Source organism: Sturnus vulgaris, chromosome 11, assembly GCF_052056855.1.
Source record: "Sturnus vulgaris isolate bStuVul1 chromosome 11, bStuVul1.hap1, whole genome shotgun sequence".
NCBI lineage: Eukaryota > Metazoa > Chordata > Aves > Passeriformes > Sturnidae > Sturnus > Sturnus vulgaris.
This window is the reverse complement of record NC_142253.1, coordinates 2,547,150-2,835,507: the sequence shown is the minus strand read 5'-3', so window position 1 is coordinate 2,835,507 and position 288,358 is coordinate 2,547,150. Positions and strand designations below refer to the sequence as shown.

Sequence of the window (288,358 nt, the reverse complement as noted above, 5' to 3'; positions counted from 1 at the left end):
GGGTGAAATGAAACATTAAAATTAAATGACTAACATGGGTGGGTGAAGTTCAATATAAGTAGGAGTGTTTAAGATGAGAAGGCTTTTATCCAACAGTGAATTGGCTAATGATGTTGCTAATGTGGGATCCCACAGCTGACAGTTTGTTTCTGAAGGCTCTGTCCTGATGTTGCTGCCTGTCCCCTTCTGTTCTAGATGCACATTTTATTTTTCTTCTCCTCCCTCTTCATTCTCAGCTTTCAGAAAGACAGAAATGGAAGGAGCCATTCGAGGTTCAAACAACTTAAGCAGTTACTTTTAAATTATCTTAACCTGTTCAAAAACCTTGCCAGATTTACCCTTTGGAATTTAAGAAAATAATTTTGAATGGAATGTGAGCAATTGTGGAGAAAGAAGAATGTCCCTTGGTCACAAGCCAGCCCTTTCTGCCCTCTCCTCTTTGTGTGGGGACAAACCCAAGGACTTGGGGCTGTGTTTGCATAGAAGACAGGCTGAGACTCAGAATCAGAACAATGTTTTTTCCTTTTGGTGCTCCTTGAGGAAAAACATCTAAAGCCACTGCCAGATAACCCTGGTGGAAAGCATTTCCAGACAGAGAGCAGTGTTTGCTAACTTTCCCTGGCAGCAAGGTGAGCTGGGATATTGGCCCGTGTGGACAGAAGGATTTTGCCCTTTAGACAGGGAAAGCACGAGTATTCCAGTGCAGACGGCAGGAGCTAATTAATTGGTTAATAATGGTGTCATTAATATGCTTATTACTCATTTCCTCAGCGGTATCACCCAGGTGTTCCAGTCATAAATAGCTGCTGTGCTGGGGCTGTGCATGCCCAGAATGAGAAGTGCTCTGCAGGAAAGGAGCAGTGGCTCCGTGGTGATGCCTTAGGATTTTATATTTTCCTTCCATTTGTAATCCTGTAATTCTTCAGTGTGTAACTCCAAACTCCATATCCAGTGCTGGCTGCTGCTCTCCCATTTTGGGCAGACACAACAATTCCTCTCCAGGCTGGGAATCAAGGACACCTCACTGCCTCAGGCCCCCAGAAATGTAAATAAAAGTGAGTTGGGGGAGCAAACTTGGGGTAAATGACTTCATTACCTGGAGCTGTAATTGGAAGATTAACCCCCAATGTGCAAATAGAGCAAACTTATCAAAGTGTGAAAACCTGTGACCCATCATCCATTTTTGGGTGCAGCCTCTGAGGGACTTTGTCTGCCCTAAATGTACCTGAAGGCTCTTCAATAAATAGAACAGCTTTTTATTCCCTTAATTCTGTCTGGTTTTAGGTAGCCCCAAAAAGGCATCACTGGGATCCCTTCAGGGCTCTGATCCTCCCTTCCCAGCAGATTTCCAAGGATGATGCTGAATATCCTCACAGAGCTCTTGTCTTCCTCACTTTGTTCAATACCTGTGTGAAACAGTGTAAATCAAATTAGGGTTTTTAGATAGAAAACAGTTACTTTTAAGATATTTTTCTCTCTTTCCATGTCATGATGACCCCTGAGTGGCCACTGGCTGTTAATTTGCATGTGGAGTGACAAAATTCCCAGATATTTCCTTATACAGGAACATATAAGGGCAATTCTTTCACACCAGTCAAGGTGATTTAGAAACCTGAGTCCTTATATAAAAAAGTATATGGGAAATTATAGTGGGGCAGGTGCTGAATTGTGAACAAAATATTTCTTTTCTACACTTACATTGTATCACTGCAGTTTTATTTCTTTTAGAATTTATATTTCTAAGCAAAGCCACAGTTTCTGACCATTTTGAAAGTTAACTTTGATGTGTAACAAGCCATTGGAAATGATCTTAACATGCAAGAAGTTTGGAATTGTCTCCAAGAAGCTGAGAATCTATATTTTTAGAGAGGGTGGAGATGGAAATGGAGATTGAAGGAAAAATTTTGAACCAGGTATAATAGGAATGTAAGAGACTGGTCTTACTGAGAATTGAGGGCAGTTAGGATCTTGGTTATTCATGTGTCTCCAGTTCTTATCAGAAGCAAAAAAGGAGGTGCAGCCCTCTATTTTCAAAGTGTATCAATTAAATTTGTAGAGCAAATCGATCTCTCACTTGGATTCTGGATATTTCCTTGACTTTGTGCCTTCACACCTACAGCTTTGTCTGGGGTCAGATTTGAAACTCCAGCAAAGAGATGTAACCAGGAGGAGGCTTGAGAAATTGCTGGAAACAGATTTACTGGGTAAGTTCCTTAATTCCCTCAGTTTGCCTTCTTTTCAAGTAGCAAATATTAGATTATTTTGCCCTTTATTCTCTTCTTAATGAGTGTAAATTTGCTGCAATGGAAACTTTTCCTATGTGCTGAAAAGTAAAATCAGGACACACTTGCTACCCAAGAATAATAATAATAATAACAATAATTGCATGACTGATGTAAAAGAATTGTTGATGAGGCCTCAGTGGAGTTAGCAAAGTGATGAGGGTGCTCAAATGAGCAGCTCTATTTGCTTACAGATCCCCGTGCTCCCACTTCTGCACTTCAGCAGTTGTTGGAGTGTTCTATGGGAATTTGGGAAGAATTTTTGGACTCACAAATGATAGGGAAAATGTCAGGCATGTTGAAAGATCTCCTCTCTCCTCAGCTGAGAAGACTGGGTATTGATTTATACAAGACTGCATCACATTCATTTAGATAGGTGTTCTGTGTGCTGTTTGTTTTTTTTTCCCCAATCGATATTTTTTCCAATTTGGCTGCTGGTAGCAGTCAGGCTGTAGCCCAGCATTCCCATGTCAGCACAGAAGCTCAGCCTTTTTTTTAATTGTCAGAGCATCTGGCCCTCTTTAACTCCTGCTCGCCCCATCTGAGCCACATCCCCTGGCTGGCGAGAGGGAGCCTTAAATTTGATAAAGAAGTTGGTTACAAGGCAGTCCTGCAGCCTAAATGCCATGACATTTCCTAGGCATTAACATAAAAACATTAAATTAAAATTGTGCTCCTCGGGCACCCAGCTCTGTGTGTCTGGGGAGAATTCACTGGCTGATCCACTGAGTCTCAGAATTTTGGCTGATTGCATTTCCAGTTCCCACATTCTTTCCAGGGGTGCACACAACCAGGAGCCAAATTCTGCTCTGAGATGCCCTGAGACAGCTCAGAATCACAGAATCACAGAAGGAACTAGGCTGGAAAAGACCTTTGAAGTCTTTTCAAGTCCAACCTGTGACCCAACACCTCCTCATCAACCAAACCTGGCACTGAGTGCCACGTCCAGGCTTTGTTTAAACACGTCCAGGATGGTGACTCCACCTTCTCCCCAGGCAGACCATTCCAATGCCCAATCATTCTTTCAATGAACTTTTTTTTTTCCTGACATCTAACCTAAACTTCCCCTGGCACAGCTTAAGGCTGTGTCCTCTTGTTCTGTCAGTGGTTGCCTGGGAGAACAGACGTCACCCCAGCCCGAGCACAGCCACCTTTCAGGAGCTGTGGAGAGTGATAAGGTCACCTCTGAGTCTCCTTTCCTCCAGGCTGAACAATCCCAGTTCCTCAGCCATTCCTCACAGGACTTGTGTTCCAAACTCCTCACCAGCCTTGTTGCCCTTCTCTGGACATGCTCCAGCCCTTCCTAAACTGGGGGGCCCAGAACTGGCCACAGCACTCGAGGTGCTGCCCAACCAGTGCTGAGCACAGGAGAATCCCTGACCTGCTCCTGCTGGCCACACCACTCCTGATCCAGGCCAGGGGCCATTGGCCTTCTTGGCCACCTGGGCACACTGCTGGCTCCTGTCCAGCTGTTGTCCATCAGTGTCCCCAGCCCCTTTCTGCCTGGGCACTGCCCAGCCACTCTGTCCCTGTCCTGTAGCCCTGCAGGGCTTGTTGTGGCCAAAGTGCAGGACCTGGCTCCGGGGTGGGCTGGAGTCAGGGCATTGAGCTGGGTCAGGCTCCTGCTCCACACAGCCCATCCTGGATGGTGTCAATCTGCATTGTGGTGTCAGTCTGTATCGTGGTGTAAATCTGCATCATGGTGTAAATCTGGTGTCAATCTGCATCATGGTGTAAATCTGGTGTAAATCTACATCATTGTGTCAATCTGCATCAGCCTCATTGTCTCTGCTGTAGCTCTGACCATTTCCATTTCCATCAGGGCTGTGCCCCACTGAGCCCGAAGGGGCTGGAAATGAGTGGGGATGGCAGCAGTGCTGGGCTGGGGAGCTGCAGGGGGATCTGAGCTCAATCCTCTCATTAAAGCTCATTGCAATTAAACAAACACACTCCTGGCTTCCCTGTGCAGTGGTTCACACTCCAGAACCCCAAACATTGGTTTTAGTTGTTCTCCACATCACCTAAGTGCTGCTAAAGCTGGGCTGGTGTTCCTGGAGTTATTATGAAATAGGATCTGTTGTTCTGCAGTAAATTGGAAACTATAACTCGGGCTTTGATTAATCTTTCTCTGAAACATGGAGGTCATCCCTAACTTCCAGATATTTCTATTCTCTGTGTATATTAATTTCTAGTAGCCTGGGGTTTAATACATATTTCTCTGTTTCATTTCCACAATTAATGGCTCTAAGACAACACAGATAAAAATGCAAATGAGCAACTCATCTTTATGCTTTGCAACTACATGTTTACAATTCCAGTTACAGTGAGCTTTTAAAACTGCCCAAACAGCTTTTCCTGCAGATATGAAAATTATGAAGTTACCCTTCTAAATTACAGATTTTAAAAATTGCTGTCATTTTAAATAGCCATATTTTTTATGTTTATTGGAACCATTTTGAGTATAAATGCAACACAGTTTTTCTTTTTTGTAATGCAGAGTAATACATGATATTAACATAAAGAGAAGTCCACATACATATAAATATGTATTTTTTTTTTCTTTTCTGCAATCTTCTCTGAAAAGATTTTAGAGTAGAGACCTATAAAAGTGAACATTTCTTGCAATGGTTTTCTCTAAATTCTCTTCCTGGATGCACTGCTGTGACAACGTCCTGGAATCAAATGTGGAAAAGAAAGTACCAGAAAAATGTGGATCTTGACAAAACCACGAGGCTGTTACAGCTGCAGCATAATGGGGGCACTGGGAAATTAAAACTTCCCACTTTTCCCTGAGCTGCATTTCTACAGCTGGCAGTGAGAACTTAATTTCTGATTATGTGTTAGTTAAAGAGCTAATACAGTTGGGAAGAGGCTGTTCTAACAGGCAGATAGAGTTTGCATTCACCTTCTTGCAGTTAAACCAAGAATTGAACTGGGGCAAATGGAATAAGGAGGTCATGAACATTGCAAATCTGCTGTCTTGGATGGGCTGGGTTTTAAAGAGTTTTTTTCCCTCTCCTTTCTGACAAAAAATATTCTGAGTCTGAGATGGGTTTTTATTTAAGTATTACCAGGTTAATTCTTCAACAGAACTTCTGGCTATGTCTGAAATGCACAGAAAATGTCAGCCCTTGGTGTCCTTGCTCCTGGCAGGGGTTTGGAATGGGATAATCTCAAGGAGATACTGCAATGGTAATTGGTAATGGTAAAAGTTGAGTTGAAGGCAGAAAGAAATGAAAGCACACTGGTAGTGTTTGGGGGTTTTTAACAGTCAGTTAAGGGGTAAGAAAAGAAATGAAGGAAGTAAAAAAGGAAGCGTTGGCTGGGGCAAAGAGAATTTCCTCACAGCTCTCAGCAGGTTTTGGATAAAGAGAAAGAGGCAGGGAACATCCCTGGAGTGACATCCACTCCTGTGTGGAGCAGGGTCTCCAGCACTGAATGGAGGAAATCAAAATCACTATTGCATCCTTTATTTCCTTCAAATATTCGTAATCAGTGGCATCAGAACTGGCATTGAGGCCACAGGTAGGCTGGCCTGGTTTTAGGTTATTTCCTTTCATTCCAGGTGGATAATTCCATGTAGCTTCCACTGTGTTTATGCTGGCAAGATTCATAGCCTGGAGTTGGGCTGGCACTGAGTTATTAATCCCTATTTTTCTGTGATTCCATTCATGTTGCAAGATGTCAGAGCTCTGTATGGTTATGAACAGAGCAGTGCAGAGGTTTTGGTACAGATTTCTCATCACTTTTGTGTCAGATTCAGCTGAGCACGGAAAGCTGCACTAAGCACAGGGATTACAGCCACAGTGAAGAGTCTAAATCTCCTCTCTCTTTTCTGATCACATCACTGTGACTGTAATTATATTTCTAAATTATGTCCTACTGTCAGCTCCTACCTGCCCAGAAGAGGGTTTTTGTTTTATCCTTTGTGCTTGGCTATTTTAGGCAGTGGGGTTGGCAATGTCTCTGCTGCTCCCTCTCACATTCAACACTTGATACCAATTAACAAACAATGGCACTTCCATTCATACCTCACTTTTGTTATTTACTTCCCTGTTGTTTGAAGGATAGGAGGTGTGTTCTGAACTCTTACTCTTTCACTTGCATTCTCAAAATAAAATACACTCAACCCACACTTATCTGAAGGCTGTCTTTGCAACACAACTTCTGAGGGAGTTGTGGCTGCTTTTGTGGCAAATTTTTCTTGCTGTAGCAGTCACCGAGTGTCTGTGGGAAGGTGATGCCCTGGCAGCACCCTCCAAAAATAAAGTATTTTGGCATAGCAGGCTTGAGGGGCCATCATTTGTCTGGCATTTCTCACCAGGGTTCCTGGCCAGGCTCCAGGCTGAGCTGAGCTAAAGCCCATTCCACTTGCTTGGACCAGGATTTATCCTGCTAAAATCAGGCTCCCTGCTGTTAATTATTAACTCATATCCTTTTCATCATCGAGGGATCCACATTGGAGAGTAATCTCTACTTTTTTGGAGTTTGGTAAAACCCTGGTCCTGGGGAATTCAGTTGCTTTATCAGGAGGAAAAAAGGGGAAAGATGCTAAGCTCTAAATTTGTGGCAATTCACCTCAATAATAGAGATGTGCAGTGACTATTTGCAAGGTGGGAGAGAGGAAACAAACAATACAAACAGACACTTTTTTTTTTTTTGTTAAAGAAGGCTTTATCAATAAAAGAATCTTTGTTTTTTTGTTGTGGAAGAATGGTTAGAGATTCTGAAAGTGATGCCTTATTATATTTACTGGGATATCTACTGCATATTATGCTTTCCTTTCTATCTTTGGGTTTAACAGGGCCATCTGTCAAAAATATTGGTAAAGGAGAAATACACTGGATAAGGCAAAAGTAATTACTCACTTTCCTTTGGTCTGATTTACAACAACTTAAGTCAAAAGAGCAAATAATAAAGTTCTCAGGCAAAATCTGAGCAGTTTTGTGTCATCTTTCCTCGAGTTTGCTTTGCAGAATTTAATTAAATCTGCCCTTGGTAGATAAAGGAACAACCCTGCTCTTTCCCATCCCACACATGGGCACAGTTTGCTTCCCTGATGTTGTTTCTCAGGGTTTGCTGGTGCTGCTCACAGCCCTGGGTGTGTGCTGACCCATCCCTGGAGAGCTGCACAGCCCTCCCAGCTGTCCCTGCATCCTCCCCATCCTCTCTTTGCCATCCCCAAGGGCTGCCAGGCTTCTCTGGCCTTTCTGCACAAGGTGCTCAGCAGCACTGCAGAGAGCTCCCAGCTTGTTTGTGTCATGCCTTGGAGTGGCTGCCTAGAACAGAAGCTAGACTAAATTAAGAGAATAAAATGGGTATATTTATTAAAGGCCTTTGATAGATACACCTTGGGCAGTCAGAAGCCTCCCAGGAGCTTCACCCAAGATGGAAAATGGTCACGAGTTTTTCACACTTTTATAAGTTTGGACCATTTACATATCAGGGGTTAATCCTCCATTTACAGCTTCAGATAATGAAGTCATTTAGCCCAAATTTCCCCCCCCAATTCACTGTTGTTTGAATCTCTTGGGACTCGAGGCAGTGAGGTGTTCTCGATTCCCAGGCCTGGACAGGAATTGTTTTGTCTGACCAAAGCAGGAGACCAGCAGCTGACAGGCTGTGGAATTGTAGAGGTATACACGAAAGCACTACAGGATCTGAGAAACATAAAAGCTAAATTCTCAGTCACCATGTGATTGCTGGGTTTTCTCTGGAATCTTTTTGAATGTGAGGATGGGAGGCAATCCTTTATTCCTCTCTCCTGCTGCAAGATTCCAGGTTTTCCTGGGGATTTTTCAGACTGTGCTGGTACAAGCAGAGTCCATGCAGTCAGTGCAGAATCAGAGATGCCCAGATTCTGGAAGAAGAGAAGTTTCCCTGGAGCAAACAATGAGGCAGTAAATAGATGATCCTGCCAGGCTGCTCTTGGCTCTGGCTGGGAGTTGTTTGGCACTGAGCTTTCCTGGGGCTGGGACAGGATTCCCTGCAGCCCTGAGTGCTCTCCAAACCCAGCTCGTGGCACAAACTCTGGGACATGATGCTCTCTCACTGGGAGATTGAGGTTTTTAAACCTGCACACCAAATTCCATCTCTTGGGTTGATTCTGGAGAGAGGAGCTCTGGAATTAAGTCAGTGTGAATGCTGCTTGCAGCTTCTGCTTATCTGGGAATATATTTGAATATTTGGGATGTATTTTGTCCACAAATTTGAGACAGTATCATGTAACTACTAAAATGTGCTTTGCATGCACCATCCTTTATATCACTGGTAATAATACATCAGTCACAGAAATATTTAACAATAAATAGTCTTTAGGCATTAAGCAGAAAAATTCAAAGCCACTAAAACAATTGGAGATATTTCTAATTAGTGGTTCTTTTCTGTCAGCAGAACATGGTGGATACCATTTTAATGGCCTTTCTTTGTAAATAACCTAATTAGCTCAATGAACTGCCTTTGTGAACAGAACTATTTTTGTCTGGGGGAGTGGAAGGGAAATCAGAACAGGAAAGAGAACATTAAGTTCATTTTGGGTACACACATCTATATACAATTTTATTGCTCTATCCCCAATATTTTTTTCTTTAATTTTGTGCAGCATTGGGTCTCTCACTGTCCTGCAATTGCTGTTTGCATTGGTCCTTTTCTTTCCTGACTTTCAATGGCAAAACAAATGTGGTTTTTTTTTTTTTTCGTATTTCCACTAAAGATTTTAGGTCATAAATCTGTAAAATATAATTACAATTTGGTAGAGGAAGAAAGGTAATTTTCACTGTTTCTTTCTAAACAGACTTTTGCCTCAAAAAACGTCATAATTTGGGTCTTTCATGAAGTCTGCTGGAGACACTGTGGTTTTTATACAAATTATGTTGTTACCAGTGGCTTGAATCTTCAATAATTCCATAGTGGTTTTATTCCATGTACCCCTTGGATGTGACAGATTTCAGTCCCTGTCAATAAAAGGGACATTTTATGGTGGTGTCCAGTGCTCTGCCAATGGGATTATTTTCTGTATGAGCACACTGGGTAATGTTTCAGTCAGGATCTCTAATAACAGTGAAAAAGAAACTGCATAATTCAAATTATTGCAGGAACATCCTGAAGTTTGTGCCCACACTTTTGGATCTTTGTAAATGAAATTAGCTGAGGAGTTACTGCATTTTGGGATATTTGAGAACTCTCCCCCTGCTTAGGAAGCCATTGGAGAATGGGAGGGTTTAATGGATCCATTATTAAAATGAGACCTCCTTACTTTCAAAATTTTCATGTTGAAATCAGTTCTGCCACTACTCAGGGACAATAAACCATCGAGGCACAAACAGGCTGTCTGTAAGGCAGAAAAGAATGGAATAAGGCAAAATCACATCCAAAATTATATTAACATACCTACAAAAATCATATTGAGAGAAAGAAAATATTCTACAGTAAATTTATTGTATAGATGTCATGGTGGATCTAAGGATAAGATTTAGACCTGCTTAAACACACTTAGGAATCAGATTTTGGGATAAGATATTGTTTAATAGTATTAATAGAGATAAAAATATTGCTGTCTCATTAGGACAGGGGTAATATGAGCTAGCCTAGAATAAATAATTCAAAAATATTTCAATATCAGCATTTCTCTTAATATTTTTTTCTAAAAATTGTATAATTTGAAACTATTTTTCACCAAATTTATTCTGAAGGTTTAACCACATTTTTTTTTCTCCATTTCTAACATTGAAACACTGCCCAACAGGTCAAGTTCTATTCCTGCTGTGGTTAAAGATTACTGGGAATGGCTTTTGGGACCAGCCAGGTTTAGTTCACTCCTGGTTTCAAAGACTGGCACTCATCCTCCACGTGCCACAGGGACATGGGACACAGCTCTGCTCCCTGCTGGGTGTCTCCTGACTTGTCTGTGACAGTAAAATTTCCTCTTTCGTGATGGAAATGCCCTTTAAAATAAAAGATAACTGAGGCAAACAAAAATAACTCCATCATGAAAGCAGCAGCAGAAGATGTGCAGCAGCTGTTTGCTACTGAGTCAAACCAGCCTGAAAAAAACCCAGTTTTTATGCCCACATGTAGCTCTTTTTAATTATCCTATTACTTTAATCACACCTGCTGGCTGACATCCCACTCTGTGCATCCAAGCCTTGCCAGAGAGAAAGCTGGCTGGAGGGAATAAAATCTGATTTTTGAGTATTATTACCTATTGTTCCTATGATAGTGAGGCTCTGTTGAGCTGGTGCTGGGGAGAAAAGAAAGGAAAATATTTCTTTACTCTTCTTGATGGGAGCTTGGTGGACTTAAAAGTGACAGGTCCAAAATCTAGAGACCCTTAAACCTTTTTCTTACTGAAGCAACGAGAGAGAGATGTGACAATTAAACAGCTCGGTTGGTTTGGGCTGTTTGGTTGTTATTGTTGGGGTTTTGGAGGTTTTTTTGCTCTTTTTTAAACTCTAATCCAGAAAAGTCTCTCTTAAACCTATTCCATTTTCTCTAAATCCCCAACAGATCATTGAGGCTTTAGGGACTTGACTCAGGGCAAGCTACTTCCACTCTGTGTCTGTCTTTGTCATCTGCTAAGTGGGAATAAGAAAAATTTTCAGGGATTTTTGCTTTCTTGAGAGGAGGTAGAAGGAATGATGTGCTTTATTATTGCCCTAACCTGCTTTAAAAATCATGAGCAATCTGCTAAAATTAACCATTTTTTTGTATATTAAAATCTGAACAGCAATGGCAGAGCTTAGGGACAACAGAGACAGAAATTTCTTTATTACCACAGCTCCTCAAAAAACCCATTTTACACAAGTTTCTATCAGGTTGGTGTTTTCACTCACGGAAATCTGAGTTTCTTTTAATTGATCATTTCTGTTTGAGGACAATTAATATATTCTTCTGTGGAAGTTTCTGATGCTTTCAAAGCTCTGGCTGGAGTGAACCAGAGAAGGAACCAGGAAAACCCCAAATATTTCTGTAGTGCAAATGCACCAGTGTGGAAGGTCTTCACCCACAAAACCAGACCTGATATTTGCCCCTGGAAAATAGTTCTTGGATAACACTTGGATTTGAAGAGGGAGTTGGGGTGCTCAGCTGGAAGCAGTGCTCATTTTAATGTTCTGATATTATATTCTGTGTTGCTTACATTCAGTGTTTCTGCTCCAAACATCAATGATTTTACACCAAATATGATAAAAGAAGGGAAAATCTTCATATGAAGCCAGAGAACCTAATTAAGGCAGATCATTAGGGAAGGGGTGGGGAAAGAAGAGTAAATAATTGGGGTGTTTTATTCAGAGTGCCACTGTAGTCATTTGGCTTAAATTTATGGATGTCAAAAAGTTTTTTGTTTTTTTTTTTTTCTTAGCAGTGAACTGTCTATTTAGACTGATTTTTCACTGTAGGGTCTCAGTAAGATTGGGGTGATCAGGAGAAAACTCTTTTGTTGCAAACCACAGAAGATTTCACCCTTTAAACAAGAGAGTGAGAGAGAGCAGAGTGGACTGAAACTGCAAAGGAAATGGAGGGGTTCCTGTGAATTACATGAATATATGGATAGATTTTCATTTTCCTATAAAAAATAAAGTTGCAAAGCAGTTGATGGCACCCAAGTTCGTGTGCACAGGTCTTACCTGCACTGTGTTAAACAGCCTCGATTATTTCAAACTTGCCTGGATGTTTAAAAAGGAACAGCTTCACAATATACAGAATTATATTGGAATATATAGAAGGCTAAATGTTACAAACAGCTGGAAATGCTGCTGGATTCTTGCTGGTGCAATAACAACTCCAATCTATAGCTGGAATATTTCTATACAGGGATACCTCAGTGGGATACTTTGGAAGGTGTTTATTGGAAATTTTCTGGAAACAACACTGGAAGTGTTTTCAGAAAGCAGTGCAAAACCTCTTCACCCTTTTCCTCTGTTCCTGTAAAATCATCCCTGATACACCACTGAATTTGGAATTTTTAGGATAAGATTTTGGCTCTCTTTTATGGTGTTGGCACAGGATGGAAGGAAAAATGAAATACAAATGGAAGCCTTGTGCCTTCATTCCTTCCATGGTGCTGACAATGGTGTTTCCCAGAATTTCATTAATTCAGAAGAGCCTCAGTTTCTTTTCACACTCCAGTTTTAGTGTCTATTTCCTGCTCAGGGCTCCTTATTTCTCTGCCCTTGCCCAAGTGCAGAAAGGAGCCACAGGTTCACTGCAGTGAGTGGGAAAACACAAAAAAAAAGGTAAAAACTCCTCGTTTTTCTTGGCTGTGCCACGTGTAGGAGTGGCAAGCCTGGATTTCTGAGCCAGAGCAGTGCTACAGACACACCTGAGCTGAGTCTCCAGGGCATCCCAAAAGGCTCAGTCCCATCCTGTTTGAATATTTAATAGCCCCGTGAAATTAGCATAGATTTCCGAGCGGAGCGAAGGGAATTAAAAATTGCCTCCAAAAATTACGGAGCAAATTAGCTGATCCTCTGAATATCCAGGCATAATTAGAAGCCAATAACAGCTGGAAAACAAATGTCAGCCTCAGCTGGAGGTGTCAGGAGGAAGTCATCAGGCAGCTCTTTTTCCTTCCCCCAATCCAAACAGCAGATGAGGTTATCCCTAAAATAAACAGGGCTCAGCTGCTGCCCTCAAATTCAGTAAAGAGGGAAGGTGAAAAGTGGAGTGGAAGAGGCTCAGACTCAGGAGCTGTTGGGAAGATGGAGAATCAAGAAGTTTTTTGGGACTGAGAGCCTTGCCTGGCTCTGTTCCCAGCTCTTTCCACCAAGGGAATTTTGGTAAAAGCACCATCATGGCCCTCTCGTTCTCCATGGAAATTCCATGTGAGGGACAGGAAGGACCAAACCTTCTGCAAACCCTCAAGGGACCTGAAGCTTCTCCACATCCTTTAAGGAAAAAGTTTCACTGATGAAAGCAAAGGAAATGCTGGAAACTTCCAAAATCTCCATGGGTAAAATGGTGCTGAGGAATCCTCTGATTTCTGGTGAGCAACTCAACAGCTCAAACCAGATTTAATGCAAATAGGAATTTGACACAGCACTGAAGGGTAGGGTTTTTAGCATGGTTTGAAGAAAATAAATATCTAATAATCAGTTTTGTTTTTCAATAGAGAGTACTTATCTAGAGTTTTGTTTTTAAATTAAATTTCACGGCAAAATCTTGCACTACAGGAAAAAAACTCAACCAAAACACATCTTCAACCCCAAATGAGTGAAAAAAAATCCAAACAACCCAAAGTTAGAGATGGATGAAACAAGTGGAGATACCAAGTTTCAGTAAACTGCCTTTCCCTTGTCTGGTTCCTCTCCAGGATTTATTGATCCCCAGAAAAATTTAATTTAGTGGAAATTATGCAGGACTAAACAAACTTTGCTTCCAAAAGCACAAATACTTCCAAAAGTTGGTTTGTTTTTTTTTTTTTTATCCTATGATTTCAACAAGACTCAAGGCAAAAGAAGAAAGCTCTTTCTTTGACCTCATGAAAGCAGAAATTCTTCTTTTCAAATTTAACAGCTCATTCAACATCAGCATCCTTTATACTGTTCAAGTTTCCCAAGTCATGAGCATGTGCAGAATTCTCAGGTGGAATTACAGCTCTCACTGTTTTCCTTTGTGTTCCTTACAACCTTCAGCTTCACTGGCTCCATTTTCCAGCGTTGGAATTCCTGCACTCACTGAAATTAACAGCAAAATTTTAATTTTTTAATTTGAAGCTCAATATTTAATTAGCAAGACATTCCAGAATATTTTTCCTGTCCACAAAAAGAACAAACAAAAACAATTTTTGAACTTCACCTGCGATATTTGACAAATATTTACAAGATTCTTTTAATTCACTTAGTTGTCTGTATAGATTTTTGATTTATGTAAAATCTGGATTAAGCTTTTAGAGCTTTATTTCAATGCAATTGTGGTGTTTTGTGGTTCAATAACCAAGAACTGGAACCTGTTCAAGTGTCCCTTGTCTTTTCAGGAATGATAAACAGAAACTGGACTATTCCTACAATTTTTACTCTTTCTGCTCTTGCAAAGCTCAAATTCCACATGAAATGTTTCAAACTGAGACAGATAACGGGAGGCTGAGTTTACATCTAATTTCTCATAAAAACCTGATCGATTCTGGTTGATCTCCATTTAACTTGTCAGGAATTTTTGCAGCTGGGTAATTGAAAAAAAGTTTTTGCTCAATCTTTTATCTGAAAAAAAAAAAAATCATCCCTTTTATTTATTGTGCGCTTAGTTATATTTACAGGACTTCGGTTTTTCAAACAAAAATTTCATATGTGCTTCAAGGTTTGGAAATCCATATTTTTTTCCCCTCTTTTTTTGGGAATGTGGAGCTTTGTATTTTCCCCCAGTGATGTATGAGCTTCATGGGGGCACAGTAAGGACAAATCAATGAGCCAGGTGTGCACAGTGAATCACCAGGGGCTTAAAACTGCCTCAGGATATATTAACTCAGGGTGAGTTATGCATGAAAATCTCCATTCTCCTAAATATCTGTCAGCATGATTTCTGGATAATGGAAAATTACCAGTTCTGTAATCCTTATTTCATATAATAGAACTGGGGCCAAATTTATGAAGTCCTGTTGGGTTTTAATGCAATCCTTTGTGCCAAAACTGGGGAGAACTTTAGAAAAATATTGACTGAAAAAAGGTTTGAAAGGTTTGGGCTCCGTATTCCAGAAACCAAAAGCACAGCTGGCACTTTCTTTACTGCAGCACTGAGGGAAGTAGACCAAAAAAAAATAAAATAAAATAAAAAAGCCATATTCCACAAATCCTGATTCCTACATATTTGATTCCTGCATGAAGCTTGGGAAAACCTCATAGACATCCATTTAAATGTGCAAGTAAAAGAAATAAATTCTATTTATTTGGTGTAAGCTTCCTCTTGCTTTCAGAAGATAACAGTTTTTTTGCTCAGCAATTTTCATGAAATCATGGAACCCCAAATTAGTTTGGGTCGGGTGGCACCCAGTGCCACCCCTGCCATGGCAGGGACAGCTCCCACTGCCCCAGGTGCTCCAACCCCAATGTCCAGCCTGGCCTGGGACATTCCAGGGATCCAGGGGCAGCCACAGCTGCCACAGGGACCAATTCCTCTCTAATATCCAACCTAAATATCCAAGTCCTCCACTGAACACGGCTTTTCCATTCCTTCCTGAAATATCTTTTGCACTTGTCTTCCTCTGCTTTGTACTCAGGATGAATTTTTTTTTTTCTTTAAAAAGCTGTGAGTTTTTTCCATGCAGGATAATCCTTCATTACCCTCAGAGTCCAGAGCTCCTCAGGGAGCAGCTCTGCCCTGGGACAGGGAGCCCCCACAATTTCCTTTTCACTTCAGGAGTCCAGATCTCACTACAGCATTTTTATTTTTTTTTCTGTCCTTGAAGGAAAAGACAGCACCATCTGCTCTGTCTACAAACCTCCTACTTTAGAAACTCTCAGAGTTCTGAAAATCAGGATGAAAAGGATTCAATTCAGGAGCCATCTAAAGGTGAAATTCAAGCCTATGTAAAGAAGTGCAAGAAGGATCCCTAAAGGGATCTTAAATCCATTTAAAGTCTTCCAAATGTGGCTGTAGCAGGACTTAATGCACAGAGCTTAGAAAGCTCCAAAATAAAAGGGAATTTCACCACCTGTAGGAACCTGCATTTCTCAACTATTACATATCAGTGTGAGGGGAATTTCGTGGAAATCCTGAGGGACAGAATGAGCTGGATCAATTATTAGCTGAATGATGGCTGCACCATCAGCCAAGGAAAAAGAAATAACTCCAAGTTACTGGAAGGTAACTCTTAGTCCACCACTAAACCTTGTCCCCAAGTACCACATCCACACTGAACGTCCAGGGATGGTGATTCCCCCATTTCCCTGACCAGTCTGTTCCAATTCCTGACCTCTGTTTCTGCAAGGAAATTTCTCCTGGCCAGCGTGTCCTGCTGAAGGAAAACTGATGGGAAGAGGAGGGTGGAGCTGTGTCGATGTCTGACTGTGATTCCCACATTTCACAATCACATTTCTGATGGTTGGTCCTGGCTCCAGCTCTACTGGGAACCTTCCTGGGAGCACAAAGGTGAATGGATAAATTCCTTTGATGGCAGTGCACACCTACATTGCAAATTTAACCAACTTTTCCACCATCACAATGCCTACCTTGAAGCTTCAAAGGAGGAAAAAGGCTGATTTAAGCTGCATGAAACAACAAAATTCACAGTGTTCACCATGACAGCAGAGAAGTTTAGCATCTCTTTAAAACCCAGGGAAGTTAACACTATTCCCTGCCTGAAGTTGGGTAAAACCCTGGATTTTTATGGAGATACTCATTATAGTTGCATATATTAAATTATAATTTCAGGGAAAGTATGGCTGATGGAAGTGAAACCCAAAAGAAATCCTACATAGGGTGCAAAAGAACAACTGAAGTTTTTCTTAAAAATCAGCTTTTGTGTTTGTAATGTGATAAAAGGACCTGCTGGCAGCAAAAGTTTCTTTTTAAAATATGCAGATTCTAAAATAATATTTTAAAGGCAAGAAGGAAGACTTAATGTGAAAGTTGTTTCATCTCTTTGGAAACCAAAGATTGCCCATGAAATTGAGCAGATAATTTATAAATTTAGAGAAGAAGGAGCTTTACATGCAAATGGTATTTTTAGCTGGACTTTGGCATTAGAATGCTATGTAAAATTCTCAAAGTCCTTAAAAATATGGAGAGTGCAAGAAAATATTAATCTGTTTACTTTAATTTTTCAACTATATGAGTCACAGTCACATATTTATGTCTTTTGTGCCCATAATTTAGAGTAGCTTTCAGGATTTGTGACTAATACAGGGCATGACTGTCATTCTTTTTTTCTCTTCAGTGTTAAATATGTGTTTATATTTTTAAAGCCTGCTTTCAAAATTTGTTCTACATTTTTCCTAAGTTCTGCTCCGAGTATCTTTTTTCCACAGTTCCTCAGTGTTTTATTTAAAGTCACCTAATAAAGAGCATGGAGTCAAGGTTCTCACACTGTAGGAATATTAGACTTTAAACAAATGTCTTTATCACCCTTTTGCAGTCAGTGTTCAACTAAATGGATGAATATTTGACTCGGTGTTAAATTAAAAAAATATTTGTAAAAGTGTTTATAATGTATTCCCTTTCCTTTCCCAAGTGCCATGAAAAACAACTCAGGTTTCAAGAGAGCCAGGAATGAGAGTATGAAGAATATTATGTAAATATGAGCATAACTATGAATCTTCTTCAATATTTGCAGTCCTGCTGCTTGTGATTTTAGCCATTGAGGGAAGAAATACAGCCTGGCTGTAGCCTTGGCTGCTTTCATCTTTTTAAATCCTGCTAGGATAGAGGCAGTGATCCAGCAATAAAACCTGCCTCTTCCTCTCACTTTTCCCAAGTGAATTATTAATAATTATTGCCATTTTTTGTCATTCATTTTGTCTTTAAAATAAGGGTGGTTCTCACTGCAGATCTGCTCCATCTCCTGTTCCATCACCTGTGGGAACCCCTTGCCCAGGGCACTGGCCACAATTGAGTAAAAACCCAGATTTTTATCAAGATACTCATTATAGTTGCATATATTAAATAATAATTTCAAGGGAATTATGGCTGATTTGAGTGAAACCCAAAAGAAATCCTACATAAGATGAAAAAGAAAAACAGCACTGTTGCCTGAGTGCTGTGGAAACCCAAAATCTCCTTTTTCCAAAATCCTGAATCTTCATTTGGCTGGAGCCAGGCTGTGAGAAGGAGCTGCCAGCGTTGTTCCAGCAGTGGTTTGGGATTTTTAAGGTGTGCAGGTGGCTTCCAGGCCAGCCTGGTGCTGGCACCAGCAGGTTCTGGTTGGTTTAAACCCTGCCACAGATGAGGATTCTGGATATCCAGAGCCTTGGTGTCTGCTCCTGCTGCTGCTGGAGCCCTGACAGTGACACTGGAGGCATTTCTGAGCTCCTGTCTGGGGTGTGTGCTGGGCTTGGCACCACTTGTTAGTGCTTTGTCATCAGTTTTTTGTTTTTCTTCAGAGCCAGGATTAATAGAAACACGATTGGGGTGATTCTCGTGTTTGGGCTTGGATGTTTATTATATTTTATCAGAAATTACAGAAAGTGTGACAGAACCTCCAGCTCCTTGCTAGAAGTGGGAAAAAATGGCCCCAGCTGAGCCTGCTCTAAGGCCTTTTAAAGCCAAACAAACCAATTAAAGTTTAACATTATATTATTTATCCTTTTGACCCAATAATAGATTCACACGACCCTTAGAGTGACATTTGACCAACCAAAGGTCACTGCCTGAGTTCTGTGAGGAAGAAGAAGATGAACAAAGAAAAGACACCACCCAAAATTCTCCATTTTGTCCCATATCCACCACTATACTATAAAAAACCTCAAATATAAAACCCATCCCCCAGTGAAAACACATCTAACCCACTGCACATTGGTGATTTCTAACTCCTTATTCACATTTCCAAGCCTTCTCCAAGGTTCCAGCTCCAGAGCAGTGTTTTCCATGGGGGTCTGTGCCTGGGAGCACAGAAAGCTCCAAAACTCCAAATTCCTGAGATCCAACACTCGTGCAGACCCACAGGTTCCAGAGATTATCCCCCAAATCCAGATGGGGTGTGGCAGTTCCTGGGTGCTCCTCATGGAAACCTGACTCTTCTGCAGGCACAGGGCTGCATCTTTTCCTACAAAACCAGGTAAAGACCAATGGATTTCATGTTGGGAGCTCCAGGACACAAACTTTGCTGTTCTTCCTTTTGCTCCTCCTTGTCACAGCTTGAAATGTTGTCTCAGACATCAGGGGGAGGTGATCCCACTGGGAACAGCTTCCTGTGGAAGTGTTGATCTGCTGGCTGTGGTTGTGACTCCTCCAAGATTTCCATTCTGCACCGAGAGCTGGTATTACCAAAATCACATTTCTGATTTTTAGAATAAAAAGGCCCCTTTTGAGTCCTTTGGTGTGTATTTTCTTGCATTAATGACTTGGAATATTGCACATGAACTGGATTTCCTGCATTCCAGAGTTACCTTGGTCAGGAATAGCTGTGAGCTGCCAAAAAAAGTCGATATTTTAATATGGATAAACCCCACAGATGCTGGCATTATGTTACTCAAGTTTATATTGAGAGAGAAATTTGCCTGATCTATGCTCTGATTTTAGACATAAGTTGTTTACCAAATTTCTCCAAACATGAACAGAAAGCTTTGACATGATGATAGATCAGCAAATTGGATTAACTTTCCCACCTTTCTCAGGGTATGAGCCTGTGCAATCCTTACAGCTTTTGTGAAAATTCTTCTGAGCTTTCTCTTATCAAAAGAAGCCTGATGGCAGCTCCCAAAGGCTCTCAAAAGCAGTGAACCAGGAATGTGCATTTAAAACTGGCACAGGTACCTTGCTTTCCCTCAATTGCTCCTCCTCCAAAACTCATCAGGCTGAAAAACTGCCATGGAATAGAACCATGGAATATCCTGAGCTTGGGTAGGGATCCCCAAGGATCTTCAATTCCAGCTCCTGGCCCTGCACAGGACACCCCAACATCCCACCCTGTGCCTTTGAGTTGGTTTTTTTTTTTTTTCCCTTTTAAAATGCAGTTGGTAAGTCCTCACATCTCCTCAGTTATTTCCCATAAATGAGGATCATCATTCAGATGGTATCTGTGGTCTAGAGCAATTCTTTACTGCCTTCTTCACCTGGCACGTTGTTTTCTGGCCTACTTGATATTCTGCTGCCTCTTGGCATCACAAATGATGTCTCATAACCTTATTTCTGTGGCCTTGAAAATCAGATCTTGTGCCCCAGAACATTCAAAGTTCTTAAGCCATTGCAATCTAAAGCTCCCTGGTGAAGGGAGGCAGAGGGGCAGAGACTGATCTGTTGTCCCTGGTGCCAAGGACAGGACCCAGGGCAGGCTTAGGTTGGATTTTTGGGAAAGGTTCTTCTCCCAGAGGGTGCTGGGCACTGCCTTGGGAGCATTTCCAAGGCTGCCAGAGCTCCAGGAGAGTTTGGAAAACCCTCCCAGGGATGGGATGTGCAGGGCCAGGGGTTGGACTGATGATGATCCTTGTGGGTCCCTTCCAGCTCAGGTTATTCCATGTTTGAAAACACCAAAAGCTCAGGTGTGGCATCACCTCTGAAATGCAATATGAGCTTGAGATGGAGAGGAGGGGAGTTCTGTGGCAGCAGAGAGTGGGAGGGAGGAATTAGCTCTGATTGTCCTTAGGGCCCAGCTCACACTGTGGTGGCATCTTGGATCTGTCACTGCAGAGCAGCAGGAGGCAGGGGCTCAAAGCAGCCACCAGAAACACTGCCAGCACTTCAATCTGAAATCAGCTTTATTTTCTGTACACCCTCCTCGGCTGGAAATGCTGTGGTACCACAGGGGAAGCACCTGGGAGGAGGAAGGAGAGGTGTTATGAAAGGCCTTGATATAACTTCAGCACCCAAAGTAATAATTATTTCATTTCATTCATGTGTGGAAATGATTTACCATCAGGACTTCAATAAAAAAAAAGCTCCTGCCTTTAGAGCACACACTCCTGTGTGCCTGCAAACAGAATGCTGCTTGCCTCACGAGCTCACAATGCAAGGAGAACCTGCTACAAATTCAGTCAATGATCCAACAGGAAATTAAACCTTTTAAAAATGGATGAACCAATGGACCAAGTGTAATGGAAGAAAATGCACAAAATGGGAAGAGTGAGTCATTAACTTGATTTAAATATGATTTTTTTCTTTCTTTGGGGGTATGGCACCAAGGTCTGACATGATTTCCTCTTTCAAGAATGCAGTGAGATGGGAAAAGAATCAGAATTAAACTCTGCAAAGATACAATTTTGTCTTTTAATTAGAAAAAAACCTCAGTGTCATACCAGGCAGGAGAAAAATACTAGAAAATATTTAAACCTGTGAATCTCAGTTTAATATAAAGTCACCCTTTTCTATGACCCTGAGGAGGAATAAGCTTGTTCTTTTTCTATGATATTTAATTATATGCAAAGATAGGAAAGACAGAAGAAAGGTCTTTGAATCTGAAGAATTCAGAGTGAGCCAAAAATGCCAATTATTGCCCAATTCCCACTCCCAGACCACAGCACTGGGATGTGATTTAAAGAACCTGGCTGTCAGTGTGATTTAAGGATGATGGTGCTCTCACTACAAATAATATCCCACTGTTGAAAGAAAAAATTCATTGTTATTTGCAGACAAGGTCCTTCCCGTGAACACACACCCCGTGCACATCAAGTCAGGAAAATTTCAGAGGTAGTGGTTTGGTTTAGGGGTTTGGGGTTTTTTCTTTTGTTAAGTTACTTTTAAGTTTTCCTTTCCTTTTAAGTTTTCCTTTCCTTTTGTGATTTGCACCCCATTTTCTCTGCCCATATGAGTATCACCTTCGAGAGGTCTTTTCCTCCTTGTCATAGTTTCACTCCTCTATCAAAAGTTTTGCCTAATTTCATTTTTAGGGAGGTAGAAATGCAAGGAAGGAGCTAAAGCATCATCTGTGTGCTTTTGAGGGGAATGGTCCTGGAAAACAACTATTTCCTTGCTCAGGATCTGTAAGAGGGGGGGACGATGAAAATGGCAAAATTAAATAATTTACTGAGCCACAATGATCAGTGGAATTTCCACCAGTGGGAGAAAAGCTCCTTTTGGGGATGTTCTCTATGCATGATTTGTGATGTCCTCTAGCACTTATTTAGGTGATAAATTGTGGAAAACACTTTTATTTTAGTGGAGCTCTTCCCATTTTGTCACACATACCCAGACTAGTAAAAGCATGGTCGGAATAATTAGAAAATCACCCTTTAAGGGGAGTTTTTTAGCCACCCGTTTGCCTCTAAAGCTGAACAATTCACTGATGAGGAGCAGAGTGGCAAAGGGCACCAGAGTCAATGAAGGAATGGGAGTTCCTTGGGAGTTGAATGCCAAGGTCGTGTCCTGCTCAGAGCTGTTCCATCCCAGGCCATGTGAGGAGCAGGCACACACCCAGCTCTGTTTGGAGCTGTTGCCAATGGGATTATTCTGCAAATGAGGCACAGCCCTGCATTTCCCAAGCCATAAACACAGGGATGCAGACAAATCCTATTAACAAATAACAGGATTTGTGCTTGCACTGTACCTCCTACTCACCACCTTCAAAATTTACCCCGTGCTGGCTGAACCCTTGTTCTGCATGAAATCAAGTGAATTAAAACCCATTTAAAAACCCAGCTAAAAACCCCCATTGGATTGCACTGAAGTGTGAATAATGATTCAGCATCATCAGCTGTGGTTGCCATAAGAAACAAGATTTCATAATCTATAAAGTGTAGAAGAGACAGAAATGCCACAAGCAACATTAATCTACTAAGATGATAACCAAAATGTGATCTTGTTTTTAGTGCTGGGACAGTTTTTGGTTCCCCCCCCCCCCCCTATGGTTTCTCAACAAATCAACAAAAGCAGCTGTAAACCCAAACAATTTTCAGAAGCCTGAAGGCTCAATCTGATTGACTGCATTATCCACCCTTTGTTAATAGTCATAAATGATTTGTTTCTGTTGGAGAAAACCAAGAAGAACTACAAATAAAGGACTTTTATCTGAGTCATAAGTCACTTCATATCACAGTCTGCTGTTCCACAGTCAAAAATACCATACAGAAGATGAAATTTTGCAGTGTTTAGTATTTTAGAAGTCCTAGCATATCACTTTGGGAGAGCTGTGTATAAATTAGCATGAACACTGAAAATGTTTATTTTATTAATAAAAAGCAGAGCGAGCAAGTAAAGTAGCATTGCTCCTAAGGACTGACTCGCAGAATTTTAAGCAGAAATCTCAGTTTTCCACACTTTATTTCTTATTTGTGTGATGAGGATAAATCAGCACAGCCCAAGCAGGTCAGTGGGTGATGCAGGCATGAAGACAAAGAGCTGTGTGACATATTGTCAGGAGGAAAAACAGGCTGATGAACCCTGGGACACGTAAACTTTGAAATGCAATAAAAATTGTCAGGAAGGAAGCAAAACTCAGGGTGTTCTGTGCAGGCTTTGACAGCCGTGGATTTCAGGAAAACCTCGTGTTTGGATCTGCCTGGTGCTGGGGGCAGAGAGAGGAACCAGCCTGGGATGTGATGAATTGTCCAGCAAATCCCCTTGGAAGTGTTTGGGTAGGGAGAAAGATGCCCCTGGAGTAAAGAATAACCCACTGAGCTCTCTTTTCTACACTTAATAAACACCTCTGGAGAGGAAGTGGGCTTTGGAAAGGATATTTTTAATGTCTGAATACAAATGGGCTTCTTGATGATTTCCATCCTTCCAATGGCATTGGACATTTGACATTGGCTTCCAGCAATTCTTGGGATAAAACACAACTGTCCAAATTTTCCTTTTCCTTTAACAGTGAATAAATGGGTTGCAATTAGAAAAGATTACTCTTTTCTGCATGCACTAATAAACTTAGGACACTGAATGTCTCAAACCCTCATTATTGGGGCTTCAGGTAAATAAACACAGAGACACTTCATCAAATGCAGGAACAAACTGAGACTGAAGAAGTTAGGAACAGAACTTAATTTCATTTCCTTTCTTTAATTTCCATTGCTTTCATACTTGATTTCTTTTTCCTTGCATAATGGCATGTTCACACACACAGTCCCAGCAAAGTCACTGCATGAAATGCGGCTTTGCCCTGCACATCTGTGCAAAAAAAGTGGATTTTAAGTCAAGCATGGCATTGCAGGTGAGCCCATTCTGCTGTGCACTCAGATTTTGTTATTGCCTGACTGTTATTTAAGCCTGCAAAGCAGCTGGATAATGTTATATGGATTCATGGAAGGTGTTCCTCAGTATTATTTCTGTCAGATCCTGGGTGAAACCTCTCCTTGTGGAATGCATGCAGGACTTAAATAACTCCTGTTTGGTTTAGCTACTCAGATGTTAATGCCAGGCTCTGTTCTGCTAACACCTGAGCATTAGTTTTTTGATGGGTAGGAACCTACCAACATCAGAAAACTATCCTGAATTTCCAGAGATGGACCTATATAGCTTACATCTTCCTGCTTCAGTTTTCCTTTTCCTTCCTCTCTTAGTTAATTCTTCATCTCCATTCCTCTTAATGTGAAACTAGACTACAAAATATTTAGGGATGAGAAACGCCCTCATCTGGCTGTAAATTCCATAGATTGGGCTTGGTAGAGCAAGAGAAATACCATAAATTATGATAAGGATACATTTAGGGGCTTGATTTTATTGGTGCTCTTTTACAGACACCTGTCCTGGTTAATTTGCAAGATAAATAACATAATCAGATTTATCAAGGAACTAATTTTTACATGAAATGTGAACCTGGGAAGTTTGGGCAGGCTGACAGTATCGAAAAACTCATGGATTTTCATCTTCTAAAGGCTCTGTTGGTTATTTTATGTTCTTGAGTGTCCAGTTGTAATAATGTGAATCCCCCTACAGTTCTTCTGTGGGTCTACTCAACAGCAAATCAAGCTCCTGCTCAGGAACTTGGAGAATCTAATTTATGTATGTTCATTAGATGTTTGTCAAAAAATACAAACTTTATTCATGAAGCTTAGCTTTCGCCCCTGATTACTTTAGATGAACAGGCTTTCATTATGTTGTAAGAAATAAATCCTTTTAAAGACTTAAAACCGGTGCTCCTCAGATCCAAAATTATTAATTCTCCTACTTAAGGAAGTAGAGCTTTCCTTAAGCTCGTGTGAATGCCACAGATAAATGATTAACATTGCCTTTTGCATAATTGCACGGCCAGGTGAGATGCTTACATATATATTTCATTGATATAAAAGGTGTATGAATCCATACATTGCATTTTAAAGGTAAAAACAAATGAGAGCTACAGCAGGCTGGCACAGAATGAAATCTGCTTTGCATTTTGGGAGGGTTGTAAATCACTGGAGCTCTGCAGTCAGAGTTTATGATTTCCATCAAAGAGCACGAGGGACATATTTCACTGTAGTCTATCCATTATTCTGCACATACTTGAGAAGAGAAACTCAAACAAAGCTCTCATTAGGAAACATTGACAGAGGACCAGCAGAGAATTCATTTACTGGTACATGGTGATACAGCAAAGCAGGCAGCCAGAGCCATATATCAGAGTGCCATGGGGATGGAGGGCTGAGGAGGAGATGTGCACCTAGACAGGGATTTTTCCAAGGTTTCTGTTTGTTCTGATTTCTGGCAGCTTGAAAGCAAATGAAAATTTATGGTGGAGGTGTCAGGGAGCTGAGGGTGCTGGCTGCTCCTGCAGGAAAACACATCAAGGACATTCCTGGGGCAACCAAAAGGCAGAAATCAAAGGGATGGGGCAGCTCAGCAAGGATTCGAGCCAAGAACAGGTGCAGTGATGAGAACCAGGGTCAGGAACATCCCCTGGTCACCAGGCAGGGACAAAGGGAAGGGACAGCTGGGACATCACAGCCCAGGGATGGGGACAGCATCAGCCACGGGACCAGGCACAGGTGGGTGCCCCGGGCAAGGCTGAGGACTCACACCTGAAATGGGGCTGGGGAGGAGCCAGGGGAGGCTGCCCAGGGCAGTTCAAGCCTTGTAGTGCCCATGGGGCCCCGATAAAACCAATGTGAAGCTCCTGAAGGACTGCTGGGTACCCAGCAGCCACTCTTCCTGCAGCAGGAGTGCTGAGTGTTTTCATGGATACACACCCACGAGGGGCTGTGTGCTTCACAAAGGTTTTCTTGACTTATCTGCACCTATTTCACGGTTCCCTGTCTCCCAGGGGTTAAGGTTGATGCTGCTCTAGGGTTCAACTCCTGATGGAGTAACAGTGTGGAAAGCACTGACAGCACCTAATGGCTTGGCCAGATTAATAGAGCAGGCAAGAAAAATATTGTCTCAGCTGGGTTTCTGAGGGTTTGGGTGCTGGTGTGGTTTTGGGGATTTTAGTTTGTAGGTTTGAGAAAATTCAGAAAATGCAGCAAAAATCTGTGATGAATAATTTCTGTAGGAATTATTTTTTAAATATATCTTGCTGAATATTTATTCTGGTTTTGCAGGTATCAATCAACATGCATGGAACCTGAGTAATATTTAAACTTTAATTTAAATGAAATGAAATTATTTTTGTTGCTCTTTTGACACTGATTTTTGTGTGTTGTTAGGATTATGTGATGTGTTAATTTGACTTCTTTATAGTAATGATCCTTATTTAGGTTATTGCTGGTGCCATACCCCGATACCTCCACACATGGAGATATTAATAACTGGAAAAATGAGGTTGAGCAAGAGTTTGTGGAAATAAATGCATGACTTTGACACAGCCTTCCCAAAGCAGCATGGACTGAGCCACTCTGCTTGTCTTTATAGGAAATAGATTATTTTTCCCTGTTTTGGAATGATGAGTGAATTGGGGAAGAAGCTGGGATAGAAATAGATACTCCAAGAGGCCAAATGTGTTAAGTTTTGTTATTCAGAATATTTTGTTTTGCTTTAGCTCAATTTTAATTGCTGCTATGAATCCAGATCTGCTTTAGGAATAGATCTGAAAGCTTTTCCATCAATGTGCTGAAAGGAATGTGCACATATAAACCACTCTAAAGGGTTGCACCAGCAGCAAGTGTTGCATTTTAGATCTGTTCTGTATAAAATTTGTCTTCTGATCATTTGTGTTTCTCCCAGCCAAGCCATGGCTCTGTCAGGGAGTGAAATGATTAGTCCTGTGTCAGAGGTTGTGGATCAAGGTCTCTCCAGAGCAGCCCTGTGCTGCCAGTGGGCATTTCCAAAGGGAATTGGGAATATCACTTGGCTTTAATTGTGTTCACTGTGAGTGTGATGCTTTTTTAAAATAAAAGGTCAAGAGAAGCTGAACTCATTTAACATGGACTGAGGTCTGACTTTGCACAAGGGCATGGAGTGAGAGGACAAAGGAGGCTGGAGTTAAACTGGAAATTGGGAAGAAATTCTTTGCTAATGGGGAAGTGAGGACTTGATCAGTTTGCCTGGAGAAGCTGTGGCTGTCCCTGGATCCCTGGCAGTGCCCGAGGCCAGGTTGGACACTGGGGCTGGAGCAGCCTGGGACAGTGGGAGGTGTCCCTGTTCGTGGTGCTGGATGAGCTTTAAGGTGCCTTTCAAGACTATTCTGGCATTCCACGATAAATTCCAGGAACCTGGAAAATGTTTCTTTGTCTGGCAAAAGCACCAGGAGTTCATGAAGCCAAAGGCTCATGGTACTTTGACTTTGTTTAAGGTTTTTCTGATCAAGTTTTTCTTGATACAGGATCAGAGAATGGCTTTGCTGCCACATCCGTGGGTGTGATGATGTCATTTGTCAGGATTTATGCCGTGGAAAATTCAGCCACTGAGTTCAGTTGGTGTGTGATGGAAAGGAGGAAAAGATGCTTGGGAGCCTCTGGCTGGTCTGGGAAGAGGACCTGGGTTGGGAGTGTTGATCCTGGGAATATTCTTGGTAATTTGTATTATATACAATACACGTGGTCTGGAGGCTACAGACTCAAAATGTATTGTCCACACAACGTGGTATTACTGATGTAACTATTGGTGATGAAGAGATGCACAATTCCTTGTTCTCTTCTCATTCCTGGCATATAGGGACATAAATATAAAAACCTTAATTCTTTTAAACAAATGCAATAGGATTTACAACTTCACATACTTTGAGAACACCTTAGTGCTCAAATTGCCTATCACTGAAAAGGGAATTTAAACTTATACTACATGAAGACCTTGATCTTCAGGTTTAACATCCTTGTAGGTAGTGAGAAAATCTATTTTGACAAGAAATTGTCTCTCCCAACTCCTGTGGATTGAGGGAATGAGCTCAAAGTGCCACTTAGGACACTCCTGGCTGGTTGCTGCCTCCTGAGTGACAGCAGAGGTGAGGGTGAGGGGCTGGAAGGGGAGAAGGAGTTATGCTCACAGTGATTTATGAATTTCAAATAATTGATGTTTCCAACCAGTGTTCAGTTCTTCATCAGTGAGAAGCACAGCTTGTTTATCAGTTCTTAAATGGATGGAAGGAAATATGTGCATATTAATGTGAAGAAAAAAAAAAAGGCACTTTATAAATGGCTGAGTGAAATTTTTCCAAGAGATTTTAATGAGGGTAGATAATAACATGGAAGAGTTTAACCAAATTTGGTTTTCAATCATATCAGAAGGGACACTCAGTCATAGTCTCCATATACTTGTTCTTCTGAGGGGCAGTTGTGTTAAAGAGAAATCTCCAAATCTGCTGGATGGGGATGAAATGCAGCTCTGGCTGCTTTCTCAGCTGGTTGGCCTAGGATAATGGCATTTCTGACCTAGGAAATATTTCCATTTACGTGGAATACTGACAGCTGAATGAGTTTCTCTTTACCAACTCCAAACTAGAACATCTTGAGCTTTAATTTAATCCCAGGTCAGGCTGCCAAGTGACCTTTAGATCATGTTAGTATTTGAGCTGTTTTGCACTGACTGTGAACAAAATCTTTGTTATCTTTATGGATTTAAGAAGTTATTGACTGGTAGTTCAGGCTATTTGCAGCATTTAAATAATGGGGTTATTTATTGTTAGAAGCCAAGGAAGAGAAGCATGGCCTGAGTCAGCCAGGTCTCCTCCCAGTGACTGCCCTGAGAGGTGCTCAGGCTCCCTCTGTGTTCCAGGGGTTACAGTGAGCCAATGCCATGACTTTTGTGGGGTTTTCCTAATAATAATAATAATAGGGAAACCGAATGGCAGGCTGCTTGTTCACATCCCATCCTGCCAGCTGTATGTCATTTTTGCTGAAGATATTGGTCTCTGGGAAATAAGAATTACATTTGGTTAAGGTTTGGGTGTAGGAAGCTTCTTGACTTTTACACTGACCCCAAATTCCAGCCCTCTTTCTGGACCCTACAGTTAGAGAAATGGTCAGTGGTGAGGAGATTAATGCTTAACGTTTAATTGTAGGGTGGGATGCTGAAAGCTGGGGCATCTAAAGAAGTTGATACCCAAGAGGAGGAGAGGAGGGAGCAGGGTGGAAGCACCAGGCTTGTCCCTAATGGATATTAAAGTAGTCAGGGCCTGGAGCTCTCATCTCCAGTATTTAATACATGAGCAGTAGCTGCAGCTGTCATGCTCTATAGTGGAACAGCACTATCACTATTTTATTACCTTTGATTAGCTGAAATTGTATCTTATAGCCAGCAAACCCCTATAAATGCATTTACCAGCAGCTGTATTTCTGCCCAGCCCTGGCACCACGAGGAGCTGCTGCATTAGAGAGCCCCCATCCATCACACTTTAGATTTGAAGCAATATCCTCTCCCTAAATTAACGTCATCACCTCCTAACAGCTGTGGCCACCAGCTCAGGGATGGTTGATGAGCTTGTCAGTGTTTCCAATATAAATTCTGCCTTTAATAGATTTATTTGTAAGTTAGACCTACTTAGCTATAAAAATCTGCTCTGGGTTGGAACTTGGCATGGAGGGCTCTCTCTGGATGGTTTTCTTCACAGTCCTTCTGTGCTTGATTGAAAACTTTTTGCCAAATCCAGTCAAGCATAATAAACTTCTGGAAATAGTAATTAAGGGCCTTGATGGCTGTGTGGCCAAACCAAATGGTTTCTTCTGGGGGGAGCAGGCAGAATCTATTTATTGCTGATGTGATCTTCCCTCTCCAAAAGGTGCTCGAATATTATCCTGCCCTAAATGGTTCATTGAGAAATGTAGGCCTTCCCTCTTCCTCCAAAATATCAGCTCTGTTCCCTCCCCTAAGAATGGCAGAAATTGGAACAAGGAAATGTTGTGTGGATGTAACAAAAATGTGGGCTTATGTGTTTATTTTTGGCTTAATGTATGAAATCTTTGAGTTTAAAAACACTTCAGAAAGAAAAAAAAAATCCTTTATTTTGGATATAGTGAATCCTTTCAGCTTCTATTTTCTCCCCTTGGTTTTTGGGTGATGCTGGACTTAGAAAACTCAACCTGCAAATACGCAGTTTGATTTAGCTGAAAGAGAATTTTTTTTGCTAAAATGCAGTTTCTCCGGAATAAGAAATATCTGGTTTTAGTCTTTAGTTGATACTCTATCACCTGTTAACAGAAAACTTGTCCAACAATGTCCCAAAATGAGAGTTTGTAACAACCACGCACTCAACATGTATTTATCAGCAGAAATTTAAATATGAACACGTGATGACCAGATGTTTCCATTCTTACAGCAAAAGAAACTTAGCAATCTTTGTGTTTGAAAAGCAGGTGACTCATCAGTTATTTTTTGTGAGTTTTCATCTTGGTGAAATGAATTTTTTGACAAAATTCATGTAGCTGCACAGAGAAAGTCCAGTGGATATTTGTTCTTCCTCTCTTCCTGATTTGTGTTTTTACTCTGCAGGTTGTGTGTTCACAGGAGTGATCCAGCTTTCCATGGAAATGGGAAAAACTGCCAAGGCAGAACTCAGCTTAGCATCTCATTCCCATTTATCTGCCTATTGTAATCTGTAATTAGCTGCAGTTTCCTCAAATGCTCCTGGCACAAACATTTTCAGGTGTACTTTAAACTCCATCTCATTAAAGCATCATGAGAAGCAGCACCTTGACACCCTTCCCACGTCACTGTGTGATTGCAGCTGCTGTTTATTCACTCACCAAAGTTCTCCTGCACACAGAGCTGGGTGTGAGGGGCCTGGAGGGATGGGAAATATCTGAGTTTGATCTCTGAGATCAGCCTGAGAAGGGCTTGGAGCAGTGCAAATCCAGCCTCCCTTCTGCTCCTTGGAGCTGCCTTTAATGTCTTCAGAACATGTCAGCAGTGGAAGGAGGCATAATTCAAATAGTCCTGGAATAGGAGGGGAAAATGAAAAATGGGGAGCTCTGCACAGAGCAGTAACACCATGTGCTATCAGCTCTCTTGAAGCCTTGTAAACCTGTCAGAAACGTTCTTGCTAATAGTCCATAATACCTTGTTGTAGAAGTAGTAATCAGTGATTTCTGAACCAAACTGGCAATTCAGAAATGAGTCATTGCTCGCATTGATTTTTATTTTTTTTATTATTTTTTTTTTTTTTTTATGTGGTCGGCATCTGTGCCAGGCAGCAGCAGCAGCAGCGGCGTGTTCCCATCCCATTGTCACAGGCACAATTCAGGTCTCAAACAATGAGGCACGACTTTGACCTTTTGCGATGCAAATTCCCTTCCGATGTGTGTTGATAGTGTAGCGAAACATGTTTTGACTAAGATCTGAAAGAAAGGCTACTATTAGAAAGCTGTAATGGAGCCATTTAGGGCTGAAACTAATAATTTGTTAGGAATTGCTTACCAAAACCTGTTCTTAAAAATTTCTATTAAGAGCAGACTTTGGGTCTAAGGAAACCTGTGTTTTCTGTAAACACGGCAGCGCTCATTACAGATGGGCAGGAACATTATGGGATGTGTGTGCAGCTGCAGAAAGGGAATGTTTGCAGGTGTTAGGGATGGCTCCTCTGCCTTTGGAGTGGCACTGAGGTAGTGACAGCTCAGCCAGGATCTCTGAGGCTGGAAAAGCCCTCCAGGATCACAGAGCCCAAGCTGTGCCCAACGCCCAGAGCACTGAGAGTCCCCTCCAGAGATGGGCACTCCAAAACCCCTGGGCAGTTCCAATTCCTGACCACCCTTTCCATGGGGAAATTCCTGCTGATGTCCAGCCTGAGCCTCCTCTGGCACAGCCTGAGGCTGTTCCCTCTCCTCCTGTCCCTGTTCCCGGCAGAAGAAGCCCTGACCTTGCTGCACCCTGCTCTCAGGGAATTGTGCAGAGCCAGAAATTCCCCCTGAGCCTCCTTTTCTCCAGGCTGAGCCCCTTCCCAGCTCCCTCAGCCCCTCTCCACATCCCTGACTCTGCAGCCCCTTCCCAGCTCTGTTCCCTCTCCAGCCCTTCAGTGTCATTTCCCCATCTCTGGAAAGCTCCAGCCAGCTCCAATCCATCATTTTTCAGGGTTTCATTCTTTCCTTGTCAAAGAGAAAATTTGAAATTTTACAGCCCCCAACTCTGAGCACTGACAGAGTTGTGATTGTGAGCTCTATTCCAGGGCTAACATTTCATGACTTTTGTGCCTCAAAGGGAGAAATCCAAATGAGGAATGAACCCTTTGGGTCCAGAGGCTGAGGCCATGGGTTCTTCTTCATATTCACTCTCTCAGTGCTGTAGGGACAAGAGTAAGGCTAGAAATTCTACTGCAGTTTGATTTTCTAATGCCATTTCCCTGTCTGGCAGATGAGGTTAAACTCAGGGCACAGAAACATTTTCTTTTGAAAGTTTGACAATGGTTTCATAAAGATTTCGTGGTCTCCATCACCATTTCTACCGAGGAAATGCAGTTGGTGTCAATATTTGCAGAGCTGAGTGGCCCAGATATCAGAGATGGTCTGTGAAATGTTTGCTGTCCAAAACCAAACAGGAAACTCCCAGGCCTAACTCTGTAATGATAAAGGAAAACATTCCTCCAGATCTTTGCCAGGAGAAAAGTGAAACAGGAAAAATAAATGTTCATAATTTTTTCTTTGCCATTAATAAAAGTGATTATGGAAAGAGATAATAATTGCAAAATATAATCATTGGGTTTAAAAGAAACTGTCATGTGGGCCTGCACTGAAAAAGGTATCATGAGGCTGCTTAATGAGAAAAAAATATTGCTAATTTTCTTTGCTTAGGATTAGTTTCTGTGAGAATAGATAACATCTGAAATTCCATTTTGAATTACAATACTCCCTCTGTCCTGTCTTTTGTGGCTGTAAAAATACACCTCAGTATAACAAAGGAGTCATTTCTTTATTTCCACTCTGACACTGAACTACAAGGAAGTGGTAGAAGACGAAATAATTTTCTTATAATTTTCTTTTTCAGGAGCCAGTGAATATTTATTTGGTATCCTGGAGATGATTAACACATGAGAGGGAGTTTAAAAAAAAACCTGATGTGCCACTAAAAAAAAAAAAAAAAAAAAAAAAGGAAAGAGTAGATATTAAGTCAGAAAATCTCTCCCCTTGAGATACTCCATGAAATTCCCATATCTTAACACTATTTTCTTTAGTATAAATTTTCAGAAGGTTTGATCTTTCTGTGTACAGAGGAACTGTATTTTATGAATACAGCCCATTAAGCTGCGTGGATTGAGTTGTTCATACTGCTGATAGCTCCTAAACTTTCAAAACCATTTCTGGAATAGTTTTTCCATGAAATCCACAACCTGTACATAATTCATGATGGTGTGCTGGGGGTGGAGATTTTGATTGGGTTTTGGTTTGGATCAGCTGGGTTACTGACTCTTCCAGGCATCATTTGCTAACACAACTCTGTTCCTGCGTTCTTCTGTTTCCTCTCGCTGCTGGAAGAAAATAAGTTTTGCTATTGTCGTAAAAGAATTAGGAATTAACTCCTCCCCCGTGTCCCCAGCACAGTTAGCAGCTTTTTCATGTCTCCTGCTTCCTCCTTCCCCTGGCTGGGTTGCAGTGGGAGAAAAGCAGGAATTTGGTGTTCAGACCCTGCTGGGACTCCCCCAGAAATAAAAAGCGCATTAAAGGCTGCCAGGATCCAACCCCCAAGGATCAACCCAGCAGCACCGAGGAGGAAAATGTAAATTCTGTTGAAACCTCTGTGTTTATCCCAGCACATCCAGCTGCAGATAAGGCCTGGAATGATAAGCAGAAGATAGGGTGAGACCACAACGTGAACTTGTAACAAATTTATCTGAAGTACATGGTTTATATACAAAGGGATGTTCCCTTAAATCAGGAGGGAACGTCCTAATCACAGCTTCACAATTCAAAGTGTAGTATTTTTTATCTGATTCTCCTATTTCTTTTTTTTTCCTTCTGAAATACGATTTCCTGATATGAGAGGGCATCTCTTCACTCTTTGATTATTTTTTTTTTACTATTTATTTTTTAATTAGCTTTTCTATTTAATTAGCTTTCCCAAATCACTCTCGGTAGTAGCAGAATATTTGTGGAACAATCTGAACTCCCTCTGGTGGTCAGACAATACTTTTGGAGTCTTGCATCTTAAACCATCAGTTCAGGGTTTTTTTCAGGGAGGGGTGGTTGTATCAATGGTTACATATTTAGCTGTGAATTTTATGCTACCTCTCATCTAATTCTGAATTTGGCATTTAAAAATTTACTATGTCACGGAGAAAATTAGCTGAATCGCTGTGAATAGTAATTGTGTTCAAAAATTATTACAATTTGTAACCCCCACCCCTTTAAATTGATAATTTCTTACACTTTAATCAGAATCCAAAGAGAATTGCTTCCTATTGTGGTACCTCATACTACAGCTTGTACATAAGACAAGCACAACCCTCACTCATTTTACAACATATTTCTGAACCAGGGCGAGGAATAAACACCACAATTTAGGGAAAAGATTTCATATGAGCTGTTAAAAAAATCCTAATAGCAGAGGTCTGCTTGGTGTTGTGGATGTGAGTGATCTGAGGCTCGTCCTGTTGGGAAGAGCAGCTACTGAGCTGGCAAAGGAAATGAACTGGTTCTGCCTGGAATGTTGAATTTAGGGGGAGACAATGATCTTCATGCCTTGGAGTGGCTGCCTAAAATGAGGCTAGACGAGATTAAGGAATAAAATGGATATTTATTAAAGGCCTTCAATAAATACACTTTGGGCAGTCCAAAGCTTTCAAGGATGGACACCCAAGATGGACAATGGTCACGAGATTTTCAGACAATTATAAGTTTGGTTCATTTGCATATCAGGGTTAATCCTCCAATTATACCTTAAGGTAATAAAATCATTTACCCTCAGTTTGCTGGTCCCCAATTCACTTTTGTTTATATTTTCGGGGCCTGAGGCACTGAGGTGTCCTGGCCTGGAAAGGAATTGTTTTGTCTGAATAAAATGGGAAAGCAGGAGCTGACAGGGTGTGGAGTTTAGAGTTACACACTGGAGCAGTACAGGATCTGAAAAATATAAAAGCTAAATCCTAAGGTGTCAATCTCGGGTACAGCCCTGAGCAGTGGCAGCACCATTCCACAGCTGCTGGTTTGTTTTTGCTGTTTGCTGTTCCTGCCTCTCCCCCTGTGCTGGGTAAAATCCCCTCTGGGATAACCCTGCCCTGCTGGTGAGCAGAATAAAAACACAAAAACACATCACAGATGGTTCAGCTGCTGGTGGGTCACCAAAACACGGACAGGGTCACCAGAGTGGGGCTGAAGTGCAAAAACCAGCCCAGTTAGGGCTTGATGCTGCTTAGGAAATGCTCAGGGTGTTGTATTCTTCGAGTGTTTTAAATATGCCTGAAATGAAAGTGCTTCCTGAACTTAGACTCAAGGACTGAACAGAACTGGAGAGCTCAAACCAATCACACAATAAATTCATGGTTTGATCTGTTTAAATGTGACTCTAGAACAATCTCTAAACAGAAGTTCAGGCACCCGAGTCAGTGAGTGCCCGTCCTGTGTCTATTAGAGGCACAGGATCATTAAGTGTGTCATTGCCTATCAATATCACAGCTGATGTTAACGGATAAAAAACCTTTCTGGGAATGTCTTTATCCTCAGCCACATTTCCAAGCCATTCCTAGGCGATGGCTCCCTCTTCAGTCCTGCAGCAGAGATCAACATTCATTCATTTCTCTTGCAAATAAAGTTGGATGTTTTATATGAATAATGGCAAACACGTTCATTATCTTTTGCAAAGACATTTACTCCAGAAAATCTAAACAGAATGATGTGCTGAACACTGGAAGCTTCATGACAAACATAATTTGCAGCTCTTGTTTTTCCTTCTTGGTTTATTTTATTTTGAGTGATTTGTCCTGGATGGAATATCAGGTCTTTGATCTCTGGACTGATTATGTGAGGTTAGCAAAATAATTGAAATGGAGGGAAATACAGATGATATAAGAAACAAATCCACAGAACAATACAGTGTGTATTAAACTGGCAGTAAAACAATTAGGATGTGCACTCATGCAATAAGCAAACACAAAAATCTCTGCACACAGAAACATCTCGAGCAGGGTGAGCAGAGTGAACAATGCTAATTCTAAACTCAGGATGATAATTCAGGCCATTTCCTGAGCTCATCCTCGTGTTGTTTGACTAATATCAGCAGTTTGCTCCCATAAGTACAAAATGATGTTGAATTCTAATGGCCACTTAAGTCATGGAAACAATATAATTAGAGTAATAAATACAACTTCATGTTTTCATAATTAGAGTCATAAATACAATGCTGTGTTTCTATAATTTACCTGATTGTAATCTGCAATTTATTGTTGTTATCCCCTGGCACTTGAGGACTCAGGGAATAGGGTAGAGAATAGACAGAATGTACTGACCTTAAAATTGTCCTGATTCCAGAGGGGGAAGATGAGTGGGAAAGGGCTGGAAATGTTTGGGAAGGTCGTGGTGTGTGGAAAAATGACAGAACAAGTGATCAGAGAATCCCAGAGTGGTTTGGGTTGGAAAGGACCTTAAGCATCATCCCCTACAGGGACATTTTCCACTGGACCAGGTGGGTCCAGGCCCCATCCAGCCTGGGCAGCTGGAATGGGACAGTGGAGATAACAGTCCCAGCTTAGGAAAACTGCAGACTTTGTGAAATAAAGGATGTGCTCAAATCTACCAACATTTATACTGTTATTCCCTTTCAACTTCTATCCTGACTTTTTTTTCTTGTGTGCACCCAGAGAATCCCCTGGCATTTCACCTCCCATGGCTAATATTCCTGTATTCCTCTGAAGAATTGGATATTCTTTAACACATCCCTGTGAGTTCCCAGGCCAGGGCACTCTATGGAAAATCAGAGTGGCCCTTGTCACTGTGAGCCTTTCAAAAAATAAGGGTCCAGAAGGAGAAAAGAGCCACTAGAGCACTGAATTCCCATTGATAGTGGGATGACACTGCACCAGTTTTATCTGGTTTTTAAACTATATTTTTTTAAACGGTTTAACAGTGTGAAGTCACAGTTATCTGGGGGCTGGGTGGCTGGGGGTTGGTGTTTTTTGTTTATAATGTGTGAGGAAAGACAGGTCTGGGTGTGATGCCACACAGGTGCTCCAGAGGAGTTAAAAACCAGACAAATGAACTCACCACGTCCAGGGACTCTGTCACCCTCCATATCCCACAGCAGACCTAATTCTGTTTATTGATACACACTGGAGTGACATAAATAAGTAATGTTCTGCTAACAGAGAGTATAACTTTCACTCTCTAATATTCCAAATATCCCTCTTTTTTTGGTTGGTTTTCTTCTTTCTGTAAATTCTGTGCTGCAATACCTTAATTTCATCGAGGTGTGTTTGGCACTCCTCCTAAACACACTCATGTGATTTGGGGATGAAAGTGGAACTTCCAGGTAAATTCTAAATGCTCCAGATGTGCTAAAATTGTCCAGACTGATTCAGATAATTTATGGACAGGGAGCCTGCCAGCCTTGGTGTGCATCACTGTTATGTAGCTTGGCACCTGCTGCTGGGAAGTAACAAATTTATTAGGAACTCCTGTGACTCTTTCTTTTCCTTTTTGTGCCAAATAAATTATTTCTGTATATTAATAGACATATCAGGCAGTGGGGTATAAAGTTCTTCCACAGATTTTTATTCTTGGAAGTGACAGAAGAAAAATTCAATTGTCCCACTCACCCAGCCCTTGATGCCTTTGCTTCAGCAGGAAATGATTCAGCAATGCTGCTGCTGATGCCAAAGCTTTGTTCAGAGGGTGACACATCAGAGCTTTTGGGGGTTTTATTTTGGGGTTTTTTTTCCTTTTTTTTGTTCATTGGCAGTTTGGTTTCATTTTTGCACTATCAGAGAAAACTCATCATTAATCTGTTTAAAGAAAATGATGACGTCACTGTTTTCCAAGGCAGATAATGATGTGTGTTAATTACATAAATGTGGAGTCACTTCCCCAGGGAGTGCCCCTGAAATGTCCCATGGGGGTCACAGTCAGGAACAGAACCAGAGCAGGCCCATACATGCAAACAATTATTCCAACCAAAATTATTCACTGGCTGCTGGAAAACCAGTAAATAATTTACTCAGTGTTTACTATTTGAAAAGCTAAACAGTAGCAAAGTAGCATGAAAATATTATTGTCAAAAAATTTATGAGATCAGTAGTGGGTAAGAAATTATTCATATAAATCCTATAGGATTCACTTCAACAGCTCTAATTCAAGTTTTCTGAGCTTTTAAAATCACTGCACTGATTGCTCAGCCTTTGATCACTGTTTATTTCACGACAGGAATGTGGGGATCCTTTCTGCTGAGCTGCAGTACTGACATTTATGGTTCATTTCCGTGTTTTCCTTGGCACCACAGGCACAGAATTCCAGGAATTTGTGCCCAAAAATCCCCCAGGCCTGATCTTTTCATACATTTCCATTCTTAGGAGGTGGAGAATCCTACGGAAGGACAAGAGATTTTGACTCTGCCTTAGGTAAAAGCTAAAATAAAAAAAAAATATTAATCATGAAAATGAAGATACTCAATGCTGGGATCAGTTTTTCCAGAACCTTGATCTCACATCTCATTCTTGGAAGATGGAGAGAAAGAGACAACTGCAAATCTAAATTGTGCAACTGAATTAGGATCCATCTTCCACTTGCTCTTATTTGATGTACTGAGACTGCTTGGGGTTTTTTATTTGTTTTCACGGGTTGTGTTTTTGGGGGGTTGTTTCAAATTAGTTGATCAATATCCTGGGACTGTGAAGAAATGCACCAAGTCAGTGTTTCTTGTGTTGCAGGGGACATATTCACTTGGTAATAGGATTTTACTCCCCTTTTTTTCCATCTTTGACACCAATAATAAAGAAATTGTGCACAGTAACACCTCGGTGTGTTTCTGTGACAAACTTTTATTTTAAACCTAGGCTTGCCCATAGCACAGAAATACACGTGGTGTACTTTGGTACATGTAAAATAGGGGTAACACTTCAAAGGGGTGGGATAGATTGGCATTTAATTTGCATTTTAACAGCGTTTATTACTAGTTAATGAATCAATTGATTGCTCAAAGAGCACTTAGTGAGATTTATTGTGTTATCAGAGGGAAAGTCAGGAGCTAAATAAGAGATTGCAGTTGTCACTGTGAGTGTCACTGTGTTTGTAGCCACTCAGGAAAGGCTGATGGAGAGCAAAGCTGTGGGCTGGCTGAGGGATGGATATTGGCAGGAATCTCTTTTTTTAAAAAAGCCAGACAATTGCACACAAATAAAATTAGAGCAAACACAGGTGTCTGAGTGCAGAATCCACCTGATGGTCCCCAGAGCAGAGATCCTGATCACAGCAGGTTTGCATTCAGGTTGGTCCCAAAGAAATGAATAGAGGAGAACTTTCTGCACAGCAGCTGCCAAACTTCCCAAAACATCAATATGGTCTTGGCAAAAAGAAACCAAACAAGGACTAAAAGAGATTTATAAGCCGTGCAATGCTTAAGAAAATGTCCAATATTTTATTTAGGACAAAGATGTTTTATAGAGAGCCTTGCTCAATATTCCAGTTCCCACTACCCATTGGATTTTGTTGTCTCTTAAAAGTGTTTTGATGGCTTTTCCTACTGACATTTAAAAAAAGAAGGGAATTCCTTTCAAGGTCTGAGAAGTAACCTCTCAAACATCCTGACTCTTGGCTTTAAACTCTCTCCCACTTTATAATTTCAGAATTCCCTAAGAGTGTTCCTGAGATTAAAAAATTCGAAAAGTTCCTGAGACTAAAAGTCAGTTGTGCCTCTTTCCACAGATTTGTGATTGCTGCATCCCAGAAATCTGTTTAGGAAAAAACTCCTCTCTGAGTTTTCTTTGTTTTCTTCCAAAACATATGAAGCAGTCTGCCTTGCTCTCCTTTAGTAGAACTCAGCAGAAATGACATAATTAATTCGTATTTTTGTTCTTTTTGAAATGCAGACTCTTTCTTGTTCCTTTTGCCACATCTGCTGCCTTGGATTTCTATTTTCTGTTGCTCTGCCATCTGTTTTTAACAATAGCAAGATTATAATTTTCAATTTTCGCTGAAATAAAATGCCTCAGGTGTTAATTCATGCTTCACTGGTATCATCCTCTGCTTTATCAGTGCTAAATATGGATCATTGTCTGACTCTGCATCCTTTTTCATTAGACAGTTTAGTATTCTGGCATGATTTGATTCACCTTATTGGACTGGAAATAATGGCCACAGTCTGATTTCTGTCTAAGCCTACACACTACAGGAAAAGCTGCCTGAACTCATGCATTCTAATTTGGGTCCTGGAAATATTGCTATAACCACATCCAGTGTTTTCAAATTGTGAACTTAATTTCAGTTTGGAGCAGCTCATTTTCAGTGCAATGGAAATACCACTTCCACTCATTATTCCTTATACTGTTCAAATGGAAATTCCAAGTTTTGCTGGGGAATAACAGACACAGTTTATTCTGTTCCTTATGTGGCAGAAATAACTCATTTTATTGAGTGATTGCCATGGTCTGCCCCCAGTAATATTCTCTATTAATGGTCTATGTTTTGATGCACCTTCAGCTATATTGTACATTATGCTGCAATTATTTTGCATTTTGTGTCACTGCAGAAGGTTCTGAATAAATGATCCAGGGGAAAAGTCCCTGCCCATGGCAAGAGGTGTTGGAGTGAGATTTCCTTTAATTTCCCTCCCAACCCAAACCATTCTGTGCTGCTGGGATTTGAACCTTCCATTGATTTAGAAGCAACTAAAAATTTATTTCTGTGCTATTAATTAGTTTTCCATATTTTGCTAAATATCCATGCTCTTCCCTGCTTTCAGCTGCCTGAGCCATGAAAAATCCAGCTCAAGAGAACAGACTGTGAATCCTGCAAATCCTCCTGCCTGGCCATGCTGCAGTCTGAGATTGCAGATATGCTGGATGCATCCTGGATGATGTTCTTGATGACAAGATTTGATCCTCCTTTTCCAAATTCACCACAGAAAAAAAAAAACAAAAACAGCTGTTTCCTCCACTCCAGCCTGTGCAAGGAATTCCTGGAGGAATGAGCTTCTCCAGCTACCGGTGACAAAATTGACCAAGAATGACAACTTAAACAATTAAAGCTCAGGTTCAAACTCCATTTTTAGGGCAGCTTTGACAGTCATTTCCTCAGGTGCATGAGGAGACCTTAAATGCAGCTCATTTCTAAGTTATTTCAGATTTTAGGAGCTGGACTCTGGTGGGACAATGAGTTTTAAAGACAGGAATCTCAGCTGCAGAGGAGAATCTCTGTTCCTGAAAAGTGGATTTCCAGAGAATTGCACATCATTTCCTGATATTGCATAATTTTTAAGGGATGCTGTAACAGACAACTCTGTTAATGCTTATCCAGACTCTTGTAACTCTTTATATGTGAGGAATTGACAATGCTAAATTTGGAACAAAGTGCCTTCCAGGAATGATTTTGATAGCCAAGATAAAGAGCCTGCTAGTTAATAAAAAAAGAAAAAAAAATCCCCAGAAAACTGTTGAACATGAACGTCAAAATTTTTAATGGATTACATTTTTTATTGTGTGCTGCATGTTTCTGTCAGGGGAATATGATAATTATAAACTAGGAACAATAATGAGGGTTTGAATATTCATAGGCAATTAAAATATGTCTCTGTGCATTTTGTCAGTGCCCGATGGGAAACGTTCCTCATTTTTTAGGAATAAGTGGTTCACAATCCTTGGTGAAAAATATGGGGTGGAAATCAAAACACCAAGCAGGGCACAACACTAACAAAGTTCTGTTGATGATGGGGAAGGAAAAACAAACGTTACAGCATTGATTAAAAGCATATTAATGTGTAGGTCTGTGTTCCAGTGGATTTTTAAAATCATGGAATATCCTGAGTTGGAAGGGATCCACAAGAATCACTGTGAAATAAAAGTTCTGCAGCTTAGGTTTTAACGGGTGTAAGGACACTTTCCACAACTCTAAATATTAAATATCAGTTTAGAATCCAAGAATAAATGCAAAAATACCCAAACAAATATGGGGAAAAGGGGATGACCCAGTGGAAGGTAAGAAAATAAAAGGGAATGTTAAAATAACTGGTGGATGTACGTACTAAAAATCCTTGAAGCAGCACTTGAAACTTTTCCCCAGAGTTTTATCTTGGTACAGCTAGAAATTATTGGACTCATCACATTAAATGGACAGTTTGGCTTTTAGAGCTTGTCAGATTGAGAGCAGATGATCAGTTTGCTGTTGGACATGAGAGAGCCCATGTTTTTCAGGGATGCAGTCACATTTCCCAGGGTTTAATTCTAATATTGTGCTTATTTCTGAAACTTAAGCATGGATTGCTTCAGAACTGCTCCCTCTTTGGAAGTGTTTTTCTCAGGAGATCCTCTTTTTTTCTGTTTTGGTGTTCAGGAAATATTGATGCTATGTTCGTGTGCTGTGACATTGAGCTGTCACGAGCCCAATTTTGTTGTCATGCACATCAGTGCTTAATGAGAACCTTTAGTAATTTCATCAGCAACTTTTCAGGAGGGATCCTGTGCAAGGCAGGCAGCAGCAGCAGGGATATTTTGGAAGGAATTTTCCAGGCTGATAGCACCTGTTGGAATGACACCTGGAGTTCTCCAAACAATTCCTGAATGGCAAAAATGCCAAAAAAAAAAAAAGGTTAAGTGTGATGTTGGCCTCGTCTCAGAGTTGATTGATGTGCTTGCAGCGTTTATGCAAAATGTGCTGCAGAAGAATTTTCCTGGCAGTTGTTCCAATCCTCTTTGGAATTCTGCATTCCACTGAGGTGGCTTTGAAGCCGTGTCCTTGCCAGCACAAAGAGGTGACAGCAATGGAAAACTGATCTCAAGGAAAACTTAGGGCTCTAAAGAAAATTTAAATACTCACCATTGCTCCAAAAGAGTAATTTTGGTAGCTGTGCCTTGGCTTTACAGCTCAGGAGGGTTGGGTAGAACTTGCACTCAATAATTTTAAGGTGATTTTAATTGATCTCCTCTGATAACAGACAGCATTCTGAAGCAAGAGACAAAACTAAAATGGCAAAGAATTTTTAAAATGCCACATTTTCCTCTGTGGATATTTCTGTGGCAGCATCACAGTCCCATGTGCCCGTGGCAGCTGTGGCTGCAACCTCTGTAATCCAAAACCTGGGAACGTTCAAGGTGTGCCTGTTGCACAGTGACACAAAAGAGCCTCAGATGTTTGGGCAGCTTTTTATCTTTGTGTTTGAAGTAGTTTTTCCTGAGATAAATTCAATTCTAAAAACGAGGTGCAAAGAGATGAAATGACTGTTGTGTGTGCCAAGAGTTTCAGCCTAAAAAGAACTGTATTTAATATTTTTCCCACTGTTCAGGCTGGAGCCAAATCCAATTCTCCTCCAGCTGATGGAGTTGTATCTGTGCCTTCCTTAGTCCAATATGGATTTTTTTCCCTTTTTCTTTCTTCCTTTCACCCACTTTGACCCAAAGCTGTGATTTTTTGGGCTTGTGCTGGTGCTGCTGTGACACGAGGGAAGTGAAACTCTTCAGTCCATGCAGCTTTTCAGTCACACAGCTGCAGCTTTTATTTCTCTTTTCTTCATGGGCGGGTTCATTTCTTGCAGTGAGTTGCCTGTGATTGTGTGACAGTGACAAATCTGAGTCCCAGCAAACTTTGTTATTCATGCATTACCCTGAATTTAATGCATGGATCCAAAAAATTGTGAAGTTTGCCTCTCCAAACATGGAACTGTATCAGGTTTATGTCATCTCTATTTTATTTGGTACCTTGTAATTAGGCATATATCAGGGAAAAAATAAATATTGAGTTTTGTTAATAGTGAATTGGAATTCAAACAGAAAAAGATGCAGTTAAGATATCCTTGATCTAAAATGAAGCATTGGCAGTGAGTTCTGAAAGGGGTTTTTTATTTTCCTCTGCCAACTTGCTTAATAAAGCCCAGCAAATATCCTTACAAAGCCAGAGACTTTTTAATTACTTCAAGAATTTTATTTAGAAAATAGTAAATCAGAATGGTTAGATATTTTTAATACTTTCAGGATTTCTAAAGGAAAATCAGAGCATGTACGTGAGATATTTTGGCATTGCCAAATTTGCAATGCTTGATTCAAAAATTATCAATAGGAGAATATTCCCAGCTTACTGTAAAGCCAATACAGAAGCATTTTAAGGTGGTTTGGTCTTTTTGTTTGTTTTTTTTGTATTTTTGTTTGTTTGTTTGTTTGTTTGTTTGTTTGTTGTTGTTGGTTTGGTTTGGTTTGGTTTGGTTTGGTTTTGTTGTTTTTTTGTGTTCAAGTAGCCAGTTGTATGAAAATTTCTATGTCCTGTTCAGGCCTATATTTAAAATATCCAGCAATCCCTTTAGTGTGAAGTCAAGAAAAATAAGAAATATATCCAGGAACCTCCAACCTGACAAAGGTTTGGTTTTTTTTTCCCTGTTGGGGGGAAGAAAACCAACACAGGCAACACAGACAGAAAAATTTAATCAACCCAAGGACTTCAGATGTGTTTTAGTTTGCCAGGCTGTAATTTTTACTGGAGATGTCAGAAAAAAGAGGGATTTGTATTAACAATGTGCAGTCTCTGGAATGTTTTCAGCTTTCCCCCTTAACACAAAAAAATATAGAATTATTACCAAAATTTATAAGCCAAGTCCAAACCCTGACAAACTGTTTTAATTTTGTTCCCTCAAACGGTTTCCATCATTTATAAATAATAAGCTTAAAAGCTGTGGCCATTTCCTGCACAACTTCTGGGAAGTCATTTTCCAGCTCACCTTTCTGTGCCTACCACAAACCTGAAATCATCTGCAGAGTCAACCTTTCACATCTCACTTCCAACTTCTCTCCTCAAGGAGAGCTCAGAGGAAACTCTCATTTTGTCAGCAAAAAATGATATTGGCTCTCCGAGGACAGAAACACAGAAACTCCCCAGGGACTCATTTCTTTAATATATGAAAATACATTTTTACATGCCAGGATATTCCATTGTTCTTTGATGTCCCAGCATGTAGCAAATGATTGTGGTTTCATTGTGGTTGTTTGCAGGGTGATGAGTGATAAGGTAAGCTCTGTGCTTTCCAATTTTTTTTTTATTTTTTTTGCTTCTGCTTCGTGGGCCTTGATAAATAATTCATGGAGCAAAATTACTGTCCCAGAAAAAGGCAGTCTGTTTCATCAGCCCTTTCACACTTTATTGATTAACACATATAATTTTTTAATGTGCAACATCACTGGAGTTTTGAAGAATGGGGAGTTTGTTGCTCTCTTTCACTGAATGCTCCAGCAAGGACTTCAGGAAAACTGGGACAGCCAGGAAAATGTTCTTTTAGGCCAAAGAAAAATAATACAGCTAGCAGTGGAAATGATGCTGGTAAGGATATATTTTAAGTTTCACCAGGTAAAGGAGAACCCATGCAAAATTATACCAAATGGAGAAAGAATGATAAAGAAGAAAATTGAATTATTTGAAGATTTAAGTTCTGGATGTGCAGCTCCTGTAAATCCTCAATTTTTCTTTCCACTCAGTAGCCTGATGCTGATTTTTGCTGGTTGCAAATTTGCCCAGCTGAGGTGGAAAAGGGGTGGGATCAGTGACGGAAACAGGAGGGAAATGGAGAAATCGCTTTCAATTCCTGCATATTTGCACTTTAAGGTTCTGTCCTTAAAAGCTGTTTTTAAGGTAAAACCCCAATAAACCATCACTTTCTGAACCTGATTCCTAAACTTGTCCCTTACAGCCCTGCTGTGGTTTTTTCCATCACATTTTTCAGTTTGTTTGAGGCTCTGAGTCTGTAAAGAGGAAACTCTGTTCATCTTCAGACTATTTGAATTTTTCTTTTCAGGTGGAATTGAATTCCAGCTGTTCCAGTGGATCCAACTTTTCTCCCTGTCCCCTGTGCTGTGATTCCTCACCCCACAAATCCTCCTGGAAGGTTTTCTCTTCACTTGGTTTTTAATAAAACCCAACTCCTTTGGGCTTCCTGGCACTGAGCACTGGGTAAGTTCTGAAAGGAAAAAAAAAAATTAAAAAAAAAAAAAAAAAAAAAATGTAACCTACTTCCAAAAGTCTGCGTTGTGTGAGAAATGATGGCAATTGTTCTCCCAGGTATTAATCAGTTCTTTTTGATGTGGTGGTTGGAACTTTCTAAAAGGAAATTTCAAATACTTGGGAGTGACTGTCAGCAGATTGGGTGTAAACATCATCAGGTACATTACAATTAAATGTTTTACCCAGAAAGAAAGGGAATTTTGAATAGGGAGCATTAAGTTTCTCAAATTTATAATGCAAAAATTAGAAATATTTTGGAAGTGTCCAAATAAGTGTTCCTAGAATTTTCAACAACCCAATCCATATCTGTTCTGGAGCTGTTTTAATTTAAAATTAATACCCAAATTATGCTATTGAAGGTTGTCAAGATTATCAACAAAAACCTTGGAAGAGCTAAAATGCTTTTCTATGGGCCAACATTAGTTTTTATTCTTTCTTGCAGGATATTTTAGAATTTTTATTCTACTATAAATACAATAATGCTAAACACACCAATATTTCTTTACCAGTTATTTGAAATATTTCTGTCTATAAAACCTTGAATTTATGAAATTATTGTAGTGATTCCATTTTGATTTATGAACATTCAGAACATGGATTAAGATCCTCTCTTTTTCTGAAGGAAGAACACTGATAGATTGAAAAACTGAGGTATTTTTCGGTTGAAAATGGGATGTAAAAACAAACAAACAAACAAACAAAATTACTAAAAAATATAAAAATGATACTTTATGTATCATTCTCTGTATTTTTAAGTGGACACTAAACAAGGTTGTACTTTATTCCAGATGCATCTAGGCAAGATTCCAGTTAGGTATTTATTCAGAAGAAAGACATTTTATTTACAAGGCCTTCAGGATGCGTTCCGCTTTATGAAAAGAAATTAATGTAATTTTGAAAACTAGAGAAAATAGCTGTAATTGCAGTGTGCATGTAATGGGATTCTTGTGACAAAGCACCTGTCAGGGGATACAGACCCCTGTGGAAAAAGACATTTTCTGCAATGGATGGTTCTGTTGTGCTATGTGCTTTTACTCAATTCACCAATGCAGCCCAGCTCTAAGTGTGGGAATAATAAAATCCTGCAGGAATAAGGAGCAGCAGCTCCACGTGTGCCCTGCTGCTGGTGCATTTGTGGCTCCGTGATCCATTGGTTTATGGCTTTGGAAGCTGTGATCACATCCTACCTCTCTCTTTCCCCATAAAATTGTCTCCCTGAGCAGCTGTTAGATTGCTGCTTTAGGATCTGTGTTATCCACATTATCCATTTATTATTGCAGTGATGTCAGGGCTCTGCAGTCTGTGCCTCTGGAGCTTTTGGCAGTAATTAATTTCTGCACTGCAAATTTCTTTTCAATCATGTCAGGACAAGCAGCAGATGAATGGCATTGCAGGTAAATATCTGTATTCCACTCCTGGACTGGCAGGAGCTCCCCTCCTGCTGCTGCTTTTTGGGATTAAGTGCTGCTGTTTTATTCTATCCTGTTAAATTACTCAGAGCCAGAAACAATTCTGAAGTGTTGTGGTAACTTTGATTACCTTGCAATAACCAGAAATGCTCCAGAACTTTGAGGAGCAGAAATTGGATGCTCTGCATCACTTGTTCATTTCATTTAACTTTGATCAGGCTCTAAAGGTGGAATAAAATGAAATGTGAATAAAATGCATGAAAGTAACAAATATTTGATGTTGTGATGCTCAGCTTTGAAACATTTGGGGATTCTCTGAGGTTTCCCTTGCTGGGGAGCAGAGGCAGAATGGGAACAGAGCTTTCTGTGGTGGCTGCTGGGAAACCTGCTCAGAATTCAGCCACAGCTTCAACTATTTCAAGGATCACCTCAGCTTAAGAATGAATCTTTGGTACATAGCTTTTGACCCAAAATACCGATTTATATTGTTCCACTCACCAGAATGTTCAGCCAGCCCAATTCATTACTGTAACAAACTTAAAAAAAAATTTGCTCTAAAAATTTTCTAATATTTGAGATCCTGTTGATATTTCTTTGGCAAGTTCAAATATCAATTAATTCCTTCTGTTCTCCTTATCCTGAAATTGGAAAATTTCTCCCCATGTTTCAGCAAAATTTATTGCAAGTGAGTAAAACATTTCCGATCTTTAGAATTCTGCTTCAACTCGGACTAAAGTGGAAACAATCTTTTTTTTTCCTTCCAAATCTTGTGTTGTAATGACAGTATGATGTACCAATAGGATTTTTGGTTCAAAGAGGTTTTCCCTTTAAGTTTTGGATTGGTTTGGGGTTTAGCAAATATAAATGAATTTTTTCAAGGAATTAAAAAAATGGAGAGTTACTTAAAGATGGGAAGAGAAGTGTTATGGGACTGGGTTGGTGCATTGTTTACATCTTCCTTTATTGGGAAATCAAAATAATAATTGAAATGAGACACATCTGCTGAAGAGGACCTGATTAAAAACCAAACATTGCACTTGATCAAATCCTAGAGCTCGACCTCAAGCTGGCCAGAAATTCTCTCCTCATAATGAGCATTATTCTCAAGAGATCCCTTTTGAGCTTTAAGAAAATATAACAGGTATTTTCATCCAACAACTAGTGTATGTTTAAAGAAAGGGGATTTTCTTGAATATCTTGGTTAGAGACTAAAGCAGCTTTACCAGTCTGCTGTGAAAATCCTAATGAGGAATTTACTTGCTGGAGTTATGGGCCTTGATATTTTGAGTCACTGATGACATCCTAAGTCAAAAAAGCTACTAATCCTTGGAATTTGGTTCTAAAAAATCTGGCAACATCACTAACAAGGAGCTATGGCTGAGTGTTTCACCTTTGAGTATTTTTTTATGCTCCTGCTCATTCAAGGAGCAGCCTTTAATTCTGGGATGGTTTACATAAAAGAAGAAAATTCGAGTTGTTGTTTTATGTTGATAAAATCAGTTTTGGCAGTTGTTCTATTCCTTCTGTCAGACCACTTGTCACGTGGGGGCTGAGAGAGGACAATAAATATCTGTAGAAGATGATTTTTTTGTAATTAAGTGGATTCAGACGGCCCCATTTGACTGAGTAACTTTCTAAGCTTGAGTTTTTTAGTTTTGTGTAGTAGTTGCAGGGTTTTTTTATCTCAATGTGGTTTGACAAGATGAATTCTTACTTTGTAATTATGTCTGTGCTAAATTCATTTTCCACTGATCATAATTCTTCGGGGAAATCTACTGTGTCAGAAGGAGTTTTCTGGTTAACAGATATAACTAGAGCTTGCTTTGAAATGTGTGAAATGTTTCAGTCCAAAAACAAATTAAGAGCATTGTGATTGCATATTCAAGTAACATCTTCAGCCTCACATTTCATAAAGAGTTCTAGTTTGAAACCTACTGTCACTTGCAAAAGGAGATGTAAAAGAATGAGAAAACATCTCTGATATCACACAATTATATCTAAATAACTAAATTTATCTTAAATACATGAAGATTATAGTTTGCAATCTGTCATGGGCTCGTCTCTGTAACTGAGGGGCATATTTAGTTTCTGAAAAGCAAAAAGCTGATAACGACCTGCTTTTTTTACATCACCAGTGCTGAAGGTTTTTCTGGTCTTAATTTAAATTTTGATGCAATCAAGTCCTGTCCTTTTCTCAGCAGAGGCCTGACAAAGTCTGTGCCTCTGTCACCCTCCACCTCAGCTGGGGTGGCTCTCTGGGCTTTCCTCTTCTCATCCTTTCTTCCAGAATCACTTCCCCTCTGCTTTCCTCTCTGCTGGAGCCCTGTCCCAAATCTCATTCTTAAGAACCTATCAAGGAGTGATTATTTTATATATTGATTTATGTATTGATGCTTATGCATGAATATTTTAGCTGATACAAATGGGAAAGGATTACATAAATTGTATCTCTGATTTAATTTTCTCCCACCACTCCATTCATTCTCGATGTTCCTTAGAATGTGTCAGGCCATAATTCTTACATGGGTCAGAAACATCTCTGGAGAAGCTTTATGTCTGAAACCCTGGATATGAAAATATTTGCTGCATTTGTGACCCAAGTGAGCAGCAGCAGCTCTGCAGGATGGGCTGGGCTCCAGGACAGGTTTTCCAGGCCATTCCCAGTTCCCTGCAGAGCTCTTTCCAGTGCTGAAAGCTCCCAGAGCTCTTTTGTCTTGAACTGGCTGTGGTTTGGCAGAACATGTTTTATATCAGCTGTAAAGCCCTGTGGAGTGGTGATAACCTGCTCAGCTGTCAGGGAACTCCTATTTCACAGGGCTTTTAGGTGACCATAACTGCTCCTTCATAATTTATAAAATAGTGCTGGGGCTAGGGGCTGGTTATACAGGTTATATATGAACTCAATATTTCCAGATAGAGTGGCTTAGATATCAATGCCTTAACCATGCAGAATGACAGGACACCCATCATCATCTGGTTAATACTTTGCTGATACTGAAATGTTGGCATTTTTCACTGTCTGTGAAATCAGCAATCAAGAAAATCTCTTTTTTTTTCTCCCTCTTAATGACACAGATCAATCAGTTCTAACTAAGGACAGTGCTCTGTACAGCAGAGAGAAAACAAATGTTTGCAGACTAAATGGATGGCAAATTTCTCTGTGTTTTACAGTCCATCATACACCAAAATTGAAGTCTTTATGGCTGGTGGTGGGGGAAAACAGCCAGGGAAGCAGAGTGCACATATTTCTAGGAAAGGGAACATAAAGAGTCTGCCTCGAACACCAAATGCTTGTAGAGACACTTTATTTTTGAAGCTTTCAGCTCACACATTTTGAGATCTACTGTTTCATCTTTGTGTGAAGCAAAGAAGACTGTCAGTGTCTAGACTGCATCTACACAATCGTGTCTCCCTTGATTAATGACTGGAATGTGCAGATGAATTGCTTGGATTTTGTCCTTGAGAGCTGCAGGAGGAAAGCTGCCAGCAGAGAATGGTATTTCTTCCTGTTAGACACGTTCCTTGGAAAAACTGATCTTCTTCTGTGCTTACTGAAACAATATTTCTCTCGATGTTATCCCCCATTTCTGCCTTTTCCTTGAATAAATGTGATCCTTGGCTGTGATCCCCTCAGCCAGGCACAGCAATCCCACCAGCCATCAAATCCCCTGATTGGAATCTGGGACAAAAATCTCTCAAAAAACCTGAAGATTTATTGAAGAATAAAATCCTTGAAGCTTCCAGCATATTAGGAACTGGCTCTGCAATGGTGTGGAATGGGTAAAGATTGTGTTGCCTTTCCTATCTCATAAATTTGTCCAAGGAATAGACTTTTCCTGCAAGCCTCAGTTAATCAGGGTATTTTAACCACTGTCTCAATATTCTAAGGGTTTTTTTAGGTTGGTAGTTTGTTTTTTTTTCCCCAGAATGAATATAAATCATTCTCCCAATACAAGCAGATTTCAGCTAAATGTCATGTTCAGATGAATTATAATGATCAGTGAAAAAATACACGACAGGAAAAAAAAAGTTTGGAGAGGAAAATTCATATAATGAATTCATTCCAGGCTCGTGTTTTGGAATGAGATGACCAAGTAGGAAAAAAGAAATAGGAAAGTTAGCCTGTTCTTCATGAGGGAATAACTGGTATTATTCCAGAAAACCAGAGGAGGTGGCAAATATAACTCCCTGAATTTCTAAGCATTTACATCCAGAGAAGGGGTGTCTCTGTAAATCTACTACCACTAATATTAGTTAATATTTCAGGGATGATTTGATTCAGACTTCTTAAGAAAAAAACCCAACAATTATACTTGTTTTTTTCTTGATAAAACTAACAGGCAGAGATCAGTAATGTTTAAGAATTATGGCAAACTTGACTTTTGTAATTGTATAGAAAAAATCCTTTTCTGGATAAGAGATATTTCAGTGTACACGTGGAAATACTCATCAGTTTGGACAAAGAAATAATTTATAGCTCTTTACTTCCACTCTGGTCTTTTATTACTGAAATGTCACATTAAGAGACTTGTAATTCATTGTGTTAAATGCATGAAGCTGAAGGGGAAAATTAGGATTTGGTGTTTTCTCTGTGCTCCTCTGAGAACACTGCTGTGAGTAAAATAATTGTTACACAAATGTGGAATCTTGTGCTGACTTCAACCAAGAAGTAGTTGCAGATATTTCCCCAAATATATGAATTTGGAGAAATAATTTAGGTCAAAAATGTGGATGGAATGTTATTTACTTATTGATTCCAGGGAGCAAACATCGTCTCATGTTTCAGACAGGAATATTTTATGTAATACTAAAGGTTTAATATAAATCCATTAAAGGGGGTGCAGGCAGATAACCACAGATATTCCTGCAGATGTTTTGGTGTCAAATATGACTCAGTAGGAGACCCAGGAAAGCTGCAGCTCTAACCAGAGCTCTCCTCTAATTTATAACAACTTGGTGGTGTCAATTCCCACCCAGCAAACAGTAATAAAGCTCTCAGATAGAAGATTAATGAGCATAATTCATGCACCACTGGGCTGGAAATGGGAGGTAAACCTGGAGTTTGGGCACTGCAGTTACAGAAAAAAATAGTAAATGCTCTTGGGAATGTTGCAGTCTGACTTAGAAACTTTTACCAAAGTTGCTGCTCTTCCAAAAAAAAAAAAAAAAAAAAATTAGAATATGTTAAGATTTCTACTCATGGATGATGTAGATTTTATTTCTCTTAATTATAGATGAGGCTTGTGTGTGTGAATATGTGAGGACAGTTGTGCCTGTCACTTCATTCCCCCGAGCACCAACATCCCAGTCCTGCCAGGACTCCTCGCCTCCCAATCAAACATTAATGAAGCAAATCACTGCTCTGGAACTGCTTATCACATCTGCTCTTAAATATCTCAAATTAAAAATAGACTCAAAATGTATTTTCCATGCTTTTTAATGACGTTTTCCCTCATTGCCCCTCGTTCGGAGTGGAAGTTTTGAGTGGGAATTTGAATAATTTGCAATTTGGAGTTTTAAGGGTGAACTGCTGCAAGTGGGGACGTTTCCACCTTGAGCTGGTGAGTCAGGGCTGTGAGGGCTCTGTTTTCACACACATTTTGTGGCTCTTGGCTGCATCCCTGCTCTCCTCCCCATTCCACTCTTCAGCTGATCCTCTCCAGAGCAGAGCACACTCGATCCCAGCCCCAGACAATCCCACAGGTTGTTCTGACCTGATTGATCTCCATCATTCCCAGCACCATTTCTGCCTTTGTAACCACACCCAAAACCTCTCCTTTTTATTCCTCCTCATATCAGCATTAACAGCTAATTATCCTCTTAGATTCCACTCATCTTCAAAAAATATTCCAGTGTATGACTGAGCACGTTCAGAACTTCTTAAACTTTTTTTTAGCATTTCTCTACATGCGGAGAGAGAATAAATAAGGAAACAAGTTTTTCATTCAAGCTTAAAAAATGTGACTCTCCTTTTCTGGATCCATTTGGGTGTTGCCCACGACTTTCCATGGCAGGAATTTCCTGATTAATTCCCACATTCCATAATGGGATGTTATGGACTCTCCCACAGCAGAGCTGGGACTACCTTTGGCTAAATCTTGAATGCTCCCAGTCTCTGGGAAGGCAGAAATGTTTGTCCTTTATTGCATCACTTTTGTGGATAATATTCTGCATGGTGACAGCTTATTTTCTTTGGGTTTTTATTATAAATATTCTGTCAGAGATATTTAAGAATCTTATCAAGGTTCAGTGGGTTCCATAATCCCATTATACAGGAATCATTGCTTAGTAATAACCAGACAAGCAATAAAGAAATCAATAACTGCTCCAAAAGCACAGTCTGTGCTATGAAAATCTGCTTTTCCTTCTCATAACACTAATCAGGACGGTGGAGCTGATTTTGGTAGCTCTGTCCTACTCATCCATCACAATATTTCTGTGAAAGATAAACTCACCAGAAGCTGCACTGGAGTAGGAAGATGGGAAAGGGGAGTTGTGCTGGTGCAAAACCCTCCCTGTTTAATTTTTGCCAACATTTGAATCAGCAGGTTTGTTATTTTTGCATGCAAACGGTTCTGCAGTACCAAAATCACTCACTGAGAGGCTGCACCTTGATTTCAGCTGAATTAAAGAGCATGAAAAGATTGCTCAGCATCCCAAAGACAAGATCTCCACCTGTTCAGAGTGAGTTTAAATGGCTGCACAGATTTCTGTAATGTCAAGAAAGAGAGTGAAGGAAATAAAAGCAAGTTGAAAAGGAGCCTAAATCCCATCTCATTCCCACCTTCCACATTTCCCAATGTCCAACCTGGCCTTGGGCACTGCCAGGGATCCAGGGGCAGCCACAGCTGCTCTGGGCACCCTGGGCCAGCCCTGCCCACCCTGCCAGGGAACAATTCCTGCCCAAAATCCAACCTAAATCTCTCCTCTTTTCGTTAAAAATATTTTCCTTTTGTCCTACTTAGAAGGCAGCATGTTTTAAGGGCTGCATAATTTTAACTGGAATAAAATTCCATTATTATTTTGTCAGTTTTTTTTGCTGTATGTTGCTCTTAATCAAAATGATTTCTTGCTTGAGACATTAAACATTAATTTATGGTTAACACTGAGAGGGATAAAGTTTTTTCCCTTGTCAAAATAAAATTTGTTTCTAATAATAATGAGATTGTAATTTTTCCTATTTTCCCTTTGCTTCCTCTCTTGTTTCTCCAAAATTAATGTTTTCTGATACTTTTGTTAAATACAAAATTGAGCACACAAAAAAGAAAAATCAATCACGTTAATTACATGGCAGCTTTGTCCGGAATTCATTAACATTAATATCTTATTTTCCAATGTTCATTTTACATGGATTGTTTGAATTCATAGACATCCAGCAACAAGTGGAGGCTGAGATGGGACATGGAATAAAAGTGACAGTGACCTTCTCATGGCTGATAGAATTCAGATAAAGAAATGGTGAAGTCACCAGGTAATGACAGATCTCAGGTTCTCAGTTCCAAACTGGCAGGAGATCCAAGGCCATGGATCAGAATTCCATGGGCTCATTTAGAGAACTCCTATTGCAATCCTTTGGACAAATTACCCTCAGCAAAGAATATTTTTTTTTAATGTTTTGTTGAGTTTTTTTTAGTGTAGTTCTTTTGGTTTTGTATTTTTTATTTTGGTTTGGTTTGGTTCTGTTTGCTTTTATTGAGCAGCATGGATCTACAACATGGATCCTCTGCTGGCTGAAATCCTGAGTTTAAAAAAAAAAAAAATAAATCATTTGGGCTTTAGGTTTTGGGGTTTTTTAAAAATATTTAAGGAATTCTAAGGCAAAGACCTGGGGTTTGTTTCCCCTTAGTGCAGATGCCAATCTATTGGATTTTTATTCCCAGTATCTACTGTCCCTTTTTCCTGATTCTTACTGTTTACTATCCAGCTCATGTAGTATTTAAATTTTACATTTTAAATACATTTAAAATGTATTTACATATATATTTACATTTTAAATGCATTTTTAAAATACTATTCTTATATTTTACCCAGATATATCCAAAGTAGATATATTTATCCAAAGCAGATATACTTTTGGTTCCATGTTGGTGTGATTATGACATAAATATTCTAGGCCCTGTCCCATCTTTAGAAACCAAATTTCATGGAAAAGACCAAATTATAGTTGGTAGAACCTTTTGTAAAACAGCTCCAGACACCACATTTTGTGAACTTCCTTTAAAGTCTTTCTAGGAGGACAAAATTCCTTCCTTCTTGCAAAGATGAGATTTTAGTTCATAATGATAATAAATAGTCACTAATAATGGCCACACACTTCAAATGAGTCATTTGGATTTAGAGACCTTCAAATTCTTTGATCTCTGATTTACCCAACAGCCAGCAAGGTTAATGCTTCATAAAGTCAGATGCCCTTTTTATAATCACTTCATTAAAAGTGAGCAGCAAAAGGTACATTAAATTAAAGTGTTTGTGATATGGGATCAATTTGGTGGAATCCCAGAGGCCTCCCTGTGCCTCATAAAGAGCTCTCCACTTTGAACATATCTATAAGTGACCCATGGAGAATTTCTGTTCTCTTTAATTTGAGGAATTTAAATTGCTTTTATTGCCTCCAATGGTGGGAAGTACTGAATGAGCCATAAATTGTCCTGGAAAGGAATTAATCTGTGAGTGTACAACTTTAATAATTCATACCCTTGCAGCATTCAGGAAATAAGCTATTTGTAAATGGGAACACAATTCATAATCCTATTCCTTGGGAAAAGCTTCCTTTTGCCTCCTGTAAGTGGGTAGGATTTGTAGAGGTATGAATGAGCATACTCTGGATTATCCACGAATTGAGGGGAAGGATAAAATCCTGATTTCTTGGCCCATTCTGAATCCTTACACCTTATATTTATTTGGACTGAAGCTCTAAAAGTTTTTAGTGCCCTGCTGTTTGCTGATTAGCTGCCTCCAGATGTTACAGTAGTTTTTCTACTTAAGATAAGTAGAAAGCAAAACCAAAAATATTTTACATGTCTATGGTGATCTTGTGGTTGCTGGATTTTTTTTTTAAAAAGTAATTCAAAGATGCTTGTAGACGTTTAATAGAATTAATGTCTGTCTTCACAGCTCTATTCTAATTAAAAATATGGGATTTTTTCCTTGCATTTGGATCATTTTTGGAATATGGAGCATTAAAAGAACAAGCTGAAGTACAAAAGCATCTCTCTTGTGCATGGCTTTGTGAACCAGGGGTTTTCTCAGTCAGGGTTTGACATTTATGGGCCACATAAACGAGTTCTGCAGCAAGTTTGGACACTGAGCACAAAGCACGGGGCTGTGGTCACTCCACAGATCTCTCAGCTCATTCAGGACCAACATGAACCTTTCCAGCCTCCGCTGCTTCCATCAGCAGAGTCATTAACAGCCTGCTCTAATTACTGCTCTTACACATAAGGACTTGCATTCAGAAATGTAGAGGAATCCTCCTCTTCTCTTGTTATAACATCACTGTGCAACGCTTCATCCTTATTCCTGCAATTAAAATTATTCCTGCAATTAAAATTATTCCGGGTTCTGGCCCCTTTCTTTTGGATATTTCTCATTGGCAGACCTGAAGAACCAGACCTTGCTTTGGCCTTTTACATTTTCCACTCCCTCAGTTATGACTGGGAGCTGTAATTTATCAAAGGCACAATGAGAGGTTATCAAAGTCTTGTTTCAGTAGAAGAAAGAGGAACATTACCCTCCAGAGATAAATCTTTCATTAAACTTTACAAAGACCTTAAGCAGTTTCTACCCTATTTATCTTCCCTGCCTTTCTTCTTCATGCTCCAGCTGCCAGTGTTTAGAAAGCAGCACAGGGCAGAGAGCCAAAACAGGAGCTGATTTCGCAGCCAAATGCAGAAACTTCCCCTTCCAGAGCTAACATTTGACTTCGGAATTAAAATTGGCCTTAACTTTCAAAATTCTTATTTTTCCATGTCATAAAATTGTCCTGTACAAGACCAATATTTTTAGGATGTGGAGAAGGTCAGAGAAAATATTCATGGAACACAAAATATGAATTTGGTGAGGAATAAACTCATCTCTTTTTTTTTTGTGTGTGTGTGTGTGTGTGTGTCTTGTTTAGGAAATGTAATTTTCCATTTTGTCAGGGAGGAATTGGAATATTAAGGAATTGGATAAGGAATTTTCTCTGGTGGATCATGTTGGAGAGAAATTACAGAAGTGAAGTAGGTATTGAAAATAAAAACCTCCTCTTCAGCTTCTGGGGAAAGACATTGATTATTTTATAATTTTTTTAATTGCAGTGATTTTTTTCCCTTCCTCCCTTTCTAAACGAGGTTATTGAATAAGAAGGAAATGTATAAGTAAACTACACAAGAGTAGGATTGCAGGGGAAGCAAAATTATAGAGTTGTGACTTGTTGATACCATGCCTGTGATTAAATATGAATTTGATTCTTTGTAGAGACGTAATATTTGTCCAGTCCTGACTTGGGCAACGCTAAAAATCAGATTTTATTTTAGGTCTGTTAAGTTTCTTCTCATGCCATGGATATTCTCAGTAGGAAAACAAGCACAGGACTCGTTTCCTTGGGGATTGGGGTGAGATTGGCTCTTTCCACAAGGACCATTCCTGAATTCCCACCAGAAATCAGAATTCTGTGGGATTCTCCTCATTCCCCTCTGCACTGAATCCAAGGTGATTGTGCCTGGCAGGGCTCAGTGGGAATTGCAGGAGCTCCCTCTCCTCTGCTGCCAGCTCTGACCAGAGCCCTGATCTGCACAATTCCCAAGCTCATCATCTTCCTTTGGGAATTTTATTTCCCATCCTCTCCCAAAATGATGAAATATTTCATGGATCTGTATCTTACCCCTATATGGGCTCTCTAACAAGTGTCTGAAATTATATTTAGTTGATTAATTGGTTCTGTCATGAAGTTGTATGAAATTACATTTCTTTTCAAAGTCTCTGTGAAACAGTGATTTATTTAATGGCTGTAATGTACTTGGGCCAAATCCATTTAATGTTGTTATATCTATATTGAAATCCCCTAATTTATTCAGAAAAAAAGAAGGTGCTCTCCTTTTTATTCAAGAATTTCAGTCAGAAGACGAGTGGAGCTTGACCTCTGTTACTGCACTGAGCCTTTTCAAAATGTGTAATCAATTTTAATATTTAAATACGGAAATATTTAGTTTTATTAAAAAAAAAAATAAAAAGTTTGTAAGGATTACTGAACAATATTAGGTAATTTTCAGCACTGGTGTCCAAAATCCCACATTTATTTCAGCAAGAGGAATTCCAAGGGTCACATTCTGAAAAGGGAGGCTCAGGAACGTTTTGAAGTGAGAGTTGTTCTGTGGGATTTCTCTCGTGGTCTCCATTCTCCCCACATTCAGCCTGCCCAAGCTGTGACCTTGCAGGAATTTGAGCAGCCCTGGATTTGCTCAGGATTTCAGGGAGCTGGGGCAGGGCTGGGATTTGGGCTGGGACTGGCCCAGGTTCAAGCTCCTCACTGGGAGCTGTGTGAACTTTACCTCTGCTGGTCCAGAGCCACAGGAGGAGTAAAATAATTCTGATTTTGTTTGCAAGCAGCAGCTGCAGAATGGTTGAGATGAAGCCTCTCACTTTTCTTTTTTTTTTTCCTTTTTTTAAAAGAGGCTTTAATGCATTTTTATAGTGTCCTTACATGAAAATACCTTCCAAAATAGCATTTCTGCCCTGACTCCTGCTCTCCCTGCACTTGTCAGGATATTTCTGAGCTGGTTTTGGTTCCATTTAGATAAAAACGTGTCATTGTGGGTTATTTATTTCCATTTGCTGCTCTAGCTTGCCAGGTTTCCTGGCCCATGCTCATCTCCTGAATGGCATTGTAAAATCTTTTCTCTGTCAATTGTTGTTATGAGTATTCCAGAGAGCCTCTCATCCCAAAGAACAGGTAGGAATGGGGATATTTCTGGAGGTGCCTCTGTTTGTGGGAGATCCCAGTGCCAGATTTAGGATTTTGGGAATGGGATCTGAGACAACAGTGCTAAAATTTCAGATGTGCATGTGGTGTGGCTGTCCTGGCTCACTGGATGGTATTTGAATAATGGTTACTTTACCTTTTTTTTTGTCCCCAGGGAGTAAAAATCTGGAAAAAGATAATTTGAAGAGTTTGGAGGAGTGGTCCTTGCTGTGGTGGCAGAGGGCTGCAGTGGTTACAGCATCCTGGGAATTTTCATCCTGGAAAAATGATCACCCTGGCTTTTTCCAGGAGAGGACACTCTTGATGGCAGCTCTGAGATCTGGATTTTGGGGAAGGTAACTCAGCTCTTGCCATCAGGGAATGGCGAATCTGGGATGTGGAGGGAGGCACAGAGCTCCACAGAGTCTGGCAGGGGAGCTGTGAATAAAGAGAATTTCTACAAATGGAAGGAAACTAATTATGAAAGATTTTGGAGGTTTTTCTCCAAGTGTCTTGGGAGGTTTTTATCCACATACTGCCTTGTTCCCAAACTCTTACAACTCTAAGGCAAAGCAGGTTGTAGAAAACATTAAGAAATTTACTTTTTAGTACTTTCCCAGTACTTTACTCTGGGAAATTAGTGGCAAAGCAGCCCTGACTCCATCAGAAGTCACAGAGCAGGGCTGTGATTTTGAAGATTTTCCCCCAGGAGCCCAAAGGAGGTGGAATTCTTCAAAGGGAACTTTGAGGTTGGATTTTTGTGAGGAGCTCCCATCTATTTTCAAACATGAAGTGGTAACAAGGATGAAGCTTTGGCTGTCACGCATTTCTGCAGCCACAATTCCTTTCCTTAATGACTCGCAGATAAATGAAGGAGTTAATTCAAAATCTAAGGACATTAAGGGCAGTATAATAATCCTTAGCTTTGCTTTAAAATTTGCTACTTGGAAATGTTTTTATTGTGGAATTGAATGTGGAAAACTCAAATTAAAGGAAGAAGTCATCACTCCTCAAAGGAAGCCGACAAACTTTGTGTATCTTCTTTTTTTTCAACTGTAGGTTTTTTTAACTTAAGTCCTTTTTGTCTTGTGTAAAACTGCAGTGTAGAGTTCCCAAATAAGCTGAGAATATTCTTATTATTCTCTGATGAGACAGACAGCTCTTTAGTTTTTACCTGAAAGACTTAAAAAGGGCAGGAAGGCAGCAAAAACTTCAGCTGAGCTCAGAGAACAACTCGAAAGCTTCACATAATGAGCTGCTTAAATAATGTCACACATTTTGCCATTGTCAAATTAGCTATTTTTATTTTTCCATGCCTTATTTCAGTTTGCAGGCACCTAAAATATTGAAGGCTTCACTTACTGAGTTATTTTAATTGCTTTTTTTCTTAAAAATGGAGAGAGGATTTACCTGAAATAGGGTGAAATATCACAACAAGGTTAAAAGCCTGGAAGTTAAGGGTTACACAAGGGAGTGAAATTTCATTTAAATCAACTACACCTTCCTGACCCTTGAGGTCAATACATTTATAGCTGGTTTATTCCAGCTCACATGTTTTATTAAATAATAATGAATGTTGGGATTTCAGACACCACAATTCCTTCTCCCTGCTTTGGTGGCTGAGGTTTCTGAGAGAAGGATAAGGATAATTCCCTCCTATTTTCAGGATCACTCAAGAGATGGAGACAAAAAAAAGTAAAATTCCTCTGCTTGGCTCTGAGCATCTTGGTTTAAACCACCTGAAGCCTGACCTTGATTTTGGGCTTCCTGGATTACATCAAGCTGCTCTGGAGATGTGGTGCTGCAAATGTGGGGTTTGTTCTCCCTCTTGTGTTCATTCCCAACCCTTGTCCCACTCAGAGCCAGGAAAACTCATTTTTGAAGCTGTTCCTACTCTAATTCGTCTTGTCATGAGTGAGAAAAATCGAGACAAATTCTTGGTGAGTTCCTTAAATTAGTTTTCAAAACGGGATGTAGAAAAGTTACAGGAGATTTCAATTTCTCTGCTGAAGGAAAAAAATGGAGAGAAGAAAGGGGAAGTTTCTCACGTGTCAAGAATCCACACTCTTACACATTTTCTGTCCATCCTTGTGTTTTTCACTTTGTTCCTGCACCACTAATGGTTTCTGGAAGTGAGAATTTACACAGTAAATGGAGTGCTCCATTGAGCAATGTGCTGGATGTCCAGAATTTGTAATAAATAAGTTTCTCCCACATAGAATTACCTGCAGAATTCCAAGTTATTTCAAGTTTTCATTAATCATTTGGAATCTCTGAGAGTGTCTCACTTTACCCTTCTTCAAAATCTGGCACTGTCCTTAATAATTATGGAACTGCAGCCTGATTTTCTTAGGACAGTGAACACGGCAGTGATAATAAAAAAAGGTAAAATCAGAGGAAAAAGACAGATATGACCATAAAGAATTCTCAGTAAATATTGATCAGGGTGTAGTTCACTGTATTAAAATGGAACACAGCCCAAGCCTTGTTCTGCCAGCACTTTACTGACTCCAGCCTGTAGAATGCTCTAGGGTGGTTCAGGATCTCAGCTGATTCCCCTGTGCTCTTTCCTTGAGTCAGAACATGAATTTCTGCAGATCCTCTCATGTGTGCATTGCTTTTACAAGCCTTGGAACATAATTCCTGCTTTTTTCAGGTGGTGCAAATCCCATCAGGAGTGACAGCTGGTTTTACCCCGTGCCCCACACGTTGGGTGATTTTTCCTGGAGTGATGTTCTTGCTCTCATATCTGCAGCCTGGCAGCTCTCAGTGCTGTGTTTGATGCTGCAGGTACCCAAGGCAGCTGTATTTTCACGAGATAATTGGGTGTTAAGATGCAGAGGTGAATTTGCAGGCAGCTGTGAGAAGTCCCAGCTGGTGCTTACCTGCATTCCTTCCCCCCTGAAAGAGTTTTGAAACCTCCAGTAAATTGTACTGGAGTGATGGGAGAATGCAGCAGGGAAAGTCACAGAAAGGCAAAGAGGGAGAGTTAAAAAAAAAAAAAAATCATTCATCAAGTTTTTATTAATTATGTTTTTCAGGAAAGACTTGCCCTGCTGAATTAAAGAGAGGTTTGATAAGTGCCGTGTAGTCAGCACGTGTGAGGTTATTCTTGCTCTTGGACATTGAGGGGTGGATAATTAATGGCTCTGCATCACTACTGGGCTCCATCAGGATTGCAGGGCTGAGCTGGCCTGGTTTGGCAGAGGACTGGAGGAGGAGGAGGAGGAGGAGGAGGAGGAAGAGCTTTTCCTGGTGAATCACCACTGCAGCTTGAGGAATTTCTCTGTTTCTTTGTGTTCCACCTCTGCAGGTGTGACACAAACCTGCATTATCCCAGTGACTGATCTTCATAAAATCATGGAATGGTTTGGGTTGGAAAGAACCTTAAATCCCACCCAGTGCCACCCCTGCCATGGCAGGGACACCTCCCACTGTCCCAAATCCCAATGTCCAGCCTGGCCTTGGACATTCCAGGGATCCAGGGGCAGCCACAGCTGCTCTGGGAATTCCATCCCAGCCCCTCCCAGAGAAGAATTTCTTCCCAGTGTCCCATCTAACCCTGCCCTCTGTCAGTTTAAAGGCATTTTAAATGATCTCCTGGTTTTCCTGTGTTTCCTCTCCCCCGAGGCTGTCACAAGTTGGCAGAGGCTGGACCAGCAGCATCCTGATGTCAAGGAAAGGCAGATTCCCCATTTCTGTGGATTCCAGCTGCTGTGATCAGGGTTATCCTCCTCCTCTTTGCTGCCAAAATGAATGTTGGAAAGTTGGAAAAGAAGCCACAAGAGGGAAATTTTAAAATCCATGATTCCTGAAGGTTGGGTTGGCTCCTTGCATAAACTCTGAGTTGCAGTTCAGAGCATCCTTCAAGCAGCACTGGGTCACCAAATCATGCTAAGCACATGTAAATTGTCTAATTCTCTTCCTGATAATTCTCCCTAATTCAAAGCCCACACCAGAAAAAAAAAAAAAACATTATTAATTTGGGTTTTTTTCCCTTTTACAAAGTGATGAGGTATTTTCTCGCTTTAATTGACAAAAATAGGTTTGATGGTTTTGAGGCATTTAATTATTTTGCTGCTATCTTTGATCTGTCATTTGCTTGATTAGCTCAAATTTTGAAGGGAAAGGTTGTTTTGAAATGGAAATTCTTCTTATTTTAATTTTGAAAATGTCAAAGGAAGATATTTTGGTAATTTTACCAACTTAGAAAATATTCAGATTTGCAGAACTTTCTGAAACTGTTTTTTTTTCCCTGCAGAAACTTTGGTTTTGAAGATTAAGAATTTTTCATAAAAAGGGGATTTTTAAAAAATTGTTTTCCAGACTGATGACTTCTGTTCTCCTGCTGAAGTGACACACTCTGAGGTTATAAAGAAAAATCTCAAAAACTCTCTTTAAGTCAAATGGACTTCAGAGTTTTATCAGAGTCCAACTTCCCAAGAAATCTGTCTCTTTACAATATTTTCCTACCATTTCCGTGCAGTTATCTTGGTTTGCTTTGTTCCCAAATATTCAATGTACTCTTCAAATTCCCAACGACTCTCATCAGATTTCTTTGCAGGAAGAACTGAGGAGCACACAGAATGGTTTTTGGAAGAGAAACACTTTCTGTAATTGGGGCTGCAGAAGGGCCCAGGTTTATCAGCAAACGATTGCATTTGGGAAGTCTGAAGTGCTGCTTTAATTGGAAACTAATTTGACAAAGAGCAGGGCAGACACGTTATCTAAATTAAGAAACAGAGAAATAAATATGCCTGAAAGAAAGTCCTGGTGGTGTTTAAATTGAGTAGGAAATACAGAGATATCCATCTTGGAATATTTCATATTGCTGTGAAGTCCCAGCTGCAGCATAGAAATAAAACACTTTGTCATAGCTGCACATCTCAACAAAGAGTGAGCTGTCCAGAATGCAGAGGCTTCATAAATTTGATTTTTAGAAATGAAACGTACTTGATTTAGAAATAAAATGTACCATTGCTATGGAGTATCTGCTTCTCTGGCTGCTTTCCAGGCAGAGCCTGGATCTGAGCTCTGGTGGATGAGGAGATTTATATCAAATACATCCTCCCATCCCTCCATTTACATGTGGAGGGGTGTGTTAAGGGAAACTTCTCAGAGAGTGATTGGATTATTCTGGATTTGTCATTCATCGTGTTGGTAACCAGAGAACACAAAAACTGAGGGTTTCCTTTAATATCTGACTTCACTGGGCTTTGATCACATTGATATTTTATATATTTGTTTTCCAGGCATCCAAGATATCAGACAAAAAGGGTGAGAAGCAAAATTCAGAGTAGTCCATAGGACTGAGGTGAAATGTAGAGCAAGGCTCAGCCTGAGGCTGTGCTTGAATTCAGGAATTCAGGAATTCAATGCCTTGTGTCCCTCGTGCCTCTGGAGTGAACAACCACACTCTTCCCTCTGTTTTTAAAACTCCCTGTATTTCTATATTCACAAATCCTCACACAAAGTTTCCTTAGCACTGATCTTCCACCCATTTTCTCAGGAGGATGTTACCTCCTTTTTCTAGCCCTGATCTGGGTACTAGAGGAAGAGTTTTTAATTTTAGTGTATTTAAGGTATTTGATGTGAAAAGTCAACTTGAAAAACTGATCTGATTCCTCTTCTGTGTCCAAAGAAAATCTCTAAAATTATCTAAAAGTACAAATAATTTCCTTCTGCCTTTCCAGGTCTGGATTCATTAAAGGAATTGATTGACTTTGAGTGGCTGTAGAGCTGGCAGTGTAGTCTATTAATATATTCACTCTGAAGAGGTCCTGCCCTCTGTTAAATAACCACTGCTGCCACTTGATGGGACCTGTGGCCTTGTCATGAGGAGCAAAAAGAGACCCTGGCAGAACAAATGTCAAGTCAGCTCAGCAGCTGGGCTGCAAAATGAGTTATTCCTTATAAATGATGCAGGTTCCACCTGCCCAAATCAGCCTGTTACAGCTTTAGTGGGGCCACTGCTTTTCCTGCAGGGATATGTGGGAACCATTCCAGATTCTTGTGCTGCTGGAGATTTTGTGTGATGTCTCAATCCAGCAAGGAACAAGAAAAGAACATGGAAATGAGCTCCCAAGAGGGATTGGCAGAGGATAGGAAGGAAGAGTTTGGCCACCTTGGAAATGCTCATGCTGCCATGAGGTTGGGTTGACCTTCAAGCTGCCATAAAGGCTTTCTCCACCCCAAGAGCTGCAAAAAGGACTAAAAAAGGGGCTCACAAACCTTTCTTTTCCTGCAAAGCAAATGGTTGAGGTGGGGTTCAGTCTCTTCTGCTGTGGCACAGAAGATGAGAGGAAATGGCCTCAAGCTGTGCCAAGGGAAGTTCATATTGAGTTTTAGAAAAGAGTTTTTCACTGAAAGGTTGGTCAGATATTGGAATCAGTTAACAGGGGGAGGTGGTGGAGTCACCATCTCTGGAAGTGCTCAAGAAGTTTCTGAATGTGGCTCTTGGGACAAGGTTTAGGGGTGATCATGGTGGTGCTGATGGGCTTGATGCTCTTGAAGGTCTCTTCCAGTCTTGGTCATGGTTATTTTGGAAGCTCAGTCATGGAAAATATCCTTAAATAATTCTGCATCAGTGCTGTGATTGCAGAGCATGACTGGTCAGAGCTCCAAGGAGCTGGCACAAGAGACAACAGCATTGCCCATTTTCCTGTTTCTTGTTTCCAAGAAAAGAAAGGTTTCAAATCTTCTGGATCTTGCAAACTTTAGGAAGAATGTAGAGGCACAGAATGCTTTGAACTCCCATGGAAAAAGGCTGTTAAAGTCAGCCTCTGTTATAAATTTATTCTGCTGTGGTGGCTGTGAATGTCCAAAGCCAGACTTGGACTAGATTTATAGATTTATATAGAGTCATACATTATGTATCAGCTATTAAAAAAAAAAAATTAAAAAAAAAAAGAAAGAAAGAAAAGGCTTTATGATTTAGCACTAAATTTTTAGAAAATAAAAATTCTGCTGAAAAAGGAGCTGTGCAACATTAAAAATGTCAGGCTTGTGATCAACACCTCCTCCTCCTCTCAGCTGTCTTTGATGCATTTCTCTTTGGCCTCATGCTGCTAGGGGTTGTTAAATTTACATTTCATGTTGGAGTCAAAAGTCAACTCCAAAAGCTGTGGAATTAGCATTTAATTATGAAACAGTTAGAAAAACCAAGAGACGTAGTATTTCAGTTCTAGTAAAATGAAAGACTAAATAATCAGTTATTTGTGAAAGGTTGATTGCTTGGACTGTGTTGGAAAGGTGTTCAGCACCTGGAATTTCACACTCCATGAGCATCCATCAGGATAAGCAGAGGATGGAGCAGCTCTGCTGGGAGGAAAGGCTGGGATTGTTCACTTGGAGAGGAGGAGATTTGGGGTGAGCTCAGTGTGGCCTTGCAGGACATGAAGGAGCTGCAGGAAACATGGAGAGAAACAATTGACCAGGGCTGGAGGGACAGGACAATGAGAAAGGATTCACACTAAAAGGAAATAGGTCCAGATTGGATACTGGGAAAGAATTCCTGGCTGTGAGGGTGGGCAGGGCTGGCACAGGGTGCCCAGAGCAGCTGTGGCTGCCCCTGGATCCCTGGCAGTGCCCAAGGCCAGGCTGGACATTGGGGCTGGGACAGTGGGAGGTGTCCCTGCCATGGCAGGGGTGGCACTGGCTGGGATTTAAGGTCCCTCCCAACCCAAACCATTCCATGATTCTTGGATCTTTGACACTTGAGTGTCTTTTCTGATAAAGACCTTTAATTTCAAATAAATATAACATCATCATTTTGATAACGTCATAAAAATACTTTCCCAAGCAGCAACAAGTGAAGATTCTCCATACTTGGATCAGATAATTCTCTAAGTACAAATGAAACCAAGACTACTCATTTTGAACTTTAGGGCAGAGCTGGGAGCTGCAATGAAGTTTGGAAAGAGAAAAGTGGCTCTACTGCTGGAGGTTTGACTTGGGCTCAGAGTGCCTAGAAACAAATAGAATTCAATCAGGGCTATATTTCATGTTTGACAGCACTAAAACTTAATTAAATGGTGTAATTTTCTTTTCAAATTACAAAACAGCCCGTAAATTGGGTAATTGGGAAACATTTCCACAGTGCTGATTAGAAAACTGAATACACAAAGGGATTTATTTTAAGCTGAAGGAATAAAAGTGGAGAAGGGTGAGAGGACAGCAAAAGTGAAATGTTTCGAGTGAGGAGTGGGATGTGTGAGACTGAGCAGGTCGTGGTAGCCCAGGGCTGTGTGGCTGCTCTGCTCTGCTCTGTCAGCAGCACCTCCACAGGGACTTGGATCTGCTTGGCAAAACTGGGTAAAAATGGTCCCACTGCAAACAGTGAAACCCGCTGTGAAAACATGAAAAAAATCAGCTTTATTCTGCAAACAGCCATCAGAACTCCAGGTTTTGCTTTGTCTCCACAAACACACCTGGGGTTTTCTGGGCATTATCATGTCACTGTCCTTAAGGAATGAGCCACAGTCCTGTGTGTTTCATGGTTATTTCTGGATGTGTGCTCCTCTGGATGACCAAGGAATACAAGTTTGAGGTGGGTGAACCCTCCCCTTCAGGGACAGAACACAGCCTTGCTCCTGTAGGAATATATATGAAAACAAGCCTACCTTTAAAAAGTTTGTTTTCTTTTTTTTTTTTTTTTTTGGTTGTTGTTGTTTTAGTAGGACTGAACACAAAGATCAGCACTTTATATCATCTTGTTTGGATGATTTAGGTTCAGTACTAAAGCCTAAATCCAATTTTATAGACTCATCAGCCTCAGTCTGAGTCTCTGGTAACTCTGGTGTCTCAAACCGAGCTGCCACAGCTGTTTCAGCCTTAATTCTCCAGGAAGAATGACCTGGGCCAAAAAAAAAAGGGTGGAAAGCTGTCTGGGGGAAATAAAAAAAAAAGAGTGGTGCTACTCATCTGTTCTGCATCTCATTTACTGGAACTATGCACAAGATGAGAACTTCAGGGGGTAGAAAACAGTTCAGAGGCTCTGCACTTCAGGCAACCCCTGACATCCAGATTTCTTTTGGAACACTAGATTTTATCACTCTTACATTAAAAGGACATGATGCTTCCATCTTTTTTTCTGGAATATTTAATATTTATGCTACTTTGGGGTGAATTACAACTGAATAAGTCCAGTTTATCTTTGTCTCATATGTGACAAAGTCCTCAACAGTGAGAAGGTTGAAAGTCTTGTTTGGATTAATGTCCCTCCAGTTTTGTATGAGGGATATTTACTAATAATGTGTGTAAATACTAAGGAGAGTTTAAGCAATTCATTGTGGAAATGAAAAAAAAATAAAAAACTCAGAATGTTATACTTGGAAGCAGCTTTTCGTTGGGAAGGTCTAGGAATTTTCTCTGTTCTTTGTTTAACATAAAGGAAAGTTATGTTGGATTTGTGACCGTCTAGAAACTTAAACTAATGAAAATAAAGCTGTAAAAAAATTATATTTCTCATATGTAGTTATTGGAAACCTTAACTAATTTCCAGTAGTTGTTATGGAAAGTTATGCCACAGAGCAATTACTACATAGTTTAATGCTTGGTTCTAATTAATTTGTACAAAATATACTTTCTCAGCCTTTTTATTGATGTGGCAAATTTGCATTGCTTTTTTTTTTTTTTTTTCCTTGCACCCTATATATTGCAGCTCGTGTAATTACTGCTCCTCCTGCTGAGCAATTAGTGTGAAGGAGTCCCAAAATTAAACTAAACTGAGCTCTAGAGTTGCCTGTGAATTTCTGCTGGAGGTTTTTTGAGCAGTGCCATACATGAAGACATCAAACCCTCCCTACTAAAACTGTGGGCTTCAGTTTTAGAGTTTCTAATCAATTTAATTGATTTAATAGGCTGTTAAAAGGCTACTTATAAGCATTTCCTAAGCAAGACTGGAGAGTCAAATCACTGCATTTTCTTTTAGTGTCCAAAGACTTTGAGCAGCTTGGATGGTTTTTACATCTTGCTCTGTACAAAAAAAAAAAATAAATCCACTTATTAGACAGATAAAAATAGAGAGAGAATTTCATTTTAATGTGTGTCTTTTAAAAGCTTGGTTATTCCCCACATGTTTACCTTTCAGTTTTATGGTCCTGTTTTCCCCAGTTTACTGTCTGATACTTCACTGAGCATCTCGTGCAAGGAATTTTATGGATGCATAAAAGTAAAGCTGAACTATTTTGTTTGAACTTGTTATCTAAATACGAGCTGGTATCTCCTGGAAGATTTCAAAACCTTACATTTAAAAACACATCTGTGAAAATCCTTGTAAAATTTATTCTCTTCTTGTGTTCCCTGAGTTTGGTGATGTGTGGAGAAGTCCAGGTTTCCTTTTGTTCCATCATGTCATTCAATTTTCCAGCTGAAAGCCCCTTCCCCATTTGTGATCCAGGATTTCCATGATGACATCCCAGATGGGGAATCATTTTAAGGTGAAGTGTACATTCTGAAGAAAGATGAACTCCACACTCCAAATTTGATTCTTCAGTGGTTTCAGCATAAAAAGAAATATTAAACCCCCAGAATATTTTAAGGCAGAGATGCCAAACCTTTCCTGGCTTCCTATGAGGAATTCTGCATCTCTGTCTCATGAGTCAGCCCAGGCCTGACTTTACTTATTAAATTAATTTATCCATTTTATTATTTATTTATCAAAAATCAAATAAATAAAATGCAGCTTATATTTTGTTAAAACCAAGCTTTTACTTTAAAATATTTGTCAATTGATTCTTAAAGATGTATTAAAAATGCCACCTTTATTTCAGAGCAAAGCCATGTATGAAAGTAAATGTATAGCATTTAATTTTTCAGTGATAGTCACTGACAGTGGATTTTGGTTTTTCTGGGGCTGAGATTCAGGAATATCAGGAATATCAGGAATACCAAGAATATCAGTAATTTCCATGCACACAGGAAAGGGCTGTTAGAGAAATTTGGGATAAAAAACCTGGGAATATAACGATTAAATCTTGTTGTCCATGTTTATTGCTTCTTGATTTAGCTCCAGTTCTGGAGTTTGCAGCTCAGGGACGTGTTCACACCTATTCCTGTGCCTCAGGAGGGTTTTTATTTGTGGAGTTTGGTCTACCTGTACATTAAAAATTCATCATTCTGGCTCAGAGTGCTCGTTAATGATCACTCAAAACTAGCCCAGAGTGTCTCAATCACTGATTAGAAGGAACGTGAATGTTTTCATTTAAACCCCCTTTGATGCTGGGGAATTTGGGATTTATCCCTTTCCCAGTGAAACGCTGGGGAATACAAAATACAGCAGTCAGTTCAACATGGAGTGAAAATATAAAATATATAACCCGACTGAATATTGTTGTTGCTCTAGAGGAGGAGTGCAGGGGGACACAGACACTGCAGTGAGTGACCCAAAACCTGGAGCCAGCTCTGCTGAGCAGCCTTGGCATCACCTGGGCAGTGGGTGCTGTTTTATCAAAAACTGCCCTGGCTTCTCCAGAGACAAATCCTTTGAAATTGCCCTATTAGAACAGGAAATTGTTTTGTTATTGCCCCAATTTTCTCTGACAAGCTGCTTGGTCTAATGAAAAGGATCTGCTTTCTCACTTAGGAGGGAAGTATTAATAACTCTAATTGCCACTTATTAGCAATTTTACAAGATGCTGAGCACATAAGTACACTTTCTAACAGTCTATAAAAAAAACAGCATTAAAGATAATACCATCACTACTAACTGTTTTCAGGCTGGAAAACAGGATTTTTACAGAAATATTTGAACGTTTCACATATGGCTGTACTGGGATGTGGAATGAGATCAGCATTGGTATTTTCAGGACAGAAAGGGAGAGGAGTCATCTGATAAAATTAAAAATTCTCCCTTTAAGTTCATTGCAGCCTCACACGATTCAAAGTCAAGACTTGAGTATTGCCTGGTGCTCTTCTTGATAGAAGCAGTTATACAGAAACAACTGCAGGTAAATTAGTTATAATCTTTATAAAAGCAGTTTGGCACAAGCATTTCTGCAGGGTAGTCCCTTCCAGAGTGTTTGTTCTTATCCGGGGATGTTCTGGTTTTGTTTTGCACTGCCAGGTTTCATTTTCTTCATGACAATTCTGTAACGAGGCTTTGCATACAAAACCTGATTTTTTTTTTTTTTTTTTTTTTTTTTTTTTTTTTTTTTTTTTTTTTTTAGTGTGTTCTGGATTGGATAAGGATTGTCCTTTTAAAAGTTCAAATAGCTAGTTTTTCCTAAAACTAGCATTGGAAAAAGGAGATAGAATAATAGGTGTGTGTATGCATGCAGAAAAGGAACTGGTTCTGCTTCCACACTATTCCTGACACTGCAAATTTATTTATTTATCTATCTCATAACAGCAAACTCCACAAAACAACGTCCTCAATGTTGGCTCTGATATTTCTGATACAGATCTTTCCTAAATGGATTTGCCTTTGCAGGAGCAGCAGGCATGGGGAATTCCTCTGGAAAACACGAAGAAGAAAATGTTGTGACCAACAGCAAACTGCTCCTCTCCCACCAGGAAAGGTTTTTTGTCTCCAGTTTTGATGCAGGCTGCTTCAGAACCCCCCATTTATCCCCCCAAAACACTCCTGCACACGAAGTTTTGTGTGCCTTTCCCAGCGAGCCTTCCCTGGATCTGCTGAAGCCTGGGTGGGGAGAATTGTTTCAGTGGATTGAGCACAGAGCACATCCTCGATGGGCCTGGAGAGCTGATAATGGGGCCAAGGACACTCCACATCACAATGTTATGGCTGCATCCTCGTTAGAGAAAAATGGATTTCCCAACACTCATTCAAGCCGAGGAACATTTCAGGAAACACACTTTTGTGCTCAATCAGATGAATAATTTATTTTGTACTGGCAGTGCTGCATTAACATCGGGCATTTCAAAGGGGCAGAAAGGAGGCAGGAAATCAGAGCTAATGAGCTCAGCCATTCACATGTCCACAAGTATCTAAATGGATTACTTAGGAAAATCAGCACTGCTGCTTGTACAGATTGGTAATAAATTCTGTTTCATTACAGCGACTGGTATTTTAAGATTTAAAATGAAGACTGATTAAATCAAGTGAAATATGCACGTAAATTGTCATTATGTGGATGGATACACCTTACTCTATTAAAATTGGATTTTAGATTTGCTCCACGCTTTATTTTGCAGCTCGTTTTTTGATGACAGTTCAATCGTCCCACATCACATTATAAATTCAGCTGTATTGTAGCTTTGGATGGAACAGGGGTGTGTATGTGGGGGGGAAACTTTTTCTCTTTTCCCCCCTATTTTCCTGTGTCAGTATTTTACACAAGGTCAATAACAAGCTCCAGTGTGTTTACAATTACCAAGAGGATGGGATTTGTTATTGTGCCCTGACAAATGTGCTGATGCTTCCATTATTTATGGAGAGGAGATAAAAATCGTGCAACGTTCTGAGACAGAAGTAAGGTGTGTGTGGTTTATATCTGTATTTTTGATGAGTTCTCTTAATAGGCATTGGGCAATGCACAGACCTGTGACCATGGGATGTAAATTTTTCTTTGCAGTAAAGCTGTCAAAGCTTTGTGGGTTTTTTTTATGACTCACATTTATGCAACTTGGAAAAAAAAAATCTGGTTTTCTGTAATATTTAAACTCAGAACTGATTGGTTTGTAATGGCTGGGATCTCAAGAAGTGTGAAAATAAGACAAACATATCCACTTAGTGCTGAGGGTACTTTTAGGAAAATTTTATTGTAAGAATTGAAATTTTTTCTTTTTAAAAAGGGACACAATTCAGTTTTTTAAATCCCCATTAATGTCTATATTCCTGTGGCCCTTGTTCAGCTGGAATTGCTGAATTACATCAGGAGCCCTTGGGATGAGTCCCATGGAGGAACAAAATCCACTGTTGGGCAGAGTTTTAGAGCCCCAGCGAGGGCTGTGACACAGCTGTGACAGGGACTGCCACCTCCTTTTCCTGCTGGGACAAAGTGGGACCAGTGTCCTGTCCCCAAATTCCTGCCTGGGGCTTCAGGAGCCATCAATGAGTGTGTGCCCAGTGATAAAATGGGGAAAAGCCTCATTTCCACTGTTTGGAAAGGGCTCATTCCAACCCCTTTGGAGCTGGGGGTATCCATGGAAATCCCTTTTCCTTTGCTCCATCCCTGTGTGCCTCTCACTGCCCATGGTTTCCCTCTGGTGTGACAGCTCTGTCCCTCATCTGTGCCAGCTGGGAATGCCAGAGCAGCAGGAATGGGAACAGGAGTCACTCCTGCTGCAGCTGCAGCTCCCACAGAGCCATTACAGAAAATAATCCTTCCTAAGGGCGGCACGGGAGGGATTTTCCTGCAGGAGAAACTCAGGGCACCTGTCTCAGATTTACATTTTAAATTGCCCTGGGAGAAGGCTTCCCCCTTCTTCCATGAACTCGGGGGAGCAGAGAGAGCTTGGACTCCTCTACATCCCTGTGGCTGGAATTTGGGAGCTGTGGGTCCCTGCTGCTGTGTCTGTCAGGAACTCAAGCAGGTAGGAGCAGATTTCTCCTGCTGCCATTGGCTGAAGTTATTTGAATCTGGATTCTTCCCAGCACCCAGGATTTGTTCCTTTACCTCCCTCCAGCTCCTGCCACAAGTTGCTGACTAGCTCCAAGCAATTCTGCTCTTTCTGTCTTTATTGTGAGCTATAAAATAATTTAATGTATTTCTTTTTTTTTTTTTTTCTTGAGAGATTTGATTTCGAACTGTATTTTAGCAGCTTGATTTAGATGGAAAAATGCTTGAAAGTGAAATTTGATGGAGTTTGGCTTTATGTTCATCTCACAGCCTCTTTATTCATTCTTTAGCTAACCCGGATACTGAAAACCACTTTGAATTCCAGAATTGTATGAAATTCCTATCAGTCTATAAGATATTCCTGAATGTTTTATTCCCTGGTGGAAAGGGAAGCTGGCATCTTTGCTAAGGCTGGGAGAGCACCTCTATAACTGAGCATGGGCCTTTAGTGGGAAGTGAAGCATTTCCTCTTTCTGTGGAGTTATTTTAAAGATGTTGAGAGCAGCAGCTTTTTTATAATTGGGTGCTAAGTGTGCATTTTGTCTAGAACAATGCTGTTTATGTACCTTGTTTATTTTCTCTGCTGCCACTGCTGTGCAGCTCAATAATTATATTTGTTTTGACACTGCCAAACTATTTAAATCTTCAGTTTTTTCTCCATCACACGTTTCAGATCTACCTCAACCACTGAATACATTATGCAGGAGGGCTGGCAAAGTTTCCTGCTCACACACTCAGCATTGTGTTGTGGATATTGAAATGGTTCCTGAAAGTGTTTTTCATGATGAGCTTTTCCTTTCCAGAAAACAATGAACTTTTAAATACCTTATTAATAATTTCTGTGTTGCTCAGATATCGGTTTGGTTATAGTTGACATATGATGGGAATTCTCGAGCTAAGTTTCCCTCAAAATAATCTCAGAAGAAATTCTTGTTAAGGGAATGCAAACCTTTATTTCCAGTGAAATTTCTATGGGAATCTTGGTGAATTTAGGGTAGAGATACAATTGGATAAGGGAGAAAAGTTGTTCCTATTTAAGCTTTGAGTGAGAGGATTCGATTCTGCCTGCTGTGAACAAGAAGAACAGAGTCTTTAATTGTTTTATGGGTGGGTTTGGGCTTTGTTTGTTTTTTTCTATTCCTGGTTTATTAATGCTCAAATCCCAGAATGGTTTGGATTGGAAGGGACCATCCCCATCTCATTCTCCATGACTTTCTCCCTGATGGTGTATCATTTTATTGTGATCAAAATTCTGTTGTTGGTATTTAGAGAAGCTTTGGGCAGCAATAGAGAGGGAAAAGCAGTCAGATAACCAAAATATAGAGGTTTTAAATCATTGTTGCTTTTCCTTTTGGTGCAGTGAGTGTTTGGTTGAAGAGTGAAGGTTAAGCTGAATTAAGCAGCAATTAATGATAGCACAGACCATGTATCAAAAGTAACTAAATTAACCTAAATAAGAGTCAGGTTAATAAACAAGACTCCTTTGACTTGTTAACAGCTCTTAAAGGAAACAAATAAAAGAAGAAAATCTGTAAATTACTCATCTCTACACAACTTTCTATCCAAATTCTTCTTTTGCTGAGCAGGGATGGGAAGGGCTTTTCAAAGACTGACACAATTTCCATACCTTTCACTCTAGGAAATTCTATTTATTATTAAAAGCCTTTTTTTTTTTATTATTGTTGTTAGTGTAGCAACAAAAAGGAAAAGCAAATATTTACTGTAATGAAGTTCATTACAACTTTCTCCTACACGGAAAAGTTAGTGACAAACTGCCAGAGCTTATAAATATCTGCTTATTAATATTTAAAAAAAAAAAAAATCAGTCATTCAAGCATCTCCTTGTCATCAGCAAAGCAAACTCTTTAAATTTACAAAAGCAACTCCTCTAATAAAAGGATGGTTCAGAGCTGCCATCAGTTCCTGCTGGTGATTTGTCACTTTATGCTGACTCAGTGCAGTGCTGCTGCTGACATTCCTTGGGATGGAAATCTGGTCTCATTCCAGGGAGAAGGAACATTTGCAATGAATATTCCTCACTCCTGGGCAAGCAGAGGCTGCCTGGGACTGGAAATGAGGAGTTTTATCCTGCTTTGCTCTGTGGTGAATCAGATGCCAGGTGAGCCCTGCAAATCCCAGGAGTAGTGAAGAGTTTGGCACATCAGTGAGTGAAGTGGAATAACAACTCGGCAGAGAAAAATCCTTTCTTCTTTTTTTTAACCATAATGAAGTTTATGTGGTTTCAGGAAAACAAAGAAATGACCATTGATGTAAAAAGTGAATTGAAACAGAGTCAAGAATTCCACTACCTATTTCTCACCCCCAGAAATCCCCTGGCAGCCTCTGCAGGTTCCTCAGATGGAGTTGAAGCAATTTTGCCATTAGAGCAACTTTAAAACTTGGGGGCCTAAAAAATAATTCAGATATGTGGGTGTAGAACCAGAAAATATCTGTCCTACAGTGCTGGATTTGTCCAAGTTACAGCTTGGGGCTCAATCAAATTAAATGATGGAGTCATCCCTAAAGAAACCTGGGAACTGTAGATCCAAAACAACGGTGCTGGAATCAGTGATGTGCAGCTGCCCTGATTCCAGAGCTGTGCTCTGTAATTCTGCTCACAGAATATCCCCATCATGGACCTGCACCTCCCATCACCTCTGTAACCAGAAAGTTGCTCCAAAGCTCCTGGTTCCACCTCCTGGGGCTCTTCCCCCAAAAATGGAAAGTGAAGGCATTATTGTGTTTCTGCAAAAACCCTTTAACAAACCCCAGCCTTGCCACGAAACCTGGGATGGTATAAAATACAAAGTTGGTATAAAGATGGTATAAAAAATACAAAGTTGCCAAAATAGAATGAAATCGTAGGAATATTCCTCAGTGTTGGGGAAAATTTCTTAACAAAACAAAAATCCCCAGTGTTATTAAGAAGTGATGGTAACTCCAAATATATGGATTAATCCTTCAGTTTAAATATGGAGGGGTTGGTACAACTTTACAAACAATATCCAGTATGTTGTTGTTTTATAAAATATCCTCATATTTCACATCCTTACCCTGTTTTTGGTGTTATTTTAACTTACCTGCTTTGCTCCTGTTTTCAGTTTACACATAGGTGTGTTGGGGAGTTCCTTTTTTAGTTTTTAATGCACGGGGACCTCTGGATGCTCTATAAACAATAAGAGAGAGTAATAGGAAAAAATTAATATCTGTTTGCTGAGCTGGGGAAGGACAGGACTGGTAAAACAAGGGAGAATAAAGATAAAATGTGGCATATTTATATTTGCCAAGTCCAAGGAAAGGACATTTGTGCTGCCAGAGTGGCTCTAAAGCCTTTCCTAAATAACATAAATGGAAATTCTTGGTGAATACAGGAACTAGGTGCACACAGAAGTCAAGATTTACGAAAAAAATGGGGATTTTATAAAAATTATGTAGGGCAGCTCTGCAGCAGCAGAGCTGTTTCCTCCTGGCATCACGAGAGGGCACTCAGCAATTGCATTTCAGCATTTTTTTTTGCCATCCACGTCAGACACATTCTGCTTTTCCCTCCTTCAAAATAAAAGGCAGCACTCGATTCCACACAAAGGTTTCTCGTGCGTCACCACAGGATTTGTTGCTGGCAAATAATTCTCAGCAGAAATGTAAAATAAATGCTGTGTATAAATAGTGCTGCAATATGGCACTTGGGGGAGTGAAGGAAGCTTTAATTCCAAATAACAGGTATTTATTTATGTCTGAACAGAGACTGGATGCTCTTGAATCGTGGTGATGCTTTCCAAACATTCCTGCAGCTCATCTGAGCAGGGCAAGGAGCAGAACATCCTCTGAGAGGAAAAATTTAAAAAAAAAAAAAAAATCTGGTAGAAAAGAGGATTTTCAGGGTTTGGAAATGGAGAATGTGTCGAGGAAAGAGGTGGGAGAGGCAACCTGGCTTTGGTGCTCTGTGCCAGGGTGGGCTGATCCCAAACACCACTGGAGCTCCAGCCCTGCCCCTGCAAATACAAACAGCTAAATATAAACATTTAAGAATAAATGGCAACAGTTAAATGGAAGTATTTAAGAAAAAAATGCAAATACAAACAGTTAAATATAAATATTTAATTATCAATACAAATACAAAGAGTTAAATATGAACCAGAGTGCAAAACCCACCAGCTGTGTGCTGGTGATCTGTGTTTTCCCTTCTACCCAAGAGCCATGGAATCACAGAACCCCTGATGCTGGAAAAGTTATCCAGGATCACTGAGACCAGCCAAGAGCAAAGAGAGATGGGAACAAAGTTGTCAGGACAAAGGTTTGGTTCTCCCTGTGTGGCTGGAGCTGTGTGGAAGTTGTTGCAGAACGTTTTGTGGTGAGTGTGGAGCTCTCCAGACACGTCCAGCTCTGGAAGCCTCTCAGGGAATCCAGGAGAGGTTTTTAAAGAACAGGGCAGAGGATCCTGTAGGACACTGTAGCATCACAATGCTGAGGCAGCTCCCATAAACACTGTGGCAGGACTTTGCCTGGACTCATCAATAACAGTTTGGATGAACCAATTAATCTCGTTGAGATTGCCTTTACAGGTTTGGTGTTTTGTTGGTTTTTTTGTTGTTTTTTTTTTTTTTTTGCAGGTAAATTATTTATTGGGAGCACAGGCTGAGCCCTGCTGTGCTCTCAGCTCTGAGCAGAGCTCCAAGCCAAGTCCACCTTGAGATTTTCCATCAGTCCAAATCCTTTTTCCAGCTAAGCATTTGGTACTGAGGCATTTGGAGCTTCTCTTATCTCTGGTTCCATGTGCCACAAGCTCTCCTGTTTAAATTAAGCCCCTCTGTTTCCATCAGAGGCTTTCCCAGTGCAAGAACTGCCCTGGCATCCTCTGCCATCCTCCTTCAAAGGGGAGTCCTGGGCAATTTCGTGTGATCCAAGTGGTTCTTCCCTCTGTGCTATCATCAGGAAACACGAGGTTCTTAGCAGATGAAAGGCTGTGAAATTCTTGGCTGTTCAAGCCCAAAGGCAGACACAGCAAATCTCTACACCTGCCTCTGAGCCTGGCTTGGGATCCTTACGGTGGTGGCTTTGCTTTAAAGCAAAGCTGGAGTCACAAACCCAGAGTTTTCTTACAGGGATGTTTTCTCCTTTTGTTCAAAGTCCATTATTTGGCTACTGCCAGAATGGAATCCAAATTATATCACAAGAAGCCTGTTTTACAAGAATTACATCCTGCACAGAGGAGTGCACTCTAAAAGGACAGATATTCTGTACAATATTCAGAAAGTATTAAAAACCTGGGTCCTGACCCTAGAAATTAGTGTTACTGTTTTCCTTCCTGTGCCTTTCCTATTGCTTTCAAATCAACTGTAGTCATAAAAGGATGTGGTTTCTCTTTTTAGGAAAGAAAGGGGAGCAGGAAGCTTATTTACACTGAATCATGTTAATGACATAAAACACTGAACGTCCTTAAATGATCTAAATTGTTCTAGATCTGAGTTAGAGCTGCAGTGTTGTTTGAGGTCTCAAGTTTGTGCCATCCTAAAACCCACAAATCTTTGATGCCCTGCACAGCTGCAGCATCACAGATGGATGAATATACAAAAGATGCTGGAACTGTAAGGTCACGAACCACAGAAAACTTGCTCAACAAGAGTGCAGGGAGGGAACAGTGGGTCCTGTTCAGAGCAGAAATCCTGTGGTTACAGCGTGGAAATGCCAGAGCTGTGATGGGTTCAGTCACGTGGAGTCACTTCATTCTGAGAGAGGATGTGTCATTTTCTTCAGGAACAGAGCCAAAGGTCAGGCAAATGTTCGGGGAAAAGAACAATTCCCAGTGCTGAGTCAATTCTGTGTTAGCTCTGAGAGCAAATGCTCTGTGTGCTGGGTTTGTAGGTTTTGTACGGCAGAACATCAAAGGATGGAACTGGGGAAACACAAAGGTAAAGAAATCGGGTGGGGAGCTGGCAGGGGAAGGCTCTTCCTTTTCAAACCACATTTCTGTGAGTGAGCTCTGCTGTGATTTTTAACTGGAAATAACGAGAAGTAAAAGCCAAACATCTGAATTGGCCAGAGGAATATTGCACAGCAGGGTCTGCTGTAGTTTATTTGGGAGATTTCTCTTTGTGACAATGGAGACACCTCAGTTGGTGGGTAAGGGAGAGTGAGTCAGAAAACTGTGATTTTCCTGGGTAAAGGTTTAGGAAGAAGATGGTGAGACTGTGAGGAGAAAGAAAAAGTTTAATTTGATGGTTTGCACCCCTTGGCATCTCTCCATATCCCAGAGATCCCAGGTGTTTGGCATGAAAGGTTTTAAAGCTCGGAGTGTTCATTTCACCCATGGTCAGTAACTCCCAGAAGGAGATTTCCCTTTTTCATGGAATGCAGCAACTCATCGGTCCCTCAGCTCTCTCCAAAGCTGATTTTCCTGCCTGCTCTAGCTAATAATCAATGAAGGAGAGCAAGAACATTGGTTGGGGAAAATGCCTGGTGGAAAAATCACATTTAGGCATCTGTGCCTGTCTCCTCCGTGTGGGCTGGAGCTGCTAAAAACAAGCTAGAAATAGAAATAATTATTCCATAACACACTAATGAAATTTCCTTTAGCTTTCCTAGGGATCTTGCCCAGATTTGACTTTTGTTGATCTAATTAGAGGTTGAGGTCTCCCAGCACTTGTTACACTGCACTTGCCTGATGCTGCAATTTGGCAACTTTGGGCAGAGCTGTGGGAGCTGCTGGAGAAGGTCCCTGCCAGCCTGAACAAGGACACCCCAAAAATAGATACCCAAAAGACTTTCCTACTCAAAATACCAGATGAACAGAGTGTTAGATTGATTTAATAACTGCTGGTAACTTGGCTATCCTACTGCTAAATGAAACCTGGGAATGTTTAATTCCTCCAATAATCAGATTTTTTTTTTAATATATTTGTGGTACTTTCTGGAGGTTGTATGAACCTGGCTTCAGGTCTGCAGCCTCCAAGGCTTTGGTGCATTTTCCAATGAGTAAATGGTGGATAATTTAAAGGAATATTTTCAATGACTGTAATCCTCTCACTATTTTGTGTTTTACATCCCCCAGTAACAAATTCCAGTGATAGCAGCAATGAACAAGCTCACAGTAACACTTCCTAATAAAGATCAGGGAAATGAAGATGACAATTGCTTCCCATTTTTCCTGCATCCTGGCATGATGTGAAAGCTCCCAGTAATTTCACTGCATAGAAATCTAATTAATCAATACATTGGAATTGCAGTCGCAGCAGCTACTCAAGTAGGGCTCAGGATTAATTTTTTCAGCTCTGAGATTCAAACAGCCTTTCTCTGTAATTCTGCTGCATATTTCAGCACACAAAGTGCAGCATTTAAATGGGAACTGGATTATTTAATTAAGTTGATTAAGGTGGGTAATTAAATGCTACCACTAATATATTATGTACTTTACATTTTATTTCCATTAAAAGTGATTTTTAAGTACAAACTGAAAGGATTATTTGAGTTTCCAAATCCACTTTTCTCCTGCTTTTTCTGCACTGCTTGATTGCTCATCTCCCAGTATTTCCAACTTTGAACCAAGAATCAGAACAAGCATTTATAGAAACCAATATGAGTGCCCACATTTGCAGTTACTTGGTTTAGTAACTCTTTTACTCTGGCATTTTAATTCCACCTTTTCCAGTTGCCTAAAACACTGTGAGCAAATTATCCTCAGCAAGTCTCTATCCTCTAATTTTATAATTCATGTAACCATCTTTTTATGCACTGCTCATTTATCTTTGGCTTTGGTTGGGGTATTTTTGTTGTTTGTTTTGTGGGGTTTTTGTTTGTTTTTGGTTTTTTTTTGTTTGGTTGCTTTTTGTTTGTTTTGGGGTTTTGTTGGGTTTGTTTGTTTGTTTGTTTTTGTTTTTTGGTTGATTTGTTTTTGAGGGTTTTTTTTTTTGGATGGTTTGGGGGTTTTTTGGTGTGGTTTTTTTTATTGCTTGTTTGTTTTTTGTTGGTGTTTGGTTTGGCTTTTTTTTCTTCAATTTCTGCTTTCAGAATAGGACAGTGGAACTGTCCAAGGTCAGGTTGGACACTTGGAGCAGCCTGGGATAGTGGAAGGTGTCCCTGCCCATGGCAAGGGTAGAACCAGGTGTAGCTCTGGGTTTTATCTGGTTTTTGATGTCTTTTCTGTTCCTCAGCTGTTTGAGCAATGCACCAGACCTGAGGGATGAAGTTTCAGAGAGGTTTCTGTTTCTGGCTTCCCTCTGGAAGTTGGGAACAACCAGTTAAAGTTGGGCAACTCCCAGCCAGGGAGTCTCCATGGCTACCAGAGGCTCAGGCTGTTTTCTAGAGGCAGTGCAAAATTGGGAGTGAAAATATTGCAAAGATTCTTATCTATAGGGCAGTGAAACCCCTCCATAAAGAAAGCAGCATTTATTAGGAAAACAAAATTATAAAAAACCAGTTAGGCTGGGATGGGAGGAGTGTTACACAGGATTAGGAACAATCCCTGGATCTGGTGTGGTAACATCTCCATCCTGATGTTTTCTCCTGGGATTTCCCTGCTCTGTCAGAAGCAGTTTGGTTTCCATGCAGGTCATTCTAAAACTGGCAGCCAGCTGCTCTTTGGCACGTGGCTCTCAGGATCTGTTTTGGGAAGAACATGGGAAGCTGGGTGCTTTAATAGGAGGATGTGTTATGATGCCTCAGAATTTTATATTTTCCATCTATTTGTAATCCTGTAATTCTTTAGTGTGTAACTCCAAACTCCATATCCAGTGCTGGCTGCTGCTCTCCCATTTTGGGCAGACACAACAATTCCTCTCCAGGCTGGGAATCAAGGACACCTCACTGCCTCAGGCCCCCAGGGATGGAAACAAAAGTGAGTTGGGGGAGCAAACTTGGGGTAAATGACTTCATGACCTGGAGCTGTAATTGGAAGATTAACCCCCAATATGCAAATGGACCAAACTTATCAAAGTGTGAAAACCTGTGACCCCTCATCTATTTTTGGGTGCAGCCCTGGGGGGCTTTGTCTGCCCTAAATGTACCTGAAGGCCCTTCAATAAATAGAACAGCTTTTTATTCCCTTAATTCTGTCTGCCCTCTGTTTTTAGGTAGTCCCAAAAGGCATCAGCTGTAGGAGAGGTTCCAGAGTCCCTCCCCTCACAGAGCATCCCAGCAGAGCTCTACAGGGTGTTTGCTCTGCATTGTGCAGGGATCACCCCGTGGCTGACAGAAGCCCTGGTGACAGAATGAGCCCTATCCAAGTTTTAGGGCTGATCTCTTGTGCATGAATTGGGTTTCTGTTTGAATTTTGGCCCTCTGAAAAGCTGGCTGCTCATTTTGCTAAGGCAAACCCAGAATACTAAACAGGTAATTAATTTCTGTTCTTTGCCAGGAGTCAAAAAGCAGTGTTCCCTAGACATTGAAGACTGTTGAGGATTTTCAGGAAGCTGAGTATTTAAAAAATATATAAGTAACTCATTGTTAGAATTTGTATGCAGAAAACATAACCAAGTATCGCTGATATTCACGATTTATTTTATTAGTGCCTGTGTTTTTCTTCTGGCTTATTTAAAAATGCTCTTTGTGGCGCAGTCGTGTTTGTTAAGAGGTTACAAAGCTCTCTAATGAGGTTGGGATGTCTGGCTCACTTCTACAGAGCAGTTTCCTTCTTGCAAGTAGAAAGGAGTGAGCCAGGCAGGATTAGGAGAAGGCACTGCCTCCGGGGATGGGATGAGACCTCAGTAACAGCAAGATGAACCAAGTCATTGCAGATTGCCCCCAAAAACACCCTCATGACCTCATCCCGGCTGTTTGGTCCTGGTTGTGCTTTTCTGTGGAAGGAGGGGAGAGAGGGGAGGGGCTGTGGCCAAGCAGCTCTTTGGGAACAGCTCCTGCTCTGTGCTCAGGCCAGGAAAGAAGAAACATCCCCAGCCAGAGAGATCCTGGGGAGCTCCAGGCACGCTGGGCAGTAAAAGAAACCCTTGGGAGCAGAGCAGGAATTCTTGAGCTACGTGATGGGGGAAATCTCAGGCCAAGGCTGTGAGCTGGGAACTTCTTTGCTATTCTCAGCAAAAGAGTGGAGAGGTGCAAATAAAGATAAATCACCTTGTTACATGGCCAGAGGGTGTAGTTAAGGACTCCAGCCCTCTGAAATGGGAAATTAAAGACCCCGGGCTGAAAGAGGACTCATCCAACACACAGCATTGAAAATGTCATTAGGAGATGTCCTGAGAGGAGCTCAGCCACTTGCTCTGGTTCCTCCCTGATCTGATTTTGCCAATAAAGCTTCCTGAACATCTGCCTGCTCCTCGCCATCTGAGCTGTTACAGAGCCACCAGGCCTGTGGGATTTGAGAGGATAACTGAGATTTGGAAGCCCTAGACCTGCATGTGCCCAACTTTCTGCAATATTTTTCTGAGCTGACAAGACAAAGCTTCTTGGAAGCTCAACTCATCCCAGAGGGTCTGTAAAACAAGGAGTTTTTACAGGAAATTCATAACTAAGAGAACTCAGGCTTATTTGGCTTCTCATTTAGTTTGCAGGCTGCTGTTTCTGAGGATGTGTTTCCACGTGCTTAACACTCAAGATGGTTTTGACATCCTCCAAGTGTATGTGGGTATTTTTAGGACCATATTTTTTATCCAAAAAAAAAAAAAAAAAAAATGCTCCTGTAGACATTTGTAGCTGCTCTGGCAAAAACTCCAGCCAAAAAAGTAGCAAAGGCACTGCTGCAAGGCAGCATTGCTCCAACCCCATGTGTTCAGGAAGCACAGCAGAATTTCAGCCAAACCCAGCTTATCTCTCACCATTTTTAAGCACTAAATGTCAGGAAAGCTTGGCAGCTGTCAATAGAAAGCATTTCCCCCTTCACAGTGGTCGTTATCTGAGCTTTATGCACGCTAAATTATTTATTAATTTGCCTTAATAGAAAGAAAATTGTCTTTTTAAATCCTCACTAAATATCTGATGGAATATATAAATTGAATTATGTCTGATATTGATCTGATCTTGTGTATATATACTGACTTCCAGTCACTTAAAATTAATATAATTGACTATGGAAGTGCCAGGCACGTTCCTGGAAGGCAGATTAATGATCTGGTGGAGTGATCAAGCACTTAGTGGCTTTTGGCTGATAAATCATTTCAGCTCCTTGCTACGTAGGGCATTTAATTATGGTCATTTAACCACTGTTGACTGTTGTGCCATTGTATAAACTAAAGCAATCAAAACATTAACTTGAGTGTGGAGTTGGAAATTATTGTATCCACAGCCTTGCAGTTTCTACATGAGCAATGCTGCCAGTTAAGCTGGGACAAAATTGCCTTTTTGAAGAAGTCACAAATATTTCAGAGAATTTATTTCTTATTTAGCTGTTAGTTTTAGGGGGTTCCTAACTATTTTTACCTGTTTCTCTGCACACAAAGCAGAGATGCAGGGTTATGTAGCAATACCCAGGGAAGCTGTGCAATCACAATTCCTGGAAGGATTCAGAAAAGGCACCTGGGACATGGTTTAATGTTGGATTTGGCTGTGCTGGGTTAATGGTTGGACTTGATGGTCCTAGAGGGCTTCTCAAGCCCTAAATATTCTGTGTTTATATAAAATCAGGAATGGAATAAATGCATCCTGCCCCACTGGAGCAGCTGGGAGGAAGGGTTTCCCTGGGGACCCCACATCAGATCTCCTGCAGGTGCAACTAAACCAGCTGTTCTCTGGCTGCTCAGGTAGGAATTTGGGAGTGTTCCAATATTTTCCTAATATTCTTCTTTGGCAGGTTCTCTTGCAGTGAGGAACCTTGCAGTGGAACCACAGGCTAATCAGTTTTAGCCCAGAAATAATAATTTAAACCTGAAGCCCCGAACAAGATTCTTTTTTTCCCCACTGAAATTCACTTTTTATCTGCAGAGCAGAGCTTGGCAGCAGGTTTAGCTCTTCCCCAGGGAGAACCTGCCTGTGCTGGAGAGAGAAAATCCTCCCTCCCTGATTTCTGCATTCATGCTTGCAAAAATTGCCTGCCTGCTTAATTTTACTGTTTTCTTTCTGCTAATCTCCACCTTGGAAGGAGTTTTAAGGGGGTTCAGAGGATTGGCAGAGGTTGACACCAGCAGGCTGAGCCACACAGGCTCTGATTCTTGGTGTTGTTTTAATAATAAATGAGATGAAATAGGGCTGGTGGCTGCAGTAGCAGCTTGGGGGGTCAGAGGGAGCTTGGGATGCTCCCATTGTTCCAGATCCCACCTGATCACCCTTCCAGGGCTCCAACAACCTGCCCTGCTCAGTGAATTGGGTGTGCAATTATTGGGTGGGCTTGGAGCAGCCTGGTCCAGTGGAAAGTGTCCCTGCCATGGCAAAGGGTTGGGTTTAGGTGAGCTTTAAAATCTCTTTGAGCCAAATCATTGCAATTCTGCCACATTTTGGGTTTTGGAGGGAAAAATCAGAGGAATTGCTGAGGCCAGGGAAAGCTTTGAGGAGACTTTTCCCCCACAAAGCACAGAGGCACTGCTGGAATTCCTTTTGAGACGAGACAAGGTGATGAAACTCTGCTGGGATTTTGGGGGGGACTGTTTGTTTTTATGGAGTAACCAAGGTGCCAGTGCACCATCGGGAGCCTTTTCCCACTGCCTCAATCCCCTGGGGGAGCCAGGGCTGGCTCTGGCTGCTCAGTCAAGGATTTCCTGATGGCCCTGGTGTCTCCATGCAGCCCCTGCCAGACTCCTCAGTGTCCCTTTGTGTGCAGTGCTGGCCTCGGGTGACCCTCAGCAGTGGCACTGGGCTGGCCCTGGCTGTCACATCAGGGGGAACAGGGGCTGCTCCTCACCAGCCCATGCTCATGGAGCTCCTCTCCATGGGAAAGCAAACCCTGAGAGGCTGCACTGGGTTCCCAAAGCACGCACTCATTCAATTAGGTTTATTAATTAATTATTAACCTACCAGACTTAATTTTCTGGTTTTATGGTCTATTCTGAGAGGAGAAATAGAAATATCATATAATCTGTATCTATATTTATATAGGTACAGGTGATATAAACCAAAGAGGCAATGCCACCACGAGCTCTCTGGACTTTGTGAGGTTGGCCAGGAGGTTTGGAGAGAGGCTGGAGTTGAGGAGGGGTCTGGCAGTGAGGCCTCCAAAAGGGTTTGTTTGGTGATGTCTTACACATTAAATCGTGGGTTTCTTTGCATAACCTTTTGCTGAATAGGAGTTTATGCCATTTATGCTAGAAATGAGCACTTAGCACTTGGGTCCTGGTGACATCAAGGTTATCTCTGACCCTTCTGGGGTCCCCACAGAGATCTCCCTGTTGGAGTTAATGTGCTGAAGTAAGGATGACAAATTACAATTAAACATTTGACGAAAGGGAAAATCATCTGAGATCTTGGGGTGGGCTGAAATCCAGGCGGCCAGACAGGAACGAGGGGCTGTGTCTGCTGCTTTGGGTCAGTCTTTGATGGCTTCTCCTAAATGCACTGGGAATTCCTGCTGTGAGCAGGGGGAGGAGCTGTAAAAAGAGCGTGACTTTTGCTAAAATGTCACTGCAAGCTGTTAGTGGAGGAGGAATGAGGGAAAACAACGCTGTGGTGTGCGAGGCACTGCGATGCCTTTGTTCTGTGCCAGCACAGCTCCCAGAGCCCGAGCAGGGTTTCAGCCCTGCTGCTGTGACATTTGTAAATGAGAACATGGCAAGGCCTGAGTTTGGCCAGCATAAAATGCTCTTTTTAAGGGTGGGGGATTTAAAAAAAAAAAAAAAAATGTCTGGCTTAATGGAAAAGGAGAATCAGTCCAGGGGTAAAAAAAAAAATGTAAAAAGGTTTAGGAAGCAAAACAGAATTTAGAAAGAAAGAGCAGAGCACAAATGCCAAATCACACAGGAGAAAGGGTCTTGCAGAGGTAGAATGAGGAGGGCTGGGAGGGAAGGGACAGGGAGAGGGGGGAAGCAGCTTCTGGAATGGCACAGAGGCTTAGAAAGCTAAAATGAAAACAAAAGGCCAAGGGGGAACATTCACATGGATATAAGGAAGAATGAATGGCTGTAAGGCATTTGAAGAATGCCTCTTACAGGCTCTGAACTGAGGATCCTTTTAAATTTGTTTGTTATGAATTTTACCCCATGTCCTGTTTTGCTGTTTGGTATGAGGCTGTTGTGTGAAAAATGCAGCCCTCGTTTCAGGGAGTGCCATTATTCCCTGGGATTTTATTCCCTGGGATTTCATGGATCTTAGCACTGCTTAATGTCCCCTTGCATTCTGCTGAGGAAGTGACAGATTGACTGGGGGTATCTTTGACCTCCTGTTTGTGCACCGGGTCCCTCTGTGCTGTAACAAGGGCAAACTCTTAATTTTAAAATTTTAAAAATGCGATTTGGAGACCAAGAGGAGCAGCAGAAACAAACCCTCAGCAGCAGCTGCTCAGGACTGGGGGCAGAGCTGAGCTCTCACCTTTGTTTTTTCCCTTTCCACCTCTTTCTGCCTCCTGCCTAATGAGGCACCAGCTCTTTGTGAGCACAGAACTGCTCAGGCAGAGCTGGAAGTGTGCTGAGAGCTGCCTCCTGTGCAGAAGGATTGTCAGCAAGGCTGCAGAGGAACTCCAGCACACCCAGCCTGGAGACCAGGGTAAATCTGACCCCTGAGAAACAACCCTGAGCTCCACCAGCTCCCACCTCGAGGGGGGAAACACCCGAGGTCTCATTTATTGCTGCTCTCAGAGGGGTTTGCAGCTTTTCCCATCAGAGGAGAGGGGCCAGGTGAGCCTCTTGTCCTCAGGCATGGACACAGGGACTGTCCAACAGCCCATGGGATGATGGAGTCACCTCCTGCAGGTTTGGCTGCTCCAGCCATTCGTGGGCAGCCCTTGGTGCTGCTGTGCTGGAAGGACATGGGACACACCTTCAGGGAGCCCTGCACCACTTCTCCATCCTCCCAGGCACGTTATCCCACGGTGGAGAGTGGAAATTTAGATAGAAATGGAATTCTTGACATTTTTCTGTCTTAATGGGGGTGGGAAGACATCTCTTCCAACACTATACATTAAAAAAACAAAGGCTTTGACTGGCAATATAATTATAGCCTGGATTGATTATTAAGTTATTGCATTTTCTGTCATCATTTGATGTTTACTTACAGGAGCTGGATGTGCCTGCAGTGGCTGGGAGATTCTGTAACCAGTTCTGGCAGTTTCATTCCAGAGCTTTACACATCCACCCAACAATAGAGTGATTTCATGAAGAGTGGGGTTTAAGTAAACCTCCAAACTGAAATTCATTTGCTCTGACATTAGAACCGTGCAAAAACGAGACACATGGAAAACAGCAGATGAGATTGGGCTATTAAGAATAATTAATACCGAATTTAATTGACAATTACTTAGCAAGAGTGATATTTGGCTTTCAAAGGCCATCTACGTTTACGGTGCTACACAGAACAATAAAAAGAAGCAATCTGTTTTAGGGAGATGAACATAAAGCGGGGGGAAATGCAAATGCTGGGCTCCTTTATCCTCGGGCAGTGCCTCCTGGAGCAGAGCAGGTACACGGTGGAGGAGCACACACAACTTCACAAGGCACCTCCTGATTGTTTCCTGGATTTTAATCCTTTTGGGAAAGGAGGCAGAGCTTTTAGAGTTGGTGTTATTTACATATAAAATATTCATCTGTTGTGTTAACAGGGCTGTAGAGTGTGAGCGTTTACCCACGGGCAGGTGACTCACAGCCATGGATAAATTCACTTTTATATTCAATCCCTGTTACTTTGTGATGCCTGGCAGTATTTTTCATGTCTTTTTTTTTTTTTTTTTCGTGTTCATAGTTTGAACACTGATCTCCTACACTCTCCTTTGTTCCCATGCTCGTTTTATTACCACTTTCTCACCCTTTAGGCTTTTCCCCCCACTTTGTGAAGCCTTTAGATGCAGGCAGAAAGGAAAGGGGTTAGAAATGAACAAATTAGGAAAAGAATCTGTAACGGAATGAATGAAAAAGCAGCACCATAAGGAATCAGTAACTAATGAGTAGGAAGTACTGTACAGTATGTCATTCATTTAGCCCTCCCTGCTCAGGGTAGGAGCAGATGGTGCCCTGAGGGACTTGGATGTTCCCATCCATGCTCCAACACTACTAAAGAGGTGAGATGAGAAAAAGAGACGGGATGGATCACACCAATCAGCCCAGCAGAAAAATGATTATGATTACATAACTAATGACCCAGGGAATTAGACAATATCAAAAATAGGAAGGATGCCAATTTGTGCTGTGACACATCTGAGCAGCCAAAGCAATATGGGGGCTGTGTAGTGAGAGTTGTGTGGTTAAGGAAAAAAAGAGGGGTTCCTCATCAAGCCTTCAAAAATATTCTTTTTATTTGACAGCAGTTCCTCTAGATGCTGAGGAAACACCACCACTGGGTATTCCTGCAATAACCCTGACTAGGTTGTGCACTTACAAGATCTCTTTTTGCCATATTTAGCTCAGCTGGAAACTTGTCAGAAGCTGGTTTTGCTCCAGTTTTGTTTTTCCTGTGAACACAGTAGGAATAGCACTGAGACCTCAGCACTGCAGCTGTGCAGGGATTTCAGAGTGGCTCCTGCTGAGGAGTGTGGAGCTGCCACCTCCTCCAGGAACAGCTGGGACCTGGAGTCATGGAAGTGTCCCCTGTAGGACCAGGAAGAGCTCTTGGTCACAGACCTGAAAAGGATGGCATCATGACCCTGCAGAAAACTGAAACATCCCCCACTGAAATATTCCAGGGGAAGGAATCTTGGATGAAATTGGAATTTACTCAGGAAAAGCTTTGGTTTAGCTGATCTCCCTCTCCCATTTCTGATCTATTTTCCCTTCCAGTTTAGTGACTGGTTTATTGAAATGTCTGGATTGAGATTTCAAACTCTTCCTGTGTGTGCTGTAATCCTGATCCCAGGATCCTGATGGTTGGTACATATGTGCCTGCCAGCTACTCACATTGAAAAAGCTGATTTTGTTGTCCCACAGCTCAGAGGTCTGGCTTCAAAACGTGGAGCAGCCCAAAAATGATAGGAAATGCAGCTTTTTGCCATCTGCTGGAAAATGTTAATGAGCTGATGATCTCATCCTCTGTTTTAGACAGGTGTCCACATCCCCAAAAATGTGATGAGAAATGACATCTTTGTTGACAGTCTCATCAGATTAATTGGACTTCAGGAGTGAGCTAATTCTCACATCAAGAGGCTTGAGAACAAACTGTGGGAGCTGTGTGAAGAACCTTGAACTCCTGCTTCTTGTGCTGTCACCAGATCATACCAGCTTTGATGGACTGGATTAGGAAATCAATATCCACACATTGACATGCTAATCCCTCCAGGGACACTCATTAAACACTGTTCAGATCAAGGGCCATAGCAGAGTGTGTGTGCAATCAGGAGCTGCAGCAGTGCCATGTTTCATTTGGGTATTTCCAAACAGGTTAATATAAATGGGTCAAAAACGTTAAAATATCTATTAAGCACCCCAAACCATGAATTTGGAACCTAAGGTGTAAAAAGCAAGAGGAAGGGTCAGGTTTTGGTGGTACATGCAAATTAATGAGGACAAACTGAGGAGTGAATGGGATCTGCTGGGTCATGGGTTCAGTCCTCTGCTGTAGCAAATATCCATGGCATGGAAAACCTTCCATGAGGTGCTCAAGTGCCACTTGAAAACTAATTAGAATTTCTTTCCTCTTGGGACTCTGTTCTGTAACCTTTCCCCAATAATGGGGAAGAGGCTGTCATCTAATTTCAGAATAAATATATTCCTGGCTAATTGATAATAATTTTTTCCCTCTTTTTTTAACTAATAAATCCTTTTCTCCTCACTGGGTGCATTTACAAACAGCAATATCTAATCTCTAAATAGATGGAGCCTCCTCTCTGAGGTTGGGTTGCCACATTTGGTGGATGTTGTCTCATTAAAGCATTCCTGGCCTTTGCCCATCTCTGTATTCCTTTTTCTTTGCACCAATTCCTGCAGGATTTCAGGATTTCAGGTTTTTGAGCATCAGGGTGATGCAGTGACATCACTTTTCCACATCACCATCATCCACCAGCTTCCATTCCTTGCCTTGCACAAACCTTCCAGTCCTGTTTTGGGACAGCAGATGCTTTTCCAAGGAGCCAGCTGGGGAGGTGGCTGAAATCCTGCCAGGACAAGTGTTCTGGTGCTGTTACATTTGCCTGAGGGAAGGTGGGGAAAAATAATAATTAAAAAAAAAAAAAAAAAATCACTGAAATATCCTGAGTAAACTCATTTATATTTTACTCTTTGGACTTTCTTTTTCGAATTTTCTGCAAGAAGTTGCTGACCCTGTAATTAAATAAATAGAATTAATTTTGTTTGATGCCACTCTGGAACTCACAGCAGAGGTTCAAATCACTCTTAATATTTAAATATTTTATAAAGAATAAATAAAGCAGCAGCATTTCAGATTGGATATTTTAACCCCTCAAAACATTTTTGTGGACATAATACTGTGCATGATACTGAATGTATCAGTTTTACTCCATAAATTCCTTGCTATTCTTTCTTTTTTATTAGTATTTTTCTGGATAAAGACAGAGCTTTCATAGCTCACCTGAAGTACCCGAGGTCCCCAAGTGTAATTATCTGAAATTTTTAAGATTATTGACTTAAAAGACCCAGTGGGGCTGCAGTTTCCTCTGTTTAATGCTTTGTCTGGTGAATCACTTCCTACAGGGTAATGACTATTGCAAGTCTCAGCTGAATGAAAAAAAAAAAAAAGGATTTAAATGTTTTGGGATTCCAGCAGAAAAAGGAAGGACAGCAAAAAGATTTGGATGTCTTCATTCTCGTTCTTTATCACATCTCATGCTTAATACCTGAAATATACAATCAGCCAATAGAATGATGACAGAGGTTTTGGATTTGGTGGAATTTTTGTTGGTTTGGGGGTTTCTTTTGGTTGTTTTTTTTTGGTTTTGAGGTGTTTTTTGGGGTTTTTTGTTTGGTTTTTTGGGGTTTTTTTGGTGTGTGTTTTGTTTGGGGGATTTTTTGTGTATGTTGATTGAAATGTTATAATGACCCATTATTCTAACTAATAAAAAAAACATCATCTCATCTATTTAGAAAAAAAGCAGGTTACCCCAACACACAAAACACCTAGATATTATGTGAACTAAGATAACATTTATTTCCAGGTTTTATGTTCTTTGTAGCTGGCTTCCATCAGATTTTCCTGATGATGAAGCAAGATTATATTCCAGATGAAGTACGATGAGGATACTTTAACTCTTTTCCTCTCAATTGCTCCCATAACCTTGTTTTACCTCATCCTGATTTGCTGCAGTTTTCACAAATCAAAGTGCTGCTGAATTCCATTTTTTCCCCATAAAATCTCATTTTTTAGTTTCCCAGATCACTGAACCCAGACCCAGCTCTGGCTGAGGGTCACTCCCAGTCCTGCACTGGAAGTTTTTCTCCAGCAAGAGAAGTTCATTCTCATCCTTCCAGGATACTGAAGTGGGATTGTGTTATCACTTTGGACTTCAAATAAGCATCTTACCGAGTTTCACTGACTGTAAATTATAATTTTTTGTCTTCATTTGATCTCCTTGCTCTTTCTTGATCCTCAAAGCAGGCCTTGCAAGGCTCTGTTTAATTGATTATTTGGCTGTTATCTGTTTCATCTTGCATGATTATCAAAGGCATTCTGGGCTGGCTTTGGAAGGTTTGTTAGCAGAGGGATCAGCTGGATCAATGGCACAGAACAGAGATGTTAATTGCTTTGTCTACAGCTCACTTTTAGTCCCCCTTGTCAATCTTGCCCGTCATGGTGGCGTGAACTCTTGAGACACTCTCCAAATATGCTGCAAATTCAAATTAATTTTCTTGTTTTGTGTTATATGTGTAAGATTTAGCCTCAACTGACACAGCCTTTGGGAGAAAATCTGAAGTTTCTGGGCTCTTTTCTGATATAAAACCATATTTGGTCAGTCAATGCTGTTGCATTCTGTGTTATTGAAGTGTTGGCAGAATGTTTTATAGAAAATAGTTCTCTGTAATTCTACCCACTCCATTTGTACAGGTCCCACAAAATTGCTTTTGTAGGGTCAGCATGGGTCAGGCAGTGTTGATGGGTGTGGAACTCAGCTGGCTCTGGGTTTAAAGTGACTTATTTTAATGAACTGGTAGAAATTTATACTTGTTTTCAACCTGATGGAAACCAAAACAGCAGAACCTTTAGAAAAGCTCTCTTTGTTTGCAGACAAGTTAAAACTCAGAGGTTTAAATCAGATATTAGGAAGAAATTATTCCCTGTGAGGGTGGGGATGGCCTGGCAGTGTCCAAGGCCAGGTTGGACATTGGGGCTGGAGCAGCCTGGGACAGGGAAAGGTGTCCCTGCCATGGATGGGGTGGAATTGGACGATCCTAAAGGTCCCTTCCAACTCAAACCATTCTGAGGTGCCACAGCTCTGCAACCTTCCTGCATGGATTATGTTTGAGCCATTTTTAGAAGTATTAATTATATATATTTCATGTGAGATGTGAGAGAAAAATTAAACATAAAGTTTCTAGCAAGCTGGCATGTAAATCAAAAAAGCTCATTGTTATCACTGGTGAGGAGCAGCCATTTATGAAAGATATTATTTTATTTATTTCATATTTTAAAAGGAGATATTTGTCTGGTGAGATAGTGTAATTGGGAGTGAAAACCTGCAGATTATTTTAGGTGCAGGTGACAGGATGACAGAGAATTACATATCATTACAGGACACAGAGAAATTTGTGTAAATGTTAATGCAGAAACGGGGGGAAAAATGGAAAAAGTTGAAGGGAGAGTGTGGAGGAAGAGGAACAGACACTGGGTCAGGTCAAGAGCATGGCAGCTTTTAGTGTAGAGGCAGAAATGTTTTAATGTGCTGGGGAGAGAGGAACTGCTGGAATCAGGGGTGAGGTGATGCAGCCACAGGACGGGAATGTGCCTGCTTTGCCAGCTCAGGGCTTGCAGTAATTCTCTTCCCATCTGAATCTCTCCCCTTTCCCTCCCATTGCAAACTCGGCAGCAAGGAATTGAATCCTCAGGAGTTTTGTTACATTAAAAAGGATCGAGTGGTTATGCTGCAAACCTTACAGAAAACAATATTTTAACTGGAAATGTTACAATATGCAGTACATCACAGTAACAATAATGCACAATAATACATTAACTACAATATGTAATTACATCCTTTGGGACGCTGTGGATGGATTGAGAAGTGCCCATACTTTGATTTTACCTCTCCTAACAAACATGGGATCATTGTGGGAATATCAACACAGGCAACAATCTCTGCCTTTTTTATTTTGTGTTGTTTAACCAACTTACCTTTGTCTGGATCCACAATAAGAGGGAGCTTTTAAAGCCCCATTATCTTCCCTCCCTTTCCCCCTTTTCTCAAGCCCTAGGTTTGAATAGAAATGTGTAAATAATGGGTCAATAACAGGAGGAGGCACGCACTGACAATCGTGTGAGGAGTCTTCAAGGTCAGATCTGGACAACAACCAGGGAGATCTCCTGTGAAGTTTGTTTTTTTTTTCTGTGTTCCAACATTTTCCTCCACTCATTTTTTAACTGTTGTGGGGAAATGGCAGATTTCATGTGTTTATATCTATTTTGTGTGCTTGTGCAGCACAGGTTGTGCATGGGCACGCTGGAGATACATCAAAGGCAATGATTGATTTGGTAGACGATGACCAAACATGTTTAAAACACTTCTTGTTCTTGTAAATGATAATTGTTCCCTTTTTTTTTTTTCTATCCAGAATAAATTGCCCAGACACAAAGTGTCATTAAATGCTCCTCTTTTTCAGCTTACCATTTCCCCATGTCCAAATTTCAATATTAACACTGTGTTCCTTTGTGAATTGAGCTTTTATTCATTATATTCCTTTTTAGACTAATAGTTATTATTATGCTGCTCATACTTTAGCTTCAGAGCTAATTATAGTCTTTGGCTCTCTCCTTCTGGAATATAGATACTGATATATATTAATGCCACGTACCTTGCTCTCCAGCCAGCACTTATTTCACAAGGATGCTGTGATTTTCTCCTCTTACACTGACTAAAACATCCCAATTTTATTTTTTTTTCTTTTTTTTTGCATTATCATTTTGCCCTGCTGAAAAGCATTATCTGGGAGAAATCTCTGCAAAGAGAGATCACACCCCTCCCTGCCAGGGTTGGAAATCCCTTAATACAGCCATGTACTGTCAACTCACACATAATGAAAATGTCAATAGTGCTCAGATTGGAGCAGTTTAAGGCACTGAAACAGATGTAGCTCCACACAACATAAATCTATTGAGCAGAGAGGGGGGGAGAATGCTTGGTCACACAGCCATTAAAAAAATGAAAATAAAGCCCAACCTTTAACTGAAATTAGCCCTGAAAATCCTGCCAGCAAATAATGCAGAGTGGTGAAGTCTGGGACAGCAGGGTTGTGTTTGGGTGGTGGATCCAGGGGGATTACAGGGAATGGGATCCCAGTTCCTGCTCCCTGCTGATGGGATGGCAAACCCTGCAATCCCCACTTCAGTCCTCAGCTCTCCTGCCCATAACACAGCAAAAAAAAAAAAAAAAAATTTGTTCAACCTTCACCTTGCTAAATCCTTTGCAGGCAGGGTGGGATGTAGAGAGAGAAGTTCTGCTCCAATCACAGACACAAACAGAGCAGCTATGAAAGGCTTGGATAAAATGATGGAATCTCTGGTGTCTATCCCTGAACCATGCAGGAAAATAAAACCTGAGCTCTTCCTTTCATTTGGCATTCCTGCTTTTGGATTGGCTGCTTCAGATTTAGGTGCTTCTCAATCAAGAGGCAAGGGCAACATCTGAATCCACTCAGGAAATTTAATATCCTTTAAACACTGCTTTGAATTTTCATTTTTATTTCCTGTCAGGTCTTTTTAGGTCAGTGTGAGTAATACACAGTTGGTTAAGACTTACAAAACGGTCACAAAATTATGTGAAAACTGCTGTTTAATAATCAGTGGAACAATGGCTCCCATGAAAGTGAGTGGCCAAAAGGTCACACACGTCCCAGGATTTATGAGCAGGGTAGTATTCACACAATTTATGCAATTTAGAAATTTCAGGGAGTACAGAGAAGACTCAGAGAATGGTGAAGTGGTTGGAAAATGTGTCTGTCAGTAGGAGCCTGCAGGTGCAAAGAGAATATTACCAATTCACCCAATGAGTCTCTGCCTTTCCCTGTGAGAACCCAAATGTGGATAATCAGCTCCTTCAAAAGTTACTGTGAGATGCTTGTCAGGGGAGAAAAAAGAGTCATAGTCTCAGCAGGCAATTAACTATTTCATCTGCTCAATGTATTTTGTGGATTTTTCTCTCAACAGCACTTTTCTTAAAGAAAATTATTCCACCTCCCATAAAATCTGCTTTGCTCCAGCAAGGATTTATTCATCAAAAAGCTTCCAGGACCAGTGAGAGCCTGTGAGGTAAAATTAATGACTGAGTGTTGGTATCAGCAAGGTTTCTAAATTACTTGTAGTCCTGGAGAACTTGACAGTACTCCTGAAAATAGTTCAGGAAAGGCTGCAGAGACATCCTTTAAATTCAAGAGGATCTGAATAATTCTGTGGTGAGAGGCATTGCCTGTACCTGTGTTTGCAGGGTTTTACGGGGCAGGGCAGAGCTGGGACCAGCAGAGATCTCCTTAAACAAATGTACCTCAGCCTCACATCGTGGTGTGCACTAAAAGGGAAAAGGAACACTGATCCCATTTTTCCATGCATTCATCATTTCCTCGCTTGCCTTGCCTGTACACACACTCGGAGATTGTGGTTTTCCTCACATTTCCCCCCTGAAGTCTATAAGCTGTTTGTATTTACCTCTCCAATGACTCATTCTGCATTGTTTGTGATATTTATTTACCTTTGAAATCGCTCTCAATGCAAAATCCCATTAATGCCATTGAAGGGCTGACCACTTTGTGTGGCATTGATATCCTGCAAGGACACTGAGGAAGGACGTGGGCAATATCTCTATTAATGGGAGATAATCTTATTAATGAGTCAAAAGAAATCAGCCTGCTGTTCAAAAAAGATAACAATTAGAAGGGAAATTGTGCCACAAGGAAATGTAATAGCACTGGGAAGGTTTCCTTGTTGTCTGGAAATTCTCTTTTTGAAGAGTATTTACAGGACTGGGAGACAAAATGCCTACAGCACCCAATATTTCAGTGTTGTGGGTGGGATTTGTCACTTTTAGGGCAACATTGTTGTAAATTAGTCTTTGCCAGATGCTTTGTCTTGTGGCCTAAATTGCTGTAAAACCCATTAGGGTGTATAATGCACATAAAAGGGACGGAGGAGTTGCAGAATCACTGCGATAAGGGATTATGTGTTTCTTGATTGTTATCCATTAAACAAAAGGAATTTCATCATCCCACTTGAATCTTGCCTTAGATGCTTGTGTTTGAATCCTTAATGAAGATTAAAGGCTGGAGCTGCAATCTGCCAATGGAATTTCTCCCCTCTTACGTTATTGTTCATTAAATACCAGTCATTCCTTTGTGCTTCTAAAGAAAAAAAAAAAAAAAGCTGCCAGGATGTTTTAAATCACAAATGTTGGGGAAGGAATGATGGGCAGGGAGTGTCCTTGGCCCTGCCCTCACCCCATCATCCCCCCTCCAGAATGAGAGGGACACAGTTTATTTATCAGCCCAACAAAATGATGTATTTACTCAGAGATTCAAGGCTCCAGGCTGGCATACACTACGTGGCTGTCTCTATATTGCAAATGCTTCATTGCAGGCTGGAGTTATTGGGGAATTACTGGGATTTCAATATTCTCCCAAGAGTCAAGACAATATCACTGCTAACCCTGGGTGTGTGCACCATAAAATTGCAACCAAGCGAAAAACCTGCCTGTAGTATTTTATTTTTAGTGGGTAATTTTTATTATTCACACTCTTGGTTTATTTATCTACTCGGTGTGGATTGCAATAATACAAAAGAAAATTTAAGAATAACTTTCAAAACTATTTCCCAGTACGATTTCTGTGGATATTGCCATTCTTCCATGAAAATCCACATGAAATACATCCTCTTATGAGTTTTGGTTCAGAGTCAAAAAGCTCAAAGAATGTAATAGAAAAAAAGTGACCTGTGATCCATTTGCTCAGCTTTCCTTCCCTCAGTTCATTTTCACTTGAAGATCTGAAATTTCCTTCCTTACAATCTTGGCACTGTGGTCGTTTATCTCTGAGGATTGTCTCAGGGAATATCATTTCATGTCAGCAGCTGCTGAAGGTGCCCCCAGCTGATCCTGAGCTGTCCCCACGTCAGCTGAGCTCCTGCAGATGGTGATGAAGAGGGGAGGAAGGTCTGGCTCTCTTCAGGCTCTTTTTGAGGTCACTTCTTCTGGGAAAAAAATTGCTTCTGAGACTTGACAGGCTTGGATTTAAAATTCTGCTTCTCCTGTGTTCTGGTGATGGTGGGGAGCTGCATTTCCTTGTCTGGGAAGGATAAACCTCGCCTAAACTCAGCCTGGCTGGCTCCACCAGGACTGGGGGAGTTCCTGGGAATTCAGGAGAGAAGGATCCAGCTTGACTAAAGGCACAGGGACAGACACCTGATCCCTCACCCTGGAACAAGTGATCCTTTTTCTGGCTTTTTTTCTCCTGAAATCCCTGCTGTGGTTGGGCTGAGGTGCCCTGGCTGGGTGTGTTCCTTCTGGTTCATCTCCTTCATGAAACCTGGTGGAAATCATGGTGGCTCCTGGTTAATCTCCTTCATGAAATCTGCTTTTGCCTTTTCCTGTGGTTCACTTCCATGACTACATTTTCCCTCTCTATTTTATATTAAACAAATTATAACTGTACTTTCTCTGGGAACCTGTAGAGCCAGGTCTGGGGCTCTGGCAGTGTCACCTGTGAGTCTTTGACACTGCTGCCTGTGAGTCCTGTTGTGATGGTCTCGTGTCACTGAAATGGGAAGAAAATGTTGTGAGGAGAATGTAGATCGAGCCACTTTCCTATTCTTTCAGGTAGAAAGCAGATAATACTTCAGGGCTTTGTTGTTATTCTGTTTTTCTGAGAGCAATATTCAGGGGAACAGTCTGCATCTGCTGAACCCACCTCCTTTCCTTTCCCAGCTCAGAGCTCTGTTTCTTTGGGGAGACAACAAGAGTGTGAGGCTTGGTTTTAATATTCATTTAGAATCTCAGTGTGGTTTCTTTTCAAACAGAAAATCGCTCCCCATGCTGAATGATGCTGATGCATGCAGGGCTCAGAAAACAGCCTCGTGTCTTGTTTAGGCTTGGGAATTGGAAAAATGTCAAGATATGATGAGTGTGTAGATTTTCTGATTCTTTTTGTCGTGTAAGACCCTTGGAAGATGAGGTGTCGGAGCGATTTCATGCTGTGTAATATCATGTCATTGGCAGGGTCTCTTTGGTAATGGAATTTGGGTTTTTCAAAGTACAGAGGCTGCTAAATCAGCCTGCATGAAAAGCCAGGGTTTAGGGCTTGTAATTGTGTCACTTCAATGAGAAACTTAAAAACTGGTGTTAAAGGCAGTGCTGCTGCCTAGAAGTGTCTCCCAGAGTACAAAGGTACAGGACAGAATGGACAGAGAAAAAATACCTTAGAAATAAAATCCAGTAGCTTAGTATTTAAACCAGCTCCACCCACAGCAGCAGGATAAGATCTTTCACTCCACCTGAATATCAGGAGGTAAAACCGGTGTCTACCCTTTATTTAATTTTGCTGCCTGTTAATTAAAAATCCTCTTTTTAATCCAAATTAAATCTGCTAATCTTTAGTGGGCTTTTACAAAAGGAAACTTTAAGTCAGAGTTTGAGTCCTTTATGATAAAGTTCCATTTTGGGGCAAAATAGATTCCATTTCAATTTTCAAAAAGTTTTCAGAAGTCTATTGAACATGGAGATAGGTGACTTTTTTTTTTCCCTAGGATTTTTCTCCCCAGTAAGACACATGGCACTTTTGTCAAGACAGGAATGCAATTGCTGCAAACTTTCATTATTATTTTTGGTTCTGTGTTGGTTAATCATAGAATCATTGATTGGTTTGGATTGGAAAGGATCTCCTCATCCAACCCCCCTGCCATGGGCAGGGACACCTTCCACTATCCCAGGCTGCTCCAAGCTCTGCCCAACCTGGCCTTGGACATTTCCAGGGATGGAGATTAAAAGCAAACAAGCTGTTATTAAAACAAATAACCAAAAAAAAAAAAATCACAATTCTTCGGGAATTTTCCTCTAAATAGTGTTGAGCAATGCTTTTGAAAGAGGAGCCAAAGGTTCTTGTGTGTGTGCTCACAATGGACCCATGAGACAGAGACCCTGAGTGTGCCTCCAGTTAGAAAAAAAAAGCAAATTTGACCAAGAAAATGTTTATTTCTACCATTTTCAGGGTGATGGAGTTTAGCCACCTTCTCTTCAAGGAAAAAAAAAAAAAAACAACAAAAAAAACCAACAAACAAACTACAGGCTGAATGGGACAGGGTTTGGAGTGTGACAAAGATGAAATAGGTGTGACAGCCTGGCCAGCTTTGTGGCAGATCCACGGGGCCCTTGAAGCCCACTGTGCCTGGCAGAAATGTCCCTTGCTGTCCTCACTGCTCCTGCAGCTGAAGCTTCTAAACTCTGCACGTCCAGATTGCACAAGTGTGCATTTAGGTTTGGGGCGTTTGTTCTCAGGGTAAATATTTGTTATGGATCCCCGAGGTCTCAGCCTTCTGTTTCGTGCATCCATAAACTCTGGCTGCCATCAGGACATTGGCACTGTCCCCCTGGTGCTGCTCAGCTCCACATCTCACTGCTCCCATTGCCCCTCCACACCTGAGCTCAGCATCCCTGCCCAAGCCAGGCACACACGGTGTTTGTGCTGCCCCTGGCACCTGCTTCCATCCCCCTGCTCTGACCCCAAAGCAGGAATCCTCACAGGCAAGCAGTGAAGGAAATTGCCATGCCCAGGGACACCAACGCTGTTTTATTTTCATGGGGTTTAACCTGAAGCAGGTCTGTGGCTCTTTCTGGTGATGCATGGCTTTTCCCTGGGGGCTGTTTTACTTTTTAATATTTGATCATGCCCTGCAGATGGTCGTGTGGGCTTCCAAGGGGATGGGCCAGGTGTTTTCCTACACTCGTGCAGAGCATCCACTGAGAGAGTTATTGCCTCACACTGCAAATGGATGTGGCTGGAATGATTTTTACACTCTGCAAATGAAACTGTGGGCTTTATTTGGGCTGGTTTTTTTAAGCTGAAGTCCTTCATTCATCCTTGAATGGTGGTACTTCAATATTTCTGTAGAGGGCTGCAGCAGAAGTTTTGTAGCATATAAAATGACACTTGTGGGTTGATGGCACACAATCTGTGCCCGTGTGAGCAGACAAGAGGAAGAGGGAGGCAAAAGTCTGAGATATGGAATATTTCTGTAAAATCCTGTAAAAACACGTTGATCAGAGGAATAATAGTATTAATAGTATAATATAATAGTACAATAGCATAATACTATTATTATAATAGAGTATATTATTGTATTATCAACAGAGAGCTTGTCAGTCACACAGGAGCCTTCTCCCCTGGCCTGGGCAGGGGACAGAACCTGGGCAGGGGACAGAACCTGGGCAGGTTTCCCTCCAGGAGCTCTGAGAACAGGTGAGAGCAGAGCCATGGCAGCTTTGGGTGACAAAGAAAAAAAAAAACAAAACACTAAAACCCTTGAGTTTCCTCTTCCCTCCAGCACTGCCTGTCCTGTCCCCTGATAATTTCTGAAGGTCCCTGTCTTAGGAGAAGATTTTGGCAGCTGAAGTTCTCGTTGTCCCTTGCGGGCTGTGCTGGGAAGGGGGATGATGAAGAGGGAGCTGTGGTTCATTCGAGGTGCCCTGATGGGCACTGACAATTAGCACTGAACGCATCAGTGCCCACAAATGGCCTGGCTGCCGTCACTCAGGGGCTGACAAAAGCCAGGGCCTCATTAATATTTGGGGGAGCTCGGATGTTGAACTTTTCTTCAGATTCCGGGGGCTGAGTCGGGAAATCTTTCCCTCTCCCACACACACACATCTGTTTGTGAGCTGGAGATGGATTTTTGGGAGGAGGGACACGAGGTTTGGCTGCTTTAACCATTTTTATTTGCCACTGAATTATCAAAGTGCTTTAACCACTTTTATTTGCCACTGAATTATCACAGTGACCCGAGCAGAGCAGGGGTAACACCAGTTTTGTCACTGTTGGGGCAGACATGACATACAAAAGGACACATTACATTTCAGAAGGCTAAAATCCTGTTTATTCTTTTATACACTCGACAAAGTTTTCACTTTATTCATTGGTTACAGTAGATCAACATAACGTTCATGGGTGCAAAGCAATCTCCACCACTGTTTTTCACAAAAAACTTTTCTAAAAATACTTTTCCCAGCTGCAGGTTTCTTCTTGCTTATCTTCTTCTCCTTCCTCTCTTCTCAGTCTCCATACCAATGGTCTTGGTAAAATTCCTTTCAGGAGTAAACCTTGTCAATTAACTCTCTCTGGCTCACAGACCAGCTCTAAACCCCTTCCACACAGTTTGAAGGAGCAGGTCCCAATTCCAGCTGCTAAACTCTGGGGCACAGCACTCAGCAAGGTACAGAGAACTGGAATCTCAATTTTAAATGGCTCCATACAAGACAAGTTTAATTTAGTGGGAGAAGGTGGGTAACAAACTCGTCCTATTCACTGGCACTGTGATCCGTGGGTGAGATGGAATTCATGTGTGACTAAATATTCATGTATGAATGGCAATGGTCTGAAATCAGAATCCTGCCCAGCATGGAGCTACATCTGAGCCCTGTCTGCAAATCTGAATTAAATAGGAAAAGCAGACATGCACTTGGAGAAAGTGCTTGTTCACAAATCAAGTTAAATATAAAAAGATTAATAAATGCTAAAAATTAGGTTTTGATGAGAAAGCTTTTTTTTTACAAGGCCTGTGAGAAATTTTGGGGATTGTGTTGGTACTTTTCCTGTAATGAAAACGTTCACAAATTGAGGCAATTTTTTGAGCATGACCATTTTTACTTCAAATGAATGGATTAAAAAAGCTTTGGGAAAGCAGAAGGTGTGAGTTAAAATGCAGAATGTCAGAATTGCTGCTGTGAAATCTATAATTCAATCTTGCTTTATCATCCTAAGCAAAAGATGGATTTATAGTAATGGATTGTCAGTTTTAAACTGCACTGTAGCTTTTTGTAATAAGCACAAGTAGAATCTTGTCAACCAGACATGCAATATTTTTCCACATAAATATTTTCCCTTGTAACAGTCTGTCCTGGTGCCTGCATTTTTAACAAGACACCACCACTCTTTGTGGGGATATTTTCTCACATCACCCAACACGAGGGGTGAAGGACTGAGAACAAAATGCTTGTGCAATTAAAATTATCCCGTTTCAGTTGAAATCGTCCTTATTGATGCAGGGCAGCCGCTCATCATAATTTATTCAGTGATTTCTCTTTCTTTTGTACCTGAAGACAGGCCTGCTAAGTCAGAGGTTATAACCCTGCAAAAAGGAGCCAGTAATTACACCTGCCAGCATCTCCCCCTGGCCACTGGCACAATCACCCATCAAGGATAATTGACAAGTAGCTAATAGGATAAGCTTTTGTTTCTTTGGGTTGTTTTCTTGTGTTTTCCCCCTGCTCAGCAAGGGGAAATCCATTAACTGGTGAGGCTGCACCAGGAATGTGCTGGTGGGCACACAAGAACCGAGTCCTTGAAGCCACAGGGAAGGGACAAACATCTTTAAGAGGGAGAAATAGATGTCTTTCATCTTCTCTTTGACATCTAAATTCCCAGCTCGCTGGCTGCTGGAGCTCAGCACGTGCTGGAGCTGCCCCAAAGGAGCTGCAGATGCCATATGGGCTCCACCTGAGCTGGGCTGGGCAACAGGTTTGCTCTGGGGCCAGCTCAACAAGGCACAGCTCCCGGCTTTTCATTCCAGGAGCCAACAAAGCAGCTGTGTCTGGGCAATGGTGGGGCAGGAGGAGACCCCAGAACCTCTGGGAATTACAGAATCCATGAAGCCCTGGGAGCTGAGGGAGGAAGAGGAGCACCCGGCATCCTTTTATTGCCATAGCAGTATCTGCTCACAGCTTGGTGAGGGCAAGCAGAGCTCACTGATCGAGGCTGTCACAGCAAAGGTGTGAGTTCTGAGGCCAGGAAAAGGTAAAAGTCAGGGGGAGAGGAAAGCTCACAGCTCAGGGCACCCCGTGGGATGTGGGGAATGAGGATACCCAGCTCCAGCATCGCTGACCAGTTTGGGTTTACCCCCATCCTGACCCGTGGTGCTGCTCTGATGTTTGCCAGCTGCTTTTCAGGCAAAGGAAATGTGGATCTTTCCCCTCTCCAGGCCAGACCCACAACAATTTCTCTGCATTTCAGTCAACTTCTAAAGATGAAATTAAACCCAAAATTCCCCAGGAAAGGGAGACCTTTGTAGGTCAGAGAGCAGCGTGAGTTTGGTCACTGTTTGCTGCTGGCTGCTCTAAACCCACCCCTCCCTCAGTCTGGGGATGTTTTTAACCTTTTTTTTTTTTTTTTTCCCAAATGCCTGATTCCCTTCCTGCATCTCCCCTCCTAGAGCTAGCTCTGGCAGTGCAGTGCAAGTGTCACATCCCTCATCTCCCCCCAGCTGCATTTACTGGAGTGCAGCGATGCTCCTCGGATCCACTCCAGGGCTCTCCTAAGTGGCGCCTTCCTCCTGTGCCTGTTCCCTGGGGATTTCAGGTTTGCTCCCTTGCAATCCTCCCCACACACCTCAGTGCCTGTGCATCAAGGTATGTGCACATTTCTGAAGGCATGGTATTAACTTGTATTATTTGTGTTTCAAATATGCAAACCCGTTAAATCGAATCACCTGCTGAATTTCCTTTCCAGACCGAATCCTGTTACCTTTGAAAGAGCACAAAAAATGGGTTCTAAATAGGTCCTGTTAGAAAAAAAAAATCGAAATTATGAATAAGGATGTTTCAAACCCTTTAAACCATCTGGATGCTGCCAGCTTACCTTTTGTGCCTTTAATTTAAAAGGAATGCTAAAATGAGTGCAAACACTGGAAATTATGGCTCTCCGTGGAATACTAATCTGTAATATTTGCATATTTCTGACATTTTGAAATTCCCCAGACTCTCGCTGCTCCATGCTCCCGTCAGGGCAGTTTTGAGGATGTTCTGTGGTTATGAGTAAGGAATGAGAGCTGAGAGGATCTCATCAGGGTGCTCTGTGTGACTTGGACAGCCTCCTCTAATTTTGGGATTTGTCTGACTAAAATCAATACTCCATCCCTTATCATTTAGGGAGGCTGCAAGGACCACGATTCCATCAGGAATGCAGTAGGATTTTCTTTAATCATCCTTTTCTCTGTGTCCTGTTTCACATTGCCAGTGAGAAGGACATTTATCCTACAGCCACTTCCTAAAACCAAAAACACTCAGGATCAGGCTGCAGGTGTGCTCAGCCCTTTACAAAACACCTGGATAGGATGGCCTGGATACCATAAGGTGAGAAAATTCAGAACAACTTGGAATTTGTATTTAAGGCTGGATTTTCCACAGTTCCTTCTGCCTCAGGTGACTTGACTAAAATGCTCTTCTCTGTGGATCACAGAAAACAGGGATTTTCTAAGAGGAGTCCAGGGTGGATCCTGGGAAGGATCATTCTGCAGCTTGCTGTGAATGTGTTTTTTGAGGTGTTGATGTAATGTGCAACTAATTTTGGTCTGGGAACTGTGTTTTGGGGAGAAACCAGTGCTGCCAGTCATGTTTGCTTCTCAAGTTGGCCCTGCTTGGCTGCACTAAGGAACCTTGCCTAAAAATCAAGGCAAGAATAAATCAAGTACATAGAATAAAAATCTACGTACATCTATTTCAGCTTCCAGGTTGAAACAGATGTACATAGCTGTACACAGATGTAAAATCAAAAGCAAAAAGTGCTATTTTGGAACTTATTCCAACACAAATTCCACACTGCTGCAGGTATTCCTCATTTTACCCATTCATTTCCACTGCAGAATTACCAAGGCCCAGAACTTCTGCTGGGCTTTTTCAGACCTTATCTCCATCACCCTCTCCACTAGTTCAGAAGGATGTGACTGCAAGCAATTAACATTTTGATGCACTTCACCACGCAATTGCCAGCCTTTATTTCCTTCCCATTAAAATCATTGGCTCACTTTACAGCTGGCTTGGTTTTTAATCTGGTTTTTGCTATTCCTATGGTAATGGAATCCATTCAATTAACACTCTGTTGGCTGCAGGGGAATACCAATCATTAAGCAATGCCTATTTGCCCTGGCCAGGAGTGGAGGAGGGGTTGCTTTTTGCTCTGTCAGGGGTAAAAATTTTGAAATTTGATGCTGTCAGGGCTTCATTTTGTGAGGAATCCAGGTAATTATTTGGTTTTGCTTGGCTGTGTGGGGAATCTCCATGTTAGGATACTTGAGTGCAAAAGGGACAGTTTGGCTGTGGGCTTGTATTTGGTGGTTTGGGCAGGGTTTGGGGTTTTTTGGAGGGGCAGCATGTAATATTTCAGAGATTTGGGATTTTTCTGGTTGGTGGTGGGGTTTTATTTGTTTCTTTTGGATTTTTGGTGAGGTTTTGTTGCGTTTTGGGGATTTTTTTTTAATTGAATCAACCTTGTTTTGTACAGCAAAAGACGCCTGGAGAAAATGTGTTTGAATTCTGCAACCCTGCATTGTGAGGAGATGAACAGCATGAGAGAATAGAGCAGAAACCAGTGAACCTGAGGTAGACTTGAACTTTCTGCATTTCTTTGGTTGTAGATGTCTTTTCATTACCATGGGAGGCATCCCACCGTTGGCCAGTGCCCCTGAATCTGAACGAGCTCTGTCACAGCACTTGGGGGAAGAAGACTTTTAATGCTGCCAGCAAAATATTCACAGAATTTGACCAGGATAAGGAATCTTCCTGCCCAAGAAGGAAGGAATCCCAGGAGGGGATGCCTGGAATTGGGGCACAATTATTTGGGAATCACTGAGCATCCATCACTGTCACCCAACACGTCTTATCTGGCTGCCTCCACATCCTGTTTTTTTCTTCCCATACTTCAGAAAGGATGAGGGTCATGGCCAATGTCCCTTTTTCATCTTTAAAAGTTCTGTTTTGCAGAGAAAGAAGATCTAGGGGCTCAAATGTTCTCGTGTGTATTCATTCAATGGTTGGACTTGATTTTGGTGGTCTTTTCCAACCTTAGTGATTGCATGGTTCCATGAAAATGATTATAGGCTAGATAGGAATAAATCTGCCCTGCCTGAAACCATATTTCAAATCATGGTATGATACACTGGTTTAGTAATCATGTGGAAATTATGATTTTTAATTTTTTTTTTTTTCTGGAGAAGAAAAAAGCAGCAGACAAACTTAAGAAAATTGACAGTGTAACATAAAATGTAAAATAAATTTTGTTTTCCCAAGTCCTGTTCTAGCCAACCTCAATGCATAATTCACAGCAGTTTCACACTCAGCCCCATTACACAACTGGTGTGTGTTTCAGGAGGAAAACACACCAAATGTTTCCTATTTGCAAATCTCACAAAATCCAGGGTGATTTTCAGTTTCACCACAAAATAGGAGACCCACACTCCCATGGTCTTGAATTTTGTGGTTGGAGTGTTTCATTGCCAGAGGGGTGGGAAAAAAAAAAAAAGCTGAACAGCCTGTTCAATTAAAATCAATGGAAATTTTCCCAGGGACTTCAATGAAACTGAACATGGGCACCAGATCTGTGAAGATGGCTGGAAATGGTCCGTGGAGAATTCCAAGGCAGGCAGCTTTGAACTGGATATGAAATAAATGGGAAAGCAAGTGCAAGTGGCTGCCAGTGGGGCTGTGATAAGGCAATGTGCAAACACTTCCTCTGATAGCCCTGGAATTAGCTGCAATTAAGTGTGATTTTGATAAGGAACACATGGAATTTCCAGTTCATCGCCATGAGCAACGCTTGTGCAAAATTCCTGCAGCGAACTGTGAGTCTCTGCAGGCTCTTCCTGAGGCTGGCTCTGTCTACAAAGCCTGTGGAAATTCCAAATTTCCAAAAACTGGAAGAAATTGGGGCACACTGGAGTGAAATATTTGCTAAATTGGAGTTTAATGAGAAACTGGAAATGGAGGAGGCATCAAAACCTGTGTGAGAAACAGAAAGAAGAAATGTGGAGGGCTGCAGACTGGAGCATGGAGTGTCCCAGTCCATCACCTCTCTCAGGTGGATGCTGTTTGCAGGGCAATCCCTGAGCTCACCGAGGTCTATTTTGTTTTTATTTTCAGGGTTATGCTCTGGTTCACTTGGTGCAAACATCAAGGATAACAATCAGGTAGATGCTGGGGCATTTACACGCACCATAAAGCTGGTATACATCAGAAATATGGTTCACACAGTAAATACGGTGCTAAAAGAAAAAAAGGTTTGGGATTTCTTTTTGCTCTCTCTTCATTTTTTCTTTCCTCCTTTCTTTTTTTGGGGTAGGTGAGGTGCTGTTTTTCTTTAAAAACTGCTCTGTTTGCATGTCCCTGCTTAGGCAGTGCCTAACTTAGGGGGTAGTGAAGATCCCTTAAGGAATTCCCTAAAAGGGAACCTTAATTAATTAATTACTGTTTCCAGCTGTATGGAAATGTGCCTGCCCCTGGCAATGCAGGGAAAGATGCTGAATGGTGACAACGTTGTCCTCCACCTCCTGATCATAAAAACTCTTGATCTTTCCTATTTCAGCACGTGGAGGGGGCTCAGCCTGTCTCTGAATGTCCCTACATGTGCTCACCCTCATAAATTCTGTCTGTACAGAGCATTTTCTCAGTGATTCTGCTTTAGGAAAAGGCAAGAAGCACACACACTTAATAACAGCTCCAGCCCAGAAATGATCATCAAAGCTGTCCTGGTTTTCAGAAAGCCTCACAGAAAGTACCAGAGCCATGGCACATCTAAATTAAAGCAGTGAAATCTGCAGTGTGAGTGAGCCCAGGGCTGGCAGGGCAGGTGAGGGATTCACTCATTTCTGTCACTGATTTCTGCCCTCAAGGAATTTGTCGGGAAATGCTGTCAGCTGCTTTGCACTCTGCAGCGACAGGATTTGTCTTTATTCCCCCCAAATAATGTGCCTGAGTGTGTTTTAAAATGGGGTAGAGGGTTGTATTTTAGCCCACAGATAATGAAGATTGCAACAAAAATGATGTTACCTGAGCCCAGATTAAGCCTCTAGACATCAGGTGATTTGGAGCTGGGCTGTGACCACCCTCCAGCCAAGTTTGGGTTTAATGAACCTGCTGGCACCTCTGCCTGTCCTGTGGGACCCTCAGCTCTTCACTGTCCCTGCTGCTGAGACAAACTTCTTCATGTGTGGTGGAGCTTTTATTCATGGGGGTGGCTTTTTATCGAGAAAATTTGCTGGTTTATAGCTCTGTTTCTTTTTCCTTTGTCTTTCCTACCCATAGTGGTGCCTTTGCCTCGTTCCTGTCGTGCTGGGGGTGAGCTCTGCTGTTGGTTAAAGAGGGATCAATGCAGAATTCCCTCACCATTACCCTCTACATCTTTACACGTGAACAATTTCCGTTTTGATTTTCCATCGGCTCCTACAGTTCAAACTGCTCCAAAGATGAGAACGCTTATTTTTGCACTTGTACTATTTAAGGACTTCACCTAACATTTAATTCTGCGAATGGCAGAAGTGCTGAGGAATTTGGAGTTTGGGTGTGCCACACATGGAAATCTGCACGTTTGTACTGGCAAAAACCTGCATGTAAATGCAATTATTCTTTAGTAGAACTTAATTTGGGCAGCTGAATCTGCCTGAAGTGGAGTTGGGATGAGCCATATCCGTGCTAGGAAGATGTTTTAGCAACGTTTTGTATTTCAGACAGCCCTTACATAAAAATGATGGGTTAATAGCATTACCAGAATTTCATGCTTTCATGCCCACAAATTAATCTACAATTTATAGTGGGATCCAAACCCTGCAGCTGCTACAGGGAGAAAACTTTTGTTCCTACCTTAGGAATTGCTCAGCATTTCCCTTTTGTAACTCAGCAGGGTGAAAACCACTGGGGGAAGATTCCTTTATAGAGAGCTGAGAGCAGCGTGGTCACTTTGGTTCCTCTCTGCAGGAAGGGAGGCAGGACCCCACATCTGCAGGGATTTTGGAGTTTTTGTGAAGCCCCCTCCAACAGAAGGGGGTCATGGAGGGTCCTCAGTGAAGATATTCAGCATTATCACAAAATTCCTTCCAGGGATGTAATGAGGAGCTGGGTCCCACTGCTTTGACTCTGAGGTTACTCAAGTGAGTAAGAGCTTTGAGATTTAACTTCCTTGTTTTTCAGTGGCAATGTAATTGTATCTGTGGCAGGAGATCCATGGAGTGACATTCAAAAGAGGAATATAATTCCTAGACTGGAAATATCTTGGTAATAATTAGGAAAAAGCCCTCCAAATGGAAAAGTAATAAATGGTGATGCAACACATACAAACAACAACACATTTTCTGGCAAATCTCTTCACCCAAGCCATGCAAGGTAAAGAGATATCCCCTGAAAAATATTCATGCTGGGTTTCTGGGGTTTTTTTAGGAAACAATCATTTCAAGGTGTCAGAGATGAGGTCACCCATTAAAATTGGCAAGCTGGCCATGGAATTTCAATGCACTCCATTCACACTTTGCGTGTCAGAGGTGTATCACTCACTCTTCCCCAGTATTTTGTTTTCCTTGGTGTAGAGGACATCCCAAGGCAGATGTGAGGGTCATCCCTGTCTCGAGCAGTGTGCAAGTCTGTGCTGGTGTTTCATTTGATGCTTTTTTAGGGCAGGATAAATTACAGGTCTGCCTGAAAGATGTGTCTTTCAATGTGCCAATGGGATGATGCACACTGCTCACTGCTTCAAGATGGATGGTAAATTATAGAATGAGTTAATGGTTTGTGTTGGAAGAGACCTCGAAGATCACCCATTCCCACTTCCCATGGCAGGGACACCTCCCACTGCCCCAGGTGCTCCAACCCCAATGTCCAACCTGGCCTTGGGCACTGCCAGGGATCCAGGGGCAGCCACAGCTGCTCTGGGCACCCTGTGCCAGCCCTGCCCACCCTCACAGGGAACAATTCCTGCCCAGGATCCCATCCAAACCCACTTCTAAATATTTCCACCTTTCCTTTTCCACTGGGGATATTGTAGAGGGTCCTGTTCAGAGCCAGAGTTCCCTGTAAGGAATTTTAGAGAGAAGGAGCTGGGTCTGTCCTGGAGAAGATGCTGAGCCTTCCTCAGAGAGGGAGAACATTGCAGGTGTTTCTTACACTTCCTTTACTCCCTGTGAAAAGTCACAATTTTCTTCAAAGTTGCTGAGAAATTTATGGCCAAAGCCCCCAACCCCAAAAATCTGATGGTGTGGGGATGAGAGCAGGCTGAGTGTGTGCAGTGGGAAATCCCAGCACTGAACCCAGCCACGCTTTACCAATGCAATACTTTGGATTTCTTTAGCATCAGATTAATATAAAATACTTCTAGAGAAGGGAAATCAGCCTCAGCACTTGGCATCCCAACAATCTGTACTGATAGCTCCAGGCTAACTATATTTTTTCTTGGCAATTTATGCTGCTCAGCCCGAAGTAGGAGATATAATTTGTCTGTAGATTCATGGACAGAATAAAAAGTTGGCTTCCAACTGGATCTCAGGGCTCCACAGAAGGACTCTTGCTGTGGTCTGGTGCAATGTTGTTCTTTTATCATCAGATTTGAGCTCAAAACTCTTCATTATAGGAGGCATTACTTCAATTCCATTTTCGATGTTATTTATTGTTATTTCTAAAGCTATTATTTGGTGCATAACATTATTCCTTAGACAGTCAGCAGGTCTGAACATGAAAATGTAAAGATGCAAATTGCTGATATCTGGCACTGAATATGTATGTTTGAAACCAAACTCTGCTACTTGTGAATAATCATTACTCTTAGCTCTCAAATCTCCAACTGTTTAAAAGACAAAGTTCATTAAGTTAATTACAATTTCTTGATGGCAAATCATCTTGTTGGCGAAGTCACTCTCCATGGGAAAGCAAAAAAGCTGCAATGTAATCAGATGCTGCTGCAGAAAGTGGTTAAAAAAGGCAAAATGATTGAAATTAGTGCATTTTTAAACTCAGGGCAAAGGCAGTGTGTGCCAATCCCAGGTTCTCTGTGTTTTTCCTTTTGTCAAACAATTGATTTTTGTGTATTGTTTTTAAGTCGGCCACTACAATGGGTAATTCATCATCACTGGGAGATAGAAACCCAAGCAGTCTCCAAAAATAATTGAATTTTTCAGAAATTCTCTAAGGGGGTGAAAAATCCATAACAGCCATTAAATCCTGCTCTTTGTAGAAGGAATATGAAATATTACAATTATGTTCAAGAAGAAAAAAAATCCTCTTTAATTCCAGTTGCTGAATCTAGCAGGAATAATTCTGTGTTTTGTTATGCTGCTCTGCAGTTTCAATGGAATTTGAATGGAAAAATGTGATAACACATATCAAAAGATGTCATTTATAAGGGGAGAGAGGAAGCTGTTTAGGAATTCCAGCCTGACAAATGCAGGAGATTGCAGCCTTGATCTGGAGCACTGCTGGGATCTGCACATGAATTGCTGCTCCATAAATGAGGAAGGGTTTGGTGCCTGCCCTATTCTGGCATTTCTATGGGATCTTCATTTTTAGAACAGCTCCAGATCTCCTTTTAACTCTGTGATTCCCAGGATTCACTGTGCAATTTCAGGCTGTGGGGAGGAGAAATATCCACCTTGGAAAAGCCAAAAGCCATCTGCTCTTGGCAGTATCACAGTGCAGGAATGGCACCAAGAGCACGAGTGGGATCCAGGTTTGAGCTCCTTACCAAGAACGTGTTTCAAGGCAAGTGTTATCAAGAAGGTTTCCAAAACACGTGAGGGAATTAAGACAGCTTCTCTAAGGTATTTTGTTCCTTTCCTCACAGCTGTAGGATTTGAATTGCCCATCTTCTTCAAAAGTGGATCAAAATGCTTTATAATTCTGGTGTTTATCACTAAGACTTGAGGTCTGGTGGTCATACATTGAATATTTGATATCCAGGAGAGAAATCACAAATATTTGTGCTTATAAAGGGCTCACAAAGATCAGGAGAAGGATCCATGCTTTTGGAAATGGGCTGGCACTGGCATGGGTTAAATGGGAAAGGAAGCAGATATTGAGGAGTAAATAGAGCTGTGGTAATTTATTACAAGCTGGTTTTTCTCTATACATAATGGCATGCTGTAAAGCAATAGATCATGTGAGATGAAGCCATAGCATGACAAGATGGATCATTTAAGATATTCAATGATGCTTTTCTGTGTATTGTTGTTATCCAAAGTCTATTAAAAAAGTATTGGACAGGATATTTTGTGCCATCACTCTTGTGGGCTTAGACCTGGCTTAGTAAATCCACTGCATCATTAGCTCCTGCCTGAGTTCAGCTTTTAGAACAGTTTACAGTTCTGAGTCCATTTCATCGAAAATTGTTATTTTGTCGGTGTGTATTAGGGAAAAAATCCTTGGGGAGCAAAGGAAAGAAGTGCCCATGCTGTGCTACAGGATCCATACCCAGCTCTAGCAGGAAAATGGCATTGTTTGAGTTCAGGTATGATAAAAGATAAGATACAAAGATATGGTTTTGTGTTGGCTCTTGAGATGCTTCCCCTGGCTGCTGTGGGGGTTTGCTTTCTCTCAAAGAGGATGCAAACCCCAGCCTGGGTGTGGGGCAGGGGGGGACAGGATGCTGGGGGTCCTGCTGAAGGAGGAGCAGTTCCTTTTGAAGGGCTCTGACAATGCTCCAATGTGAACACACCTTTAAGGTAATCACAGAATGCCAGAATGGTCTGGGTTGGAATCACCCATTCCACCCCCTGCCATGGCAGGGACACCTTCCACTATCCCAGATTGCTCCAAGCCCCATCCAACCTGGCCTTGGAGACCTCCAGAGATGCAGCCAGAATATTCCAGAATATTTATTTTAATTTAAACCCAGAGTTATTTCTGTTCTAGTCAAGAAAATATTCACTGGGTCTGACATTATCTGTCAGATTTTATCTGAACCTGGCCCTAACAGTGACTCCCAGCTCTGGTTTGAGGCACTGTCACAAGGGAAGGGTCACTGAGTTGCCACCCTTGGAGAATGGGGAGAGTGACTGCCAGTAATACCCTTGGCTTTATGAAGTGGAAACATCTTTATTTACAAAGGGCACTGGGATCATAAATTTGAGGCAGGGTTGATGGGGAGCTGGGTTATAACCCGAGGGGGGAAAGCACTGCTCACTTCCAGCCACCCAACACCCAGCTGAGCTTGGCTCTACCACAGCCAATCTGTGCTCTTAATTAAATTATCAGCTCTCATTTTTGCCTTCTCCCAAATTTTTGAAGGGCTGTCGTGCACTTGGTTTTCTTGCTTCTTGTGTCTTGGGGCTTTTTGTGTTTCTGAGGTGCATTAGGAGAGGCAGGATTGTCTTCCACTGAGGAATTAACTACTAGCCAGTGTTGAAAGGATATAGGATTTCATGGACCAGTGGGCTAATACGATGTGAAATCCTATTTTCCTATCATCCAAGTGTCTACAGAATTCCAAGTTAATGTACATTATATTATATGGTTGCCACCTGTTTATATTATCAGTAGTTTGAATATTTAAGCATGACACACTCCATTTCCTACCAATTTGTCTGTGTTTCCAGAATGGATTATCCCAGTGTTTCCTTAATTTTTTTGTCTCTTTCCCCCCCCAAAAGAGTATTGTGGCCTAGCATGACAACATTTAAATTTTCATTTAAAAATCATATAGTTCACAGCACAGATTTAATTGATCACACCCTTACCTGGTGTAAATCAACCCAAGCAGCATTAATCCTAACAAGATTTCTCACCAGCTGAGGATCTGCTCCTGTGGATTTTTGTGCTCTCAAAGCTGCAGAAGAGCAAATCTTCAAAAACCACCTTTGAAGACAGCTCCCTTTTAGCTGAAAATCACGTTTTGCCATCATATGCACATTTGGGGGACATCATAAATCTCACGTGGTCTCGGTGCATACATTTAAATATCTGATGATATTTAATGATGATATCTGACGTGGAGCACAGCCGGGTGGGTGGGTGGGTGTGAACACCCCGGCTCACACGGGGTCCTTGGATCGTTCCTGCATCTGGACTAATAAATGGCAACTGCAGCTAATGGAGAACAATGAATCTTGGAACAAAGGGGCAAAATCGCGCATCTGCTGGAGGAAAGATGTGCCGAATACTGATTAGGAAAGAGATCTGGGAGTTGTTGGGGAAAATCTCTAAAGCATTCAGCTTAATGTGCAACTGCAGAGAAAAGGGCAAGCAGAGAGCTGGCTTGTAGTGCTGGGGGAAGGCAATATAAATCAAAGCAGCTGCCTTTGTTTCCATCAGGCATTGTTTTGACATCACCCAAAGAACTGAACTTTATTTGCTATTGGCCACTCTGGCTTCAGAAGAATGTATTTCTTACTGGAGGGGATTTGCTGTGCACTAAAGTAAATTACCATCTTCTGCATTTCAAGATAACGCAGGGGAAGAAACAGAACAAAAATCAGCTCATTAAGAAGTAAAGCGACCACTCTGATTGGGGCAATTGTTGTCAGAGAAGAGCAGTCTACAACTTGACCTGAGGTTCAACTTCAGGAAAAAGAGAGGATGTGGAAATATTACCTAAAACATGGTTAATTCAGATTGAGAAATAACTGTTTTGTTGAAAGTCTCATTTTGTGCAACTCTAAAATGATGTGAGTTATCACTACAAAGACAGCAAACGATAGAGGAAAATGTAAGTGCTGGGGAATGAAAAGACCAGAATAACGAGCTCACTGCTCTTATCTGCTTACCAGCATTTGGATTTTGTCATGTTTTAATTTTACAAGATTCCCAGACCAAAGGAGGGGCGATGCTTAACCCAAAACTTTCAGCAGAACCTGCTGCAGCTTTTGGGGGCCGTTCTCTCAGTGTTGCCATCACAGTCCTTTGCATAGAGAAGTTGTTGGTTCAGCCATAAATAATCCCTGCTGGTTGGAAACCTGGACTGCAAAATTCCAGCTCAAATTCAGCCACAGGGGCTGTAAAACGAGACATAAAGGAGATGTTTTAGACAGTAAGAATTTGTCTTATCTATTCCTATGTTCAACGGGGATATGGGAACCTAACACATTTTGTTATGGCTTCAAGTTCAACCAAGGGAATTTTGGATATTATGAAAAATTTCTTCACTTAAGAAAAAATTATTCACTTAAAGGGTGGCCAGGCATTGAAACAGCCTGCCAGGGAAGTGGTGGAATCCCCATCCCTGGAGGGATTGAACAAATGTGTGGATGTGGCACCTGGGGGCATGGGTCAGTGGTGGCCTTGGCAATGCTGGGGGCATGGAATGCTTGGACTCAATGACCTTAGAGGGCTTTTCCAGCTTTAATGATTCCTTGATTTTTATTAGATTGGAAAAAATATCTAGAATATTTATCTTCTTTTCTTTGTACACCTCGAGCTTTAAGTTCTTCCCATGAGCTTGTTAAAAAAATTACTCTGTTTTCTCCAAAACCTTCTCCATACAAAGAAAACTAAAGGTGTGGCAGGAGCAACAGCTCTGGGCAGCCTGTGTGGCTGTGCTGTGTTTGCAGTGGAGCTGTGACAGCTGCCCTGATGTGTTCCCTCATCCCTGGGTAATTTTTCACAGAATCCCAGAATCACCGAGGTTGGAAAATCCCTCCAGGACCATCGAGCCCAAGCTGTGCCTGATCCCCACGTTGAGCTCTGAGTGTCACCTCCAGCCCTTCCTTGGCCACTCCAGGGATGTGGATCCAAACCCCCCTGGGCAGTTCCAATCCGTGGCCACCCTTTCCATGGGGAAATTCCTGCTGATGTCCACCCTGAGCCTCCTCTGGCCCAGCCTGAGGCTGTTCCCTCTCCTCCTGTCTCTGTTCCCTGGAGCAGATCCCAAATCCCTCCCAGCTATCCCCTCCTGTCAGGGAATTGTGCAGAGCCACAGGGTCCCCCCTGAGCCTCATTTTCCCATTTTCCATTTTTACCCAGCCCCAAAACCTCTCAGAACATCTCAGGATCACCAACCAGGCACATCTCACCTTGCTGTCTATCCATCCCCTGTCTCAATTTCTGACTCTGATGTATTATTTTTCAGAATTATTCCAACTGAAGTCAAACAACGGGAATAAATTAGAGAAGAGTGGTGAGATGAACAGTTTTCACTTTAACAGTATTTTAATAATCAGCAAAGTCAACCATGTATAGTAATGATAAATTGCTTTGCTACAGGCTAATATAAACTTTACAAGTATAATAAATATTTCTGCTTGGCTAAGAAAACTGAAAAACTGGAAACTACTTAAATATGTGCATCAGAATGAATGAAGATGAAAAACTGGGAAATATTTTTTTAAAATAGCTTATGTTTTTTTTATAAATTAAATTTCAACCTGTCTACAGAAACAGGGATTTGGGTCACTGATGTGTTTATGGTCCAGCTGAAATCAAGCAGATTTTGGTATCACACAGGTACAAAGCTTAGATTTATTTCTTTCAATGTTGCTGTTATCTAGATAGGATTACAAGATTCAGGGTTATTTAAAAGAAATATGTCCATTTCAGATTTTTCAGCTTGAGATTTGCTTGTGGCACACTGTGTTGTCGAATCAATAAAACCCACTTCTTTTTCATAGGAGAGCTCTATTTTTGGAGATGTGATCCATATCAAAGACAGTATTTATTAAAGACAGAATGAGATTTTTATAACAGCCCTGCAAAATTATTTATTAGAAGTTCCCACTTCCCATCAGCAGCCAAGGGGTGGGGGAACTTAATATTGGGTATCAGGAATAGCCTGGTATGAAAATACAGGTAAGAAACCCCGAAAATGATAAGAATTTTACTGGGTCCTTTAATCCCATTTATGGGTGGTTGGAAGTTAACAGGGAGAAAAGGAAGGGCTTCACCCCACTTGAAAACTGGGATTCCAAGCTGGCTTCCAGCTTTGTTGTCAGTCTTGTGACAGCAGCCTCTCACTCATTCCACAGAGGACATTTTCCAGCTTTATTCAGTTTTCTTTCCAAAGTTATTACATTTCTCTCCTGCTAAGAAACATCTAACTTCAGTCAGAGCATCCAGCTGCAACAGCCTGGTGTTCATCTGTCACTTTTCCCCCTGGATATTGTCAGTCACTTCCATCTCAGCAATCCTTTATCTCAGACATGTTTCATCCAGGCTTTCCCAATATTTTAAAGAGATGCAGTTTTTTATATGACTTTAGAATAAATGCCAGGGCGTTCCTGCATCTCCCTGTGTACGTTTCCAACGTGTTTTTCTTTTCATCACCTTCTATTGATTTTTCCTGTGCGTCTTTTGCTTTGCTTTGTTGGTAGAAGTGGTGGATGGGGAAAAAAGCTTTCCAGTTTCTGCTTCTGTTTTTATTTCTTCATCACCTTTTCCCTTCTTTCTCTTTGCATCCCAGCTCTGTCTCCACAGGAGTGACAAGGCACTGCTGAGGGTTGATGTCACCAGTATTTGCACTTCCTCTGAGAGGCACAAATGTCACAGAAACAGGTGCAGAATAATCTTCTGCCAACACCATAATCCCCATTGTGAAAGATCTTTGCAAGGTCAAATTATAGCAAAGGATTTGTATATTTTCCAGGTCTGGCCCTGGAGCAGAGTGGCATCGTTCAGCTTATCCTTAGGACAAGGAGAGCTGGAAATCTGAACTGATCTTTTGATCTCAACTGTAAGTTTGCAACAAAATCTTGCTGACTGTCTCCTCCAATTTTGTTTTATATTTCCTTCCGTGTTCTTTGATACATGGGTATGACTGCTGGAAGTGCAGTTCCTGTCAGGAATAAGCAGCATTCTGTCTTTGCACCAAACAGAGGGAGAATGCTGTGCTGCAGGAGGGTTTTGGGTGCCATTCTGGTTCATTGCCCTCTTCTCCTGACTTTTCAGCTCTGCTGAAGAATTTCACTCATTTCTGATTCGTGTAAATGCTGCGGACAAAACTCATTCTCTGAGACGCAGCAGCTTTCTAATTCCTGCGTGGGTTTATAGCAGATAAGGCAGAGCAGGGAGGATAAAAATGGGAGCAGGTTTGTGTGCTGGGGTCAGAGCTGGGAGCAGGGGCTCACCCCTTTCCATGGCCCTTTTGGGGAGCCAGTGCTCCGTGTCTTTTGTAGCTCAAATTGACTCCAGTGCAGGAAGCAGCACATTCAGGAGCCCAATATCCAAATAAAGATGATTAAAGGGAACACTGCAACCCCTTCATTCCCTCATTTTGTAAGAGTACACACAGACTTGAAGCCTGATTGCCAGGGATGCTCGAGAGGTACTTACAGCACTCTAAAATCGTCTGTGCATGTCATTGATGCTCTTGGTATCAAACCAACTCCCTGCTCGTCCCTGGGCGCCTGGAGGTGCTGCAGAGTGAACCAGGAGGTGCTGCCAGGTGTGGGGCAGTGTTGGTGACCTGATCCTGTCCCTCTCAGCCAGGGCTCGCAGCTCCCTCCTGCTCCACGCCTCAGGAGGTGTGGGGAAACCCACTGCTCACCCCCAGGGGAATTTTGGTTTGGTGCCGGTTTGTGATGTGATTTCCTAAGAACACAAAATTTAGCCTTTTCTCTCAGGAAGAGGAAATGATTTTATGAAGTTCTCACTTGGCATGAAACTCAGGGAACTCAATTTTTTCTTTCTATTTTCTCAGACAAGGATGAATCCACGGATCCATTGCTCAGAACAGAGGTGGGTCATACCCTGCTCTCTCTAGAAAAGCCTCTGATGATTCTTCCAATTGTTTTTCTGCTTGAAGCACTCATTATATTACTCTTTCTGCCACAAATAGTGCTGGTATACAGCACAAGCTTTTCCTGACAGGGCAGTAAGAGATTCCCAGAAGAAGGAATCCACAATTCCCACCCAGGTTGGGAACACCTCACCTCTCTGTTTGCACAGGGGAATGGTGCAGGCAGTGGGGATTAATTAGGATTGATTCCTGCTGTCTCAGTGGCACACATGGATTCTCCTATAATTGAGAGAGATTCCAGTGATGGAATTGAGCTGATTAGGCTGAACAAAGTAATGTTGCATCCACATGCATCCTGCCTCCATGTAATTAGAATTGTTGGGCTTCCAAGAACAACTGGGAGCAGAACACTGGGAGCTAAAGGATTCTGTTCATATTTAGGAGCACGAGGCTCCTTCTCCAAGGTACTTCTGGTCTAAAAGGAAAATTAAAGGTGAGAACAGCGAGGGAGAGAAGGAGGTGAATGAATTTCCTGAGATTATATCACAGGATAGCTGCTGTACTGGGTAGAATGGAAATATCCAGGGTTTCTGGTCCTGTGTTTTTCTCACTGTGTTACATTCAAAAGCTTTAAGACACTGGAGTACAGGAACCTTTTACATTTTTTTTATTATTTATATGTCTCTCTGTCTTTAAAATCAAAACTAAATCTACTGGCTTGGCAAAGGATGTGAAACACCCATGCAGGTGCATCCAGCCCTGCTTGCCTTGAAAATCAGCAAATTGTCAGTGGATCCATAATGGAAACACATAAAAGCTGATATTTTATTTGCAATTTGCTGTCTAGGAATATTCTAGCAAATATATACTTTTTTTTTCCTTACCCTGAAGAGTGCTGTCCTCAGTCATGGACAGGTGAAATCTCATGGCAAACCTCCTTAAAAGACAGAATTTTTTTTTTTTTTTTTCTCTTCATGATTTATTGAGGTATTTGAAAGGTTTATGGCAAAAGGAGCTCTGCCATCTCACATTTACATAAGCTTCTTATGTCAGACAATACCTTTGTTTGTTCCTGAATACACCATGTATTTTTCCTCCATGTTTAAATGTGGATTCACATCAGGGGATGATAAAAGCATTGGAAATTAAACGGTTCCTGAGTTAACCACAGCATCTTCTTTCAATTAGGCCTTCATACATTATAATAATCCCTATTTTGAGATTATTCTGCTATGTAAATGGAAGATTATAAGCAAGAGTGCTGAGAAAACCCTTCTCCCCCACCCAATTAACAATTTATCCTCTGAATCTTTCTGTGTAGCACCTTTCAACCCACTTAGATCCAGTTCTGCTTTTACCTCACTGAGTCTCACAAATGTTTGCCACTGATGAAACATTTCTGGGCCCTGGTTTTAAAACAGTTGGGTTTTGGCAAAATTTTTCAGTCCTCATCAATGCCTGGGATTCAAAATTCAGATGGATGAACTGTTAGAGGAAGATGTGTAAGGAGCAGCTGAAGGAAGAGGATAGAGTTCCCCGAGGATATTTTATTTTATCAGTATTGTCTGGAAAATGCTCACAGCTGAATTTACCCTAAATGCAGGAAGGTGTTTACATGCAATACAAGTCTGTGCATTTGTTTTGATTCAAGTCTGAGAGATAAAGGCCAAAATATGTATTTGTTAGAGATGCTGTTTAGTAGTCATGGCCTTTCAGAGCCCTGTGGAGGGGAAAAAACACTCTGATGATGTCTATGATACTCTGCATCATCTTGGATTTCTGCTTTGCCAATTTATTTTTTTTCAGGCATCCAAACAGCTTTTGTTGGAGCAGCTGTAGACTGGAGACTGTCTCTGCATCTCCTGAGTGCTGCACGTGGGGCTGGGTGTGCTGGAGAGTGAGGAACTGCCCTGCAGCAGAAAACAGCTCCAGCCCATGCATGAAACTTGATCCAGGTGATGAGAATTCCTCACGGAGTCCGAGGGTGATGGGTGTGAGGAAAACTGGGGGAAGCAGCAGGAGCCATGGGGAGGGGATGAGATTTGGAGAGTGATTGTTTACATGGGCAGGCAGTGGTGGATAACAGGGAATGGTTTTAAACTAAAAGGAGAGGGATTTAGATCAGAGGTTAGGAGGAAATCCTTCCCTGGGAGGGTGGGCAGGGCTGGCACAGGGTGCCCAGAGCAGCTGTGGCTGCCCCTGGATCCCTGGCAGTGCCCAAGGCCAGGCTGGACACTGGGATTTGGGACAGTGGAAGGTGTCCCTGCCATGGCAGGGGTGGGAGGTGGGACTGGATAATCCTTAAAGATTTTTTAAATTTTTCCTTCCAACCCAAAGCACTCTGGGATTCTCTGCTCTCTTCCAGGTGTCCTGCTGAGCCAAGGACTGGCTGATGGTCCATGGCAGCTGTTGCACAGGGACAGCAGGACATTTATCCCATGTCTCACAGGCAGGTTCCTAGAAAGGCTCAGGTCACTTTGTGCACTCAGTGACACAAACAGTGATGGGATCACGAAACACTGCACATCATAAAACACCTCCTTCATCATGTGCACAGCTCTGCTTCCCCAGCCCTTGGTACTTTTTCTAAATATCTATTTAATGTCAGCTTCATTTGTTTTAATTCACTCCAATATTCCAAACCAGCAGCAGCTGAAACGCCTATTTCTGCAATTAGTGCAATCTTGCTCCTGCATGATAATCTTTTCTCCAAGCTGCTGCCAGCTCTGAGAAGTGCACCTGGAAGAGAACTGGCTCTCAGCTGACTTCAGGGTAACTGGAAGGGATGTAACCTTCAGGAGCAAATACTAGTGGAAAAGTACCATGTAATTTAATTTTTAGGTGGAGGAACAGACAGTAGAATTCCAGATTTCACCTGTTCTGCACTGAAATCCGAGGTCTGATGCAGTATTCAGCAATAAAAAGCTGTCTGTTCTTCACAGGGCTTTGTTCTGTCACTGTGCCACAGTGACCCAATGCTTTTCTTGTGAACTCAGGAGTTCTGGTCAAACCACACCAAACCTTTGCATCTTCTCCCAGCTGAGAACACTGCTCGAGGAAAGAGCTTGTGTATCCTGTAGGTAAGGACAATCCCTGCAAAGAAAGGTCTTCTCTGGGCTTTGTTTCGTGCCCCCAGGACAACTCTGACACTGATGGCTATTCTGAAGATCTGATAAATGTGGATTGATTTATTTGGGAAGCTCCCACAGTGACTTTGCCTATGGAGCCAGGTCTGCTGTTCATGAGACTCCTTCCACAAGGCCTCTGTACCAGAAAATTTGGGTTTCATCAACCTCAGGCAGTGCAGAGCAGCACAAAACCAGCCTCGAAGAATCCAACTTGACATCATCCAAAGAATTTGTGTCAGCTGAAACCCCGGGATCATTTCACGGACCAGAATGTGTGAGTTTGGTGCTTCCAGAAGAAATGGTGTGCCCAGGTCACTGCAGCATCACTGAGTGCCTGGCCAGCCCTGGCGTGGTGACACATCCCCTGGGTTGGTCACATCCCCAGTCTCAGTGTGTGAGCTGTGCTGCTTGGGTTCAGAGTTTTCACAGACACATGAATGAACACCAGCCCCTCGTGTCAGCCCAGCCCCAGCAGCCAGACCACTCTGGTAGTCCCAGGGCCATGGAGGAGCCCTGGCACCAGGAGAGGGCTCCACCAGCCCTGACTCTCTCCCAGGGCTGGAATTTCCTCCAATCCAACCATTTCTCTTCCTTCATTCCCATGTCCAGCCGTACCTCACACTCTGACTTGGACATGTTGGGTCTTGCAGCATCCTGAGCGAGACAGATTTTCCTGCAGGTACTACTGAGTGGACAAATACTCCTCTAGAGTATTCCATCCCAGGCTGGCATTCTCCAGGGCATTGATTAGCAGCTATAGCAGAGAGCTGCAGAGCTCCTTGGGAGGAGTGAGCTGCAGACAATCTCCCTCCTGCACAAAGGTGTGAGCTTCATTAGGGAAACAGCACCGGGGAATTTGCCTTTCTTCTTTTCTCTGTGTGAATTGGCTTGTGGTGGTTTTGCTCTCTGCTTAAATCTTGCAATCTGATTTCCAGCCTTTGAGCAGTCTGAGGCAAACTGTGCAGCTGAATAAAGAGGGAGGGAGCAGTGAGTGAACCAAGGGTGCTGGGGGAGAAGCAGAGAGGAGCTGCTCCATGCATGGACTGCAGAGAAGGTGGGATAGAAAACCCTTGGGGAGATTAATCATCTCTTTTGCCCTTTCTGCAATCAGACACATTTTCCTGGCCTGCTCACACGAGTCCATGTGTCTGCCAGCTGCCTCTTGCAAGCTCTGAAAGAAGTCATTGAGCCTCTCTGAGAGAACTGCCTTGGCTCCCGGGCTCAGAACATCACCCTGACTCCACACAGGGCTGGAGCTCCAAAAAACCAGTCTGATCTGCCAAGCAAGGAACTGGAGGCAGAGGTTTGGAGGGTTCATGTTACCCCAGATAACTTGGAATTATTATCTCCAGCCTTAGAGCACTGAGAGTTGTTGAATTTCCTCAGGTGTCCTTCTCCAAATCACCACTGTCACCCTGGCACAGGTTTATATCTTCATATCTTTTCCTGCAACTTCAGGAAATGAATGAAATGCAATTTAAGAAAATGAAATGAATTGGAGAAACGTAAGGAATGCCCTAACAAAATGTGCACCAGGTAAAATTGGGTGCAATGAAGCATCCCCTCAGGCAAAACCTCTGGCATTATTCAGCAGGGTGATGCTGCTCCTGCCTACAGGTGGGTGCAGAAATCCACACCAGCAGCTTTCCTATGGATGTGGCCATCCCAGGAACACCTCTGTGATGGTGCTTTTGGCTCTCTGTGCTTATTTAATATCTCCAAAATATCATCCTCATCTTTATTCAGCTTTGAAGCTGCACAGAGGGATTACCTGTCTACCTGCCCTCCTTGCACATCCAGGATTTAGCTCAGCAGCCCTTGGACAGCCTGTTTCCATAACAACAGAAGAGAAAAACCTGACAAGTACTCGGTAACTGCATGCAGGGATGGTTGGGGTGGCCTCCAGAGGGGTATCAGACATCCTGAACCCCCCCAGGCTGGCAGGAGACTCCAGAGAATCAAAGAATTCCCTTCTCCTCCCACCTCCCTCGAGGGAAATTTAAATTCTGTCGAGGTGGGAACTGGAATGAGCAGCTCAGCTCTGACCCTCCCACAAGAGGCTGATGCCTTTCAGCTCTATCAGGTCATTTTTATCCCTTATCCTTCTGCTGTGCATCCTCTTCCCCCCTCTTCCCGACAGACTCAATCCCCCTGTGCACTCTCCAGGCACCCCCTGCTCCCTGGGGAGCCTGAGCTGTGTTTAAGGAGCACCCAGGAGGTGTCTGGGAGGCCCAAGGACAAACTTCCCTGGCCAGTGAGACCTTCAGAGTGCCACGGGCATCATGGAATCACAGAACAGAATCCCAGCATGGCGAAAAAAAAAACCCTTTAGTCTATAAAACACACACTTGTATTGCCAACAGTCCCCACTCCACTGTCATTGTTTGCACCAGCCCCTGCATGATTTCTGTATTTTTGGATCTTGTCTCAGGAGTGAGCACACAGCCCACATAACGCTGAACTCGTGGTCATTACTGCAACAGAAATAATAATAAATTATTCTGCAAGCAAAACAAATCCTGTGCAAATTGGACAGCAAAGATGCCTCTCCAGCAGCTTTAATTTAAGGCAGTCTGGTGCTTTTCTCCTGGCTCAGAAGTGACTTGTTCACTTAATGGGCAGGGGTTTCATTCTGATCACTGTATCCCACTTTCACAGGGGTATCACTCCCCTGCTCATCAGCATCACTCCTGATTTATCCCAGCACTCAAAACATGCTCCTCTCTTGCTCAGCTGTCTTTTTTCATTAATTCCAGCTTGTCTTTGCCCTCTCTGGCATCCATAACTGCAGAGGCACAAGTGAGAGCACTCACTCGGCACAGGTGAAAAGGCAGCTGCCGATTCAATCCCTGTAATTCATTGGCATTCCCAGCCCAGACCGAGCCCTGGAGTGGGAGGAATCCATTTATCCTCTCCTTGGGTCACACTCCAAGCCAATAACCTCATCAGTGTAAACACCCTTAAGCTTCCTTATCCTCTTCATCACACTTAAGCCATATTTTACTTTCTCTTGCCTTTTGCATGCTGAACTTGCAATTTCTCCGTGACCTCGCACAACTTATCCCACTGACTTTGCAATCACCCCACGGAGTGAGTGGAAATCTCTGGCTTCCCACTTTTCCACCTAATTACCTCATTTTCTTTGGTGGACCAAAAGTAGATTTTCTGGGAGACACACAAGCAAAGTTTCCCTGGTCATGAAGCAAACTAATGCTTAGGACAAAGATAATAATTTATCTTGAAGGATAAACACTTGCCATAAAACTGTTGGGAAAATACTGTATTTCACCTCTCTGATCAGTTTCTAATGAGCTAATACACAATATATTTTAAAGAGAAAACATAGTTCTTATCTAAGACTACTCCACGTTGAGCTACATTGGTCAATTAATATGGTAGGAACCATCACAGGTGCCCCCAGGGGTTATCTTGGCTTTATTACAGCAGGATTTAAACCCAGCCTTGGCTGAGTGCTCTGTAACAAAGCCTATTTTAAACCAGGCCTAGATGTGGTAACAGACCTCAAAACCCTCTCTGGAGATCCACATCCATAAATCTTCTGCAGCTTGCTCAGTGTTTTAAGTTCAAATAGCATCTTTTAATGAGAAAACATGAGTCAAAATACTGAAGTGTAAGTATTTCTCACTGGTTCTCTTTTTTTTTTTCTTCCCCAGTGTATGAATCACTGGCAGCATTCACACCTCCAACCATTGCTTTGAATATCTCAGGGATTTTTATTTTCTAATTTGAAGACATGATTTAAAAAAAAAAAAAATTCTCTCTCAGCTGCTTGTGGTAAACACAACTCCCTATCCCATTTTACATTTCAGTGTGGAACATTGGAGTGTTTCAGGTAAGTCAATATTTTCATCTCTTTAAATCCATAACCTGCTTGGAAATTGGAGATTATTTCTAACTATTTTGAGCTTTTGAACCAGCACTGCTAACATTTAATTGAAATTTAAATAACATTAAACAGCCAGTCATTCTCTGGTGAATTTCTTGTGCCATCAACACCTTTGTACACGTGGTGACACTTTTTCTGGCCATGCTAAAGCATCACCTAGGGGTGGCACAGTGGGGAAAAAAAATCCATCTGGGGTGGATTTACATCTCCAGTCTGGCACCAGAAGGAAACAGCCCCAGATTTTGCCAACTCATTGGTGATTCTTGTTTAGAGAGGGAGCTGTGCCAGAGAGCAGCGGTGACAGGAGAAATTAAATTCCAGTGCGTCCCTCTGCCCATCTGGAAACAGCAATTCAGGCTGTTTCCCATTGACCTCACAAGATTAATTGGCACTTGATAGCCTTTATATTCTAATTTTCCACCTAAGGGCCCTGTTGGGTTTCAGCTGCTGGGTCTGCTGAAAGGCATTTTTGTGTGGAATTAAAACTTGTATGAGTGAAACAATTCTGATCAGAGGGAGCTGCTTATTTTGAGGTCTTGTTTTGTCTTTTCATCCCTGATTACTCCAGCTTTGGAGAGACAGGTTAGCTTACAAGGATTTCCTTTCTCAGTGGTTTGTGTCAGGGGTTTTTTGGCTTTATTTTTGCTGCAGCTGCATTATTTAACATCCTTCTCTTTATTTTCAGTCAGTTCAATCTCTTGGCAATAAGGGTGGAGAACAAATTGATTTTCAAGAAATATATAAGATTAGATGACTGACTATTGCAAGAAGAGAAAATACAGCCCCTTAGTCCCTTACAAATTAGGAGAGAATTAACAAGTGAATGCTGCAACTATTTAGATTGGAATGAGATGTAATCAGGTAGAAAAATCGGGAAAAAAGTGAAATGTGAAAGAGTTTTTTTGTTTTATTTATCATTTGAAAGAAAATGGTAACTTCACCCTTCCAACTCTCCCCACCAAGAAAACGTGTGAGGCTTTCAATGTATTTTAGATGACACAGGGAAGGAAACTCATTTTAGCAAAGATAAGAGAAACATCAACAGTATGAGTGTTCAGAGCTTTACAGAGGATTGAATATCTCTGTCTGGAAACAATTCCTTTTGGAAAAGTTCCTTTGGTACAGTGGTGATTATTGTCATCCTGGGAAAATGATGCCTGCCTTGCATTCCTGCCCAGGGGTTGGATGTTGGCATGGGGATTTCTTTCTCTGCTGGCTCTCCAAGGGATGTGTGGGACTCCTCGAGTGTGGATTATCTGCAGGGCTGTGCCATGCACCTCGGAAAGGCTGGGTTCTGTCAGCAGCCAGGCAAACTTACAGCCAAATGGAGATTATTGGATCTGCCACTTTTTAACCTTTACCCACCTGTGTTACACGTGCATTTAGCTCCCAAAGGAGGCAGGACACTTTTTAAATGTCCTTTCTGCTGTGCATGTCACTGCTGCAGTGTGTTCTACAGAGCCACTGCCAGAGAAACTCCTGAGAGCCCAGCACAAAAGGCAGGAGGACTGGGAGAGCAGATTCACCAAAGCTGAAGTCTGGGAGCTCTTGGAAGTGATAGAGACACTTGGAAAAGGATCCAGGATGAATTTCCAGCTGATGGAAAGGGTCAGAGCCAGATTAACTCCAAGGAGCTGGAAGTCAGCTCAGCTTGGACTTCATGGTAACTAAATCATAAAGTCAGTGTGTCCCTTAGCAGGGATCTCAACAGGTTTGACAGAGGATTTTCCCTGGTTTCGCCTCCCTTCCCTGCTGGAATTACCCAAACAAGGATGCATTTGTTGGATAACATCTATCTACTTTTGCTGTTGATGTCTGAGGGAGCAAATCACCTCCTTGAGGAGCTTTTTGCAGCCCTCCAGCAGGACCTGGCTGTTGTAACAGGATTTTTCCTGCTCCATCCCCCAGCTGGACGATGCAGCAGGAATCAGATGTGGGGTTTGCTACAGCTGCAGCTGAGTTAGAAAAGTCTCAAAAGCAGGTTCCTCTTGCTGGCATTTGGATTAGTGGGTTTCTTTTGAGGTCACCTTTGTGCATCCTTGGCTCATTGCAGGCTCCTCTTGGCCTGGATCTTGTGCTGAGCTGGGCTTTTTGCCACTGCTGGGCATCAACCTTTGTGATCAACTGACAGGAGCTTCTCATATTCTATATCCCCGAGTCTATCTTTTGTTCTTGAGCTAAAAAGTATTTTAAAGAAAAATATCTGGTCTTGGTGTCATAATGGCCAACCACAAATGATTTACCACAAGTAAAAAAATTTTGCTAAAGGGCTAATTAAACTCTGCTTTGAAAAGAAGTCACAAAATACAAAAGCAATAGAGACTTTTTATACCTATTTCATATTCTCTGCTCATTCACTCATGGATTTTGTAGCCCTCAAACAGATAATGTTAAACCTGTGGCTTTTAAATCCCTCTCAGATTTGTGTCCCACTCAGATGTAGGATCTCTGTAGGGATCCCAATCCCTTGAATTCCTTGTCCTTGCTCCATCACATCACATTTTCTGGATATTCTGGAAGAATCTCTTGCTTGCAGCCAGCTGACCAAGGGGTTAAAGTCACCCCCTCATTTACTCTTAGGTTTGATCTGAAAGTTTTGGAAGTATTTGTCTTTTTTATTTAAATATTTTTTTTTAAAACTAGCCTTCCCACACAGTCTATTGAAACTATTACTATATATTATCATTCTTTCCAAGTGTAATTCTGAATATTTGGGTAATCCCCAGCACTTTGAGTCCTTACTTTCATTCTTGCAAGAATATAATTTTTGACCCACACTCATCATTTTGCCTTAATGACAACATTTTCAATATTTACTGAGTGATTCTTATTTTTAATAAAATTTCTTGGTTCCCCACAGCATGAATTTATATATAGGCATAAATGTTGAAAGGTTTCCTTTTCTAGCAGTGTTTTCCCAATTATTTTATTTGATATTCCCATTACTAGTTTACTAGGTTTTTTTCTCATTGAATGTCTTGTCTGAAGGACACTGGAGAGGGATAAATCCTTTATGTGCTCTGGTACGTGAGAATTGCCAATATTTTTAAAGAAGCCTCATGTTTTTGGTCAAGCTATCATTTCTCTGCTTGCATAATAATTTTGTATAAGTCCTCATAGCCTGACCGTGCAAAAAAAAAAATTGCTTTAATATTGAATTATTTGTATGCTGTTGTTTCCTGAGCCCTTTAGACTTCTATAACTTTGTCTGTCTGGTGGAATATAAAAACAGTCTGAGTTGTAATTGGAAAATGTGTATCACAGCTTGTAGTATTTAGTGGCAAATTGTCTGGGCTGGAATTGCTGATGCAGGTGACCTATTGAACACCCTGTGAGCCACCAGTCACGTGGAATTGGAAAAGGAGCATAGGGCTCAGCAAACACCCATCTATTGTTTGGGGGGGTTTTATGTGGGCTTTAATGCAGGTTATTGTAATAAAATCTGCTCCATAAAAATGGGAGAATACAAATGGCAGCATTAGCCAAGCCCACTGCTTGTCCCTGTCTTAGGAGATCAGGGCCATTTCCTCTTCTCTCATGAAAACCAAATGAAGCCCAAGGCAATCATCCTGTCCTCGTGTCTGCACAATTTGGGAGGGGGTGCCTGGTAATTCTGATTTAGATGTTTATGTTCAGAACTGTGACTGCTCGGCTTCAAGGGTAGCTACAATAATCCTGGAAATGTTTGTTTTGTTGCAATCCAGACAGGTTTGGTTCTCAGCTAAAAATGTGCACAAACCATTTCTTTACAATCCTTGATTTTTTTTATTTTTTTTGTGTGTGTGTTATATCAGCATAGGGGGTTTTGCAATAGAAATTTTGTGGCATTTATGTCAGTTGACCTTGACAGGAAGAAAGAGGAAAAAAAAAAACAGAGGGGGGACCACAAAGCATTTTATTCAGCATTTGGTGAGCAATAGGTCACTGGAAAAACACGACAGTGCTCAAGGATTGTGCAGGCAAAGGCTCCACTCCCCACATCCCACCTCCACACAGGGCAGGGATCAGAACAACTGCAGGACCTCACTGCTGAGGTTTTGTCCAGCGAGCAGCAGCTTTTGTTCAGGAATAGGAAATCTTTATTGCTGGGCCCCTTTAATCTCTTCCACAAATGAACGAGATTGATGCCATTGTCCTGACGTGAGTCACGATTCCATTTCTCTAAATATTGCAGCTTCCTCCTCCTGGGCTTTGTGCCAGTCCTCACAGAGACCAAAGATGCATTTCCACACAGCTGTTTTCGTGAGGTGCACTCACTTTTCCTTGGAAATGTCCTCGTTCCTGGACAGGGGCTGCTCTGCCATCCTTCCCTGGCAGGGTGGGCAGGGCTGGCACAGGGTGCCCAGGGCAGCTGTGGCTGTCCCTGGATCCCTGGCAGTGCCCAAGGCTGGGCTGGAGCTCCCTGGGATAGTGGGAGATGTCCCTGCCCATGGACTGGATGAGCTCTAAGTGCCTTCCAACCCAAACCATTCTGGGATTCTATGGAAAATCCTCTGTTGTGGCATCACTGGAGCTCAAACCATCTTTCCACAAATTCTGTAACAAAATTGAGGCCAAATTTTGCTCCACCTTGTGTCCAGGGAATCTTCAGTTATTTTCTGCTGGATGAAATGTTCTCCAGAGCTCAGTCTCTGTCCTGAAGCAGAGTACAAACTTGTGTGGAGCTTTCTGGTCCAGCTGGGAATTAAACCTAAATCCCCATCTCCAGGCTGAGCTCTCTCATCTCCTGCTGTGCCTGTTTTTCAAGGAAAAGAGACCACGACCTCTTTTTTTTTTGATGGAAACATATGGAAATATGTGGTTGGCCATAGGATACACCAGTCAGCCCACTCTGTGAATTGTTTTTCATGCTGATCTTTGGACCTGAACCTGAGGATGAACCCCCTTGCCTAAATGATCTTTCAGATGCACTGCTACGTTCGTGCTCTTAAGTGCTGTGGGGTTGTTTGGTTTTTTAGGATTTTTTTTCTTTTCAACCTAGATCTTGCTGCTTTCTTTCAAAAAGACTGTAGGAAACTAACTGGACAATAAGAACCAAATATTTCCCTGAATTTGAGCCTGAATTTCTTCGTGTTTGCACAGCAGACAGGCAGCTCACTGTACTTTGGTGTCAGATTTGTTATTACAGATTAGATCAATTGTCTGGCTGCAGTAGTAAACCCCCCCTTGTAATGCACTTAGTCAGTTGTGAAATCATGGACTCAGTGGTGGGAAAACCAGAAAATTCTCCATAACCCCTCCAAGCAATCAATTTATGCCCTGAAGCATGAGATTTGATTACCATTGTTATTATCTTAGCTTGCATAGTTACAAATGTTATTAGCAGTCATAAAATTATCCAGCCTTAAAAAAAAAATCAGATTAGGAAAGAAAAGATCCCAACATTTCACTCCAAGTTCTTCAAAGCCTGAATTCCTGGGATTGCTTCAAACTGCAAAAAGTGGTAGATCCTTTAATTCACTTTAATTTTGCTGTCCTTTGATCACGTGGATTTCTCCTGGACTCTCATTAGGAAAGAATAGATGAACATTTTCTGGCATGTCTGGAGTTTCTCTCTGGTCAAGACCCATCCAACTTTCAGCATTTCAAAGCAAAGTGTTGATGAGGTGTGTTTATAATCAGATCACTCAGATCTGTGCTTAATAAACCATTAGCATCTGTGTTTTTCTTGTCATCTGTGTTTTTCCTTTTATTATTCAAATCTTTTCCTATGAACTCCAAGCTCCTAAAGAAGCTCAGTGCTTCTCAAGCTGCATCTCAGCTGGTATAACTTAAATACTCTAAAAATTCAAAAGTTAAGGATAATACTGCAAAATGTTACAGCAATGCCTAATTTCAAAATTTAGATGGCATCATGTCAATTATTTTAGCCACTTAATTTGTCCAGAACCAAAACAGATTCCCAGAAGCCTATCCTATTTTTTTTTCTTTTAGTCCATATAAAATTGTGGTTCCTGATATTGAAATACATTCCAATTTTTTAATATCTACCTATTCAGAAAATTACAGCATCTTTATTACCAAGCTCTGCTGATGGGATATGTGCTGGCAATTACAAGCAAATTAATTTCCTCCACAGAAAATCTGGCCAATCTGTTCTTTTGTCCTGAGTATTTCATGTGTCTTAAATGGCATTTAGAGTAGGATTGGGAATCTTCTGGGCCTGCCACCAGACTCTGGAGGTGGGTTTAGAATGGTGGGTGTGTCTTGAGGGAGAACATTCAGGGAATCAGGTAACAAGTCACAGTTGGGATTGGCAAACCACACCTGCTGTTCATTCTCACTCCTTCAGACAATGCCTGAGATAAATATTGAGGGGTTTTTTCACACTTGATTTCAGTCAATATTCTGCATTTAACGCGTATTTTAAATATGTGATCAGTACCAGCCTAGAGAGAATTGTTTCCAGTGTTTCCAGCAGTGTTGTTCTCTCATTCTCACATCAAGCAGAGGGTCTGATGAAAAGGCCCCTTGATTTTCAGCAGGAAATCCCAAAATAAAGAGCAGTTTTGTGAGACACAGAGAGGACCACACTGAGCTTCTCTGTCTTTATTTTTGTTTGGTGCAGACTTAAGTGTGATGACATTTGCCCCATTTCGTTGCCCAGTGAAATGTGAAGCATGATTGATTGTGTCTATTTACACTTTACTTAAGGCAAACCTTAAGTAAACCCTATTCTCACATGGACTTAGCTGGTGCCATGTTATTATTATTAACAGGAACAAAATTTATTTTTCAAGTGTGCACTGTACTTGGGCTGTGCCATCAGCTGCCTTCCTAGCAGCAGAAAAACTTTGTGCACGATTCTGTGTGAAAAATTAAAACCATTTAATGCTTTCCATATTATGGCCTCAAACCCGAACATGGGAGAAGACTTTGGGAAAAATCAGATTGGCAGAGAGTATTTAAAAGCTGGGCCAGGGAAATGAAGGTCTAAGGGGTGGCTGCTGCATTTTGCAAGGGCAGCTTCCCTCTGTGGCACAGGGATGTAGGGATGGGCAGCCTGGGAGGAGGATTTGGCAGCAGCCCTGCCTCAGGCAGTCTCTGGAGATCATTAAATTGGTGTCTCTCTTCTTTCTGCCAGAGCCCTGCAAAAATCAACCTGGAAACTCCTGGAGCTGCTGAGGCATCCCGGGTGGAGCTCAGGGTTGGCTGGGCAGGGTGAGAGCCACTGGCCCCGTTTTTCCTTGCCAGGAGGGCAATGCCAGCTCTCCTTGGCTCTCCCTGGCTTTCCCAGCTCTCTTATCTCTGCTCCCAGACAAGCAGCCTCCCACCCTCATTTCCACTCATTGCCAAGGCTCCAGTGAATCTCCAAACCTCTGGATTGGAGTGACTCTCCCATGGCTCGTTGGTGCTGGCTCAAATGGCTTTTCAGTCCGTGGGCAGCCCTCAGACATTCCTCTGGAGCTGCCTCCTGGTCCATTTATTCCCCGAGTTTCCGCTCCCAGGGCACAGGTCTGTTGCTTAGCTGTTGGTTGCTTTGGAAAGCAATGTGCTGTAAATATAACATTTTACTGTCTTTGCATGGAACAGTGACTCAATTCAGGATCCAAAGGGAGGATTCCCAGTTCTCTGTGTGTGCTCTGGGCTGGGTGTTTGCCACGCAGAAATCTGCCCAATTTCAGAGCTTCCTCAGCAGCTTTCCATGCTTTGCTCCATGCATTTATATTGGTGCCAGTTCACTTATGCCTAGTTTAGTATAAAAATTCTATCTATTAATAGATAGATATTCCTGTCTGACTTTGCATAACTGCAAACTTACATTGTTTTGACTGTTTTGCATTTACTTAACAAATATATTAAACTATTCCACCCTTTTCCCTTCCAGTTTTCAGATCTTTTTTTTCTTTTACTGCCATCTTTATAACGCCTTTCCTTAAATTTAATTATTTACTTCCCATCCAAAAGGCAAGCTCACCTACTTAAATCTGCTGGAGATATACAACACCAGTTGGCCAGTACATCCACAAATTCCAATTGCCACTGTCCCAAAAAATCTTTAACCCAAATGCTAATAATCCCCGGGAGTGCACTGTGATTCGGTAGGGTGGGTTTATGGGTTAATGTCCGTGAATGTTACTTTATGATTATTGTTCACTGCATTTGGCAAAGCTCAGAGAAAAGCAAAGCACCCAAAGGTCAGCAGCGAGACAGAAACGTTGGAGGAGCCCAAGCTCTCATGAAAATGATTATGTGTGACCTTCCCCACCTCTCGGGATGGGGTGCTTAAGACAATGACTGGCAGATTTGTGACGACTGTCTTTACCAATCACTTAAAAATTCAGCCCATTCCAAGCAGGGCTCAGAGAATGAAGCACCCAGGCAGAGTCCGGGCGCTCAAACGCACACGTGAACCTGAGCTGGTTTTGTGGGCATGTACAAAGCAGCAAAAATCACACAGGGAGGCATTTGCCAAAAAAAACCAACCCCAAAACAACAAAACAAACGAAAAAAAAACCCCACTCAGCCAACATAATAATAATAATAATAATAATAATAATAATAATAATAATAATAATAATAATAATAATAATAATAATAATAATAATAACCTAAACAAACAACACAAAAAACGAAAACAAAAAACGAGGAAAAGAGGGGTTTCTGAGGTTTGGTGTTGGGATGATTGGGTACATGGGGGTTTAGTATGGGTGAAGTGGAAGGGCTAAACCCAGTTGCGGGTTTTTTTTAATCTTTATCCTTTCCCCTGTAAAGCAGCGACAATTCTACACCCGAGAGAGGGGTGAGACCCGGCGGGGACCGTCCCTTCCCCGGCAGCGCCTCCCTCCTCCTCGCCCGGATTTTGGCGGAGCCCCTGCCCGCCGAAGCCAGAGCATCCCGGCCATCCCTCCGGCCACCCTTTTCTCCTCCTCCCGGCCCGGTTCTGGGCTGGCGGGCACTGGGGGTCCCTCTCCGGCACCTGCCGGGGCTGGGGGCGGGCAGGGGCTGCCCTCGCTCCCTCCTCTCCTCGCTTCCCGCATCCCTCGGGCTCCCGGCGCATCCCCAGGTGAAGCGGGGGCGGAGGTGCCGCTGGCAGCGCCTCGGGCCGAGGGGATTCGGCTCGGGCAGGTGGGACCCGGAGCGGGGCCGGGGCCGGGGCCGGGACCGGGCTGGGGGTGGCCGTGCCCCGGGGGAGGCTGTGGGGAGCGCGGGGCTCGTTGCCATGGCTCCCTGCAAGCTCCGCCGGAGGAGATAGCGATGCCAGTCACGGAGGGACCCTCTCCCTCCTCGTGGGTGTGGAGCGGGGCTGGCTTTGGGGTGGATGCGTTGGGTTTTTCCGCTCCCCCTCCTTCCCTCCCTTCCTAACCCCCTCCTTTTTTTTTTTTTTTTTCCTTTCTTTTTTTTTTTTTTTTTTTTTTTTTTTCGGGGTGGAGCGATTAATTCGGAGCGCCGGGACGGGGCTGCGGAGCTGCGGCCGCCACCGGGACCCCTCCGCTCGCCCGGGCTCAAGGTACGGGGGAGGCACCGGGAAGGGGGTCCGGGGGTGCCCCGGCTCTCACTGCCTGGCTCCCAAAGCGCTCTTTAATTAATTATTATCGCTCTGATGTGAAAACCGGTTTGGCTGCTGCCGGCACCGCACCTGGTCCCGCAGCGGCGGCGCCGAGCGATGGGGAAGCGGAGCCGGGCTCAGCCCAGCCCGGGGACAGCTCGGGGGGTCCCGGGGGGTCCCGGGGAGCCGCTCCGGACCCTTCTCCGTGCCCCGGGGCCAGGCAGGATCCCGCACTCGGGTCCCCGGGAGGAGGAGCCGCTGCCCGCGGAAAGTTTCGGGGGAGCGGAGCCGGGGGACAGAGCCAGGGGACAGAGCCAGGGGAGAGACAGAGTCATGGCCAGGGACAGAGCCATGGCCAGGGGCTCCTCTGGGGGCTGGCTGGGCAATCCCGTGCTGCTTTAGATGGGCTCAAGTTCGCGAGTCCGGATGTCCTGCATCTCTGGCGAGCACTTGTTTCTGCTCCCCAAACGGTTTTGGAGAGGATTTCTGGGTGGTTTTGCTGCAGTACCTAAATAATTCCCTAAGTCCCCGGGTTTTTTGGATGTTTTTCTCGCTGGGGAAGCGATGTGCTGGTGTTGCCCTGCAGGAGAGCTGTTGGAATCTCTGCGGCTCGGTGTCTGGGCTGTGTGTTATTGATTTGTGTAGCGCGATCAGAGAGCATCGCTGAGCCTGGCAACGCAGGAGGAGATTCTGTTTTCCAGTAGGAAGGCACAGCAAATGTACGTGGGCTTTTCATCTGTCCCTTCCTTCATTAGTGACACTCGGCTCGTTTTGGGGTAGAAAGGGACTAAGCTGTGTTTTGTTGGATTGTGTACAGGTATTCAGCACTACCTGGGAATACTTTTGCTTGAAACATGGTTTTGGAAAATTTCAGCAGAGCGGTGACAGGTGGCATTTCTGTGTCATTGCCAAGGGTTTGTTTGGTGTGACCGGGTTGATGTGTGCTGTGTAGCTCCCCCAAATCCCATTCCATGAGCAATAAATAATAAATATTATGATTTTAGATACAGGTCCGATGAAAGGAGATGAAAATGCTGCACTTTAAATAAATATGTATTTTTTTGGCCATTTATGAACATGAAATGTTATCTTTTGGAGCTGTGCTTGCCATCCTCTGGCCATTGCTTCCCACGTGCCTCTGCTCATCTTCTAATGTGAATATCAGAGTGCACAACTCCTCTGTTTTAACACTTCTCTCTCGCTTAAAAGTAATACATTTTCTTTGTCTTTCCAAAAAATACCCAAGCCAAATAAACCCCTGTCTCAATGGGTCATTAAAAATTCCGAGATTCTGGTTCACCAGTTTCTGGTCCTCACTTAGGCTGAGCTTCTGCTGTCAGTGAGTCTGGCTTGCAGAGGAACTACAAGTCCACATCATGTGACATTAAAATAAGATGCACAGGATAGGACACCGAGATTTGCAGAAGGTGATTTCTTTAGAAATATTGCCCAGTGTATGTGAAAGTATCATTAAATATCTTTAGTAAAAAAAAACACCTGCCAGCAATCAAGAAGTTGAAATTTTGCCACATGCAGCACACAGCTTGGAAACCAATTTGTTTCTAAACTCTTCCTGTTTATTATTGATTTTTATCAAAATAGGGATGGGATGAATCTTGAATATGAGGCTGAAATAAAGAGACTGTACTTCAGTATACGTTTAACTCAATGTAATTATTGTGGGCATTTAGTATGAGTTACTTCAGTAATTAAACTTCATGAATGAAAACATAACAATCCACTTCTTTACCCCAAGAAAGCCAACAGATAAGCCTTAATTTAAAAGAAAGATTGCATTATTCACAGCTTGGATGTGTACCTCGAGTGGCTTGGACTGGAGCCACCTTGTTTGCCAGTAAAAATTTACTTTATCACTTCTGTTTGGGAGAAAAAAATGGAACAAAAAGGAATCTGTTCTTTCCATAAAACGATGTTAGGGACAGTTGCTTCTGTGATAAGAAAGGATCTGCTCCTTTCCCCAGTGGGAGAGGACAGGGACTACTTTAAATACTACTAATTAGTTCAGTTTATCTTGCACGCACTACAATGCTGTAGTTAGTTAATTATAGCTTTTCCCATTAGCAGCATGTTAAGAGTAATGAATTAACATATCACACAGATCAAAAGAACATCTACAAAGTTTATCTTAGAGGAAAGAAAGTGTTATTGTGTGTCAGGAAGTCCCCCTGGCTTTCCCAAGGCACAGATTTTGCTGGAATTCCTGAGCTGGTGCTTCAGAGCCCTATGAATGACTTGAATTGATCACAAACAAGTGACACTGGAGCTCTTGGTTGCTTAGCAACCCACCAAGATGCCACAATTTCTTTTGGTATATTTGTCCAGTAAAGTAGAAATTCAGTTTTGTTACAGATCATGGGTTTTTTACTAGCACAAAGCCCACCCTATTACAACCCTAAATCAAGGAGAATGAAAATTGATGTCCCAGCACAGAGTGTGGGTATGAAGACAGAGCAGGAATCTTGTAACCACATTCTGGTGGTGATGTGCTCAGTGTTTTATAACAAGTTGCAATTGTCCTTTCTTGGTTAGACTCCTAAAAACCCCAATTCACTAGTGGGACAAGTTCTATCAAACAAATTCATCTAGCAGGTGCTGTTTGAACAGTTCCCCTTGTGCTGCCATGAGCTGCAAGGTCTGTGGGGTTCCCCCACCCTGCACTTTGAGATGTGGAACGTGGAATGTGTGGTTTGAATTTGTGCTCTGAATTATCCCACGGCCCACAGGGCTGGGCAGCTCTGCTGGGCTCTCCTCACAGCAGGCACTGGGTCCCTACCAGATCTTTTTGTGTAAGCCAAGAACAGCTTTAGTACCCAAAGAGCAGAAGGAAGATAAATGTTATCATGGTTATCTACCTGAAGTACCAGTGTTGGATTCAATTAATTACATTTTGGTCAGTGAACTCTGTTTTGTTCCCCTGGCTCCACGTGTGCTGCACCTTGGGAGGGAATCCTGCATCATCCCATCCTCATCCTCATTCTCTGCACTTTTATTGGGGTTACAGGCACCCAACAGGGTGAGTTTGGGCTGAACGTGAGCCTGGGTATTTCAGGAGCTCAGTTTGTGCCCTTCAGCTGCTCATGGGCTTTCCATCCTGAGCTGGAGCAAAGCTTTGCACGACCTGTGGGTGCACCTGGGGCTCCCAGCACCTTTTTGCTCTACTTATCTCCACCCTTCTGCTCTATGCTCATATAGACAAATCCTCACTCTGCTAAAACTCTACCTGGGAAAAGGGCTGGGAGGGCTGCAGGGTGTCATGGCATTCATTCTACTTAAATAGCAGTGGCATTCTGGAAGATTTCTTCCATCTGGATGAGAAAAAGGAATCCAGGTACTTGTCTTTACACAACTTGAGTACTGGATAATTTACCATGCATGGGACTAGAGGGGGATGTTGCAGCAGTGCCCACAGGAGCTGCTAAGACCACACTGAACCAAATCCCAGCTCGTTGTCACCGTTCCTAGGCTAAGATTATTGTAGTTCATAATCTGTGTACTTGTCATTAATTGCCTTTCTGGGCTCAGACAGACTTAGGTGAAGAGCTTAGGTGAAGACCTGTGAGCTTGGCTGACTTTGTTGTGGGTTGTTTTTTTTCCCCTGTTGTTTCTGTGTACCAAAGTCAGTGCTCAAAACTCAAGGTTGTTGTATTTAGCTTTTTTTTCTTTTCCTAGCTACTCTCTCCTATCTGTTTTATTCATTGATTTCTGTGAGTGCATTTGCATTCCCAGATGCTGATTAGTGATTGCCTCTGCACAATAAACAGATGAAGGTGCTTGGTAATATTTGGTGCCTCAGGTTTCTCCTCCCAGCATGTCCAGGCACCCTGCATGAAGCACAGTGTGTGTGATGGCTCTGGTGATGTTATTTGCTGGGGTTTCAGCACTCCCTAGCAGATGTTTCCTTCTTCCTTCATTGCACCTGGACATGCAAAAATAAAAAAAAAATGCAGATTGAGAACAGTTTATCATTAAAAGTAGTGTTTATTGTTACAGCTTAACTAGCTTGTGGTTTTCAGTGAGATTTCCAAATGCAGATCCTGTTCTATGTAAGAAGTACAAAAATTATGTTGCTCTCTGCATTAGGGCTTCTCTTCATATTTTCCTTTGACCTTGCTAGTCCTCTCTTTTCTCCATGAAGAAAATGACCAGCTTTGGGTGTTTTTCTGCTTTTGTTTGTTTTTTCTCTCTTGCAACAGACAGAGTTAAATCAGAGGTGTGATGAGGATGTGATTCAGGTTAAGGGAGGCTGGAGAGGAGGTTGGGGAGGACAGGGACAATGCTTGGATCCATCCCCATCTTTGCTCCTGGTCTCTGGCACAGCAGAATTGGGATGTCTGGATGCTGCCCTGAGCCCGGGCAGGGCTGTTTCTGTCAGAGTGCAGCTTTTGGGGTATTTTCACCAGCTGGTTCCCAGTCTGGCTGTGGGATCAGCTCCAGACAGGTGGCCTCACACAGCCACTGTCCCTGTGCCAAAAACCAGAGCTCCCAGTGTCCCTGCTGAATCCTCCCCGTGTCTGCAGTCAGGGAGGTGTGGAAAGGTGACACCTGCCAGGATGTTTATCCCCAGTGCATCACCGAGGGGCCTTTGCATTGCTCTGGGGGTGCTCCTGGTCCCCAGCCTGGCCCTGTGTCACTGTCCCCTGCCTGGTGATGCTGCACTTGCCTCCTCTTCATCCTCCTCCTCATGACAGCATCAAAGGCAGCACCGGAGCTGCTCATTGCTGCTCCTGAGAGGGTTTTAAAGGTGGGATGAGCCCACGTGAAGGGGCTCTGATGGCTGGGGAGTCTCTGTGCCCTCCTGGAGAATACAAAGTGTAACTACAAACAAGCCAAGCAGTGAGAGCACAAGGCTGCAGTGCCAAAGAACTCTAAACATTCCAGTGAGCCAAAGCCCTCTGACCTCTCCATACAGCTTAGTTAGATGATTTTAGTACTTTCAGAAAACTCATTTCAAGCTTCTCTGTTTTTTGGGAGGCCCATGGGATGACTCTGGTAGGTTTAAGTCACTATTCAGAGCAGCATCATGGCTGAATGAATGGGAAAGGCAGAAATCTACTCAGAGGAATAGGAAAAAAAGAAAAAAAAACCGCAGAATTGGGCCCATCCACCTTTCAGTGTGTGTCTGCTTTGGTGACTTTTGGAGTGTGACACAAGCAATTCCCTGTCAGCCTTCCCTGCTGGCTGACACAGAAGAGGTGGCTTTGAATGCTGCCTGCTGTGCTTGTGTGGCACTTGAAAGCAGAGAGGGCTGCCTTTAAGGAGTGTATTCCACAGCTTTAAAGGATATTTGAAAAATGCAGTGCTCTGTCCTGTCACGTGCTGTTCCAGCATTAAAACCAATGCAAACCTGGAACAATGTCTCAGTAAAAAATGCCTGGTGCCAGTGTGCATCCCCAGTGCTTCAAATAAAATTAGTCCTGATGAAAGATAGCTCTGCTGATAGAGAAAGTAAAATTATTATTGTGGGGCAGATTTTTTTTTTTTTTCCGTTAGAAAACCTCCCAACAATGCTTTCAGCTAAAGGAATAATTAACTCAATAATGCTTTTTGTTTTTTAACACATGATCACAGAATGCACTGTTATTTTTTGCAGTTTATTGAAATCAGAGAATGGTTAATAAGAAGAGATTGTCTGTAGGTCTGGAAGCAGCCATATGTTTTTCTCAAGGTTGATTTTGTAGGTCTGTCTGCCCATCACTAAAATCCTTCCTTCTGGGCCAGTTTGTGTTGCTTGATCCAGGTCTGTGTGTACAATTGCATCCATGGTTGTTTGTTTGATTTTGTTGATTTTACTTCCTCATCAGCAAAATACTTGAAATCACAATATGTTTGCTGAGTTCAGTGAACTTATTACCTAAAATTTGGGTTATTGCTCAAGTGTTTTAATGAGTTAGGGCCCAGTGCTTTATTTTTCACAAGTTATTCTTTCATATCACTCCACCAATGACTTTGTTCCAGTAAAGTTGCATTGAGAGAAGAGATTTTAGAGGATTTCTGTTTTAAGTCAGAGGAGATCCTGTCTGATTTTTTTTTTATTATTACTCAGCTTTACAGAAATAAACTGTATTCAGTACTTGCTTTGAGATCTGCCAAGGCATTGGTGAAAACTGCATTAATATTGGTCATCACCATCCACATTCCTTTGAGATAAATATTCCTTTTGTTGCATTTGAAGAAGAAAATGGCACAAAATTGAAGCACTGCTATCTGCCACTGGGATGGGTGGAGAGGATTTTATTTAACATATTTTTAGGATCACTATGGTGACTTCCAGGCAAAGCACTGGTGAAGTCATGGCGCCTCTGAAATGGATGCTCAAACTCCCAGTGACCTCAGCAGAGTCAGGTTTTTGTCCCAGGAGCGATGAAAATCTAATTTACAGCCTAACCAGTCTGAGGAGGAGGCGTAATGGCTCAGTCCTTGACTGATACAAATGAGGGGGGTTCAGCTGAGGGTGATTGAGTTACCCTGACTTGGCCATCTGGGATTTTTTGGAGAATCCACGTGGGCTCTGCAGGCAGCAGAGTTGGGAGCTCTGTGCCTGTGCCCCCTCTCCAGTGCCATGTCCCTGTCTGGGGTACTGACTGGGAACAAATAAGCAGGAAACAGCAATGAATATTCCTGTTTTCTGAGGCACACAAATGCCAACTGTGGCGTGTAGGGTGAGGAGGAGCAGTGATGAAAGGGCTGTCCCAGCTGCACAGAGCTAAGCCATACCTGCTCCATTAAACTGACAGGGTTAGCACTGAAATCCACAGTAATTGCTCAGGGTTTACCACCTGCATGACAAATGCACCTTTCTGTTATTGACTGCGTGAGGATGGACTTAGGCCTTCACCTAAATCTGGGATTTTTATGATCTCTGCTGAGCCTGTGCAATTGCAGCCTCCCTGCTGTTCATGCAGGGCTCAGCCTGGCGTTCTGCTCACCCTGATTTTTGGCTAATTCCTGTCCAGACAGTGCCTACCTGCTAGGAGAGGCTCAGGCTTGCCTTTTCTGCTGTGCATTATATCCCAGGGAATTGCTGAAAATTGAGCTGTTTGGGCTGTTTTATGTCACAAAGCTTTATTAAAGGTGAAGTGCAGTCGGTGTGGTGGCACCAGAAAGTAATCACAGAGTGACAGAGTGGGAAGGGACATTAAAGATCATCTTATCCCTCCCCCTGCTATGTGCAGGGACAGCTTCCACTGTCCCAGAGAGCTCCAAGCCCTGTCCAGCCTGGCCTTGGGCACTTCCAGGGATCCAGGGGCAGCCACAGCTGTGCCAGGGCCTCCCCACCCTCCCAGGGATAGATTCCTTCACAAGATCCCATCCAAAGCTGCTGCTCCTGTTTGAATCCATTCCCCCTTGTTCTGTCACTACTTGCCCTGGTAAAAAGTCCCTCTCTGTCTCTTTTGTAATAGTTATTAGGTGATGCAACCCCTGAAGAAAAGGGAATTTCTCCCATTTCCTTCCCCGTGAGCAGGATGCTGCCTTTTGGAGCACTGTACCTCATTATCCTGCCAGAGCAGCACATTCCCCCTGTCAGCCATTCCCCCTGTCAGACATCCCCGTGCACTGAAACCTCACAGAATTCCAGCTGCATAGCAAGAGGAAAATTTCATCTTTGGTGCATTAAATTATGCCTCAGTGTTTATTAAAAAAAAAAAAACAAACAAAAAAATAACAACAAAACAACAACCATGGAAACCACAACAGGCAACAAACCTGGAGGGCTATTCACAATCTTATCATGTGTGCCATGAAAAAATTGTAATAATCTTTGCATTCAGCAGATAAGCAATATTCTCTCTACAAACCTATTCCGTGTGATCCTGCAAAATGTATGCTGAGCTTGTGTGTGCACAAAGCTCCCTGAAATGAGTGGTTAGACCAAATTTTTTATCCTTGGATAGGATATAGTCAGGAATGTTGTGCATTTTCCCCTTCTAATTACATAATGCAATCACTGAAAAGAATAATGCATGCAAAGTTTGGATGCTCAGGCAATGACAATCCATTTAACCATTTACAGCTTTATGTATTTTATAATCCCTGAACCCAAACGTCCCCAGAGAGGGAATGCGCCCTTAAAAATTTTAGGCCTTTAAATTAAGTGAATTTAAATTCGCTCATTTGCATATTTCCCCTTTCTTTGTTCTGCCTGGATGAGATATTGCTCCAGTAATTGAACTGTAATTTCAGCACAGGTAAATGATGTAGGACAGGCGAGGATGCGGGCGCTGCCTGAGCCGTGCGCGCGCCGCTAATCCGGCAATTTGCAGCACACCTTGGAGAGGAGAGGCTGTCCAGTCCACTTAGGATCACCCAGCGTGGGGCTGGCACTTGAAAGTTCAATCAATCCCTGATGCTAAATGTGCTCCTGGAGCAGGGACTCGAAGGGATGTGGCAGGGGGAGGGAATTCCTGGGGAACAAACTTGTCACTGAGCTGATGTCATACAGAATTCCAAAGGGGTTTGGGTTGGAAGGGACCTTGAAGATCATCTTGCTGCAGTCCAGCCTGGCCTTGGACACTTCCAGGGATCCAAAGGCAGCCACAGCTTCCCTGGGCACTCTGTGCCAGAGCTTCCCCACCCTCACAGGGAACAATTTCTTCCTGATATCTCACCTATAATTCCCACTTTCAGTTTGAACCCATTACTCCTTGTCCCTATGGCTCCAGTTGCTGATGAAATACATAGATGGGTCAAAGCTGAATTCTCCTAAAAATAAAATTTTACAGGTAAAACAGAGCACTGAAGCTTCTGAAAGAGTTTTCATGAGCAGACTGCTGATGGCTCTTTGGTGTGTGTTGTTCTCAGCCCGTGGATTTGGCATCTCTGTACCTGTGTGACAGCTGAACTGGGTGGGTGGACACGAGTGGCTGGGAGGGAGAGGCAAGACTCTCAGTCAAGATCTGTTGGAAAAAGTCTTGGTTATGATCTTTGGGAAAGATTGGGTGATGTACAGTACAGGGATGGCAAAGTGGTTTTGGCTCCATTATCCTGTGTCTCTCCTGCAGGAATACAGGAGAAACCCAAGTGCAAAGGGGGAAAGCAGAAGAGGTAATAGATTATTGGAGAGCTTGGCATCAATCCCAGAAAATAATGGAAAAATTGGTAGAGGACAGAATTAAAATAGAGTTAAAGAATAGAGATAATTTAGGCCTCTCTGGAAAGGGAGGAGTTACAGGTTTGATAAATGATGATAACTGAGGTTTGTGTCAGACTTTCCTGGTGTTTGATGTGGTATGATGTGAAATCTCAGTTAAAACCAAATAATCCCAACAAAGCTGGTGTGTGGAGTTAGCAGCAATCTCGTTTCATAGAATTATGGAATGGTTTGGGTTGGAAGGGACCTTAAATCACCCAGTGCCACCTGATCCATGGGCAGGGACACCTCCCATTGTCCTAGGCTGCTCCAAGCCCCATCCAACCTGGCCTTGGACACTTCAGGGATCCAAGGGCAGCCCAGCAAGCTGAAGGACAAATAGATCCTTTCACACAGGGATTTTATCTGAATCCCTGAGAGTGCTGGAAAGCCAGGGTCAGTTTTGGTGTCAACAGCTGAAAGAAAGGGTTTACAAACCTGGAGAGTCAAGGAAATAACCACAATATTGATTTGAAGAGTGGAGGAAATTCCCTGCAGTGAGAGATTTAGAGCTCAATCTGCTTAGCTCATCAAAAAGAGGATTGAGAGGGGACTTGATTACAGGGACAAGTATTTTCATGGGGAAAGCATATCCAGCTTTTTAATCAAGAAGAGAAAAGAAAAATCAGATCCAATAGCTGCAAGCTGGAGCCAGACAATTTTAAATTAGACATTAAAGACTTTTTTTTTTTTTTTATCTGTGATTAACCACTGTAATGAACTGTGATGTTTTCAGATGGAGACTGGATACCTCATGTGACACAATCAAACATGAGTTGATATGATTTGCAGAGGATAGGAACAAACACAACAGAATGTGCAGTACAGAAAAGTACAAAGGCCTTAAAATCTGTGAGCACTGAAAGGACAGTTAAAGGTAGAGGAAAGAAAAGGGAGGAACATACATGGAAACACAAAAAGGAGGAATTGAAGCACTGAAAGGACAAAGGAAGGACTTTCAGATCTTGTTTCAGAGTATTGGAGCATATGTGTGAGCAAAGTGAGTTTGGCATTGGGAGCACCTTGGGTGTTGGCAGAGCTGGAGTCATCTGTTTCCCAGTCAAAACAGCAATTTTGGATTCTGGGCTTTGTTAATGATGATAAAGAAACCTCCTATTTGTGGTCTGGGCTTTTGGCAGTGCTGTGGTGCTGGGGGAGAGGACGGTGCTGCCAAGAGCTGGGATGGACCAGAGGGTGAGATCCCAGCAGGAGAGCTGTGCCACCTTCCCCTGGAGCAAAGGGCACCTCCTGTACCCCTGGGCACTGGGGTGATGTCCTGTGTCCCTGGGCACTGGTGATGTCCCATTCCAGCACCCAGTTGTCACTGTGGTCTCTTGTGTGCCTCCCACTTTGCTGGCACCGCTGTTGCACACACAAGTGTTAAAAGAAACTTCGTATTCCTACCATTGAACCAAATTTTCAGGATGATGCCTTGAGAGGCTGAGCTGGAGCAGAGGCTGGACAGAGTTAAAGGAATAAAGCAGGGATTTATTAAAAACCCTTCAAAGGATTCACCTTGGGCAGCACAAGAGCCTGGCCATGGCTACACCCAAGATGGACCCTGGGTCAGGAGTTTTCACACTTTTATCAGTTTGGGTCCATTTCCATCTTGGGTTCATTGTCCAATCCCAGCTCCAGGTTCTGCAGTCCCATCCTCCCAGATTCTCTCCTCCATTCGCTGCTGTTTGCACTTTTTGGGGCTGGAGCTGCAGCGTGTCCTTGGCTGTGGGGCTGGAAAAGGATTGTTTTGTTTTTTGGGAGGAGAACTTGGAACACTTGATATGGAGTTCACAGTTATATCCTAATGTAGTACAGAATCTGGAAAAATAAGGCATCAAGGAAATCCCACAGAGAAATCTCTGTGGTCTCAGGGTTTTTGATGTGTTCTCTCTGTATGTTTGTCCTCTTGAAATTGTTTCACCAGAGCAGTGACTGAGACTTCTTTTTTTCTGAGAAACAAAACTCTATTACATCTGCTTACAGTGCTAATAATGAGATAATAATTAACTTAAGCCTAATATTGTGGTTTTTTCTGTGGGGTGGTGCAGTGGTTCAGTCATAACTGTGCTCCAGGTGACTTTGTTGCTGTTTTTTTTTTTTTTTCCTGTGGATCTTCATCTATAAAGAAACTGAATCAGAAGTCTTAAAGACTATCAGTAATTTTACTATCATGGGAGCTCTTTAGCCAGGACTGGAAATCACTTTTCCAGAAAAATTTCAAAACTCTTCTTTACCTCCACAGCAGAGAATATTCTGTCATGGTTATGTGGAGGGAAATCACTCACAGATGCTCTTATTTTACAATTGCATCCCAAAGGTGTTACCTTTGTTTAGAACATTTCCTGCATTGTTTTTGGACTGGAAGAGAGTCATTATTTCAGCATCTTTTCAGTGGACATAGGAACATGTTTTCTTTGGCCTGTTTAACAAACCATAAACTCTTTGTGATCACTTAGAGCTCCAATTTCCTGCAGCTCTGTTTCTGCCTTGGATGGCCTTGGCCATTTTGCACTGCCAGCAAACTGAGTGTGGAATTGGGCTGGTTATGGCCATGTTCTCCTCAGAACTAGGAAAGCTCATAAATGGGAACACACTGATTTATTGGGGAGAAAAAAAACAAAGCAAAGGATCTATGTGTGTCTTACCTGTAAGAACTGGCAGAGGGGGCAGTAATTATTCCAAAATCCTGTTGGAATATATCGACCTTGGTGATCGTTTTCTTTCTCAGTGGACATCCCAATAATTGTCTTTGCCTCAGGATCCCCTGGAAGCTGCTCTCAAATCAGAGCAGTCCTTCAGCATTTAACTCCTGACATGGTGACATCCATTAGGAACACGGAGAGGTAGGAATTACCCTATTCAATCCGATTAAAGATCCAATTAAGTTGGAATCCTCTCTCTGTTAGTAACGAATACCACATGACTCAACACCCTGGGAAAAGCCCCAAACCTTCCTCCTTCCTTCCTTCCTTGAACTCTCATCACAATTAAGGAGCAAATTGTCCCTTAAAGATATTTTATTTTATTTTAATTTAAATTTAATTTAATTTTAATTTTTTTCAATTGTTTAGTTTAGTTTAGTTTCTCTTCTTCTCAAGCATTTCCAGCTTGGTTTCCATCCTGAAACATGAGATCAATAGCCCTTATCAATTCTTCTCCTGCCTTGGGAAAGTATTATTATTAGCACTTGAAATACCTAATCATTCTCCTAATCATCAAGCCCTTTGTATCAATAACTTTGTTTTGTCAGACAGGTCGCCAAGTTAATTGTGGTGATTTTCTTTCTTGTTTTAAATGTGCTGTGTCTTGATTCCAGTGTGATCATTGGAGTGGCTGTTTGACCTTGTTTCACCTGTTTTCATAAATACTTGTGTCTGTCGTGTCCATTCCTTGAAACACTTCATCTGTACATGAAATCCTGAGGATTCTTCTCATTCCTTTCTTAAAGGGATTCCTTTCTTAAATATTTTCCTTTTTTTTTTCTCATTTAGTCACTTCTACATCTCTAATTTTTGAATGCAGTTCTGCTTGCTGTCAAAGGCAAAAATAAATCAGCAGCACAACTAAATTGCTATTAATTATTATTAAAAATTATTTTAGTCCTTTCTGTATTCTGTACAAAAGGCATTCTGTACAGAATCCTCATCTCAGTTGCATCTTGAGCACCTTGGGCTGCTGAGCAGATGCTTCCTATTGAAGTGATTTTTATTCATTTTTGTGGAAAGCAAACAATCCAATTGAAACCCTCTTCTCCTGAGCCTCCTGAAGGCCAGGGGCTATTTGGTGAATTTAACTTCAGTTACATCAAATGAAACAAATCCATTCTGACCCCTGAGGAAGCCTCATGTTTTAGATCATAGGTTGCTTCTAAATATAGGGATGGGAAATTAATGTCTCCCTGGATGGATGATCCTGTAACTGTCTCCTGCAAGGCTTTTCAGTTTCCTTTGAACTCAGTGGCCTGGTCATTTCTGAACAGGCTGAAATTTGAGTGGATAAAGTGTTTAAAAATATATATTTATATATATATGTGTGTGTGTGTGTGTGCACAATTAGTTAAATTACTATATTTGGATGTTTTTGCACAGAATTGTTTAACCATCGTAGCAGTACATGGAAAATCAAATAATATGGAAGATATATCTGTATATACATATCTTTATTTTTGTTTCAAAAAACAGTTTGTGCAACAGGCAGTAGCTTTAGCCTTGGGCTTTTGAACCTGATATTACATTTCTCTTTCCTGAAAATAATCAGAGTACAGCAGCATCTGATGTGCCTGAAAGAGAAACAAGCATAAATGAAGCAGCTGAATATGGAGCATATGAAATGTTTCGATTTATTCCTGAGCTATGAACTTTGAAATTTCATATTACACACCTAGAATGTGTTTTCATGAGTGTCTCCATACAAGTGCATTTATGTCTTCTATTTATAAATAAAGATAATTGAGTTTTTGCTTTGTGTGGCCACATGAGGAGTGCTGGAAAGCTCATACACTAATGTTTATTTCTTCCTAAGAGTTCATAATTAGGTGTTACCTGAGAGGTGGTTCAGATTCCTTCTATTTTAGGATATTGTTTTATTTGGGTGCTCCTCTCTGAGGAACAACTTCATCCTGTTTTTGGCACTGGCACCCTCAGTGGCAGATGTTATGACTCAGAGCAGACAAGAAGATTCAGATTTCTATTTTCTTCTTTTTTTTTTTTTCCCCTAAGTGACTTGCCCCCCCAGGCATTTTTTGACAGGGAGGACATAATTTCAAATTAAATGTGAACGTGGAGGGTTTCCAAAGCTCCAACTTGCAGAGATTTCTCAGCATGGCTCAAGGAGAAATAAACCTCTCCATGCTGATGGGCTGCTGTGATGGGAAGGGGCAGCTCTGGTACCAAAACTTGAGTTTATTGCCTCGGTACAAATTTGGACACAAGAGAGGCCCTGTCCATCACAGAACTGCTTTCACTCCACTCTTTTAACAACCCTTTCCCTTCTGGAAACCTCAGAGCACAGCTGGATTTTCCCTTCTGCCTTTTCCCTCTCTCCTCCAGATGGTAACTGGTGGTTTATCATCTTTATCAGGTGAGTGTCTGGCACCAGTGAGCACAGGTGGTTTTAAGAGGAAGGATTTGGTGTCAAAGCAGACATTCCAGAGGGCCAGGAGGGGCTTTGTGTCCCTACCGAGGTGTTTGCTCTCATTTTGGATGGGTGCAATGAGGAGAGGATGTCTCTCTTCATTGTGGAGAGGATTTTTCAGCTATTTCAGGAAATTGGTGTCTGTGATTTGTGTCTTTTGAAGGAAAAAAAACCTTAACACTCCAGATCTAAAACATGTGAAAGGATGTCCCAAGTTTAAGAGCAGAACTTTGTTCCTGATGAAACAGAGCACAGAGGAACCTCCGTGTTCTTGCTTAAATCTCCAGATTTCTGTCCCAGCCTAACAAGGTCAGGTTTGCATTGTCTGGAGCTGCTCCTCTTTGCGTGGGCTCAGCCTGACTGAGGACATGCCTTTCATCTCCTCACCTTTATTCACTTTTTCACCTTTTGTTCCAGCGTTTGGCCATTGTCCCATCTCTTGCTCTGCTCCTGTCCCCAGCACTGCTGGCTCTCAGGGCAGGGGGTGGCTCTGCAGCCCCTGGAGCTTCCCCAGCCCAGGAGGTTTTGGGGTCAGTGATGCTGGTCAGGGGCTGCTTCCATCAGGCACCTGTTAATTCATACATCTTTTGGAAATTGTGGAATTGCAGAAATGTGTGTGCAGGCAGCATCTGTCCCTCTGCACCCAAATCTCTCTGCTCCCTCTGGAGCACCTTTTGTGAGACATGGCCATGAATTTCCTTTGTGCCCCCACATTCAGGGGGTTTTTCCTTCAGTGCTGAGGATCCATCCTGGGAAAGGAGCGAGAGCCAACTCGGAGAGCTTTAACCCATAATAAGTCTGATGTCCTCGGGGAGAAGGGAGATGAGATTAAAGAGCCCAAATTCTCCAGGAGATTGTCACTTGGCTAATGATGATCGTAGCCCATGGCAGTCGGGGATGATAGGGCTGATACTTAGCAGGGGTTGTGAACCAATTAGTCTGCTCAACAAAATACCTGGTCCATTGGGTGCAAATGTTAGGAATATTTATAGGGCTGGCTCTGCAGCCAGCTAATCAAAACTGGAGAAAGATACTTAAGAGCCTGTCCCAGGCTCTACTGAGGCCCCGAGATTACACAGCTGACAGATAAACAAATGTTTGCCCGTGTAAATATTAGGACTCAAAGACTGTGTTTGAACTCTTTTTCGGTTTCCTGGTGGTGTGAAATCAATTAGGGGTGATTAAAGCACGCTGGAGTGTCCTTCCCTGTGGAGAGCAGGCTCTGATGGTGGCTGGTCTCCTGTTGGCTTCTCCCAGCCTGGGTTTGGGGTGTCCCACGGTCCAGGTGAAATGGCAGCAGCACCATAAGAATTCAGCCTTGCATTCATTAACTGCCTAAAGCTTCAGCCCTGAGTGTTCCTATCAACTCCTTACCCCATTAACCCCTGGACCTGCTGGTTTTCCAAGGCATGGCACTGTTGGAAATAAACGCTGGTCTCACAGTGGCTGCTGTCCAGCACCTTCTGCTACTGAAGACTTGGTCCTTGCCTAAATTCCAATAGCAGAGCTGGAGAGAAAATAATTCATCTTAATTTACAGGCTGGCTTAAATGTTTCCAGGGGTTTCTCTATTGGCTTATTTGTTTATTTGCACTTCATTTCAAATTGTCAGGGTTTTTTCCTTCTGATCTCAGGCATCAGTTGCAGAAACACTTCTGTAAAACAGGCAAGAGTAAGAAAAATCCACAGGCTTCCCCAGAAAAGCTTTTTGAAAGCTGAGGGTATTGATTGCTCAGATTGAAGGCATTTTTGTGGTTATACATGTCTTTACAGAGAATCTGCAAATAGAAGAACAGCTTCTAACCCTACTACTCAGCTCCTCACCAAAATATTCTGCCTTGCTGATTTCCAGCTGTTATTTTACAGCAAGTGATCATTTTGAAATACAACCATTTTGTGTTTGGGGCTCAAGGTGAAAAAATCACATGTTAAACTGGGCCATTTATTGCACTTGGCAAGCTCTACACTAGGTCTTTACTTAAAGAAAAATCAAATTTTAATAAAAGCCAGGTCACAGATTGTTCTGGTGAGCATGATGTGATTTTATTTTTTTTATGATTATTATGGTTTTTTACACCTCCCTGTGTGTAAAAGCTTTCTTTGTGCTGCTGCTATTCTGGCTGCAAATGGCTTTAAGTGCAGTAGGTTTTAATATACAGATGTTCTTTCTGATGGCTCCTATACGTTGAAAGTGACACAATGTCTTTTTTTGTGCCTGAAAAGCACCATTCTCATTGGTCCTGGTAATTGTGTTAATAGTGCTCTTTATTTGTAGGTTTTCCTCAGGCTTTTTTTTTTTTTTTTTTTTCCTTTTTTTTTTTCTTTCTTTTTGTTCATGTGTGTATCAGAGATACAACACACTGGCAGTTAAATGGGGTAAAAATGATCTTTTGGAGAGGACGGTCCAAGTCCATGGAGACTCTCCAGGGATCTCATTAAAGCATTCTTTCCTAATCCAGTGTACTGCAATATCAGCTCCCTGAATCCCCACAGTGTGGCTTCCTGATAGGTTAGTTTACACAGAATTAATTGTCTAATTTTGCAAACAACCAGTACAGAGCACATTGATTTTTATTTATTTATTTATTTATTTATTTATTTAGCTGGTGTGTTGCTCTTTGGATTCTGCTTTGTATTTCAAGGTAGTTTTTACAACCCATCTCTACTTACACCAGTTTGTCATAGCCCATATCACATAGGAATCATTATTTATTTTTTATCATTCTTCTTTTTGTCCTTCCAATATGTAAGAATTGCTGGTAATTTAAGCACTAATCTTCTACATTAAAAAAACATGTACAAGGAGGTCTCAGAAAAGCAAATTCAGATTGTTTAAGGCTTCAGTGGCTCGGATGCTCCAGAGACTGATCCTGAGTGATGAGCTTGGATTTTCCTTGTCCTCAGAGGTCACCTGGCTGCTTTGGTGGCACTGGAATAGCACAGGGAAAATGAGCCTTGCCCAGAACAAAGGACCAGCAAGAGGAAATCATTTGATACCAAAGCACAGAAAAATACATTTGAATAGAATCTCATGGACTGGGCTGCGAATTTGGCTTGAGCAGGTTTTTTAATATATTTGGAGGATCTGTTTTAAGGTAAAGTTCTTGACATGTAACTTGCACACAGAGGATTTTTTGCATTAGAACCAGAGGATTATTCAGGCTGACAAAGATCATCAAGTTGAACTTACTGCCTTGTGTGGTTTCTAACCACATGATAAAGATGGATTTACTCACAATATCCCTCAGCTCACTTTGGCCAGGGTGGCTGTTAAAAATCTGCTCCAAACTGGTCCCAGCTTGGCTCCTCATTCTGCTGCCCTCAGGAGACAGATTCCCCTTCCCTTCCCTTCCCTTCCCTTCCCTTCCCTTCCCTTCCCTTCCCTTCCCTTCCCTTCCCTTCCCTTCCCTTCCCTTCCCTTCCCTTCCCTTCCCTTCCCTTCCCTTCCCTTCCCTTCCCTTCCCTTCCCTTCCCTTCCCTTCCCTTCCCTTCCCTTCCCTTCCCTTTCCCAGAGATTATGGAAGTAGGAGGAGGTGAGAGAAAGGACAAGTCAGGATAGCTTATTTGGAAGGGAAGAAAAAGCCCAAACCAAACAGCAAAATTATCCTCAAAGCCTGTTGTGATTCCGAAAATGTGTTAATCAACACTAGGATTTCATCTTCTGTTTCTCATTTACATACACAAAAGATTTTCCAGAGAAAACTACAACTTCCTGTGTAAGAAGTGAGCATTCTGGACAATGTTCTCTATTTCCCTCCTTTGCCAGCATGTCTAGGATGGTGAATAGAAAAGAAGTCAAGGAAAGTTTGTTTTGCCATCTCATTTTTTGTCCTTTTAGCCTTGCTTCTATTAAAGAAATTGGGGAGCAGTGTACACTGGGAATTTACATTGCCACAGCTCTTCCGAACTCTTTTTGCAACAGGGATTGTATCTCCCTGTTACACACCGGATCTGAGAAATGGAAAAAGGTAAATGGGATTTCTCCATCACCCCCAAAATTCCCAGGAACTGCAGGCTGGGCCTGAGCAGACCTGAGGCTGTTCCCAGCTGGGAGGGAATGTGGCACAGTCCTGTGTGGCCCTGTGACAGGGATGTGACAGCGAGCACAGCCCCCAGAGCCGTGTCCCATGCTGGCCCCGCTGGCGGCGCGCACGTTCTGCTCCTGTCAGCTGCTATCTCGGGCTGCTGACATCATACACTAAATAACACTTAAGGCAGGTCTCTTCCCATTAAAAGATGAATTCCCAACACGATTGAAATCTCTTTGGGGTCTTTGTCACCGACTTCAGCTCCCACCTCATGGAGGAAGAATAAATTGCTGCCGAAAACGCGGCTGTCGGTGCCGTGCAGGGGGGAGGATAATTAGCAGTCAGTCATGGAGCTGCCATCATGTCTGATGAATAATAGAACTGAGTACAAGTGAAACGTTGCCTTCCAAGTGGGTAAAGTGATTTTAGCAGATTAACATGAGTGTAGGCAGCCAAGAAATATGGCATGAAAACCAAGTGTGAGAGGAGTTCTAGACAGAAGACATCAACTTTTCCGTCTGTCTGGTGTCCAAAACATGCTGTGGATTTTTATGTAAATACTGCACCAGGAAGTTGTTGGGGATTAAGAAGACAAAGTCTTGTGTAACTAGGATTTGTTTCTTCTTTATTTTTTTGTGGAAGTGAGTTGATGTTCTCAGAGGAGCATGAGGGAGATTTCAATGAATGCTCTTCTCCCTTTTTTCTTTTTCTCAAAAACACCTTTGGAACTTGTTAGAGGAGCTGCTCTGTAAGGTGTTCAAGACCAGCTTGGATGGGGATTGGAGCAACCTGGTCTAGTGGAAGGTGTCCTTGCCCATGGCAGGAGCTTGGAATGAGATGAACTTTAAGATCCCTTCCAAACAAAACCATTCTGTGATGGCACGAGGATGATGGAGACCTTTTTTATGGTTTTATTGGAAACCCTGGCTTGGAAACTGATTTCTAGCAGAAAGATGGTGAGACCAGCTGGTGCAGCAAACTTGTGGGACAAAGACCAGGTGCTGGATTTGCAGATCTTTTTACCTCTGAGCAAAGCAAGCAACAATTAAAGCAGAAGAAAGGCAGCCCAGTGTAGTTTTAATCATTAGTCTCAGTTTGTTGTTGGTCTTAACGCTGCGTGAAGCTTTGTGAGAGCATAAAGGCAGCTCTGTAATGCTGAGCCTTTTAACCAGCCCTGTTTGTGGATTGTGATTGGCAAAGCCATTGACTTCATATTCTTTCATGTTCTTTCTGTTCCCTCCTGTTTTGATGTTATCCTGCAGTCATCTTAGCAGCGTATTAAACAAGAGACTACTTCAATATAAAATGATCAAAGGGCTGAGGGAACACAGGGCCATAAAGAATATATGGAGAGCTCGGGGAGAATGGTGAGTTGAATTTAAAGGCTTTTTCAAGCTGCTTAATTCCTGCTTAGATTTCTGGTGTCACCAATAGGCAACAGTCCCTTTCTTTACATCTTTTACTAAGGATTGACTGGCAGAATCGCTGTTTTACATGGGGTTTAAAGAGTAAAAGGCCACCCTGAAGGTCAGACCCTAGGAGATTTCCTCTAAGAGCTCATTGATTCTCCTAGATTTTTGACTTGGAGAGAGACCACTCCTTCCTAGATCTGCAGCTTGGATACAAGTGCCTCAGTATGTGCCAGCACAGAAGGCAGGAGCCAAAGTGTAAGGGCAGGAAAAAAAAAAAATCAGAGAGAAAGATGCTGTGGGGCAGACAGACAATGATCTCAGTCTTGTATCATTCAAACTGGTGACATTATTAGCTACTGGTCCATGAAAAAAAAGGGCAGTATTATTTTATCTGCCTCAGAAATGGATTATGTTAACAATGAAATTGGGCAGGATAAAGATTTATGGCCCCATCCTCAGCTTGAGTAAACAGGCAGAGGACCTGAGTGTGTGGGGATGGAAAAGCTGGGATATAAATGCTGGGGATCTGTTTTTTTTCACATACAGACACAAATTCAAGGGTGCTGTGACTGCACAGGCAAGTGACTGTCTCTTTTTTATACCAAAAAATTCAGATGAGCGTGTTTTGCCTCTCTAACCTCATTAAAGTGTTGGCTTTGTGAGCTGCCCAGTGCTGTGGTAGTGATTAGCAAAAACCTACCCCACAAGCAAACTGTATTTGTGCTATTACCTGCTCCTGTGATATTTCAATCTGATTCATTAGAGAAATTAGCATTTTTATGGACTAATTAGGGGAAAATGTTGCCTGTACTCTTCCTGATATACAGAGATTTTTCACACAGCAAAGCCACATAGAAGTGAAACATGATTCCACCCCCCCAAAAAAAAAGGAAGAAAAGAAAAATGATTGTTCTAATTAGAATATTCAAGAGATTTGAACTTAAAACCAGGAATTAAGAGAAAGTTAGATTGCTGCACTACTGGCAATTTGTCCAGTCTTTTTGAATTCAAAATTGCAGCTCTCTTTCAGCTATTTTGGTTCTTGAGGCATAAAAATATTTTAAAAGCTGTCAGTCAGTCACTCTATTTTTTGTGACAGTTGCAAAATGCAGGGTAATGAGAATGAATAGTAATGACTGCATTATTCAGCAGCTATAAATACCAATTGATTTCCACTGTAAGTTTATATATTTCAGTCAACATGCACTTTTATCCTTATATTTTTTCTTCTCTTTAAAACCAGGCTCAGGTTTTATTAGACTGTAGCTAACAATCATTCAAACATGGCTTGGTTTTCCTAATGAATCACTTGCTTTTGAAGTTTAATTCTAAATCTGCCCGTGTGTCACTTGCTCCTGCTCATGTTTTCTGTTTGCCAGGAGGGTACAAATGGGTGTCTGGGACTAAATATCTGAGGTTGACTCTTTGCAGGGGAGTGTTGGTTTTGGTTTTTTTGTTGTTGTTTTTTTTTTTTTTTTTCCTGAGAGGGTGGAATAGCATTATTTTAATCAATGCAGACATCTCCTGTTATGTTTTGATAATGATCCTGCTTTGCAGAGGCTCAGAGCAGTGAGCTCCTCATTCTGGGCTTCTGTGGAGAAGGCAAAAATCTCCATCTTGCACAGAGGGGAGAAGTTCAATTAGGCCTTCTGGTGTCAGGGGAGGTTGATCAGCCTTTAATTGGCTCTGGCTGACTGGCTTTTAGGCCATGCTATTGCTCACCTGCAGTTGGATACTTCTCAAATATGTCTGGAATTTTGTATTGCATTGAAAGTGACGCACAAAGTCAGAATAATAATTTAAAATCATACTTTGCAGTGAGTGATAAGCACAAGTCATGGAGAAACCATTTACATTGTGGAGGAATATAAGTAGGAAGGGACCTTTGGAGCTCCTCCTGTTGAATGTTGGCATGACTTTGTTGGGTTGAAAACAGGAATTAGGCTTCTTTCTCTTTGCTGGACAAACCCAGTTTTCCCAGCTCTCCTCCTAAATTATGTGCTGCATCTCCCTCATCATCCTGACCCTTTCTGCTGAATTTTTGCCTCAGTCTCCAGTTCTGGTGTCATCTCATTGCTCTCATACTCTCATTGTCCAATGTGATAATTGAGAGGTTAAACAGGCTGTAGTGAGGAAGATTTGCTCCATGATCCTTGAGATTGGGGTGAGATCCACCAAGCAGTTGGATGTGTGTGTGTGTGTGTGTGTGTGTGTGTGTGTGTGTTTGTGGTTGTGTTTCCTTCTTGCCCATCTGGAGGATGGCCATGGCAGTTGCCTTTTCCAGAAGGATCCACCAGTTGCCCCAGCATTTCAAGGACATAAAGAGCAGCCTCAGGATGATGTCAGTGTGTCTCCTGCACACTCACAGACCTCATCAAACCCACAGCTTGATTGGATGGTTCCCTAACAAAGGCTTCTTCTATTGTATATTGTACAATACATTGTGCATGTTGTATATCAGATTTCCCCACCCCACACAAAGACCCTGCAGCCTGAGATGAAGCCTTGTCAGTGAAGACTGAGGCAAAACCTTCACTGAGTGCCTCACCCCTCCCCTGTACCCTTTGTCAGAAGTTTTGGTGACATTCACGAGTGACTCACATTCCCCTGGTTGTTTTCTGCACCTTTCTAACCAGCCACAGTGTCCCCTGTCACCTTCAGCTCCACCTGGGACTTGATTTGCCTTTCTTTATTTCAGTTTAGGCCAGGCTTCTGTAGTTCTGTTCTCCTGGGCAGTCCCCACTTCCATCTTCTGTTCACTTTCTTTCTGTGTTGGAGCTGGGTCAGGGATTCCATGTCCAGCCAGCTCAGCCTTGTGCCACATCTGCTCCACTTCCCTCTCACTGGGGTGAGCAGTTCTTGTACTCTGAGGAGGTTTTCCATGGAGATTTCTGCCCCCAGGGCAGTCAGCCATGGCCTTGCAACTCCCATCTCCCTGAGCAATCCAAACTGCTCCCCTGAATTTCAGTACAGTCAGGAAATCTCCGTGGCTGCTGCATCACCAGTTGCCACATTTTGTGAAGGCTGACTCAACCTTCATCCACTTCCAGTTCTTAACTGGGTGATGGGCAGCAAAGCCCCAGCAGTATCCTCCTTGATGGCCTCTCATTCTGACCTCCAAGAATTAACTCTCAACAAACCTGGTCCACAGCATAAAATTCCTGAGAAATAATTCTGACTCATTGCTCTCTTCTGAGGAAAATTCTGTTGTCTTGGCATTGTTTTAAACTCCTTTTAATCCTATAGAATTCCTTTTCCAGTGGAAACATGTATTTTTTTCTGATTTAAAAAAAAAAAAAATCCTATTAGACTTCAAATACTTGAAGTACCACAATAAATTAAGCATCTTCTCGATGACCTTTCTTGCAGAGGGATTGTTGGTGTGAAGTCTTTGTGCATGCCTGTGGGCAGGAGTTAATAGCACACTTCAAGCCTCGAGTGCCAGTGTAAAGCACTCATTGAATTGATGACTTTTTTTCAGTTGCATTTTCCTCCTTGTGCTTTCAGCAGTTCAGAAGTTGGGATGCTCAAATTGCCCATCTTGACCTCAGTTGTCTCCTGTGTTAATAAAATGCCCTGTGCTGCTACTTTGGCCATTAGTTGGGACTCGGAAGTTTTATTTCTGGCTCTGCAATTATCCCACTGCTGTAATTTCCTTATCTGGATTGGGGATAAATAACAAAGCTCTCCTTCTTTGCAGATTTGATGATGAAAAATGCTATATAAGGGTTCAATGTTGTTATGGGAACAAATATCACTTTGTTTGCATGGCTTGACCATCTTAACAAGCAAGCAGAGAGTTGATGACCAAATCAAGATAAGAATTGAACAAATGAGGGATAATGAGCAACTTCAGACTATAGACTTCATCTTTTCCTTCTGCATGACAGTAATTCACTTTTATGTCTGTCTGTAGAGGATTTTTTAGTCTGTGAATCATTTGCCAGTTGGGTGTAGAAATCTTTTAGTTTGCTTGCTTCGTGATTTGCTTATCATTTTAGATGCCAAATAAGTTACTTATTAGTTTGTATGATCATTAGCAATCTCAGCATAGAATCACATATTATAAGGCTGACTTTCCAATTTTAATGTTGGACGGTTTTCAAGTGCATTTAAAGGGCATTTCCTTGGGGAAAAAAAGTGAAAATTATACTTTAACAGTGAACTATCTTTATAACAGGAAAAAATCGTCCTTCATTAAAACTATGCTCTAAATCTGTTAAGAAAAGGGCAGTGGAAAACCGATCATTTAAAAAATATTTTCAAACTCCTTTGCCTGTTATTTCATTCAGTGCCATGGGTTAGGTCATTCTGGTCTTTCAGAGTTCATGCTCATGACAGCTTGTATGGGATTGACTTCTTGGGTTGTAGAGTGGAAAAAATAAACACCCTCAGTTCAATTTGCATAACATTTTTAACCAGGAAACACGAGGAAATGGTTTGTCAGGTGGAGTATAATAATTGTAACTTTAAAAACCTACACTGATTTATTTGAGTTGAAGACTGTTTACCTTCAAACAGAGAAGGTTTGTATGGGATATTGGGAAGGAATTCCTCCCTGTGAGGGTGGGCAGGGCTGGCACAGGGTGCCCAGAGCAGCTGTGGCTGCCCCTGGATCCCTGGCAGTGCCCAAGGCCAGGTTGGACATTGGGGCTTGGGACAGTGGGAGGTGTCCCTGCCATGGCAGGGTGGGATGGATGGGCTTTAAGGTCCCTTCAAACCCAAATCTTTTGGGCATTCTATTTCTGTATGCTGAGAGTTGCTCCAGATTTCCTGAGTATGACCATGGGTTTGGGTGTGAACAGCTGAAAAATCAGTTTTTTAAAGATTTTATATCTTCAAAACCACAGAGCGAAGTTTTCTGGCTGCTTTAATTCCTGAAACCCCAACATTGTGATAAGATTCCACAGGTTTCCTGGAAAACAGTGGGTATTTCTCAGCTGGTGTGCAGACACTCAGGATTCTGCCTTCCCCCTTGGAGAAAAATCCTTTTGTCAGCCCACGTGCTGTTGGGTTTGCACATCCCTCGTGGTGAGTGGGGCTGTAACACAGGTTTAAAACCAGTGAGAGTGCTGCCTGCACCTCGGGGACATTAAATGCAGAATCATTCTAATAGGCAGGTGCTAAATGTGCCAAATTTCACCCCAAAGTGCTCACAGACTGCTGGTGCTGTCGGTTCTGCTCACTGACTTTTATGGACTATCAGGATTTATTGACCCAGCAGGGGAACAGTGACAGAGGTGATTGTGCCCTGCTCCCAGGTTCCCTTTAGGGGCAATAAGAACACCTGGTGTGCACTGTAAATCTGAGCTCAACTCGTGTGTGTCTGGCACGGGGTTTAACTGCTGAGCACTCACTGATGGTGTGAACGTGAAACTTGGGTGATTCTGCACAGACCTTGACATTTTCTGTCGGGAAAAATTGGCTCTGCTGTCCCTGGGTAATGACAAGGTTGAGAGAGAGAGAGACTGTGCAGCAATGAGCCCTTGCATGGGTGCTGGAGCCAAGGTGATTTTCTCCTGGTAACTATTCTAACAGCTTTTAATGCCCTACATCCATACTATTAAGTTCACCACCTGAATGATGTACTGGCAAAGAAATAACATTTCTTATGCCTGAGTAATTGAGGATCCAAGTCTGGCCCAATAGACTTGATTTACAAAAATGTGTTCACGGCTCCTTTCTTTTACTGGTGCAGTAAATCACAGGAACTGTCAGCCAGCATCATGGCATGGCCCCAGACAGCTGTGATTAGCATTGCAAGGCTCTCTTCATATTCTGATAGCACTTCCAGTAATAAATAAACAAACAGGTATTTCAGCAAACTTGTAGCACTCTGCTTGGAGTAATTACGAGCCACCTTATTCTATATGTGCCACAGAGTAGAAACATATTTTTATTAATTTCTTTTTCCTGGTGGGAAAAGTTGAAATATGGGCAGAGCATGTCTACTAAGCTAGATATCTTAATTTTATTCCTGTAAAATTAATATCTCCTACTGTTGCTGAAAAGAAAATAATCATATAATTTAAGGAATAGAAAAATGCTTGTGCTGACTCTTCTCAGCACATTGCATCTTTGCTGAGTTGTGTTCAAAATGCACATGGGTAAAATTAAGTAGAGAATGTTTGTTTCTTTAATAAAGAGTTTCTTTTCTCTCTTGCTGTTCTTTTTCTCAACCCATATTAATTTTATGTACTTGGTGTTAGTCAGAAGACATCACTGTAAAAACTCCCCTTAGCACATTTGCATTGATGTGGGATCCCTAAGCTGTAAGGACCTTGACCTTTTGCTGGGAAAGTTTATCCACTTCATCCCGTGCTATTTTCCAAGCTAGTTAAAAAAAAAAAAAAAAAAAAAAAAAAAAAAGGCATCTTTTTATTGCTTGACAGAACCTCCTCCTTGAAAACCCTCCAGCTGTTAACTTGCACAAGTGCAGCTGAGGCCTCACTGGTGTGCTGGAGCTGATGGGGACAATGCCCAGCCCTGGTGCTGGGATTTAGGTCCTTTCATCCCTTTGCCACCCACACGTCCCTGAAATAGGATCAACCTTTGTGGAGTGCACTGAGAGCAGAGGCAAGGCAGGTTTGATGTACAGAGCACGGTGCTGTGGGAGCAGGTTGGCTCCAGGAGCAGCCACAGCAGTGCCAGAGCTCCATCCTGGCCAGAATTCCCTCCTTTGATGCCATTCTTCTCTTCTCAAAGTCCTCCGGGACAAATCTGTGAATTACCTTTCTCTGTCTTGCAGGGATCTGCAGCAGGCACAATTCAAGCAGCATTTAAATATTTATTTGTCATTTGCAGAGCATTATCTGAGCCTGACTGGCAGGTTTTTTACTTTGTCATTTGTGTATCTGTTCGGGAGCAATGCATGGATGGAATGTGAAGGTGACATTGCAGCAGGGACTGCTCATCCCTCTTTCTTTGTTCCTCCTCTGCCACCCGGGGATGCAGGAGCCTGGGAAGCTGCTGGTGCCATCTGTGGCATGGCCAGAGGCAGTGGGTGATGCCAGCCCAGCTCCTGGCTCTGCTCAGACACTGAGCAGCCCCAGCTGGACCCTGGGGTGTCTCACAGCATCTCAGTGCCCTGCTGCCTCTCCCCTTGCTGTGCCACACCGAGCTCACTGCGAGGCAGGGCAGGAGTGACCAGCTGTTGGAAATGTGAATTGCATTCCCCCATTCACCCAGGAGTCTGTCAGCTCCCTCTGACCTTCGGGGAAACTGAAAGACAGAGTGACTGTACTTGTGGAACATCAGAATAATAAAATGCCTTTGTAGCCCAGACATGCAGACACTTTGCCCATACCCACAGAGGAAAAGATTAGATTTTAATTTCTCAGCTTTAAAAATCCCAACAGATTTACCATATCAGGGCACCTAACTCTGATTCAGGCCACAAGGTTTCTAGGACAGTCTTAAATCCCATTTAGGAAGGGTGCAGGTTTTTCCCTTGTAGTACTCAAGGCATGCAAAACCAGCAGCAGGCTGAGTCTTCAGTGCAGACTGGAGACAGGTTTTCTCATTATAATTATTAACTGGTTTCAGTTATTCCTCTGTGAAATAAGCCCGTGGTCGATTTTGAAAGTTTAGGAACTTGCTGCAACCAGACAGCCCCCAGCAAGGGAGGGCACAGCTGTCTGTGCCTGGTCGTTCCACAGGGGGAATGATCCTCCCTTTTCCCTTTTCCCTTTTCCCTTTTCCCTTTTCCCTTTTCCCTTTTCCCTTTTCCCTTTTCCCTTTTCCCTTTTCCCTTTTCCCTTTTCCTTCCCCGGGTGGGAACACCTAGAATGGAGCCCTCTGAGTGATAATTTTCCGTTCATGTTACAGAAGAGCCTTGGCCAAAATCCTGGAGAAGCTTCCCTGGGGAGCTGCAGCATCACTGCAGGGAGTGCTGGATGTGAGGAGGAGGAGGATTCTGGGGATTCATGGAGTTCTTTAAGGAAGGCAGTGGGAGGTGTCCCTGCCCATGGAAGGAGGGTTGGAATGAGATGGTTTGAAGGTTTCTTTCCATCCTGTGATTCCCTGAGTCTGTGACAGCCCCAAGAGTGTGGAGTGAGCCCCTGGGCAGGCTCTGAGCTGAGGCTGCAGTGGGTGCACTTGAGCACAGAAATCAGCTCTGCCTTTGTCATGGGAAGTATTTCCAGAGATTTTGGGGAGCAGTGAATTCTTGTTGTTTAAACTCACCCTGAAACCACAAGAACTGCTATAAATTGGCTGGCTCTAATAAAGCCAGTGCTGTAAATCAGCTGATGGATACTTGTATAAATCTTGTATTTTTTCCCCAAGTTTTCCTACACTTTTCACTGAAACAGTTTTTGATAGAAACCCTTTCCTTCAATCTGACAGCTTTTTTTTTGCCTGTCCTCTGTCCATACAATCCACTAATAACTTCAGCCCCACGGATCTCCTCTCCAGGAAATGCCATTAAGATTTTCTTTCAGCAAAAGTGAGCAGCCCTTCAGAAATCCTTTATCAGGTCTGGTTTTTCCTGTTGTCGTTTGCCTCTTGCTTTCCTTTTTATTTTTTTTTTTCCCATGGATAGCTGTAATTTAAAGCTTACAAGATCGATAAGTCCAAGATGCACAGCATAAATGGGAGAAGCAGACAAACAACTGGTAAAGATAGGAGACAGCTGATGAAAATGAATTCAGCTATAAAGCATTTGAGTTACTGTTCTCTGCTGTGATTTCTGAGAGAGATTATAAAATAGGAGGAGGGGGGAGGTACAAATCATCATTCCCTCCTCCCTCAGAATCCCAGGCTGAAATAGTGTTGAATTTCTTTTTTTTCACTATGTCACTAAATAAACAGGAGATTTTTTTTAATTTTTTTTTTTTTAAATTTGGAGGAGAGCTTTTAATCAATTGCAGGAGAATTGGCTTAATACAGAGCTCACTGGGGGAAGTGTAATAATGGCAGGAAGTCTGGACCTGATGCAATAACAGCATCTTGCCTTGAACTCCTTGAATGCAGCCCTGTGATAAACTGAAATCCTGAAAATGGCCTCTGTTCGTGGCAGAAGGATTTTTCCACTCTGCTTTGCAGCCCTGGTGATTCTGCATGGGGCTGGGTTGGGGTTGGCTCTGTTTTCCAGCCCAGGCATGTCTTGCAAAGCTTGGCCCAGGCTGGCACAGCTCGGCTGGGCTGTGCCCAGCTGGCACAGGCTGTGGCTCAGGCAGTTTGCATTTGGCATTACAAATTGCAGTCACATTGCTTAGGGGAGGTGCAGGCTCGCTGAAAGACCGAGTGCAGTGCCAGCAGGAGAGCAAACATTGCTGGGCTAAAGCCTCCATAGAAGTCAAGAAGGATTAAGGTGCAGCTGAAAGTAGAATTAGGGTTCCTAAATCACCACCGAGCTTTTCTGTTCACATCAAAACCGTAATTTATCGACAGAGGGGTCAAACTGTAAAATATATGTGCTAGTGAGTTGTGTTTCAGTGAAACTGCAAACTTGTGTTGATGGGGAGATTCTTATAAGTGTTCCCCGTGTGCCCATGGCCACAGAAACTCCCTGAAAGGCTAAAGATGTGTGTGGCAACAAGCACTGACATTTTATACGTTTACATCTGTGTGTGCTGAAATTGTCTCTGTTTACCCCAAAAAGATCAGGGGCAATTTGCAATATGAATTTGAAACGCTCTGGGAAAGGAGGTCCAGGTGCACCTGGGCACTTTGGAAGAGGGATTGGCCCTGTCCATGGGGAAATATGTCTGTCTGCACCTGGTGAGATGAGAGCAGATAAAGAGATTATCAGGTAGTGACAAGAAAGAAAATAGGTTAGCTGAATTCCTCCTTATCACTTCTTCTCCCTCAAGACGTCTCACTGAATATCTTGTCATTCATACTGAGAGGCTGGAAGGAAAAATCACTTTTAAAGGTGACCCACAGAGGTAAAACCAGCCCAAAATGGTGCTCGTGTGCTTCTTTTGCCCCTGGGTGACACAGGAATCAGTCTGGTGTTTACAGTGTGTGGGCTGTAACATTTGGGAGAGCAGGAAAAGTGGGATTAGAGCTCCAAAGTCTTTTCCATGCTTTTGCTGATCCCAGTGGAGCATCCTGTGACCCAGCTGGAGGTGAGAATGTCGAGGTCAAGAGCAGAGGTGTGTCCTGTCTTGTAGTAAAGATACAGAAATGCAGCTCTTGGTCAATGTGTTTAAAACAGGTGGAATGTATTGTGTAAAAAAAACCCCAGAAAACAGTTAAGGGATCTGTTTCCTCTTGGATGTGCTTTTCTTCCACGAGTCTTTTTTATTTATTTTTCTTTAAAGGAAAGTAACTATTGAAAATCACTTTGAAACGTGTTTCATGTTAGTAGAGCAATAATGTAGGTGGTGATTGATAAGATTTATTGTTTCTGGGTTTGTGTTATCTTGTGATTCTGAGGAAAGCTGAATCTTATCTGTTTGGTGCTGTATAAACACTTAACAACTTCAGAGAGCTTGTAATGTAAGCAGACGAGAAAGGCAAAGGAAGAGAGGAGAAATGTGCAGAAAAGTGCCTCGTTCTAAGGCCACAAACCAGATTTAGAATAAAAATCAGATCTTCTCACTACAGCCCGTTTTTTTTCTATTCCATGGGGTATGTTGCTTTTGTTATTCAAATATGGAGAAACTTCTCCTTTTCCAGGTGAATGAAGGGCAAGGGGAATGAGATCAGACAGAAACTCAGCATACAAGGGAAAAAAAAAATAAAGCAAAGGAATTGTACTGATAAAGGTACTGGTTTTAGATAAATTCAACATGTGACATGCCATTACTCAAATCACAATTCTGTCTTTATTTCTAGATGCAGTAAAATGGGGAGAAGGATTCAGATGTAAAACTACAACCTGACCATGCATTGAGGAGGAAACAGCCACATGTACTGGTTAGAAATGCATATTTCTATTTTTAATTCAATATTTCTGGTTTGGATGTTGATTTTATTTGCCTCTTTTTCTGAGCCATCACAGTTCATTGTAACCATTCTGGACCCGTTTGATGCCATTTCTGTCTGGAAGAAGCTCTCTATAAAAGCACAAACACGTGTGTGTGTGTGTGTTTGTGCATTTAGGTGTGTTCTGGAATGATTCCCTGTGATTTTAATTCCCTGGAGGGTGTGGACATGCTTTGAGAGCCTGACAGCTCCGAGGTCAGATGGAGCTTGTTTGTCTTCTCTTTTTGCAGCTCAAGCAAACATTGGTTATTGTGCGTGGAGCCGAGCCCTAAGCCTGGCTTTATCCTGTTGTAACAACTAATTGGTGAGGAAATTGTGATTTTACATTTTAAAAAGCCCCTCAGTTCTGGAGAAAAAGGTGCTGTGACCATTCTACCCTGATTATTTCAAGGTCAGTGTCCCCTTCTGCTCTGCAGCAGCTGCTGGTGGCCATCAGGGCAGGGATGGATTTCCTTGGATTTCCTAAAAGTTGAAGAGAAATAGCGGAAGAGCAGGGCCTTTGTGGTGGCACTGCCAAGCACTGTTCAGCAGGGAAAAAAGGCTTTGGAGCCCTGCAGTTATTTATGGCTTGGACCTGTCCAGGACAGTTTGTTTCCATGGGATTTTAGTGCCCAGGGACCCGTCCTGTAGGGAGATGTGCCTGGAGGAAATAATCACACTGGCAAAGGGGTTCTGTATGCTTGTTTAACTATTTTAAAATCCTATTCAGAAAAAAAAAAAAAAACAACAAAACAAAAAACCCAACAAAACACCTCCTCTAATTCTATTTTCTTTCTGTTTGTGGCTGCTGAAAAGGGAGTCTTGGTTACCAACATATTCATTTCCCATGAAACTTTTATTAACAGGAGCTTCAAGGTAAAAGCTTTGTCTATAATGGGAATTATTTACTCCATAATTTCCTTTGGAGCTGCTATTTTTTAGGATTTTGTGCTCTTCTCACTGGCCTTGGCTACTGTAGAGGGCAGGTTTCTTATGTATCTGCTGAATTTCATTTTGAGAACTTCTGTGGTCTGTAAAAATCAGAATGATAAAGTTATTGACAAAATGAAGTGTCTCTGGATAGTGTTTAAAATGTTTTAGAATTTTTTTAAAATTCTTTTCTTATACCCACTGATAAATGGATTTTTTCCATTACAGACAGTGATTGTTCCAAGTAGAAAATAATTTACTAATTTCTGATTAACCCCAGCTAATCAGGCAGGCAGCAGGATCCAGCTGCTGTGTAAGTCCAGATCTCCATAAAATCTGGTTATGTTTCCATTTATCTCATTGTGGGAGCAGCTCTGAATGAAAAACTGACTTCCTGGTGTGTTTGGGAGTTAGCTGAGAAACTTTCCCTCTTTCCAGACCATCCAGCTGGAAAGGCCAGCATGGAAGTCTGGATGGTTTTGGGGTATGAATGAAAAAGAAGAAAGATTTGCTCTGCTTTTCTTGGGGGACAATCTGTGTTGTTTCTTCTTGCACACCTCCAGAACCTTCTCCCACCTTTTGTCTTTTCTTCTTGCTCACCTCCAGAACCTTCTCCCACCTTTTGTCTTTTCTTCTTGCTCACCTCCAGAACCTTCTCCCACCTTTTATCCCCAGCCCTTCTCTCTGGGAGGGTGTCCCATGGGCTGAGCTGTTCCATTTCCAGGGAGGAGCACGGGAAATGCAGGTGCAACATTCCAAGTGCACACCTGAGCAGGTTCCTGTATGGAATCACAGAATCGTTTAGGCTGGAAAAGACCTTTAGGGCCATCAAATCCAACTGACTGCTGAGGCCACCACTAGCCATGTCCCCATGTCCCCAGGTGCCACATCCACGTGGTTTTTGAATATTAAGGAAGTGCTAAAGTGCTGCAGAGCTGGAGCTTGGCTGTGCCTGCAGTGTGGATGTTTGGAACTGGAATATTTCTTGCCTTTGGGTCCCAGCTCCAGCCACCCACTTTAGTGTTTTTGTGCTGTTTCCTCTCTGTCTGAGCTGTTTCTCGGGGCAGGGATCAGCCTCGTGACCTCCCTGCCCTGCATGACCAGAGAATGAACCCAGAGCCATTCAGATGGGGCTCCAGACTGGAGTTAATCTGTGCTGCCCCACAAATAACTGCATTTACTCACACAGGGGCTTTTATTTATGCATTTCTCCTCTTTGTCAGAGAGAGGAATTGTAATTAAGATTTCATTGCGAGATGAACTCCCTATATTTAGAGCATTATTGGTGAATATATTACCTTTTAAAAGATATTTGGCAGTGGGAAAGTTGATAATCGTTCATTTTCATTGAAAATTCAGGGCATGATATGTGAAGCTGTGTTTATGAGGAGGGTATGTGGTCCTGTCATTTTCTACTTGCTTAAAAGCTACATAAGTGGTTGAGGAAGCTCCCATCCTGAGGAGAAGAAAGGGCTCATTAAAAAGATTAGCTCATAGAGAACAAATTAAACTTCAGTGCCCTGCATAAAGATTATAATAACTGTAATAATAAATGAATTAATAATGCATTAAAGGGGAATTCCTCCAGTCAGCTTGTCACACGCTTATCCTTGAAAATTGACTTCAGCGACGAGTGTCACATGAGCTAATGACCTTAACTGATGGATTTGGGATTTTTCCACACTCCAAAATCCACTCAAACCCATATTTCTATATTTTTGACAGTTAGTTTTCTGGATAGAGATGAAATCAGTTGGGCCATTTGGTGCTGCAGGCTGGGTAAGGGAAGCTCTAGTTTTAACCTCAGGTAGTCAGAATTGGTAAATCCTGAACCCTTGGAAGGGGAAAAATTGGCAATCCAGGGCTGGAGGCTGCACAGCTGCACCAGAGGTGAACATCTTGGGCTGATGTGGGATACAGAATTTATGTAAAACTGCCACAGAGTAGGTTTAGATCAAATATTTGGAAGAAATAATCCCCTGGGAGGGTGGGCAGGGCTGGCACAGGGTGCCCAGAGCAGCTGTGGCTGCCCCTGAATCCCTGGATGGGGCTAATAAAAATAGCTAATCAAAATAAATTTGAAGGTTTTGTTCTCACTGTTATAAACATGAAATTATCAGGATTTAGGAATTAATTACCAAGTTCAGCACTGAAATAGGAGGCATCCATAGGGTTTTAATTGAGGAATTGATGCTGAGGCATCTCTAGACAGCAGAAAAGTGAGAGTTTGGGGATTTCTGCTGTCTCCCCTGGGTCAGGGCTGAATTTCTAATGGTTATTGCACTGGGGAAAAATTGAATTAAGAGAATTGATTCAGACATGGTAAGCCAAAGCTGGTTGTAAAATGCATCTTTAGGCACCTGGGTACCTTTAAAATTAATCCATTATTCACTCCTGAAACTCCAACCTGCTCCTCTAAACCCAGGCACTGCTGAGAATGGAGTTTATATGAGCTGTGAGGTGGTTAATTTTTAGAATAATGCAAGAATTGAGGCTGGAAGGGACCTGGGGAGGTTCAAAAAGGAATCTGTGGGTTCCAGAGATTACAGGGAACACTTGCCCTATTCCTACAGGATCATGGAATGGTTTGAGATATCTCAATCCATGGGCAGGGACATTTTCCAGTTGCTCAGTTTATAATGATGATGTCACACTGGTGCTTCTCTGTGTCCCCAGTTACACCTGCAAACAGGTATTTGGAGGTGTTGATTTAACACTGAGCGCTTTGCCTGTGAAAGACATGAAAGCAAATTCCTTCTGGGATGCTTTTTTTTTTTTTTTTTTTTTTTTTTAATTTGAAAATAACTGAATATTCATCTCTAGTGTTTTGTTGCTTTTATTGGAAGGGTATTTTTAATAAAAATCTCATTCAGTATAAAAAGGACAACATCAATGAGGTTCTTATCAGTGCTCTGCATCATGTTAATACCAGAGCCAACAATGAGTTGTGCAGGTATTATACCAGAACAAAGGAAATTATTCCGGGGATTTTATCAGAGAATATTTTGAGTTTGCTTGTCAAGCCATGCAATATGTGCTCTGCTTTATTTGCTGGCTGGTGTCAGAGCAGCTGAACAGTTGCTGGAGTTTGCACAGGGATTCTTTTCTCTCCCTGCACTGGTTTGCTTTGGCACAATATTTGATTCACGCCAGGAAAATAGTGAGATATCAAATAAAAGTGCTGCATTAATACCTGGAATTGTTACAGCTCATGCCTCTGCCTCATTTGAAGTAGTCACTCGGGGTGCTGGAAATACAATCCTCTTTTCCAGCAGTGAATTGTGCTGGATTTTGGAGCCGAGCAGGGAAAGCCCAGGCTGGCAGTGGTAATGAGAGAAGCACAGCCCTGCGTGCTGGGCTGGACCTGCTCCTCCAAACCTCCCTGACTCCTGCCCAGGACAGCAGAGTGCTGAAGTGTTCTTAAATTTCCAGTAACGAGCCTGGGCTCATTAGCACTCTCATCAAATGGCTTTCAGTTGCTATCAGTCTGACTTGGATTTGAATTGATGACCTTGAGATAAAAGCTTTTTATTCTATTACCCATCTCCTGAGCCATCAAGCCTTTAATATGCCGTGTAAAATCAGTTTTCAGATGGTATTTCTTTTATATAATGTCATCATTTGTTACTAATGATGTCTGATTTTGGGTGCTACAAGCTATAATTGTGCACAATAGTACTTTTGTTATTCCTATTATTTCAGATTTATCTGCTGTATTACCAGATACTTGTAGACACAGAGAAAATAGATTGGTAATAGAGTGTAATCCAGTTTTATATAAACGAGTTAATAAAATCACATAAACATACAAAGTTAAATTCATCATCAGCAAAGCTCATCAGTTACTTTAGTAAATTGAAGGATAAAATTCTGCTTTGATGCTGAAATAAGCTTTACTGCAAAATGCTATATGGGACCACCAAATGTATGGAAAATTAAGGAAAACTGAGTAAGAATAGGTAATACAAACATCACAGTGAAGGAAGTTTTTTACATGCCACCCTTTTCCTCCTGAAGGCTTTTCCCTGAGGATAATATGGAGAAGATCATGTTAAAAACCCAATGTACACAGGAGTGTTAGAAATGTAACAAGGGAGCTTTTCCTATTCTGGTTTTATGTCACTGTGTTTGTTTGGAAAAGATCAAACTGGGAGCATTGGGATCAAGAGGTGCCTTTAGGGAGGGATGCTTTGGGAATTCTCAGGTGTGGACAACTTATTGTCCATAATTGATCTGGCTTGAAGGTTTCCAATATGAATTTGAAAAGGAAGACAGTGCAAGGCTGGTGCTGCAGCAGTTAGTTGTGCCAAATTAAATGGTTTTGTTCCAGAGGAGACAATAATATTTCTGTAGGATGTTATTTATTGGGTTTTGATGCTAAAAATAAGGGGTAGAATGCAAATCTGGCCCAAACTTGAAGGCCTGAACTAGCTGAGCCCTCTGGCCCCAGTGCATCCCCTGCCTCCAGCAGAGGTGGGTGTGCCAAGGTCATTTTGGAAGCTCCCAGCAATGGGTCACAGCAGCTTTCTTGGAGATAAAGTATGAAAATGATCAAGTGTACAGCTCAGACAGCTTTCCATACTGTCTGTCCTTAATTTCCCTCGCAGTGAATTCAGGCAGCCACTCCTGGTGTTCCCAAAGTACAACTGATTGGAGCCTTCTTAATTAAACCCTGCCGTGTGTTGGAATATTGCTGCCATGTCCCTTTTCCAGCTCTCTCTTTATGGGGTGAGCAAACATCCTCCTTTCTAGGTCATGTTTTCTGAATCTCGCATGGATAATTACCTCCTGTGTCCTGTGCTTAACATCTGGTAATATTTCCCCAAACACCACTTGTGTCTGGCAGCAGCCTCTCCTTGCTGACTCACGCTTGGGTTTTATCCTTTCCAACCTCTGTTCCCACTGCCTGTCTGAAAAAAAAAAAAAAATCATCTTTTAAAGCTTGCCCTTGGTTATTTCCAAATTAAGTAGGACTTTGACTATATTTTTATTAAATTATCTTCATTATTTCAGATTGTTTTTCACCAGAAGTGTTGTCCTGTCCTGGTGAATCTCTCTCACTGTGTATGACTCATGAAAATGTGGGGTCAAGTCAAAAACTTGTGCTGGTGTGGGCCCTCAATTTGGAAATGGAAAGACAAAAAATAATCTTTGAGTGTGTTTATTGTCAGTGTAAACTCACAAGTTGCTGAATGGACCTTGCTGTGACAAACATATTCTGTTTGTCTACTCAAAATATATCACATCTAATTCCCTCCTATGATAGGGTAATTATCCTGAATTAAAAAAAAAAAAAAAAAAAAAAAGGAAAGATCAGGTTGACATGATTAGAAGTTCACATCTTGGCAGTTTCTTCTCACTTTATATTCCTGGAGGCACTTAAAATTTAATTGTTTATTCATTTGTTCCTGGGTCTTCCAGTGATCTGAATTTAGGCTTATGGAGCCCTCCTTTTTCCCATTTGTAAAAACAACTGCTCTGTTTGACCATCTCTTGCCCTCAGCCATTCCCAGAGAGTGCTAAAAACGAATTCCTGCTAATTGAAAGAGAACTGCAGCAGATGCAGAAGTATTTCAAAAGGAATTTAATCCTTACTGACTTTTCCAGCTGTGTCTTACCCACACAGGCCTCAGCTCTCTGCTCAGATTGAAGTCCAAGTCCAAGTTAAAATGAATCCTCTTAAGGGTCTGGTCACTGCAAAACATTTTTTTTTGTGAAAAAAGAAGTTAAAAAAAGATGTAGAAAATGCCAACCTTTTGTGATTTGCAGTTCTTTCTCAGGTAGGTAAGGAACTAACGTTGCCCTTTACCTTTACAATCCCTTCTTGCAGGCAAGGTAGGAAGAAGGGAACTTGTCACCAAAAGTAAAAGGTTCTTTTGTAAGTGACCATCTTTATTTTTATCTTTTGATTAATCATGGTTAATTCAGCTATTGAAGGATTAGAAAAACTCATTAGGATTTATATGAACGACTTCTTATTGCTTAATTAGTCTCCATTAGTTGGATTGGAAGACTTGAAGATCCACATTTCTGCATTACTCACCCAACCACCATAACCAGGCAGCTTTATTATTATTATTTTTTTTTTTTAATAAGTGCACTGCAGGTGTGGTTATGTTCTCCTATTGCATTTCCCTTTTTTGGTGTCCTTATGTGTGATCCTCACTCAGGTCCAGGTCTGAGTGGAGCAAATTCAGTTTAACAGCAGCAGCAGGAGGAGGAGGAAGAATTGGTTTTGGGCAGCCCAAGCATCCAACACAGAGGACTTAGAGGGGTGGGAAGGGTTAAACTGGAAATCTTGCCCATCTTGGTGTGCACTGGGATTTTTGGAGCTTGGTAACACTGCACTGTTTCTCTTGACAATGGCAAAAGGTATATTGGAATAATAAATACATGGTAAATATGATAAATGTATTTAAAAAGAATAGTGAGCCACACATTCTGAGATCCTGTCAAAAATTGCAGCCTGTTTTATTTTTTTTGTTATGCTTCAATAGTTTATTCCAAGTCTTGCCCCTGCAGATTTGGAACGTTAATGTATTTCATTCTGCTATGAAGAATATTCCTCTTTTCTGCAATGCCACCTTCCACTTAGGGATTTCTGAGACAGATGTGATATTAAACTACCTTCAGTCTTGTGCTTTGGAATAAAAGAAATAATTTAAAAGCAAAAAACAACACAGTACCCTTCAGAAAATGGAAATACAAATTCATTTTCTGAAAGTGACTGAGCTACTATTGAATTATTTTCTAGATTCATTATGTGACAGAATAGAATAAGAAAATGTCAGAGAATGGAAAGCGATTAAAAATGAAAGAATTAATAGCAAAAAGTAGATAAGCAAATGCTATATATGCAGATTTGCATCCTGTGACGTAAGGAGGATTACAGAATTAATTTACCAATGGCATTTATTTTGGAAGCCAGTTCAGATAAATACCAAAGTCAGTGGGGCAAACCCAGAAATGTCGGTTAAGAATAAGGAAAAAAAAATGTATTAATTTTTTTCCTTATCAGGTAAAACACTAAGCTAATAAAAAATAGGAAGATGATCAGTCTAGCAATTAGAATTGCATTTTTCTCTGAAGTTGTGGTGCCTTGGAAGGCCTCAAAAAGCGACGGCGTGCAGATGGGATTTGTGAGGCAGACTTGGCACTGCCAGGGTTCCATCTGGAGGCAGCAGTGACTGCTGTGATGTGCTGAGGAGCTGCCTTGTTCCCTGAGTCCCAGTCTGAGTCCCAGTTCTGACACTGATCCCTCCTGGGTGGGACTCCTGATCTGGATGGGATTCCCTGAGCTGAGGTTTCTCCAGGAGAGAACAACCCCACAGTGCCTCTCCAGCCATTCCCTTGATGCTCTCAGTTTTACCTTTCATATTTTTATAAATTCTGCACTGCATTAGTGTGTAACTCTGAACTCCATACCAAGTGTTCCCAGTTCTCCTCCCAGCTCAGGCACACAGAACAATCCTTTTCCAGCCCCACAGCCAAGGACACGCTGCAGCTCCAGCCCCAAAAAGTGCAAACAGCAGCGAATGGAGGAGAGAATCTGGGAGGATGGGACTGCAGAACCTGGAGCTGGGATTGGACAATGAACCCAAGATGGAAATGGACCCAAACTGATAAAAGTGTGAAAACTCCTGACCCAGGGTCCATCTTGGGTGTAGCCATGGCCAGGCTCTTGTGCTGCCCAAGGTGAATCCTTTGAAGGGTTTTTAATAAATCCCTGCTTTATTCCTTTAACTCTCTCTATTCCAGGGAGCCTCTCCAGGCATCCCCCTCCCTGTCCTGGGGCTGTGCCAGCTCTGGCAGCACCAGCCCTGCCCTCCTGTCCCCAGCCAGGTGCTCTGTGCTGTGCCCACCTGTCCTGCCTGTGACAATGCTCGGGTGGTGACAAGGAGCTGCTCACACAAATTGATGTTTGCTGGGAGCTCTTCTCCCCTCCCTGGCGTTCACTTCTCCCTAGGGGTGCCCAGGATGGATCCCAGGATTACACCCTGCCTAAATCAACCCCCTGGCAGCCACAGGAGGCTTGGGAGTCATTGCAGCTCCCATTTCTAAAATTTTTCTTTCAGCTTTCTGCTGTCTCCTTTCATATCACCTGACAGAGATGTGAGAAATGTCTTGGGGATTTTTCTTTAAATGCTGCTGAGCTATTGACATGTTCCCTCCAAACCCTTCCTGTCAGGCCCCATCATAAATTGCTGCAGTAGAAGTTATTCCTGAGCAGCTGTAAGATGGATCGTTGTTCAGTTGTACCGACAGCCCTTGGGTTTTAATCTGTTTATTTGGCTGTACCATCTCCTGTGGCTGCCTGGAAATAGGATTTCCAAGCAGGCAGATACCTTTTGGAGAGTTCTCACTTTGCATATTTCCTCATGTGTCCATTTGAAAAAAAAAAAAAAAAAAAATCAATTTCTTCTTAACATTTCCGTGCCGAGCTTAGCATTTTTTATCCTGCCAGAAACAAAATCATTGGTTGTGTCTGAGTCTGGCAAAGCAGGGCAATGAGTTATTGCTCAGTGGCCTGATGCACCTTTTCCCCTCAGTGTCATTGTTCCTCTGTCCCTGCCCAGGGCTAAGGGTAAGCACAGGACAGGAACTATTCAGTGCCTGGCATGATTTGGATGGAATTTATTATCATTAGCAGGAAGAGTAAAGCCAGTTGCCACACGAGCTCATTCCAAGGGAATTATTTCCATACATACATTTAGGAAGAGTCAGCCACAAGTGCTGCTGCCTCATTAAATTCAAGGACTTGGGTACTGTTTTATGGCTCTCCCAGATTTTAACAGCCACAGCTTCTCCAAAGGCTCCTGGGATGTGAGGGATGATTCTGAGAAGGATCCTGGCAGGATCCCTGCCTGGCTGAGGGCTGGCAGTGGGAGAGGGGCTGCTGCAGGTGTCAGGGCACTGGGATGGATGGAAAATCCACGGTGGGTTTTCCCTGGGGAGAGGCTGCTGAGGGATGCCCAGGATTCTGCCTGGAGGTCACTTGGCCTTGGCTGGAGCTGCCAGCAGGTCTCTGCTGTCACAGCACGAGCTGTGTCTTGGGGACAGGGGTGAGGGGACACCCACTAACGAGGGACTGAGCCAGGACACAAAGGGACACTGTCTGTGCTCATCATCCCTCATTTGGGAGTTAATGAACGAGACACGAGGGCTATGAAACCTCTGCCACTGGGCAAGGAGAGCTCTCCACAGAGTTCTTGCTGCTTAATGATTTCATTCCGGGTTTGAGGGGCTCCTTGTTGCTGTGCAGTGGTTCTGGGCAAACTGGTTTTGGGGGAGGGATTGAGATTTTCAAGGAGGCTTCATGCCTGTGTTAGAGAAGTGCTTATTTTTCTTAATTCTTCCATGAAATCCTGCAGATTAATGATGCAAAAAAGGCTTTTTGATCACCTGTTGAGCTGCTGTGTCCCTACAGGGTGGTTGTTTTCATTAACCAACTCGGGTTTACAATTCTACAATGCAGATTTATGTTAAAAAGTTAATAATAACCCTAGAGCACAAAATAACAGGGAAAGCAATTCTCTCCAGGTAATTAAAAATCGAGCCTTTCTGACAAAACAAGCTATTCTGTAACCTGTGAACCTAAAAGGCTCTCTTGGTTTCCTACTACCTGACATCCCCAGTCCCTGCATGGGGCAGAGCTGGTGCCTGTTCTGCCTTCCCCAGCAGCAGGAGATACTCCAGGGTTACTCACAGCCTGTGCTCTGCACAGCCTGAGCTGCCAGCAAATGGGCTGAGATTTGCCAGTCAGCTGCTCTCAAACAGAATTTGCAATGTCTTTTTTTTTCTCAGTGGCTGGAATTTCTTTCTTTTGCAGCTCCCCTGCTTGCCAGAGGTGGAGGATAGCTGGGACAGGCTGTACAAGTGTAAGGAGCCTCATTTCCTCAACAAGCTGCCCCAGAAAAGAGCTTTTTTTTTTTTTTTCCTCTGCCAGGGGAAAAAATAAAAAACAAAAACCACCTGTTCTCATTAATCCAGTTCATTTCAACATTATAACCTTTATCCCCCAGTCAAGATGTGCAGTTTTTGCCAAACCCCTGCTCATCACACAGGATTTTCATCTCTCTCTGAAGGGTTTGTATTGGAGTTTTTATCTTCAAGAGTGTTGGAGACTTCTGGCAAAGGGGTGTTTCTGGGGTCTCCCAGCACCTCTGGGTGCTGGTGGGTGAGGATGGGTCAGTCCCCAGAGATTGGATAATTCAGCATTTCTCAGTAAAACTCTGAAAGCCCAGCCTGGCATTGAACAAATGATCATTTCACCCTGAAGATGCTAACAGAGACATTTTTACATTTAAAACCAGCATTTTGGGAAGGAGTGGCTTTACCAAATCTTTCTGTATTTTAGCCTTGCCAAGGCACTCGTAGATCACCAAAAGAGCCACATTCAGAAAGCACTGGCAAAACTTTCTGCTTGTTATTTCTTTGTAATGAAGAGCAGTTCTTGATGCCACTCATTAAAGGATTTCTTCAGCCAAGGGGCTGGAACACGGACATTTGTCTCCCTCAGGGCTGCTGATGCTTTTGACAGATTTTTTTTTTTTAAGTTCCCATCATGAGCTGTAGCCTTTGGGCTCCCTGAGGATTGCTGGCAGTGGCCAGCCCTGAAACTTTATTTTCCCTTCTTGCAGGAGGTGTTAAAGGACAGTGAGAGAAGGTTGCCTGGTGTTAGGATTCACCTGAGCTTGGGTTTCTCGTGGCACTGGTTCTGCTCAAAGCCATTCTCCCACCTGCAGGACAGGTGAGCTGGAATTCAGAGCTGTGTCTGGGGGAAAAGTGGATCCCACAGGAGGCAAGGACCAAGGGCTGGATGCTGGATGATTGTGCCACAAGGCAGAAAAGGAGTGTTGTGCCACCGGTTTGGGGACAAATACATCAGGAAAGGATCGTGTGTTAAAGGAATTGGGATTTTTCTGTGTGTGTGTGTTTTGCTGTAGAGTGATAGAACTGCAAAGAACAGAGATTTCCATTAAAAAATATCAAATAAACATCACTGATTCTTTGCCTTGCTGTGAGTTAAGTGTCCTTTACAGGTCCCAGATGTGTATTTATGTGTAGAAAGAATAAATATTGTATTCCATGTTCTCAGGTAGGAGCTCTGCCATCCAGAGCACAGCACCTGATCCTTAGGGGCTGAGCATCCCTGCTCCATTACTGGGTGAACATTTAGGAATATTATTTTGATATTAATCTCTCCAGACTTCCATCACTTCATTGAGAAGTGTAACATAAGGAATTAGCTTAATTAGTGATTAGGGATTGTTAATTTGTAACTGTGTCTTGTCCAGTTCCCTGCTGAGTTGTCCAAATTAGTGGCCTGGATGCCCTGGATATTATTTACTTGTGTTCCAGCAAGATATGGCACCAGATCTCCTTCATTCCTCTTCCCTTGGGTTTGCATGAATCATCAGATTTCTCTGACTCAGTTGGGTTGGGTTTTTTGTTTTTTGTCTCCAAGTCTGCCACTTTCACCCATCTGCAATCACTGAAAAGATGGATAAAAGTACTTGCAGGCTTTTATCTCACCAGGAAGTTGCACAGAAGCAGCAGCCTGGTGACGTAGCAAAGGCAGGTGCACACTGACTTCTGCTAGAAAATTCAGAATAATCAAAAATCATTTACTGTTTGGAAATGTAATTAATAAAAAAAGCTGTCATACATCAGAAATTGGTGCAAGGTCTTCTGGTGAATCCTGAGATCCTCCTGGAAGGAACCTGGTCCTCTCTGGAATTTGAAGGTCCAGGGTTGAAAAATGAAGATGTAGAAATATTTCATTATGATCTAAGAGCAATTGTGTGAGAAGCCTTCATAGCCTAGGATGGACTTGTTGGAAGTGATCTTACTTGAGTGTTAATTATTTACACACTAATTACTCAGAGTTTCACGGTACTTTCAGTAATTTGGCTGCATAAAATTTATTGATAAGCTAATTTTAACAGACCCCCCCCCCCCCCAGAAAATTAAGGCAGATGTAGGGGATAGGATGATGATAATTGTAAAAAACAAACAAACAAACAAACAATCTTTGGAAAAGTTTCTGATAGATCTGAGAGCCAGAGACAGAAGTGAGCAGAACCGAGGAATGAATTAAAAAAATTATTTAAAATATCATTTGCTCAGCTGTAACAGATGATGGAATTTATGTCTTTCTTGGCCAAGTTCAGCTGACTCCCTTTAAGAGGAGCTAATTGAGATAGGGCAGAAGGACAAACTCAGATATTTTAGGATCACCCTTTACAAGTGCCACATACAGGAAAATCTGGTGCTAAACGCTTTTCCCCTGATAAATGCGATTCTGCTGCCATCTGATCCATATTTCCAGCACCAGGATGTATCACCCTGCAAATTGCAAAACTCGGGATTAAGAAATGCAGCTTGAAAATGTGCCAGCCCAGCTCCTTAAAAGGCTCCCGGAGAAGATGAGTCAGTGCTTAAATGGCCACTGAGAGCATCTGCAGAGCATTTCAGGTTAAATCCCCTGGGACTGTCGGGATTCCTTGGGGAAGCTGCTCTGGGGGGCAGAGGCAGCAGAAATCCTGGAGGGAAGGAGGTGGCACCAAGCCAGGAGGAGCATGAGGGGACAGGAGAGGTGCCAGAGCCATCCAGAGCAGTGAGGAGGAGGAGGAGGAGGAGAAGCACAGAGGCTGCCCCAGGAAGGTCTGGAATTTCTGAACTGTTTTTGGGGGTCTGGTGGCTGGTTGGTGTCACCAGAAAGGGGCAGATGTTGGTATTGCCTGGCTCATGGTGTGCAGGGCAGGGTTTGGGGGCTGTGGTGGTGTCTCTGCACTTTGGGGGGATGTTTGTGCTGTGTCCCCACAAGACTGAGTTGTTATTTTTTGGTTTTGTCTGTTTTCCACCTTCTCTTGGTCTCTTTGCAGTTGTGTAGCTCAGAGCCTTGGTTATTGCACATCTCGGTGTAAGGTCAGGATTTTTGTCTACAAAGGCAGGGTTTCTGATATTCCACTCTTAGCCCAGATGTTTTGTGGGCTTTATTGTTGCTGTTATTATTTTTTTTTCTTTTTCTTTTCTTCTACCTCTTAACAAACCCTGCTTGCTCAATCTCTCAGCTGTGCCTGATGTCCCCTCAGAGCTGAGACTTGTTTATTCTCAAGTGCCTGGTGCTTTCTGCTTCTTAAAAGACATCTAAAACAACCTTTACTGGAACAATTCCTTTTACTTTTCCTGCCTTCTGGGTCAGAGAGGAATGAGATTTTTTTAACCAGATGTTTGCTGCCCACATGCACCGGGTTTCCTTTGCTGAGTGTGTTTGTGATACAGTTGAGCTTTGAAAAAACTCAGATTCGGGTGCTTTGTGGGGACATTTTAGGAAAGTCTTGACTTCCTCTGCTGAAAATCAGATTCTCTTCAGCACTGCTTGGATTTTCAGAGTGTCCCATCCCAGCCATTTGGAAGGTTGGACATTCCCAGCTGGCAGGAGGAGGTGCAGTCCCCAGGGCTGTGCAGGAGCTCCTGGCTAATGAGCTCCAGATTTGGCTGCTCTGGGATGTGCCAGGCTTTGCCTGGCTGCTTGTTTTGTTTTGTTTTGTTATTAATTTTTGGCTCCTTCTGAGGGAAAGCAGCTTCTTTTTGTCTGTGTAATAAATGGGGACAGCTGCACATGGAGGCAGTGCCCTTCCAGGTTCTGAAGATTTATCCAAAAGTGCTGGAGGTTCTTGCAGTTCCTTCTGGAGGTGGGAGTGAAACTCTGCTGGAATCTCTTGCCAACTTTGATGTTACCTTAGTGGGGATTCTACCTTTGGCTCTGTATGGACAGGAAGGAAATGGCAATTATTTTTTCAGACAGATCTCCTTGTAGAGATGAAAGTTTCTGATTTTCAATTTTTTAAATTTTCAATTAATTTACTTTTCTCCTTTGACAATTGCACTTTTTGCCACTCTGTGTTTTTACCAAGTTTTGTTTTTCTTCCTCTCTCCAAGCTTTGCTCCACCAGAACTTCCCAGCCCATGCAGAGCATCTCTACTTTATAATTACTTTACATTTCTTTATGGCTTCTCTTTAGGCAGGGGAATTGCATAAGTTAATGTGAATAATACTAATTATTTGGAATCTGTCAGTGCATGACTGATGATGAATTATGCAGACACTGCTCTGCTGCTGGATGCAGTTGTTGGAGATTTTTGCCTTTTTCTCCTCATCACCTGCCTTGAAGTATTGTGACATTGGATGACACAGATAAACCTGGGTTCTGTAATTAAGGTTTATTTTAATGATCCTGGAAAATACACCATTTTCTATGTTCTCATGGTTTAAATGTGCTTTAATTAGTCCTCCAGTTTTCCTTTCTGCTCAGTCCTCTGCTGACATTTCTCCAAAGGAATAACAGGATAAATATTCTCCACAGGAATATCAGTAGGATAAAGATTCTGAATGCCCCACACTAGCATGTTTAGGTTTTCATATTAATGATGATAATTTTGTGCATTAGGTCAATGAATTTTTCCCATCTATCTGTGGAAGGCCTGGCAAATACCACTGAGGAGGGAAGTGCCTAGGGATTTGACTTTTCTAATAGAATTCACTTTATTTTCCATAAGCATTGGGGTGATTGGGATTTTTTCCACTCCTACTTCCATAAAACAAGCTTTAATTCTCCTTGTATAGGCTTTTGCAGCTGCAAAAAAAAAAAAAAAAAAAAAGAAATTTGATGAAAGCAGTGACTGAAACCATGGGTTCCTCACCCCCTCACTGCACACTCTGCCCAGAATCCATGGAATATGTCCAGGAAAAGCTCTGCTGAGGTGGGATCTTCATTTCCCCCACAGTTTGTCAGGCTAAGGAAAAGTCATTTATGAGTGGTGGGTGAGGAATTTATGAATATTCAGCTCATCTGTCTGAGCTGACACCGAGCTCAGAGAGCCCTGTGCACAACTGTCCAAACAGATATCTGCAGACTGGATCCCCTTCAGACAGCAAAACTTAAGAACTTAATATTTGGGGGGTTTTTGGTTTGGTTTGGGTTTTTTTAGTTGTTTGTTTTATTTTCCCTCCTCTCCCCTCCCTCTTTTCCCCCCCCCCTGTGGCTGTTTAATATTAAAGTGCTGCATCTTGTGGTAGGGAAATCAGCAGGGATGCTCCAGCTCAGAGGGGCTGTTAATTATCAGCAGAACAGGTTCCCAAAACCCTCTCAGGAGCAGCACCTTGGATGGGCTGAGGCTGCCCAGGTTTTTTCCAGGGTGGAAAACTCAGCCTCATATTCAGAGCTGGTTCCTGGAAAAGGAGGGCATGGGAATCCAGCTCTTCCCCAGAAGGAAAGGTTGGAAGGATGCTCTTGCAGCTCCAGAAAGGTGATTTTATTCTGTCTTCGATTTAGAAATAAATGTGAATATATCTGTGGTTTAGCCAGCTTTCTCAGTGTTTGGGTGTAGCAATGGTGCATTTCCAGCTGGGGTTTTCTTCCTCACATGCAGGTGAAAAGGGTGTTGGAAAGGACTAGGGAAAAAAAAAAAAAAAATCTGTTTGTTGATTTTTCCTACAGGAGAATCCTTTGAAATTTAGCAACTCAGCTTCCCAAAGTCACAATTCCCATTCAGGGATGATGTCTGTTGCAGTAAAAACCACCTTGGTGTTTCCAGAACATAACAAAATCAAAATGTATTTATTGACTGTATGGCTTGAATTCAAAGACCTTTAAATGAGAGAAAAAGAAAGAAAGAAAGTGGCCAATTTTCCCAGCAGAAACATTTATAGTGGGAAGAAATAGTTTGAAAAATTTAATTTTTTAGCTTGAGGCCAAACAGAGCAATCACATATAGGATGAATCAGATGGATTCCATGTTCAGAATGCTGGGAAATCTGCTTTGAAGCATTAATCAACACTTTCATGTTCTGATTTTTAGCTTTGTAATTACAATCATGCAGTATTTACCAAGTGTGAATACTTGTGTTGCAGGGATTTGTTATCAAATTGGATGTGGGGCTTAATTTAGATTAAATTCAGGAGCACTGTGTCTGGAAATCAGTCAGTACTTTGTGCCTTGTAGGCAAAAAAGTGCAGAGGAAGAACGTGAGAAGGAGGAGAGGAGATAAACACCCCAACTGCAGAGACAACAATACACTGATTTTTCTCTTTTAATTAAAAAGAAAGATTCAGGTATGAGAATAGAAAAAAAAATCAGCTTGTTGTAAATTCATTGCACGTCAGGGGTGCACTAAATACTCCAAGCAGAGTCCTGTGGAAGCTGGGTTTAGGAACTGATAATTGTGAGGCTGAGCCTAAGTAATAAGCATGAAATATTAATTAGGCTCCTGGTATCTTGTGAAATAAAGGTGCTTAAGAAATGAAATGGAACCCAGATTTAGATGAAACATTTCAAACTATTTTGTGCAATAAGCTAACACAAATATTGACTCTCTGGTTCATTAATGCAAATAAATTAAATTATTAGGGATTAGTGACTGGTTTAAACTGGAGAGAACCCAAAGCAGAAAGGTTGAACCTTTTCCCTGCTCACCCCTGGCACTTGGGATAAGCAGCAGTTGTGTCTCCTGCACTGGAGCACTGCTGCTCTCCAGGGAAGTCTTTGGTCAAATTAATCCCTAATCTTTGGTAATGTGCTCTCCAGAGGCTCCTGGGGCTAAATGCTCTGATCAGTAATAGGATGTGCAAAGCAGATCTGCTCTGCCAGGGCCTGGACATAATAAATGAGTGAGTGGCAGCAGGAAAGCTGAAACCTCGACTGGTAAAAGTGTTCCCTGAAATTCAGATGTGAAACTCAGATGTTCCCTCAAATTCAGAACTGAAACTCAGATGTTCCCTGAAATTCAGAACTGAAACTCAGATGTTCCCTGAGACGTGAAACTCAGGTGTTCTCTGAAATTCAGACGTGTCACAAAGCTTGGGTGTCCCCACTGGTGAGTCCTGCATTCTCCAGGGATGGAGGAGCTTTGGTTTGTTTTGTGTTTTGTTTTGTTTTGTCTGGGTCCTGCGATGAGAGAGGGAAAAGCACCCAAGGAGTGAGGAACAGGGAGGGTTTTGACTGCCTGGGGGAGGAATTGGAGGGATGTTTTTCATCCTCACATGGGATCATCACCTTATCAGTGGCACTACGTATGAATGGCTTGTTTCTTTTCTCTTTTGCTTTTACTTAGAGTTAGGATTGAATGTATGAGAGATGGATTTTTGTGTTCAGACTTAGTTCTTTATTAATTTTTATTTATAGTGCAGAGAGTTCTGTAGTACTTCTAGCTAACAAACTAAAAGCAAGAAAATGTTGGGATATTTTGCTAGTTACAAGGTCTTTTAAAGCTTAACTAACTTAAAGTTAACATTTATATTATTTATACTTTTGACTTAATAACTAAACACTTGTGACTTGCACTGTAGTGCTTTTTATTTAACTAAAAACTATTATTGAAATTATGAAGAAGAGGAACAAAGAGGAAGAAGTTACTGCCCAAGAACTTTCATTTTGTTTTATATCTATCACTACATCTTAAAACCCTAAATTCCAAACTTTTCACTGTGTGATACTACACACTTTTATTCCAACTACACTTTATCCAACTTTATCACTCAAATTTGGAAGCCTTCTCTAGAGCCTTTCGTCAAAAACATTGTTCTTTTAGAAATCAGTGCCAAAAAGCACAAAAAGTTCAAAACTTCTAAGCTTCAAAGTTTCAGCAAGTGAGTGGTGCCAGGGAGGGGACCCTGCCCGGAGAAGAGGATCAGTGGGGCTCTATCCTGCCTGTCAGATCCCTTCCAGGGGCAGGAATCACTGGGACAGCTCTGCCTTGTGTCCCTGTCCCTGACTGCTCCAGCAAGGACAATCCTGGATTTGATCCCTGTTTGATTGCAGGAGCTTTGTGGCTCCTGTCAGTCCCCTCCAGACTGGAGCTGTGGCTGCAGCTCCTCTGTGTGTCCTCCCCAGAGCCCTGGAAGCAGCAGAGTGGCAGTGGCTGTCACTGGTGTCCCCTGGTGTCCCCTCAGAGAGGCTGGCAGTGCCCACAGAGGAGCAGATGGTGTGCCCTGCTCAGGTCTTCCAAAATGTGGAGTTCCACCCATCTCACCTTGCCGAATACCCTGGGCACTCACTCTCATTGCCTGGGGTTTGCCCAGTTAAATTTGGGATTTTTTACAGGATCACAGGTGCTGTCAAGTCTCTTAAACGTCCCTGTCACACTTCTGAGCTGGTACAAGGCTGAATCAAGCATCCTTTTGTTTGTAATTAAAAGCCTGAATTTCCTGGAAATTTTGGAACACATAAGGCTTAAATAGCACCTTAAGGCTATGATTTGATGTACTGTTATTAGAACAGACCTGTGTATCCGTGGGAATTCCAGGATTACATTAATTGCACACAGGTTCCATCCTGAGAACGGTGTGAACACGAGCAGGTGTCCCAAGGAAGGAAGAGAAGGTGCATCATGGCACAGAAAACTTCAGTAAGGTCATAGGTAAAGTCTATCAAAGCTGGAATTTGAATTTCTGCCTCCTGTCCAAGACCGTGTCCTCAATTAAAGACACCACGGTGATTTGGGAAAGGGAAGGGCTGCAGTGACAGGGTCACATTTGATGTTTGTAATCCACATTATCCTGCCCTGAGCTCCTGTTCTGCCTTCACAAACTTCTCACAGAGTGCAGAGAGGTTCTGCTTTGTGCCAGAGTCCAAGTCCAGTCCTGCCTTGGTCCTCTGCTGCCCACTCCTGCCTTGGTTTTGGTCCAGCAATTTTCCTTGTGCACCACAGATATCATTAAGGACCACTGGCCCAATTTCTTGTTTCATTATGGATGACAAAATAAAACATTAATAGGTTTTTTAATATGAACTGGGAGTTAAATATTCATTATTTCTTATTACTTCAGTGTCACTAAGCCTTTGATGTGCTGGAACTCAAAATCTCTTCTCCCTGCTCTCCCCTTGTCCCCTTTCAGCTGCTGGGGGTGAAGGGCTTTGCCTGTGGCTCATTCCAGAGCTGTCCCTGCCCGTGCTGATGGATGGGATCTGGGATGCATCCTGAGCACAGCCTGGCTCCTGGGGGAGCTTCAGGGCTCCTTTGTCCCTAAAGCCAGGCCACTTGTCTGTCACTGTGTCAGTGTCACAGAATCCTGGAATGGTTTGGGTTGGAAGGACCTTAAATCCCACCCAGTGCCACCCCTGCCATGGCAGGGACACCTCCCACTGTCCCAGGCTGCTCCAAACCCCATCCAACCTGGGCTGTGTTTAAAATTAATGGAATATTGAGGAATGGCTGTGTTAGGAGGGAACAGAGAGGCACTGAGAGTGCCAGGGGGGTTTGGCATGGCAGGAGGGAGCAGGGAGGGGATGTCATGTCCATGATAAAACAGCAGCCAAGGCCAGAGGGATGGCTTTGAATTTTGTTTCTTCGAGCTGTTTATATCCTCCCTTTCACCTTCAGAGCCCCATTGTGAGTCTGGATTGTTGACTTACTCCTCTATAATTCCAAATCACTTTTCATGCAACTTTCTATCCTGAATTTTCCCCTTCAGATTTAATATTTTTTTTTGAGCTGTGATGTGCTCATACAATCACAGAATTATTTCGGTTATGGGGGATCTAAAGAGAATCTGTTTCCACTCCCATCCATGGGCAGGGACAACTCCCACTGTCCCAGGCTGCTCCAAGCCCAACCTGGCCTTGGACATTTCCAGAGATCCAGGGGCAGCCACAGCTGCTCTGGGCAACCTCAGAGCCTCCCCACCCTCTGAGTAAAGAATATTTTTCTTAATATTTAATCTAGCCCTGCTCTTTCTCAGTTTGAATCCATCCCCCTTGTGCTGTCCCCACATGCTCTTGCAAATAATCCCATTTGTTCCTAAGTGAATGTGTTCAAATGTTGACTGCCTGCTGTCCTTTAATACCAAATATTTTCCAGAAAAATGGCAATTGAATTCCATAGGAATTTCTGTGGCACTTTCCCCAGAATAGGAGCAGAATCTCTACAACTCTGTGTGTGAAGTATTTGTGTCTTACCCTTACTCAGAGTTTGGTTCACACCAAGATACCACAATTATCAGTTGTGTAACTCCCTGAGGGTGTGATCTTAGTTCTGCTGAGGGAAATAAGCAGCAATTTGAAAATTAGTATTGAAAAGGGTTTTTTTAAGATGGAGAGAAGTTGTAAAGGTTGATTTTATTTATTAAGTATAACCATTAATTATAAGTATTGTGTATGGTGGCCTGTTCTTATGGATTCTTGTCATGGAAGTTGCATCCTATGGGTCTGGACATTTTCATGTCCAAAGTTCTTCATGGGCAGGTTAAAGAGAATTCTTTATCAGAGACATGATCTCCCCTGAAAGAAACTGCACATTCTGCTTTCTGTGTGATTAAATATTTTGCAAAATGATTTAATTTAAAGGTTAATTTGAAAGCAAACTGCTGGGTTTGTGCAAAGGCAGGTGTGCAGTGCAGCAGACACCTGGGGAGGTGATTGCTGTTCTCTGCTGGACTGGAGAAGTTGAACAGGTGATAGAATGAAAGATATTTTCATTTCATACAAAAAAAACCCCCAAAAAACCTTCCACAGAAGCCCAGATTTCTGACACAAATGCTGATTTCTCACTCCTGGATGTTGTGTTTACAACCAGGAGCAGGGCAGGGGTGAATTCAGGGTTTAGGGAGGAGCTGGAGTAGCACCAATCCCAGGGCCAAACTCCAGCACTTGATGAAAAAAATAATACAATCAATTAATAGATAATCAAGTGTTAATAATTGAAATGAACTTGGCAATGAGTGTTTTTAATATTTAAACATTTTTCTGATAGATGGAAATGAATCACAGTATTGCCTGTCTGTCTGGAGGGATGCTGGGATCTGAAACCCACTCGAACATCAACTGATGTTTTGTGCTTCAGAAGAGGTTCAAAATGTATTTCCAGTGTGTCAGCTCCATTTTTACAAGCATTCAGGGAAAAGAGCATCAATATCTGCAATGAAATACATTTTAAAGGAGTTGGGATTTGCTTTTGGTATTTATTTGGTTTTTTTTTGTTTGTTTGTTTGTTGGTTTGGTAGGGTTTTTTGTTTGTTTTGTTTTGTTTTTTGGTTTTTTTGGCTTTTTGGTCTTTTTTGTTTGTTTGTTTTGGGGTTTTTTTGTTGTTGTTGATGTTATTGTTATTTGTTTGGGGTTTTTTTAGTTTTTTTTTTGTTTGTTTGTTTATTTTGTTTTTTGGGTATTCAGAGGATGTTGCTTTATATTTCTGCTTCAGGTGACAGGGCAGCAGCAGAGCCTGTCCTTGGCTGTGACCCCAGGAGATTTTGGGGTGCCCTGGCCATGCTCCAGCTCTGCTGGGCCAGTCTCAGGTGCTGATCCCTGGCATGGATCATGGAATATTTTTCCAGCTGCTCTGGCTGTTTGTGTCAGGATGAGCCAGGCTGGCTGTGACACTGAAATCTGAAAGGAGAGAAAAGCAAACCTGCATGGAGTTGCTGCTTCAGGTGTAGGAACAGAATAGTTGAAAGATGAATTTCCAAAATGATGACTCCTGATTATTCCAGCCATTTCTCCAAAGGCTCTTCAGCACATGTTCATTTGAAATTAGTTTTCTTGCAGTATTTCAGTTCTATAAATTGCTTCAACTAACACTGCAAAAAAAAAAACCTGGAAGATTGGAATTTTGTTATGTATTTTATTCATCAAACCTGAATGCAGGTGTTAGAATTCCTCAGTGGTCTGGATTTTTTCCTAAGGGCAATGAAACTTTGGAAAATTCAATAGGTACCAAAATTCAATAGGTCACCAAAGGAAGCAGAGCATAAACTACACGAGATTTTATCTTAGATTCTGGATTTATGCATGCATGACTTTTCCAGATAATTTCAACCTCATAAATTCATAGCCATTAATATATTTCAGTCTTGAAACTCAAAGATTTTCCAGCTCCTTATGAAAACCTGTTTCTGTTATCCTTTTCCCAGTTCACCTTTCAACTCTAAATGCAATAATTTATTGGCAGCACTTTTGCAGTAGTTGCTGCTTTATTCAGTGGCTCTGCAAAAAGGGCTGGGATAAAAATTTGGACTCAGGAGAGAATCCAGAGGTTTTTGTCCACCTCATGGAGAGGAGCTCTACACTCCTTCTTGGAGAGTTGCTCTTGAAGACATTTATAGGAAGAGGTGGTTGAAATGGCTTGGAAATGAGGAGTGTGGCAAATGGGGAAGGGATCTGAATCTCTGGAAAATTATGAAATGGTACCCAGTTTTGTGTTCCTTGCTTTCCCTCCTGACCTGTTTTAATCTTGTTTTAATTTTGTTTTAATTTGGTTTTTTTTTGGTTGGGGGGATGCGTGGTAGTGGAAGCGAGTGTTTGACAGAACAATAAACCGTGTAATGACAGTGATTAACATTCACAAAAGGTAATTCAGGGGGGAAAAAGCTCAGCAAGTCTAATAAACGCTTCCACAGGACGATCTGCCTCTCAGGTTCTTGAGGGGAAATACACAAACCACAAAAATAAAACCCAAAACTCACTCTGGGGTTTTCAAATTACCCCCGCAGATTGGGCTCACGGATTACTGGGGGCATGAATGTGAGCAGAGCATCCAAAGCCCTGGAAATGTCGGTGCCCATCACGGCAGATACCCCGGAGGACTCCGGGCTCTGCAGGGAACAGTTCCTGCAGGGATTGGGGACTTTGTGCCCTGCTCTGGGCTCCAGCTGCTCAGTCCCAAGGTTTGAAATGAGCTGTGCTGAGTGAAAGCCCTGAAATTGGGAGTGAAATAGAAATTAGGGAATGTTTCCTGTGCTCTGCAGAAGGCAGAGCTGCACTGGGGGGCTGGATGGGATCTGATGCTCAGACAGTTTTAGCAGGACTGGCTTGTACAAAGTCACCTCTGATTGTCTGCTCTGGCCATGGCATCTGTCACAGCTGCTCTGTCTGCTGGCCATCAATGTCCTTTGGGCAGATTTATGTCACACCCCATCCCTGCACCGTGACCAATATCATAGGAAACAATGAAGAAAGCAGATGCATATTATCTCTTAATTCTTATTACTTTATTGCCAGCTATAAATAATTTCTCTTTTCAGCCCCTCCAAAACCAGGTTCCTATTTGTTTTCTTTTTTTCCTTTTCTTGTTGTTACTCTAATGGGCTGTCTCAGCTCCACAGCCATCAGAAATCTTGGCTTGATGAGGCTGCTATGAAACATTTAAAGATTTAAATTATAAACTCAGAGGGAGAAAACCAGTGATGCATGATTAGTTGAAAGTTTTAAACATAATAGTCGTATTTTTCATATGCATGTACAGAAATGGCTTATGTCAACTGTAATGTGATTTTTAATACATATTAATAGAGTCTGTTGCAATGTGGATGGTTTGAACACCTTTTGGCAGATGGCTGTGGTATTAGAGAATGCACAGTATAAATTAGTCATTTAGGGAAGGAAAACAATGCTGGGGTGCTAACATTGACTCTGCTCAGAGATGCAGTTCCAGCACATCACTCCTGCAACCAGAAAGATTAGAAGCAGGATTAAATTTGCCAGGGAAATGAAATAAATGAACAGGTAAATTCGTGAGTCAGAAAGGAGCTCACTGTTGTTACAGCTTGTTCACATCCCTGCTGTGTCTCCATCTTTTAGCTCCTGTCCCTGTAGAGGTCAGAAGGTGCAAAGCCAAGGCTGGGGCTGATTTCATCCCTGGGAGGGTTGGGGTGGAGCAACATCCCCCACCCAGAGCCCCGAGGCTGTGAGCTTCAGGTGTGTTGGATGTAGGGATGGAGCAGCTCTGCTGTGAGGGAAGGTTGGGAGAATTGGGATTGCTCAGCCTGGAGAAGGCTTTGGGATGCCCTAACTGGAGCCTAAATGGGCTCCAAGAGAGATGGAGAGGGGCTTTTGCAAGGACCTGAAGCAGCAGGAATTACTTCAGACTGAAAGAGAGGAGGTTTAGATGGGACATTAGGAAAAAATTCTTCCTGGGCAGGTCCTGGCACAGGGTGCCCAGAGCAGCAGTGGCTGCCCCTGGATCCATGGAAGTGTCCAAGGCCAGGTTGGACATTGGGGCTGGACCCTGGGACAGTGGGAGGTGTCCCTGCCATGGCAGGGGGTCAAACAAGATGGATTTTAAGGTCCCTCCCAGCCCAAACCCTTCTGTGATTCTCTGTGGAAGGACAGTAACCACTGACTTAAAACTGATGTAAGGCATGAAAGAAGTTGATAGCTGAGCATTGTCTCCTTTTTGTTTTGTGCTGTTCAGAAAACAGAATTAGCCAGTGATGAATCCCCGAGTCCTGTAAGTGTATTCCACTTTCCAGGTAGTGGCCTGACAAATGGCAGGGATTTTGTAGGAAATCACTTTAGCAAATGCTAAAGGGCACTCATCTCTGAGCCAGAGTGCAGCAGCTGCTTGGGCAATTTATTGCTGTGCTCAAATTCTAAATCGAGGAGCTTGTTTTGTAATCACTGTGCCTGGTAACCCTGGCATGGCTGGGGGAGCCTGGAAAGAGATCTTTAAAAGCAATCTGCATTTTCTCCCTTGGAAATCTTGGGAGCCATTCTCATTCCTTGAGTTTCCAACAGGAGAGGCAGTAGCTTTTGGCTCCTGCTGGACCAGGATGATTGTCAGGGCGCTTAATGAGCTTTGTGCAGAGCGAGCGCTGTCGGAACATATGTGTGCAGTGAGAGCCTGGCTGTGCTGGCTGGGCACGCTGCTCCACAGGCAGCCTGCCTCTCCTGAGCCTTGCAGCATCTCAGGGTTCCCAGACACCCATCTGGAATTAGGGCTGATCACGGAGCTCATCCCTTGGAACGCTGCTCCGTGGCAAAGCCAAAGTGGAAACGAATTCTAGGGCGGATCACAAAGCGTGAGCAAACTGCCTGTGTTTACTGCACAGGGCTGTGCTTTCTCTGGGAAGAGAACTGTGCTGCAGACCTTTGAAAAGGAGCTTTGTGAGGTGAGCTGGTGGCTGATGTGAGTGCACAATAACAGGCTGACAGGTTTGCACTGTGCTCTGACACGTCGTGTCAGGGCTGCTGGAGATGGAGCCCAGCTCTTTGCTGGAGGTGCAGCAATTGCAGATGGAGTGATTTGTAATTTACTGAGCTGCTTGTTAATTCTGAGAGGTGATGAAATCTCCTGGGCATATAATTACTACAAATGTTTGCTTGACTCTACCACATAGCTTGACATTACACTCCACAAGTTGGTACCTCGCTGAAATTACGGCCTGGCTATAAAACGCCACTATTAGGCAGCAAAATATTAAAGAAGTATAGATGAGACTAAAGGCATTTTAAAAACGCTTTCTACGCCTTGGAGTTACAACCATTCATCCCATCTCCTGCTGATTACACACTTTGTAATAGCTATTGTTTCCACGGCTGGGGTTTAATTTTCCTCAGCACGTTGGCAGTGCTGGTGATCTCAATAACAATCCTCCCAGCAAGGCCAGCGGGGAGCAGCCTGACTGACAGATATTTGAAGCCCTTTTGTGGTTCAGGATTAGTGAAACGTTCCCAGACAAACCTGTTGGAGTGGGTGATACGTGGGATCCTGGCTCTGTCACCTGTAGGGGAGCAGGGGTGGCTTTGGGGTCAGGTTGGTGTCGTTCCTCCCTGCAGGTGACACTTCAGCCCGTGATCCCTGTGGAGCCTGGGGCAGAGGAAGTGCCAGATTTCCAATGAAATCAAAGCCACCCTCTCACTGCTCATGGCTGGATTGCTGCTCAGGGACTTTTCAATGACACAGGTCAGCCCCAGAGTGCAGGTATGTGTTTGATTTTGGGGTGTAGAGGTCACCAGCAGGTGCTGGATGAGGCTCTGGGATGTTCTGCAGCATCATTTCCATCTACACAGCAGTCTCAGAATCACTGAGCTTGGAAAAGCCCTCCAGGATCATCGAGTCCAGGCTGTGCCATCCCCATCCCCACCTTGTCCCCAGCCCAGAGCTCTGAATGCCACCTCCAGGTGACACCTGCAGGGATGGGGACTCCAAACCTCCCTTGGCAACCCCTGCCAATGCTTCTCCAGCAGGTCTAACAGCAGATGAGCCACACTTTGCATCTGGAGTCCTGGATTATCCCTTTGGACAGGGAGAAGTGGTGCTAGAGACAACATCCAGCTCCTGGGATGGTTCCTCCTCACCTGCAGATTCCTTTCAGCAGCCCTGGAGCTGATTTTGCAGTGAGAGCCACTCCCAGACGCTTGGGATGCCCAGACTTGTCCTGGATTATAGAAGCTTTTAAAGTATTTGTTGAAAACCCTGATTTCTCTGAGTGTGACAGTGGTGCCCAACAAGCACATGTGAACCCATTTAAACATCAGCCAAGCTGAGAATGAAAACAGCTTTCACTCTAATAAAGCCAAAGTTGCAAAATTAGAAATGCTGTTATTACAAAAGAAAAGCAGACAAAATTAGCAAACAGAAACTTCACGTGCACCTGGATTAGGAGCTGCTGAAGGCGTTACCTCCAAAGGAGGAATCTTGTTTGTCTTTGCTTTGGTGAGTTCAGCCTGACAGTGCTCGGATTTTGGAGAGGTCTCTTGGGGGTGGAAGCTCACCTGGAAATTTCACTCTTTATTTTTTCATTTTCTGGCTGCTCCATAATGTGAGAGGTATTTTAGAGCAGCTCTCAGGCTTCCCTGATTCCTGCACTGATTTGAGGGATCTGTTTATGTTTTTATTTACCTGCCTAGTGCCCAGGAGAGTGCCAGTGACCTTGGTTTGTGGTGTATGGATCTGAGGGAAGCAGGGGGAATGGGGACACTGCTGATTTTTGTTTCTCTCAGGAAACACACAGCATTGCAGTTCTTTGGTGATGTTTATAAGCATGTAAGTCATGTTAATAAATCCCCCCAAGAAAGATTTTCCTGAGATAGGTAGCAGAGAGTGGCCCCAGCCCTGTTTCTCTTCACCAGTTGCTTCTGTTACTGGAAAGGCAGTGGATGTGGTGCATGAGTGGAATTTGACAGGTTTCCCATGGAAACAGAAGATCAGATTTTTATTTCTTCTTTGCCAGTGAAGCTGATGTCAGTCAGGAGCATCTGTGCTGTCCTCAGAGGATACAGCCCAGTGCAGATTGGAGTGAGGGAGGGCTGAATCCTCCTGTGCCCATGTACTGAATAGTTTGTAGTATTTTCTGCCTTAATGTATCTTATTTATATATATTTTAAAAGATTGCTTGGTGATATGATACTAGTATTTCTTTTTGAAATAAATCCCCGCTGTGTCTCCAGCCTGGGGAGTTCAGGCAGGTTTGAAATACTCTCAAATGCAGATTTTGCTGCTTTGCTCTCTGATCCCCCCAGACTGCCATTGCCACTGCAGGTCCCCAGTTCCCTGCTCAGGGCTTTGAGACCCAGACTCTTTCATTTCTTCCCCGGTGCTGTTCCAGCCTCACAAATCCTCCTGAGTCCCTGTGCTGCCTGTGTCTGCACAGCACTGATCCCAGCTCAGCTGCATTCCCAGATTTTGCCAGAACCATCCCTCTCCCAGGATCATGGATCACTCATGGATGTGGAGCAGCAGCTGCTGTGAGGTCCCAGCCTCGTTTGGTGCCTGCTCTCATTTCCTTCTGTGCTCCTCTTGCTGCCTCCTTTTTCCTGAAACCTCCCTCTCTCCATCTCCATTTCACACTCCAGATCCTGTGCTCTCTGTGCTGCTGCTCCTCCTCAGCACTTTCATCCCTTCAGCCTCATGGAATCGTGGAGGGGTTTTGGGTTGGAAGGGATTTAAAAGCTCACCCACCCCTGCCATGGCAGGGACACCTCCCACTGTCCCAGGCTGCTCCAAGCCCCAATGTCCAACCTGGCCTTGGGCACTGCCAGGGATCCAGGGGCAGCCACAGCTGCTCTGGGCACCCTGTGCCAGCCCTGCCCACCCTCACATCCCTTTCTGCTTCCTCATTTTTGCATGGAGGGGGACCCTGAGTGTCTGTACCAGCTGTTGAAACAGCTTTGCTCAAAATGCATTGCATTTTTTGTTCCCCTTTTCTACCTCCAGTGCCAAACTGGCTCCAATGAAGAGTTGTGTTGGGGTTTTTTTTCACACTAAATTGGCTCTGCTGTTTGCAGTATGGAAATGGGTGAGAATCTCAGTCACACCTGGACCAGGTAACAATGAGTCAAGGCACATCTGCTTTATGAAACATCAGCTGGAGCTTTTCCCCAAGCTAGTCAAGCCTTTACTGGCATTGGGTCAAGGCAGTTGCCTTTAATGCTGTTCCTAGGGTTACCTGCTGGGAGGAACAGAGGCAACAATTCTGTGCACACCAGTGGCAGAGTAAACCCAATGCTTCCCTGATCCTGGCTGGGAAATACCATAAAGCATCCCAGAGGCATTGCTGGACCTGGCTGCTGACTAGGAAGAAATTCTGAGAGCAACAAATGTGTAAGAAACCTGTTTGAAATCTGTATTTCTCAAGAATTCTCTCATTCACGTCATGAAACTCAGCTCCATTTCCTGCCTCTGTGTGAACCTGCTTAGTATGGGTTGTGATATCATTTACCTGATCTACTCCTCTGTAATTGGTGGGAGAGAAGGGGAAAAAACCCCCAAAAATCTCTTTATGAAGTGCTCTGCCAATTTACCATGCCATAAAAGAGATATGCCATAGTTAGTACTAACACCTAATTATGTAAATGACATAATTTAATAATCATTATTAAATCCCAGCCAGCTTTATTTCTTTTCCTTATTGTTGATGGTTGTCCTTGATAGGAAAATGTCGTGATGCCTATCATAAAAATTAATTTTTGTGGGGATTTCACACCATTGCAGGGGCTTGGAGTGCAGGAGGCCTCGCGGGTGAAGGCGGAGGCTGATTCCCCTTATCTTTGCAAGAGCAAATGTTGTCCACAAGGAGAGCAGGGAGGGGAGAGAAAACTCTCACAGCAGCAAATATTTAATTAAAAAAAAGCTGCTTGGGCCAACTAGTTGTGGCAGCAGCTGCTTAAACAGAGATCTGTCCTCTAAATAACTTCAGCTAAATAAAGGGAGGAAAATGAGAGTGGAGGGGGAATCTCCAAGGGCTTGTGCTGTAATTGCACGAGTGGGTTTCATTTTTACATTTTGGTGTCTTCAGTAGCCATGAGCTCCTTCTCTGCCTGTCTGGAAAAGCAGAATGATTCAAGCTCTGGGAGCTCTACAGAGAGGAGAGGGTCAAGAAAGGCAATGCATCACCTGCTGCCTGAATCTGAGGTGTACAGGGTCTCATGGGGAAGGGTTTTCTGGCACATAGAATAAACCAGAGTTTGCTAGGTACAGAATTAGCTCTTTTCTAGCTTCAGGGAGCCTTTCAGGTTTCCAGAAAGGGAACCTCGTGCCAGGGAGCTGCCCCAGCCCTGAGGAGTTTTCTGCATTTAATATCAGACTCCTGGGAGCTCCCTTTGCACCTTCTGGATCTGCCACGTTGTGACCTGCACTTCTAAAGGGCTCATGGCATTCATTTAGCATGAAATGTTCTTTATAATAACACAGTCCCATTTTTTAGGGAGAACCTCAGAGCATCCCAGGCTCCCAGCAGCAGTTCCATAGTAAATGTTGTTTATTTGGGTTGGGATAAAGGAATGTGAGGTGTCCATGCATGGGCTGTGTCAGGAGAGCTCTTTGGAATGCTCAGATCCATAAGGAGTAAATCCATGAGTCTCTTCCATGCTCTGGGGATATTTCCAGGCTCAGGGCTGCAGGGAAGCATCAAGGAGCAGAAGTTAAGTCAGAGGTATTTGAGAGACAAGTGTATGAAAGCCTTGTGCATAACTGACTCCTCTCTGTGATATTTTTAGGGTTTTTTTAGCCACTTTCTGGTTTGTCTTTATAAGGAACATTATTCGTTTTTATGAGATAATGATTAGAGGTCATTAGGTTTATCCATGATGTGACACAAATGAGATATAAACAATCTGACCAACGATACTGACAATTTCTTCTTTGATTTTTCTTTTTTTTTTAGAAGCAAGCAGAGCAATAACTGTGATGCTGTAGAGGCTCTGGATGGAGTCTGTAATGCAGTTTCCATGCATGTGGCATGGGAAGCATTTCTCCCACTGTGCAAATCATTGATGAGAGCAACACTTCTGCAGGGGGGCTGGGGAGTAAAAGCCACCCTTGTTCTGAAGAACTTGGACAGAATGGGTGGTGAAATCCTGGTTCTGCCTGCTTGATATTCAATGTGAAAATTCCCCTTGCAGCTGTACATAACTTTAGCAGATTTTAATTCTTCAGGCAGAACTTTCCACTCCTGATATTTGCTTGCTGTACTTCTAATTTGATTTTATTTACTTTAATTTCCACCAAGGTGGAGAGGAGTTTTTTTTCCAAAATTGGGGGATGGTGGGTTTGTGCTCAGTGTTCAGAAAGTCACATCATGGGGAGCCAGCAGCAGCTCCAGCTTTTGAAACAAAGAGTTCATATTTGGTGGTGGGGTTTAGGTGATTTTGCTGTTACCATGGAAAGCAAAAACCAAAACTAAAGGGAAAGCAGGCACCTAAATTGCCCTCTAGTTATTGGGCACTTCCTCTGGGTTGTTTCTAAACCTTTTGTGTATCCTTGGGAGATACTTTACCAACCAGGGGGCTGAGGGAATAGATTTAGTTTTGCCCAATTTCCTTCAAAACATTTTTCCCTGGGTACTGAGTAAGCAGGTAAATCATATTTTCCCAAGGCTTTTAGGCTGCTTGAACAGCGTGTTTTTACTTTTTGTGTTGCTTCCTCATTGTTTTCTGCTCAGGCACCTAGCTGGAGTCAAATTGCTTCTCTAAAGATCAGCTGTGCCTTAAAATACACCCCAGGCTTGTGATGTGCCTGATGAAACATCTCCTGTGATCACCTGAAGGCTCTGCAGCCCCTGGCAGTGCTTCTCTGCATCCTGCCAGTGCTGGAAGGGATGGATGATGGATGTGGATCCCGAGGAGAGAGAAGCAGAATTACAGAGTCTCTTTCCTTTCTTTCACAGCTGCAGTAGATAGATTCAATGTATTGTCAGCCAGCTGTCTTCAGTGTGGTTGATGGATGTTTTGATTTAGTGCCTTGGAAAAAAAAAAAAAAAAGGTATTAATGGAGAAAAGCAACTGTTGCAGCTAGAAAATCATTGGGATTTAGAGTGTTTTGAATGATGCTTTTTCTTTACAATGGTAAAACTACCAGAGCAAGTGCAGAAAATTGCTGCTGTGCTCAGAAATAATCCTCACCTTATCAACAACTTGATTTCCCTGAAAGCTTTGCCAAAAAACATTTCCATTAACAGAAGCTATAGGAACAAAATGATGACCAGATAAATTGCAGCATTACGTTACTCAGGAGAATGTCTCAGGTTCTCCTGGTATGATTCTGAGCTCTTTCCTCCCTGGAGAGCCTGACAAAAATTTGTCCCATCTTCCTCATGAGTCTCTAAGAATGAACTCCTAAAAAATGCAGGTGAAACAAGAGTGTCTCTCCTGGGAGGGCTGGGCTGCTGAATGTGTGTTTTTATTTAGGCTTACTGGGGGTTTTGTTGAGCTGTGAAGTTCTTAATGGAGAAAGGAAATTGTTGTAGATTCCAGGTGAAAACAGGGAAAGTCGGAAATGCAGAATCAGGATGAATTATCCACTCATCTCTAATACCATCCTCTTTGCTCAGGTCCTCAGATCCCTAATGCACAAACTGGACCAAATCCTACAATTATTGCCATAAACCAATTCCTGTGGTGGCACCGCCTTGACAGACTGCAAGTCCCACTGGATCCTCCTGTAGAATCAGACCAAGATTCCCAAACTGAGAGAGGCTGCTCCCTGTCCAGACAGGCACATCAGGATTTCAGAGTTCTGTGGGTGCTGTTTCACTTGGACCCTAAAACACTTCCATGCAGTGTCTGTGTGAAATCACTGCATTTCACTTGTTTTTCCTTTTTTCGTTATTTTTCCTCTAAGTAATCCCTTGTATCTCTGGCAAAATAGAAAATGTTGGAAGCTTAATGGCCCTGACTTATTGGGAAAAGGAACCGTGGGGAGATTGTCCAGGAAGCTGGAAGAGCTGATCTCAGTTTTACACAGGAGGAGGAGAATCAGAGGCAGGCAGAGTACAGAGCCTGCTTGCTGTGAACTCCCCGTGGTCACGAGTCACTGGCTGCAATTTAAATTAGGAACACGCAGTGTCCCAGTGACTTTCACTGCTGTGGTGCTGAGATGCAGGGTAAAACTGAGAGAGGAGATTTGCTGCAGTTTTGGGGTCAGTTTTTCTTGGGGTTTAAGATTTTGTGTGTGAAGCCTGCCTGGATATTTTTGTCTCGAGGTCTTGGGAATACACTGAGCATCTCCTGAGTCCTTGAGGCAGACAAGCTCTGTGAGTGTGCATTTTTCCTGGCCCAGATGAAGCAGGGAGCTCAGATTTAGGGGTTTGGATATCTGACAGTATTGCCAGTGTTGTACATCGTGACTGAGCTCACCTGCCCGGGATGCAGCAGGAAAAGTTGCTCCTCAGTGGATGGAGTGGGAATAATAGCTGTTTTCTGCTGTTTATAGAGGTGATTCATCTGCAGTTAAATCCCCTTTTCCACCTGTTCCTGTTGTCATCTCTTTACCAGCACATGGAGCTCTCAGCAAACACAAACCCACACTGTGATTCCACCAACCCCCAGTGGAGCCCTCAGTGCCCTGCCGTGGTTTCTGCCACTGCCAGGTGATTTACCTGGCACTGGGATGGTTCCTGTGCCTGGCATGGAGCCCATCAGGGGCTGGGTGTGTAAATTCTCCCCCTCCTTCAGTGCCTGAGAGAGTGCAGGGTTCCTCCCGTGGCAGGATCCCCTTTGGGGTGCCTTTGGGGTGTTCTGTGCTGCTCTCCCCGAGCTTTCTGCTGACTGAGCAATCCCATTAGCCCCGAGCTGTGCCTGGCACATCCCAGTCTGCAGAGCTCTCCTGGCTTTGTGTGTGCCGAGGATGTGCTCCAAGCAGGAGCTGGGATGGCTCAGAATGGCTGTGCCGTGTTCCAGGAGAGCCTTTCAAGGTGAGGCAGGGCTGCTTTACTGTAACTCATGTTTGTTTGTGTTAACAGGAGAAAGCTCGTGATTTTCCCCATTATTATGTGTTTGGAAAGAGGCAGGGTGAGTGTACAAGAGCAGCAGGCACCTTTGCAAATTCGTGTTGAAATTTTGGAGAATTTGCATCACCTCTGTTGGCAGAGGCTGTCATTGGCAGTGTCATCTGAGCACAAAGTGCAGCCTGCTTTCCTTTCTTTCCCTTCCCTTCCCTTTGTGCCTGGCTGCCACAGCCTCATCCCCATCACCCACCCCACCTGCTGCTGTCCTTTGCTTTCTGCTTCATGCTTGACCTATGAGCTGAAATGCTAATGGCTGTTGAAAATTTCAATTAATATAAAACTAGTTTCGGCCAGAAATGTGCTCAACTCGTTTAGGAGATGTAGCATCTCAAGGAAACACAGGATGGCAAAAGCCTCAGACAACAGTTGAATTTTTAGCAGGCTGTGCTTTCAAGTGTGTCTGCAAAGCTCAGATCTGGGTTGGATCAGCAAGGAGGACAATGGTCACTGTGTGTTTTTAGAGCATGACATTCATCTACTGCAGCGTTGTCTCCTCATGCTGGAATAATTTCTGTGTTTTCATTGGTTAAAAAAGGAATTATGTGTGGCCAAAGCTTCAGGTGAAGGGGATAAACCAGACACACGTGGGGGGATTAGGCTGCTCTTACATCTGTAAATGTGCATTAGTAAAGCCAGACCCTTATTTTATGGTGACTTGTACAGGAATTATGCAAAGTACACTTTATAGTGCAGTGAAGAAATACAGTCTAAAATTTCCATATGGTATTTTTAATTCCACTCTAAATACCTTAGAAACTTGCTAATTAAATACTTGTGGGTTTCTCAGAAGTCTGCACTACATCTCTGCAAGCAATTTGTGCTGCAGGATGTGGTACATACACCTCAAGTACACTACATTAAATCCAGATTTTCCCCTGAAAGAGAGGTTGGTGCCACAGTAGAACTGGAAGAAGGCTTAAAGGAAATTAATGTAAAAATATGGATTAATTTTCACTCAAGATTGTGTCTAGAGACCTAAACTTGTCTGTCACAGGAGCTGCTGTAGTGGCCCAGTGCTCAGCAGAGCTGCTGCCCAGTTAACCCAGTCCAAAAATGAACTGGAGAAGAAGTTTTGTGTGCAGTGAGGATGGGCAGGGAAGCAATTAATTAAGATAAAAAGATCTTTAAATTTCTGGAGGAGAAGCTGTTGCTGTTAAGGAGCAGATCTGGCCCAGAAACTCCCCAGGCAGCTGCAGGAGAACAGAGGATTTTTGTTCTCCCTCGGAGCCAGAGCCACTGTGGGGTCACCTGGTGTCCCATTTCCCTGCTGTTCTCTTCAGATCAATGCAGATGTTGGAGTTTTCTCCCAGATTTCAGAACTTCCATAAGGGTGGAGGTTGGCTGCAGGTTTGTGTGCTCCTGCTGGAAGGAGTGAGCACGTGGTTATCTCAATTTACTGGGAAGTGCCATGTCAGTAATGCCATCAGTAAAGTTTCATGAGGTATCCATCATCAGCAATGCCCCAGCCACACTTCAGTTTATTCCTTTGGCCACAAAGATGCTAAAGCAGGTATTGATTTCCACGCTGAATTTCCTTGGGAGTTTTTATTGCAAGTGCTGCATTTTGAGGTTCCAGCAGAGCAGGTCTGGTGGGGCTGGCAAACCTGGGCTCCTGAGCATCTTTGCAGGTTACAAATCACATTTCTTCAGCTTTCCATCCCTGTGTGTGTGTGCAAAAGCCACGCAAAGCTTTGAGAAATGTGGTCCTTGTAGTCAGTGCTTCAGCTGCCAGATGGACAAAACCAATTAAATCAGCTCTCCCAGGTGCTGGGCCATTATGTGGGCAGAGGGATGACCAGGAGAAATCATTTATTGCTGGCTTTTAAACCATTTCAGAGCACAGGGTGTGATCTGATGAGACTTGAGGGGGTTGCACTCCAGGATTTTGTTGGGAGCAGCTGGGAGCAGATAAGGGAGTATTTGATATATATTTGATATATCTATTTGATAAGGGAGTATTTGTGAGAACAGAGAGCTGGTGCTGGCTGCCTTTTCCTGGGCTCGCACCCTTGGGTTCCAAGGTGCTCGTGCATCTCTTGGTTCCCCTCAGCTCAGGGTAAATCTCCAACAGAAACACCAAAAGCTGAGTTTCCACAGGCATCAAACTGAGCCATTGGTCACAGCCAGGGGACAGGGGACAGCTCCATCTGTCACCTGCCCAGCCCATGGTGACCTGCTCCCCCAGACAGCCAGGACATGGCAAGCTGATCTCCCAAATCCCTTCTTTATTCCTTACAACTTTGGCCCAGGGAAATGAATTCTATTGCACTCTTTATTTAATTGAATGTTTTACTGCTACACTGAGCTACAGCCTTGTGTATACATTTCTTTTTTAATTATATTCATTCCATTTTTGGAGTGGTTTTTCGGTTTGGGAACTGAAAGACTGATGGATTACAAGATTGGGAAGGCACAGTAGTTGCAATCATAGTTGAAACACATAAATTTTGTGAAATAAGGCTGAAGTTGTGTAACTACTCTGAAAACTTTTCCTTTAGATGTGCTGTCCGATAATGTTTATGAAGTCTTTGGCAAGATAAATAATGCATGGACTTTTCTCACTAAACCTCCTGAGAGTGGAATTACATCTAAAATAGAAATATCTCTGTGCTTGTGTGTGCTGCAGTGTGTTCCATTTGCCACGGAAGGAAGAGCAGCTTTCTGATTTGGGTGATTATTTTAATCACCTCCAGCATATGCATCATGGGCTGCTTTTTTAAGATCTGACAACATCCCAAAATAGGTGACTGGAGAAGAGTCAAGTGAAGGTTATCCTCTCCCTGGTACTGACACTAGATGTCAAAAAGCTTTTAGGGGAAAGCAGTGGGTAACATTGATACCTGAACTAAAATGGGGTCTTTATGAACATTTCCTCTCTTTTCCAAACTCTTGAGTGACTCTGCACATTGGGGGGTTTTCAGGGGAAAAAATGATCCATAGCTGCATAAAAACTGCTGCTGGAGCAGTTCATTTATAGCAGAAATCTCCACCTTCCCCAGCTAATGGGTGAGGTAGGGAGCTCCTTGAGGTGTGTTGAAGCTCAGAGGTGATGGATTCATTCTGGGAGCTCCTGGATCCCAGGGCTGCCATCCCTCTTCTGGGAGCACTTTGGAGCACATTTCCTCACCTGCTGAATTTTCCACACCCCACTTGCTGGAAGGCTTTGCAGTGGAGCCCCTGTGCTCTGTAGCACTGAACTCATCTCTTCCTTCCATGTGAAATCATTAAACAACCAAACTTTTTACTACCAGAAAACAATTTTTTTTCCCCCCCAGAGTTTTTTTTTTTTTTTTTCCCTGTTGTTCCATAACTGGGGCCACACAGGAGGCTGTAATTTCTAATTACAAATATTTACCAGTCGTGTAACATCCATGTCACTGAGAAATTAAACCTGGTTCTAGCTAATGAAAAGCTTAGCCAAGGGATGCACCAGTGTTAAGCTGTGGGGATCTGTTACTTTCCTCAAGATTTGTGCTGTACAGGACTTAAACAAGGAATATTTGAAGAGGGAACCAAAGAGCTGAGGTTGATGCCATATTTAGTGGTGCATTATAATTTCTCTTGGAAGTGGTAGACCAGTAATCTGGGAATTTTGGCTGTCATCCTGCTACTATTTGTGAGCAATTTTAATGCAGTAATTACATGTAGGGAAAATTGTTCACTAGGTTGATGAGATAAATGGAAATTTAATCTTTTTTTCTTGTTTGGTTGTCCAGTATTTTTATGACATCCTTCTGGAAGCAAGGGGATATAATAAAAGAATCTGGAACTCCATTGCTCCTTGGAAATACTGATAGTTTGAAAGATTTGCTCAGTGTAAGTTAAAGGCAGCTCATTAAACAAACAAATGAGCTGTCCTTAGAGCAATCAGTATTTACTATTAACTGAACAGCACAGTAAATAATGAATTGCAGGTAAGGAACTACAGATAAGTATTTGCAGTGAATTCAAATTACTTGACTTAAGCCTGAGGCAGAGAAAAGCAAATAGAAAGAGAGGAAGAGAAGGAGGAGGGAGAAAGAAGGAGGGAGAGGATGGGTTGCAAATTTAACATTTGTTATGGCAATCCGTGTTCATTTGCTGTGCAGAAAAAAGGTTTTCTTGGGTGCCCCCATCCCTGCTGCAAGTGCTGATGCAGTGAGAACAAAGGAGGATGTGGAGTTCCTGGGAAAAAAAGAGAAGAGAAGGCTTTGGGAGACCTTATAATTTTTTTCCAATACCTGAAGGGGAGTTGCAAGAAGGCTGGAGAGGGATTTTGGGCAGGGGATGGAGGGACAGGACACAGGGGATGGCTTCCCACTGCCAGAGGTCAGGGATGGATGGGATATTGGGAAGGAATTTTGTTCCCTGGGAGGGTGGGCAGGGCTGGCACAGGGTGCCCAGAGCAGCTGTGGCTGCCCCTGGATCCCTGGCAGTGCCCAAGGCCAGGCTGGACATTGGGATTTGGGACAGTGGGAGATGTCCCTGCCATGGCAGGGGTGGCAGAAGATGATTTTTAAGGCTCCTCCCAACTCAACCCATCCTGTAATTCTGTGGGAAGCAGGACTCAGGGCCTGACCCAGCTCAGAGAGCAGGGCTGATGTTTTTCCCAATATCAGGATTTTGCCAGTGGTCCCTGGCATTTTCCTACCTCGAGGACAGAGCTGTGCTTTGGCACCAGCGAGACCCAAACCTGCCCAGGGCTGCCAAGAGCCTGCACAGCTCCCTCAGTCATCTCTCCAAATCACTTAGGCAGAGAAATTGTTCATTTGCTAGGAGCTGGAACACGCTGGGAAGTTTGGGTTTGGAGTTTAATCATCACTGGAGTGAGGGATTGTGCTGCCTAAAGTTTGGGTGCGTGGCTGAGTGTGAAGCCAGGATGGATGGGCTGCTGGAGGATATTGCTCATTAAGGAAGGGGCTGGGGGTGCTTTGGGGGATATAATCAGGATCTCTGCAGTTTCACCTCGGCCTGATGGGACAGCCAAAGGCACGACAGGCATCCTAAACACCTAAAGCTTGGCAGTCCTGCCTAAAAGTCACCTTAAAAAGTGAAGAGCTTGGCTCAGGTCCGTGCAGGAGGATGTGCCTCACCTGGCTGCCAGCTGAGCACCAGCACTGCCCAGAGCAGGGCACAGGAGGGACAGTGAGTGGGACACATCAGGGGAGAGGGGTATGAGGTGTTGGCATTCCCTAGCCACTGTCACAGCCAGGAAATTGCCTCTGTTACTCCAGCAGGGATAGCTGACATAGGAGCAGGAGGCTTCTCTTGCTGGGAGGGTGTCACAAGGTAAATATCTCTGCAAAGAGCCTCTTGCTTGTTTCACATCACCCCAGGACTGCACCTCGTGGAAACCCCTCGGGATAAACCAGCTGAGGTCCCAGGCAGCTGCAGGGAGATTTCCAGGTGGAATTATCTGCTGGATGTGCACAAGTCCAGCACTGCTGGTCCCCTGTGCTGGCTGCTTCCAAATGCTGGTGCTGTCAGCCCCCAGCATTAGTATTCAAGCCAGGGAACAGGAGTGAGGTGCTAGACAGGCCAGCTAATTACAGCAGCCTGCAGAGGCAAGTCAGGCTGTACCACATGATGAAGGATACTCTGCTTACTTGGAATGTTGCTGCTTTGCTCTGGCACTTCATTAAAAAAAATAAGGTGTGAGCTAATTGGTTTGGTTAAGGAATCAAGCTCTTGTTTTTTTCTTGGATTTAATCTGAATTTATACAATGCTTTGTGACACTCATCTAAGACAAAACTTGCTGTGACCTTAGCAGGCTGCAGAGCTGCTGTAATCCCAGCTCCCCTGCCTCTGGCTGCCATCCTGACCTGCCTGCTCCTGTCCCCAGAGCTGTCAGCAGATGGGGGAGAGGATGCTCTCGCTGCCACCAGCACACCATCTGCAGGCAGGTTTTTATGAGCCTAAATTGTAATTCTGCATCCAGGGGGTTTTCTGTCAGAGCATCTGTTTTACTGCCAGAGACACAGATCTGGGCTGAGCGTGTGCCAGGAGCAGGTGAGCAGGGGGACAGCCCCATCCTGCAGTGACAGCAGCCATCAGGTGGCTGCTGGCTGGGGCTGCTGCGTGTCCTGTGTGTCCCCTGTGCTGTCACACAGCCCGGGTTTGGGCAGGCTGAGCTTTGGAAAGCTCCACTGCTCACGAGTCAGAGCCAGGAGAACTCAGACTGAGGGAATATCGACTGCCACTAACAGAACTGCTGGTGTTGTCTGATTCTGGCTGATTTATACCCAGCATAGCTGAGTTTGTCCCTGTCCCCTCCAGTGCCCTTCTGCAGAGTGGGGCACTAAGCAGATTAGTCATCTTCTTCCATCAGCAAATACTCCAGGCCTAAGATACTTAAAAGACATCTGGTTTTTAGCCTCATTTCTAAACAAACGAGGCTTATGTGATTATGGTGTCTGTCGCTTGCCCCTCGTTGGCCAATTTCAATCCTCAGCTGGGGATTTTGGTCTCCCAGATGTGAACTTGCAGGAAGTTTCTGTGGGCTGGTGGCTGTGTGAGCAGAACTCATCCTGGAGGGAGGGTGAGCAGCACAGGCTGTGCTCATCTTGGAGTGGATGTGAGAGGGAATGTGCTGGGGGGAAAGGGAGATGTCAGTTTGTAAGGAAAAGCAGCCCTGAGGAGAAAAGCCCCATGGGCTGGAGGGTGTGGGCTGTGTGGCTGAGCCCTGCCTCTGCTCCAGCTGTGCTGGCAAGCAGGACCATCCCCAGTGCCACCTCCTGCTGTCCCCACATCCAACTGCTCCTGTGATCCCAGGATTGCTTTTCTGATCCCTGGATTAACGGGGTGGGATGTGCAAAGATACAAGAGCTGTGTGAGAGGCAGGCTCAGCATGGAGGGGATTGCCCTGGAGCAGCTCTGCCTGTGGGCTCGCTGCAGGGGAGCACAGCTGGCCAGGCCATGCCAGGCAGCCCAGCCCTTGGCTACTGCACAGTGGACTTGTGTTCAAAAGTGTTATTTCAAGGTTATCCTGACAACTGAGGGCTGAATTGTCCTGAGACTCGTGTCCCTTAGCAGTGCTGGAGGGTGCCCAGGTAAGCACAGCTTGTTGATAATTCGCTCAGGTACCGTGGATGAAGTTGGCAGCTGGAATCCTCTGTGCACCCACTTTTGCAGAATCACAGAACCCAGAGTGCTTTGGGCTGGAAGGAGCCTTAAAAATCATCTTCTACCACCCCTCCCATGGCAGGGACACCTCCCACTGTCCTAGGCTGCTCCAGCCCCAATGTCCAACCCTGCCAGGGATCCAGGGGCAGCCACAGCTGCTCTGGGCACCCTGTGCCAGCCCTGCCCACCCTCACAGGGAGGAATTTCTTCCTGATTTTTGATCTAAATCGGAATTATCTTCTTTATTTCCCTCTGAATTTCACTTAAACGCTCATTAGAGCTGTATCTGTCTCCTTTCTGCAGCTGCACAACATTTTTGCCTTGTAATTCAGAAGCTAAGGATGTCTAATGGAATGTGTAAAACTCACGTAGAGTAGTTCTGGAACTGTGGGGGAAAAGCAAAGGTTTCATGTTCTGGTTCCTAATAATGAACTAAATGAGATTGTGGTGTCCTTCTTTGAGCATAAATGAAAGATAAAAGACAGATGAGATTTATGAACAAGGTCATTAGTGTACCAAATTTCTCTCATTAGATCTGTTACATTACTTTCCAACTTACACAAGTCTCATTAGAAAAATTTATGAACTGGAATGATTACAAATACACCATATTCTAAACCATCCCTACTTTTAATTGCCAAACAGCAAAAAAAAAAATAATTATACTTCTGTGCTGCAATAGAGCTGTACTTTTTTGCGTGTGTTTTTTTGTTAGGATTTAAATAGAGGTTCTTCTTGAAGCCAGGGGACGGGGTGAGAGGAAAATGGACCATTTAGTGCAATTTAGCAGCAAATCTGAAATATTGCTATAATTTAATAACCTTGTCAGACCCGGGTTGATATTCAGGCTAATATTGCTGTTTGTTCTCCTCACCAGACTCCCACTTTCACATCCCTGTGCCTGATTTGAAGTGGCAGTGAGCAGAAGCATAAGGTGTCTCTCATTCTGTTTGGACTCCTTGTTTACAGAAGAGTGATGGAGATGCTATTAAGCACAAAAGGCATCACCATATGCCTGTTTTTCTTTGTATTGAGTTTGGCAGCAGCTATTGAAATACCATTATCAGGTGAGTTGTAGCTATTTGCTGTGCACTTTGCTGTTTTGTTTGGTATTCCTTTGCAGCTACCCCCGAAGGAAAAATATTAAATCCTCCTTTCCAGTTGTGTTCCATTTGGAGTTTAATCTCGCCACAATGTGGCCTTTGGGAAATTCAGCTCTGATCAAAAACTAAGCTGTCCTGTTTGGGCCTGCTTAAATAGAGCAGTAAAGTTGTCTAACAACATCTCTCTGTGTTTGCCATCCAGCACAAGGCTTAGCTCGCAGGGTTTGGGTTTGTCCTTCACTTCAATTCCTCATTTTCGGCTCTGAATCCCCCTGAAGCCTGTTTGATGTGCATATATCCCTCCTTCCTTATGGTGCAAGCTGCCATTGCAGCCTGGGAAAGGAGCAGGTGGATGTCTCAGGGCAAATGTTGGTCCCCAGAGAAGGATTTCACACTCTGTGTCCTGCCCTGGGGAGCAGCTCCTGCATCCCTCGCCGGCTGGGATGAATTCAAACTGCTTGTTTTACACGGATCATGAGCTTCCAGGACATGTGTAAAATATGGGATGAGGCTCACAGGGAACAATCCAAGGGAAGCCAGAGGACCCCTCTGCCTGGAGTACAGCCCAGACCTCCTGAGCTTTGCATTTTTCAGACATAAATGGGCCAGGAGGGTTGAAAACTGCATTTTGTGTTGTGGTTTCGGTTGCAAAAAGGAAAAAAAAAAAGGAAAACTCAACGATATTGCTTTATGAATTATGGTGGGGGAAAATAAAAGAAGTAAACCTAAGGAATAATAAATGTAGGCTCTTTTCAGGGTCCCAGAGTAGGACATGGGCCAGTTTCAGGGCATCCTGTGGATCTGCCATGAGCTCTTAGCACTCTGGAGCCTGCCAATAGCCCTGGCTGCAAAGAGGAAGCCTACCAAGCAGCTTTATAGGATATTTTTGTAAAACTATCCAAATTTGCATTGGGAAGTAGAGGTTTTTGGGTTTTTTTTTCAGGGAGGAACTGCAGTGGCTCCTTGTGTTTCAATAAAGCCAAAGTGGAGCTGTGACTGTAAAGCACAGGGCAAACTCTCTGGGCATCCACTGCTTTTATGAACCTACCCCAGGGAACCACCTAACCCTTAATTAGCTGTAATGAAGCATTTTATATCATAATAAAAAGTTATTTCTGATCGGTGGAGCTGGTGGGCTTGGAAGTGTTCAGCTTTGAGGCCATGTGATATGACAAGACACTGCATTTCACTCCAGCTTTGAGCTCCCTGGACTTAAAGCAACACCCAAAGATCATTTTAATTCTCTTCCTGGCTGTTTATAACAATGGGGTGATCCTATTATCCCGGCTCCACTGCAGGGAACATTCTCCTTCCTCTGTTACACAGGCTTTTGTAACGTTTAATTCCCTCAGAAAAAAGGAGAAGTTAGTGCAGCCTCTGTGTGTGACCACGCAGCTGCACCCTGGGGCAGGCATTAAACCAGCCTTGCAGTCCATGGATTTTCCTGGCAGTTTTATCCAGGATGGAGGCAGCAGTTTGCTACTTCATGTGTGTGCATCTGTGTCTGGGTTAAATCCAGTTACTGACCTCACCTAGCAATAAATTTGCCAGGGCACAGCCCCGTGCTTTGGCTTTGGCTCTGGCGTGGTCCCAGCTCTGCCCTGGCTGGGTTTGGAGGGGGGTGAGGGTGGGCACTGTCCCTCTGCCAGCCTTTCTTTGGTCCCCGAGGCAGTGACAGGGATCAGAGGGTATTGTCCCTGCCAGGGAGGTGATGATCCTCTTCTTCCCAAGCCTCACTTTCTGCAGGAATAACGCAATCCTGCCGTTGTCCCTCTCCACTCAAGGGGAGCCCAGTTTGGCTGGAACGGAGTTTTAACCCAATTCCTCTTCGTGTTCAGTTTCCCAGCTTCCAACAATCACAGAGCAGTCCCACACCCAGGTTGCCTACCCCTTTGATGAGGACTTCACCATTAAATGTGAGGCCACAGGAAACCCCCAGCCCACGTGAGTACTGCTTGGAGAAGCAAACAGAAGCTGAGTCTGCTTTTAACCTTTGCCAAACATTGTTGTGTCTGTCAGGAGCTGCTGCACAAAAACCTGCTCATCATCCTCAGTGGGGTTAAGGTTTGGTTTTCCATTCAGGCCATTCAGCTTTTGTTGCTCCATCACTTCCCCTCACCCTGTGAATAGGTACCAACGTGGTTTTCCTTGCTGGGGGATGTTTCATTTCTCTGGCACGTGCCAAATTCACCCCGTGGTTTAAAAAAAAAAAATAAAAATTCTTGTGTGGGTTGTGCTGCAAAAGATGGGCTGTGTCATGGTAATCAAAGGGGTCCAGCTGTTCCTCTGCCTCTTCCACAGCAACCCTAAAAATCCCCAACACATCAAACTGTGTGTTCAAACATCACATGTGAATTTTATCAGATACCTTGTCTGCATCCAGCATCAGCAGGGCTGTGGTGATGGTACAGATAGACACAAAGGGAGTTATTCAGGTAAATATCCAAAGATAAGCTCAGTGCATTTAACACCAGTGTGAAGGAGAGAATGGTTTTGAATGAAAATATGATTAACAAGAGTGCAATAATAACCCAGTAAAAACTCCTCCTGAGGCTTTCACCACTGAATGGTGTTAGGGCCCAATTAATAGCTGACTTGAATGCCATTTTTTTCTCTTTAATCCTTCCCTTCTCCTTTCTTTGCAATACAATTTAAACTTTAAAAGGCATTCTTTTATTTATATCAGTACAATTTGGTATTTTTTAATTGAGCTCTGAATGGGGATTTGTAGCATGATAACAAATTCCCTTTGTTCCACTGTTTGTCAGTGCATCAATGAAAAGTTTTCTGGTGTATTTAAATGATGTGGTAGTGCCTGTTTGGTGGGGGGATCCCATAGTCCTTCCATTCTGGAGCAAGAATTCCATATTCCCTCCATCCTGGAGCAAGGCAGTTTTGCCAAGAGCAGTGACATGCCCAAACAACAGTTTTGTTGACATTTTTTATTCTCTTGAAACAAAAAAAGAACGGTACATCTGCTACTAAATTGATGTTACACTTTAATTTCCAGCTGTGTGGAAAATCAGTTTAGGCAAATTTCAATCCATCTGAGAATTGCAGGTACAGGAACTGTGACAATTCCTTTAGCATTCATCAAAATCACCCCCCAGCAGCACCAAACTACAAATGGTTCTATGGCAAGGAGAACCTCAGTGAAATAATCTCAATTTCTTCTGGTTCAGCCATGGCAGAGGGTGGGAAAAGCTCTTGTGGATCTTTGCCATTCCCAAGCAGCAATTCCAGGACTCCAGGTCCTGTCAGGGGTGCCTTTCTCAGGTGCTCTGTCTGTCACTGTCCTTGCTCCAAGCCCTGTGCTCTTGTGTCGTGTCACAGCCAGTCCAAAAGCAGAGTGTGTGGAAGGAGGGATGTGCCCAAGAGGCAGGGGAGCACAGTGGGCATTCCATTCAGATCTCTCCTCTCCTTATCTGTTTGATAAAACACTCTTGATTTTCCCCACATTTACCCCTGATTTATACCAAAATGCTCTCCTGGTACTTGTCAACTCTAACATTTCTTTTATTTTTCAGCTTTAACTGGACTAAGGATGGGAAACCATTTGATTTATCATCTGACCCGAGGATAGTTACATCTAACAACTCTGGAACTTTTGTGATCCAAAACCGGGGAATCATCAACAATTTCCAAGGGAAATATCGCTGCTTTGCATCCAACCTGCTGGGAACTGCCATGTCAGAGGAAATCGAGCTGATTGTTCCAAGTAAGGGCTTCACTTTCAGTTTGAACTTATAATTAATTTTATTACTAAGATGAGAACTGTCTTGCCCCAAAATAAATGGGAAAGAACCACTCATTAAGGTGGTGCATGGCAAAACATGAGTTGTTTGTTGTTCAGTGAACATTGGAAGAAAAAAGTCATATTTTCTCCTTGGAATGATTTAATTTAATTCTTGGTTTTGAGGACAGAAACCAAATCTGGATGCAGGATTTCAGACCACTGAACTATCAACTCCCACAGGTTATTACTGCAAAATAGCAATGGATGCAAATGTTTGAAAGCTCCAGGGGAAGTGATTTGATCAGCTATGAGTTCATTAATCTGATGTCAGCAGCATTCAGAGTTTGGGATAAATACTGATGGGGAGAAGAATAAAGCCCTGGAAATGAATGGAAAACAAGCTTGAAAACAAAGCAGGGAAAATTACTGATCCTAGAAATTTGTGCTTCCACTATTAGCACAGAGGAAGGGGCAGAGGGGGAAATGAGGAATTAAGGACCAGGTTTGTAGAAGTGGGATGAAATTTATGGATATAATCAAAGAATCATCAAGGTTGGCAAAGAGCTCTTAAAATCCTGGAATCCAACCCTTAACCCAGCCCAGCCAGGTTCAACATTCAACCATGGCCCAAAGCTCAATCAACTGGTTTGTACCAATCCATTGAATCACCTGTAGTTTGGAATATGAGCACACATTTTGGTTCTAAATTCAGGATTGAAACATACGAAATAAAAAGAAGAAAATCAGAAGCAGAACCTTTCCTGGGGGAGTAGAAAGGACAAGAAACTTCTCGAGCTCCATGGTGGAGCAGGGTGAGAACCTGAAGCAGGTTTTGTGATGCAGTTCAGTGGCAGAGATGGAGAAAAGCAGCAGTGCAGTGGATTTTTCCAGATTAGATCCTGCATTTCCAAGCTCCTACAGTTTTTTGTTATCAGATATCTGACAGCTCCATGCTCAGGTGGAATCCATGTGGCAGGAGATACATCCACAGCCTTCCCAGCCCCACAGTGACAGGAGGTGGCTGCTTTTGTACAAAGAACACTTCAGGGCAGATGAAATGGGCTATGAGAAACGTGAATAAACATTTTTGTCCTGTCTTCAGCACAGGAAAAGATCCTGAGAAGCATCCAAGGCATAGCCAGGGCTGGGAGAGTCGTGGTGCTGTGGGCACATTGAAAACAAGACATTAAAAGGGCTGGGAGGGTTCCTGGCAGGGACCTGCTGAGGATGCCATTTAAATTTATTTTATGAGTGCTCCTCATGACAGACATGCTTTATTTTCCTTTTGTCCAGATTTATGGATTTCTTTTTCCCTTGGGAAATCTGTTTCATGTTGCAATGTGCTGCACAGTAATCCCTGATGCCAGAGCTTGGTGTTTGAGGAGGAATTAACAGGATTCCAGGTGTTGCTCTGTGGTTTTAGTCTCCAGCAGCTTGCAGCTGTTTTAAGGGAAGAGCTTTCCAGAGCAGAGGAGAATTGCAGAAAGCTTTAGGACAGTGAGCTGAGGGTTATTGAACTGTTGGCTCCACAGGTAGGACAGGGCAGCTGATGGCAGCTGGACTTTCAGGCAGGAACAGGACAGTGATGCAGTTACACTTCAAACAGCACATCGTTTTTCACTTTGGAGTCTGGCCAGGGCAGTGGGGTTAATACAACTTCTCTTTCAATATCTCAGACTCATTACATTTGAGAGGAGTTAAAGTGCTCAGTGTCATGTTTGCACCTCCAGCTGCAGAATATTCTGATACTCCATTGCTAGTGAACTAAAAAAGATGCTTAAGATGAAAAACAAGGAGTTGATGTCTGTATTTGGGATTATTGAATCTATATTCAGAGAAGAGATTTTTTGCTTTTAATGAAAAACAGTCTAGAGTAGCTTAAGTAGATATTAAATATATTGGGACTGGATGGCAATAAATTTGTGGAGAGGTTACAAACATGGTTGCTATCAAAATCAAGAGGAATTTAGTGCTAATATATGCAAAGTCCTAAACCCAGCAAAAAAAAAAAACAAAAAAACAACATGGTACAGATAAGTATTAGAGGGATTTATCCAACTCACACATCTTTTAAAGCACATCTGCTGTTATTAGACCTCTTCTGCCATCAGTTCTTTCATTTACGGGTGCAGTGTAGAAGCTGCAAATGAAATCAGGATTCAGAGAGGAGTAGAAGGCACCTTTGATTTTCTAAAGTGCTGGATGCTCTACAACTGTGCTCCAGTGAAAGAGCTGCTGGTGCACAGACCTGCTGTAAATCAGAGCCTGCCACAGAGGGGCTGGGGATAAATTCCCTCCATTCAGCCCCAGGTTTTGAAGCAGGGACTGGTACATGTGAGATCACCCTGTGCCTTGATGATCGTGGTGCAGAGGTGGCAGAGCTGTGCCAGCTGCATTCAAGTCAGATGTAAAGCTCCTTGGCAAAGTCACCGTGCCAGGGAAGGGAAAAAAACCCCAGCGAGGCAGAGCAGGGCAGCTTCTTTCATAAATTACATTTCCACTGCAGAAGCAGAATACTGGTCTGTAAGGCTGCTGCTGAAAAGGAGAACAAAAGACTGTTTACTCACAGTAGTCATTCCAGGGAAGCAATAGAAATGTCAGCAGAAATGATCATTAAATCTCACCTACATAATGAAAATACCCCACCTCCCCTATGTAGGATGACATTAAGGAGAGGGGGAAGAATGGGCTCTGAGGATCTCGATGTGTTTGCAGCACTAACAAAGGCCAGATTGTTACAAGATACACTCAGCATGAAAATGAATTTAAATGGTGAGAACACAGACTTCAGCTCCCCTCCTCCAGCATTTCGGGAATCTGCTGCTTGAATTAGTGAGCAGGCCCAATGCCAGAGGAAGGAGAAGAAGTACAGTTTAAACTTCTTTAATTAACTGTGCTGTAAAAGACTCTTCATGGCAGACTGAGTTAAGATTTATGCTTGGTATTTCTAAAGCTGCTGCTCCAAAAGATCAGAGACCTGAGGATGGAAATATTGGCTGAATGTAAAATCTTCCCGTGGCAGGCTGTGCTCTGCCAGTGATGTTAATGCAAGAATTCCCAAAGAAAGCCAGGCCTGAGTTAATATTAAACACTCAGGTGTGAATATCCTGAAATCAGTAAAAATACTGAGCTGATAGTGAACTAGGAGGTCTCAGTTTTGTCAAGGCTTTGGTGTAGCCTTTATGGAAGAGAAAACAGAAGAGAACAATTCACTGAGACTTTGCAGGTGATGGGAATGAAATTTAACCCTCTTACCTCCTGAGCCAGGGACCTGCATCTGTGGCAGCTTTTCTGGCCACCTGAATTATTGAGCTCACTCTGATTCTTGCCTGTGGCCATCACTTTGAAAATGATAACAGAGATTTAAAAATCTTTGAGAGAAAAAGCTGTCACTGATTCCATTCCACATCCTCGGGAGAGATTGGAGTCCCAGCCACTCTCTTCTGACAGCCAGGCTTTGCTAACTTTTTCAATTTAAGGCAGCAATTAAAAAATCCATAAACAAGCAGGGTCATATCTCATAAACAGTTCAAAGGCTGCAATGGAAATTACAGATTTAACTACTGTTGCTGCTCTATGGATTGGAATATCAATTGAGGCATGGAGATGAGCCCTGGAAACTTCCCAAGCTTCACTCAGTGCAGCTCAACATCAGGGACTGCAAGTTATGGTTGAGATTCCTTAAAATGTTGGGCTGTTTGCTGTACAAGATACAGATCTGCATGAAAACACATAATTACAAACTAATTTAAGTGTCTAAGGAGCTGGAAATTTCGAGGTTATAGAAATTTCTTGACTATTTTTGCTTTGCCTCACTTTTACACTCTTTAAGGGTTTATTTGAAAGGAAAAATATGAGAATGTCCAGGATGGATCAGGCTAAGCTCTCCTTTATCCCAGGATATCTTCAGTAGAATCCACAGGGAAGGTTATAAAACCAGATCTGGGTTGCAGTGATGCTTTTCTACAATAATTTCCCAATGTATTTGCTTATTGCTGATTTACCATCCTGAATTCACTCCCATTTTACACCTGATATTGGTAGAAACAAGACACTGGGATCTCAAGGACAAGTTACTTGGAGAAATGCTTTTCCTTTGTTCCATTTTCTCAACATTTGACCCCAAGACGTGTAAAATATGTGATGGAATGGGCTCCATTCTCACATAAACTTGAATTAATTGCCATAATTGATACAGTCTTGGTGTGAAGTCACTGTAATAAGCAGTAGGACAAAAACTGAGCTGTAGGACAAGGTGTCCTAAATGGATTTCTGAGTAAATCTGGAGCAATGCTGGGGACTGGAGTTCCCAGCTCTGCTTGCTGCATTTCTGAATCTCTATTTCTGCTAAACTCATATTAAGCCTTTCTATTGCACTCTATTGGTCTCCCTCCTGTTTGCTTAAGTTGAGAAATTGCATTTTCTGAAGGGATAAGGAGGAGAGACTCAGGTTCCTTTCTGGATTTTCTCCCAGCCCCCTAAATTTACCAGGGTGCTTCAGCCTGGTCTCAAGCACAGCTCAGTCATTAAACTTTGAGTCACCCCAGGGATTAAGCAGATCCTGGCTCCTTGCACAGATGACCCTGGCCACTGATAATCTTCCATTTCCATGGTTCACAGACTGTCAGAGCAATTCAATTCTGGTTTTTGAGTGCAGCCTTGTCAGGAAAAAAACCCCTTGGTCAGCGAAGCCTTTCCCAGGAGTATTTGAAGAGGTGTCACAGTGGGATTTTTAGGGGATTCTCCATAGCTGGAGTTGGGAATTGTTGGGAATTGGTTTCCACCTTCCCCAGGGCTGTTCCACTCTCGCCCCATGATCTGAGTGTGCTGAAAGCCCTCCTGGCCTTTCTCAGAGCCACCAAATCCCTCTGCTGTCCCCTGTGCTGTGGGTGTGTGGGGAGCAGCACCCAGAGCTGAGCTGGGTCCTCTGTGCCCTCTCATCCCATCCCTGGCTGAGGAATTCCATGGAATATTGACCTCACAGTTCAGGGCTGTCACTGCAGAGACATCAGCTGGATTTTTCAGGGCTGTGTGCTGCACTGAGACCTCTGTACAACAGGAAACACTTCCATGGCACAATTTATTTTGTGTGATGCTGTGGAATTTAGCTCAGATGGTTTCTGTGATCGGCCACAAATCAGTGGTGATTGATTCTGCAATATCCTCTAATTTTTGCAGAAGCCCTGCAAAAAGATTCAAAATGTTGCCTGCATAGACATCCTGAAGATTGATGTGCAAAAGGCAAAGTCTAATGTGAAAGAAGCTTTTTATTTTTAATAAATCTGAATTCAGAAGCAGGTATTTTTCTAGTCTTTGAAACCAGTGGGACCTAAGTAAAAAAATTGTGCTTGTCAGAAGGTTTGGCTCAGGAATTTATCATGAGTTTCCATCTCTTGTAAAGCTTCAAGGATTAAACCATTCAAATTTATCCTTTATGAGGATGAAAATCAAAGTTTTTCAATGCCTTTCATGGTGAACTAAGCAAAAAAAAAAAAAAAAAGAAAACAAACCAGCATGGAAAGACCCAAATGCCCTGATCACCTGTGGTGCAAGTACTTGTTGGAGGTGGAGGACATTTGGGGTCAAATTGCTGCTTCCCCCAGTGAAGTCCAGCTGCCAACATCTGGGCCCCATGTTGGAGATGAATGTCTGTGCTGCCAGCTAATGACACCAGGACTGTGACTTGTCACTGCCTCCTGGTGGGACTCAGTAAATTTCTGTATAATTCTGTAATTACTGGCCACTGAAATTCACTGAGAAGCCCAGTGGTTATGGCACCCAGCTGGGATATCAGAAACCCAGATTTAGTTCTGCTAAATGAGGCAAAAATGGGTTTGAACAAGGGGTTCCAATGTCCTACATAAGTGATCCCATATTAGTCCATTTGCTGATCTCATTGGTTTGCTCAGAAATCCCTTATCCTTCACCTGATCCAGCTAATTTAAAGTTTTGTTCTGAGTGATGTGCTTTGGGGAATAAATAAGCTTTAGATCAAGAAATTGGCTTTTTCTTGCTGGAAAATATTCCAGCTCTGCAGTCAGCAGATGTATTTCCCAGGGCTGGAAGAGTGCAGGTTACTGAAGGTGCTGGATATGAATATGCAGCTCTTTTTTTCACCTGAAATTTCACCTACAGGGTGGGTGATGCTCATTAGCTACATTTTGCCTCTCCTAAGAATTCCTAACCTATTAATAACCCTCCTGGAGATAAAATCACTGCAGAGTCTGCATTCAGGCAATCAGCACTGGAGTGATTGCTTCTTTTCATGTTTATTAATCCTGAGATGTGTGAGGTGTCCTCAGAGTCCTGTCCCCGCATTTCTGCCCCTCTCCTTTCCTTTGCATCCTGTGATGTTGCAGGTTCCCTGCTGGACCACTGATGTCTCAAGGTGTGGAGCTGCTCTCAGAGCTGTCCTGGGCACCAGGGAGGTGATGTTTGCTGTGCCACTTTGACTCTGCACAGCCAGGACCTTCTCCATCCTCTGCTGTTTAATTGCTGCTCATTTTGCTGCTGGATGCTGGTCTGAAGTGAAACTTTGGCCAGTTTGGGCTTGCCTGAAATGAAAGCAGGAGGCGACGTCAGCCCTGAAACTGCCTGAGCTCAGTTCCTGCAAGGAGTGGTTCCATTTTTCTCTGTGATCATCTCCCAGCTGAGCCTCCCTTGGTCTGGGGTGGGCTCCAGCCCAGCTCTGCTCCCCATTTTCCCACATGAGCTCCAGTGGCACTTTGGGCATCCAAATTTGCCCAGGTGTGCCAAGCACGGATCAGGCTTTGAACAAAATGCTGGCATCACGTGCTGTGGGTGATGAAACATTGATCCATTCACAATTTAACTTGTGTTTAATCCCAGCTAGAGCAGCCCTGGAGCTTTGTGCCAAACCTGTCCCTGCACCCTGAGCCTGCAGGGATCCACAGCTGGGCTTCCCTGCCTGAGGAGGCAACAGAGGCTTCACATCATCCTCGCCCTGCTCCTGGAGATGGAGAAGAGCTGGGACAGCTCCAGACACGAGCCTGGTGTCTGTCCTCACCTGCAGAACCTTGAGAACCGTGTTTTATTAAGGATTCCCAGAATATTCCACACTCCCAGGCTGGTTTCTGATCTCCTGGGAGCAGCTGGAGCTCTGTCAGTGCTCAGTCCTCTGTGCCAGGCTTGTCCTTGGGGACCCTGTGGCCTTGAGTGGTTCCAGACAGCACAAAGGAGCTAAAGAAAGTGTTTGAAAAGAGCTGTGTTAAAATAAAGCCAAAGCAAGGCACAGGACATCACAAACAAGTGTTAAACATCCCCATTCAGGGCCTGGATTTGGATAGGATGCTCCAAGAACTTTGTGAATGAAGGGATTCCTGTTCTGAGTGTCCCAGAATGCAGGAGTTTCCTACTCTGAATAAAACTCATCATTACTCTGTGCCTCTGTGTAAATTAAAATCGGTATTAAAGGCAGAGAATGCAAAGGATGATGTAAAATTAAATATTTGATTAAAACTGTATCCAGGGGAAAGCAAAAGGCAAAATTTCAAAAGGTACCAATAAATTCTTTGCTTTCTTTGTGCAGGTGTACCAAAATTTCCCAAAGAGAAAATCGAGCCCCTGGATGTGGAGCATGGAGATTCTGTGATCCTGCACTGCAACCCCCCAAAAGGCATTCCCCCTTTGCACATCTACTGGATGAATATTGGTGAGTAAATGGTTTTTGCACCGTTTATACAAGGGGGGCTCAAAGTATTTGTCTTTCAGAGCAGTTTCATTGCAGTCATCATGGATAAAAATTGTAATTGTGCCCAGGAGAAATATCTGGATATTGAAGAACGACATTTGAAAATGGAGGATGGAGATCTGGTTTTACATGACCCAAAGTTGAATTGTTGAGTGCATTGACACAGCATTCTCATTAAATATGAGATATCAAATAATTTATATATTGGTGAGTCTGCCGGTGATGAGGAGTCCTGCATTTAGAGGAGAGAGGATATCACGTGTCAATATTATTTCTATCACGTGTCAATGTTATTTCTATCATCACTGTTTCCTCTTTCCATAAATTGATAATTGATTTATCATACTAAGGGAAAAATAATCCAGCAGGTTTATATAATTTACCTGTATTATATATATATAAATTATATATAATTTAATTAAATTGTGGGTTTCTGTCCCATTATTCTGCAGCATTTCTGTTCTGCAGGAATTTTTGGCTTTTGGGAAGCAAAATAACTCTGTTTCTTAATTATCGATTTTTCCTTATCAGTAACATAGGTACATATTATTATATTAAAAATATTTTTTTACCACTTGCATACTGAATATTAGTAAATAACCCATTGGTTCTGCTGGATTTTCCACCTCTCTCACTTCAGAGTTTCATTCTGTGTATCTGGAAGCAAGCACAGGCGGGGAGCCTCCCACCTCACAATTCCTTTCCTTTGCCAGATTTGCAGCACATCCCGCAGGACGAGAGGGTGTCCATGAGCCTGAAGGGGGATCTCTACTTTGCCAACGTGGAGGAGAGTGACAGCAGGAGTGACTATTGCTGCTTTGCAGCCTTCCCCAGGCTCAGGACCATCGTGCAGAAAATGCCCATGACGCTGAAGGTTTCGCGCTGTGAGTGCGGGGCTGAGCTCTGAGCTCTGAGCTCTGCTTTTGCTCTTGGCTTCTGAGCTCCCCAGGCAGCAGGGCACGCACATGTGTGCCCTGGCTCTCTCTGAAGTCTTGCTGAGTTTATTCCCTGAGTTATTTACCTCGTTCTTGGTGCTGGATTTCAAGGAGAAAAGCTAGAGAAAAGCTCTAGCCTCTGCTCTAGGTGGCCGTGCCAAGGTATCAGTGTGTCCTGTCCCATCTTGGGGCAAAATCAGCCAGAAACTGATGCCTTGGAGTGGCTGCCTGGGTCAGAGGATAGACAAGATTAAGAGAATAAAATGGATATTTATTAAAGGCCTTCAATAGATACACCTTGGGTAGTCAGAAGCCTCCAAGGATGGACACCCAGGATGGACAATGGTCACGAGTTTTCAGACAATTATAAGTTTAATCCACTTACATATCAGGGGTTAATCCTCCAATTACAGCTTCAGGTAATTGAGTAATTTATCCCAGGTTTGTTCCCCCAATTCACTTTTGTTTCCATCTCTCAGGATGAGGCAGTGAGGTGTCCTGGATTCCCAGGCCCAGAGAAGAATTGTTGTGTCACACCGAAATGAGATACAGTAGAACTGTGTATGGAGTTTAGAATTATACACTAAAGTAATACAGAATCTAAAAAATATAAAAGCTAAAATCCTAAGGCATCACAATCAGACCCCAAAAGTCCCCTGTCCCTCCTCCTGCTGTCCCCACAGTGAAAGCCAAGGATGTTTCAGGGAAATCTGCTCTTGGGTCCAGCAGGTCCCCAAGGATGGGACTTCACCGGGTTTTGGGGATTTTTTGGCCACCTCCCTGCTGGGCAAGGCCTGGTTTGGTCCAGCTGCAGCAGTGGGGTTGGAAGGATGATGTTTTCCAGGTTTTTCCAGGCAGCCTGGAGCATCAGAAACACAAGAGGTGTTTCCAGTTCCGTGATGAAATGATGTGCAGGGAATGTAAGATTTCAGTTTTTCATTAAAACTTCAGATCTTCCAGGCCTACACAGCCCAGAAAGCCAAGGAGAATTTTGTCTTCATGAATGAAATCCTCATGTTTAATATGTGATTTTTGAGAGTTTTCTTGTTGGGAGAAAAAGATAAAGGATTAATAGTGGCTGTGTGTGTTTAATGCTTGCTTAGACCATATCTCGGGATAATAATTGTGAGAAAAACATCCAAATTAAATATTGCTCTCCGTGGCTATTCAAATAGGTTCAGTCCCCCACACATGCACAGAGAGATTAGAGAAAAACAAGATGGGTTTTGGCTGCTGGTAGCCCTGGAAGTGGCCCAAAAACCCACTTCAGTGTGTCCACCTTCTCATCAAAGCCACAGGACTTGGGCCAGGCAAAGATGAGAGGCATGAACTGAAAGGGTTCTGTAAACTCAGCTTGACATTGCCCACACCACTGTGTGCCCAGGGCCTGGGGAGGGACTGCATCAAAAACAAACAGAACAAAAATAAGCAATAGGAAACAAGAGAATTTTATACATTTTTACATTTTATAGCATTTGTCTTTGTGGATGCTTAGTGATGTTTATTACTGTAGATAGCAAGGATGAAATGCTGATTATATCACCCTTTATTTCTCAGAATAACACAAATCTTTAAAGCATTTCCATTGTATTTTCAAGACTCTGTTTCTCATCTGTTGCTTTCCTTTATATTTTTCATCCTTTCTTTCTTTTGGGGCAGAAACTGGGGGGGTGGGGAGGAGCATGGTTTTGTTTTGGTTGAATTTATGGTTTCTTTTGATTCTGTCTCAACCCTGCATGTTTGTTTGGTTGTCATTTTTATTTATTTCAGTAAAGCATGCTAATGACTCAGGCTCACCTAACGCTGCTGTTACTAAGGGTGAGTTGAATGCATCTGTTTTTAGCCTTTGAACTGAGACTCCACCAGCTGAGGTGAAATGGGAGCTGCTCAAAAACACATCACAAAAGCCTCTTGATTGTGATGGGATGGATTTAAGCGGTCCAGGGAGCACAATCAGCTCATCTTGTGGTTTCTGAGAGCAATCTGCAGGGTTTTTAATAAAAAAAGGCTTTTTTTTTTTTTAACTTGAGAAAGGGTCATTCATGCTTTGTAAGGAGGTGGAAGTGATGACATTGATGTCCTGGGTTTCTCATGTTATCAGTTCAGAGCTGGATGCTCCAGATCTTTTCCTGGCAGTTAAGAGGACTCTGGGATAAGACAGCCAAGGTTTGTCACCACGAATTCGTGTCCCAGGGGTCACCCTGGGGCTGCATTGCTCCAGGATGAGCTCAGGGTGTGGATTTAGGGAGTTTGGGTGCCCTGTGTGGGCTGTGCCCATCACCTCGGTGCTGATGGAGGTGCCCTGTGTGTCACTGCAGCAAAGCATTTCTCATCCTGAGGATTCCCATCTCCCTCTGCTCTGCCTGCCCCTCTGTGTGGAGCAGATCCTGGAAATATCCTGCTCTCCATGCAGGCAGCACGGTGGCTGCAATTCTCCACCTGCTTCCTTTTGTTTCATATGTATGAAATTTAGAGTCTGTAGCTCTTGGCTCATCATTTCTTTGGTTAAATGGCTTTTAAGAGTTCTTTTTTTACTTTTTTCTTTTTTTTTTTTTTTACCTCCTCTAGGGGGTTTTGGGTTTTTTTGCCAGCCAAGCACTGAGGTTTTTGAACAGGGGGTTATCCTGGAGTGTTTTGGGATGGATAACTCAGAGCACTCATCACTGCTCTGACTTTGCCCGTGGAGCTGAGCCCTGGGAGCAGGACAGGCAGGGCTTGTGCTCCGTGCCTGCCCCTCCAGGAGCAGTTTTTCCCTGGAAGGGATGTCTGAACTCGTGCTGGGAAGGGGGCCTGGCTGCCTTTGGCAGCAGGAGGTGGAGGGCAGATGGGAAATGTGTGAGTGTGACCAGAGGCACCAACGTGTTCAGCTCAGAGCACTTGTGACACAGATCTGTGCAGATACAAAGCAAGGGGAAATTAAAATTAAAAATGAGAAAATGGTTCAGGGAGATCTATGTGGTCTTTTACCAAATCATCCATAACTGGCTATTTTTTAAGAACTAGCTCCATTTGGGGACTGATTCATTAGTGTGCTAATTGTTATGATAGTGACTGGGCAGCCACTGAACCCTGCATTTTTCATCCTAAAATCCTTGTTTGGCAAGCTGGAACAAATGGGCTGCTGGAATCAAATTCAAGTCAATCTTGTTTTATTATTTTTACAGTCTTCCTTACAAATTGTATCTCCATTACTGTAGATTTAATAATTGGAAGCAGGTGGGACAATTCTGTGGGATGCTCAGGTCAGGAAAGGTGGGTTTTCACCTGAGGTTTAAAAGATGATGGAGCCAGTGCAGAGAAAGGTGCTGTGGACCTAAAGATCAGGAATTGAGAGGATCAGACTGCCTGAGGGGTGATAGGAAGGGCCACTGCTTGGAAAACTGGATATAAAACTGTAGGAAAAGGAGTTTCCCAGCACTGCTGCCTGTTGATATCACTGTAGCTCCCTTCTGACTGTTACCAGGGGAAATAAAGGTTCCTGCATTAGCCTCAGAGTGGATAAATAAAAAAAAAAAAACCCCACAAATCAATGTCAGAAACCTGACATCAGTGATATTTGTGACATTATTGAAGCATATCCAAGATTTCCCACCTAACTTCTGTTTTACTTTATCTTTCAGCAAATTTTATCAAGGAAAGGAAACCCAAACTGCTGATCCCTCCTGAATCTGCTGGCAGTAGCTCATCAGTCACTGTCATCAAGGGAGGTGTCCTGCTCCTCGAGTGTATTGCTGAAGGGCTGTGAGTAATGAAAATGCTGAGCAAACTTAATCACCTTTGGAGGTAGAAATGAGCAAAGGAAAAGGGATATTACAAATGATGCAAGTTTTAAATGGAACTCCTGTGCAGAGCTTTTTGTAGCTGTAAAGCAGCACAGAGTGCATACAACAGTGGTTTATTGGTTATTGCTGTAGCTCGTAAACAAGTCATTAAAACCATAGTGTGGTGAGTATGGCATATTTTTTATTGTTCTATTAAAAAAATTGAATTTTTTTAAGTAGTGCTGCTTTTGAGATGTTGAGAAATTAAATAACATTAACAGCAGCTTCAGTGCTTTTATTCATAACCTATAACATTTTTTTTTCTGGTTTTGCCAATTCAGTTTTTCTTCAATGCTCAAAATGTAATAATAATTTCCCATCCTCACAGGGAAGAGTTTTTTCCCTAAAAAAACCTTCAATATCCCTTCTAAACCTTCTCTCAGTTTGAAGCCATTCCCCCTTGTCCTGCCACTCTAAGCTGTTTTAAATAATCTTTCTCCACCTTGCTGGCTCCCTTCTGGTAGTGAAAGGATTAATATGGGGAAAGGTTAAAATAGCTGCTTTATGGTGGGAAATCAGGACAATTTTGTCCTTGTCAATAAGACAGGACAAAATAAGGGTAAGTAAGGAAAGGGATTGTGAAATAAATGTTGAGTGTCACCCTCACAGGGAGCTGTGATTCCCTTCCCAGGCTGTGGCTGCTGCTCCAGCTCTCTCAGCCACGAGCCCTGCTTTGCTCTGCCAGTTTCCCAGTTTGTCCCACGTGCCTGGCTGTGCAAAAATCAAGCTGCCACCAGAGAAACAGAGAATTTGTCACCCACTAAACCCCCAGTGAAAGCAGAGTCCCTTCTGGTTTGGCTGGGCCAGAGCTTTGTGTAGAGCAGAGCTTTAAATCACCATCCCCTGGTGCTGGACGTGGAGCTGCAGACTCTGCTTCACACGGAGATAATTCCTATTAAAGGCACTGCAATTACATTCCCTCCATAAAATTCCAAAGTCAGGATATTTATCTGCCTGCACATGTTCAGGGCATTTTGTTTTTCCATATGGGCTTGAAAGGGCATTGCTGGTGGAAGCTGGCAAGGAGTGGAGTTGGCATTCCCAAAAGGAGGTGAATTACTTGTCTCTGTTGGATTCACTCCAGGTATCTGCAGTGAGTTTTGCTTCCCTTTTGCAACAGTTCCTTGTCTAATTCACTCCCCATCAAGTGAATCTGCCAGCCCACAAATCTCCCCAAAGCCACAACTCTTGATTTTAGAGGGGTTTTCAAAGGGTTCTAATAGGGAAATCACCTTGGGAATACTAAAATATGAATTTTGATGTGCAAGCGTGAATATCAGATACAAGAAGAGAAAGCCAGAAAAGTTTTTCTGTCCCTTTGGGAAAAGGTAAAAAGAAAGAAATATTTTTGTTTCACTCAAAATTTTCCAGGAAACTGTTTAGAAAATTATTTTTTTGAACAAATATGTTTGGTTTTTTTAAGCAGTCACTTTTGAAAGTACTTCTTTGGCTTATCACCAAGCACAACTTTTCATCAAAATCCTTCAAAAATGCAACTTTTGGGATAAAACATTACTTCGCTAAAATTCCCATTTTCAGCAGAAAAATGATCAGCCATGCCTACATCTCTGCCAATCCATCCTGCCAAATATCCACAGACCATGGAAGTGGATTTCAAGGAACTCAGATCAGGGGCAGCCGACTGCAAAGCAGGGAATTAAGGACATTTCCAATCTGTCATTTATTAAAGATTTACACCCTGAGCAGTGGCAGTGTCAGGAGGGCACAGCCTCGGAGCTGGCTTTGGGACAAGAGTGGGATGAAGGCTCCTGGAGGGAATAACGGGATCTTTGCAGGGCTGTGCTCAGAGCTGGTGGAACAGCAGAATTTCTGGGTTCCTGGGCCTTTGTGCCTCCTGCCTGGGCATGTGGCCATGGGGACAGATGGGCACAGGAGGCAGCAGCTCTGGGGTCGGGGTGGCTGACAATGTCTGTCCCCAGTTCTGTGTCAATTCTGGCTCTTTCTGAGGATGGGAAGAGCATTTCAGGCACCTCCAAGGAGGGAGGCACTGCAGTGGAGTCTGGCCCTCCTTGGCTGTCCTCAGGTGCCCTTTTGGAGCAGGATGGAATGAGCCTCAGCCCCTTTCCTGCTGCCCATGCCAAGACACATCCAAGGAATGCAGCTTTGCCCTGGTGAAAATCTCACTCACAGGGGTTGTGCAGAACAAGGAGCAGCAGAGTTAGCTGTACAGTGGAACCCTTTGGTAGCCCCAGAGTTTTCAGTTTTAAGAGCTCAAAATCCTCTAAGCACACCTCCCAAACCCCAGGGGTGAACTCCAGCAGCTCCTCCACGTGAAGCATCACAGCAGCTTTTTGCATTCTACTCAAAAATCTTCTTTTTTTTTCCTTTTTTTCAGTCCAACTCCTCATCTCAGCTGGGTCAAGGTCACGGGAAACATGCCCAAGGATGAGCCAGAGACAGAGAATTTTGGGAAGACCCTGAAGATCGACCAAGTGACAGCAGCTGATGAGGGGACGTACCAGTGCACAGCCAGCAACCCCATGGGCAGGGCCAGGCACGAGTTCCACGTGCATGTGGAAGGTGCTCAGAACTCTTTACTAAAATTATTGGTTTGGGACAAAAAGGTGGGAAAAGGGAAGTGGAGGAGGCTCTTTGTTAATATGACTCAAGCAGCTCCACCAATTTATGCCAGCCTCTTGGATCTTGGGAAGGTTTGCAAAAAGTAACACCTCTAAAACAACAGCAACAAAAATATTAATAATGCTTTTTGTTTTTTCCTCTGAACCATGACGGCCTGGGAACAATATAAATATGTGAGCAGGTTCAATACTCTAAAGATGGGAGGGAGTCAAGCAGAGATATTGATAAAATGTCTCGTACTGAGCTGAACGTCAGACAAAAAGATCTCATTATTCTTTTTGCTCTTTAAAAACTGAAAATGGCTATACTGGGCTAGATCAGAGGGACATTTAGCTCAAATCCTTTTCTTTGGCTTCCACTAAAAGTGGGCTTTTAGGGAGAGCTGTGAAAATTCAGTGAGCAGACAAAGTGCCACCCTTGCCTTCTTCACCTGTTCCTCTGCTGCGATTTTTGTACAGGCTCAACCTGAGCTGGGAGTGTTCTCTGTAATCCCTGAAAAGGATCATAAAACCTGTGAAACAAAGGGAAAAGATGCTTTCTGCTGTTTTTAGCAGTTAAATAATGGAAATATGACCCTTTTTGTCACCTTTTCCTCCTCCCCAAACCCTAAGGTGTGCAGCAGGCTCAGCAGAGCTCTGAGGAATCATTGCAGAGCCAAGAACTCTCCTTGCCACTTTCTCTGCCTATAAATAACTACAAACTGAGAATACTGTGGCCCAGCTCAAAAACTTTCTGAAAACATTTGCCTGATGAAAAATGCTCCAACCTCAGCTCTGCACTTAAAAAAAATAAAATAAATCCTTGGCAGTTTTACCCTGTTAGAACTTTCCAAGTGCCTCATTTTCATCAGGGCTCCCCATCCCTCTGTGGTCACTGGATTTGTGATGGGAGAAAAGCACTTTGAGCTCCCTGCTCTGTATTTGCTCAGCAGCTGAGGAAAAGATTTTCCTCTGATGAGTCCTTTCCATCCACTCAACCCAACCTTGTCTCCTCTTTCCCTTGCTGGAAGGGTGGCAGAGGAGGATTCCAGGGCATGGCAAGTTCTCAGCTGTGGTGGAGGGGGAAGTGCTGACTCCTAGAAATCCTTCCAGATGGTTTGGAGCATCTCTGCTGTAGCAGAATATTTTAACAATCTGGCTATGATTTTCTCGGCTGCAAAAATCGATTTCCTTCAAAGAAATTGCAGGAGCTGCAAAAACTGAAATACCAGAGAAACAACATTAATTTAGCAGTTTAGAATATTGACCTTCTTCTCCCACAGTTTCCAGAGGAAGGAAAACTTCCTGCCAAAGTTATTCTTGCTTATTAACAAACAAATGCTTAGAAAAAGAGAAAAGAAGGAAATAATCCCACTGCAGTGTAAGAAAATCCTTTCCCGATTGCTATTAAATCCATTTTCCATGCGTGTAACTAATGGTGGCTGCTGGGAGCAGCAGGGATCCTTCCTATTAGGAGTCACCTCACATCCAAGGTGTCAAGGTAAACCTGAGCCCAAGCACTGCTGTCTCCTCCAGTTTCTGGGCAGCAAATGTGGCTGTTGTTCATCAGGGAGGGCCACACTCATCACTGCTGCAGCAGCTCCTGTGAGCTCACTCCAGGGCACATCCTGAGCATTCATTTCAGGAGGCTTCAGGGAGGGCTCCTCACACCTGACAGGTCCCTCTCACAGGATGCATGCAGGGAGAAGAAAATTAAATATGGAAGGAGGAGTATCTGCTGTTAACCTTCAGCCATCCTCAGCGGAGTGCTGGCGTGTAAATCAGGATTTTTCTGTCTCTGTGCCACGCTTTCTGCTCTTCTTTCTGGTATTTGAGGACCTCAAACCTACACCCCACCCTTCTAAATATCGATTTTAATGATATTTGCATGCAGCCCACTTGCTAATCCTACCGAGTCTGAGGGCAAAGATTCAGGTAATCATTACCAAGCATATGAAAATATTCAGCAAGCAAATTGCTTGACTGTTTGAGCATTTTAATCTCTCTTTGCAAGGGAAGATGTAGACTGGAATACCTGAGCAGGCACAAAAACCCCACTGTTGTTATTAAAATGAGAGAGAATTATTAAAAAAAAAAAAAAAAACAAAAAAAAACAAACCACAGCAAAGCAAGCCCACAAATTGTTTTGACTTCAAGTGTTTATTTGGTTATTATTTGTAGTTCACCAAACCTGAGAGAAAATGAATGTATAACCCCCAAATCTTGCTGGATTATAATGATCTAACGTTACTTTGATCTGGATTGAGGCTCCTAGGTGGGGTTTAATAGAAATAATTGTTACAATATAGTGATTAATTATAGTAATAATGTAATAGCTAAGGGCCTTTGGAGTTATGTCTCGTAATACTTTTATTACTCAGCCAGAGTAAAAGAAACGAGATTAAATTAATGTGAAGCTGAACTGGATGTTTTAATCAGGCTCAAACTTTCTGTTTCACTGGAAAATTGCTCCAACAGGGATGCAGAGCCCAAGGTGACAACAGCAGCTGCTGCTGGCCCTGGAGTGGGATGGATTCCCTGCCTTTGGGAGGAGAATTTGAAGCAAACTTGACAAATTGGGAAAGCGGTGTGGGATAAAAAAGATGGGCTTCAGTAAGCACAAGTGCAGAGCAATTCTCACCAGGCAGCACTAATTGGCTTCATCAGCACAGCCTGGGAAATGCCTGGTTGGGTTTATTGGGAGAATCCACTGGATGGCAAGAGGAACGTGGCTGGGAAGTGTTAGTCTGGCAGAAAAGGCAAAAATCAGCCTGGCAAATAGAAAGAAAAGTGTTGTTGTAAGAGACTGCTGAGAAATGAGAAGGCCTCACCTAAAGCAAGCAGATTTACAACTTCAGCTTCTTCAGGAAAGGTCAGGGGAAGGCAGCAGGGGTGCTCACAGAGCTCAAAATTTGGGGAAAAAATACAGATATCTTTAGTTTAGGAGAAATTGCACAGCAGCCTTCAGAGGAATGGAATTTTCTCCACAAAGTTCCCTGGGGGTGATGATGGAAGACAGGGCAGAGTTAAAGTGCAGCCAGGCAGAAGCTGGTTGGATGTCCCAAATTTGTTCTGCTCATGGGGGAAACACAGTGGGAGAGGCTGGGGGAAGCTTTGGATCCTTTGTGGGTGTTTCAGATGCAGATGATCCTGCTCTGCAGATGCCCATGTTAGATCACTTTTCATTTCTGGATCTGTCAGTATTTCCTATAAGGATATAAATCAATCAGGAGAAACAAATTGATAACTCTTGATAAGAATGAATGATGCAGTGAAATATTTGCCATTCCAGATTAACTATTTGATTATCCAACCCCTGGATTTTGTAGCTGCTAAAAAAGATGTGTTTATTTTGTTATATTTTGTACACTTTAAGCAGTATAGCACATCTGCCATGTGGAAAAGAGGCTCTTCAGCCTTTCTGTGAAACTGCATTTCACACCTGGCAAAATCTCATTGCCTCTGACTTCACAGCCTCTTCACTTCCTTGGAGCAGCCACAGCAATTGCAGTGCTGAGAAAGGAGAGCAGTGACATCAAATTTCAGCTCACACTTCCAGAGTGTGGAGACAGGAAAGGATCCTTCAGGTGGTTTGTGTTCAGCCTGTGCCTGGTGTCTCCAAATCCTGTCTCAGTTTGTGGCAGATTTAGAGGAAAAATTGCAAACCAGCATTTTAATCAAGACTGCTGCAAACCTTTTCACCTCCCTGCCTTTGATTAATCTTTTCCTGATGAAACCATGATGTATATGAGAGAGAAGGAAAAAAAGATCTGCAAAACCAAAATATTCTGGTGTTTGCAGAGTCTTTTTCCCTGGAGCCAAATACCAGGAAGCTTAACAGATGTGGTCATGTCACTGTGGGATGGGAAGCAGCACTGAGTGAGGATGTTGGTAGAAGAATCCCTGCTGTGTGAAGGAAAAGGGATGAATTTATCATTTTAAATAAGCTTTAGTGGCTTGAATTTGACTTCAGTTCTTTATATGTTAATTAATCCATTCCTGAGTGCTCTTCTGTGGGAATGCTGGTCTGGGTGTGGAAATGCATCACACTTCAGGGGTGTTTTTTAAAAAATATCTTTGTGAATGTGAGCACTGATGTTTTGCTTCAGCATATCTCACTGATAACATCTGTTGCTGTATTACCAGGCAGCAGTTCTGTTAATCTTCAAAGCATTTTATGAGCATTAACTAATGAATCCTCACATTTTCCCTACATTAGCTCACCTTTTTAATAGGGAAAGAGACCCTGTGATCTTCCCAGCACTTGCAGAAGAGGCAGTGTCAGGTTTGGTGCTGAAATCTCTAAGTTTGGTGCCATTCAAGGGGAAATTACGAATTCAAGGCTGTGTTTTGGGTTGAGGCTGCCCACTGAGGCTCAGAGAGCTGTTCAATCAATGAATTAAGCATTTAGGAGATAAATTCTCTTTTTCTCCCTTTCATTCCCTTCCCTCATTAGGGATGTCTGTTTCCAGGGAGGTTTGGGTACCTGATGCTCAGGGCTGCTCTGCAGAGCAGAGTTTTCCCAGATCTTCCCTGGAATAGCTGGGGAAGGAGAGCAGAGGGAGCACATGGCTGCTCCTCTACCACCACCCTGTGGGCACCCAAACCTCTCATCCCCAGAGCTGAGAGAATGTTTTACCATTCCCAAACGTGTTATGGATCAGCCTCTGGTCTGAATACACGATGGGAAAGCAGGAAATCAGGGTGATGGTGCATTTCCACAGCACAGGGAGAGGGGCAGCTGGATCAGTCCTGGCCTGGAGCTCTGTCAGCTCCCAGGAAAGGTGGTGGGAGCTATTGCTCATGCATAGAGAGGAGGATTCGAGCTGGATGGATATTCACACCTTGTCTGTCTTGCTGAAATAGCCTCACCTTAACTCATAAATCACACTCACATCTGAGGGTCCTTGTGGAAATGCTGACCCATTCCCTCCTTCCCAGCCTCTCCCCTCCCGTGTGCATTCCTGCCCATTCCTGCACCCTGCCTGACACTCACCAAGCCTGCAGGACAGGGCTGGCATATGCTGGTGCGTATTTTATTCAATATCAATTTTTTATAAAGAAATTTTACCTTTCCTTTACATGGGAAGCACAAGGAATCCAGCTCAGCCTCTGGATGGGCTGTGAGCAGCAGATGGGAAGTGTTGGTGGCGTTTGCCATCTCCTGGAGAATCCCAGCAACAGCAGAGGCACACGATGAGCTGTGACTGTGATGCCTTAGGATTGCAGCTTTTATATTTTCCATCTATTTGTAATCCTGTAATTCTTTAGTGTGTAACTCCAAACTCCATATCCAGTGCTGGCTGCTGCTCTCCCATTTTGGGCAGACACAACAATTCCTCTCCAGGCTGGGAATCAAGGACACCTCACTGCCTCAGGCCCCCAGAAATGTAAATAAAAGTGAGTTGAGGGCAGCAAACTTGGGGTAAATGACTTCATTACCTGGAGCTGTAATTGGAAGATTAACCCCCCAATATGGAAATGGAGCAAACTTATCAAAGTGTGAAAACCTGTGACCCATCATCCATTTTTGGGTGCAGCCCCTGGGGACCTTCATCTGCCTTCAATAAATATAACTGCTTTTTATTCCTTTAATTTTCTCTGGCCTCTATTATTATGCCCAAAAAGGCATCGACTGATCCCTGTCGTGTCTCTTTTCCCAGAGCCCCCGCAGTGGCTGAAGAAGCCCCAGGGTGGGGTCTACAGTGTGGGGACAAACCTGGTGCTGCTGTGCGAGGCCATCGGGAACCCCGAGCCCAGCATCCAGTGGAAGCTCAATGGGATGCCCATCGATGGTAGGTGCAGGGGCCAGGGAGCTGCTCCAGGGCCTGTCCAGGTGGGATGTGCCTGAATCACCCAGCTTGAGGGGACCCACGAGTCCCAACACGCCGAGTGATGGTGTGGTTTGGCACTTACTTAGATATGAATTGTTTATTGAATTAAATAAACTAATATTTACAGAGGATTATCGAAGAGGGTGGTGGTGAACATTGCACACGTGGAGCAGTGGTACCTTTGAGATGCTGCCTCTGCCTCACCTCATTCTCCCATCTTTTGGGGATCTGGGACAGCTCGAGGGCCCCTTTGTGCTTCTGAGCAAGCCCAAGTGGTTGGGGAGCACTTGTGTAGCAGTATTATTATTATTATAATTATTATCATTATTATCATTATTATTATAATTTTAAAAGGTCTCTGTGGGGAATTTGGTGCTCTGAAGCACTTTCCCAGGCCATGGGACTGCTGGCAAAAGCAGAGCCCTGGAACTCACCAGCTGCAGGGCAAGGTCTTGGTTGGACCTTCCAGATGTTTCCTTTGGCTTCCAAGCAGCGAGGAGAGCCTGGGAGCTCCCCAGTCACGGTGCTCCTCCAGCTCCTGACACAATGTGGTGTTTTCCAGGCAGGACCTTCCGAGGGAGAATCTCCACCAGGGAGATCAGCCTGACCAACCTGCAGCTGCAGGACAGCGCCGTGTTCCAGTGCGAGGCCACCAACAAGCACGGCACCATCCTGGCCAGCGCCAACATCAACGTGCTCAGTGAGTGCCCAGGGCTGTCCCCTCCCTGAGATCACAGCCAGGAACCCCAGGCTGAATCCTCACAGCACCTGGGGCTTGTCACCATCTCCTGGTTCCTTCGGACTGGCCCCAGGTTTACAGAAATACCGTCTGAATTTGTGCCGCAGGTTCTATCGTGGGCAGCGTTATGTGCTTAGCACACACGCTCCTGAGCTTTGATATATTTCAAAAACATGGTTGTGGTTGGGCTTGAAAACGTGAATTCAAACACAGTGAAACCGCTGGGGACTGAATTGTGACCACAACGCTGGTTTTGAATTATTAAGTGTATTTTTAATCTTTTGATTTCAGTTGTGATGCTCAGTCTGTTCTTTGAAGAAAGGGAGTGAGGGGAGTTTAATAAAAAACATCTCCGGAGGCAGCAGAGCTGGGTCTGTTTTCTCTCCTGGATGTTTCAATTTCTGACATGTCCAGCAGTAAACCCCTGTTATCTCTGAGAGCTCAGCTGCTCAGTGCAACTCTTCCAAACAACTGTGAAATTCCCATTAAACACCTCAGCCTCTCACCCTGGCTGGGAAAGGGGAGGATGCAGCGCCAATGTTTTATATTCCTAGCTCTGAAATGCAGTGCTGCTCACCTTGCATTCTCTCCTGCAGATATTGCCCCCCTGATTCTGACCCCAGATGGGGAAAACTACGCCACAGTTGTGGGTTACAGCGCCTTCCTGCACTGTGACATCTTTGCCTCACCTGCAGCAGATGTCAGATGGTAAGATACTGGGAATTGGTTTTTCTTTTTTCATGTGAAACAAGTTCCTGCAGGCTTCCCCAAGTTTGAAAAGTCTGCTAGTTCTTATTTCTGTGGAGTTAAGAATAGAAATCTGCAGCTAAGCTGTAGATAATGTAAGTTTTCTGTGTTTAAATGCACTTTTAAGAATTCTGAAGAACTGGTTTGGAGAAAAAGACTTCCTAGAAGTCCCCAATACCTGTTTGAGATAAATGCCAGGCTGCACATTAAGGAAAACCGTGCTGTTTATAGCCAAATGCTGCTGCAGCTTCATCAGTTTAATGTTGACAACTCTTCCAGCTTGGACACATTATTGAGATGGAAACGCAGTGACTTACAGAACACATTTACCTGGACATGCTCCCATAGGGTTGGAAATCACAGGACTGTCACAGCAGGTGACAGATGCAATAAAATTGCAGGTGGCAGCTGTAGATTAAAGACAGGGTATTTTAGGGAGCTTTTTAGACTCACTCCCTGTAGGTTTGGTGTGCAGGACTCTGAAGTCCTTTCATGATTTGCTGCACATGGATAAAGTGTCTCACTAATCCAAATTTTAACTGCTCAGCGGTAAAACCAAGTCCCAAAACTCTCCTGCAACAACCCCTAACCATGATCTAACACTTCCTGCAGTAACCCAGGCCTGTTTTTGCCATCTTTAGGACTAAGGACGACAGCATCGAGCCCCTTTCAACCTTTCGTTACGAGTTAAACAAGAACGGCACCCTGGAGATCAGGGACACCAAGAAGGAGGATTCGGGATCCTACGCCTGCTGGGCTGCCAATTCTGTGGGGAAAAGAGCAATCACTGCTAATCTGGATATAAGGGGTGAGAACAGGGAAAAAAACCTCGCAGCTGCTAAGACTTTATGTCTGTAATTTTTCAGGAAGTAGCAAATGTTCATTCCAGGGTACAGGTTTATTCTGGGACTTCAGGAATTCTCTGGATGTTACCACCTGAAATTGTCACAGGTCTCTTTTCAGCTGCATTTCTCCATTCTCACACGTGGTGCTCGTTTTCTTCTGGATGCTTGCAGAAGCTGCACAAGCCACCAAAATTTTACATTTGCACACTATCTTGAAAGGATTTTCCCTCCTTTTTGTCACTGCCCTTTTACACTCAGGGCAGGCTCGTGGCTGACCCTGGGGAGCCTTCCCTCTGCTCCTGGGCTTGGTGGGGTCCTTGTTGATCCAGATGTGTTCCAGGGATTTAGGAATTCCCTTCCCTAAAATTCCTTCCCATCTCTTGATCAGAAGGCACATCCCAAACTGGATTAACTCCTACAGTGGACACTAAACATGTTGCCCTGGATTTTTGCCTGTTTGTTGATGAATATTTTTAAACAGAGAAAAAAAAAATCCTCAGATGTGTTTACTTATAAATTTTAGATCCATCCCTTGCACTGCAGCTCTGTTTTAAGGGATTTGAGTGGTTGGTTGGCAGGAGAGGTTTTCCCACAGGTGGCATTTAGTGGGTTTTATACAAGTTTACTTAGGATTTAGGGCTTGCCAATAAAAAAAAAAAAAGCTTAAATACTCAATTAGCAAAGCTCTCTGATGTAGGTTTGCTGTGACAACCTTGAGGAAAAAGCCCACTCTTTGTTTTCCATTTCCACCCACTCCCTGGCTTTGGGAATTTTACAGTGATTATAAACATGAAAATGTACAATGAAATTCTCACAGAGCAACATTTCACTGCAGAAATAAATTCAGCTAAGAGCTTTCTTCTTACTTATTCATCTGTTTCTGCATTCAGATTACAGTCAATTAAAAGAACAAATTTGATTGCAATAATTTTTTCTCACTTGACTTTAATAAGCTTCTAATTTTTCTTGGATCATCGCCAAAGCTTATTTCAAATGGCAATTAGACATAAAAATCATATTCGAACCTTTTCTTTTTTTTACCATCCATTTCATGACAGGCTGCTAACAAGGATTTTCACCTGTAACTTTTTTTTTTTTGGGTGGATTTTTTTTCTGAAGCTCTTTGGTTTGGAGCGAACTAAAAAACGTTTTCAAGATAAAAAATGTTTGAAGATGAAAAAAATGTTTCAAGATTAAAAAAAAAATGAAATCCTGGCAAATACCTATTTCAAATCTCACCATCCTTCACTTGAAATGTTTGTACATAAAACAACAAAAAAAAGAGACATGATTGTTGCTCCTGAGGTTGATTTGTGTAGATGAAGTGCTTGGTGAAAATTTGATGTAATAGCCCCTCTCTCACCTAATCAAAGTGTTTTTCTGTCATCAATCAGATGCTACAAAACTTGTTGTTACTCCCAAGAACCCCCGAGTGCTGAAATCACATTCAATTTTATTGAAATGCCAGGCTGAGTATGATTCCCACTTGAAACACAGTTTTAAATTATCCTGGAGGAAGGATGGAGATGAGCTGCCAGTCAACAGCACAGAAGGTGGCAGGTGAGTGGGGAAGGAACAAGGGCTGTTCTTGATCTCAGCTGGATAATCTGCTGTGCTGCTGGTGCTGGAGGCTCATTAAACATGAGCCTTAATAGCTTGAAATGCAAATTTTTGTCTGCAAAGAATTCTTCATGTGACACGTGAATGGATCTGCATTTTATACACATCCCCATAAATGCAGCAATGTGAATTTTGAGCCAAATGGGTTTGGGTGTATTAACTCTGTTACCATCATAGCAGAATATGAAGTTATATATTAATATACACATAATTTATATATATTTTTATGTATCATATAAATGTTGGCCCAACCCAAAAACACAACCCTGACCCCAGTGCAGGTTGTTTCTCCACTTCAATGGAACCAGTATTTTCTTATAGTTTGCACTTATTTGGCCAAAACAAAGTGTTTGCAATGTTGAAGTGATGGTAAATAGGTTTCAGGGATTCTGCCATGGATTTTTCCTACATATGAGGTCAGGATTTGCAGGTCCAGGCTGAATTTTGCCCTCTTTTTGGGTTTACATTGACTTCAAGGGGCTAGAGGGGTGCCACGGGGGGGCAATCAGATGTCTTTATTAATTACCACAGGAGAGAGGTGGTTTCCCAAATACTGAGAGACTGAAAATCCTGCTGAGCCCTTGTAGGATGGTGAGGAGTGCCATGGAAATTCCATGTCTGCCATAGAGCCCATGGCCCTGGATTCTTGGCAGCTTTTCCCTGGTGCTTTGGACATGACACAAGTGCCTTGGGAATGCTCAGTTTCCCTCAGTCTTTCAAAAACTCCATCATAAACCCCATGTATTTGTCTCATTAATGATGTGCCAAAATCCTGTGTCCCAGAGGTTCATCCAGTGCATCTCAATGTGGTTCTTTTCAGGGCAGGATTGACAGGCCAACCTCCAGCCTGTTTAGGAGACTAAATTGCCACAAAATACAAATAATAATCCTCAGCACAGTGTAGAGCAGAGCCACAATGACATTTTCATGTCACAGGCCCAGTGTGCAGCTATTTAATGAAAATGTCCAGTGCCAAGTTCTTTTATGAACAATTTTTCAGAGAACAATGTCTGTGTGTCGTGCTCATCTTATGTATTTTTCGCATCCTTATTACCTCTTGTTTTGTGGGGGGTTTTTTTGTGTGTGTTTTTTTTGTGGTTTTTTTTTTGTTTGTTTGTTTGTTTTTTGTTGTTGTTGTTGTTGTTTTTGGGTTTTTTTAATTATTTTTTCCCTGCAGGATAATTCTGGATAGGGATACCCTGTTCATATCCAGTGTGCTCCTGGAGGATCAGGGAGTTTACACGTGTGTGGCCAGCACTGCCCTGGATGCTGCTGAGGCTGAGGCACAGCTGATTGTTCTGGGTAAGGTCGATTTTCCTGGTGTGGAAACAGCTCCTTGCAGCAGGAATCACCACTGCAGCACTTCTGCTTCTTTTCTTCTTTTCACAGAGCCTCAATAACCCAATTTCACACAGCTTCTCACTCCTTAAACTCAGCTGTGCCGTCCCTTATCTCCAGGAGTGGCAATGCTGGCACAAACTCGATTTATTTTCATCTTTGGTGTAGTAAGATGAGGCAGAATTTTAGCCTCAGTTCAGTGGCTGCAGGAGTTGCCCAGGCTGGAAGGTGTGAGAGCACACTGAGAATGGTTCTGCTGCTGCTTTGAAGTCCTTGGCTCGTCCTTCATTTACTGAAGGTTTGCACAAGCACTGGACTGTTTTTTGAAGGCCATCAGGCCAATTTTTGGATGTGCAGCTCCTCAGGAGATCAGTGTGAGCTAAGCACCTAAAATGAATTAATTCTATCTGTGAAAATGATCATAAATGATTGTCCAGGAGCAAAGAGCAGAGAGGAGCCTTGACCTCCTGGGTCTGAAGCTTGGCCTTGTGAGAGCATCCTCACATCCTGCATCCCTGTCTGAAGGAGCACTTGGAATTTCCAGGATGGGTTTGTGCACCCCTTAAGGGCAGCAGCCAAAATTCTGCTTTGTGGTCACAATTTTGGCCAGCCTGGTCCAGGTGGAGGTGTCCCTGCCCAAAGGAAAGGGGCTGGAATGAGATAATTCTTAAGGTTCCTTCCCAACCCAAAGCAGTCTGTGATTTTATGATTCTCTGACAGCTTTGCATCATTTTAATTACATCTATTTTTGCTTCATTTTGCATTTTTATTTATTGCTGGCAATGATTGCAGCAAGAAATAAGTCAATCTGCCCTTCAAGATGTTTTTCCACTTTAAAGGAGTGATATTTTTCAGTAAATAGTAAATTAGGAAGATGCTGAGCACATTATTTATGGTGCTGTGTCCTTCAGTGCTGTATAATTCAAAATGTTTGTAGACTATTCGTTACTTCACTTATGAAAATTTCATAAAGCACTTTATTCCTTTTTAAAAAGGTGCTTTGCAGAAGAAGAAAAACAGTTTTGTGCTCTTTTCCCTTATTTATTGTATATGAGAAAGGTCTTGGTGAATTAACAACATCTCTTATTTTCCAAGTGAAAAATTCAGGTTTTTGCAATCAAGGACTTGTGGGCTGACTGAAGAATGAAATGGAGACATCAGATTAGGGGCAACTAAGAGTAAAATAAATATTCAGTTAGAATAATTCTAAGTATTTGTTGTGTGTCTAATGACCAGGTAGAGGGATGAGAATATTTAAGATGCATCATCACCATCTTTAAATTAATATAATGAATAATGAATTTTAACCAGCTGTGCTCCAAAGATAGAGCAGCAACATGCCTGTAGATCAAACTGTGCTTTCATGATTTTTTTCCCAGGTACAAGAGAAATAGGGAAAGAAATTTTAAAAAAAGAAAAAAAATTCCCAATATAAACTTTTTAACTTCTTGATGTACCCTGAGACGAAAACTCAATATTGTATTTTTTTTTAAATCAGTACAAACACAGTGGATTTTTTTCACAATGACAAAGAGAGTCGTGGTGGTGGAAGTCACTGTTTTTTCTGTAAGAAATGACTTTGTCACTCAAAAGTTTAGTTGGGACAACACTAGTTGAGCAGGCAGGCAGTGAATTTCCCAGTTCCCCATTAATGTAGATCACTATGTTTGGGATAATGAATATTCTCCTTGCACTCACACCCTCGAAGGCCAAGTTCAATAACCCCTGAGAACCTTTTCCCACTCTGATTTTTCCCAGGATAAATCCAAGTGATGCTGACACAACATCCTGCCCACAGCAGTGTCAATACCCATTAATGATCAAGCAGATCTGGGGCTTGATTTGGAAAGAAAAATCCGTTGCTGAGAGCACAGTGATGCAGGTAGAGGGAGATGAATTTGAGAAGGATTTTGTGTTTATAAGGGAAAAATCAGCACCAGAAGATTTGGGATCATTCAAAGCAATTCCCACTTCCCACAGTCTGTCCATCTGGAAATCAGGAGGTGTTTCACCACCATCTTCACTGGCTGTGCTGTTCCAACCCTCTGGGAAAAGCCAGGACAGAAACAGAAACACCTTGCTGTGCCCCTGACACTTCTCCTTTATTTCTCAGATGTTCCTGACCCACCAGAAGACCTCCAGCTCTCAGAAAACCAAAACCGGAGCGTTCGCCTCTCCTGGAAGGCTGGGGCCAGCCATAACAGCCCTGTTAATGGTAGGAAGGGCTTTGCAGCATCGTTTTTTAGGGCTGTTCAGAATTCTGGCACATCCTGGTTGTCACAGGACACGAACCCTGCTGACAGATTTAATGACTTTATTAATTATTTTTAATTTTATGACAGTTCATTTGCTGTAACTTCATTTCCACCCGCGCTGCTCACGCTTAAGTTGTTCTCTTTTTTTTTTTAACCTTTTCTCCTTTGTTTTCTATCTCTTTTCCTGCCCAGAGTCAATAATAGAGTTTGAAGAGAACCACTGGGAGCCGGGGAAGTGGCAGGAGCTCAGCAGAGTGCCAGGGAATGCCAGCACAGCCCTGCTGTCCCTGGCCCCCTATGTCAATTATCAGTTCCGCGTGGTGTCCGTCAACGCCGTGGGCAGGAGCCAGCCCAGCAAACCCTCCCTGCGTTATGCGACCCCTCCAGCTGGTAAACCTGCCTCTGCTTTCATAAATAGCACTATTTGCTCTGCTTCTTTTGGAATATCTGCACCCTCCCCCTGCTCCAGAGGGCGTGAAGATATCAGGGTGGCTGGCACTGTTCAGTGGTAGCATCAAGGATTATTAAAAGTAGGTAGTTCAGTGGACTGGAATAACCCTCAGCAGTTTTGGTGGGGCAGGTGACCATTGAAATGGGGTGTATTAACTAAAGCAGTGCATTTTCAGAGAGGTAAAATCAGCTGGAGGATGACAAGCCCTATTTTGATATTTCAGTTATTGAGATGGGTGCCCTGCTGGGATGAATTCTTCAGTGATTGGTAAAAAAGAACAGCCCAGCAGTTGCACATCAAATCTCCAGGCATTGTTTTGAGCATTTGATGTGCAGTTAGAGCAAATCTAAATTTTAATGACCCAACTTGCCGTGTTGCATAAAATTCCCGAGGATGCCAAAGGAAGGAGTCCATGCTGCTGGGTTTCCTACACCTCCAGCACCTCATTCTGCTGATTTCCCACCATTGCAGACCTTCATGGACAGTTCCTGGAGAAGGGATGGGTTTACAGGGAGCCTTTCAGGAGCACTAAGCTTGTCAAAAATCTTCATTTACCAAGCATTCACTGGGGCAGAAAATGTTGTCTCCCTGGAAGTCATTTTAGAGGCCACCTGTTCAGCACAGCATTTGCATTCCTTGGCATTTTCTCTCTTTTTTTTTTTCCCCTCGGTTTACACCAATTTCAGGTCCTTCTTCACTTTGCAGCTGTGTGTGTGTACCTCTAATGATGCACCTTCTGTTTGCTATCCCCACAGGAGAAAAATCTTCCTTGTAATTCCCCCACACCTGGTGCTTTCAAATCCAAAAGTCATAGTTCCCTGTTAGCTGGTGGCTCCAACCAGCAGGGGCACTTAGGAATCCAAACTGCATAAATGACATGTTTGGGTCCCATCAGCTTTGCTGATCCAAGTAATTCATCTCGTTTTTTGTTTAAATGTCTGTCACTAACAGGGGAATTTCCCATCCTTTTTGGCATTTAAATGCTAAATGCAAATAAATGGGATGTGCAAACTAACCTTGTCACCTGTGTGGTTTCAGCTCCAGATAAAAACCCAGAGAACATCCGAGTTGAAGCTTCTGAACCCAATGAAATGGTGATGAAATGGGAGGTAAGGCAAGATTAGCAAATCCTATAGGAACAATCCTTTATTCTTCTGAAAGGTGAATTTGACTTAAATGTATTCCGGATTTTCTGCCCCAGTATCATTTTTGTTTCAAAAGACTGTTTTTATGTCTGCCTTTACAGGATATTAGGAAAAAAAAAAAAAAAAAAAGAGAAAAGAAAACTAAATTCCTGTAAAGCATAGTGAGAATTTGCCAAAAATGTGCTCTTCTCTGCTTCTTGTTTGCAAGAAACTGCTTCAAATAATTGTGGTCTTACCCTGCTCTGCAATTAAAATTACCAGCCAAGCCCAGGGAGAGGATGGGTGGCTCATGGCTTCTGCCCTTCCAGCCTGGAAGTTTAAAAACGCCACAGATCCATTGCCCAAGAGAATGTGAGCTTGAATTTTTACACCAAGAACTAAAGGCATGTGGATAAACCTCCAAAGCCTGTGATGTGCATCAAAGGAATTATGTAAAAGTCTTGAGGATGGTTTCCAGACTTCAAATTTCCTGGGTTTTAAGCCTCGAGCTTCTTTGCCAGCAGTTGAGTTATGTATTCCTTCATTTAGCACAAATATCCACAACTGTGGAAGGAAGCAGGTTTTTGTTGAGGCTGGAATTACACACAATTTGCATGAGATTTACTCCTCAATCTGCTGCTCCCAGCAAAGAACAACAAATGTTTCTGCAGTGGGAAGTCGTAGTTTGGGGTAAAATTGCATCCAAAAGGAGATGGCCCTCAAGATCCATGGGCTTGGATTTGAATGGGATTTTTAGCCCAGGGTCAGGGGAGACAATTCTGCCTCTCAGAAGAAGGTTGGATTTGATCTTGGAGGTCTTTTCCAACTTCAATGAATCAATGGAATGCAGAGTTTTAGTACCCAGTGTGTTTACTGGGAAATACTGGGATGGCCAACATATCTTTGAGCACCAGGAGCTTCATAATCACTGCTCAGACAGGGCAAAAGTGGAAGTGAAAGCTGAGCCTGAAAGGAGAGAATGGGATGGAAAGGCTTGGTTAAATCTTGTTGAATCATTAAAATGTTGTTAAACAGGATATTCATTTATTTATGGCATTTCCTGTGTGCTTTTCAGGGGAACTGCTGGGCACTGCACATGCTATTTCTGACAGACAAAGGCTGCAGAATGATGTTAATCTGCCTAGTTTGGATTAAGAGTCCAGCTGAGCTCTAGTGACTGGGATTTTCAGCCAAGGATTTGCAGCTTTAAGGGGGATCAAAATAAGAGTCAAGCAGTGCTGCAATTTAACTCTATACAAGAAATCATTTTTTTGGGAGGAATTTTTTCAGCTTCTTTTGCAAATCCCATTCCCTGGGATCTTTGCTGTGGAGGTGGTGCCTGTGAGGAAGCTGCTCAGTCTCCCAATTCCTTTGCCACAGACATCCCAAAGGTTCTCAGAGCAGAGCAGATCAGTGGGAATTTTTGCAGATCCCCCAAATTTAGATCTCCCCATGCACGAGGAGCATCAAAGAGGAATCACTTTCTACTGGCATTTGATGCAATTTCCTCTCAGACCACTTGGATACAAACCAGCTGTTATATATTTCACATTTGCCTATATTTAAATACTATTAAAAGAAGCCTATGGGAAACACCCACAGCTGTTTCAGTGTGTAGCTTTTTTTGGTGGGATAGGTGATTATTTGACTTTCTTAATTAAAGTAGTGCATTTTCAGAGAAATAAACTCAACTTGAAGATGTCTCATGACAAATTATTGCTATACATCTCCTAATATTTTATAAATTCATGTTAATTATCTGGAAACCCTGCTGGGATGAATTCTCCAGCTGGTTGGTAAAAGCAGAGTGGCTCAGCAGTTGCACATTAAATGTCCAGGCATAATTTCAAGCATTTGGTGTATAGTTAGAACAAATCTAAATTTTAATGACCCAACTCGCTGTGCTACATAAAATTCTAGGATAAAATGCAAATTTTATCTCTGCTAAAAGGCACACACAGCCTTATGCCAAACTGCAACTCAGTTGTGCTGAAGGCATGTGGTTTTTACCTCACACAGGAAAACCTGTGACAAAACAAAACCTGATGGGTGTAGGAGGCAGAAATACAGCTCCTAGCAATTAATCTGGATTTTAATCCAAGCCTTTCACTCTTCTTTCACTTGAACTCATGATGTTGTTGTTCCAACCACCCTCAAATTAAAATGACAGCAAAAAGCCAAAGCTTGGGGGTTTTGCCTCTTTTCTCTCTCAGTGTTGCAACATATATTCCAAAATTTTTCCCTGTTGGTTTTGGGATTTTTTTTTACTCTGTATTTACATACATACATATATACATATATATATATGTATGTACAAACAACAAGTCTGCTGGAGCAGCTGTCTCAAAGCTTTTATTCCATTACAGCCATCAGCCTCATTTTTACAGAACCAAACAAGGGAGATGGAAACAGCTTTAGCTGCTTACAAAAGTAGACGAGTTGTTCTTAGTTACATGGTCTTTTAAACGTTTTTTTAGTCATTAAGATAATATTAAATGCTGACAAGCATTTGTTCTAGACAATTGGTATTCTTACACCTACTCTTGCTTCTAACAATGCTTACTTGTAATGGTTTAAAACAATGGATGAAATTTCATTATTAAGCTTATATAATTCTTGCTTAGCACATTTTCTAAGGCCTGACTACACAGATCTGTTATTTCCTGACCTTGCACCCCCGACTTTTTTGCATTTCTTCACTCTGAGATTTGCTTTCCCACAGCTTTTTGAGAACCTTCTACTTTTTCTATTTCCTGCATCCCCCCCCCCTCCCCTCGGCTGCTGTTTTGTGGTTTTAACACAGGCAGACAAGATCTCTTTTGACTTTTCCCCAGCCTCTGAAGCCCGTGGAGAGGAACGGGCCAGGGCTGGAGTACAAAGTCAGCTGGAGGCAGCGGGGTGTGGAGACTGACTGGAACGAGGAGCTGGTGAAGAAGCACTCCCTGAGCGTGAGGAACGTGCCCACCTTCGTGCCCTACGAGATCAAAGTCCAGGCTGTCAATAATTTAGGATCTGGCCCCGAACCAAACATCACCATTGGATATTCAGGAGAGGATGGTGAGTAAAAATGGGTGTGGAGTGATGGATGAGGCAGCCCAGAGCTGCTGGAATGGCAGTGCTCAGCCTGATGGGCTCCATGAGGCGTGGACATGACCCGTGCTGGCTGCCTGGATGCCAGCCTGCTGCAGTGTGAGGGGTTTTTTTTGGAAAGGTCACTTGTGCTCTCATTAATCTCAGTTGTTGGTTTAGTCTGGGCACTTGTTTGAAGGCCACGGTCCATGAGGAGTCTCTGAAGTGTAGCAGTTGTGTTGTACGTGGTAGGAAGAAAAAAATCTTTGGGTTCTCTGATGCTTGACCCAACAGTTTAACACTGTCAGAAGTTAAATACTCTGACAATTAGGGACAAACTCGCAGGCATTGGGTGTTTGAGTGAATTTGCAGACAATGCCACGTTCCCACGTGTGCTGGTGTTACCTTGTCCATGAGTCCCTGAAGAATTTGTCACCTTCTCCAGCCTGGGTTTCTGGCCCATGGCTTTCCATGGCTCCCAGGTGGAGTTTCAGTGCTGGAAATGGACTCAGGAGAATCCCACTGCCCACCCAGAGGTGGGAACAGGAGGGTCTGGTGGTGGAGAAGAGGTGGAGAATAGAGAGAGCAAGAAGAAAAAAACTCCACATCACGTTTATTTTCTTTGTCTCTCTGTGATGAGTCTAATTTTACATCTACCAGTGGAAAATCTTCCTCACAATTCAGTTTTCAATGGATCAAGGCCCCCTTTTTTCAGGCACTGTAATAGCTCTCTGTGTTATGCAGTGATTAAAATCCTACTGTTTAATGAGCTTAGTTGTAAAATGAAATTGATTATAAAAAAAACCTTTATTATTGCCTTCTTGAGTGCCATATTAATCATTTCTTTTATTCTTCTCACTGCTGTAAGCATTGCTTGAAACAGGAAATCATAAATACTGGTGGAGAAATTCATATGTCCCAGTGCACATGTATCCCAACTCTCAGCAGAAAAATACACAAAAATAATGTTTATTGGCCCATTCCACCCACTGGATGCAGGTGGAATGGCTTTTTGCTTGCCTGCAGTGAGATTGCATGAAGTGGTACAGCTGGAGCTGGAAAGCCAAGCCCTGGAGCTGTGAAAAATGTGAATCTGGGCTCTTGGAAGTGTTTTTAACACCTGGGACTTTTGTTTTTACAGTTCCAGATGCTGCTCCTTCGGGCGTGTCGGTGGAGGTTGTGAACAGCACCCTGGTCAGAGTTTTCTGGTTTGGGATACCAAGGGACAGAGTTCGTGGGCACTTAAGAGGCTACAAGGTTACAAACTTCTCTATAAATATTTGTATATTGTTGAATAGATTATTAAATGAGTCCTAGATTGAAATCTCTCACTTTTGGGAAGGTGAGAGAGATCATGATCGTGCTCATCCTCGCACAACAAGATTTGTTACAGAAATCCCAATCTCCTCGCAGGTCAGCTGGTGGAAAACAAAAAGCATGCTGGATGGAAAGAGGCATCACCCAGAGAAACACTTCCTGACGTTTGTGGGAGACAGGAACTCTGGGATGATTCCTGGCCTGGACCCCTTCAGTGAATTCCGCCTGACAGTTTCGGCTTTCAACTCCAGAGGAGATGGCCCTGAGAGCTCCCCTGTGGTGTTTGAAACTCCAGAAGGAGGTAAGCCAAGAGGAAAGTATGGGATGGAGGGACATAAATTGAAACTGCCCTTGGGACAAGGTGAGTTGATTCCCTTATTTAAGGCAATAATAAAAACTCTGCTATTTGTAGAACTCTTCCCTTGAAAGGGGAGCTGTGGGTGTTGAGCTAAATGATATCCTCATTTAATAATAATTTGTAGGGACAGACCTGTTCACTCTCCTCTGAAAGCTCATCCCTGTGTCTTCCAGTCCCTGAACAGCCACGTTTTCTCAGGATCCTGAACTTTGACAAGGACTCAGTCACTCTGTCCTGGGGACTTCCCAAGAAAGCCAATGGCCACCTCACTGGCTACATTCTGCAGTACCAGATAAGTACGTGCCTCGATTGCTTTGAGTTCAGAATTGAAGCAGGATTAGTTGAGAAAGCTCCAGGTGTGGTGTGCACAGGGGCTGCCAGAGGGCAGGCTGCAGTCAGCTCCCAGAGCTGAAAGTTTTCCATGCACTTCTTCCCATGGGAGCTCCCATTGCTGCCATTCCCCATCCCACACTTACGGGCTGATTCAATTATTTCATATTGGCAAATTACACCTAACGTAACGGAGGTTTTAGGGCGGAGGTTTTGTCCTTTGTCCCCTTCTTCATGATTCTGGTTTAATTGGTAGAAAATTGATAGAAAAATTGATAGAAATTGATAGAAAAATCTGCATTGTGGGCCACGGGTGGTTGGTTATTGGGTTAAAAGTAAAAATAATTTAGGTGGCTTTTCTTAATTGGACGGTTGGTCCTTAAAAGGCCTTGTAGAGAGAGATATTTTTACCTTGTTAGCTCGAGGTGCTGTAAAACTCCCAGTTTATAAGAACTAATAACTAAAACAATAACTGAGTCCAACCAAGAAACGCCATCTTGAGCTTTTAATGCCGACTCTGGCAGGAAAAGAAGCCAAAACTCCATAGTGACAGGGGTGCCCTTGCCTTGCAGTCAACGAGACGCGCGAGGTGGGCGCCCTGAGCGACGTGAGCGTCACCAACCGCTCGGCGCTGAGCTGGCACCTGGCCGGGCTCAGCCCCAGCACCAAGTACAAGTTCTACATCAGGGCCTGCACGGCCAAGGGCTGCGGCAAGGCGGCCACCGAGGAGGGGCTGACACTGGCCCAGGGCGGTAAGATCGCAGAATCGCGCGTGGTGGGGAGGAGCCCTGAGAACGGTGGAGGGGGGAATGGTGTATAAAACCTGGCAAAGTAAGGGCGTTGATACCCTTTTACAAAGTGTCAAGGTGTTTATAATCACGGTTCAGGTTTGCTGCTTTGGCTAGGTAGAAAAGGACCCTGGGAAAGTGATTCAGCTGAAAAATGTTGTGTATAGGTAAAACCTTACAAAATAAGGGCATTGATACCCTTGTGAAAGCATGGTTCAGACGTACTGCTTTTGCTAAGTAGAAAAGGACTCTGGAAAAGTGACTCAGCTGAAAAATGTTGTGCAAAGGTAAAACCTTTAGGAAATAAAGGCATTGATACCCTTGTGAAAGCATGGTTCAGGCCTGCTACTTTGGCTAGGTAGAAAAGGACCCTGGGAAAGTGATTCAGCTGAAAAATGTTGTGTATAGGTAAAACCTTACAAATAAGGGCATTGATATCCTTGTGAAACCATGGTTCAGACCTACTACTTTTGCTAAGTAGAAAAGGACCCTGGGAAAGTGATTCAGCTGAAAAATGTTGTGTAAAGGTCAAACCTTAGGAAATAGAGGCATTGATACCCTTGTGAAAGCATGGTTCAGACCTACTACTTTTGCTAAGTAGAAAAGGACCCTGGGAAAGTGACTCAGCTGAAAAATGTTTTGTAAAGGTCAAATCTTTAGGAAATAAAGGCATTGATGTCCTTGTGAAAGCATGGCTCAGGCCTGTTACTTTGGCTAAGTAGAAAAGCACTATGGGAAAGTGATTCAGCTGAAAAATATTGTGTGTAGGTAAAACCTTCCAAAATAAGGGCCTTGATATCTTTGTAAAACCATGGTTCAGGCCTGCTACTTTGGCTAAGTAGAAAAGGACTATGGGAAAGTGATTCAGCTGAAAAATGTTGTGCAAAGGTAAAACCTTTAGGAAATAAAGGCATTGATATCTTTGTAAAACCATGGCTCACACCTACTACTTTTGCTAAGTAGAAAAGGACTGTGAAAGTGGCTCAGCTGAATTGGAGGTAGGAAACCAAGTTTTATCCCTGTGACATGCTCACGTTGTGGTTCATGGTGGTTGATTGAAGTACATTTGTTGTGCTTTTTAGAATGCAGCTGATAATGGCCTGACTGCTTAGAAAGGGCTGTTTTTTGCAATAAAGAGCTCTCCTTTGTACCTGCCTGGGAACTCTGTGTTGCTCTGCTTCTAACAGAAAAATCTATCAGAAGTAATCCAGGCTTGAGTTTCCTTTGTAATTAGGGGAAGTAAGTTTGTTTTCCTTGGCATGAGAGCAGTCAATGGACTTTTTCATGTGGTTCTCTTCAGGGAAGCAGAGCTCATCTGTTTCATTTTGCTGTGCTGTCCTGTTTCTGTTCCCACCCATCAACTCCTTAAGCCATGATGGAATAAGTGAATTTCATTCTGGCCTGAACAGAAAATTGAAGATGCAGATAATCTGTTCTCAGTAATATTCTAAAAAGGAATTCTGCCCATGCATGAAGATGGGGGACTGCCAGCAACATTAGGGTCAGCTGTTTGACATGGAAAATCCAGATAAACATCAAGTTGACTGCATTTGCTCCATTATTTATGGTTATTTTATCAGAGACCAGAAGTAAACATTTGTGTGCCACTTACACCCTGTGCTGAAACACTGATGTTCAATGATTTAGAGGAAAATCCCAAGCACTCTATGATAGCTCATCTTTCACTTTCAGCTGAAGTGAAATAAAACATACTGTGCTCAGCAAGTCTGAGAACTGCACAGTACTGAGGAGCAGCTCCTTGCTATTAATCAGAAACCATTGCTGTGCACTTACCCTGGGGAAGGAAAGGGAATGTGATAAGCAAAAGAGTCCTGGCTGCAACATTTTTAGCAAAGATAACAGTCTGCAGCAATGTTGATGTAAAATAGAAAAATGGCCCATGTGCTGTTGGACTTCTAAGTTGAAGAATTCTTTTCAGGTACTGGTAAAAGAGGTAAAAAGTGCTTTAAACCTTCATGTCCCAGTTCCAGATCCAGTCAGGAACTGCCATTTGTTTTCCCAAGTAATAAAACTCCTTCTCAACTCTCTTGCCTCCAGTCTCACTGTAGGACACAGGTACTCACCTGGTAGCAGCTATTAATCACCATTTAAAATTTATTCCTCATTAAGAAAAGAAAAAACTTTTTTTTTTTTTCCCCAAGATAAAAATACCCATTTTCCCCTCATTAGTTGCCTTTTCTGGCCTTCAGTGGGAAACCAGAATAATGTGTTTTGACTCCTTGAAATAACCTTGTCATGGTTTAGAGATGTTGACATTGATTTTGTTCTCTTTCTCTACTTTCATAAACTCTGTTTCAGTGGTGGCAACACCTGGTTCTTGTGAAATACTCTTAGACTAGAGTAGTATAATTAATGAAAGCTGCAAGAGTTCAGTTCTGTGATTTATGTGTGCTCCTTCCTGCTTCTCAAGCCACTCTAAATTAGGGCACTGCATCTGTCACTGAGATGCCATTAGAGTTCTGTGTCATTATTTGCTGGCTAAATTGCTCAGATATTTTTCACCTAAACATGATAGGCAAAAAAAAAAAAAAAAAAAAAAAAGAAATAAAAAAGAAATATCACTCTTTTCAGTGACCTCCTTGGGATTTTGAGCTGTGGTTTGGGGAGCGAGGCAATTGCTCAAAATTAAAACAATCTCTCTTTTTGAAGGAGGGAAGTGATTTCAGAAGTCAAAGTTTATCATTTGAAATGACCCACGTAAATGACAGATATAAAACGTGGTGTCCTCTGAAATGAAACTCTCTGATGGAGCACTCCATGTTTCTTTGGGGGTTGATTCAGTGATTCTATAACCACTATGTTCCAGTTTAATAATAAACCCATAAAACTCTCATTGTTCATTTTAAGGCTTTGGAAACTTCCTCTGCTGCAATTCAGCCTTTGCCATGGGTATTTCAGAATTTCACAATGCAATCTGCCAGGAAAGTGGAGATGTTGAGGTGGCAGCTCTGGATTCATTCACATTTCATTTTTTTTACTTGATCTCCATCACTGCTGTGGTTTTAATTTGTTTGCAGTTGTCCCTGCTACTGTTGTCTGGAATTACAAAGAAAAGGGAATTTCCTTATTTAATATGTGTGAGGATTCATGTAGCATCACTGAAAACAAATTTGTACAGGGAAAATTACTCAGATATGAAACCCTGATAGGCAACCTGAGATCTTTATCATTTCTTGATAAAATAATTCTTGAACCTGACCAAAAGGGAATTTGGATTGTACTGCAAAATAAATAATAGCTTAATTTCTGTGGTTTCGTCTTGGTTTCATTCCACAGAAGAATGCATGTTGTCCTTAGAATATTATTATAATTTCTGTCTTATATTTTCAGGCAGTATGTCTTAAATGACCTCCAAACTAATTAATTTTCCCCTTGAAAATGTCAATTTCCCTAAGATCATTAGCCCTCAGAAACGTAACACGAAATAACGTTTTTCCAGAAGTGAAAAGATTAATTTAATGTAGCAGCCCTTCTTTAACACAAAGCTCCTTTTCATCTTGTCACCAGTGTTGCTTGGGGATTACCAAACACATATTACATGTTGAGAATTATCATTGTGTGTCCAGAAATCCAAGCATTAATGAGAAATTCATCCACATGAAGCCAAACAGTTGTAGGTTTATTCTCCAGAGGAGCCAGGAAATAAAAGGTCACCAGTTTTCATCATATTCCAGTGGCCATTGGCACGAAATTCCCAAAGGCTTTTGGGAAATCTTAGGGAGAAGGTCCTATCCTTCAGGACCAGGGTAACATTTGGAACAAGACATGGGTTTAGCTCTCTTTTGCCATGGGCACAGTGGAAAAGGAATAATAAAATACCTTTCCTATATGTAACCACTGGTGCTGTTAGCAGCAAACCCTGTTTGCTCACAGTCAAGAAAATCTAATGAAATCGGTGAAAATTTCTTGATCATCACCTCACCTATAAATTTTTCCCAATAAATTTTACATACAACAGGTTTGCTAATCTCTGTAGTCTAAAATAATCCAAATTTAACGTGAATTACCTTCTGCACTGAAAAGCCCTGACAATGAAGGATACTTGTGCTGCATATTTATACATTTTTAATAGCCAGGCAGCAGGGGAAAATTAATGGAAGTTCAACTTTGCAGTTATTGCAGCAGATGTATTTAGATAGGTATGGTTATAAATTAAGATGCTGCCCACAATTAGTATTTAGCTCTCAGACTGCCAGGTTTTTTTTATATGAGTATATTTTATAACAGATGTGCTAACTTTTGGAGAACACTCTGGAAAATCTTTGGGGGTGGTTTCTATTGTTTTTCCCTTTATACCATAAGCTTCTGTAAAAAATGTGTGTTCTGTTCTCCTCATAAATCTTGGAGCCCGGTAGGAATATTGTAAAATTGCAGTTCAGTGTTTAATGTTCATGCAAGTCCCATGGTGTGGCTGATAAATAGTGGGGGAAGATGAGAAGTGCTGGTGATATGCCTTTATTACTAATGCTCCTTCTCCCTTATTGGAGATTAAAAACCCGACCCAACTGCTTTCAATTTTCTGCAGCTAATTCCTGCAGCTTTCAGGATGTTCCTGGCCTTCCAGAATGTGCAGCTTTGCCATATCTGTGTATCTTTGGTTTTATTTTTCAGGAGGCCACACTACTTTTTCTATTCCAGCCACCAAACCTTCCCCTATTACCAAAGCTGTCTCCTCTGTTGTTGGCTGTGCCACACAGACCAGCAAGAGATGGTGTGGAAAGAAACCTCATCATCACCCAGCACTGCACTACTGAGTTTTAAAGGGGAAAAAAAAAAGTGTTTTGGGATAGGAGATGATAAATGGAGAGCTGTTGGTAAATCCTCAGTGCCAGGTTAGGCTGGGCTCATCCTCATCCCAAGATGTCCATCCCAGCCCTGAGCTGCACCATGTGCCAGGCCAGTGGCAGCTGCAACATCAGACAGAGCTGAGCAATAAAAGGACAGAAAAAGGGATTTTTTTCAGCCATCTCAGTTCCCTCTTTCTGCTTCTCTAAAGAGCTGATGGTTCAGAAACAGGCTGCCACAAGCTGGGAATAAATAGGGGGCAGAGAGGGACTGGTAAGGTTGGTTTAATATGCACCACAAACCACCTGCCAGGAGCTCAAGGTTTAGGATTTGCTTCCCAGGAATTCAGGAGAAATTCCTCCTTAGAAGTCTGGTGGTGTGAACACTTTGGAACATGTGGTTATCATGTCATGCACGAGTGTTACACGGTATTGCACTGACATTGGGTCGAAGGCTCTTGTTCATTTCTGTTCCTTTATGGATAATATTCCCATTTTTTCTGATGTTTTGATTTTAGAGCACGTAATTAAAATGTACCTGTGGTGTCCTGTTGCTTAATTTGCGGTTTGATTAAAAACTATAGCTGGGTTTCACATACTTCATTTAGGAAAAATCACTGATAGATGGATTAATTTATGCTAATGAGCTGTGCTTCAGTATCAGCAGTGTTTCAGCTGGATGTTTCTCTCTGGGTCCCAGTGGTCTGCTCATTTAACTGCTTATTGTAATACATGGAGAGTTGCCTTGAAAAACTTATCCTGAACTGCTGCTTTGACTGTGCTTGGATTTATCTTAATCTTTTTTTTTTTCTTTTTTTCCCTTCAGCTGTCAACTCAGCCTTAATCTCCAGCAGCTTCTTGCTTTGCTTATTTACTAGTTGAAGTATTAATGAGCATTGTTCCCCTGTCAGTGCTAATTGACAGAGTAGTTTGCAGATTATACTTTGTGCTCAAGCCTTAGTTTAGATGGCTTTGGACAAAACAGGCAAATCAGGCAATTGAGAGCAATTCAAGAATTATTTTTATTGAGTGCTGCCCCCACAGATTTCTCACCAGCCATCGAGGACAGGGATGCTCCCATGTTTTAAGAGATCCCTCCATGTCACACACAACTCTGAAATTGCTGAGCAGGCTGTTCATGTCCAGGCAGTGATTGCCAGCTGCTGTAATGTCCTTTTTCCTGCTTTCCACAAAAGCTGTTCTGAAAAATCTTATTTAATGCCCACAATCTGAATGCAGACAGTGTTACAGGAGGTGTTTTGCAACTAACAAGGTTCCATAACCAAACTGGAATTTGCCTTCTCCTGATCAAATATTAAACTCATCAGCAACACTTAAATGCCTAAAAATCCATTTACAGGCAAATTGGTGAGTTGTTTGTAAACCAGTGCTTTGTGCAGGCATTGTGGAATTTAAAAGGACACAGAAAATCACTGTCAGGAGAGAAGCAAGCACAAGTCCTGCTGTTAATTTTTTTCTGGGAGACGTATAAGGATCCATATCCAGCTAACAAGCTGTCTGTGCCTCCCTGCTGGGTTCAGTTCAATGGGAGAAGCATCAAACCCCAGATTATCCATACAAAGCAAGCTCGTTTGCAAGTTGTAATTTTTTAAGCACGCATTAGTTAAAGCAGATCCATAATCCCCCATCAATATTAACTTTCATCCTGGGAGATGAACAAACCCCTTCCTAAACATCAGGATTACTCCAGTCTGCTGTTGATTTCATCCGACAGAACATTAAAAAATCAAACAGAGGGAATGTTTGGGGGTATCTTTTTGCTTTGGAAAATCAGATTGCCTGATACCAAATGTTTAAAATTACATGTTGTACTTGTCTGTTATTTGTAACTGTGCATTTCCTAGGCTTTTTGTCCATGAATGCCATTAACCCCTCTGCCTTGAATGTGTGCATTCCGTAGGTAAAGGGAGCAGCAGGATTTCAGACGCAGTAAAGCCCACCCCAAAGTTTCAGCCCAGCGAGGCCCTTGAGCCTGGCACTGAGTACACAATCCGCCTAGTGACTAAGAACTGGGTGGATAACAATAGCATTTTTGAAGATGTAATTGAGACCAGGGGCAGAGGTGAGACACGAAGCCCTTGGAGGCGCTGAACGTTTGTTTTTCCATGTGCATCGATGCTGAGGTTCCATCCCGTGCAGTGCCAATGTCCCAAACTCATCGCTCCGTGCTCTGGGCTTGAGGTTGGCCCTTGCAGTTGAATCCCATGGCAGCACAAACACATCCCAGGTTCTTACAACGGCCTGGAACAATCCCAGACCTTTACAAACCAGTGCAATGTGAGAGGGCAGCTGTGATCGAACCCATCCGTGGCCAGTTTGGTGATTTGCATCTCCTGGGGGCACTTTTACCTCTCTCTCTTTTGCAAAAAACTGCTTTTGCATGAGAGGCTTAACAACTCTCTGCTCAGCTTTCCTGTGTGGTGCTAATCCTGTGAGTCAACTGCTCTCTCAGAGCCACCTTGCCAAGTGTCTGTGTTGTCCCTTGTCACCTGCATGCTCCCCTCCATCCCAGATGTCCCACTCTGGACACATTCCTGCCTCGCACTGAAGCTGAACACCATCAGTAGTGATAGACTGATTCCATTAAGCTCTGGAGAGGAACGTGATGTGTTCCTGTTATCTTGTGGGGTGCTGCCCTTTCCCTCTGATTAATTTTCTGCCTTTTTCCTCCTCTCCCCTCTCCCCAAGCCTACGCTGGCATTTACGAGGGGATTTCCACCCAGGGCTGGTTCATCGGGCTGATGTGTGCCATCGCCTTGCTCACCCTGCTGCTGCTAACCATTTGCTTTGTCAGAAGAAATAAAGGAGGCAAATATTCAGGTAAATGGATTTATATTGTCCTTTCCCTATGTTCACATGTTAATAACTACCATCCTTCAGAGGTTTCTCTCTGGGGGCCGCAAGGCCTCGAGCACAAACATCCAATTAGGGTTTGTAGCTTTTGATAAATATCCACGGAAGGGATTTTAATGAATGGGAGTGGAGCTGTGCTCTGTGCTGGTCACAGAGCCTGCAAAGCCCTTTGCCAGCACTCCTGGAATATTCCAGCATTTAATCCAGCAAGGTCCTTGCTGTCACAACTCCCTGCCCACTTTCCACCTGGGAATGCTGCTGGACACACGGGCAGAACTTCCACAGGCAGATGAACAGTGGAATATTTTGCTAAAAATTACCTCTGTCGTTTTCCAGGCAGTGAGTAAGGATTTAGGTAAATTCATCGAAGTAGAAATCTGGTTGCCAAAGAGGTGGGGGATGCTCCATCCCTGGGAACATTCAATGCCAGGCTGGACTGGGTTTGGAGCAGCCTGGGACAGTGGGAGGTGTCCCTGCCATGGCAGGGGTGACACTGGGTGGGATTTAAGGTCCCTCCCAACCCAAACCATTCCATGGTTCTATAAATACTTACTTATAATAAATTAGGGAATGGTCCCAAACTCTTGGAAGTTCACAGGTTGTGTCCAGCCAGCTCTAGGACAGGTGATTGCAGATGGTTTTCCCATTTCCCCTGGGAAAAGAAAAATCCATGGCAGAACACAACACAGAGATCTGTCCTTTATTTTATTTGCACAGTGAAAGAAAAAGAAGATTTGCATCCAGATCCCGAAGCTCAATCAATAAAAGATGAAATCTTTGGGGAATATAGGTAAATAGGACCTGCTTTCACAAGCCTTTGTGTTTCTTGGGGTTTTGTTTGTTTCCAAATGCCATCATTATTCGGGACATTTTTATGGCATGCAATTAATGCTGTTTTTCATTTTCAAGGCAAACCACATAGGAGTGGATAAGAGTAGGAATATAAAGGTATCTCCAGTATATTTCAATCCATCCAAGCTGGGATATAAGGAAATGTTGATGTATTGGTGGTTATTTTTCACTTTTTTGTTTGTTTGTTTGTTTTATTTCTTTAGCATTGTATGAATAATGTAAATATATATGATAATTTGGGGTGCTGCTGAAAAGCCCACTGAAGTCAATGGATTGAATTCTATGTCTTCAGTGGGTTTTTGAAACTCAGACCCAAATGGTGTAATAAAGGGAATGGTCACTTTGGGGAAGAAAACAAAAAAAAGTTTGGAATATGGTAAAAAATATTTTAAAAACAAAAATCTCTCTATAGAAATCCCTGTAGGAGAATCGAAATAACCTCTTTGGCTGCTTTAAAATGACTAAAACTTCTAGCAATATGTAATTGTGATATATAGGAAAATCCATAATTATAAGAACCATGCTGGAAAACTGGTGTTGCTGCCCTTAAGGGCATAAAATTGCTGTTGAAATGCCACTTATATATACTACATTATTTGTACTGGAGTAGGGCTTTTTTTTTTTTTTTTTTTTTTCTGCATAATTTCATCTTTATTTAATTTTTAATGCTTTCTAATGGGACAAATATTTAGAAAGGTAAGAAAGCCCTGAGGTTAATAACTTTGACCCCCTCCTTTCCCCCTGAAATCCAAGCTTGTCTTTTTTATTCTGAGGAGAAATGCCCTGTGCAGAAAAGCAGTGATTTTTTCTGTTTTATTTATGCACATATTGAGTCCATCCTGAAGAAATGAAGTTCAGGTTCATTTCTCTGTCCTCCCTTAGATAAAATTGCCAAAGATCTGACACTGAGTTGGCATTAGCAGCAAGGGCTGTACTTGAATAATTATGTCCCTAATGCAGAGGCCTAATTCAGTTTTTTTTTATAGAATCTTTTAATTTTTTCCCAGTTCCCCCAGATGTCCTGTTCAGGCTGTTCTTGTTTCCTCTGCTATGGTGCCATTAGGAGGGATGGCCAGAGAAATTCCCCTTTTTTTCCCAGAATTTTGGTGGTGGGTTGTCTTTTTTCATGGAATTTTTGCTGAAAAGAGATTGCAGATGCAGACATGGAATCTGCTTTTGTTTTTCCTGGTTCCTCCCCATTAGTAGAGGCAAACTCCAGTGAGATAAACACCAGTAAAATAAAATAACAGCAGGAAAAAAGGGGAAAAGCACCTTTATTGGCCATTTAAACTCAAAGAGATGCTCCTACAGCAGTGAGATGTGACTCACTGATGTGATGTCACTTCATTCACCCACCTCCAAAGGAAAATGAAGTAAATAGGCCCTGAGTGTTCTGTAAAATGAAAAGTGTCTCTCTCTGGGGTTCCAAGGACTGGGTATCAGCCGTGGTAGCTGGGACAGACCCCTCCAATCCTCTCCAACATTCCCTTCCCCTTCCCCTTCCCCTTCCCTTTCTCTCCATTCTGTCTGCCCAAGGCCAAAAGGGAAAGCAACCCAAGCAGATGGGTGTTGATAATTCCCATTAAATTTGTGGGAATAACGACAAAATCCAGTGTGGGGGAGCTCAGGTGTGAGGAGACCAGGGCAGGACTCAGATCATCCTCACTGCACCCCCCACGTGTCCCTCCCTCCTCCCTCCCCAAGCCGAGAGCACTTTCCCTCCTTGCCCGGTGAGAGGCGGATTTTTGGAAAGGCATCTCTTTATTTTGTAGTGACAGCGATGAAAAGCCGCTGAAAGGCAGCCTGCAGTCACTTAACGGGGACATTAAAGCCACGGGAAGTGCTGATAGTCTGGTAGATTATGGAGAAGGGGAGCATGGCATGTTCAATGAAGATGGTTCATTTATTGGAGCTTATTCTGGATCTAAGGAGAAAGGATCCGTGGAAAGCACTGGGAGTTCTACGGCGACTTTTCCTCTCCACGCCTAAAATGATTGAATTGTGATATTTATCCTGGGTAGCTCTCCACAGTTCCCACGGGAGCAGGGTGCTGGTTGAAACCAGTCAGGAAATTCCTGACATCCAGGTAATACAAAAACGAGTCACTGCCACTAAAAGGTGATTTTTTTTCCATCCGAATTTCTATGTGTTTTCTTCTCAATAAAACAGAATAATTCTTTATTCTACACGATGTGTTAGTCTGAGCAAACCAGAGTTTCTCAGTGTCCTTACCTGCTGCTCCAGGTGTTTTCTTAGGCTTGGAATATGTTTCTCTGTGTAGTATTTTTGCCCTGTATGGCTGCTGTCACAGGTCTGTGTATAAAATTCCCTCATGGCCTTGGTTATTACCTCGAGGTTATGGCACCAACAAGAAAACATTTACTCTTCAAAGTGACACAACGAGGAAAATTAGAATTTTAAAATACCAGAGAAATATATTCTATATATTGTATAATTTTTCCTAAAGATATAAACCCCTTTGTGTATGATATTCAAAAAACTGTTTTAGTGGTTACAGCTGACTTCAGTTTCCAATACTTAGAAATGCAGCTTTACCCACAGGAGAGTGTGGGTGAAGCTGCTGCCCAGTAGCTGGCACTATTTCCTTAAATAAGTTAAGCTGCAGCTCTTCCTGTGGCAAGGCAAAACAGGGTTTCCATCCACCATCACTCGAGATATTTTTCATTTTTCCCAGCTGCAAGCTGCATTTCTAAGCAAACTCCTTGGTGTCTGTCTCATATCTGTATATTTGTGAGCTAGCCAACATTTCATGGAGACGTTGTACATATGATATTAATATTGACACAAGTCCAGAGCAGCCTGGTTTTATTTTGAACTGAGACATGTTGCTAGCATGGGTCTGTATAGCTGTGTAGGAATGAGTAGAATTGCTTCTCAGTATGGATTTGGACCAGCAAAATTAGTTTTCAGAAGGAGTTGTGTGTATAGGAATCATCCAAACCTCACACCATTCAAGCATCACCTAAACTAGACCTACCTGACTTTCGAGAGTTCATTTCTTTTCAGCCTGTTAAATAAACAAAAACAAAAGTAAAAGAGAAAATACTATGGTAGAGTTTGTTTTCCTGTTTTGTTGACTGAATGCTGGTTTAAATCGGGGTTCTTTGCCTCTCCAACACTAACTCAGCCGAGCTGTACAGCACATTTTTTTGGTCTTTTTGTATTGGAATCTCCTGAATCTCTTTTTAATAGCATTTATATTTTTGAATCTGCTTGTTTCAGTAGAGCATCAAGGTGGCTTCATTTCTTCTGTCACTTCCATTATAAAAGTTTTTCAGTAGTTCCTGTGGGAGGAATAGATCCTAAAAGCTGTTTGGCATCCTGATAACAATTAGGCAAATATCCCCAAATGGCTCCTCCACGATTTCAATGGAAGAAAGAGAGGAAGCAAGAATTGCTCACGTGCTTCTGAGTTTCCAGCAAGGGCTACAGTTAAGCCCAGGGAAATGCAGATTTTTCCCAGTGGAAAGGCTGTGGATCCCCCACAGCTCCCCCCAGGATCCTCCTCAGAGCTTGGCAGTTTCTGGAAGCCTTTGGTGCTCAAGCTTCTGCTTCTCTGTGCCTCTTTGTGGGTTTTTAATTGGAGCTTTTAAGGGCTTTTTATGTAACCTCTCTTTGGGAAAAGCAAACCCCAAACAGCCACCCCAAAAGCCCCATTCAGGCTGTGCCTGTGAGTATAAAATGATGAGTGGAAATCTGCCCCTAATCAAAAATTATCCCATCCCATATCAGTGACCCACATTATTCCCTTTTGATTATTTATAAAGTTCTGTTTTCTGCATTTCGCTCATTCCAAACACTGAAAAACTCCAAAAGTCTTTTAATTTTGTGGGGGAAAAAAAAAGTAATTTTCCAAAGAAGGGAGTGCACAATTAGAGAAATGTGAAAATTGGCATCTCCTCAACAGAGACATTTCCCAGCAGCATCTTTATCTGCTGACTCGTGTCTGCTGCAGCCCAAGCCAGATACAATCTAAGAACTGATTAGGCTTGTGACAACCTGCTGCTTGCTCTGGGCTGGTTTTAATGTATTTCCTTTGGCAATCATCTGCAGTGATCAAATGTCTTTGAAAATTCAGGAATAAAATTGGAGTGGGCTCCCCCAAATCCTCCCTTTGGGCTGGGGGGGCTGCACACACCCATCGCGTTTTCCTGTGGGTCACTGCAGATAAACCAGACCCCTCATCCCAGAAAATGCATTTTAAACAATGTTAAATTTCTCTGTCGAGTTTCAGACCATATTAGTGAGTGTCAAATGATCCAATAATGGATTTAAAACCCCCGTGTAGCTCTTGCTCTCGTGCTGCTGAGAGATGTTTGTGATGTGCTGCTCAGCCGTGCTGGTGGCACTGCTTTTTCCACCCAGATTTTAATTCACAGCCTTAAATCTTAATATTGGCGTTCCACGATGCCTCAGGACCTAAAAATCAAACAGGGAGGAAAAAGATGTGCAATGGAACCTGGATTTTGAACACGGGTTTTGAGGAATGTGCCCACTGAATATTAAACAAGTGGCTCAAACTCCCAGGAAATCTCACTCACCTGAGCTGTTTTTTCTTCCCCACTCATTTATTTTCCTTTTTCTCCTGTATTGAGATTTTTTTTCTGTAAAGTAACCCTGGAAAGTACAGGATAGTGATTTTTTTTAAAAGAGGTTTTTATTCAGATTTAAATTACCAGAGCAAGCTGAGGTTTTTCTGAGGAGGTTTTTTTTTTTTTGTCATTGCAGGGAGCTGGGCTCCTTTTTTGTCTTTTTTGTCTTGGTCTGTGACAGGTGAGAGGAAATGTGACCATAGCCCAATAAAATTGTCACCAACTGCACTGCAGTTTATAGAACTTCCTGAACTGGAAGAGATCCACAAGGTCATCAAAGTCCAACTTCTGTCCCTGCACAGGACAGCCCCAAAATTCACACCTTATTCCGAAATAGTGCATCGAGTAGTAAATCTTTGTGTCGGCTTGTTTGGGACTTTTTTGGATTTTTTTTTTATTTTTTTTTTTATCTTTCTCTGGCAGGAGCATTTATTAAAATTAGCTGCTGGAAATCTGTGGTGATTTCATTAATTAACACCTAGCAGGGAATTCCAGCCTGCCTGCTGGGAGCAGGGAGTGCAGCCATGGGAGCAGAACAGGGAATTTATGAATTATGAATTATTTATCCTATGCCACGGCTGTGCTTGGGCTCCGTTTGGTTCTGACACGTTTTGTCTCAGTACAGGTGTGAGAGGGGAAATGGCATTTTCAGATTTGACATCCCAGTTAAACCAGGATGTAATCCCAACCATCAGGGAGGAGGCATTTCCCTGGCCCCACAGATCCAGCTTTGGGGATTTAAGCAGCCTCTGGAAGAAGAGAGGGACGGGTCTTGTTGAAAAAGTTGTGCATAAGATTAAACAAATACAGTCAGCTCTTCTAGAGCATGGGAAAAAAAAAACAACAACCCTCTGTCCTTTCTCCCAAGGGAGCTGTTTGGATTCCCAAAGCAGCATAATATTGATTTGGTGTGGATTAATTTTTCTCTAATTTATATATTTTATATATATATATATATATATATATATAATGAAATTATCAAGAACTTGCAGGAACAGCCCCAGCTTCCCCCTCTGGCAAAATTAGGGGATCCAACCTCCAGAAACCCTCGTGGCTCTGCACTCCAGCAGGATAAAAATACAGCACTGGGCATCAGAGCCCTGCTGGGGCTGGATCTTTAGGAAGAACAGAATTAGGAATCAAATCAGAAAATTACTTTCCCCCTCTGGATAAAAGAATGTGTTCATGTATAAAAAAATTTTCAAATGTTCGTTGTAACTCACATCTTCAATGGATCTAATTAGCAAATCAAGTAGTGATTGGTATTTGTTGTGCTGTGCCATGTCACACAAATTGCAGTGGGCAGCTCTTTTCCTGGTAACTGCTTCCATTGACTGAATGGCTCCAATCCAGTGCACGAGAGCTTTTCATCAAAGCTTTCAGGCCAATGGTGTTTTTGACATGAAAACAAATAGTAGCACAATCTTTCTATATTTAAAAAAAAAATTAACAAGGGTGGGGTTTTTAAACAGCGATTCCACATTTTGTAAAGAAAAGTTAGAATAAAATTCGCTGCTCCTTGAGCTTTTGAGAGGAAACCTCAGCGTCATTTTTCACAGCCGTTGTTTTGCAGGTGAGAAGTGTATTTAGGTTGTTTTGCTTACCTGTAAGAACAGATAGAAAGAAAGGAAATTCTTCATGGAGAATTCCCTTTGTTTGCCAATGGATCACACCCTCAGCTGCATCTCTGTCAGTGTGTGTGACAAAAAATAAAGGTACAAACCACGCTGGGGTAGCAGGACATGTTTACATTGCAGCTCTGGATCTCTCATGTCAAATCTCAAGTGATCTGCACTGATTTGTTCTGTTTTCAGGCAGGAGCCCCTCGGGGGGTTTGAGCCAAAGCATTCTGTCTGTTCATTTTTTTATTTTTTTTTTATTATTATTATGGTTTTCTGACTTTAAACAAGAGACTTTGTAATTTCATGAGAAAAAGATCAAAGCAAATGTGGTGTCACCATCACAACGTTACTTTTTTGGGAGCTAAATGTTAGTGTGCATTGATTAAAGTTTAGAGAAACGTGTTGTACTGTAGTTGCTGTTTGTACCATGCAGATGTGCACGTATGGTTTGAAAAGATATTTTCATTTTACATGGAATACAACTTTGCTAATAAAAGTTTGACTTGATGTAATCTTCAAAAGCCTTGGTTGCAATCGGCAAGTTTCTTTTGTTTGATTTGGGATTTTTTTTTTAAATTCTTTTTTTTTTTTCACTTGACACTGTTTATTTGCTGGGAATCTGATTTAATTGTGACTCACAGCCCCTTCTAGGCTGTGACTTGTGGGGATTTTTTTGGTTTCACACCAAGGTTAAGCTGCCCTGTGGCTTCCACTTGAGATTTTTGGATACCATGGACCATCAGCCCTGTAGATGTGACACCAAAGCAGGACGAAGCTGACCTGCAAACAGCCTGAATTCAAATTCCTCATTGATTCCACGTGATGCTCTCCTGGACCAAACTATCACCCTATTATTATTATTATTATTATTATTATTATTATTATTATTATTATTATATTATCTCTCACAGGCTTTATTCACCCTGCTACCAGCACAAAACCTCCCAGCACACAGAGTTCCTACCAATTTTCATTAAACATCACCAGAATATTGGTAATCTTATACATATCCAGGCACACACAGACCAAATAATACCATTTTTTGTTGGTTTTTTTTTAGGGAAAACTACACTTGTGCTTAAAGTCTGGGATCTAGATGTATTCATTTTATAGGAATTTAGCAAATGGGCTTGGTTTGCCAAGGAAAATACCTTGATTTTTGTGTTACTCCTTCCCCTCTCCCCATCTCCAATACTCTGTTCTGGGATTAATTCTGCTCTGTCTGTCCATGGGGAAGGTTCTGCAGGTGAGCACAAATTCACCCTCCTGATACCTGGAACAGCCAAACTGAGGACTCATTAAAAGACAGCAGAAAAATCCAGGTGACGAAAATGGGAGCTGATATTGCTAAAAAATCCATTTTTAAATGTATTTAACAGGAATCTGAAAGATCTGGTTGATGCTCGAGTGTGTTGAGCATCACCCTTGATGCTGATGTGGCTTCTGTGCTGTTCTGGGTGCATTTCATTGAAATATTCTGTGCTATTCTGAGTGTGTTTCACTGTATTTCAGTGAAAGAAATTCTTTTTTTTTTTTTTTTTTGACACACGTTTTTAGGCTTCAGGACTTTTTGAATGCATTCTTCACCTGCAGGAAGTGAATACCCTCAGTGGCAATGCAGGCCTGTGCTAACAGGCATTCACCTTTCAGGAATGCATCAAGGGCATCCCAAGAAGGTTTTATTATAATTCATATCCTGGAATAATGAGATTTACACTTTTCTCAATAGCATAATGGAGACGAGAAAGTCCAACAATCATGTGCTTCACTGGAGTGAGAATAAAGGTGCTGCTGCCACCAGCAGGTGTGTGGGAGCAGATCTCACAGAAGTTTAAGGATAAAATATGGGATTTCTTTTCCTCTAAGGGGCAATTTCTATGAAACATGCATTTAAAAAATATTATTTAAAATGAGAATGAAGTAACAACTTCCATTGGTGCAGGAGCTCTGGTTAATTATGTGGAATTTTGAAAATATTTGATATTTTTTGGGGGGGAAAGTTGTCATTATTAAACCTGTTTTGGGGGCGCAGAGCATTCCTTAAAATGCTCAAAGATTTCATTCTGTTCATCAGCTGGGGGCACAGAGGAGTCCCTCAGTCACCCCCAGGGAAACACCAGCAGCCTCACTCTGCTGAAAGGCCTGAGCTCTGCACATTTCTCAGCCTCATTTAACAAGACTTGGGGCTTGTTTTTACCGTGCTTGAAGCCCACATGATGTGGTTAAACCCACCCAAAAGAGCTGCCCCACCCCATGGCCTGCATGTAGAAATGGGCATTTCTGTAAACAAAAAAAAAAAAAAAAAACACCACTCTTTGCACTTCAATTTTTTTTTTTTTTTTTTTTTTTCTGCAGAAAAAAAATTGTTTTGTTCTATACTTCATATCCCTCCCAGCCCAGGGGTTGCATCATGCCATCATGTTCTTCACCATTTGTATGGAACATTGGGGCAGGAATATCTCAGAAAATAGCAACAGTACCCTGAGTCCAGGTGTTGTGGGTGTTCGGGTTTTTTTTTTGTTTGTTTGGGTTTTTTTGTTTGTTTGCGTTTTTTTTTTTTTTGGTTGGTTTTTTTGTTGTTGTTGTTGTTGTTTTTGTTTTGTTTTGTTTTGTTTTTTGTTGTTGGTTTTTTGGTTTTTTTTTTCTTTCACCACCTGATTTTGTTTGAGAGTCCCAAAACTTGTTTGAAATACTTTTGATTAACTTAAAACTCTAAAAATCCACGGTTTTGGCAGCTGTGCTTCACCTGGGCTGGGGGTGAGAAGCAGGGATGTGAGGAGGAGTGGGAGGGTGGGAAGGAAGGGGCAGCTGTGGCTGGCACAGGACCAGAACTGGGTCATTCCCAGGACAGGAACCACCTCTCTGCTAATTATCTCAATTAGCTTTGCCTTCCAGTTTGGGATGGAATTACCCTCGTGGCTGAAAGGTGAGTTTCCCTCTGCAATGGGGAAGCTGCTCTGGTGTTCCAGCTCCAGATGTGGCAACAGGAGCACAGGGGGCTGGGGATGGAGCTGCTGCAGCCATGGAAAGGTGGGCCAGGTGAGAAGAACCAGAAGAAGAGTTTGTGCTGCTTTACCTGGCAGAGAATGTCAGAAGACCTTGCTGAGGAGATTTGGGGGGACTGTGATCCCTCCCAAGCTGTACCAGGGCTGGCTTTTCCCATTTTTCCCTTGGCTGGATGATGGGGCTGCTCTTGTCTTTATTCTGCAATAATTTTTTTTTTTTTTTTTTTTGTCTGTGCAAAAGCTGTGCAAACTTTTTTGTTTTCTTCCCCCTCCTGGCTCTATCAGGATTTATCTTTGTTGATCCCTCAACTCCTCAGTTCCTGGCCCTGGAAAAGTTCCAGCCTGTTTTGTATCTGTGCTGTGCTGAGGCTGCTGCTTCTCCATGAATATTTCCACATTTCTCATCACCTGCAACCTCCCTCATCTCTTCAGGGAAGTTGTATTTCATTGCCAGCTGCACTTGGGATTTTGAATTTAGCATGGATCGAGGTGTCCGAGCTTTCAGCCTTTTTGGTACCTATTTTTTTTAAAAAGAACACAACAATTTGTCCAAAGAAGTTCCCCTTTGCTCCTCTGGGTGATGAAGAGAAGATCTGGGCAGGAGCTCAGGCCCCTCCTAGTGTGTTACTGGTGTGGGGACCTGCCTGAGCCTGGTCCTGGCTGGGATTTAACCTGGGAATTGCTGCTGGTGTTGCTCCCTCCTGTGCATCCCTGCAGGTGGCTGGGCACATGAGGCTGCTGCTATTTTGAAATGACTTCTTTTTATGATTATTTATTAAATAATGAAAAGCATAAATGCAGTTTCTAATAAAAATCACCTCGCTATGTGTAAGCCTTTATGACTTCAGGCAGTCACTTTTCCGAGCATTTATTTTCCTCTAAGTGGCAATTTATATGAAACATGCATTAAAAAAATATTCCTGGACTATTTAAAATGAGCATGGAGTAACAACTTCCAGTGGTGCAGGAGCTCTGGTTAATTATTTATAATTTTGAAAAGTACATTTTCCAAGCTCAGCATGGAGCCCAGAGGCCCCTAAATAAATAAATTTACATAAAATGCAGTGAAATGAGATCATTTGACACAGTAATTCACCTAATTTAAAAAGAAAAAAAAAAAAAAGTTATTGAGGAAAAATCGTTGCTGCAGAGAGGAGTGTCAGCAGGGGGATGTGGAAGTGGCAGTGACAAGGGGAGTGGGAACAGCTCTGGAATATTTAATGGAGAGATGGGGGAACACCATGGGAGCTGCTAAAGCCACTCGTCATCGATGTCTCATCAGGATGAAGAGAAAATTGTCTCCTGGAATTGTCTCCTTTGTTTCATTTCCCAAACCATCAGCTGCTGGGAACTTTTCGTTTATTCATTTGTTTCTTGGAAAAGATTTCCTGAAAACCCAAAAACTCTTCACATTTTAGGGCATTTTTAATGACTCCAAGGCTGCAGATTATTTCCTGTCCCAGGTTTTATCCATTTTTTCTGGATGTTTTCCTCTGCTGGGCTCAGCCACTCTCCTGCCCAGGTTTTCACTCTCCCAGGGCAGCAGCATCTCCTTGGCTTTATCTGGATCCAACTTTTCTGAATTTCTCAGCTCCTGGAGTCCCAGAATGACAGAATTAAGAAGAAGAGGAAGAATTCAAGTGTTGTGCTTTTAGATTATTTCAATAAGGAAAAAAGAAAAGTATAGTTTACCTCAAGGAATAAAGGTCATCAGGTTTAGTTTGATTCATCAAGAGTTTTACATTGCAGATCACACTTTTTAAAGAGAAATAATTACAAAACCTCTTCCTTTTGACTACGTAATGCCATGGGGGAATGGAAGAAGAAGATGCTAATTTAAATATTCAGGATTGTTACTCTCTCGTTGACTCTGCCTTTTAAAATTGAGAATTTAAGTATTTGAAAAGCCCATATTTGGATTCATTTTGGCAAACCTCATAAAAATACGGGTTTCTCAGTCCTGTTCTATCAGTGTTTAAATTTTTCCATGTCTCTCCTTGCCAAACATTACTTTTTTTTTCTCACATCTGAAGTTTGCAGTTAAGGAAATTTCCAACTCCATGGGCTCGTTTCATCAGCCACTTCTCAGCTCCCATTGTACCTGGAGCTTTGTGTCAGCCTGAGACTGAGCTGAACCCATTTCTTCTTCTGATCAAGATAATAACTGCACAGGATGGATGGATTTTGCTGCTGTTGAAAATGCAGACTAATTCTTGCCATAATTATCAAGTCTTTAACTGGTAATTGCACACTGTTCCCATCTATCTGCTGTCAGATTTATTTCTGTAATTGACCTCCTGGTCTAGGAATTAGAGACAGCCTTTGATTATTGGTTCAATTAGTCTTAAATCAGCATGAGTTTTTCTTTCTTCTTTTTCTTTTTTTTTTTAAGGTATTTTAGCTCTCCAGCCCATCAAAAGAAGTATAAAATACGTCACTAAATATTTCTTACCTTTATCCCAATTAGTACCTGCTGAGTCTCATTTTATTCAGTTTGTACAGATACACTGAGTAGGGTTATAATGAGAAAGGATTGACTTTGTGCTTTTTTTTTTTTACTTTTCACCTTTAGGGACACCTTTTTGGGGACAAGGGAATGGCTTTTCTGTGGTGGTGTTGAGCTGCTACATCCCCAGTGCTCCCCACCTGATGTGTTTGTGTGGAGTTTAAGAATTGCACCTAAGCTTGAGGCAAGTGGTGGAAGCAGCCCAAGTCATCTCTGAGAGCTGGCCTTCAGTCAATCCATTCATTAGATTATTAAAATATCATAAGGAATCAGGGAATTCACAATTCCCCCTCTCTAACTTCACCACCGCATCAGAGTTGCCAAATATATGGATTTTTTTTTCTTTTCCCCTGTTCAAAACAACAAGCTTAGCTGCTTCCCTGAGACTATTCATTTTCACCACATCAGGAACTTATTAATTCTTGATGAGAATTCAAGCATTAATCAATTCTTGATTGAATTCTCCCCAGAGGGAAAGAGGAGAAACTGGGCCAGATTTGCCTTTTGGCTGCTTGGAGTTGTGTCTCTGACTGAGCACACATGGTGCAGTGGGATAATCAGTCTGCTCCATATCAAACACATCTCCTGAGCTGATGGGGCACTCTGAAGACAAACTCCCTGTCCAGGTGAGGAAAAAGGGGGTCAGAGACCCTTTCCTTTGTAAAAATGCTTTAAAACCTTAAGACAAAAGTGATTTATAAGTGTTGCTGATATTTTCTCCTTCATGCCAGGAAAAAATGAAACCCAAACATATCATCTTGTGAAAAAAATGTCAAAACAGCCCAAGAAAATGTTGCTGTTAATTGCAAGAGAGAAGGAGCCAGGGAGGTCTTAGGTGGTGGCAGTGCAGTCCCAGACTGGTTTGGGTTGGAAAGGACCTTAAAGATCATCCCATTCCCACCCTGCCATGGCAGGGACACCTTCCCCCATCCCAGGCTGCTCCAAACCCCATCCAGCCTGGCCTTGGACACTTCCAGGGATCCAGGGACAGCCTCAACAGTGCAAGGAGCCTCTCCAGTGTGTGGAACCTTCAAGGTCAGTCTCCACTTCCAGCCCAGCCATTCCCTCTTTGCCCAACTCTGGAGCCTTTGGCAGCAGAACAACTCAGCTGCTCCCTGGGCTCAGGCTTTGAGCATGGGCTTGTGCTGCTCAGCTTCGTCCTTCCTCCCTCCTTCAGGCCGCTGCAGCTGAAAAATTATTTCATTTGTATTCCTTCCAGCCTTGAAAGGCAGCCTGCTGTGCTTTGAAGGGCTGGAGCTGGGAGCAGAGCCCTGCCTGTGCTGCTGTGACCCCGCTCCCAGGCTGGCTGCAGGGTGGGAGGGAAGCAGGAACTCCCCAGATCCAGGTTCAAGAGGGATGGGAGGGATAAGGACTGAGAGGTTGGGCTCTACCTCAGGGTTTGAGCAGAGAACTGAGCTCACACAAGGTCCAGCTGCTGAGCAGGCACAGATCTGGAGCAGCTTTTAAGCTCCTTCACTCTGATTTTCAGGTTTCTGAGTTGTAGGATTGTGTTCCCGGCTGCCCTGGGAAAAGCAGAGGGATGGGATCAGCTGGAAGCTCGGTGCTGGAGTGTGGGTGCAGGATCAGAGCTGCAGGAGGGGAAACAGAGGTGACCCAGGGAGGCACAGCTGCCCATGGCTCCATCCAGCAGAATTCTCTGCTGTTATTTGAGTTTTTGCCGTGCTGGGCCATCACCAGCAGTGCCAGGCTTTGGTGACACCACAGTGACAATGCTGATGGGCTCTGTAGAGGGTAATGGCAACACAGGCTCTGGTTTCAGCTGTGAATGGCTCCAGGGGATTTAAATGGGCAAAAAAAAGGGAAGTATTCACATTTTCTCTTTGAAGACACTCAGTTCTCACAGTGTTAAGGAAAATCCCCTGGCAGTGATGGCATACAATGGGATTGGGGCTTTATGGATTGCTCTCCTGCCTCTTAGGGAAAGAGAGAACTTCTATTTCATCTATTTCAGCTAGGCAAGAAGGGTAGAAAACAGCTTTAAAAGGTCAAGAGGGGAATAAGGGAACACTTAAAAGAAGATGTCAGCAATGAAATGGAGATTTATCAATTCTAGTGACCTGTATAAACAGATGAGAGGAGCTGTAGCTGGTCACTTAAAACCATGTAAATTTAATTAAATTGGTATTGCTTGCAGGAAAGAGTGAGTGCTGAATATAACAATTAGTGGATCTTTGTGCCCTTTTGGGAACAGCAAGCAGGGAGCAGGCCCAGGGAAATGGCACTTGGAGCAGCCTGCAGTGCCCCTGTCAGTGCCAGGCAATTAATACAAATGAGCCATCAGCATTCCAGGTCAGCTTTCTGATAGCTGAAATACAGGGTGGGGCACTTGGCTATGGCTGCCAGGAAATAAACCCCACGGCATGTTCTTACTTCGGCTTTGCAGGGTGGAAGGACCATGGAATTTTTGGGAAGCCAACACAGAAGGTCTGGAGCAGCTGATGGGAGATTGCCCTGAGTGTTTCCTAAAAACCGTGGCTGATATTTTCCTAATTCAAGGTGCATCACATGCAGCAGGATGGAGCTCTAGATTAGATCCCATCTCCACAGCAAGAGAGTAATTGATCAATGCATGGAAAATTAGTGGCTGCCTGCTTTGCTTGTGTCAGGTTTAATTCTAATGGGGGAAAAAAAAAAAGAAAACCAAAACAAAATAACCTCTGTTTATTTACTGTTCTCCAAAAGATCCAATTTCACAATGAGGAAAACAATCCAACCCCCCCTAATTCTTCCACTCCTCTGCTGTCCCTGGCAAAATACTCTGTAAATAGCAAGTGGGGTGATCAGGAGCCCATGGCAGGGAACGGGAGTGGGAAGTTGTTGAAACAATGTATGACCAGCGAGTTTAAAGTTATTTCAAAATGTTCTTTAAGTGTGATAGGAGCGAACAGAAGTGCACCAGCCCATTTTCAGGTGGGTCCAGGGCTGCTGGTGCCTCTGTCCTCTCCCTGGGAGGGAGGAGGGCGATGCTGCTGCCTCACAGGAGGGAATAATTTATCTCCCAGCAGTGATTAAGAGGCAGTTAAACAGCAGCTCCTCTCATCAGACTCTGTTAAATCACTAAGTCTGCCTAACTGGCACCTAAAATTTTTAAGAGCCATCTGAGCTACTCTTTGGATCGTTAATGTTTATTTTTAATAAGTGCTGGCTCACAGGAGAAGTTTCAATAGGCTGGAAGAAAGCTCGTGCTCTGCCATTATTTACAGAAGGTAAATGGGCCGAGCTGGGTAATTCCAGGGCTGTCAGATGAGCGTTCAGTCAGTGAGGGTTTGATAGCACCGAATGTGAGGTCATCCATGCAGGATGAACGGAGGGAGCTGGTGCAGGGGGGATCTTATCCCGAGGAGCAGAACAGAGGCACAGGAGGATGCCGAGCAGGGCTGGGGGCAATCCCTCATCTGGCACAGGGCAACTCCACGAGGGGATGCTGCTGGCCCGGTTTTGTGCCTGCAGCTCTCGAGGGCACTCGGGAATTCAGGGAAAATTCACCGGAATGGTGAAAGGTTTTGTAGCCCACCATACAAAACTATGGTCTGCTTAAGCCAAGGAGGAAAGGTTTTATTCATTTTATTTTCCCTTCAAAAACTCATGAGCTTCATGGTTTTAAGGCAACCATCAATGCCTTGTGCTGTCTCTATATTTTTCCAGATTAATTTCTTATTTAATTGACAAAATTAGCGACAACAACCTCTGCCCTGTTTTTCCCCTTTAATTGGCTGTTGGATCTTCTGAATGAAATTGCTGTTGGATTTTAGGGACTTGGATTGTGCATTACCAATCCAATTTGCACGTTAATGTTGGGTTTGTAAATTGTTTGTGTTTCAAAAGAAACTGCCAGTGCCTTTATAAAAAAAAAAAAAGGACATTCAAATCCTGTAGAGCAGAAAGAACTGAATATGGAAGAGCTGGATCTTCTTGGCTACTCCCACCCTGATTTCCCATCAGGAGTTAAGGAAATGTGGGAAAAAAATGGTGTGGTGGGAATAAAGCTGCTTTTGACAAATTTCCCTGTTTAAACCTTATATTTTTAAGATGGAGTTTGTATTTAAGTTAAGGTCTGCTTTTCAGGGTTTAAACGACAACTTCTGTTTGGAATTGAGATCCATCTTGTGGAAGATGAAACATAAATGAAGTCCATCAAATCATTCACTAGGGGAAAATTCCAGGCTGCAATGTTTACAGTACAACTTTCCCACTCCATTTTCCCGTTCTCCCCCAGGTTAAGTTTTTAACCTTTCATTTCACTTCTCAGCAGGTGAAATTTGACATTGATATTTCTCACAAACCAGGCCAATATTTATTTCCTAGACCTGGCTAGGAGTAAAAACCACTTTGTGAGGTGGAAGTCCCTGGGAGCAGCAGACAGCCAGGTTGGAATGTGGATTTCTGAATGAGGGAATGGCTCCTGAGGGCTTTGCAAACCCTTTCCTCTCCCCCCTGCTGTGCTGGGCTTGCATCTGCTGCAGCCTCTAGAATATATTGGTTTCCAAAAATTCACTTTGTCAGACTCTCCTTTGACTATTTCTTTCCTTTCCTTCCAAATTCCAGTTTTCCCCCTCTCCGGGGAAACAATCCTTTGAAGTGTCCTCACTTTATTCATAGCAAGGTTATTAAAATATTTATTGGGTTCCTTCACGTGTAAAAATTCTTGGAGGGTTCGAAGGACTGGGAGTCTGTTTTGGCTCCTCCTCCTTCCTGGTCAATCAATTTCTGCTCATTTCAAGTGAATGAGCCTGATTATCAATATTCTACCAGCAAGTAAATGGAATTCTATTGATTGAGGTGGAACCAAGTCAGGTTTCTAAGTTAACTTTTAATCCACAGGATCCAACTCAATGGGATACAACTGGCAGGATAACATCATTTTCGAATCCAAATCCATTAGCAAACACCTTTTTTCTTTTTTTTCTGAGTACTCACCGCTCTACAAATCTTATTTTAATGTTTTTCTTAGTGTGCTTTGTAGCTCTTTAGTGTTAAAATTAAGAAAACAAGCATTCTTTTAATTATCTGACAGTGGTTGGTTTGTTGGCTCGGTTTTTTAATGAGTGTTTCTTTGTTCTTATCATTAAAGAGACCTCTGCCAAAAGTCAGTGCCTTTGCAACTGCAGCATTTCCCAACGAGACCAGCAACATTCAGGGTTATTTTTGGAGAGAATTGTGTCAAATAATGGTCACTTTGGGTAACTGTGGAAAAAAAAAAAAATCACTGATCAGCTGACAGATTGTCCTCAGTTTCCAAGTCCTAAAAAAGAGAAAATATAATCTTTAACTCTTCACATTTCCAAATGTGATTTCCACAACTGGGCAAATGCAGGATCAGTGAGCACACATCCCACTTTTTGTGAGACTTATGGAAAACAATTCTTACAGGGTTTCTAGTGAAGTCTTTGTTATTGTAATATGTCCATATTTTGAGTTTTCAGGTTGTTTTTCGTTTGTGTTTGTGCTATAATGCATTAGCTGGCAAATGGCTGTGAATTCCAAGGAGCTGTCATTTTATCTAAGAACTCTGCTTTCCATTTGGGAGGAAATTTTCAGGAGCTTCATAGGGAGCTTGGATCGTGCAACCTGATTTAGTTTTGCTTATTTGGGGTTCTGTTTATCCTTGTGGAGAATTACAACCCGGAGAAATGAATAAAATATAATTATTTCGCAGGGTGTATTGATCATCAGGAAGGGATTTCTAAGGAATGTCAATCCTGCAGCTCTCTGTGTCATTGCCTGTGGAACTGTGACATTTTGGAGCTATAAATTGGAGAGCAGGAGTGGAGGATTGTCTGTCCTGGCCATCAGCAGTGTCCCACCACAGGTCCTCTGCTGCTGGCTGGGATGGGTTTGGGGTCTCTGCTGTGCTGCAATGATCAAACTCATGATCTGCTTCAGTGAGGAAAAAGCTGAGAAAGAAATGTGGCATTAAAAAGAGACAGAGCAAAGACTCCCAGGGCTGGGATGCTGCAGATCAAAGCACACCCAGGGACGTGAGCTCGGCTCAAAGGCTCTCACTTATCCATGATTATATTCCTTCTATTTCCTTCTCTGCTGGGTGCTATTTCTGTCATCCCTGTGTTCTCTAGGAGGCTGGTGGTCATTACATTCCTGGTGGTCATTATTTCATGGTCCTGCCCCACTCATTATCAATTGCTGGCATTATTTAATGTTCTTCACAGAAGAATTCCAGTCAGGATCTCTGTCCTGAAATTCCTGTTTGTGGCCAACACAGCAGCAGTGAGGGGGAAAGTGTGAAGGCAGCTTTAATTTGTTGGGTTTCAGTCCAGTCACTTCCCCAGGTTGTGCTCTCCAGCATCCCATGGAGGCTGTAGGACAGATAAAATAAAGACACCACCTGAATCCTGGGGTGTTTCATCTCTGTGTTCAGAGAGGATTAGCAGCCCAGGACACAGATTCCCAATCCATGCTCCCATGAAAATTAGGGGCATTTTTGGAGAGCCTTTTCCTGCTTGCTCTGGAGGCTGAACATTTTGTTTTGGTTGGGGTTTTTTGTTTGTTTTTGTTTGTTCGTGGGGTTTTTTTTCTGCCTGTGTGTGTTTGGACTGATCCTGCTGTCTCCTGGGTCGTGAGACACTGGAAGCTGATCAAAAACCATTTGGGGTCACCTCAATCTTCTAAAATGCCTCATGCAGAGAAAATATCTTTCCAGTAATATCTTCAGGACAACTTTTAGGTTTTTGCATGCTGCAGAGGTGTCACCACGAGGCTCAGCAATAATCTTTATATGGATTTAGAACCCCCAGATGTCAGGCAGGGAGGAAGTACCAGTTATGTGTTGCCAGCCCCTTGTTTCCAAGAGTTAACTGAGACCTGCAAAAGGAAATATTATTGATTAGCTTTCAGGGTAAAAAATTAGCTATGTTTGCCCAGATATGTTCAGCATCATTGTATATTGACTAAATGTATGAAAGATAGATAAGATACAACCATGATAGGCACATCTTGTCTGAGGCAATGGCCTTCATTAACTTGATTATTAAAGTGAACATATTAACACTGAGTCCTGCAGCCCCCCTGTGTGAGCATCAGCATTTCAATCTTGTATTCACTGAGCTCTAATTCCAGTTTTCCAATGATACATCCTTTGGGATGACATTTTCCATGCTCTTCTGAGAGACAGGGAAACAGAAAAGGAATGAAAACACCACCCCCAGTAATTTGGGCTAACCTGTTTCCTTCACATTAATAATTAAGTTCATTTTCACCACTGCTTCGAAAAATGGGAAAATCACTTCATTTTCCAGGCAACCTGATTCTTCTGCTATTTGCAAGGCACTGCCTGAGATCCAAAAATGAACATTTAAGCAGCAGGGATGTTGTCACTGAAAGAAAAAAACAAGAATGTGCTCACCCTGTGGTTGGATTTGCTGTGCTGCACTCAGGCTGCCTGGGCCAGCTCCATTTATTCCAGACTTCGTGTGGAACTTGGCTAGTTGCTGTGATGAGTTAAGGGGCCAAGAAGATGAAGTGCTTTAATCATAATTGCCTGTTCAAGAGCCAAACTTCAAGGCAAGGATTTAATATCTTTAAGTGCAAGAGATAATAATAATAATGGTAAAAGTTACATTGTAAGGAGTAATTTCAGTTTCTAAAATAAGTCTCTGGAATAATACTCAACCAAGTAATTTGTGTAGCTACATAAATATTCCCTGTGTTCCTTAAAGCAGCTCCTTTTTTTTCTTCAAGTCTGCAAATTACCCTTTTATGAGATGCTGTACAAACTAACTACTATATCTATTCAGAGTATGATAATATCTCCTTGCCTTTGAATGAAATATTTGGCCCTTGAGGATATGCCAGTAGCTCTCCTCACAAAATACCTGGAAATTGAATAAGATCTGCAGCTTTATTATGTACATATAATACTGGAACCTGTGGGATTATGTGTAGTAACCTTATTTACAGAACCAGGAGATGTATTTGCAGAATATATTTTAGGCTGGGACAGCTCAGTAACAAGTTTATAACATCCTTTGCTTCTGTGGATTGATCTCAGAGAAATGCCAAAGAAAAAGGACAGAAAAAGGACAAGGGGTCCCCAGTACAATCTGAGTATTTCTAGTGCAGCATTTCAGAGTGGCAGGAAGATTATCTTTACCTGACACAATAATAATAAATCAGTTTCTAAATCCTTTTGGCTCAAAATGCAAAGATCCCATAAGAAAATGCAGATTTACTCTTATAAGAAAAGCTCATGGGTGCTGTGTCCACAGATATTCTTTTTTTTTTTTGAAACTGGAATAAGGCCATGAATTCTCAGGTATCAGAGAAATAGCATTAGTGACCTCATGCAGGTGAAAATACTTTAATTTCTTCCCAGAGTGGATTCTCTCCCCACTGGAAGCAGGACTTGCTGTGGTGAAGAAGCTTTTCCCCCAAATATGTGCAATTTCCCAACATGAACTCCACTTTCCTCAGGAGGAAAGGAGTGGGAAAAAAAATCATGCCTCTCCAAATAAGAAAAGAGCCCATGGTTTGAAATTGTGAGTGAGTTCCAAACTCTTATTTTTTGTGAAGAAGCTGAGAAAATGTAGAAACATTCCCTTTTCTGAAGTGTGCACCTCTGCTACTCTGTGGGCACAAAATCCCTCTTGACCAAAACGTGAACACGTTTGGGCTTTTCAAAGCATTATTGTGGTTTTAGCCATGATGCCAAAGGCCTTTACAGAAACCTCTGAGAAGTCAAAATGCAGGACAAACCAGCTTTATCTGAGCTGAAGGAAAACAGAGGTTTCCAAACTCTTTTTTTCCCCCTATCCTCTTAGCAGCTCCTTCACAGATAAATAATTCCATTACATTGCTGTTTGAAACATGCAAGCAGGATCACTTTGGTGGCTTTAGTCATTCTGTTTTTCTTTCCTAAGCTGTTCTTTACAGGCCTTTTGTGGCACTGGAACCGAATCCATGTCCAATCAAACTGATCAGCATTTTTGGGCATGACTTTTCAATCACAGCGTGATGTTCAGTCATTTAATGTAACTTTATACAACAGAGCTGTTTGGATTAGTCCCTAAAGATTATCTGCAGGATGTTCAGGAGCACTTTGGATAGCTCACAACTTTCAGCACTATATATACACTAAATATATTCTTCATTACTTTCCTGCTGTTTCTGTAATGTTTCTAAAGTGTCAGTGTTGGGTTCAGTAACAGAAGAGTTTGCAGTTTCCTTCACTGAGACAGCAATGCTGTCTAAGGTGAAATTAAAATAGACCTCACTTATTTGTGGAATTAATTATTAAAATGTGCTCAGCAATCACTCACATCAACTCTCTGTGCTTACAGGGCTGTTTCTGCCCTCGTGCAAATACCACCAAAACAATGAGAGGTGGTGCTGGGTTGCTTTGCATTAGTGATGGCCAAACCTCCTCCTGCCTCTTGTATTATTTAAATTGTCCCTTTCATCAGTTATTCAGCCCAGTGCATTGAGGGGGGACAAAGTAAATCCTGATTCATTGGCATCAGCATCTAAACCTGCATATATCAGTCTAAAAAATAATAGGGTTTGGACTATAATTGCATTTGGCTCTTTCTAGTTGTCAGTTTCTGCATTAGGCTCAACTAATTTGATTGGATTTTGGGTTTCTGGCTCTCCATCTGTATGGCTGGGGTGATTTAGGAGCCCTCTGGAATCATCAGGGGGTGCCTCCATGAGTCATGGAATGGTTTGGGATGGAAGGGACCTTAAAGATCACCCAGGGACACCTTCCACTGTCCCAGGCTGCTCCAACCCCAGTGTCCAACCTGGCCTTGGGCACTGCCAGGGATCCAGGGGCAGCCACAGCTGCTCTGGGCACCCTGTCCCAGCCCTCACTGCCCTTATAGGGAACAATTTCTTCCCAAAATCCCACCCAGCCCTGCCCTCTGTCAGTTTGAAGCCATTCCCTGTGTCCTGTCCCTCCATCCCTTGTCAATTGTCTCTCTCCATCTTTCCTGTTTCCCTTTCAAGGTCACCCTGAGCTCACCCCAAATCTTCTCCTGTCCAGGTGAACAATCCCAGCTGTGCCAGCCTTTCCTCCCAGCAGAGCTGCTCCATCCTCTGCTCATCCTGGAGCCTCCTCTGGGCTCTCTGCAGCAGCTCCAGGTCCCTCCTGTGCTGGCCCAGGGCTGGGGCAGCTCTGCAGGTGGGGTCTCACCTGAGAGGGGCACAATCCCCCCTTTCCTGCTGGGACCAGCCCAGGGCTCGGGGGGGTTCTGGGGTCAACACCCACAGCTGGGGCATGAAGATTTAAAACAGCAACAACAAAAACCTCACCAGAGTTTCCTGAGATTCAGCTCTTAATTCATTAAGAATCCCTGGAATGAATTTTTCCAATGTCTCTCAGAAATCACATCTCCATCACTCTGTGGCTTCATTTGAGATCAAGTGTCTGTGTGTGAGCACAGCCTAAAATTGAGGAATTTGGGAGTGGATGTGAAGCAGGACATTCAGGAGGCTCTCTACTGAGAAAGAGCAAGGTTAAAGGTCTGAAGTTGTGGTTTGTTGTTTTTGTTTGTTGGGGTTTTTTTTTTCCAAAAGAGATGATCTTTGAAATCTTTTCCATCAGTTCTCTGCACATTCCAATTTCAGGTTTATAACACCCCTCACTGTGCACGTCTTGGCAGGAAACTTGCCCATCTTGCAGAGCCTTGCCTGAATAATTCATGGCAGTGTCATGCTGATTCTCAAAAGGCTGGAATATTTCTTTGGAGAAAGTGTTTAATAAGATTCTCCCAAACAACACAAACTATAGCTTTGGATGAATTTTATAGAGTAGTAGCTCTCAAAAGGTTTTGCATGATCAAAGATTTAATGAGCTGAAACCCCAAACATATGGTAGCCCCTTCTACCTATTTGTTTCCTGGGTTGAAGCATGGAGATGAAGCTGCTTAATTGGAGTCAGAAACTTGAATTTACCACATCTGAAGGCACAGAGAGAAGTTTTAATAAATAGGATACAGCTCTTATTTGGCTCCTATTTACTTCTTCATTTGGGTGATATTATGTGACAATGATGGGGAATGAAACAACTTTTACACTTATTTTTTTTCCAAGCCGACAACAAATATCACATAGCTCCTGCAAAAATACTGAAATTCTCCCAGCTGCACTGTGTCCCAGAAATTGTGTTCAACCAGGTGTAATTTAACCCAGCAGAGAGAGGAACTGAGCCATTTGCAGTCTTTGTAAAGAAGGGTGAGTTCCACAACAAATTATGGATGTCTGGACCTTCCTGAAGCTGAGGGTGTTTTGGGTTTGTTGGTTTTTCCTTTTGAAGACAACTTTTAAGCAGGCCTCAGTGATCTAAGAGGCTCATCTGAAATGGGAAATCCCTTGAAATATTTCAAAATAATTGTTTTTTCCCCTTTTTTCCGGACTATTTTAAAATTATTCCAGTTTTTAATACGTGCTACTTTCCCAGGAAAATAAAAAATAACAGCAAAGCTCAAGAATCGGTCAGTGTAGTTAAAATACAACATCACAACGGTCTTGGTGTTTGCAGGAACATATTTCAGGGTGTATTTGGCACCAAAAAAATTGGGATAAATATTTGGTGTTGCCTGAGGATGGGAGACCATGGGAATGTTTGAGAAGGAAAACTCACAAGGGGAATATTAGTGGTATAGAATTGGTTCTCATTATTGAGCTCTCCAGTTTAGGAAAGGATGAGGAACCCTTCCTTCAAATTTTCTCCAGCAGTTCTGGAGCCAAGGGAGCTGCAGAACCTCCATCCTTGGAAGTTTTCAGAATTTAATTAGAAAATAGCTGCACTTTTTTAACCCAGCAGGAAGAGCTTTACTTTGAATGGGGAAATTGTGATCTCGTGAAGTCCCTTCCAGCCATGAGTTCTGTGAGTCTATGGGATTTTAATGGCAAGAGTCATTTCAGTGAGACTTTGCATGGAAGGGATCACAGAGCCAGGAGCAGGCTCTAAATTAAATCTCCATGGATTTCAGTGCCAAGATTCCAGCAGAGCTCCCTGGGTCACCAGCCTGACTGTGCTCATGTGCCTGGTCCCCACCTCCAGGATCCAGCCTATTTTCTGCTCAAACCCTGTGACTCAGGCTCAAAAACCTGCCCTTTCATCCCTACTGAAATATATTCCTACATGGATCTTGCTCCTTGTAGTGCCTTCCAGGGAGCTAATTTAAAGATTATTTTGGGGATTGGTGGTTTTTAGTGTTCAAGTAGTTTTCTTAATCAGGATCTTAGAGAATCCTTAAACCAGCTGATTCTTCTTTTCTTTCTCCTAGTTGTCATTTAGTTGAAATTAATATTGTAATTGCTTCCTCTGGAGACTCTGTAACTTTGTGCACCCTCATTTAGGGAGAGAAATATGGATGATGGGTGACTAATGATGCTTAGTTAGGCATTTTTAAAATATAAATACAGAATCTGTCAATCCACTCTCTGTCAGAGAGAGAAGCAGCTCGTGTTTTCACACAGTATCTTCCTTGAGGGGATTCTGTCTTGGGAAACACTGTAATAGGCAGGAGTGGATGGGATTTGACTTTTTTGGCAGTTTTCACCCTTTCCTTTGCAAACACCCTTCCAGTTTTCCCATAACATTTATGGGGGCTGAGAGTGCAAAAGAGAGAACGTCCTGCAGTGACATTGACCACTGCAAGCCAAGTCCTTGTCCTTCAGTTTTCTAAACAAGGGTGATAAAAGTTGGACAAACAATATCTTTAGGCTGAGGAATCCGGTTTAGCTGTATTGAGCAGGATGTTGCTATGTGGATTTAAATTAGCTGGATGTGTCCTGGGTGGTTTAGACAAGCTGGACTGGTGTGTCTTGCTCTCCCTCTGCCTCCTTTGCCACCTGCTTACTGATCAGTGGGTTTTTTTTGAACCTATCAGTAGTCTGGTGATTGACTAACTCAGTGCAGATTCCTCAGCCTGCAAGATTCAAAAGGACACATTCTCATTTTACTCATAAATATACAATATTTTATTTCCTTCCTATTGACTCCTCACTCTTCAGATGTTCATTCCTTACCTTTTTTCTTCTTGTGAACAGTCTTATTTCCTGCTGCTCGAAAAAGAAAAGGAAACACTTTACTTTCCAAGCCTTTCTAGGGTCAACCTCCCCTCTTTTTAAAATTAGTTGTGTACTGCAAGGTGCAGGGGAGCAGAGGGTGGAGTATGGCAGGATGAGCAATCAGCCTGGATCCAAACAGAAAAATTCATGACCTAAATGATGCATCTCCCTCCAGATGTCAGAGCAGCAAATAAATGTTTCATAAACTTTGCTTTCCAGGTCAGCTCCAAGCCATGATTGTATGTTGGTGGTTTAACCCTTCATGTTTAGATGAAGCAGCACAAGGAGAATGGGCAAGGAGCAGGGAATGTTCCTGGACATCTCTGCTCCTGGGACTAGTTGTGGCTTTAATGCCTCCAGCCAGGAAAAGCAATGTGCAAGAGTGATGCCACAATCTCGAGGATGAGGAATGTCATCACACGGATTTACTGTGTAGAAAAATCTGAGGAAATTGTCTCCCAGCTCTGTAGGTTCAGCACCCTGGGGCAAGAGCAGAGCTGGCCGGTCCTGCAGGAGCCACACCAGCCTCCTGTGGGGTCCAGGACACCTCTGTGCACCCAGGAAAGCTTCTGTTTGTACGGTGGGGTGGAGGAAAGGAGGTGGTGATGACTGCATGGAAAAAGTGAGGGCACAAAGCCAGAATTCTGTAATTATGTTCGTAGGATGAGCGCTTTTCCATCCACTCGATCCTCACAGCTGCAGAAGCACTGGGGGCTTTATCTGCAGGTGAAGGAGCAGCTGTTAGGGCTGCTGCATCCTCAGAACTCTGATCCATGTGCCAGCCCTGTCCTGCTGAGCAGAGCTGCCTGGCACCAAGGCCCTGCTCTCTGGAAGATTTATCTGTGTGCTCCAAACCAGCCCCTGTGATTTTCCACGGGGCAAGAACCCTCTGTTGGCAACCTGAGCCTGCCAGCCCAGCCTGGGCTGGCTGTGCCTGTCCTCAGGCAGCCAAATGGGGCTGCACACCCTGCACTTCTCACAGGGCACACAGGCTGTCAGCAAACCCTGCTAACGAGTGGCAGAATTGATGTGCTCGTGGGCTACTCCGACACTGGAGATTTATGGTATTCTCCCTTCCCGCTGTGCTGCTGCTGCTGCTGCTGCTGCTCTACGATTAGAGGGAAGCTGGCATTAAAAACATCTGCTGCCCACGTTGGCCTGGAGTTGCCAAACTTCTGGCTCTCTTTGTGCCAGGGAGGGCCTTGCCAGCAGCACGGTTGTGTTTAAATGTTAGCTCCCGAAAGCGCCGCGGAATCAGCGCTAATCCTGACATTTCACTCAGGGAAGGGCAAGGATTGGGGAGGAAGAGGCACAGCCAGGAGCTTAATTAGCATGGAAGTGCAGGGGAAAAAAGCGGCGTGTTGTACAAAAGAGCACGGTGAGAGGTTGTTTCCTGTGTTTTCCTGAGATTTCCCAGCAGCTGCTGTGGATGTGTTATCTGGGAGCTGCTGGCTCAGCTCCAGGTGTGGCTCTGCACTGAGCTTCCTGCCTGCTGGTGACATCCAGGACACTCAGAGCCCAGTGTGGGTGTCCCATTCATTCCCAGAAATGTAGGATCTGTTCCCTTTGTCCCTCCAGCTGTGTTTTGGTGAGTTTTCCCTCTAGTGCTGATGCTGGGATGCTCCAGGTGGGTCAGTGATGCTCTTTGGGAGGCTCCAGGTGGGTCAGTGATGCTCTTTGGGATGCTCAGCCAGGCACTGAGACTTGTCCCCACATCCCAGTGTCCTTGCCACCTGTGTTCACTCCATTTAAAAGGATTCCTGACAGGTAAAGAAGCTTTCAGCTCCTCATTTCCACCCCTCACTCTAACGGTCAGTGATTTTTCTCCTGATTGCTTCCCGAGCAATATCAACACCCCACTGGAATAAGCACAAGATATTCTCATAGCACAGAAGGGAAAACAGACAGAGTGCTCAGGATCCTGCAAAGGAGGAGGTGAGAAGCAGCAAAGTTGGGAAATGAAGACTCTCTCTATTTTCTAGATATGTTTTGGGAGGGAATTACAGAATTGTTTAGGTTCAAAAAGCCCTCTCAAGGTCATTGAGCCCAACGATTCCTTCCCCACTGCCAATCCCACCACTAATCCATGTCCCCATGTGCCACATGTGCACATCTTTTAAAACCCTCCAAAGCCTCTGGAGTTGTAGGGAGCTCATAAGCTGAAAATTCAATCTAAAAAGAAGGAATGAAATACAAAGTTTATTAACACACTCCAGTAATTCCTATGTGCATTTGTACTCTTGATGGGGTAGTGTTCCCAGTCAGTGTTTAAACTCAGGGTGCTGTCAAACCTCCCAATTAACTTTTTTTTTTTTTTTTTTTTTTTTTTTGGGGGGGGGGGGGGGTGTTTTTGTTTATTTGTTTGTTTGAGGTTTTTTGTTTTGTTTTTGTTTGTTTGGGGTTTGGGGGTTTTTTTGTTGGTTTTTGTTTGTTTTTTTGTGGTTTTTTTTGTTTTGTTTTTTGTTGTTTTTTTTTTCCCCTCGTAGTTTTGGTGTATTTTTAAGTTAATAGAATCTTCATCATTTTTTGTGACTTTTTCCAGTTGTGACACCACTCAGTTGCAGGTAAGATCCTGACTGTGAGTAAAAAGTGCTGAAAGCAAGTTAGGGACCATTTCTTTATGAATCCATGGGCTGCTTTTACTCTCCTGAAGAATTTCCTCACTCTTGGAGCAGCCAAGTCTCATGGCAGGAGCTGTTTGCAAAGTGAGTTTATCTCAACGTACAGCTGCAATATGAACATGCAAATCGCTTTTTCATAATGCATTAAAAAACATTTCACTTGATCAAAAAGGAGAAAAAGATGAAGCTTAGCAGCAACCAGAGGGGGTTTGATTTCTGATATGAAACAATGAAATTGTTTTCTGATATGGAGAGATGTTTATATTTCCAGGCAGTGCTGTCAGGAGAGGTTGTAGCTAGATATCCCTGCTGTCTGTATTTCCATGGAAAGACGGTGTTGAGGGCACAAATCCCTGCAAGGCTCCTCCCTGAGTGTAAATGCCAGCCTGTGGCTGCATTTCAGTGGGATTGAGCTGGGTGCTGCAGTGGAGCTGCCAGAGCCAGGCACTGAGCAGCAGAGGGCACTGATCTAACAGGAGTGGGAGAAAAAAAATCATCATTTCACTTCAGCGCAGGCTAAATGGCCCCAAGATTAATCTGTTAATATCCTCCCATTCCTTTCCCTCCTATATCAGTGTTAATTGCCAAACAAGTGACAACTTTCCCCAGTATATTATACTGGTCCATTATACACTGCTGCTGCAGATATGGTTATTTGCAAATTTGCTACAGACTCCTCCACGAACTCCAGAGGGTTTTATGTTGCTCTTGTATGTATGAATACAAATAAATAGAGGCTGCAGTTCCATCTATATCAAATTTAATCTGCATGCTGTTTAAAGCAGTCTAAATATTAAAGCCAGATTATTGGAGTTTTCCACGGGAATAATTTTATTTTTCGGAGTTTGCTTTCAAATCAACTTGTCTCTTTCCTTTGTTTGCCTCCAAAAAGATGCATTCTTCTCAGGATTACAGTATTTTTATTGGCTCTGCACTCACAAGTGTATTTAAGGGATGGTTTATACCTGTTGTCAACTGAGCTGATAAATGCACCCACCACGGAGACTTGGCATAAATAGCCACCATAAACCTGGCTGCACAAAATGCATGGGGTGAAATCCGAGGGAGAAGGGCAGTGCTGGGGTGGAGGAGAAGGCAGACAGGGGCAGAAGCAGAGCTGGTGATGCCCAGCCCGGGGCAGAGCAGAGCCCAGGGACAGCAGCCAGGGCTGGGGGCAGAGGGTGCCAGCAGCACTGATGGAGCCTGGCATGTCTGCAAATTGCTCTGACAGCCAGGGCCCTATAAAATTTTCATTTGAGGGACGAACCTGCTCTAAACTCCGCCAGTCGAGCCCTGCAGCTCGTGACTTGGGCGAGATTTTTTTTTTTTTTTTTTTTTTTTTTTTTTTTTTTTTTTTTTTTTTTTTGCGAAGATAAATGAAAATAGACTTAAGGACTGTGACAGCAGCCGGTGGGCAAGGCCCTGCCTCGTGTCTGACAAAGAGCCCTGGCCTGTGTCACAAAATTGGGGTCAGTAAATAAATATCAGCTGCTGTAAGCACGTCTGCAGTGTCACAGCATTATTAAAAGGTGAGCAAGGGACACGTGTGTAGAGGTAGCCTCGAGGGCTGGCTGCCTACAAATGGTGGTTTATTGTCTGTGCTGTGTTAGTCTAACTGAGAGCATTATGTCACACATAACTGCACCCTGCAGAGCTTTCTGAGACTGGCCTGCTTCCTTGGTTTGGGAAGAGTTTTCATTGAAAAAAAAACCCTATTACTGAAGGTGCATTTTGGTTGTTAGTGAATATCAAGGCTCAAGCCAGGAAAGACATCTCACTCTATTTGGGATGAAAATCCAAAATTAATCCAAATGAAGACACTTAAGTGGGACCACTAAGGATAGCCCTTCTTGCTGTTTCCTAATCACAATTAAAATGGGAAAACGTCTTGGACAGCTGGGAAGGGCTTACCCCACCTCCCAAAACATGCTAAAAGGAACATGTTTAGTGCTTGTGTTGGGAGATTCCTGTCTGAATGCAGGTCACACTGTTAGCAGGCAGCAAAAAAAGTGAATAATACCAAATTAGTGCTCCCCAGCTGGACACATGCACACTTGCTATGTTCAAACATATTGTTTTCAAATATGGATGTAGCACCTTCCCAGTTGAAGCTTTGCGAGCACTAACTTCTTTTCAAAATAAAGTATTCACATTACATGGCCATTTATTTAAATAACTTTTTAATGTAAACTGCTTTAAATGTAAGTTTTGGGCCCAATTTTTCCATCTTTTCCTGAACTGGGTGTTGTTTTATCCCCTCTGTATGAAGGCAGCTGGATTTTGTGCTTAATTACATTTAAAATGTGGCTTAGCTTGTGCCCATTTGACAGAGAGCTTGTTCATGACTCTGGATGTGAAGCAGAATCTGGCTTTGGTTCAGTCTGAGAGGCAGCAGGTCAGACTTTAGTACGTGGTGGCTTTCTGGTTTTTTTGTTTGATTTAGTCTTGTTCAGCAAATACCAAAAAAGAATTTCCTCCACAGTTAGGTCATCTCAAGAGAGGTCAGTCAGAGTGGGCTGCCCAGAAAATCCCTGATTTTAAGCTGTGCCTTGGTTTATTCCTGGCAAAGGGAGGCAGCCCAGGATTTTCTGCTGCTCTTGGGCACTGGTCCTGTCCTAAGCTGCTTCCCAGCTTAGTTA

General features: G+C 42.6%; 1 protein-coding gene across 4 annotated transcripts; it reads left to right on the top strand.

Moving 5' to 3' along the window:
- The first annotated feature begins 137,234 nt into the window (after positions 1-137,234).
- On the top strand, positions 137,235-265,058 carry CHL1 (cell adhesion molecule L1 like). 4 transcript variants are annotated; one of them, XM_088171245.1, is made up of 29 exons: positions 137,235-137,367; positions 167,912-167,992; positions 179,611-179,720; positions 209,949-210,138; positions 212,013-212,118; positions 213,702-213,892; positions 221,460-221,582; positions 222,335-222,505; positions 224,327-224,374; positions 226,177-226,297; positions 228,734-228,918; positions 234,620-234,751; positions 235,353-235,490; positions 236,126-236,237; positions 236,918-237,084; positions 238,516-238,681; positions 239,919-240,043; positions 242,193-242,294; positions 242,527-242,724; positions 243,824-243,894; positions 246,744-246,966; positions 248,120-248,235; positions 248,392-248,596; positions 248,827-248,949; positions 249,556-249,735; positions 256,498-256,659; positions 257,286-257,417; positions 258,168-258,240; positions 260,075-265,058. In XM_088171245.1, the coding sequence occupies exons 4-29, from the start codon at positions 210,048-210,050 to the stop codon at positions 260,289-260,291; spliced, it is 3,678 nt and encodes a 1,225-aa protein (XP_088027371.1). In that variant the 5' UTR covers positions 137,235-137,367; positions 167,912-167,992; positions 179,611-179,720; positions 209,949-210,047; the 3' UTR covers positions 260,292-265,058. The 4 variants fall into 4 exon arrangements, with proteins under 4 accessions (XP_088027371.1, XP_014729230.2, XP_088027373.1 ...); XM_014873744.2 differs by lacking the exon at positions 179,611-179,720; XM_088171247.1 differs by lacking the exons at positions 179,611-179,720; positions 224,327-224,374 and having other exon boundaries at positions 137,236-137,367.
- The last annotated feature ends 23,300 nt before the right edge of the window (positions 265,059-288,358 follow it).

What these genes read in the sequence shown, in the direction of transcription:
- CHL1 (XM_014873744.2), top strand. Translation starts at nt 210,048, where the DNA reads ATGGAGATGCTATTAAGCACAAAAGGCATCACCATATGCCTGTTTTTC. An exon ending in AACAGCACAGAAGGTGGCAG is followed by an intron (nt 238,682 to 239,918) that starts GTGAGTGGGGAA and finishes TTTTCCCTGCAG; the next exon opens with GATAATTCTGGATAGGGATA. An exon ending in GGCACTTAAGAGGCTACAAG is followed by an intron (nt 248,236 to 248,391) that starts GTTACAAACTTC and finishes ATCTCCTCGCAG; the next exon opens with GTCAGCTGGTGGAAAACAAA.